We start from the raw sequence: 226,133 nt of genomic DNA on the forward strand, positions 1-226,133 counted from the left end.
TGCTCTCCTGCCATTTTCCACATGGCGGAGCAGGGAATGGGGCTTTGTGCAGTTAGGCCCCATACCCCATGTCAAAAATGGCTCCTCAGCCTCTTACCCCACCCCCTGCTCCTCCTCTGAGACTCCCAAATCCAGTATCTGAACTCTGGGGAATAAAAAAAAAAAAAAAAGATGGAGTGTATCTAAATGTACTTGTTTAGAAAAACACACATAGATCACACCAGCGTAAAGAAGTGCAGTCTAGGGTTGAGTGGATATTCATTTCGTCCCATTTGGCGCTGATGCACACACACACACACACACACACACACGGCACGGGATCCTTGCAAACAATTGCATGCTCACCTTGCAAAGAGCGAACTTGAAACAAACTTGTCCTGACTAACACACTCCAACATGTGCACCCGGGCAGATAATTACCCCAACAGCTTCTGGAGACCAGAATGCTCATGTGGGCCCCGTAACTGCTTTAGACAAGGGCCACGGCGCACCAAGGACATTCCTCCTTTGTCAGTCTCCATGTATTTGTTTTACTGGACTCAATGAACTTGATCTGTGGATTAACAGTTTTATTATGTGTTTTTAGGGAACTTAACTGATAAGTACAGAAACCTAAAAAAAAAAGTTTTTTTTCGTTTTTTTTTGTGTGTACAACATAATTCCACCATTTGCTGAAGATATATCATAGCATAATAACTCTATAGGCCACATGTGTCAATGTATTATGTAATGTCAAAGAATTTTCCTTGAAAAGAACACTTTAATAAACTAAATGTTTCCCACTGTTACTTCTTGCCACGGTTTCAGCAACTCATCCATTCTGAGGATGGTGTTGAGCCATTTTTGTTCTTTTAGCTTGCTATAATTCTGGGGCTACGAAATCCTCACAAAATGACTGCGTGTGCTGTGAGTCAATACCAAAACGATACAGTGGCTGAACACCAATCTAAAGACTGGCTGTTCAGTCACCAACCCTTTCATATGTCAAAGTGTTATTTGAAAAGACACTGAGCCCCATATTGTCCCAGAACCACTCATTGGTGTGAGATCACAGAGAAAACAGCAATGGGTACAATACAGAATGTAGTGTGCAAGAGACAATAAGAAGAGCTATACGGGTATTTGTGTGGATGCTTGAATGGGAAATATTTTAAAGGGTTTTTATGAGGTTAAAACATGCAAACATCCATGTAGGCCATTTAGCATTTAGCTTTTGGAAAAATGTATTATAAAAACTTGGATATTTCCCACAAGCACACCCACACACACATGCCCTGCTCTGATCAATTTGACAAGTGTGTCATGCTGGCTGTATCTGAGAACTCTGCAGTCTTGAGATTTTAAAGCCCTTGAAAACAAGCAAAACAAACTCTCTCAAAGTCTTAAGAAGGGGTCTAATCACCCCTCATCACAATTAAGCATGGTGGACAGCAGCTCCAAACATTGGGGTGACATCCCAAAAGTGTGTGAATGGATTCTACATCCCCCAACCACAATCGCGAGCACCCTTAAATCACCAGCACACAGACCTACATTCACAGGCCGGGCTACAACACTGCAACCCAGACGGTTTCGTTTGCACTTTATCAGACCATACAAAACAGCAACGCCTCATTGAGCCACAATTTGCTGCTAGTTTCCTACAAGGAGCAAAACAAAGAACGGGGCGGCCTGGTCTTCCTTTTTGTGCCAAAGCAGCGGACCAGACAGAGAGCGCACACACACACACACACACACACACACAAGGAAGTCCTCATGCACACTCAAACACATAGCAAGAGTAGGGGACGTACAAACAGATAAAAATGTGTGAACGGCAGAGCAACACACTCAAAGACACGTCTGTCACATCTTTCAAAGAACAACATGAGTAAGATGTACAGCCACTTCAAGACATAATAAAAAAAAGAGACATTGCACACCTGCAAAATACACTTGTTACAAGGGAATGTATGTGTAGAAAGTAGAAAATAATGTTTATAGACTAAATGAAAATACTCCAACTTTGATTTCTTAGCAGTGAGCAGCCACGATAGGGAACAATGGCTTGTCCTCACAATAGGGTCACGTAAAAAGAAAAAAAAAAAAAAAAAGCACTTGAGGGGGTAAAAAAAATGCTTCTGCTGGGGCATTTCTCCTCTTCTCTCCTTCTGCTTAACCCCGTGCCTCTCTGTCTCTCTCACTCTTCCTCTCCAGTTTTACTATCACGATAATTCCCGAGTGAGTATGGGAGTGTGTTTTGTGTGCGTGAGCCAGTTGAGGCCAAAGTCCTGTTTGTGCATTTGTGTAGTCATGCGAAAGCGCGTGTGAATGAGTGGGTTGCTCATGGATGAGTGCTGCAGCGGTGAGTGTGCTGAGGGAGACAGAAGTCTGCAAAGCGAGAGGGGCTTACTTCGAGTCGGGCTATCAAGCAGACAAAAAGCCACAATTAGGAAGTCTGGCTGTTGTTGCCCCAGCACACACAACGCAGACAAATAAAACGAAAGCCTGCAAACTCCTGCAATTACCTCTGGAATGATAGTAATGCAAATGACAAAATAATATGTGACGATTAAAGGCGCCACAAATATATATATATGTATAAAAGATTAAATACACAAAGGCAAAATAGCTGCTGCACAATACATACACATGGCCAGACTCATTAGCATATAAACTGAGATGAAAACGTGTTCTCAAGTTCAATACTCCTCAAAGAATTCCTTATCAAACTACAGTGATGTGCATCCTATCACCCCCCCATTCACCACCACCACCCCCAACCCGTTCACCACCACCCCCCCTTCCCTTCAGCCTCCTCCAATATACTGCAATTTGAAACAGAGAAGAACAGCCCCTCTGGCAGAGTACATCACGTTGCCATGACAACCTGGAGAGGTACAACTCCTGACAAGAAGGTGCAGATGATGTGCCGATTGTGCCCAGTGAGTGAGAGCTTCCATCGCTTGAGGTGGTCCCTCTGTTCTCCATCTTACCCCACTTTAACTGTGCCATGCCGCCTTCTCGCTGGCAGCTGTTGTTCTTGGTGCCGGATGAGCGTGTGTTGTTTAGTCTCTGTGTGTGTGTGTGTGTGTGTGTGTGTGCGCGGTGATGAACAAAGTACGAGAGTTTTTGGGGTCTGTGGGACAAGATGCCGGTCAAGCCCGCCACTTCTCCTCCGTCCTGCCCGTGCAGTGAAAAGGGTCAGAGATGAGCACTAATTGGAAGTGGCGCGGTGATCTGATGACACTGCAGGGATACTTTGGTTTGTCACAACGTGTAAAGGCCCTTGCATTTCAAGGGTGGCTGCACTCAAGTAGGAGTTAATCAACGCTCAGCTTAACGAAGACCTTGCAGGACAGGGCACTGTTGCTGATTTTGGGGTAACTGAGGATAAAATCAATGAGACGGGATACATTTACCTCCACTCCTGACTTTGAAGCAATTTCAACACAGGAAATACATCACACAAGAACTACAGATATATGCTGTCAAGACTGTCATCCAGAGCAGTTAGAGCGGTAGATGAGAGTAGTATTTTGGTGTCTTACCTCAGCCATAAGATGATAGCAGGCACAATCCCTTTCAGCAGACAGTCATAACAGAAAGCCTGTAAAAGTGAAGATAGAGCTGCATAAGCACAGAGCATTAAACATGGTCAGAAACTGGAATTTCTATATGTAATGGATTTCACAGTATCTTCACTCCCTACAGCTTATTGTGCTATTTCCCTCGTGTTTCCTTAAAAACATGAAGACATTTAGAATCCATTAGAATATTGAAGAGAAGAAATACTGTATGTTTATGTACCTGACATGTCATAACTTTCTTAGGTAACAAGTATCAGTTATATTACTCTTCTCATGTTTAAACCCATTCTCCTCTCACTGTTTTAGACTTACTTTCTTTTACCCACATGCACATTATCAGACTCCCACTCCAGTGCCATGCAGTTACTTTTAAAGTTGTGACTAAAAGAACTACATTGGGGCCAATATATCAAAAACACCCATGCAGACTTGAAGTCTTAACTGTTTGTTGGGCATAGCCATGTAGGCTTTCTCAATGGAATTGATCATTGTGATCAATTGTTTTTTACTGACAATATTATTTCTCTCAGATCGTCTTTACATCAAAACAGCTGAAAGGAGTTTTTCCTACTGAAATATATCACTTTCAATTTCATTTCAAGGATCACATGATTACTTTCAGGAAAGTCAGCTCATGCATGCAGTATCCCATCACCACCTGTACCTTTTGAATCCTTTCCCAGTTGTCTCTTGCAATACCCGTCACACATCAAGAACAGTGATGCATTTTGGGATACACTGAGAGCACTTCATATGGTATAAGAATTTCCATATTTGGACAACATGGCAAATTGGAAACCACACTATGTAGCATTCTATATAGTGAGTATAGTGGGGTGATTTTAGACACAGCCCATGCTTTAAACATCACACCTCAATGTGTGCAGCAGCTAGAAAACTGTACCTTAATATTTACTTCAACTCAAAAATGTAGCTTCTCCTGTAATTTTAGATATGTGTATGCATGGTTTTGTGTGTCTATATTCTTCACATTCCAGTTTATTTGAAAATGCAAAGAAAGGAAAGCCACACATCCAAACATTTTTCATGGGATATTCCTATATCAAATGAAGTTAAAGCATACTCCATAAGAAAGGAGTCAAGTTCTTATGAATGCATTTTATGATCATGTCGTCTGGAGAAAACAGAGAGAGCAGAGCTGGGCTCAGAGAGACAAGGGCCGCCACAGTAAGGTTAAGGGCTCAGGTATGCTTTCTCATCTTTCATAATGTGAAATAATGTGCAGAATATTGCATAATATTAAAAAGAAAAAAAGATCCCCATGTCTGGGATACAAGGCACACTGAGGTGGAAGGATTAGAGTCGGGGATAAGAACCTGAGACTTCAAATGGCAATGCACTTGTACAGCAAACAATGATAAACTTGATGGCAGAGGCCCCAGCTTCCAAACACACACTCTGACCAACCAGTATCTGTTTATTGCCCTCCCTCCCTCTGACCCAACAGTTAAATGACATTTCTGCCACTGATTGCTTGTCCTCTCCAAGACGACCTTGTGTTTCTCTAAGTGAAATTAAGATCTTTAGATGGCAATTTACCTTGCAAACACACCATGCAGATCGTGTTTGCTGTGACGGGGGTCTGCGGGGTCTGCGGGGTCTGCGGGGACTGTGGTTGGTTGAAGGGCCAAGGAGGGAAGAGTGTGTCTCTTCTGCCACTACACATACATAAACATACACACCACTAAACCCTACACCCACTGACTTTTGTCACCCACACACATCCCCACGCCTCCAACCCCTGGAGAGTGCGTCCACCTACTGACCTCCTCCAACAGGGGGGTCAAAGGGAATTTAACACGAGTGTCCCACATTCCTTCAAGGTGATAATTGCCGTTGCTGCTGGCAGGGGGCCATCAGATGCAGGGTAAACAAGCAAGTGACTCTACGTGCCCCTCTTTCCCACCCAGCTAAACAGTGTGCTTAACTGTGACCCGTGTAAATGATGCCATCAAGCCCGTCCTGACAGCACGTCACCCGTCACATGTTTGGTGTCTGTGCACCCAGGTGCGTCAGTTAACGTTAACTAAACCGTCAGCAAGACAGGCCACTTCACACGTCCTGGCAGCTGCAAGCCTGAAACTGCAAGAGTTTAGCTGTATAAATTGACTATAAAACGAGAGCTCAGCTACACAGAGGAAGCACTGAGAGCAAAAGTTAAGTGACAACAAATGTGGAGGCTACAGCTTAATCACACCTCTCCATCTCCTCCTCAGCTCAGCAGATCTCGGAGAAGGAAACAGCCTGAATGGAGTTGCAGAAAAAGGAAAAGTTCAATTTGAGTCCAACTTTTGTCTGAAGATGTTTCCCTCGATTGTGCTCTGCTGCATGGACCCCCCCCCCCCCCCCCCCCCCCCCCTCTCACTATCATTACACTGTTCAAATACAGATAAAAAAAAAAAAGAAAAGAAGAAGACGGCTCTCTGAAAATGTTGCGGCTTAATTTGAATAACAAAAATCTCACTGCTGGGGTCCAAAGATATCAAAGCGCACCTGAAAGGCTGGTGGCATATGTTTGTATTACTTTCAACAAAATTCATAAAAGACCAAACCAACAATTAGCTCCTAACGAATATTCAAATATTGTTTTTGTAGCCCTATTTCCTCTTTACTTGTTAGAGAGGTGTTATAATGCCTTTTCAAGGACTTTATCAACGAAACAAAAGGAAAAGCATTCTTTAAAATAATAATCCAGGGAAGCGAGTCTTCCTTTATGAAAAATATAAATATATATCTATGGTCATTGTCATCTTGTAAAAAGTGTGTTTTTGTCCGTGTGAAATCTCTTGGACACGGGAAAAATAGGGATAAAAATGAGGAAATTGGCTCAAATGGGAAACATAATTCTGCTACAAAACATTCTGCTGTTGGTGGATGAGGTACGCCAGGAAAATAATGTAGTGGGAGAATTTATTGTTATCCTGTCAGTAGCAGAAAATGGAGATGCTTGGAGGGAGCCTCCAAAGAAAAGCGATGCCAGATTTCATCCTTGCTGTTTGTTTGCAGCCCTGATAGACACGAAAAGGAGAATGTGTGATTTATAATCGAAGATTTAAAATCAAATAATTTCCCAAACTATTCTGTTCTTTGTTATATTGCATAAAGTAATATACAAATAACAATATACACACACAGGTTTTTTTTTACAGGGATAATCTTTGATTTAGAATAAATATAATGGTTTTCATTCTTATGACAACCATTTTTCATAAGAATGATTGTTGTTGAATGTTTATGAGTTGAACTGCAGGGTTGGCTTTTGTCTTTCACTTAAGTCCAAAATGTGGTTCGGTAAAAACAGGCCCTGTTTTTTGCCCACATGTGGTCCCTTTAGCGGCACGCTAAGGCTTTTGGAAGTTATAAAAGCCAAAAGGGTGATTAAAAAACAGAAATAACGGCCTCACAAAACTAGGAATGTCTTTAACTGCTACAGCAACTCCAGAATTGTTCAGAATCAGACTCCCATTAATATGAGCAATTATTCCACTTCCTCTTGAACTGGCCACATTATAGAGGGTTCAACGTCATTTTCAAAGGAACTGGCCCAGGGAAACATGAGAAGCATGGGCAGGATGTGCTGTAGGTTTATGATTCATGTCTGAGGACGACCCGGGAGGATTTTGTTTGGACCATATCTAGAGCTATGCTGACCTACACTACCACTTTTGCATTGTTGGAGTTTAGTGGATCCCTCCAAATCCGGATTAGAAAAGCCAAATATACAAACACCTTCACCTCCCCTCTATTTCTCACATACACTAAGAGGAAGGAATAGGTTGAAAGAGTAACCGTTGGCTGCTGTCTGCTTGCTAAGCCTGCCCAAACCCCAAACCCCATCACTTTCCCCATTACTAGAGCTTCATGGCTTTTTAGAGCTCTGTGCTTTATCTGGGATTTCACATTTCCCAGGCAGCCACTTGACATGGGCTCACCCGGCTGCCAGCAATCAAGTAGCAGAGGGCAGCGGTGGCAGAGGCCAGCTGAGACTTCAGGCAGCACCTTGATTTGAGAATTGCACATCACAGCCACGGGCGCACTAAGCTGAAGTAATTACAGGCCACACATCTCATCGTGCTTCCACCTCTACAACCCCACATCTTACACTGACCTGGCATAATAGGTAAGGGGAAAGGGTGCATACAGTGGGATAAAGATATGGAGAGGTGTATTCTGAAGATATGGATCTCTCACACATATACAAAGGCATTCAGTGCATGGCAGAACAGAAGAAAGGAGTGATAACAAGGACTTTGTCGCATATGAAACATCCTATAATGTTTTAATTTATGTCTGTGAGCTTTGTTTGTGTGGGTGCCTGCACCTACAGTGCATGCATTGTATGTGTGTGTGCCTAATTGAGAGGTAAGCACAAAAAAGTTGCCTTTAAAGTTACCAATAAATATCCTGCCAGTAATGTTAAACACCTGCCCGTAAAGCTCAGAGGAATGCTAAATGAAACCAAGTTGCAGAGCCTGTCTCCTGTCTGGGGTCTAAAGTCAAGACAGCAGGATTTGTAATGGCTGTAACCAGGATTATGGAGTTCAAGCAGAACAGCCAGGAAGCGAGGAAGAAAAAAAACAAAAACTTGACGTGGTCAGCACCACTGCTTTTCCTCCCTCTAACGGCCGGCACAATGAGTTGTGTGTCTTTATAGCAGAGATACATTTCAGATTATTCGTAGACTTCGCTGCACAGCCGCCTCTTGGCATCAAAAACATGTCAAAACACATCATGGCAGGATTTTTTTATCACTGCCTTCAGAGCTGAATGATCAAAGCTCCTCCAGGAGTGTTGTATAATACCAGTGGACACATGGGTGTTTAACCAAAAAGTGTTCCCAATTTCTTTGTGCATGCGTGAGCCAGATAAACTAGGACAGATGATTACTGGGACTCAGAACATGCCGCTGTGGTCTCCCCACCATTGTCTCACACACCAGTAACCACCTCATACACACATGCTGCCTGTACGCGGAAGAAAATGTGTGTGTGAACGCAATTACTAATCTAAACGTTGAGGCAGGATGACAATCTGTATCCTGGCTGTGTTTTGGAGTCTCCAGAGGTGAAAGACTGATCTGACCCTACAACCCCAGAGATGCTGTCATTTGGCCTCTGCTCTGGTTTCAACCCCCTAAACTGCTGACGCCTTCCTCATGCTGCACCTGTCGAGTGCCAAAAGACCCCCTACCGAGAACCTTTCACCAGTGAGAATATATGGCCCTTCTCCTGGGTCCAGTCTGGCTAATTACCACTGGCCTCAAACTGTCCCCCAAATGCCACACCGGGACAGGGCGTTTAGCTGCCACCCCGAGGCCTGACTCCAGCAGTTGTTTCTCCTTCTGGTGCCTTTCCGTGCCTGAACAAGGGCCAGAATAGGCTGACCGTGCACAAGCATTTACCTCCAGAGTCACAGGCCGGCCCATTCAGCCCAGAGATTAAGCACTGCTGTCTACACGCAGCATGAAAAATGAAGCTATCACTCCCGACAGGCAGGCAGCAGCCGCATGAGTTATATACACCAGTAATCCCACGGGCGGCTGTGCCCGCGTGCCAGATGTATACAGCAGTACTGTACAGCTCATGCATTATTTCGCAATGCAAAAGAGTTACTTACAGTCAGTTAAAGATTTTTTAGAGGGTCTTAAGTACAATATATTCATCTTTTTAAAAGTGACGTAAAAAGCAGAGTGGGCCAAGTAGCAGGAAGTGGAATGTGGCACTTTGTATCTAGATATGCAATACATGCAAAGAGGGATATTTGTTCAGTCAGACATCAATATACTTGAAAGATTTTGCTCATGCTTCACTTCAATTTATGCATTGAAGATGTTTCATATTTGAAAAATGTAATAAGTGAACAATATCTAAATGTGTACCATTTAGCTGGCACTACAGTCTATATTCTATATTCATTTCACATTAACATTTTGATGTGTATATTTTTGAATCAGTGTGTCATAATAAATAATTGTTACCTGTATAAACTATGATCTCTGCGTCTGATGTCAGGCTTGAGGGACAACAGATGGTGCATGCAGGCTGTTCATCATCTACGAAAGTCCATCTGTCTGTCTGACATCAAGCTGCTTTTATTAGACGAGACATCTAATCACAATTATTTTGAGGATTCTAAAATGAATTTACTTTAAGAGATGGATGTTTTATTTTGTGCTAGAGCATTATCAATGAAACCATTTGTTGTGCAGCTTGATAAGACTATTCAGTGAGTATATGTGTATCTAAATGTGTAGAGATAGTTCCACGTGGATTTACAGTAGCTACTGTGTAAAAAGTCTTAGGCGCCCCCAGGCTGGTTTTCTGTGTCTTTATGAAGGTACAAATTAAAAATACAATGACCTAACTGAGAACCAAGCACAGATTTGGCTCGTTTTAAGGAAGCTGTCCCGTACACGTGTTTTAATTATATTAATGATGATCCCCTAAAGCGGCTGGAAGTTAAATATGAATGCATTTGTGACTTTTGCATAGTTCCTCGTGTGCTGTTTTTCATTAGCATATTTTTCAATATTTTTTCCTCATTTCAAAGACTTTTGTAGTAAGCACGGATTTCTCCTCCTCAGTTGTGGGGACATTACAGTCCGTGACACTGCATCTAAACAGCGTGGGCTGTACCTGACTCGAGGGTGGATAATAAAGCCTGAATTATGGTTCTGCGTTAAAACGACGCAGACCCTACGCCGTAGGTTCTGCGTTGGTTTAACGCGGGAACCATAAATCAGCCTTTACACACACACACACACCACGTGACTGCAGTGCTCTCTGTCTGGATCGCAGCAGGATCTGTCACAGCCTCCCTGCTGAGAATAACACACACGCACTGGACGGATAAAAATAGATGCATTCATATGTTAAGGAGCCGCTCAACATACACATCCAACTTGTTAAACTTCGCGTAAAGCGCGTTCATGTCTTTACTTTTATTGTTTATTTTACCTCTTTTTTGTCACCGACACATATTATCCCACCTCACTGTAGTCTTGACACCGCTACAGAACTGACTCTTGTCCCCTCCTGCACCTGCTGTCTGCTCTATCGCGCCACACACACCTCATATGACGTCTCTTTTTTGGAGCAGCATCGACTCAATTCTTCATTTGCACATAATAACAAGTCAGTCCTGTCGCCTGTGCTGCTGCTGCGTCACCGGCTCAGACTGGGGGGCAAACTGTGGCACCACATCTGAACTTGCAGGAATGAAAGTGACGGCATTATTAAAAGCACCCAGTCAGCAGGCGACTCACTCAGCCACGCGTGCCATGCGTGCGTGCGTCTGTCCGTCTCCCTGCATCCATGACAGAGCATCACTATAGCGCAGCCGGTTGCAGATGGCATCGTCCCTGTCTGACAGTCACCGGTCCCGGACATCCCGGACGGCTCGTCCTGCGACATATTTTTAGTTTGGACCCGTTGATGTCACTTCCTGCCGGCCGGGGTAAGCCGGTGCCAGTAAGCCCGGGGATGCGCAGGGGTGTTCGGAGAGAGCAGAGAGCAGAGAGGAGAGCGAGGCTGCTCCAGCCAAGTTCAGGAGGTCAGGCGGGAGCCAAGGGTCCTTGCGCGCGGCAAGAGGCTGGTTACTCTTTAAAAACGACGGATTTCCTCCCATCTGGATCATCCCGACAGTGTTTCTATACTTTTATATAACTAGGCACATGCACAGCCTCCTACACCCACCCCCCCATCGGGATGCGCCGGGACGGTTCATTTCCTGGTGTGCTGTACGCATTTACGGCCGCGATTATGCAATGAATGAATTGTGCAAATACAAGCATAAACTACTGATGTTGTGGCAAAGCACATTTGGGACTGATGTCGTTTCTTACCTGAATGAATTGTACAAATACAAGCATAAACTACTGATGTTGTGGCAAAGCACATTTGGGACTGATGCCGTTTCTTACCTGTTGAGGCCAAATTAAAACGAGTGGAGCTAGAATCAGCTTCAATCGCTCTTATTTCGTTAAAAATAATACTATTTCTTATTATTATAACTACATTCTGGCCTATTTGGCCTCTTTTCCTCACGCTGTTTAATCTTTGAAGCCAGGCATCGCTTTGAGAAGTCTTTATGTCCTCTGACACCCATTCAAGATTAGGAGTCGAAATGAGGACACATATTTTATTGAGTGCCAGGAGCAGAATGATTAGTCAATGTGGTGGGCACAGTGAGGTGAAATGTGAGATGAGTGACAGAAGCTGGTCTGAGAAAGAGCCCTGCCAAGAGCATTATCTTCTTCCCTCACCCAGGTCTCTCCTCTGTACCTTTGAACCCAGGCCCAGCAGCCCATCTCTGATCTACAGAGGGTCTGCCATTACCCCCACCCACTCGTACAGGCCTCGGCGATAGATGAGCATCAGCATGCCAATACTTCGCCATAGTTCAAATTTGCTTCCCAGGATTGAGAATTTAAGAGGATGTGTGAAGTTCAGAACAACAGTGTGGTGCCTGATGCCTGCAAGCATCCCCCAGCCTCTTGCCGAGAGCCTGACAATCCAAACATTAATATTCCGGACCAGAAACTGTGTCAACAATACAACCCCTTCCTCCATGTCCTCTCTGACTGACAGGAGCGCAGAGGACTCCGAAATCTGCAGCCTTTGGGTGTAAACTTTCAAAGATTATTCACACATTGAATATTCTGGGTGGAGGGATAGCCAATTTGTGCCACCTCTGATCACTACAGATGAGTATTTGCATTTAGCTAAGCATGAACGCAAACTCTCAATATGAATACAAAAGTGTTAAACCTTAATTGCGTGCTTAAAAGTTAACCTATAGTAAAATGTTGTGGCTACTTCAGCCGTACAATAAAATCCTTAGAATCCTTTTTATAGAAGGGCAGGCATACATTCAATACTAACAAACACTTAAAATGTAATCATTTTTCATTACTATTTCAAACTTCTGCAAAAGATATACATAAATAAATGTATCACAAACAGGAATAATGGAGATGTGTTTGTCTTTGCTATCTGGATTTGTTATATTTATGTGTCACGGTGATTCAAAGAAACAGGATTATGTACAGTGCATGAATGTGAGTAAGGCAGGCATATATCCAGGATATGTAGGGTTGTGGGAGCACACAGAGCCTGTACACAGCACCCATGTGTGTCATGTAGTATTTTTTGATAGGTTGGTGTTTCTCATGTGGCTTTATTGACTGTGTACTATTGGCTGGATTATTTAGGGGGACTGTGACAGGCAGGAGGAGAGGCAGGGAAGCAGGCAGTGCAGCCTAGTGGCAGAACAGGGGGTGTATAGTGCAGAGGAGTGTGCACTGTGACTCACAGCACAGACATCCTGCAAATACACATTTTCTGTCTTGGTCATATACACACACAGGATGTGCACGTACAGTTTAGCCCACATGCCCTTGCTAATACACTGTATGGTAATTTATCTCCTTGAAACACATGCTCTTAACCTCTAACCCATTATTTGATCTAATGTTGTAATACCTAATATAGTATTCCAGTTAAAAAAAAAAACATAATTCCCATCAACCCACCCACATACATGACTTAACATCACCCCTACGTGTGTGTGTGCGAGTGTGTGTGTGTGTGTGGGTATGGGGCACCCCTGAAACACCACAAAATCCAGATGCACTCTTGAATCAAATGGCGCTGTGGAAATTTCAAAATCAGGAGCTTTGTGACAACCCAATCAACTGCCTGCATCTTACTCGGGCCGTGTTAGAAGATGATCAGCCTAGGCTCACAACTTACCCTCAAAACCTGCAAGGACATTACAGATTACCCCCCACAATCCAGATGTGATGTAGCAGCGATTGAGGGGGCAGAAGGAGGAGCTTTGCAAAGGGCAGGGCTTTGCAGGGCTGGGTGGGGGCTGTTAGATTACCAATTTTGGGAGAAAGAGGACTAGAGCATAGATGAGGTTTAGCAGGGGCCTAGTAGCCACAGCCCATTTTGCTTTGAAGGGGATTAATATTGAATTAAGGCACTCCCACCCCCTACTAAAACGATATTCATGCATGCTAATGCATCCATTATTTATAGTGTGTGTGGAGGCTGGCTAGTGGTGGCCACATGTAAGTGGGAGGGTTACAAGAATGAAATGAAGAGGTGGGGTACCCCATCCCACCCCACCCCTCCCCACCTTGCACATGAAGCTTTGGGGCTCTGGAAGCAACATCCGCCTATTGTGGCTGGGCCGGAGCTGACTGGGGATAGCAATGGGTGTATATATGGAAAAGTAGGGGGAAGTGGGGAAGCCAGACTGGCAGCTAGTACACTGGGAGAGGGTGCCAAGTGTTGTGGGGGGATGGGGTGGATTAAACAAATAAATACATGATAAGAATAATCATGCCAGGGAGGAGGGTGCAATGGAGACAAAGAGGCTAAGAGGGACAAGGCGGGGGTGTTAGTTAAGTCAGACAGGATTTACTGTCTGGACTGACTCTTGATCAAAAATCCACATGGAAGAAAACTTTGTTGGATGTTCTTTTGATTCGACTGATGCGCTCATGGCTTGTGCTTTTACCACAAAGCAAACCGACGGTTTTTCCCTACGAAACAAACTTAATTCATCAGACTTTTCTTGAAATGTCGATGCCACATCCAGCAGATAATATTAGTTAGGTTACTGGTTGATGATTCAATAAAGCCTTGAAAAAGTTGTTGCAATCAAAGCAGAAGATGAAAGAGAGTAGAAAATGTGAAATAGAGGAAAAGTGTGAAGGTGAGATGGAGTGGCGCTTCTTTAATGTGCGCAGCATGCCAGATATGTGATGATGCAGAGCAGACAGGAGCAGGGCAAGTAGAGTGATAAGATAAAGCAAAAAGCATGAGCCAGATGAGCTTTCTACCCCACTGATCCCCATATTAGCATAGATACTGAGTCATAAGCATTGCAGGGTGTTGTGGAGGTGACACAAGGACCATCACACCCCAGCTCATCTCCATAGATATCACCGGGGCCATGTAGGTAGATTATACATCAGGCTTATCTAAACTACGTCTGTAGTGCATGACATTCTGCCAACAAGCTGCCACCCTTAACTTCTGTAATCCTTGTAAGTGATTAATCTTAATACCGTTTCACTCGTCCCCCAAAATGAAGAAATGAAGCAGTGCTTAAAATTGTTTCTGTCAGAGTGATCCACAGTTTTGCACGATGGTTGCTTCTGCAGGGTGCGTGACTTAAATAACTCTGGAGTTCTAAATGCAAAAGATCACAGTTCCTTTCCTTGCTTTTTAGAATGATGCTCTGTTGCCTATGGTGATATCTAGGGTAAGGGGATATTAGTCTGGCTGTGTAGGTGGGATTTCCCTTCCTTTTTAAAATATCGCCTGGTATTATAATAATGGTATGCGAGTGCCACAAATCCCAATCCCCTATTTTATCTATAAATGGATTAAATAATGTTGCAGGAACTGTTCTGAAACAATGCAGCTAAAAGCCAGACGCCCATTAAGGGCCTACATGCAACATGTTTCTCGACAAGTAGCACCAGAGGCAAGACCTCCCAGAAGGGACAATCTGCATTGTGCAAACATTGCAACCTTTGTTCCTCCAACAAACACAAGGTGAGGCGCTAATACCAAAACCTCAACCACACACAGGAAAATCTATAAACATTGGAATGATGTCAAAACAACAGTGTGAGGTTTGACAGCTTTAATTTTCCACTGCTCAAAGTAAAAATGGCTCCTGCAACATTTCCTTCACCCCTGGGGATTTTTATGACAAATACAACAGCAGCTTAATTATACATGCGGCCACCACCATAAAAGCAAAACTATTAACTAGCATCTTGTTAACACGGAGGACCTGCCTTGAAAGTGCAAGAGTCGCATTTTACTTTTTTATTTTTTTTCTCTCAGTGCCTGTCTGTCGCGCAAGATTGGCACGATTAACTAAAATATGAAAACTCATGCACATACGGTTACTTTTATAGCCTATTCTTCATATGTAACCGTAAAACATCTGCACACACACACACACACACACACACACACACACACACACACACACACACACACACACACACACACACACACACACACACACACACACACACACACACACACACACACACACACACACACACACACACACACACACACACACACACACACACACAAGTAAAAGACACTTTTTCTTACTGCTACTTCATCATATTTAGGAATGGATGCACAATGGAAACATGCTCCTGATGTCTCTGATCCAGTTCAGTGTGTCCAGAAAGAATGCTTTGGAGTTTCCAAATAAGAGTGAACTTCCAACCTTTTACTAAAAGGCTTTGGTTAAATTTCAAAGGCTTCCTGTTTTCTCTTTACTGGCCAAACACACCCCAGCTGTACACAAAGTGACCACTCTCATTGAGACCCTATGGAGGCAGAAGGAGATCAGACACCCCTCGACGTAACCAAACATCTCTGTTTGAACAGAGGGGATGCTATTGATGTTATTGCTTTGCTTAAACAGGTCAGCCTTCGCTCATGGCGCGTGCAATATTACACAATTCATAATCTAATGCCTGTATGCCTCCACAAGGAGAATTCAGTGTCACTGTGATGAAATAGATCAGCCATGTGGATATGCTATGCTCTGTCTATTGATATAGCTTTTACTTGAGCTGCCCATATGGACTTCATAGAAGTTGTCAATCTTGTGAGTGATAGAACTCCAAAAAACACACCTAAACAGGCAGCCCCATCCAGCAGACTTCACTCCAGGATCCATGGCCCTATGTTAAGCAAATGGGCAGAGAAATGGTGACCCACTGAATCCATCATTTCTCATTATATCAATTGTCTTAAAGCCTGCCTTATGTCCCCAAACTGCCTTTAAAGACATGTTTAAGGGACAGGATCCCTCAACCCTTGAATGAGCTAACTCAATTATCATAGCAACTGACAATACCCCTTAACATGTCAATGGTACTTGCCTCGCATGCATAATTTTGCTGTTATTGTGATGGCCTCTGTGCTTCTCACTTACAAAAAACCTAAACCACAGGCACGGGGCCTATTGTCATGGGCGCATCCATCTGGATCAAGGCCATTAGAGGATATTTGCACTTCCTCTGAGAGTCCTGGCTCTTTTTGACATGTAACAGAAGGAGCAGGCATCACCCACCAGTGCAGGGCCAATTGAGGTGTAGATTGACCGGAGGGACAGTGAAGGAGGGCAGCCAGCAAGGCAGAACTCCTGTCAAAGCCAGTGATGGACACCCATGTAGCAGCTGCTAGTTGGCCTGCGGTTCCTGAGGTCTTATGGCAATTGATGGGACATGAAGAGGCAGGCGCCCGGGTTTCATTCCTTTGTCCCTGGGGATGTTGGAGGGTGTATCAGAATGTCAGAGGCTCTTGACTACAGCACACTTCTGGTGTCAACAGCCAGTGGTATAACAACCCATCATCTGTCCTGACATATATCATTGGGAAAAAAGCTTTTCCGCTACCAATTCCGCTTCTGTATACTGGGTCTTTCAGGTGGAAGAAATGCTGAACTCTCTTTTTTTAAGCTCAGTACATGAAAAAAAATAGACAGAAGAAGTGGAAACATGCTGATGATGCTCATAGATTGATGTAATTTTGCCAACACTAAAGCATCTTGAACAGTGAGGGAATGCCACATGCATGTGTGTGTGCAGTGTGCATGTTACTGTGTGTATGTGCCTCTCACAGGCGCAGAGACAAGAGATATATCAAAAAGAACCAATTCAGCTCCAACATACAAACACTTTCGCTGTCAATCCACGTCTTTCCACGTGTAACTTATACGCCTGTCGCTGCATACATAGCCGTTCTCAGCTGTGTTGGAATGCTGACAGCACAGAGATATGAATCTTGATTTGATTAGGAGTCAAAGTTGGGGTCCAAGCGCTGGAGCCAGCATCGGTTCAGGCGGGTGGGCAAGGCAACTACTGCAAAAGAGGTGAGGTGTAGAGGAAGGGGGCAAAGTGCAATGGTAAGGGGTAGGGTGGGGGTTACCTGTGGTCCTGTCTCCAACTGGGAGTAATTTGGAACAGACTGCTCCCAATGTGTTCATTAGGTTATGATTGGGCTGAACGCAGGTGGGGAGGGCCTGCCTGGCCTGACGCTGAATAGTCCTGATTGTGCCCGGCATAAAACGCCATCTGTTTCGATGAGGCAATGAAGGCAAGAGAGTGGAGCAGGAGGAAGGTGGAGGGAGCTACCGAAAAGTGAAAAGTCATACTTTATGACATCCGGACATTTTTGTATTTTAACGAGGCCTCATAAGTAGGATTAAATAAATAACAACAATATTGTCTTAAAATTACAAGTGAAATTAAGAACATTGTCATTGTGTTGGTGCAAAATGAATACACGCATAACCAAAGTTTACGCAAAAATGCATTTGCATAGTGTTAGGCGAGCTAAAACAGCATTGCTTTCCAGATCAAGTGGTCGACTTCGCTCTGCTTGTGACTTGTAACCGTAAGCAGATGACCGAAGACACAAGGGGATTGGAGATGGGGCATCAGAGTTCATTTACGGGCCGCTTCAAAGCCAGGATGTTTTTGGTTAATCCTGTGCTCATACTAGCAGACACACAAATGTTAATCTAGGTGTTTACACGCACACTTACGTGGTCTACTCCGTTGTAGACACAACGCTGACTAAAATTCGCATTCAGAGGTCTCTCGCGGGTAAAAGCGCGGAAGACAAAAAAAACCCCGTCTTTTATCCCAGTCAACCAATTTTTCAGTTTTTTATCTTCTTCACCCACTGCAAGGTCCTGGGAAGAAAAAGAAGGGAGTGGAAGAGAAGAAGGCCACTGTTTGCTGCTCGACTTTTGAAGCGTCTTTATCGGGCTTGGCAGCGTGGTCTTGCGTGTCCAAGCCTCGTCGTGCTTTTCATCCTTTGTGTTGTCCAAGGTGTGTCCAATGCACTGGGGCTTTGTGTGCGAGGGAGACGACACATCACATTCTGTCTTCTGTCCCAAGCTGGGGGATGGGGGAGATTGAAGGTTGTGTGTGTGTGTGTGTGTGTGTGTGTGTGTGTGTGTGTGTGTGTGTGTGTGTGTGTGTGTGTGTGTGTGTGTGTGTGTGTGTGTGTGTGTGTGTGTGTGTGTGGGTGGGAGGGGGCACAAAAAGCAAACTTATAGAAGGCCGCGGCTCATCAAAGCCACGATGCACAAAGGCCTATAAAGCGTTACTTCATGCAGAGTTGTGCCAGATGTAATTGTGGGGTTCTTGGAGATAGAGAATCACATGAAAATCTTTAGCCCCTCCCCTGGAAGGGCTGTGGCTAATAATAAATAATAAGCTGCAAATGCAGCTTGATGTGAGTGGAAAGGTTAGCTTCGGCTTCATGTACAAAAAAAGTAATTAACCAAGTTATCTTAAAGGTTTTGACCAACTTTCTACCTTCGAAAGAGTAATGTTACTTGTTACTTGGTAGTTGGAGGAGGACTCGCTGTCCGTATTATGCATCAGAAAGGGAGGAAACTGCACTGACTGACAAGAAAATATCCTCCCATCTTTCCCTCTGCCATCAGCTTCGTGGTATAGGCTCTTTCAAGTCTGTATTACTCCTTTCAACAGGACAATTACGCTGATTTATTCTTAATAAGCCCAGAGGTTGGCAATGCGTGCATGAGGCATGGCAGGCATAGGCAGACTGTAGTTTTCCGAATCAGCCTGACTAGTGTTCATCTGTTTCCTGTGGCCTCCTGCTGAGATGGGAAGGGTGTCGAGTGTGCATTGTTAAATATGGTTCTGGGCACGAATGATGCCACTGTCAGGCACATTTGCACGGGCTGCTCCCCGTTTGCGTGTGTAAATGTGTGCAGGTGCATATGTGCATGCGTGTTGTTGACAGTGAACGGTGATGGGCATAGAGGAAAGGGGTGGTGCAATCACTTTAAGCCTGTCAATGGGACTCCCACAGGAGGGACACGCCCCGGTGTTTGTCAAGACAGGCGACGGAGGGAAGGGCAGCAGCAGATTTGTCTTTGCATCTTAAAGGTTCTGCAGACACCTCTGTAGCCAGAGAACAGTAACTTCTTGTTATCTTTTCATATTTCGGGACCAAAGGCCTCCTGCTAAGAATGTGAAAAAATATGGTCTCTGTATCCACAAGGTCAAGGCTTAGATGTCTTGCACAAAAGATTATAAATGTAACGGAGAAAATTAAACTGTGTAGTTCTTCATCAAGGTGACATATGTGGGGACAATAACAGCATGTGAATGAGTATTGGGCCAAACTTTCCTTGCGAAAAGGTTATATGCAGAGACCCTTGTGTTTTCACGTCCTCACCAGTGTGGATCTGATCGTAAGTTATTTTATATCTTTAGCAAAGGACAAAGACCCGCTCTGTTTCTTTTCTAGCAGAATTTCAACAGCTTCACAAGGCGGAGGGAAATTTTGAACATGATTAGCGTGGAATTGAAGGATCTTGTGTAGATCCTATATACATTAAACAGTGCGTCGCAGAGCTCGGTCCCCAAACACTGCATACAGTACCTCTTTGCATAGCAATAAGCCCTGATTTGAATGAAATAGGACAATTCACAAAAGTTGGTCTCTGAGAATTACTTTTTTTATGTAGTTGTGTAGGCCAGCTTATAAAATAAAATGAATATTTAACCATCAAAAAAGAAAACTACTGCTGAAAAAACAAATGTGCTTGAATTGAGAAGGTCACTCATGTGGCAGTAAGTGTTAAATGAAAATATTAAAATGTTCACAAATAATGGCAATTCACCACCACAACATGTGTCTTAGTGAAACTTTTGGGTTCACTTGAGGACTTCCTGTAACTTTCCACATATAAGCACCATTCTAGGGTCATGGAACAAAGCGCAAGGGTCAGAAAGCAGGTGTCAGGGATCATAACATCCCATGGGTGCCTTGAGTCTCATCCCCAAAACTCTAACATTTTTCAAAGCCCTCCTGCAGCCAAGGTCCTCATCAGCACGTGCCCCCAATGGCCTCATACACACATGCACTAACCCACACTCCTCTCTGGTGGGTGAAGGAAGAACCTGCATGCACCACTTGGAGCCCCCACTATGTGCTAAACAGGCTTGGTGTGTCCAAAACCAGCCGTGGACCCAGTGGGAGGGGGCAGTAATGATGCTATACGGACACAAACATGTACAGAGGGCAGATTTCATCCTCCAGTTCATGAAATATTTTCACTTCACTCTTTCTTGATTGTACACAGAGGATTTCACCACATAAAGGATCATTATTTATAGTCTACAAGGCTGTTTCTTTTTTTTTTTAATCAAATTTCTAACATATCTTTATTAAAAGAGTTTTTCGAAGAGTTAAGATTAAATATTTCAGTTTGATTGAGGGTAGAGGAATATCTTCCTTTCAGCTTCAATATTTTTTCAATAAAAGAGAGATTAATACTCCTTGTGCTAATCGTACGTGAATTCGATATGTAAAAATGTCCATCGGGCCTTGAAAAAGTTGTGTGGTCAAAACCACTGATGCAGCAAATCTAAACCACCATCTCCTTGTCTGTTCAATCAGCCATCAATAAAAACTATCCTCTTCCCTACTGCTGACAATCACACCACAGGCCAGGCCCTGCACCTAACATAGAGGTGCCACAGCAGCCGAATGTTACAACCAAGCGGTTGAGAAACATTTTCAAGGATCTCTCTGCAGATTATCCTTTATCTGAGATGAGGCTCTGGAGGAAAAAAAAAAGAAAAAAAAATGTGTGTAGTTCACTCAAACTAGCTAAACGGGTGAGAATTAAGATGTTGCAGCGTGGGATGAGGCAGTTATGCATACATAACATGTTGAGGCTGGGACCCCCTACTGAGGAGAGGCACGACAAAGCCTCTCTAACAGCAATACCTCTGGGACAGCTAATGATTAATTAGCTTGTGTCATTAAGTGAGGCAAATGTCAGCCGAGCTTCTTGGGGAAGCTGTCACACCATGTGTAGGCTACTCATAAGTTTCCCCCTCAGGTGTCAGTGGAGGGGAGGTGAGTGGAGAAGCGCGGTTATTAGTCGAATCCTGACACCTAGTGGTCAATTTGAAAACTGCACAACTGTCAACCAAAAGTAGGAACAGAAACATTCATCCAGAAACATATAAACCCCCCACCCAAAAAAATAAAAATACATGTATATTATTTTAAAAATAATGATTTAAAAAAATGCACATCTATATGTTGGATCTCGTGTTGATGACAATGGACCGACAACAAAGAAGTAATCCAGATTTGGGATTACCCTCTGATCCCTGATCACTAAATTAGCCAAGTTGGCCTTTGACCTTTTAATGTCACTCAACTCATTAAATGTGGCATTGACGTCAAATAGATAGAACTCTTACTTTTCACACGCACACGTTCGGAAGCAGAAAAGTGCTGAAACATGGGCGTGCTTAAAAAGCCAAAACATTCACACACGAAAATGAGCACATCTTGCCTGTTTCATTATAGTTTGTGCAATAGATGAATCAATAGAAAAGTGAATAAACTCATTCAAACTAAAAAGTAGATAACTTAAATGATCTTACCAGATAGCTGAGGTGCAACCAAGGTTTGAGGACTTTCCTGTACAGTTTTGAACTAATCCAGACAGTGAGACTTCCAAAATAGTAGTGAGTCCCTCAAGTTGCTTCCTTTATTTAAGCTTTTCTCTCTTTCCCTCCATCAGCTACCATTTTATTTTCATTACACACATGCTCATATTTAATTTCTCCTTCCCTCTGTTCCCCTGTATCAGATAGTCTGAGTCTTGTGGAAGTCAGCACTGAATCAGACCAAGATGAAGTGAGAAGGCCCCTCTCCTCACCAGACAGTGGCACAGCGTGCAAAGGCTTAACACACCCACAAACCTACACACGTGCACACCTCATGTCTGTGTTCACGTTATTCACATTATTCACGTCTGCAAATGCATATGCGCGCACACGCACGCACACACACACAAGCATAATCACCCTCACCCCTGCATAGACATACGCATACAAAAGCACACCTGTCAGGGCCTTTCCACTGTGTGAGCAAAAGCAAAGAAGTCTGGCCCTCCCCCTGTTTCTCTCTATGTGGTATCCCATGTCTGTTATATTAAAGCAAATCCATTCAGTTCCCACTTTCTCATCTGAAATAATGGCATGAGTAATTTTCACATTTAGGCAAGCAAGGACACATGCAGACTTTCTCTCGCTGCTTAATGAATGGAATCAGGGCTGGGCCCCTGTGGCTGTGGTCTAATCTGCCTTTGAAGATTTCTGCAATTTACAGAGCAAAAGAAAAAATATATATATATATTTATTTATAAACCAACATTTCTTACACATTTTTTTCCTTCATAGAATATACCAGTGAATACAACATTTGCTTATATCTGTCACTGCATTTGCTATACGGTAAAGTGGATTATTGTTTTGTTACTGACCACAGCTCAAAGGTGCTGGGGCCTCGTCAGGAGCCTCCTGATTGTGCCAGTCAACTAGTGTGTGACATCCGTTTGAAGGGGGAATCTTTCAAATAGAGCGATTGAATTCAAGCTCACTTTGGTCCGGAGTGCTCTCGCATTGCCACTTTGCACCATAACATGTCTTGTCCTAAAATAATTAGATTGAGGCTTTGGATGGTTGGAGTGGCCGGATCCTCAGTAGTCAAAAGAAGGAATGGACTAGTGCTGAATGGAAGCTTCAAGTCTTAAAAAACACTTTATTTCTTTACACTTGAGGTTTGTTGTCTTTTGTGACTATTACCCTCATTCAGCAATTGCTTTCATGCAGCTGTGCCCCTCTTATAAAGTCTTTGTGCCCGCTCCATGAATACAGGGAATGTGTCCGTGGCAGGTAGCCCTTATAGCAAGTTAATCTCCTGAAAGAGCTTCATAGAAGTACTTTTAAATTCTCCCCAAACCACAGAAGGTGCATCATCAATTGAGCACTTTTCCCCTTTGTAGGACGGATGAGTGTGGTGCATGGCCGGTGACAATGGCTGCCAAATGTGGCAAAGTAATCACCTTCTGGGGAAAACACTGGTAATTACTTCTAAACTGTTTGGGCTTGGGAGACAACTGCTATTGTGCAATAACATGGAAGGCTCCCCTTTTGGGAGCAGTGCTGTGATGGTTTTTTCTCAATCTGTTTGTCATCTGTTTCTTGACAGAGAGTTTTCTTTCCGTATGTGCCCGTTACAGTCGGGCTTTTCTCATCCATTTGTTTCAGTAAGAGGGTGTCCCCCCCGGAGTGAGAATATGTCGACTTCCTGCCATGACCAGGGCCACATCTACGCGAACTTCACCTTGCATTTCACATGACAACAAATCTCTGCAGCTGAAATGACTAAAACAATCTCGATGGATGTTTTGCAGTTCAATACAATTTTAAGACACATATTATTTGATGTGATGATGTTAAGTGTTTGCTGCCATGATTTTCTTGTGACTGGAGTTTAAGCATTAATCTTATTATTATTAAAAGTAGTTTTATTTCCAATCATTTCATCATATTCACATTTTTATCTATATGGGAGTGACAGGCGGAGACTCTCAATCAATACATGCAATAACAATACATATAAACTTGCAAAGGAAAGTACTTTTCTTTTCACTGTTGATAAAGAACCAACCCAGCTCCACCTACACTCACTCTTAACCTCAGATCATCTTGTGAGCACTACATCTTTTCATGTGGAGTCTGTCTGAGAATGTGTGGAGAGCTTTTCATGTCATAAGAAAAAATAACATAAATCAAACCACGTTCCCAGATATAATGAGGTTATTTTCTTACTCTTTTTAATCTACAACATTAAAGTAAAGGGAAACATGATTTAGAAAAGTAATTGGCAGATATATATTGTTCTACATACAGCTCTCCTGTTTACAGAGGTGGAATACAACTATTTATTCAAGTGCTTTGTGGTATTGTTAGATATTTCAGGTAATTACACGTTACCTTTCTGAGACATTGAGTTAGTATAAACAATTGTTTTGCAAACAAATGAAGCCTAATTTAAATAAAAAGTTTTATATATATAAATTAAACTATGAAATGGTGTATTCAAAAAGGAAAAATGGACACAGCCAGGGGGAAAAGAATCTGTGTGAGATGTGAGGATCTTGTCTGCAGCCTGCTGGGTTAAAATACAAGAACCTGAGAGTGAACTGTGTCCTCGCCTGCAACAGAAAGCCTAGCGTAACCAGTCACCGAATCCTCTCTAATATATGTGCAGGTGTGGCTGTGTGAAATATGTCACCACATCTCGGTATTAAACGAGAATACGATGATGTGCAAATCGTTTATACAAAAACACTAAATGAGCTCAAGCTCAAAGACAGTGGCTTTAACATGTTCTCGCTTCGGATGCTTGCATATGATTTGCATTTGCAGATGGAGCATCTGCGCTCAATGACGATGGTTTACAGAAGTTCTCCGAAGCCCCTACAGTGATTTGTACTGCATAATAGTATTGGTTTTTAATGTAGAGTGAAACTGCTCTTTCTAATTTTGTATCAAGAAATGTTTGTTGACCTACATGCATGCACAGTTGCTCATACTGTGCTTTACCCTTCCCCCACTTTGTTTCTGGGAGACTTGTCCTGTTGCCAGTTGATGTAATCTAATTAGCTGTGAGTCATTCCATCAGGTGTTTTCTCTCTCTCTTTCTCTTTCTCTCTCTCTCTCTCTCTCTCTTCGTATTACACAACTTTTACAGTCTGTAGCTGTCTCTAAGCATATTTCTTCATTATGCTTAAAATAAAAATCAAATGAGTTGCTTATCTCTGGATTTTGTTCTCATTTATATCTGACATCCCCTCTTTCCAAACAGGGCACCTAGATGTCATCTTTAAAACGCTTAGGTCAGAAATCATGCTTCGTTCCCGGCCTTGTTCAACCTGAATAGTTCAAATACTCACCTAATTCCTATGGTTTGATCTACGGTGACAACTGGACAAGTCTCCAATCCATCAAACAACTGAGCAGAAGAGAAAAAAGGAAGAATAGATTAAAAAAAAAGTCAAATACTTGGATTCTTTCAATTATTTTGAACGGAGAGTACAGAACTGTAGCAGGCTGTGTACTTCAGACGATATGTCAACTTAGCTGTGTATGTATTAAAAAGATAAAATAAGTTTAGTACTAGGAGGAAGTGTCTGGGGTGAGGGAAGTCTGGGCATCCCTGCTGAGGCTGCTGCCCCCGCGACCCGGTAACGGATAAAGCGGGAGAAGATGAATGAATGAATGAATTAATGAATTAATGAAGTTTAGTACTATGCAACAAAATTATCTGGGAAAAAATGTTTCACACGTTACATTTCTATGCTGGCAGTACCCTATACCAGACGAAAACGGTACATAACCTCCTAAACTGAAAACCATTTCTTTTTTATTTTAAAACTACTACTAAAACTACTACTACTACTTTACAGCTAGATTTTACACCATCTCAACTGTGTATATGTGTAGGGTGGGATGGATTTTTCTTTGGGGGGGGGGGGGGGGGGGGGGGCAGTCAGGTGAGTTTGTATAAAAGCTTTACATTTATGTATGATATGGGGTGTAGACTTCTGATTGGCAGCTTAGCCGATGGCTAGCCATTATCATTTCTCCACCAGTCATTGTCATTCTTTGAGCCGTAGCAAAGCAAACAGCAGTTTGTATTAACTTAGTGACGGCTAAATGAAGCAGTCACTTCATGCAACCGTCTGCCTGCAGCTCTGCAGCTCTGCAGCTCTGCAGCTCTGCAGCTCTGCAGCTCCTCCAGCGTGGATTGGCTGAAGGCACTGGTACCAAAGGCTAACTTTGATTGACGTAAGATGGGCATGTTCCTTTTGGCATTTACAATATGGAAAAAGGAACTACAAAACCACTCTTCAGGAAAGCTCTGAGGGACATCATGGTTAGTCTGTTCAGCATTTTTACAGCAGGAGCAAAGGACAACTTTTGTTCAGTTACTGTAGACGTGCAATTTTATAATGGGATGAGATATTCTAACATGGCTCAAGTACTTTAAATAAATACTTGAATCCTGGGTCCTTGATAACTGTATCAGGCTGTATTTTTGATTAAATATATCCTATTTGCCGACTCCCCCAGCTATGACTTTGGTTCTGTTTGCTCTTACACCCGGAGGCTAGATAAAAGCGGCAGGAATTAGTTTTTTCTCCCTATTGTCATCTGAAATGTGCTGGCACGTTAGATGTATTTCCACTCACATAATGTACAGCTGTCTTACAAAACTAATGCAAAATTCTCATTTTCCATTGTTTTCATTGATTCGTCATCTGAATTTCAAACCATCATGATTCATAACACCTTCTGTATGTCAGCTTGTTCTGTAGAAAATGTTAATCTAACAGTCAGTCACTAAACAAAGCCAAAATTATTTGCAAATGATAGTTTTTTTCTTGTTCCCAAGCTTATTTTCATTGGCAGAACCTATGATGAAATATTTAATACACATATTTTGTTAAAAGACCTGCTATTAAAGCTGTGTCAAAACATGTGCATTGCATTTTCATCCCCTCTGCTCCTCGATGTTTTCCTGTTGGATGTTGCTAAGTTGCTACTTAAGTCAAAACTTTCTAGTGAACACATGATGTCTCACATTAATATTGTTCAATAAAGACAAGAAGAAAATGTATATGCCATCGCTCTGTGCATCAAATAGTTTTGCAGGTGTTTCTGCCCCCTACTGGACAAGAATCAAATTGCACATTTTAGGGAATTTGTTAACGTCAAGAGAAATTCTCATCACTCATTTGAAATAAAGGGGAAAAGGCCTTTACAAGATGTAACTTTTTTTCATGTTAGAAAAAAGTGAAAGTAAAAAAAAGTCACCTGTATTTCTTTTCAATCAAACCAATAAAAATGATGTTAGAGACTGTTATAATATTGTTTGCAAATGTGTAATTCCTAGAAATGTACATTTTTGCCATGCAATAATCTAAACTGCAGTACCAGCTGGTGAATTTTTGTACAACTTTGGAAGCTCATAGATGCCAGTGAAGGAGAGAGAAGCTGAATGACAGATCCGGGGGCAGAGGCATCAGGACATGAGGCTACTGTGAGCATTCATACAGCATGTCTAATAATCCCACGAGACATTAGGCCTCTGGCTCTCCCTTTCAACCACAAGCCATTGAACATATGAACAGGGGGATAAAAAATCTCCCCACCCCTTTGTGGTCACCAGCATTTCATTTTCAATCTAAATCTAAAAAACAGGGTGTTCGAGAGTCACATCAAAGGGGTTGTTTTTTTTTATAGCTGGAATGAAGCAAAGACTTGAAATAAAACGGCTAATTACAAATGTTGATTAGTAGCCCATGTAAGCCACGGACTAATTGGATTGCACAATGCAGAACTGCTTTTGTTTTCTCTGCATCTTAATGAAGTTGCCTTCTTCCTTCACAAAGACGGACAATAATGAAGCAATTTTTGTGTTTACAGCGATGAAAAATGGTAACTTATGTACACTAAAGAACAGCCCTTAACATAATGTTTTTATGTTTTTGTTTTCATTTACAAGTAGGCTTTCCAAATGATCGTGACCAGCAAATGTGAAATAGTGTTAAATATATTAGAGCAATCAGAAATTGTCAAACTTGTTTTTCATTTCTAAATGATACTGGTGGTTTAAGAAATACAACGATGTGCTCCAGGAAAAGAAAAGATAATGTAGTCCACACCCTCTCCACGTATGCTTTGGAAACCAGGTCAACCTGGTCAACCAGCTTGGATGTAGAGAATGTAGACATGGTTCTAAGCCGGAGGTCAAACTACTTCTTCAAAGTGGAGTGAAGAAGCAACGTGTACTTTCAGGACTCAAACATGACACAGTTTTAAGGTTCTTTCTCTGTAAACTTCAAAACATCCATCCATCCTTCTTTCAGAGCCGATCCCAGCTTTCACTATAGCACATAATGTAAGCCTATAACACAACAATGTTTAAGAATAAATAATATGCACGCCTTTCAAAACATGCTTGATCTGTTTGGGGTCATTTTTCAGATTAATTTGAATTGGTTATCCTTCTGAACTTCTTGATTTATTTCAATACACATTCAAATTGTCCAGCATTTGACAAAACATGTAATGTACCTTTATATTTAGGTCCACTTATATATTGTACTTTCTTGGTTATATGACTAGTCACGTTTGGTGAAGTTTTTGTTTGACGTCTTCTAATATATTTTTACCAATCAGTGGGAATAATTTTAGTCAGTGTTTGATGTGTCAAATCAATCTAGTTTGTGATGCTTTTTCTTCTCTCTAAAGAGAGGTCCTTAGAATAGGCTGATTTTTTCTTCTTTTCTTATTAGTCCTAATTATTTTTCTGTCCAAACAGGGATCCTATTATCTAATCAAACACCAGTCTGCTTGAATGACTTGTTGCCATGGCGATCTGCTTTGACAGTGGTCCTAAAAACGAATAGCTATAGATTTTTTTTTATTTTGTAAGCAAATAATACCCACACTATGAACTGTTGCTTATTAATGTGTTTCATTATAATAGGCTAATTTAATAAAAATCTAAATGATGTCTCACCTGCCAACACTGATTACCCTTTATTATAGGCTACTGTAAGATAGTGAAATTTGACATATTTCCACAATGCCAAAAAAGAAAAAAGAAATACAAATAAGCCATGTAGGATGGTGAAACAGACTTGCATATTTCATAACAACAGCGGGGAACGGGTGGGAGGGGGGTCGGTAAAGGCTGATTTATGGTTCCGCGTTACACCAACGCAGACCTACGCCGTAGGGTACGCGTCGCCGCGCAACTTACGGCGTAGGCTACGGCGCAGTCTCTGCGTCGATTTAACGCAGAACCATAATTCAGGCTTAAGGAGCTCCATCGGCGGGGGGGAAATGTATGCGTGCAGGTGTCCTTGTTTTTTTCTGACACCTCGGAGACAGGACCCGACCGTAAGTAGCCTAAGACTGCTGAGGAGGAATCAAAGCTGATCAAATAATAAATATGTGATCCGCCCTGACACCCACACGGAGCGGCGACGGTGAGATGCGCTCGCCGGGATGAGAGACCCCCGCTGGGCGCAGACACGCAGCTGAGCCGCTGCTGATGCTGATGCTGCTGCTGCTGCTGCTGCTGGGGATGATGCTCACATGGATGCGGCTTCATCCACATGATCGCATCACGGACCATCTGAAGGTTTTATGAATCTACATCTACAACCGATTAATAATCCGCGATATTTGTCAGCGTGCGGTCGCCCGGTGTCGACGTCTGAACGGTGGCATCTGCCGTCGGCAGATTGGGTTTTTTTTTTTTTTTTTTATTGTGCAGATGTGGTCTGCAAGCAGAGGGGCCTGCTCGCTGAGGTGAAGCCTTCGGGGGATTTAATCACTGATCACGATGAGCAGAAAATCAGTGTTGGATGTCTTCGGTTACTCCTGGATGAGACTAATAATGGAGACTTTTTGCACTGTAGATGAACAATGTGAGATCCCTGCTGGTAATCACAGCTGAGATTCACTGAATAAGGACAACTGCAGCTTGTGGGTTTTTTTTCACACCCTAAGAGGGAAAAAAATGAGCAGGTTTTCACTCTCAGTCGAAATGGGACTCACCTGACTTTGTATCAACACGCACGTTGGATGCCAAATGTACAATGTCAACTTCTCAGGCACCCAGTATGGGCATAAATTTCAGTGATGTTCCCCAGGAGCTTCGTTTTAGTGGCTCCCACCAGCAATCGGTCTGGTCGTCCACGACGAACAGCGTGATGAAGATGGTGCTGATATTGCTGATTATGTGCTTATCCTTGTTTGGGAATGTGGTCGTATTGCTGGTGTTCCAAAGGAAGCCGCAGCTCCTCCACGTCGCCAACCGCTTCGTCCTCAACCTCCTCTTGGCAGACCTCCTCCAGACCATATTAGTCATGCCTTTTGCCATTGCAGCCACTGTTCCAGGTGTGTGGCCTCTGGATGCTAGATTGTGTCAGGCTCTGGTGGTGCTTATGCACCTTTTCGCCTTTGCTGGGGTCAACACCATCATCGTCGTCTCTGTGGATCGCTATCTGGCCATCATCCACCCTCTATCTTACCCGACCCGCATGACCCCTCACTTGGGCACAAATTTGATTGCTTGCACCTGGGTACTGAGTTTCCTGCAGAGCACTCCTCCGTTATATGGCTGGGGGGCCATTGACTTTGACCACCATCACAAGGTCTGCACGGTTGTATGGTCCTCTAGTCTGTCTTACTCTGCCATGGTGTCTACCTTTTCCTTCTGGCTGCCCATGCTCATCATGTTTGGATGTTACTGGATGGTGTTCAGAGCAGCCCGGAGGCAGAACGCACTTGTGCACCCCATACAGACGCAGTCCTACTCCCAGCCCTGTCAACAGGAATTCCAGGGGCCTGGGAGCCCTCAAAGGCAGGCCCACCCCGAGCAGGCCAGTTCCCCTGCCAGGCGATACCCAGTTCGGGTTAGGCACAGACGGTTCCACTACCACTGCAAGGCTGCTCGTGTGGTTTTTGTTATCATGGCTTCATATATCCTCAGCATGGGTCCTTACAGCATTCTGAATACTATATCTATGAACAACAGAGCAGCGGTTCCCCCCTGGTTATCCTCCCTTGCCCTCGTGCTCTTCTTTTTACAGTGCTGCCTGCATCCATACATTTACGGCTACATGCATCGTAGCGTGAGGAAAGAGTTCCTGGCTCTGCTCTGCGGGCTGCTTTGCAAACAGGGCCGTCCCAACCAGAGCTCCGCCATGGAGAGCTGCTTCCCTACGACGGAGGGCCGTTCCGGCGCTCACCCTCACCTGCCCAGTCTGGCGGCCCGAGTTTTTCCTCTGCAGACTTGGGAAGAATGTACAACATCTTCCTCTCCCACCTTTGACAGGAAGTCAAGGGAGAGCCGCAAAGAGACCACGTCTACCAGCATCAGCTCTGAGAGGGAGCTCCCCGTCCACAGCAAACAAAGCACATGAGCAGTCACTGGATGGAAAACATATGTTGTTACTTGAAAAGTCTGCCATGCCGTACGTTCACGCTCATGGATCTTCTTGGCAGCAGGATTTTTACTCCCAGAGCTCCTGAAAGGAGGAGTTGTGGGACCATTTTATAGTTAATATAATGATCTCTTACTGTTTTGGCTTAAACTTGGTTATATGTTTAGGTGTCTTTGGAAAAAAAAAAGTATTTAATAGGACTGGCTGCAGAAGAAAAAAACAATGTTTTTAATATGTTAATGCAGTTTTAATAGTTACCTCATGGCCTACCTGTACCCATGTGTGAAGCTGTCATTATGTTCCGTCTGTATTTGAAATGTATGCAATATTATAATTGCTACTTTTATTGAAAATACCTGTAAGTAATACATTTAAACCTTATAGTGCAAAGAAAATAATTTCTATCGTCTTCAGGCCGCTCTCAAAATTGTACTTACAGCCCATAGCTGGTGTAATACTGATTGTGTATTAATCTGCTTCATCTGTACAACTAGACTTTTCGTGTATGTTCTGATTGAGCGTGCATGGGAAGTGCAGGGTGTAATGTACTCTGGTGCAAGCAACCTGCATTTGCAAGTTATGAACTCAGGGTGTTGGGGAAAACAAAAAGTCGTGGCCTATCTCTGCTTTTAAATTTGTGTTGAGTCTATGAATACATGAGTAACTCTTCATAGACTTAAAGCGCCTTTTAAATGAGAATAAAACTAGTTCATTGTGCCTTTCAGTTGCAGAACACTGAGGTGTTAAAAGGATTTCATCGAAATGATGGAATAGATACACATTCAGTACATATTTGACTTGGTCCTTTTTTCCAACTGAAGTTTAACTGTGTAAAATGTTCCTCCTATTTCAATTTGTCATATTTGGACATAAATGTTCTGCTTTTGTAACATCAGCCTCCTTTTGAGAATGCTGAGCATTTTCATTGAAAGACCACAGCACACAGAGATAAAGAATAAAACCCTGTGTACAAGTTATTAAATGTAGGCTGCATGCCAGAAGCTTACGTAACAGACTTCTTACATTCCACCGAATATACTGTATGTAAATTTGTTATTTTTAAATAGAAATAAGAAAACAAATCATGCTGAAAGCTGCTGTTAGATGTATAGATGGAAGGATTATATACGTATTGATCTTGTGGTAAATCATCTCAAAAGAAGTAATTTAGTGTGTTGGCTTAGAAGCACTATTTTAAAATAATTTTCATTTTTGTCAAGTTTTTTTACACAGTACGGGAGTGAGAGAGAGACTGAGCCTGGATGTTGAGTGTATTCTTTTTTCTTTGCATATACTTTTCTGGGAGACAATATACAACTTAACAGACCTGTGTTGGAGATGAACTGCAGTTTATTGAACGGGTCACTTGAAAAGTCCAAACTACAGTGTTCTAGATGACAATCAAACTCACAAATAAGTTTATCAAACTCACTAAAGAACTGTGTATTTGAGGAAATGAGAACAGAAATGCTCGTCTTTCAAAATGACATATTTTTGTGATTTTGTGCTTTTTGTATCATTTTCGGTTTAAATATTTAAGCACTGTTGTTGAATAAAAGTAAATTATATGTAATATGCGTCAATCAGTTTATGCATTGTCAACTAAAAATTATTTTTAGTATGTTGTATTATCAAGTTCTTTCATCAGGTAGCCGCTTTAGACAGGAGTGTGACAGCCTGACATTTATCAGACGGAGTAAATTAGATGAGACCAAAGAAAATGTACATAAGAGAAATAAAGCATGAGTTGGATTTGTTGATTTCTCACTTCAAAGCGGAAATAAACGGTTAGTATGTGGCTTAACTGTTTCCATTAAGTCAATCCAAAATGATAATTTCAGGAAGTCACGTGGAGTTCTATTACACCTCATTTTTCTGCATCACAAACGTTAGAGCTCTTAGGAAATAAAGCATCACCATTCTCCAAACAGCCTCTCACCCAAGTATGCTCCACTTGATTTATGTTTTGGCCAAAAAATGTAATACTACGAGCTGAGCCTTGAATGTGGAAATATGGTTGTATGTCCAGAGACAAGCTGTAAAGAACATTGTCAATCGTGTATAACATTCACTGTAGCACTTCAACAATAACATGGCTTTTGCTTTGGATTAATTACATTTATTTGTAAAATTATCATTGTTATACGATGAACTCACACTGCTGGAAGTGGAGAGAAGCAGTGCTTAATGACAATTAACAGTTCAACCAAACACCTTTTTTTTTTTTTTAAAGATCTGAGAGAATGAATCTCGGTGTTGCATGTGTGTTTAATCAGTAAACTAATGGAATGCATTATAGTTAACAAGGTGGGAATATTTTCTGAGGCCAAACAACATTTATGTCATTGAAAGATCATTCTCTAACATGTTGTCATTGCAGCAGCTCTTATTATTATACAGATGCACTTCTTGGCCTGTTGTCGTTGTATTATACGCTTATTTAACTTAAAAGAAAATTGACATTTTTCATCGCAACATCATTGTTTTATATGTTTCAGCTACAATACAGGCTGTTATTTAGAGAATAATAGCCCAATGTTTACCTTAAAAAAAAAACAAAAAAAGGCAAAAGAAAAAAACTCCAAAAAGAAAGATCCCAAATGGTGACAATCTTTACGTAGCACTCTCTCTCCCTCTCTATACAATATATGTACACTTCTTTTTAAATCATTACAGAACAGATAATCAAAAAAATAAAGAACATTTAGCCATGGCAGAATAGAAAAGCAAAAATACTGAATATTTTACTTTTCTTAGAAAATTAACGTTAAAATATTTCAGCAAACAAACTGCCCACAGTGACGACTTTCATCATTGGCACCACCCACACCCATTTTTAAAGGTGCCCTTCAAAATATTACCAGTCAACAGTGAACACAAACTGATATATATTAGAGAAAAAAAAAAAGAAAAGAAAGAAAACAACAACCGAAGTTTAAAGCACAAAAGAGGACGGGCTCTGCTCTGCGGGATCTTTTCTTTCCTAAGTGATGGTTCAGTTCAGGTCAGTCCAGACCACTTCATTACAAGGCCAGCACCAGGAAGCCCGGCACTGTCATAGCAACAAGTTAGTTCTTCCTCTAGTCCTCTAGTCCACTTTGACCACACTGTAGATCTTATTTACAAACCAGAAGCAAGCGAAGAAGCCAATTGTACCTGAAAACAGAAGACAGGATAAATAAAGTCACATTAGGAATATTATAGCAAAAACTACAACAACTTCTAAGGAGCAAAGCCTTACAAAATTGCATTTATTGACTATATAACAGTTACAATAGAAGGAAAATAAACTGGCTGCACAACTACAATGTACAGTTGGCTAGTCTCACTGCAAAATAAAACTAGAAGATTAAAACACTGAACAAAAATATTCTTATGTATTTATTTCCAGATTTTCAGTTTCCGAGACTGCAAAGAAATATCAGCACAAGCACTTTGCTTGGGTTTTGCCATTTTGATTTGTCAAACTCCAGGATCGGTTGATCTGCGTATCAAAGTCCCATCTGACTGCTCAATGCAGGCCACGAAGTCTAAACCCAGATTAAGCAATGATCAAAGTTGGGATGAGGTGACAAATTCAGACAACAAAATAAAAGTGATAAAAAGGGAAATGAGGGGGGATTAGGATTATACAGATCAAAACTAGAAGCAAGGAGGGAAACATAATCTTTTCCTTGAACCCCTGGATTACTTTGCTGTGATAATCAGTTGACATCTCATCCCCTTGCTACTTATAGCTCAGTCTTGAGATAAGTGTTAAACAGTATGGATATGACAAGCACTGCGACAGGCTAACATTTATCTGGCCTAACGACACTGTAACTCCAGCAGGAATGTCATCTTCTGACATCAAGGTGAGCCAATATCCCTGTGTAACATATTAGCCCATTATTTAGTACTTATGATATTGTCTTCCTGCACCCAGACTCTCGCTTGAAAACAACAACTCAACAGCGACATAGGGATCTGTTAACATAAAAATGCTCCTTTTATCTCGCCTTTGTGAGAGTTTGCAGTACACCGATTTACAGATGCTTGACAAAAGAGATGCATTTTGAATGCAAACAGATAAAACTGTAATTCCTACGTGTATTTAGACTCATCAAACATGTCAAAGAAAAACATGAGTTGGTTCTACCTTTTGATCAACAGAACAATCAAACGTGGAATTCCCTCGCCTAAAACCTGGCTGACTTGTCAAACAGAAAACCACAGGTAGTACAACTGATCTAAAAGGTCTGCTTTACTGGACTTGACAATGCGAGAAACTGTAGTATAATTTCATTACAACTTGTGATAGACTAAAGAATTACAGTTCCGATGGTAGCTTTGCAGATTAACACTCTTCAATTTCACTAGAGACATCTGTACTGCCAGCAGGGAAATATAAAAAGGCCAAGACTCCGCTCTCACTCAACAAGTAAATGTTGCACAATAGTTTGAACAACTTCCTTGTCTTTCTAGTCTGAGAACAGGATCCTACATTCTCCAACAGTTGAGCTGATGTAAGTGAATGTTTGACTGAGTCTAAACAAACAAACTGCACATCCGTTTCAACCACTGGTCATAAAATGACAGTAGAGCCATTCTTTTAACAAAGTGAATGAAATATTGAGAGCTTTTATTTGAGAAAACTGAAACTCAAGGCAAACAATAACAGCTTGGTACTTTTTTAAACCAAAATAACTTATTTATTATAATTAAAAGCCTCACCTGTGAAGAGGAAGAAGATGAGTACCATGATCATTGTGTACCCAAAGTACAGAATAGTACTGGCCGCTCCAATTATTTGCAGCTTTGAGAAGAAGTAGTGCACAGCATAGATGAATAGATAGACAGCTGTGAAGCCGCTAGTCAGGAAGGAACGCCACCACCAGTGGTAATCCTTGAAACAGGGCAGAAACAGGACACGTTAGGTTCGAGCAATAACAATACAAGTTTGATGGGACCACATTCTGGGCTAAACGTTCTGGTACCTCAGCACACAGGTGGAAGTAGCACAGCAGAATTGTGGCCTCTGAGCAGGTGATAAGCAGAATGATGAAAACCAGGAACAGGAAGCCAAACATGTAATACATTTGATGAGACCTAAAACACAAATATTCTGTATGAATGCACAGTAGTAAACGAGTGGTAAAAGGTTTAGAGCTCAGGTTATCTAAACAAGATTTACCAAACAATCAAGACAGCATTTTTTTCTACTTACCAAATGCTGTTGAGAATAAAGAAAAGCTGGATGAAGATGCACCCAAAGGGCAAGATTCCTCCCATTACAATACCAGGGATCGGTTTTGTGAAGAAGGACTGCTCAGGAATTTGACGTGGAATTTGGTTTGTTCTCACTGGTTGCTCGATGGCCTGCACAGGCGCAGGAACATTAAACGGTTAGAAACTAACATAGGTACACAACATGTGTCTTTAACTGAGCATTTTAAAGCGTATTTAATATTAAAATGATAACTCATAACTCACAGGCTTCTTGAATCCAAAGTAGGCCCCAACGAAGGTGAGGGGCACAGAGATCCCGAACCACAGAGCCAAAATGGCCACCAGAGTGCCGAAGGGGATGGCTGCGGAGGAACCCTCCACCCACAGGATCAAATTCATGAGGAAGAAGTCTGCAAATACAATTCTAGGGAACAAAGATGGACAAAAAACAATCACACAGATATGGAGGTGTGTCGGATAACACAAACATGCAAGGCCACGTCCAACACTCGAGGCCACGAATGAAGTACAAATACGAGATAAATGAGAAAATCCGGATGAACATACCCTGGGCACAAAAGTGCAGTCAGCAAGACGTTCGTCTTCCACTTTTCACCTCCGAAAGCTAATGACAGATAGAAACGGGAAGATCAACACAGGAACCATGGCCAGGCCTGCAAGTCTACATGCTGACATGGTTGCGATTTGAAATAAAGTGGACTTACTTTTGTAAAGCCGTGCAGACACGTAGCCGGCAGGCGTGCCGAGCAGGACCCAGAGCACCACGGCACACGTCATGAGAGCCCCTCTGTTGGCCGGAGACAGGAAACCCAGACAGGCCAGAACTACAGTGGATAAACAGCCATCAGTTCACCCATTCAGGCCATTTAGTGACAGTATATTATTGTACACCAATACAATTACAACTTTTAATACTGCTGTTGTCCAATAACTTAAGACCAAACTCAATTTGGCCAAACAGTGTCTTCTAAATACACCTTATAGTGATCATATAGCCAGTCTTATCATTAATGCATCAAAAAACTACTAAAAGAAATTTTGAAAATATATATTTTGAGGATTAAAAGACAAACTGAAGTTTTAACTACACTATCTTTAAGTTGCACTGGTTGTCTAGTACTTTTTTCAGCTTAATAAGTAAAAAAATGCTTTTCATAAACTCCAATTGAGAAAAGTGTAGATTTAATTTTTGACATATCTTGGATAATTTAATGTGCTTCTTTTCTTCTTACATGTTAGAATGACAGTAAAAACAGGCTATTCTACTCAAATCTGGATGTGCCAGTTCTGGATAAACAACAAAAGTCTTGACATCAGACACAAATTACACAATCATTTTTGTTATCCCTATTGTCTCCTCTTTCCAACAGGGCATACATTCCTTCGTAAGTCATATTGCAGCACTAAAGACCAGAGACTGGAAAGCTTTCAGGGTTTGTTTGATAAGTTATCTTATACAAGGCTAAAAAGGAAATCAAGATGATGTGCTGTCACTTTAAATAGGAAGCCCTTTCCAAAGAAATTAAAGCAGGACCAAATAATCCTCCAGAGCCTTACTGCTTGTGTACTTACATAATACTAAAAACACCCATTAGTCCATAAGAATATAGGTAAAGTCCCCTATGGTGTCAGCATAATGTGAAATAGTCCTTACAGAGTGTAATGAACGTCATGATAAAGATCTGTGTGCCTTGTCCAAGGAACACAGAGAGCAGCATCCCTTTCCTTGGGGGACGGAAAACATCCCCATGCACCTGCTTCCATCCTGACTCTTCCTGTGCATCCTCCTGGGGAAGGAGAGAGACACAGAAGTTAAGGGAGTACTTAACTGTTTTAAGTTCAGGATTTAACTGTTTTTTTTAAAAGATAAGAGGTAAAGGTTTGCCAGCCACCAATTTGTTAATGCAACTTTACAACCTGACTGCTACAAGCAAAATCAGGTGAAGATGCTTTAAAAAACACACACAATGTTAAAATTTGGTGTGGAAACTGTTCAGTTCTTAAGAATAAACCCTTTTAAAAGGTACGTTGTAATTTCCAAATGTTTTAACTCCTTGTAAAAGAAAAACAAAACAGTTATATACATGTTTATCCACACCACATTTTATACTTCGAATCATATGTGCCTGGTTTTCACAAACATAGACATCCCAGCACCTGATTTAATTGCCACAGAAAGTTTTTTTTCCCAAAAAGGCTTCCACAAAGCTTACATATGGTAGGGAAGATTTTTCCGTGGGCAGTGGAATCTTTATCAAGTCATTCTGTGAAATGTAACAAAACATTTATGATTGTGGATAACATGGACCCATTGTGATGTGTGATACTTCCCCCAACAGAGTTAAAGCATTAGCCACATGACTGATTAAGACCAACAGATGGAGTTACCACTAGGGAAAGACATCCATCTCCAATATGCATCACTCTGATCACTTAAATGTTAGCTTAAATGTGTTTAACACTAAATCCCAAAAGACAAAGTGGTTCATGTGTTGGATAACTAATAAGCTGCTGACTTGGAAATATGAGAGTTTCTTCAAAAAGCAACTAATTTGAATTTGTCTTTTGCACAATGCAAATATGGTCCACTGCTTGTCACCTATACAAGGGGAGTCAACATGTTAAAAGTTTAATCTGGTTGTTTTTCATCCAATATCTATACCTCATAAATGATAGCTGTTCTTATACACATCTGATTCAGAGTTCAACAATGCTTTTACCTGGTCCACTTGGTTGTATCTGGCTATGTCTTTGTGCAGGGTCCTCAGCATGATCATGGCAACCATTCCAGACAAGAACAGCACGATAACTAAGGAGTTCATGATGCTATAAAACAAATCAGACATTATCTACCTATAACAGGAACTGAAAACTGGAGATTTTCAGAGGGACAATTTCTCAGGAAAAAGTTATAACTTTTTTCAGACCTGAACCACTGGATGTTGGTGTGAGGCATTGAGACCAGGATGTAGTCCCACCTAGAGGCCCACTTGATGGAATTATTTTCCTATATGAAAAATGCATAGGTCACATAATTAACTATAAAAATGCCAGTGCATATAGATACATATAACTGTAACATATAAATAGTCAAACAGTTTGCCTACCTCAAAACTGACAGAGTAGGTGTAAACTACAGACACATCACTGTCAAACTCTCCTGGAACTTCCATTGGGGTAGTTCCCTCACAATTTACCGTTTTCTCATCGGCATGTTTGATGCTGTTGTGGGGGTGGGAAAAAAAATTACCTCCATCACATCCAATTGTAATTGAACCATATATTCATTTGTGATGGCCAGATGTCCTTCAGTTGGAACATGATGAGGTTTGCCCCCCCCCCCCCCCCCCCCGTCCATTTACTACCACCAAACATTTACCTCTTTGGTTCAAGGGTGGCAGCAACCAGGCGAGCTCCTCTCCAGTCCTCTGATGCTCCACTGTGGTAAGTGATCTTGATGTCCACGTGGTTGAAAACGTAAAATGTGTTCTTCTTATTGAACTCGGACTGAAAAAAATGGAGATAAACAGTGAATGTAACTTGCCACTTGACGTTCATGAAACATATTTCACTTTTCTATTCTGTGTCCAAACGTCTGAGGCCATTAGATTGCACTACATTGATGACTTTGCTTCAGTTCGCCTGAATTTTGAATCTGGACTCTGTTGCAATAAACTGCATTAACTGAATAACAATGACCTGGAATTTAATTGCACTAAATTGGATCATACTTAATTGGACTTTATTGAACCTGACAGAGAGCGACAGACTCAGGTCGATAATGCAGATGTAACCATCTTTATTTTTCAGTATAGAGACTAATAATTGACTACTAAACCATTTCCCTTTTGAACAGGAGGGAGGTAGAAAAAAAATGGTCACAAGTCATGAATCCTCTTACTTCATCTACTACTGGGATATGATATTTTGCATTGACTTCTGGTTACAAATAAACACTGCTTACCAGACATGTTCTAGGGATGAACAAAGGCACTAATTATATGCCAAGACTAAATACTAATTAAATATTATATGACTTGTCCCTAACATTACATTAAAAACACCCAATGTCATTGTACCTGAAATCTCTTTTCCAGGAAAACTAAAATTAAATTGCCTTATTTATTATCCACCAATGAATAATTTTCCCCTAGAGGGACACAACAAATGTCACTATGAAAACCAGTCAACCAGGAAGCTAAATTCAAGCCAGAAACCACAACTCACATTAATAACACAGGCATCTTTAGCTCTGCCATCTGACGTAACAAGGCAGCCAATGGGGAAACCGGGGTTGCAGTACTTCTGACCATCTTCAACATCATAGCACCATGTCACTGGCATGTTGTCAATGATCCTGAAAAGGCAACAGGTTAGTCTCAATAAATCTTGTGAAAGATTAAAACAGCCCCTCATCTTTGTCTGTTAATTTTGAAATATTTTCTTTTCTTTCATGCATCTTTTAAACAAGCAGTTCAGCCTACAGACTCTTTATGTAGAAACAATAACATGGCTCTTAAACTCACCAGTGATGCTGATAGTTCAGCTGCATTCCCATCTTGAGAAAATCCAGTTTAGCAGTATCGTCTTTGTTGCCTTTCTTGTAGGACTTTGTGCAAACTGCCTTGCATTTAACATCTTGTTTAAAGTTGAACTGTTAAAAGTGTATGTAGTTAGAATGTGTAAAATAATGACGCAAAACAATCCGACTTGATTTGGTACATGAAATTTCAAACACAGACACTCACCTTGTATGGGGAAGACTCTATTCGCTCACCAAACAATACCTGTCCAAGGTTCTCAGAAGGCCTTATTTCCTTGGCATCCTTGCAAAAGTCAAACCTTTAACAAATTTTAAGATTGTCATGCATAATCAGAAAAGTGGTGAGGCAGCAAGAGAAATCAGTCAAAATGTAATTAAATGGGAGAGGTTGACTGGAACTTACACGTCATATTCATAAGGCAAAACTGACTCCACTGAGTCCAAGCGATTGACGAACAGCTGAATTGCTGTCTGCAAAGGAAACACAATTTACAAAAAGCTATTTAAAAAGCAAAGGATCCAGCTGGAGTCAACTAAAATTCTGTTTATGACTACTATATAGTTGATAAAACATCATGCATATCAAAATAATACCTATGAACAATTAAAGATCTTAAATTATGAATTAAACATCATAAATAATCAAACAGAGTTGAGAGAAATAGTTCAAGTTACTTGATCCTTCATTCAAACTTTCCTTTTCTGCAGCAACATAGGTACAATCAATGGACGTTACCATCAACCTTTGTCAGTAACTCTGATTAATATACTCGCATACTCAAGCCAACCACAGTATACATATATACATATAATCCTCACCAATGACAACAATAGCAATAAGAAATACGAGCAGTTTGTGATGCATGTGGATAGAAATGTGACTAGCCTGTTTCCAGGTAATAGTCGGGGCCCACAGGGCGACTGGACGCTAACAATATACCAAAACGGAATGAAATAAATAGGCCAGATCCTATTTCAGCCGAAAAAACACGCCATGGCTGACAATCACAGTGCCACCTATGAAATAAGCATACCTGGCAATCTTCGCCACCACTGTTTTCCTCGCAAAAGCTCACTGGGGCCAAACCCGGAAGGTAAAACGCCGAGCACGAACAGAAATACGCGACCAGCAAATACAGCAGCCCCAAACCACAGGGTATCCGTCTCTTCATCTTAACACGGTTCCTCAACAACTCCACGCACTCTTATATAGATATGTTTTTAAAAAGCGTATTCCCTTGTGTAGGCAGGGCTATTGTACACTGATAAGTCAGTTAACAGCTAAATGTTTCTACTCGGGCTGCAGCAATGGAGCTTGACGAGCATCGGTGACGTCCACTCTGTCACACCGCGGCGGAAGTCATGAGAACTCTGCCGGAAGTCAGGTAGTGCCTTTCAAAACAATTGTGGGCAATAAATATTCTCTTGCGCATGCAGGATTTGTGAGTTTTTAGCTACTGTAAATGCGCGCATGCTATCATAGGTGTGATTGTATGCATATCGTTCATACTATAGGTGGATTATGAATTTAAATGATTTGTTACATTCTACCTAAACTGTCCACCATTGTCGTTCACTATTTTATTTTGACAGGAGACAAATTGAGACTCAGTTTTCGACAGCGTGGACCTGAAACGTTGCTTCCCAGCTTCTCCTGTCACCAGTCTGGTTTATTCACGTGGACGATGGTCTTACCTGAAATTAATTCGGAGGAAATACGTTTGGTGATAATATATATATTTAAAAAAAAAAAAAAAAAAAAGATGGAAAACGGGAGGACTAAAGTGATACAAGCGTGTCGGTAGTGTAAAGTCAAAGAACATCAATTAAGTTTTGAGATCCTGTTTATAATGGATGACTACACCTTAAGACCGGAACGGGCACACATTTCCTCATACCAATTGACCGTAGTAGGACAAAGTGCAGAACCTCTCCTTTCATGTCCCAAAATCTGTTCACGTTTGTAATGTCATATTTTCATCTGTTTTTATAACACATGAAAATAGAGTTGAATAGAAAAGACTAGTCCTTCATTAATCCCACCGTGAGGAAACGTACTGTACTTGTTACATCAGCAAAGTAACATTATACACACATTTTTATTTTTTATGTATAAAAATATATAAAAAATATAAACAAGTATATACCAATAAAATGGGAGATAAAAATAGAGGTAAAAAACCCAGGGCATTTTAATTTCTCAGAAATATGTATGGGAAAATATTCTTTATACAAGATTATATATCAATAGACAGATCTAGACTTGTTGTCTATAGAAGTTTAAATAGATATTGCACAGAACGGACAGATAATTGGATGGAGATATGGGGAAATGACATCCAATGAACAGTATTGCACAAGCTCTATTGCAGTGAGGACAGTATACGGCTCACATGCAGCCACCTGAAAGGCACATGAGATTTATTTCACATGATTATTGAATAGTCTGATGCCAGAGGGGATGAAAGACCTCCGGAAGTTCTCAGTCTTACACTGTGGGTGGCGCAGCCTGCTTCTAAAAGAGCTGCTTAAAGCTCACACAGTGCCCTGGAGGGGGTGAGAGATGTTTTCCATGATGGATTTCAGTTTAGCAAACGTCCTTCTCTCACCCACCTCCTCAGTGAGGTCCAGAGACTGGTCCAGGACAGAGATGGCTCCCATAACCAGCTTGTTGAGTCTCCTTCTGTCCCGTTGTGTTTCCAAATCCCCAGCAGACAACAGCATACAACACTGCTGATGCCACTACGGTTTCATGAAAGGTTTTTAACAGTGTCCTGCATACTCCACAGAAGAGGCCTCTAAACTGTTCAAATAATACTCTGACGGTACTACTTATCAAACTACTTCATTGTCAGAAAGTGTGAGCACCTGTATGTAAGCAAAAGGCTTTGGTACTTTGCTGATATGGAGAATTCAGGTGTGTGTTAATACAATGCCAAAGAGGAAATACATCCGCAATAATCATAGCAGAGCAACTTTTGCTTGCTATCTTTCTGTGAAGGGTTATGAGGTTATTTCCAATCAATGTCATTATTCTATAATGAGAAATATTAAAGAAGTAATCAAGAATAATGAAATAATCAAGAGAGTTGTGCCTTCCCAGGAGTGGTTGTCCTGAGGGGTTTAGCCTAAGGAGACTGTGAAGGCTTGGGAAAATGGTAAACATGCTAAGACTAAAACTAATTTTTAGTCCTCAATTTGGATCATTAGTTCATGACAGTATAATTAGGAAGAAAGAAAATGCATCTTCTAGTTAAAAAGTACAGGGCAACATGGGTCATAAGATAAGAGATAATAAAACATTTTATTTCCCCACAATAAGGCAATTCACATTGTTCCTACACCTATGTATGAAAAATTGTATGAAAAATTGTGATAGAAAACAAAAATCTTGTAAAAATAAAATAGAAACAAAAAAAAAACAGTGGATCATGCTCTCAAACAGTGGCATTGCTACCAGGACTCCTTGAGTTGACCACAAATTCCTCTACCTAAGATGACGTTGCTTCTAATAAGGTGCATTATGGGGTTCAATGTCTTGCCCAAGACCACTTTGACAAGTTGACTGCATGACCAGTCAAACATGGTGATAGGAGCATCCTCTTGCAGGGATGTGTTTCAGTGGATGCAATAGACCAATGTAGAAAAATTAAAACTCAAAGTTAAAAAGTAAAAAAAAAAAGTAGTTCAAAGGTGTCTGATGCTCGCTACTGACTGCTGACATTGCATAACATTGACTGTATATCAGAAGAGTATTATGATATTTATATGAATTTTATACAGTATTTTTAGCATAGCAGACTAAAGCAAAACAGTACAAAAGTATTTTGACACCATAACATGAGCAACAATGTTTACCTACAGAACACATTATAGATCAACATGTTAAATCAACGAGCACTAAACAATACCACAAGCAATAATTGCACAGCTCTGCTGTCATGGTAATGCACTAGTGAATGATGACGTATAATATGCCTAATAGATAATAATAGAAGAACTGAAGAACAGAGGAACTGTGGGGGGTTTGTCAGTGTACAATAACTGTGCAATAACCAGGACAGTGCAATAACTTGTTAAGACACAAGAAATTTGTTGTGGTGATTGGTGCAATACAAAGAGCAAATTTATAATGAAAAGAGAAAATGTACAACAGGGGTCACCAATCCTGGTCCTCGAGGGCCAGTGTCCTGCATGTTACATGTTTCGCTGCTTCATTGCACCGTGATAAAAGTGACTGTGTCGTTAAGAGAATTGTGCAGACCTCAATGACAAGCTGATGACGATGATTAATTAGAATCAGGTGTGTTAAAGCAGAAAAAACTCTAAAACATGCAGGACACCGGCCCTCGAGGACCAGGATTGGTGACCCCTGATGTACAACATGAGGTTTTAAAGTGCCGGATATGAGTCTGTGCAAAGTTGACCTAGGATGTGCGTTAATGTAACGCATAAGGTCATGTATGTATACACACACACACACACACATATATATATATTACATATAAGGCCTTTGAGTGGCCCATTTTTTAAATAAAGATACATTTGGCCATTTTCCAAACATTTGGAATGTAGTGTGCACATACATGTATGTGAAAACTTCAAACAAAGGTATTTTAGTGTTTTTAATGTGTGTATGAATGAATGTGTGAATGCAGGGTTAGGGCAACAACCTTAAAAAAGTCTTTTGGGGCGACCGTAATATTCTCAAAATTAATAATTTCCTTAACAAAATTTATATTTTAATAAGTATCAGTAATTAAATTAACTGTTCAAGAAAGATACTCATGTGTCCTTTCATTTTTTGAAAACCATTTTTAAATACATTTTATCTATAATGGCAGTGTCACCCTGATAAAGCCATTACATATAATTTTTTTACTCTAAAATTCATAAAACTGATTTAAAATGTGTACAAGTAGTATCCACTTATGCATGCTATACCAATGATTTATATTTGAACCAAAACTGATAGACATTAAATTTGGAATTTGGTACAGAATGGCCATTTGTCGGTTACCCCACATGACAGGTGGTCGCCCCAAATGATGAGAAACAGCAGACAGTTAAGAGTTGAGACAAATTCAAAGAAATGTTATTAAAGAATCAGCATAACTATGTAATTTGACACAAACATCATAACATTAACATTTTCCATACTATTTCATTAAACACTTGAACATAACATCAGCATTTTCCTTACTACCGGTATTTCATTTGACACAAATATCATAACATCAGCATTTTGCTTTTTCATTTCATTAAACACTTCAACATCAGCATTTTCCATACTATTTCATTAAACACTTCAACATAACAAATTGCATTTTCTTTACTATTTTATTTAACACTTGAACATAACATTAGCATTTTCCAAACTCTAGGCACATTGTAGGCTTAATCTGGAGGCATTTCTTTAACCCCAGAAATTTCTGAATGTTACCCAGTCTTGGCAGATCAACTTTGAGAAGCGTGAGGTAGCTCGCGTAGGCTCTGAAATGACACTGTGAACATCTTTCCTAAGGTAGAAAGTAACGTCCGGAGTTTTTGGCCACAAGAACAAGTTCTTGTCATCAGACTGTTGCATACAGCTGATCTGCAGTTCCTCATCCACAACTTTCAGGACCTGGCCTACATATGGCAGCTCATCGTAGGTAACTATCACAAATCTTCCACATAGATCTCGGACACTTTCTTGTTGGCGAGGTGGCTCAGGTGGAGAGCTTGCAGGGTTCTCAGTTAGAACATCTTCTTGTTCCCCAGGTGGCTCAGGTTTCTCAGCTTGGCGTACAGTGGCTGTCGGGTCTACAGTTATTGGTTCGTACCAAGGGCATGGAGGAGTGTTTTCTAAGGATGGTGGTGTCATTTTCAGAATCAGCTGTTCAATTTTTTTCCTCTCCCTGTAACCTTTTGATGAAGCCTTCCACGAGTCTTTCTGCTTCTTCCTCTTTATCTTTGATAGTTCATCGGACTTAATGGATTTAATGTTTCCCTTTTGCTTTCTTCTCTGGTAGCTGAAACAATAATGTATACAGTGTCACTAATTCAGGTAGCCTAAATAACTAAAGTGATATGACATTGTATATACTGCAAGTTACCTGTATATTTTTACCTTTCTTTTTTCCTGGCAAGATACTCAGCTCTTGCTACAGGATCTGCATTGATTCGCTGCCTGTAGCGAGCAGACTTTTGTTTACTGGTTTGACGAGCCATCTAGAAAAAAAAGTTATATAGTTAGACATACATAGAGCTAGAAAATGAACTGAAAAATAGAATGAATGCATGATGCTTTCAAGTTTAATCAAATATAACAGGCTAACAGTTAGCTATATAATCTAAGCTAGCTACTTCTCACTACATATCACTAACAAATTTACCTTCAAAATATAGATATGCGAATAAAACTCATTATTTACAGTTTTAGGGTGGTTGCCCCACATTATATCAAAATGTGACGTATACACTGCAGCAGTTAGAAAGAGGATTTAATTGTAAAGATGAGAGAAACTACTGACCTGCAAGTACACCTCACGGTGTGGATGGCGGATGATGCAACATCCGCTTTGAGATGATTGTCAAAATAAAAGTCCCTCAATTGTATTTTTTTCATGGTCGCCCCATTTGATATTTCAGCATATTCGGACAAGATTAGTTTGTGTATTGAAATGTGTGTACAAAAATGTTTCATAACTTTGTCAATATATCTAAAACAAGTTTGAAATTATGCCAAATAGGGCAAGGATTATATTTAAATTGTTTTAATGTGATTTAAAACCAGTTGTCCAAACAGGCTGGACGGTCGCTTCACATGATGTTTTCACACTTCAGATGGCAGAAAATGACCAATAACCAACATGTTTGAATAAAATAAGAGGGGGCACATGTAGAATGAAGGTATTAACATACATGTTATATTTTTTATTCATTTTTATGTTTATTATTAGGTAAAAAGTTCCATTGGACAGAAAAAGTAAGTGTCACGTCTTTGACCCATGTATGTATGTATATGTATGTATGTATGTATGTATGTATGTATGTATGTATGTATGTATGTATGTATGTATGTATGTATGTATGTATGTATGTATGTATGTATGTATGTATGTATGTATGTATGTATGTATGTATGTATGTATGTATGTATGTATGTATGTATCTATCTATCTATCTATCTATCTATCTATCTATCTATCTATCTATCTATCTATCTATCTATCTATCTATCTATCTATCTATCTATCTATCTATCTATCTATCTATCTATCTATCTATCTATCTATCTATCTATCTATCTATCTATCTATCTATCTATCTATCTATCTATCTATCTATCTATCTATCTATCTATCTATCTATCTATCTAGATTCAGATTCAGAAAACTTTATTCATCCCCGAGGGGCAATTGCAGGACAACTGAGCAGCAAGACGTTGAAAATATCAAATAGAACAAGAAATAAAATGGAATAAAATGAACAGGACATGTCTCCTTATGTACAAAAAATATATAAATATACGAATGTCAACAGAGTGACTGTAGTGGTATAAGTAAAAATATAAAGTATAAAGTGAAGGTCTATCTATCTATCTATCTATCTATCTATCTATCTATCTATCTATCTATCTATCTATCTATCTATCTATCTATCTATCTATCTATCTATCTATCTATCTATCTATCTATCTATCTATCTATCTATCTATCTATCTATCTATCTATCTATCTATCTATCTATCTATCTATCTATCTATCTATCTATCTATCTATCTATTCTGCTTCTTTTGAGTATATGTATATATATTACTAACACACTTCCCCTATTTAAATAAAAGTAAAAAAATGTGAACACTTTTGGCGGTTACTGTTGTCAGACTGATGGAGAGTGAATAGGTGCTGATAAAAACTGATAAACAACGCATACTTTATCCAGCAGGGGGCAGCACTTCACGTCTCTGCAGTAACTTGCAGATTTCCGCCAACGGAGAAGAAGAAACTCCCACAAAGAAGAAGAAGAGGCGGAGCCGTTAACCACTTGGCGCAGCGGCGGTCCGTTAGCAGCCCGGGGCCAGCTCCAGCTTATTTCACCTGTTTTTACAGCAGTGTGTCTGCGTTTGTAAAGTAACGCGGTTTTAACAGCAGCCCAGCATTTTATTACCAAACATTTGCTAGGTATTTCTCCAAATTCAACGGCGCGTTTATCGCCATTTTGAGCGTTCAAAAGCTCCAGACTTCGCAAGCTTTAAGGTAAAACAGTACAGAAATGACCAATCATCGTAGAAAAGGCGGATAAATCCTCCAAATGTAAGTCACCAGTAGGCTCGTGTTGTGTGCAGGAGCGTGTTGCAGCATGGCGGAGGCAGACCGACCGGGGAAGCTGTTCATCGGCGGGCTGAACACCGACACCACGGAGAAGGCCCTGGAGCAGTACTTCAGCAAGTACGGCCGGATCGTGGAAGGTGAGGGGAGCACACGAGTGTTAGTGTTAGTTTGCATCGAATACGGAGTATGTGGACAGTCTCGGTAATTTAATGGCATGTTTTTAAACTGGCGCCTCTAACGCGAGGCTAATGGACTCCATCTTTGCTATGGTTAAAGGCACCACATGTCTCTCCAAACTCCGCAGACACTTCAGGGAGTACGTTTAAGATGTGGTGTTCTGTTGGGATATTGTTTTTTTTTCATAATATTTTATTGATTTTCAGTAATAACATAAAAGGTATAAATCAAAAACAGAATACAATACAAAAAAAAGGGAAAAAGAAAAGGGCAATCGACACATCTATAGATACAACACAGCACACACCAAGCACATCAGAAGGTAAACTGCAAGAGTACAGCTGGGGGTCTAACATCCAAAGAATCGCTTCCTTTATAAATCAAGGCAAGATAGATCCCTGGGCAAATGGTCTATGAGAGGCCACCAAATTTTCATGAAGTTATCGTCTCTATTTTTTAATTTGGCACTGAGTCTTTCCATCGGAAGAACTCTGTAGATTTCTCTATACCTTTGGGTTACTGATGGAGGTTTCTCATGAATTCAATTGAACAAAATGCATTTTCTAGCTACGCAGAGAAGCTTACTAAGTAGCTTGGCTCTACCAGGATCCAATACAGCAAATTTTGATGGCAGCCCTAATAGAAACTGTCCAGGATCTTTACAGATAGTAGACTTCATAATTGAACTCAATTCTTTAGCCACATAGGACCAAAATCTAGCAATCTTGAGACATTCCCAGAAACAGTGTATGTAGGTACCAATCTCCTTTTTGCATTTAATGCATAATGGGGACCTGCTGGGATCAAATTTGTTTAAGATTTCAGGAGTTCTATGTTGCCTATGAAGAATCCTATACTGCATTTCTTTGGGGATATTGTTTTTAAATGATTGTTAAAATGTAGTGTAATACATTTTGATTGTAGTAGGCAAGGCAAGTTTATTTATATCGCACAATTCAACACAAGGTAATTCAAAGTGCTTTACATTAAAAGCGGCAAGACACGATTAAACAGTAAATAACAAATGCAATGAAATTAAATTATGAGAAAAGAAGGTAAAACAATAAAAAGCACAAGTTGCTGAAAACTAAAGCCGAGGACACACCAACCCGACGTCGCCCGCTGTCGGCCGACTGCTGTGTCGGCTCGCATCGGGCTGGGTCGGGCTCAAAAAGAAGCACTAGACACACCGCAAAGATAACACCCAACGGCCAACTAGCACGTACGTTCTGCGCATGCGTGAGAGGTAATTCCCCTCCATACCAGCAGGCAGCGGTAGTCTGTATTCACTCAAAAACAAGGGAAAACCGGAAGCTGTTTGTTTGCTTTTGTCACTTCCGTTTCTCTTCTCGTGCACTGATTCGCTACCTGAACAGCCAATCACAGAGTGAGCTGTTTGACCGACGGCCGACGCCGATTAGACATGTTGAATCGGCTGAAAAGCTGCCGACGGGCGGCCGACCTGTGGCGACGGGCGGGACACACCGGGGAAACTAGGCCGACAGACGCGATCCGACGCTCATGGACGGCCCGATGGCCGACAGTCAGCTTGGTGTGTCAGGGCCTTAAGGGCAGTAGAGTACCGCAGGTACACATCTCATTTGCTGTTTTCAAAAAGTATTTAATTTAGGGGTACGCTTGAATACCAAATAAATGAAATAAAATTATAGGAAAATAGGTAAAATAATAAAAAGCACAAGTTGTTAAAAAGTAAGGGCAGTAGAATACAGCAGGTAAGTATAGGGCTTGGTCACCAAGGTGCATTCTGGGACGGGGCGGACGTGTTGGCAGCCTCGTGAGTGTAAACAAACAGCAGTGTAGTAGCACCATGTGGAGCAGACCTCAGGTCTACAGAAAGTTTGTTCCACCGGTGAGGAGCAGAATAACTGAACGCTGCCTCACCTTGCTTGGTTCGGTTTTTTGGGACACACAACAAACAAACCAGATCCAGACAAACCTCAGGGGTCTGGGAGCTTCATAAGGAACCAACAGATCCAGCATGTATTTTGGTCCAAGACCATTCAGTGCTTTGTAGACCAGCAGTAAGATTTTAAACACTGGAAGCCAGTGTAATGATTTCATGACCGGTGTAATGTGGTCCAGTTTCCTTGTGTTTGTAAGGACTCTGGCGTAGCCTTTCTAATGAAAAAAAAAAAAAAAAAAAAAAAAAAAAAAAACAAGCATACCAATCCTTCATATCTGATTGTATTACATTTTTTTTCCCTGTTAGGAATCCTGTTTTGTTTTTCCCTTGAACTTTTAAAAACTGTTTACTTTATCAGAAAGTTTAATTGTTTAAAAAGGGGGAAAAAAGCCTTTCACCTGGACAGGAAAACTGCTAAAACCGGAACCAAAAACAGCCACAATTAATAGGGAAAAGGAAATATTTTGCAAAAAAATATATTTTATTTATAGAGCACTCTTCATTCAAGAAATCTGAGTGCTTACAAGATTAAAACAAGTACAGGTAAAAATAATAAAATAAAACAATAAAATCAGACTGAGAAGCGGCGAACAAACACGCCAACGTCATTGCACCGTGATAAAAGTGACTGTGTCGTTAAGAGAATTGTGCAGACCTCAATGACAAGCTGATGACGATGATTAATTAGAATCAGGTGTGTTAAAGCAGAGAAAACTCTAAAACATGCAGGACACCGGCCCTCGAGGACCAGGATTGGTGACCCCTGATGTACAACATGAGGTTTTAAAGTGCAAATTTGACCTAGGATGTGCGTTAATGTAACGCATAAGGTCATGTATGTATACACACACACATATATATATATATATATATATATATATATATATATATATATATATATATATATATATATATATAATATAAGGCCTTTGAGTGGCCCATTTTTAAAATAAAGATACATTTGGCCATTTTCCAAACATTTGGAATGTAGTGTGCACATACATGTATGTGAAAACTTCAAACAAAGGTATTTTAGTGTTTTTAATGTGTGTATGAATGAATGTGTGAATGCAGGGTTAGGGCAACAACCTTAAAGTATTTTGGGGCGACCGTAATTTATCTCAAAATTAATAATTTCCTTAACAAAATTTATATTTTAATAAGTATCAGTAATTAAATTAACTGTTCAAGAAAGATACTCATGTGTCATTTCATTTTTTGAAAACCATTTTTAAATACATTTTATCTATAATGGCAGTGTCACCATGATAAAGCCATTGCATATAATTTTTTTACTCTAAAATTCATAAAACTGATTTAAAATGTGTACAAGTAGTATCCACTTATGCATGCTATACCAATGATTTATATTTGAACCAAAACTGATAGACATTAAATTTTGAATTTGGTACAGAATGGCCATTTGTCGGTTACCCCACATGACAGGTGGTCGCCCCAAATGATGAGAAACAGCAGACAGTTAAGAGTTGAGACAAATTTAAAGAAATGTTATTAAGGAATCAGCATAACTATGTAATTTGACACATATGAGAAGCGGCGAACAAACACGCCAACGTCCTCTCCTTTCTAAAATAAGTAGATGCAAAAAGAAACATTTTTTTCTCCTTTTTTTTTTTTTAACAAAATAAATTTAACTGGTTATAATCTGTTTTTTGCCTGCCATCTGTGTTTTAGTACTCTTGATGAAAGACCGTGAAACAAACAAATCAAGAGGCTTTGCTTTTGTTACCTTCGAGAACCCTGCTGATGCCAAGGATGCAGCACGCGAGATGAATGGAAAGGTAATAGTTCTTCTCATTTAAAACATTTTTGCGTAAAATTGTGTTTAAAACATTTTTTTTTTAATTGTGTCTGTTTTGTCAGTCTCTTGATGGCAAACCCATCAAAGTAGAGCAAGCTACAAAGCCTCAGTTTGAGAGCGCTGGCAGGCGCGGACCTCCACCCATGCACCGCAGTCGGGGTCCACCCAGAGGTCCCCGTGGTTCCAGAGGAGGTATTAGTGGTATGAGGGGTCCCCCGTCCAGGGGTGAGCTACTCAAAGTGGCAACTTTTACTCTAATAGGTTTCATTTCATGTTGTGTGCTAACATTTTAATCTCTTCTGCATCAAGACTACTATGAGGATTCAGGAAGTGGAGATTCCTTCTTCAAAGGAATGTCATCCAGAGGTCCCCCGTCAATGAAACGAGGCCCCCCAGTTCATAATGGAGGCCCCCCACCCAAGAGATCTGCCCCATCTGGTCCTATGGGCAGGCGTAAGTGTCTATTCCCTTAAATGTCGCGTGTCCTTTTTAAAATGGTGCCATAACTACTACTTTCCTGCACCAAATTCTGAGTAGAATAGATGCATTACTTTAGTGTTCAAGGCTATACAATGTGACATATTGCACAGGGTATAAGAAAATTGTTTTATGCTACAGGTGATATTCAAAACATATACTCTTCACTGCAAATATTTGGGGTATTTTTAGTATATAGCATACAGTGATGTATTATACTATGGTTTCTAAATTGGCTGCACAGACAAACGCACATACACTCAAGTCTTGGTAATTTTCCTCCAGTTTTTTTTTGTTTTCCTCTCCTACCTTTTATGTAACACGACTTTTGACCTCTGACACCTGGGCTTCAAGCTCAAAATTTCTCATGCAGCTATTGTGCAAGCCTCGTGTTCAAACAAGTGCTGAGACTAGCTGCTATTTATTTACTAAATTGTCATTATACCTTCCAGCTCCTATGTCGAGGGACAGAGATCCCTATGGTCCTCCACCTCGCAGAGACTCCATGATGTCCAGGAGGGATGATTATCCATCACCAAGAGATGACCATTACAACCCTAAAGACAGGTAGGAAATTTCACAATTGATTACGTGTCATAATTTAAAACTACCTGAGTAAATGAAGAGTCATTAGATATGCTTGTAGATGGACCAAAAATGTTTAAATACTTTGTGACAGTTTTGGAAATATGATTGGCTAAATAAACGTTATAATGGGCATTATGAAATTACCGTATTTTCACGACCATACGGCGCACCGTACGAAAAGGCGCAGTCTCAGTTAAGTGTGCCATTACTGCATTTAACACACGCATACGGCGCACCGTACGAAAAGGTGCAGTCTACACACACATGTTGCACCGCCTTACAACAACACACACACACACACACACACACAAGTATACAAGTGTGTGTATTAAAAAATGGAGCGGGAGCAAAACTGAGTTTGATTGTGCTTTATTTAAGTCTTTATTACAAAGTACTAACATTTTTTTTAAACCACCAATGAATAATAAAATAATAAAACGAGCACATTACCGGTAATCGTCATTAATCAAACCCATCGAAGTCCTCATACTTCGTTTCTGAATTAAACAGCTGCGCTAAATCAAATATGCCGGTTCCACTTTCTTCGCTGTCAGTCACTTTCGCTGCCGTGCGGCCCCTCGGAAATGATGCCGGCTTTTGCAAAAGCTCAAACAGTGCCAGCAGACACGTTAGCCCACGCATCAACAATCCATCCGCAAACTGTGGCGTAACTTGCCTGGCGCTGCCTTCCACTCTTTGTGAAACTGTGGTCTCCATCGGTCATCCATCGCTCCCACGGCGCTCGCAGCCTTACTTTGAACGGCCGGTTCACATCGATGTCCAGCGGTTGGAGTTCCTTTGTCAGACCTCCCAGAATAACAGCAAGCGCAGCGTTCATTTGTTTCACTTCTTTTTTCACATCGGCTGTGAGATGGGCACGCATAGTCACAGATCAACAGCGATGGTGATGCGTGGAAGAAACCACCTGGTCGCCTTACATAGACCTGTCTCAGCCACTCTTTCATCATCTCTTCATCCATCCAGCCCTTTTCATTTGCCTTAATGACTCCTGCTGGAAACGTCTCTTTAGGCAAAGTCTTTCTCATGTTGGTCTCAACTACGTTCGCAATCACGCCGCACTGCGCTATAGGCCACGCCGCACATTTTGAAAAAAATATAAGACCTTTATATGCGCCTTATGGTCGTGAAAATACAGTATGTCATGGCTTCATACACTGTTAAATCAGCCAATTTCCCAAATAAATGAAATGTAGCAATTTTCCAAAAGATAAAACCATTTATGGCATCAGCATAACAGGAACAGCTCTACAATTTATCATCTTGTTTTTCCAGCTACTCCAGTCGCGATTATAACTCCAGAGACTCCAGGGACTATGGACCGCCACGAGACTACTCTTACAGAGAATATTCAAATTCCAATTCCCGAGATGACTATGGTTCAATGTCCAGAGGATACAGGTACAGTGTGGGCTGGTATGGAACGCTAAAGACCTGGATTGAATTTTACCTGGTCCGGATTACAATTGTCCTTTTTATTTTGTAGTGATCGTGATGGCTATGGAGGCGGTCGGGAACCAAGAGGCTACATGGACCGTCCAAGTGGCGGCTCATACCGAGATTCGTATGATGGTTACGGTAAGATATGGCTCCATGTGCAGATTGGCAAAATTATCACTGTTGGACAACAAAGAGTTAGTCAAATGACAAACCAAATCACAGCATTGGCTACCACCACATCCAGTAACCAGAAACTGGGTTTTCGCCTCCTCAAAGGAAACATTTCTCTCCCTGGCTGTCACTTAAATTAGTACATTTTCTTCATTTAAACATTTGTAACTATTGGCCTGTCAACTGAAACAGATTTGAATCCAAAAGCTCAGTCCACATGTTGCAGCTCCTATTAATGCTGCAGTCATCAAGAAAATGTTTGGCAACATCATACAGAAATGACAGTCAGTATTCAATGTGCCACACAAACCTTGCAACCATAAGGAATGCCCAAAATCCTTGGAAATATCTCTTGTTCAGTAGCAAAGCACTCCCTCAAGGAGTAACCTTCACAAACCATCAAGACAAGTCTGAAAACTTCATCTTTTCCTACACTTGGAACTCTAAAAGGAAAAAAAGGCTACTCAAATGAATGGCATGCAGAAATGGGTAACACCGCCTACTTAGTCCCTGTGCTTGGATATATTACTGCACATATCAACTAAAATATCCATGTTGAATTTAAGTCTCGGAAATTTGATGAGCAATTTATACATGCCATCCAATAAATTTGTAATACTATTGGCAAAAAGTGAGCACCAGATGTGCATTAAAATGTATAAATTGAACGTTGCCAATTACCTGACCCATTGACCCTGCAGGTAACTCACGCAGCGCCCCACCTTCACGGGGCCCCCCACCACCCTATGGTGGAAGCAGTGGAAGCAGTCGTTATGATGACTATGGCAGCAGCTCCCGGGATGGCTATGGCAGTCGTGACAGTTACCCCAGCAGTCGAAGTGACCCGTATCCACCCAGCCGTGGCGAGCGAATGGGCAGGCAGGAAAGGGGCCCTGCTCCCCCTGCCGAGAGAGGCTACCCTCCTCGTGACCCGTATGGCAGCTCAAGCCGTGGAGGTCCACGCGGTGGCCGTGGCGGTGCTCGACCTGATAGGGGAATGGCTCGCAGCAGATATTGAACTGGACTTGGAAATCACAAGAAAGGCAAACAATAGTGTCGGTGCACACTTGACATGTTTTGGAAGAACTTTTGAAGAGAGGACAAACTAGCCATGTTTAACCGTATGATAGGAAGCTTAGTCTGACTTGTATCCTGACTTTCCCAGGTTTTTTTTTTTGTGTATTTTTTTTCTTTTTTTTATAAAGTAATCCTTTGCTTATGTCACAGCATAGCTACCAAGTGTTAGATTTTGTACGTTCAGTGATGTTGGATTCTGCAATGCCCTATAAGTATGGCTTTCCTACTCTTAATAAAAGCTTTTAGTTGTACCTTCACATCTGCTCATGGATTTTTCAACACAAGAGCAATGACTAGGATGACTGTTAAGTGACACCACAATCTTCTCTATAAAGTGAATGGGTGAGTCTGTTCGTGCTATATTCTGGAGTGACGTGAGTTCATACTTAAACATCTCCAACTGGACACTACTGTCTGCAAGGTTAGGAAAATGTCACTGTCAAAATGTTCTAATATATGCTGTGGAAATGGATCCATCGCCCTAGAGCCTTTTGATGGCATGCAACGACAAAACCAAAGGCAACAACCAAAAGCAACTCAACTGATAGTCAACAGCTGGTAAGCAAAGCAAACCTTTCTCTCATCTGTAAATGAGTTTCTCACTGTCCTGTATTGCAATCTCAATTTTTAAAAGATGACATTTGAGAAAACTTTTGCCTCTTGGGACAAACCAAAAAGGAAGTTGACTGAAATAAACCCTTTCCAATGTAGACATTTTTCAGCAGTTAAAATTGTAAGTGTGACAAAAACTCAAGAAGTGTCTTCCCTTTTCGAACTTTTTTTACCCCCACCAGCCAATTTTCCATTTGAGCCCTCAAAGCCATCATTTCTGCCTACATCTCCTCAACCTCAAAAAAGATTGGCAGCAGTGCAGTTTTAGATCATAATTAATGATGGCAAGTTGTTTTTTTTTCTTGTCTGAAAGCCCTGTATAAGTTTAAAAAAAAAAAAAAAACAACAACCCTTTGCTCAGAATCAAAACCCTTTCTACGAGCATGCCAATTCAAATACTGGACACCACCTGGAGAAACGCCATCAACCTGACAACCGAACTGGAAACGATCACTGAAGGGAACCTGTAGTTGGATTTAAGGAGGACTCCATTTTCATGTTTTATTCATACATAATCAAGAACAGTTCATTGTGTTAATACTGTGGTCTCATTACAGGATGAATCTCACTTCATGGAAACTTCCTTTGCAGTGCATCTGAGTTAAGTTGTTGGGCCAATTCCAGCGCAGTGAGCCATTGCGCCAGTGTACTAGTGTAAGTATGTCTAGCAAATTCATTGTAATCACTTAATTCAACCGTGTGGCCTGGGGCTGACGACTGATTAGACTGGGATGATTTTGATCTTATTTCCTCTTAGTATTGGCCAATGTTGGATACTGATATCATGTGACAGTGGTTTCTTTTTTTTTGTTATTGATACTGAATAGAAGTAGAGAAGAAAAAAGAATGCAATTTGTGCATCTGATTTTTGTCCCTTTTTTTTTTTGTCTTTAATTATATAATTCGTATGGTTCACAACAATTTGCAGAGGCACCATTTATTTTTAAGCTTTAATTTATTTCTTACATTGACTCGGGCCCTTGTAGAAGTTTCAAAATCCATCCCTTTAAAGTCTGTTTAGTCTCACCTGAAAACATTAAACACATTTGTTTTTGACTGCACTTGTCAAATGTAACATGTGAAATGTTGTAAACCTGACATTTTAGTGTGTTGAATTATACTTATAAAATCAACTTTTTTCCCTTGTCTTTCAGGAGCTGGCAGAACCGACTGAAGGTGCTGGCCGAGTTATTTCAAGAGCGACTTGTTGGAAGTGGGACGATCGGCTAAAGATTTGCTCAAAATCAGTTGCTGGTGTTGTCAATAAAGACTATTAAAAGAACAGTGTTTCCTTGTTTTTTTTTTTTGTTTTTGTGCTGTAATGTGCCATTTTAACACTTTAAATGCACAGATGTATTTTTGTGGTCACTATTTTATAGGGTTTTTTTTTTTTGTCTTGGAGCTTTTCAGTGTTTACTCTTATCAATACGATTGGTGTTTAATAACCATTTAGTTCAGTATAAAAGCATTGACTTATTTGCAAGATAACCAGACATGCCTATAAGTCTGAATAACTATAAAGTATAGCGATGAACGTGAGGATATTAAAGCTTTTATGATCCTTGCCCTGGTGCAGCATGTGCTGCTGGGACAGAACAGCCCTGAGGATGGCTGAGGTACGTATTTGCCAGTAGGGGTATTAAGGCTGATTTATGGTTCCGCGTTACACCAACGCAGAGCTTACGGCGTAGGGCACGCGGCGACGCGCAACCCTACCGCGTAGTCTCTGCGTCGATTTCAGGCTGTAGTCAGGTCTGCGTGTAGCAACAAGATCGTCCCCCCCCACCGCGCTTTTTTTTTTTTTTTTGTTAAACTTCCAGCAGAAGTGCGGATGTGAGTTGCACATTGATACGGAACAGGCCGCCAGTTTCCTTTTCAGCAATGTGGGTATAGGGAATAATCTTCAAGTGGAGCTATGAATCCGGAGGAGCAGACGGTGACATGGTTGATTTCTCTGGGAGTGCTCAGCTCGCCTAAGAAGAACATCTCGGACCCGGAGGACTTTCTGAAAACATCACTGAAGGATGGGGTCGTCCTCTGCAAGCTCACGGAGCGGCTCATACCTGGCTTTACTCCAAAGGTGATCTATTGATTTAAGTCAACAAGATTACGAATGATCGACGGCTCTTGATACAAAAAGAAGGGAGTGGTTTGATGAAAGTGATACGGACGGAAACTTTTCCTTGCAGCCGGCCTTGCATTCAGCACACCAACTTAAGTTTTATTTATTCCTTAATGTTTTCGCATGTATGCAATATTTCATCGAATATTGCTAAAAAAAAAAAAATGCAAACGCAAATTCGGCAAAGCGGTTTCCTGTGAAGCGAAAAAATATGTTCCGCATTCTTGATAGTAGCGGATCAGTGTAGGAAAGGCCATCAAAGCGGCGCGGCTTTGCAGCCGAGTGTGTGTGAAACGGTGGGGTTTTATTAGCTCCAGAGCCTTTACACTTTTTAATAACGGTAAACGTATAACTTGTGTTAAATGTCGAGATGCCGAAGTTGATAACAGTTGCAAATGCACAGGTCGTCACTTCCTCTTGAACCGCTGCTCTTCCCGGCGCGACCTGTCTGCCTAAGCTGCGTTCCATTTACCTCGGAACTCGGAACTGGGAATGACGTTACAGCGGAGTTATCAGCGTTCCAGTTACAAAGTCGGAAAACAAGTTTGTAGTTCGCATGTACCACATGAAAAATGTAAATTACACTATAGCAGCATATATATGCTGAAACAATACTTGTATACGACTGATTTAGTGTGACCAAAACTAGAATGAAGTGCTACGATTTTTTACAGAGCTCTCTTCTACTGTTTACAACACGGGCAGCCATCTTGGAATGTGAACTCGGGGGTGGTGAAGACTCTCCCACTTTCCCAGTGGGAAATCCCACTTCGAGGGGGGTTCCAGTTGAAAAATCCAACTGGGAACTGGGAAATCCCCACTTCCGAGGACAAATGGAACGCGGCATAAGTACCGACGGCGTCAGTACACAGAAACAGAACCGGAAGTCATCGTTTCCTTCCCATTTGTGTTAGTTATAAATTAATTTCAAATCGTTTGTTTTCAAACCACATTTTTTTATATAGAAGAACAATTTGATATTTGGATAGCCCGCTTTTTTAACGTTACCTCATTTTTATTAATAGGATACACCGACTTTAATTTTGAAAGAGTGCTCAGAAAGCGGATGTTTTGCTTGAATATGGCGTCTTTGCGTCTCCTGCGGCTCCGTGCTGTTCATGTGCATGAAGGAGACGCAGCGAGAATCCAGTCATGTTAGAAACTGTGGGTTACTGCTGCCACAATTTGACTTTGTAAACTTTAAAGTATGACTGGGAGGAGGGCAGCGTCGGCCCGGAGTGGTTAATGAGTGTGTTCCACATGTCCGTCGGGCACATCAAGCCGAGATATGTGTTTATTATATATTTATTCCGTGTGTACAGTACTGCCAGGATCCGCGGACTGAAGCCGACTGCATTTCAAACATCAAGGAGTTTTTAAAAGGATGCTCGTCCTTAAAAGTGGAGGTAAGATCCCCTTTCATGTCAGTCTGGTTTTATGTGTATTTTTATGTTTCCTCCCTGTGGGCCATGTGGAGTGGGCCCACATAAACAGGCACGCTGTCACTCATGTCCACACACCAGTCCGTGAGGAAGGACACCCTGATCACTTCATTCTGTTTTATCATTGCAGTGTTTCCAAATTTACTTCTTTGTGGTCTCTTTCTCCTTTATGCCCAAATCACACAGCTAGTTGGGTCAATGTATCCTTCCTTTAGGGCCACAGCTTATAAATCCTCCTCCTCCTCCTGTATTGTTGAAAAAGATGCCCTGACAGTGGAAAGAGACAAATCATTTGCAGATGTTGGGAGTTTACTCTTGTCTTTGTACCAGCCAGTTGGAGACATTAATGTCCCTCCCAGCGTTATAAATAATCTGCTTTGGTTTTTGTGAAGCGCATCACTCGGTTTTCTTTAAACAGCTAATTGAGTCAGCAAGCCTGGCTGACTTTAGTGGTTTAGTAGTCCAGCCCAGCTGGCATGTTATGACTGGGAGCTCCTCTATGCTTTCATCCACCATCTCTGCTTTAGCCCATAATTAGACCGTTTGCAGTCAGCCACTAGGTCACTCACAGAAGTTTTCAAAAGAATCACGGACAAATGTATCAGCCAGGGGATGTCTGTGGTCCTTTGACAAACTCTGCCCTTCCTTTAGTGATTTGTAGGGTCACAGGTTGCTCTTTTTTTTTAGTTTTGCTTTAACAAATAAAGCATCTTTTTCCTGTAACTACAGAAAGAAAGCAGTCATAATGCTTTCACTTCTGCTCTGAGATGAAGAAAGAGGAAGCCCTAATTACTCTACAGACTCTAATTTTGAGTTTTTCTTTGTTTTTTGTTTTTGCTATATTATCGCATTAGATGGCAAATTCTTACTTTTCGTAGTTCTGCAGACCTCCTTTTCATAACATTGAGTCATCAAACAACTAAGCGCCCTCCAGGTAAGACCTCAGGGTCAACACCTCAGTCACAACTGAGTTTTCTTTTAGTTTTTTTTTCTTCTTCCTTTTTGAAACTCATTAGACATTTTCCCATAAACTCTTTTGCAATCTCAGTTGATCTCAAAAGCCATCTAGACCCCAAGACTGGTAACACATGTGGGGATGCCACAGTCACGTACAACTCTGCACACAACTCATGACACAGGTTACACTGCTCAAACTCTATATTTAAGATGTTTTATTTAAAATGTGAAACATTATCCTAAGGAGGTAAGACGATAGCTGTCTGAGACGACACAAGCAGTGTGAGTGTGCATGCATCTGTGTCCACATGCAAGTGGGCAGTTCATCGCAGATGAGGGTGGTTCTGTTTTTATTACAAACAACTGAGTCTGGAAATATGGGTCACGCTGAACATGTCTGTTTTTGTTTCAGTCTCATAACAGCCATGTTAAAAAAACCTAGATATTTCATTATGTGTGGGTGTTGTTTTTTTGCTTTGTTTTATTTTTCATTGTGTTTCCAGAGTGTGTGTCTTGGTGTCTGTGTGAGCTCCAGGAGCCCTACACTTCAGATCTATTTAACTTGATGAAAGATCAAATTGTGTCTCATTCCTCCTCTGCTTCCAGCTTGCATGAACAGGTGGTTTTGGGAGTTTTGGTCTGACTTCACCCTCTCTTCCTTTCCATTCAGGGGTTTGAGCCAGAGTGGTTATACAGTGGAGAGAATTTTTCCAAGGTCCTGACTACTTTACTGGCAGTCAACTTCGCCACACAAGGTAAAGAGTTTCGCTGTTTCTCTGTGTCCTACCTTAGGGACTGCTTGATAATATTTTATCTGGTTTGAGTGACATACGTCTGCATGACTACTTCACTTTAGGACTTATGTTTAAAATGAAATATGGTGCTTAATGTCTGAATGTTAGGGTAAGCATAGAATGCAGCTTGAGGTCAAATACCTTGATCGTGTGTCACAATGAAGTCTTAATCAGATCTAACTGTTTTTGCTGTCCGTGGCACTCTTCAGATTTGTGATTGGGTGTGTAACAGATGGGCAGCCAGCCTGGTCGTGTGTGTTTGTGTCATGCTGTGTGCCATATTGACTCATGTCATTTGCACCCCTTGGTATCACGCACCCTGAATAATATGTCATATTGTAAAATATTTTCTCTAGTCTGCACATTTAGATCAAGCCCCCAGTGGATTAATATTGCACCTGGATATGTGCATATTGTTTCTATAGTTATGTACAACCTTGTCTCAAATGCATTTTTTTTTTCAATAAAAGCAGTAAATAAAATAATTCTCTGTGCAGCATCTCTGCAGCAATTTGGGACCAATTGTGTTACACGGGAATGCTTGTTTGTGGGTAGGGAGATGGTGGTCTTCATCAAGTGTCCAGTTTACAGCTGCCAAAAAAAACCAGAAGCCATGAACCCCCTTGTGCAGGGTCTCTTTAAACTATTCTTCCACCTTCTGAGTTTTTGAAATAGACTCCTAATATTAGTGGTCAACAAGAGCATGCTTTACTGAATGTGAATATAAAAGTGGATCCTTTTAGTTCTACGGTGGAGATTTGGGGCAGCAATTGTAGAGAGATTGAGGCAAAATATTAAAAATAAGGGATCAAGTATCCAAAATAAATTATAAAGTAACAATCAAATATGTATCAAAAGAGAATGAGTAAGAACCAATATGACATTTTAAGGGTTTGATAAGTGTAAGCCAGATAATAAGAAAAAACATCAGTGTCAATAATTAATGGACTAGGTATTAAGTATTGGGTAAAAAGTATGGCTGGATATAAGCCATAGTTAAAACATGGAAAATAAAAGACCATTATTAGGATATATTTTTTTTAGTTGTTGACAGTGTACACATTGATATTGCTTTGATAACTGTTCAGTAAACTGTGCAGTAGACTAGTCAGGAAACTTAAGTCACATTAGTGTGCACACGCTGAAGACTTGAAGTACTATTAACATTTTTATAAACTTTTTTTCATACAGGGTATTTCACATTGAAGATGTTGCACATTATGCACTATACAATATGTTGTATGTTTCAGTATGTGATTGTTACACATCAGATATTTGTATAAGGAAGTTCAGACCAGTGTGTGGTTGTGTGATCAGTTGGGAGCGTGCACAACTAAAAAGTCTGAATACAGCAGTGGCGTTGTTCCCTCAGGTGCTGCAGGTAAATGACCCCGTGGATGCGGCATACTATTACGACTGTAGCTAATGACATATCAACGAATATTGATGAGTGTTTATTTTAATCTGCTCAAATGGCAAGTTTGAAAATGCCAGAACAAGGTAGACACTGACCGTCCCAGTTTGGCTCAGTCGGATTAGATTTTAAATAAAAAACAAAACAAAAAAAAAAATTCCAATTGCTGATTTTTTTTTTTTTCCCCACATTTAGATATTTTATTTGCTTTTACGGCAAAGCAATAAAAATACTAACACCCCCTTCCCATTTGCACTGAAATATTAGATTTGACTTATTACTTAACTGTCAAGATTGTTTCAGCACTACTGTTACTGCACTTCCTCTTTGCAAAAACGTTACCCCTGGAATAACCATCTTCCTCCTTAATGTGTTGAATTCTTTCAAATGAACAGATTCATGCCACAATGTGAAACATGGAGCACAATCTTCTGTCATCTCTGGTTGCTTATTCATACTCAAAGCTTTTTTTATAGGCTAGCAGCTGCTCCTCCCCGTGTTTGTGGGATAACTTAATTTCAAAGTAGATAAGTCACAAGTTAGATGCTGTAATATAACACAGGAGGCTTATTCATGATCCTCTTCCTAGTCTGAAGTACTCCATTTGTGGTTATGTTCAGCGTTTATGTTTGTTTAGGTGAAATGCTTTGAATAATGTGTATAAAAATAAAAGCAGTAGCTACAGGACCTTGCAGAGAGAAGGGTTTATTGTATGTTGGGAACTATGAGCCCTACCTGTCACTGCATTTAGTGTCTTGTCTGTGATATCCCTAAAGCCTCAGTGTGAATCACCCTGACCTAATTTTATTTTTTTGTATGTATGGAAAACAGCAGGGAATCTTCTTCTTTTTTTTCATTTGGTGGGTTCCAGATGATGATGTCAGTAAAAGAGGATCACACAGAGTGTTCCCCTTAGCCTGCCCATAAGTAAAAGTGATTTTAAGTTTCATAACCTTTCAGATGAACTCTTGGTTTAAAAAAAAAACGACTGTGCTTTGAACAAGAATTAGAAAGCATCCACTTGTCATGTGATAGGGCGTCATCTACGAAGGCGTCGGCTTGTTAGCATGTTAGAGGTTTGCAGTGCAGCCATGTGTCACTTTTCAAGGGAATAGCGGCGGCATAATGGATACCTCTGTCAGTGTGCTTCCAGAGCTGCGCTTAATCTGCGAGACAGCTGGCAGCTACTGTTGCATGAATCACAGTATTCTGCTGCGCTGGCTGAGTGATGGCATTGTGGAGGGATAGAGTGTCAGCAACATAAATTTAATTTTCAGGGTGTTCCCTGAACTAAGACTTGTACAAAATGCAGAGTTGTAGAAGTGATATTCGATACCAAATCAGAAGAAGTTGGGATGTAACATTAAAAAGTGTAAAACTTTTTAATTTACTCAACCAACTTTCTAATGTTGCCATTTTTTCCTCAACATTTAAGAGGTTTTGTGTCATCCTTTGTCATAATCCCTCTAAAACACAACTTAAGGTGCCTAACACTGCAGGTTAACATTGTTGTTGCAGTTTTTTGTAAAGCCCTGCCTCTACCCGTATCCTCCTGCCTCATCCATGTGTTTTTAAATATGTGCACAATGTAGTCCTTGTTGATGTCCCTGGAAACGACGTCATCTTTTAGGCAGCATGTTGCTTTAAAATCTGAGCATCAATCCTGCTGTCGTAGCAGTGATGATTATCCACGGATACAACCCATTACGTCACAGGCCCTGGCTTTTGAACTTGTTGACAACTGTCTATGTGGTCATTTTCTTCACTTTGGTCTAGATCAGACAACGTCCATATCTGCCAACAGGTTGTAAAATAATGGTTCGCCTGACCAAAATACACAAATCCACAGCATGATGGTCTCTCCTAAATAACTCCGGGTTCACCAATGCTGATGCTACCCCTGGACTAGGTTAAAAATTCAATTCAGAAATACTTAAATAATTCCCAAAGGGAAATTATTTTTGCAGTTGTCATGATTCTTCAAAAATTAATTGTAGAGGTTTATAGCTGTGGGTAGGAAGGATCACCTGTAGCGGTCTGTGTTGCAGTGGATCGGAAGAAGTTTTTGACTAAAGACACTCTGTTGCTGAGTCACTGATGCTCAGGGTTGTCCATGATCTTTATCAGTTTATGAAGTATCCTCCTTTGCACAATCAGCTCCAGAGGCTCCAGCACAGTTCACAGAACAGAGCCAGCCTTCTTTAGCAGTTTTCTTCAGTTTCTTTAGGTCACTGGTCCTGATGCTGCTCCCCCAACAGATGAGTGCAGATGTGATTTGTGCTCTTCATGACAGACTCATACAACATCTTGTTGCAAATACTGAAGACCCTAAGCCCCTAAGTTTTTATACTCCTCCACCACCTCCATTTCTTCTCCCACGATGGAAAAACTATCTGACTTAATCTTGGCTCTCCTAAAACACACAACCAATCAGTCTCTGAAACCTTGTAGAGGCATCCACTTGTGTTTTCTGGAGTTTCTTTCATAGTAATGTAGGCTGTGTTAAATGAACTGGAGAAATGGAGAAACACTTTTTTTGTTTTTTTGTTACTGAAAAAAGGCACAATCCTCTTTCAAATAACTGGAAGCTTCTCGCGACTCAGGCTGAAGTCGGACATGTGCTATAGAATCCTACATCACTGGTCCGAATAAGCTCTCAGGACTCTGGGGCAGGAGAGAAGGGTGCTGAGCTTGTTCCTGAAAAATAGCATGCTAGTATGGTGTTGCAAAGTAATCCCTACCCCCTGAGGGTGTACTGTATCAGCTATTGATGAATGATGTGTTGTTGTGCTTTTTTCTTCCTATTCTTCTTCCTTTTTTGATGCAGGGACCAGAGATTTAGCTTCAGCTTTACAGTTTCAGGCACTGAAATTCCCCCTGAATTCTTGGATTGTTTTGATATTATGAAAATCCCTTCCAGTCTTTCTTTTGGGAGCATGTCAGTGATTCTTCTCATGCTGGAGATTCTCAGCCCATCTTTGGTCATCGAAAGTCAGTTTTGCAGAAAGCTTTTGTAACAAATCAAGATTGCAATTAACATAATCTTAACTACATTTTAATTATAACTATTCTTCCACACTGCTTTCCTTAATCCCCATCTTAACTTTGCTGATATGTGTTGTGGGCTGGATGGATATATATATCAACAAATGGAATGAGGTTGACAAATTATGAAAGATATTGGGGGGTATAATGTGTGCAAAAAAGTGAAAGATAAAGTGAAGAGTTGCTGCTTTTCTTTCTTTAGTTTTTGTCCATAGTGCATATTTTCTCAGATTTTTAGGGAGGTATGCAGGCAGTGCCTTGCCTGGAGGCTGTAAAAAAGCCATTTCCTTGCTGTTTTTGTTTTTTATAGAACAGTGTGTCTGGTTTGCTCTAATCAAATTATTCTATGAGGAGTAATAATCTCGCATCCTGTGTGTGTGGTCTCCGTCCTGAGGCTGAGCAGAGCATCGAGCACCTTTCACATGAATTATCATCAAGTTGTCAGTTCTGAAAGTGTGCGCACCCAAATGAACTGTGATTAGTCAAGTCAAGCGTGTGCTTTTTCAAGGTAATGCTGTGTGGTATCAGCGAATACATTCAAACATGTATTTAACGTGAATATAAGACTCCGTGTTTCCTTTTGTGTGTCCACAGATACTGCTGCTGAGAGATGTTCTCAGACTGGCTCGTCCTCTCCTAGTCAGACCTCCTCGTCACACTCGCTTTTATCGGCCAAATCCAAAGGCTCTCTGCGCCGGCAGTCCAAATCAGTGGTGCGACATCCCTTTTAATCCATATTTTCTCTTTCACATGCTTAAAAATGATGATATCCCACAATGGGAAATTCAAACACAGAATATATTTGAAAAATATATTTGAATAGTTCTTTAGGCCAGATGACTCAACTACACATTGCAGTTCCTCAACCTTATTATTTTCTTCACTGCAGTCACGCATTCGCCAAACATACAAGGATATCTTAGGATATCTGCCTTTATACATATATATTGTAGATAAAAGAGAAAATATTTGTTGTTTTTTTACACTAAATACCAAGAATTAGCCCTCTGTTCCAGGAATGGTGTGTTGTCACCAAAGGACCACTAAACATGTGATATCACATGCAAGTCAAGCAAATGTCTAACAATGTTAACCGTGCAAGTGCCGGTAACATGGGACAGACTGTGGTTAGCAGAGCTCTGCAGAAGACAGTACATTTATTAATGTCCAGAACTGATGCACGCTTCATGGTATCTTGGTGTGAAACACATTGAGGTATTATTTTGACAGAACTCAAAATATAAGGGCACATAAACGTTTTAATTTCCAAGAGAGAGCGGAAACATTGCTTTTGAAATATTTGTGACATCGTAATAACATTGACTAATGTCATAATACCAGTAAATTGATCAGGCTCTGACCATCATAGAAGACAAACAAACATTAAAACGTTTACATTTCTGCCTCTGACCGGCACTGGTGTCCTCTCTCACAGGAAATGTCGGAGAACGGTGGGGGCGGGCTGCTCATGGTAAAGGCCCGCTTCAACTTCAAGCAGAACAATGAGGACGAGCTGTCGTTCAACAAAGGCGACCTGATCCATGTGACGCGGCAGGAGGAAGGTGGATGGTGGGAGGGCTCGCTCAACAGCAAGACGGGCTGGTTTCCCAGTAACTACGTCCGTGAGATCAAACCCTGTGGTGAGTGGACGTCAGTGCTTTCTGGGTATTATGGGTTGTGACACTAAAAAGGTTATAAGATACAATAATTATTATTTTACCATGGGCTCATTATATTTAATCATTATACAATGCTGTTTATTGGCACTGATATGTTTATATTATTCTCTTTTATTTTATTTTCGTAACTTGAAGGTACACAACTTTCCTTGTAAGGAGTCTTTTTCTTGTGGCTCTAAAGGCCTTTTATTTTGAAAGTGGCTAGACAGGAAACGTGAGTAGAGAGATGGGGGGAAAACATGCAGTAAAGCGCTACAAGCCGGGATTGGAACCTGCGCCGCCTGCAAAGGGCGATAGCCTGTGTATATGGTGCGCCCGCCCGCCCAACCAGCGCAGCTGTCCCGGCCTAGAGAGAGAGAGTCTTATTGATTGTTACCATGTGTTATCTTTGTTATGGGCACCAATCCTTGTTCCTTTGCTGCTCTTCAGAAAAGCCGGTGTCTCCTAAAGGGACTCAGCTGACCAAGAACTACTACAGTGTGGTGAGTCAACGTTGCACACATCAAACACAAATGCATGCACATTTGTTTTGCATTATGATTGATGCAAAATTCCATGAATACTTTATACTTTAAATGTTCATTGGAGTTAGCCAGAATGTAGAATTTCTTTCTACTTAAAAACCCTGCATATATTCCATCCATCCATCCATCCATCCATCCATCCATCCATCCATCCATCCATCCATCCATGCATTTATTCTTGCAGCACAACTTATCTGCTTCTTTATGATACTGTATTACCACTCCCTTTCTTTTTTCACCCTGAAAGAAAACTTAAATGTTTGGAAGTACCGCGAACCATTGTGTACTATTTGTGAAGACAAAGATCAACCAGGGTTTACTGAATAAAAGGAATTGTTCTGGTGTCTGACCACGTTAAACTATTCTGCGTATTTTCTGGGTTTTACAGGTGGTGCAGGATATCTTGGAACATGAGCGGGAGTTTGTCAAGGAATTACAGACCGTCTTGAGTTGTTACCTACGACCCCTGCAAGCCAGTGACAAGTACGAGCAACAGAACACATCTCACAAAGCTGTGGAGTAGTTGGAGTAGTTTTTATTTCACTATTACAGACATGCGTCACGGGAACTAACCTTTTCATGCATCAGACGTTTGACGTAGCTGTAACTGTTTAACTCTAATATGAGCAATGATGGCCGTCGTTTCTGCTCGTATGTGTACGTTCAGGCTGACCAGTGCGGACAGCGCCACCCTGTGTGGAAACCTGGAGGAGATCCTAACCTTCCAGCAGGGGCTGTGTGTGGCTCTGGAGGACTGTACTAAGTAAGTCACTGGGACGCTGGCTTCCAGAGAGAATCTCTTCTATCACGCACCGTTGGGTAAACTGACCATCACTGAACACTGGGCCAATGAGAAGAAGGGAAATGCATGGATACACCTTAAAAGCTATGGTTTAAATCTAAAATGTTTACCCTTTTTATTTTTAAGATATCTGAAATCACAACAGGTCTTCAGGGGGGGAATAATTCAATTTATCATCCCTATAAGCCTCTCTCTCTTTCTTGATATTGTGCTTCTTTAACAACCTTTTTTCTTTTCTCCCTCATATCTTCTTTCACGTTGGCTCTATTTTCTCTGGCTTTGCAGGGTTCCAGAGGGGCAGCAGCGAGTATCTGGCTGCTATTTAAACCATATGGGTCAGATCAAGAATCTGTATCTAAGTTACTGCTCCAGCCACCCCTCAGCTGTCTGCATCCTCACAGACCACAGGTGAGCCTGCACACAACACCACACGTGCACCGTACGGTCACGGATGTCCCTGAGGTCCTGGTGTTAAACTGGATGTAATGATGTGGATCTGTAGTGCAGACTTTGAGTCACGTGACAACAGTTTGTTATAAAAAATTTAAAATCATCATTGTTTCTGAGGATTGAGGGTTTTTCTGTCTGAACCTTGAGTCTTTTATTTTTCTGAGTGGATTTGCTGATGTTTTTGGAGTCATTGTCCTGTTTATTGACTGGACTTTTATATCTCTTGACACATGGGCTCACATTCGCCTCTAGAATATTCTGATATCCGGAGTAGTTCATGATCTGTTAAGTGGGCTTCAGTAATTAAATCTTTGTTTTTCTGTAGGTCGCTTTGCACATAAATCACCTGCTTATTGAAAACCTGCTCTGGAATCACAAACGCTGCGTAAAACGGTGTTTAAGAGCATGTGTATCCTTATGAATGCCGATTGATTGCAGGCTGGGAGCGTTTTGGGTTTTTATTTCTAATTTATCCTATGTTTAAATCGTATGTTATAAAGATATCTGTATATCAGGAAAATAATAGTTATTATTCATCAATGTTGTAAACTCTGGGAAGTCTGTGAGTACTTGTACTTGAGCCTGGGTATGAGGTGTTTCTGATAAAATGGTGTTTTTTCTTTTTTTACCATTAAGGCCAAACTGCTCAAAACAACTTTGGTCTTATCCGTTCACATTTTTTTTATTTATATATGTTTTGGGGGGGAGTTTTGTGAACTTCTGTCATGAATGCATGTCAGTTTCAGACATAAGAAGCTTTCAGTAATGGTAAAGGTGTGGGTGCAAACTTTTGAAACGTGACTGAAGCATCTTTAGGAACACCACTGGGGCTAATTCAGATGCCGTGTCGAGGTAGTTATCCCTGAACACAATGCAGGCTCCAGACATGGAAGCACACGCTGATTCAGAGCGGCGACTCCCCATAACAGAGCAGCACTTTCACCAAAGTAAATATGGGAGAAATAAAACGAAAAACAAAAAGCAAACGCACACCTTTTGTCAACTGTACGGCTGCTGTCTCTCTAAATGTGAAGTTTGACAATGTTCCTTTGTGCCTAATGATAAAAGGAATGCAAAATGTATTCATCTTGCTCATGTATTAATCATGAAATAATAGGATTAATTTCTTTATTCATCATATTCCTTTTCAAAGGGTAGACAATCTAATTTTTTTTTCCTAATAAGCCAACTTTAAAAAAAAAATGAGTGTGTTATTATCAAAGCTGAATTCAGGTAATTACCTTCTGAAACATTAGGATACGATATTCAAGCAGGCCTTACGTGTTGATTCACCTATGCATGTCAAGACGAGCTTTGTAATAATTGACGCCTGCAGCGTAATTGAGCTTATTTCACAATAGGCTTAAATACCTTACTGAACACGTCACTGACGCATTGTTTCCTCTACCTTTCTGTTCCCAGTCATTGCCTTTTGATGGTCATGTTAATCATCAAGATCCTCACCTCTGTACAGGGAAAATAATAAACCTAATAATCATAATAATAGGGATGATAATAGATTGGATTAGTACGGTGCTTTTAAGGTGCCAGACTGGGCCGACAGTCCGGCGTAAACCTCTGGAAGCAGAAGTGATGCCTCACCAGATGTGTGTTTTACACACATTTCAGATCGTGTCTAATTATTCTGCCAAATACGCAGTGTCCTCTTTTCTATCTTAGCCTACAGGAGGATGTTTATTCTGGCAAACTGAGTTTGAATTTATTAGGTGAATGCAAAGAAAGTAAAATTACAGACAGATAAAACATGTGAAAGTGGAGAAGTTGTGTGTTATCTTTTCATTTCTCATCCTCCTGCTGTTACGAAACGCCGTGTTGGTTCAGTGCAGCAGCATCTCGTCATTTTCAATGTGACTGAAAAAGGAATTAATAATTCTAACGAGACCTATTCATATGAATATGTAATTTACCACAGCTGCAGTGCTACAGAAGTTTGAAATTTGATCTTGAAAGTGCTTGAAAAATGCTTGAATCTGACCAAGGATAAAAGTGCACAAACCCAAATTATCTGACCCCCCCCCCCCCCTTTTTTTTTTTTTTTTAATAAATATCAACTTTTTAATAAATCTGTGTTGTGTAGCAAAAATTAATATGGGCTGTTGATCTTGGATAAGTGCGTATTTACTCCTGCCAGACTGGCTGTCATTTAGCTTTGGTTCACAAGGTGTCAGACTTGCCATCTTTTACATACACACGCTGCTAAACCTACTGTAGTTGCAGCAGAGCTGAAATGCAGGGAAAAGTTTCCCCCACATTACTTCCTATTACACTGCTCCTATCTCACAAGGAATGCTATTAAAAGCTTCATAGTAATATTTTAGTAATAAAACATAGCTATGGGGTAGTTGAAATGGGACATTTTGACTAATGTTGAGGTGTCAAATCCTACGTTGTGCACATGCACACTGTTCACACAAGTTAAATTACACACAGGAAACTGACTGTTGACAGGATATATAGTTGTGGTTTTTCTGACAGGCAAACGGGTCGCTTTTTTCGGAGTAATCTCATTTGCATTTCAGTTGCAGTAGCCTTTTATGTCATATTCTCATTTGTACTCTTTTCTCCCTGTTTCGGTGTCTGCAGGCTATTGTATAAATGAAGCTTTGGATCATAGAAACTCACTGATGTTGCATAGATGCCACAAATTGCACAAATCAACTGATGACCTAAACTGAACATGTTGTTAAGCTGTTACTGACAGCTGCCTGTGGTATTTTCTCACATCCACTATGGGTGACATTTACAGTGAGGGCTTGTGTTATAGCAGTGAAAAAGCGAACGAAGATGGAGTGTGGGGAGTGAAGGGTGGGTCGGAAATGGTTCTCAGTGGCCCAGTTTCTAAGGAGACATTTTTCCTTGATGTAGGATTTCAGCTTCTCGACTGTTCAGGCCGCCCCTTGTTGTTTTTTTTTTTTTTTTTATTATTCCATAATGTTTTTAGTTAGTGACGGGACTGGACTGCAGTGAGACAAGTTTAAGACAAGAGCCAGGTCATTGCAGAAAATTCAGTATGGGGTTTATTACCTTGCAGCAGTAAATACCGGTACCTGAAGTGCATGGATGGCAGTATATAGTGGTCCAGAACATTGATCAATCAAAACCTTTATTCAATTAGGAAAAGCACGCTGAGATTTGAAATCTCTTTTACAAGAACATCCAGGCTGAGAGGCAGCACCCTCAAATGTATAATCTGCAAAAAAATGCTTTTACAAGGACATAATATCAAGGACATCAAAATAGTAGACTAAAAATTGTATAATTAAAACAACGTAGCATTCATCAAACAAAGCATCTGCAAACTGATGAGTCCACAAGGCACCCAGAACCTCCTTATACATGTCTAGCAAAAGCAGTTCAGTCAACTTCAGGGTGTTTTGCAGGTTGGAGCTGCATATTTAATAGCCTTTTCCCCCAGTTCGGTCTGCACATTAGGCACAGTTGGTCTGTATGATCCCTACAGACGTTTGTCTGGAGATAAAAAGAGCAGGCCAAGAATAGATTTAGAAATAAAAACATGCCAATGTTTCAGTCTGTGTGCTGGCAGTGAACACCTTCCAACTTGAATATAAAACACAGGGATGAAAATGAGGATTGAGCTTTGGATACTGTTTATCACAGAGTACTGGGATGATACATGCATATAAATCACATTGCTGTAGTCCAGCACAGATGTGGAGGTGGACTTATAAACAGAGTCTTGGATGGAAAAACCCATATCAATCTACCTCGAGGTAATATCTAAACAACAGTAAACTATATTTATTGGGACTTTCCTCAGATTTAACAGTTTTTAAGGGGGACTGTCTGATGTAGATGTTCACAACGATTGATAAATTAAGATCCATTTCTTACCGTTATTGTTCCGATAGATTCCCACATCATTTAGTCAGTCGAACCTTGTTGCTCATCCCAGATGAATATTATCATTAAATAGCAGCACTTCCTTTTGCATATAACGTGCACGCTTGTGTATTTCACAGTGAGGAACTGGACAAGTTCATGGAGAGCCAGGGAGCAAGCCCTCCAGGAATCCTGACCCTCACCACCAGCCTCAGTAAGCCCTTCATGAGGCTCGACAAATACCCGACCCTGCTGCAGGAGCTGGAGAGACATGTGGAGGTACAGGAGAATTGAAACAAAAATCAAACGTACTCTTATGGGCATCTCGCTGCACTGACTGGTTAGAGTCTGTCTGGCTGAACTGGATTTGCTTTTGCACACAATTTTTCTTTTCTGTACTGGATTTTACACAAGTTTATGTATCCTGATAAATCATGTTTAAGTAGAGCCCCTATTATTTCCTTGACATTCTTATATTGTTTTTAATCAGAGTCGGGAAAAATGATTAGAATAAGACATGGGGGGCTTGATAGTTTTATAAAATTATGATTTGCTGCTTTATAACTAAGGTTTCTTTACAACGCAGGAAGCTCATCCAGACTATACTGACATCATAAAGGTTACGGCAGCATTCAAGAGCTTAGTGGTAAGTGTTTACAGGTAATGGTACCTTGTTGTTTTACTGTTTACTGTTTTCTCAATACGGATCAGGTGGAAACTTCTTAATGGGGATGCTCAATGAGAAGATTACTCCTACTTCTGTCTTTTTTTTTTCAACTATTTAGAACATTTCTGAGTATTTTTTCTTTTTAACAATGTATCTAGTCTAGAAAAAAAAATGTAAATGAGTGTCTTTTTGTTTCCTGAATGTTGGGTGAGTGTGTTGTTCCTTGTGTAGGTGTAAACTGAAGTGAAATGAGCTACCGCATATTACCTGAGTGAATATAACTCTGAGCCACCATTTCCTTGGTGTCGTGAATTCTTTGTAAGAAGTGTTAAAGTGACTCATCCAGCAGGGTTTCGTAGGAAGAGGGGAGAAAAAAATAACCATACAGTACAGCCTAGTGTCATTTGCAAGTTTAATTGTTCAGTGTTGTGTTTTTTTTTTTTTTTTTAAATGTGTGGTCGGGTGGGCAGAGGCTGAACAAGGCTCTGCAGTTCTCCATCCACAGAGCCCAATTTTTGAGTAACATGTTGCAGAACATCATAGATGTTGCATTGTCATTTGTTCCTGTTTGGGAAGGGAGAGCCCCTGTGCAGCACCTGGCACCTCGTGGTGCAGGTTAGCTGATACGCCTCTCACAAAGAAACTTGTATGTACGTGTGCGTGCATGTGTGTGTGTGTGTGTGTGTGTGTGTGTGTGTGTGTGTGTGTGTGTGTGTGTGTGTGTGTGTGTGTGTGTGTGTGTGTGTGTGTGTGTGTGTGTGTGTGTGTGTGTGTGTGTGTGTGTGTGTGTGTGTGTGTGTGTGTGTGTGTGTGTGTGTGTGTGTGTGTGTGTGTGTGTGTGTACAGGACTGTCTCAGAAAATTTGAATATTGTGACTTTCTGTAATGCAATTATAAAAACAAAAATGTCATACATTCATTACAAATCAACTGAAATATTGCAAGCCTTTTATTATTTCAATATTGCTGATCATGGCTTACAGCTTAAGAAAACTCAAATATCCTATCTCAAAAAATTCGAATATTCTGGGAATCTTAAAGTATTAAAATAATAAAAGGCTTGCGATATTTCAGTTGATTTGTAATGAATCCAGAATGTATGACATTATTGTTTTTTTAATTGCATTACAGAAAATAAAGAACTTTATCACAATATTCAAATTTTCTGGGACAGTCAGTCATGACTCATGTATGTATGTACCGGTATGTATAATTTTATTTATGTTTAGCTGAAACCATTAAGATGAGCTATACTTGTGTTTTTTTTTTACGTGTCATTGTTTAATTCCACTCAGTGATGCATGGATTTTTGTGTAGGCACAGTGCCAGGACCTGCGGAAGCGCAAAAATCTGGAGCTGCAGATCTTGTCGGAGCCCGTGCGGGGCTGGGAGGGAGACAGCATGAAGAGCCTGGGTCATGTGGCCTACATGTCCCAGGTCCACATGAGAAATGGATGCAGCGAGGTGAGAGAGGAGCCGGGTCCAAGATGACCACAACAAACATAAGTTGACAGGTGTTGGCTTTCAGTGATAACGCTCTGTCAACTAGGATGAATGGGTATTATAGGGGGGAAATGGTTTTTCCCCCCTACAATCCCCCGATTATCAGATATGGGATAATATTATTTATTTTTCCATTTATACAATTCTTTGGATTACTTTCACTGCAAAATTGTTCAAGATGTTCACGTTACATTTCATGTTCCTCCCTGTCTCTGCTCAGCTCGACCAGTTTACCATGTGTTCAAGAGCTGTGCTGTCTACAGTTGATCTTCCATTGTAGGCCTTGTAATCCCCCCCACTAGTATCAGAACAGAAACCTAAGTAGGCCATATGCAGTCTATAAAGGCATATGGCTTGTGTGGTTTCTGTGTAGGGGTCGACTTTGAAGACATTGCTGGAAGAAAACCCAAGATTTGCTATCTTTGGCCAACCACTTTCCAACCACATTATCTTGTTTATTTTGCAACTCATCAGCTCACCCCATTTCCAAACCTACCGAGTAAATACTTGAATTTGTCTAACTGAGGCCTTAGCCCAGTTTAAAATATATCACGGTTTTGCATCAGCGGCTGCAACTAAAGTAGCACACATGGTTTTCTGAGAAGCAACACATTTGAACCAGTTCGTTTGCAGCCTCCTGATCTCTGTTTAAGACCTTGCTCTAACCCCTGTGTGTGCATTGAAAGAAAGTGTTTGTCTTATGCATCTCCCTTCCAGGACAAAGAGGAGCGATATCTGATGCTTTTCCCTAACGTGTTAGTTATGCTCTCTGCCAGTCCCCGGATGAGTGGGTTTATCTATCAGGTGAGATGTAGCATACTTTACATACACTTCCTCCTGCCACTAATGTTTTTGAAATTAGAAAATGATTTGTGATAATGGGGTGGGGGGTGGTTATGGTTTTGCATGAACTTCTCTTGAAACTCTTCCTCTGAAATCTAAAGCCTCATTTAAGCAAAGTACTTAATTACTTTAACGTCTTCCCCAAACATAGCATCTTTCAATTCAAAATGAGTTTGAATTAAATTTGGTAATTTATTTATTTGTGTGAAATTTTCTTTTGGAAGATTTATAAGAGTGCCGCAGACATTTGGCTTGTTTGAGTGTTTTAGGAGGTTTCTTTCTTTTTTATTGTTTTATTTTTTTTTTACAGTATAAGACTGAGCTGACTGAAGGCTTGAATAATAAAGGATCCATTAAACAATCTTGAGTGTTATTTTAAAACAGAATGTAAAATGTGTGAACTTTAAGGGCTAGTTCACTGAAAATGTTTGATTTTTGGTTGAAAGAAAATGTTTGTTTTCCATTTATCTTTTTTTTTTATTTGTCTATACTCATATCATAAGTAACTTCACTTACCTAAATGTCTTTTCAGTCAATTCCTATGTAATTATACCCATCAAAGATCCGTTGTGTCCAAGTTTATCATCCCAGAAGCATCTACCTTTCTCTGGTTTTAATTATCAAAGAAACATTGCTTCACATTTTAGTTTATCCAGAACGCCTTTTCTCATTTCTGGCCCTTTTTTTTCTCCCATCCAGGGAAAACTGTCCCTGACGGGTACCACGGTAACGAGACACTTGGAAGATACAGACACCGTTTATGCGTTTGACATCACAGGTTTGTATCCGACCGCCGGACAAGTTGGCAGTTAAATAAACCGAGTGGATATTGTGCGAATATAAATCTGATGTTGAGATTTATAAAAGATTTAAAATAATGTTTTATTAGTTTTTTTGTTTTTTTTTAATGGCAAGACATCTCAGATTCAATAAGTAATCAGAATAAGGTGTATTAGCAGCTCGTACCTGATAAATGTGGTTAAACAGCAAGTAAAATCATATGGAGTTGACAGACATTTTCTGGTCTGCAAATGACACCAACATTTCCTAAACTGCCTGACCGGGTTGAGTTTTTTAGGTTGTGGTGGCTGTTATCAATTGGTTGGATCAGCCGTACTGTATGTGTCAGTATATGTCGCTTTCACTTTAGTTGCATCCACTTTCACTGTTCCATAAGCCCTTGCTGTGTTTTGTCTGCGTTTTCTACGCTACAGGCAGCATGATCGATCGTATCGCAGTCTTCTGCAGTAGCGCCCAGGAGCTGCAGGAGTGGCTGGAGAACTTGCAGCCTTTTACCAAAGGAGGAAGCCCTGCAGGCACCATTTCAAAGGTTAGGACGCCCACTCGCACAACACAAACAAATACATGTTCAGCATAAAGTCAAAACAATACCAAAAGTGAACCTTGCACTACGTTGAAGTGTGAAAGCACAAATTCTCACCCCATATGACAAAGACTAGAGTCATCTTTCCAAGTCCCAAAGATTCTCATGCGCTTGTTTTGGTGGCGTCAATCTAGAGTGTAGACGGCAAGTCACTGAGCCTGGTTGGTACCCCGACACACCTCTCCCACCTGGGCAGTCTCAGCGCGACCAGTGGCAGACCGCTGGAACCGCCAAAGATCAGCAAGCCCTGGTCTCTCAGCTGCCTGCGTCCTGCTCCGCCTCTCAAACCCTCCGCCGCTCTTGGCTACAAAGAGGTAGGAAGCCGTAGAGCTGCACAAAGCAAACCCACATTGATATCCCATAATCAGTCATGAACTGCAGTGGTAGTCAAAAAAGGGCGAGAAGTCCCCCTCCTATACATGCCTACCTATGTCTCTTTACTGACTCAGATGTATGTCCTAGATCATGTTCACTCAGATTTCCCATAAATACACACACAAAAAAACACACACACTTGGACCTGCGAAACACAAAATTGATGGATCTCTGCTGTGTGCCTTTTAAAAATTAGCATATGAACTGAAACTGTTGACTCTTGACTTGAAGGGCATCTGGTGTCTCAAATGCTTGAAAAATATACTTTTGCATGTTAAGGAGCCATGTTGAGCATAAGAAAACCTGGCCTTGCTGATAACAAAACAATGTACGAGCCAACTAAAAGGCGTTTTAGATATAGAGCGAGTAGAACAGTGTTGATTGTGATGCAGGTCCGCCTCAGCTCTTCCCAGTAATCGCTGCATGGGCACCGTGTAATGGGTGTTTTTCTCACAAAGTGTGTGTGTGTGCTTGTGGTTGTGAGCCTTTTGTGTCTGAGATGATGCTCTGTCTGTGGTCCATGTGGGCAGCACAAGATTTTATCAGTCAGCTATTTTAAAACTTTCAGTTTTCACTCATTATGAGCATCTGCAGAGATAAAGAATGGAGTTTGTGCGTGTTGCTTTGAAGACGCTGTATTTGAAAACAGCACTATGCTGTATTGTTTTTCATTGTTGAAGGAAGCAGCAACTCTGAAGATAATCCGTAGAGATGACATTCAGTTCTCTGGAAATTGTTTTTGTTTCTTTAAAAACAACAGCAATGACAGTCAAATAATGTGGAAACAATTAAAGTAATTTTTTGAAAAGTATATTGGGGAATCTTAGTCTCACAGTCTAAGATTTCTTTTCTGTGCTAAGTCCTTTGAAATGACTTTGGTTGTGAATTGGCTCCATACATATCAAAGTGAATTGAATTGCAAAAGGATTGTATGTAGAGTATCTGATGTTAAAATGAATCTTTATTTGTGTTTCTTTTTTTCCTTAACATTTGCTCTTTTTAGATTCAGTTTATTATTCCACATGCAGGTTAACACACACAGTCAACTATGCAATGAAATGTTATGGACAAGATGAAGCGGTTAACTCACCATTCACAACAACAGCTGAAAACAAGCTAAAAATCCCAAAAGAAAATATAAAAATATTGGAAAAATATACCCTTCTAGGGTCCAGAGCTGAAAATAGTTTTTGTTTAGTTTGATACCAGCAGTGCATTTTAGAATTGTTGCACATATAAAAAAATAAAATAACGGCAGTTGGGATTTTACAACTATATTTTTTGCCAGATCAGCAACATTTTTGAATATGAAAAGATAATCCCAGCAAGGGTTTTAGAGTCTTTAGAGTAGAAATAAAGGGGCAGTGGGAACAGTTCATCATTCTGGAAAGGACTTAGTTTTTCAATGAGAAATGACAAATGATTGGTGGATTTTATTCACTAGGTCCAGTACAGACCAAAAGTTTGGACAGACCTTCTCATTCAAACAAATGGGGAAGTATGTCCAAACTTTTGGTCTGTACTGTACATATTAAAGACTTTTGAGCATACAGAGAGGACGTGGACGGAGAGCAGCATCGGTATCGGCTGGCCAGTTTGCAGCTGCAATCATTCTTCAAGCAAGAAAGAGAAAAAAGGTTTCACAGACAGAACAGCAGCAGCAGGTTTAAAAGTTCTTGCAAAACAGGATGATGCAACCTTGTGGTAAACATGCCCCTGCTTCACAATATTGAAATTGTGTCGCTGCTTTAAATTTCACAATGTTCTTCTTTTTTTTTTCCTCCTTCTTCTTTTCTGTTTCATGAAATAAAATTAAATATATGGTTAAATTGACATGGATCGATCATTACATTGTTTCCATACATTCATACATACATACATGTTCCACTGCTTTTGGAAACGATGTATAAAATGCTGCCCCTGTGTTACACAGATGAGTAGGGGGGGTTGTTGAAATGTTCACCAGTAACTCAATCACACGCTTCTCTCATTGTAATTTTTCATACACGTTTTCCCCTTTTTCTCTTTTTCCATTCTGCCTCCTTTAGAGGATGTCTTATATCATGAAGGTAAGGTTAGATCTAACTCCGTTTCTGTCTGTGTGCGTGTGGGTAGCGACGTGGGCCGGGGAGGTGGGATGGGGTTGCCTGTGTGTGTGTTCTGCTGACATGTCATTGCTCTGTTTGCCTCATTTCTCTCTCACTGTCATCTTGTTGGTTTCCTGTTTTCTGTGGCCCTGCGATTCTGCTTTTTCTTCGCCTCATTCCCTGTAGTTGTCAGTCACCGCGTTTGGTATCGGTTATCTTTTTGCCATCCCATTGTGATTCAACGATGGTAGGAAAATCTGCAAGAGAAACTATTTTTACGGTTTGTCCCTCGTCAGTGGACACATGGCACATCTGAATAATCGGCACGCTGCATGTGCACATATCGTAGAATGAAATATCTTTCATGTTCTTGGAAAACCCAGTGGAAACCATGATCGTTGTAGAACGTAAACATCATAGTGATCCCTGCCATTCAAAGGATGACTTTATATCTTATTTTCTACATGATTTGGAAAATTCCCCTTTTTGTCTGTAGGTTGTCTTGGCATTTGGTAAACGTGTTAGTCAAAACAACTTTTAGGGTGGTTGGATGTAAATACTAGAGGCGCACTATTTGCGGTTTTCTTGGCCGATTCCACTTTCAGATATTTTTTTTTTTTTGCTAAAGTTCTCATCTTTTCTTCCTGGAGGCTTTAATTCGCAGCATAAAATGACACAACGGTTAAGAATATGAGGCCGTTCCTGTCCGCTCCGCTTTAGTCTGAGACTCTGGACACCGGGCATGTTCAACAAGGCTCTTGTCAGTCATGGATAAAGTTTGTGGTCCCAAATGTTTGAGGTGTTGCCCCGTTTGTACCTAACACGTTGCCTTCATTTGGGCACTCCTGTATTCACAGCGGAAAACCTCATCAACGACATGTTTCCTGGTAACCACATCATCGTGATGCATTTACTGACCAGAAGGAAAAAAAAAACAAGCCAGTTTTTTTAAATAAATCTTTCAAAGGAACATTCAAGAGGTAAAACAACTCTAGGTATGCGGCGAGATGGTAAGGAGGGTAAACTTTTGTCAGAAACCAAAGAGCGATTTTGGAAAAGAACAGAATATACTTTTGCAGCAAAATTATTTTTATTTGTCAGAACTTCAGTCAATCAACCTGTGTCAAAATAAATTGCTATTTTAAGCCTTTGACAAGACTCATAAATGTCCCTCCACTTATGTGGTGGCGTGATAGGCCCCCTGGTCATTTCACATCATACACACCATCAGTTAAGTGGAATTACATGTTTCTGGTCTTGTTACAGGCTTAAAATAGCAATATATTTTGACGTAGCTACGTTACCACGTTTGTAAACATTAACAGGTATTCACTTCTCAGTCAAAACTCCTCTGATTCATGTTTATTCCGCAACAGAAGATTTCACTCCTCACCGTCTAAAAATAGACCCAGGGTTGTTCTAACTCTGGAATGTTCCTTTACTTATGAGGTTTTTCTGCTTCTTCTACATCTTTATCAAAAGATAAATGTGCAAGCCGCTCCCAAAGAGCATCAAGCAGGTGTGATGGGAGTTTACCAGTCTCGGCTACAGAGTTGCCCCATGGAACTAAATAGCTTTTGGTAAATCACCCTCTTTTGATTCTCCTTGCAATGAGTCCTCGGTACACTGATCCAGCAAGGGAGAGGATACTCTTGATGTGCTTTCCGGAGCCTCTTCAAAGGTTGTAAATGATAGTATACAGTCATATAGTTCCACCTGAGGTTTCTTGTAGAGGCTTTTCTTTCTGTTTCCAATTACTTTATGGGTTTGCCTCTTGGTTCCAGCAAAACGACTTTGTGCAAGGTGCGCTATGGGAACAGGATCTCTCATCAGTCAGTGACTAATCCTTTTTTTCTCTCAAACTTCAGCTTTAATGCTGTCAGCAGAGGAAACCCTCTGATTCATAGACCCACACCTTTTTGATGTAAAACTAAATTGAATTGATCTTGAATTTCTGTCCCAAAGCTTTGTAAACACTGTACTCCCCATGTAAAGCTTTGATATGTAACACGGTTTTTCTCTGCCTTGACTGTACTCAGTGGAAATCACATTGAGCAAATGTGATTTATTTTTTTCTACTCTACCCCGTTTTTTAAAATCCTGTTAGGCTATAATTTGACTCGGGGAGATGACCCAGCCAGTTTATTAGTCACCAAATGGTGCTTCCTGCCTTGTGTGTTAATTGCTCCTTTTCGTTTATTGATGTTTGTACATTCGTGATGCGCATCTCCGCAAGCTTGCCTTCTGTTTGGATTGAGGCCTCGGCTTTCAGGTGTGTTCAGCAGCGAAAGCTTGCATTTACAGAAATGTCCTGAGTCACTGTTGTACTCTTCCAGGACTCCAGTAAGAGCCCACGGCCCATGAAGAAATTCCTGCCTGGCAACAAGAAGAAGGAGCGCAAGCCCTCTGATGACGAGGTTCAGATAAGGAGAAGTAGGACTTTCACCTTATTTTTTAGAACATATTGTTAAGGTAATATGATTTTGCAAAATAAACATTTTAGTTCTTGGTATGGCTTTAATTCTACATTTATTTAAGATTCAGAATCACAAAACAAGCATTTTATTTATTTAATTAATTAATTTATTTTTTGCACAGTGATAATACAATAATTGTTTTATCATATAAAGACAAATAATTTGTGCAGGAGAGGAAAAGAAGCCCCGAGGGCTTATAATAAATCCTCCCCTAATGTTGCCTTCAAGCCAGGGAGTGCCTATGCCCCTCTAAAGGTACAAAATCACCAAAAACAAATCAGTCAATAGCAAAAGAATAGAAAGGAAAAAAGAAAAGGTAAAATAAACAAAGAAAAATACAATAAGTACACAAACAAAAATATCCATGAAATGGCAATTTCATTTCCGTAAGAATAGCCTGTTAATTTTGTCTAGATAAAAGATACCCCACCAAGCTGGTCCTAAACATTTTTAAGGATGACGCTAATTTAAGAGATCTATCTAAACAGTTCCAGAGTTGAGGGCCATGGAATTTGATAAAGGATTGGTGACTGCAGGTACGACAAAGAGGTAAATGAAAGTTCTTCCCTCCTCTAACTGAATGAGAATGAATATCTGATGATAACAGAAAAAATTATGAAAAGTGCCTGGAATGTCTTGTTTGCAATAAATGAACTTAAACATAAACAGGCATGTTTGAAACTTGTTAATAGAAAAAATTGATAATAATTTAAATTTGCTAAATAAGGGTGCAGAAGGTGCTTGATGAGAAGAATATGAGATCATTCTCAAGAATCTTTTCTGAATTGAAAATAATTGGTTAAGGTACGAAGAATAAGAAGCGCCCCAAACAATGTTGCAATATGTCAAGTATGGATAAATTAGACTATAATATAATATCATGAGACATAACTGATTAACAAAGAAAGAAACTCTTCTAATAATACCATAGGATTTCATAATTTTTTTGCATACATACTCAATATGTTTAAGCATGAATGCGGGATGACTGACTTGGGTCATTTAGGCGAAAGGGAATTTCAGGAACGTGAAATTATGTGATTAGCTTGATCAAGATGTGGAGCCTTTGCATCGCATTCTTGACCATGATAATCTTCGTGGGCTTCAGGGGGGCGGTACTCCCCCGGCCCGGGGCCCAATGGGGCCCCTGAAGCGGCAGGCCCCGCCCGCGAGATTGTTTTTTTTTTTTTTTTTTTTTTTTTTTTTTTTTGCACCACTTGGTTCATATTAGGTATAAAGCATTGTATAATATGTTTTGCTGAGATTTTCACACTCGGTTAACATTAAAACAAAAATTGCAAGTGAATCTCCAAATGTATTTTGGGTAAAATCGTTCTTGATCAACAGCCGTCTATCAACGTCATCATCGATCACTTGTCAACAGAGCACAGTAATCCTACGGCCTTAACATGAGAGGGAGTTATAAACACAAAAGTGGAGCGATAAAACGTAAACAAAAAGGGAACAAGAAAAAGCCAAATTGCCCAAGCTAGATGCATATTTTGTTGGCCCTAATCCTCCTCCTGTGGGAGATGAACCTGATGTTGGCAGCGATTCATCCCCGGGGATGAATGACGAGAGGCTCCAGGCTGCAAAGGGCCCGGTCATACGCCCGGCCCCCCAGCCCGGCTCTGATATGTTCCGCTACTGATCACAACACAAATAAACTGATACCAGTGACCAGAAAATGATGTTCCTGTGCACCACGAACTCGGAACTCAGATGTTGATCTTTGGTTTTGACAGGCATGGCCGCTCTGGAGGAGGATGCTCAGATTCTTCGGGTGATTGAGGCGTATTGCACAGGAGCCAGCCTGCACCAGACAACCACCGGTGTGTGCATGTGTATGACGCAGGCACAGATTGTGTAAATATTCAGTTTGAAAGCATACCTAAAGCATTCCCATTAATTTGTGTGTGCAGCGGTGCGGAAAGAGTGTGTCCCTCAGGTGCTTCTGCCGGAGGAAGAGAAGATCATTGTAGAGGAGATGAAGAGCAACGGGCAGACGGTTATCGAAGAAAAGTAAGGATGTTATTACTTTGAAAAATAGGCTTTTATTTACTAGTTGCATTAAACACATGCTGTATTGTTTTTAGTAGATTGTATTTTTTCTTTCTTTCTTTAATTAGACTCACAAATGTGATATTGATCCTGTATGGTCTGCTGAGACATATAATTGCACTCATATACAAATGTATTTAAAGCAGAACATGGCTATACTTGCCTTCAAAAGGAATCAGTAGACCTCATCGTTACACAAGCTATGTGATTGTGAGAGTTTGTTTTTATGTGGTTTCTATATCCTGTAACTTGATGCTTGTGTACATCTAACTTGCAGGAGCCTGGTTGATGCTGTTTATGCTTTAAAGGACGAAGTTCATGAATTGAAAAAGGTAATTGATTGCTCAATAGTGATTTGAAGAAGTCATCAGGGGGCTAAACAACTTTAGGTGTGTTATTTCCCATTTTTGGAGTGTTTCAAATGTCATGTGCAGGTTTGTTGTTGGTTTGTTTTTTTGTCCTTTCTTTTTCCCCCCTCCGACGTCAGCGTCGGGGAGAGTTTTGGCTCTGGCATTAATCCATTTGGAACTCTTGAGTGCCAACCACAAAATATTGAGGATTACTGATGTGGATTTTGTGTGACAAAACCTGTTTAGTTATTGGTCTTTTTTTGTCATAAAAAACTTAAAATAATCTGTTCACGGTGATGTTTTCCAAATAAGAACATGTAATTGTCGTTTATAAAGTCAGATGTAATAGACTGCATAGATTTGAAAAAAAAAAAAAAAAAAAGTAGCTGCCATGACATCAGCCTCTGGTTTGTGGAGAAACTTTGAGATCTGCATTTAGCCATCACCACCTTGGTGGTTTTGGAGTCAGAAGTAACCATGATGGGACAAGATGGCACTAATTTGATGTCTCACCCCTGCACTGGCCCAGCGAGCCGTGTTTTTGACTCTCAGTACTGTACGTTTACACCATAGTCTGTTTTAGAAGAACTGGAGAAACTGGCATCACTCAGGAGTTTATTTTTAAAGTCTATTTTTCCTTGTTCTGCACACTGCCAATTTGTAAATGGAAAACATTTCAACCCAGAGCAACTCAGGATGGTCTCTTAGTACAGTTACCAGCACAGGAAAACCTGAATGACTATGCACTGTTTGGTCTTCATCCACAGCTCAGAGGTCAATACGGGATTAAGCGCTAAGGAGCAAAAGTTAAGACAGCTGGTCATTGGCTATGCCGCCAACCAATCAAATGTCCATGTCCCTAATGACATATGTCACAAATGTGTCCCTTTTTCCTGATATGGTACAGAAAAAATACCCCCCTCTACAGTTATCATGGACATGAAACCCAGCCATGGAAACTGAACCAGGATCAGTGGAGGGTTATGGAAGATTGACTTGCTATTGAAACCAGCCCCTAGTGGTCAGTGAATGAACTGCTGGCTTCCTCACTTTTGCATTGGCTTCAACCTGGAAGTGGGACTGTAGCCGCTTGCTTTAAAGGATTTGCAGGTTTATCAAACCAAAAAGAGTTATGGCTCAATGACACCATTTAATTAGATTTTTTTTCTCTTGTCTTAGTATACATGCACATGAGGGGAAGAGACTTATCAACCAAAGTGTTTCCACTCTGCCACAGTAGGTGGCGATGGTGCCCACTTTCACCTTGTTGGCACTGGTTTTTCCAGTTGACCTGTTATGTCATGCACCCAAACCACAGATACATGTTAAGTTTAGCTGGTGGCAGCAAATTGGAGCAAGGTTATATGAGACAGACTGACATCACAGTACACTTTGTACATTGTTAGTGTTTTTTTTCCTGTATCTGGAGGTCTTCTTCCAGTTCTTCCCATTGAAAACCGGGACAGTAACCATGGAGCATGCACGGAGCGTGTAGGCCAGCTTGACTTTAAACTACATTAACTTGTTGTGTTAGTGCAAATTATAGAAGTTTGGTTTTGATTGCCTTTGGTTCGACTAAGATGCTTACATAGATTTTAAAAATGTGATTTCCCTCAGATTAATGCAAAAACTGTGTTTACTTTTTCTCCCTTTCATGAGAAAGGGCACTAAATGACTCACTCAAATTATTTACTTTTTCTTTTAGAGTCGATTTTTTTGAGTGAATTATGGTCTTTTTTCTTTAAACAAGACAACACTTTAATTAGATATTTGCTTCACAGTGGCTGTGTCCCTGTATTTCTGCACATTTGGAAAGATACATCCCAGATTCATGCTGGCTGTCCTGTTAACTGAGATGCTCTCTCCTTTTCTCTGGTCATAACAATTTCAAATAATTAACGGTTGGATAATTATTATATATTATATATAAGAATCTGTTGACTAACTTACCTGAACATACACAGTGAGAAAGAATCAGATTTTTAGTTAATCTAATGCAACAAAACTGTCTAGAAAATGTTCTACTGGCTGACAACATTTACTTGCTTTGGTCAAATACTTCAAAGGCCCTATCTGTTACAGTCAGGTGGTCCCTCAACAATACTGTTATTGCTCAAATGTTTTGCAGGAGAATAAGTGGATGAAGCAGTTTCTGGAAGAGGAGCAAAAGTCTCGGAAAGAGCTGGAGAGACTAGTCCGTAAACTGTCCAAGCAGAAGAATGACTGTGCTTGGGAGGACAGCAGCCACTGAACAGATCCACTCAGTCACCCTCATCCTTTTGTGGCGCTGCTTGTGAGCAGTGGTGCACGTTGGCCCTACTGTGCATTTGTTTATCTACGTTGCGTCTTCACATTTCACCTTCACATCGCAGAGACAGACTCCCTCTCTGTCGATGACATTTGGAGCTTCTGCAAGTCCCGGAGCTCGATTGAAAAATGATCCGTTTTCCTGTTCCAGCCGAAGCTACCTGAGACTACAACCACGCTTCCTCCTTATGCAAGCTCAGCTAAACCTAGATGTTTCAAACATACTTGCCCCATGGCATGAGGCACTGTGAACTCTACCCATCAAATGGAACCATTTTGGACAAGTCAAGCTCACCATGGTTATAATTTTGCTTCAGTTTGAAAATGACTGAAAAAGGAGTGCGAAGCCATTGAATCTAACAGACTTTCTTATGCATGCACCTCATTTCAAAGAGGACTGATTAACTTTTTTCAAATCACAACTTTGCTATTGTCATATTTTGAATTGTTATAGGGATCCCATGCAAGGAAAGTGGACCTATTGCGCTTTCTTGAATATGCAGGATTTTTCCATTTCTTTTTCCCACCATTATTATGTATCCACATCACATGTGTCCAGGCGGTTATTGACATTCAAGCAATCAGACAGATGAGCTCATCAGCAAACCGCATGAATGTATAATGTTTCTACAGTACGAGTTCTGCATCAGAAATGTAATCAATATATTCAGATATACTGTAGACTCCAAAGTCATCAGGGATGCATAATAGAATAGGAAAAACTAAAATCTATAATTATTTGAGTATTCTTGTAATAATAAATGGTACAAAGAGTATGGTTAATCTTCTTCCTTAAATATAATCAAGAATCCTTTTAACATGTTGAATATACAGTATAGTATTGCTTTATTCTGGATTTTTTTTTTCTTTTTTTTTTTTTTTAAAGCAACCTATATTTATTTTTTAACCCAAGCTTTTAAGTGCGTCAGCCTCAGCTTTGACACCTTTTAGATTTACCTGGCATTTCATTTTTCAAACAAAAGTGTCTGTGTGTATATGTATATACACACAGACATACATAGATATGTGTGTGTTATATATATATATATATATATATATATATATATATATATATATATATATATACACACGGTATATAAATATGTACTTACACATATATACACACACGTCCCTGTTTTGGTGGGAAATGTATTAAAAATGTGTTGATGTGGACATAGCCATAGATTTTTTATTTTTTTTTTCCAATCACAAAAGAGGAAAAATAACTTAAGTAATGAATCTGCCTTGAGAAGTCAGAGGTTTCATGTTGAGTGATCGTCGGTAACAGACACTGACTAAGGAAATAAGCAAAGAGAGATTTCCTACGCTCGTGTTGAATAGTGTTCAATTGTTTAAGTGCCTCCCGAAGAAGTCAATAAACTGAAAAACGGGACATATGCATAAGTTGGATGCAAAGTTTCAACAATAATTTGTTGTAATAATTTAGTTTTAAATGACGAAAGTGAAATGGGTATATAAATAATTATTTATATATTTCAAGTCTAGTGACAAATAGGGCTTCGCATGTTATTTAAGATGTTGCTTCTTTCCGAGGACCCACAGTGGTACATTTCCTCCTGAGGTTAAATGAGTTCACTGTCGACACTGTTATCTGGTCTTGCTGCGCTGCACGGTAGCCGTGAATGTCATTGAAATGCAATAAGTGACTGCTCTACTGGCTGACCTCTGGGGAAGCTCAAGTAGTAGTTGGTCTGATTTGAAGAACTTGCAATAACAATGAATTAATTAACCCAATTTTCTATTTTTTTTTTCTTTTTTGACCAAAAAGAGCCAGATGTCCAGCCACAGCAGTCCCTGCATTCATTTGCCTTTTATTCAGTCACAACTGTTATTGTTCCAAAAAAAAAAAAAAAAAAGGCTGACCAAGTCATTTTTTTTTTTTTTTTAACTCATACATTTCCCTAAATGTAATAATGGTCCCTGTGTTTGCATGTCGCGCTCTTTTTGCGTGCACCTCAGTGCAGGAATTTCCGAGTCCTGCATGGGGTACAGAGCACCGCTGGTTCAGCTGCAGAAGTGTCACATTCATGGTGAAAGGTGCATCTGCAAGGTTAATGCTTGCTTTGGTGCTCATCTTCAACTGTTCGTCCTCTCTGATCGCCCAGTCAGCACGCAGACTCTCCTCAGCATCACCGCTCCTTCACACAAAGTTGGAATCTCATCACACATTAGCACAGAGTTGAATATTATGGCTGTTTTTCTGTAAAATCTGTTTTCGTCAAGCATCTTACACTGTAATTTGAAAGACCCAAAAGCTTCACTAAGCACTTACTGATTTAAAAAAAAAAAAGGTAAACTTCATGTGAAATTATATCCCCATACCACTGTGTGTTGTTGTTTTTGAAAGATCATTCTATGCAATTGTTGCTGTTGTTGCAAGTATTGTTATGTTTTTTTTGTTTCTTTTTGTTTTTCAAGATACCCTGTACTTGGTATGATCATTCTTTTATTAAAAGTTTAATATAATAAGATGATTTCGGTTATGACCCGAGTTTCAATCAGGTGAGATGGAAAAAGGAATGTTCCCTCATTCATGCTGGAAATCCACATGTTCAGGCTTTTCCGCGCTGTATTCGAAGTACGCGGTGCGGGACTTTGTAGGTTGTTCAGGTTTGCTGCCAAGAAACCATTTAAAGGGTGGAAGGAATGACTAGAATAGATAACATCCTGTAAGCGTGCACTGCCTCTGCATCTACACAGATTCACACTTTCCATGCTGTTGTACCCCAGTATGAGTGTCAGAGGTGCAAACGTACACTTCACTCTCTTCGCTCTGCTTTTTTTTCCCCTTTTTTTTCTCTTTATGGTTTGGGAGGAGAAAGTCTACCATTACTCATAAAGTACAGTATTTAAACCATAAGTTAGGAGCAAAGACTTGTCAGGAACAGGAAAGCAAAAAACAGGGTGTTGCACAAGCATTTAGCAGGATTTGGATTTTAAGTAAATCGACATAAATCCAGAACACTTTGCATTTAACACTAAACAGTAATATTGGTTTTGAAAATTTTTTGGCCAAGTTTTAAATGGCACATGAAAGCTGTGTCCAAGATGCCATCAATCACAATGGATGTTCTTCAAGATGATAACAAGTATCAGTTCAACCTGCTTCACCGCTGACAGATTAACAGTCATTTTCACAAGTTGCATATCCAGATGACTCATCCGCCTGTGGTTAAATGGAAACTGAAAATCAAAGGTGGAAGAATCAAAAGTAGCCCTTCTCAAGTGGTAAACTGTACATTTTGAGTGGGTCCCCATTTGTCTGGCTTTGTGAAATGTGTGCTGAATACAAAGCAGGTTTGCACTTCGCAGTAGATGATAAAAGTTAGATTTTCTGAACAAACGTTTGGGGGGGACGGGACATTTGGGAAAAATTAAGATTTAAAATGTAAGACATTAAGGTTTCTCTAGCTGATTTTGTTGTGATACTAATGAGACTTTTGGATTTTCATCTTAATCACAAAGAAAGTGCTTTTTTTCAACCCTCATTTCATTAACACCAATCCAAGTGTTCTTTCAAAATTAAATGATCCTTGCTGGTTGAGTGTATTCATAAATGCTGCAGTGTTATAATCCAACACCAACACTAAAAACCATCAGTCAGGTGGTGTTTGAGTCCCAGTGTTGTAGTTTGTGTCTACGTACTCTACGTAACCTTTGGAACCGGGCAGATGCAAGACAATAAAGGGGAGAATATGGCATTTTTGATTAAATATATATATATATATATCTTAAAAGTCAGTAATACAATCCACTTCACATTAATAAATATCAAACATTCAAAAAAAAATCTATGATTTAATAAATTATAGTTTTAGTTGGTTTGTGTCTCTCAAATCCACAGAAAAGACTTTTGTGTTCTCTGTAGATATAAATCCAGGTCCATTCACTTCAGTAGTTTCCTGTCCTCCGCTTAGGTCCATGCACGTGCTCACGCAGGAGTCCTACAGTTTATACATCCCAAAGGTTGTTGCACCTTCGGCGTAGTCTATAAGCGAGAGGTCTTGCACGTAGACGCTGAGCTGGTTTCCTGCCTCCAGCATGATCACCTCCCCCCGTGTGGCCGTGCACATGTGAGGGTTGGACTCAGAGCTGAAGCTGCTGAGGCTGCAGTAGGCCTTCATCACAACCTTCTCCCTGGCGCTCTCGCTCTTCCTCAGCTGGACCCAGCTGACTAGTGGGACCTTGGCGTCGCCTTTGGAGAAGGTCACGCTGGAGTAGACATAGTAGCTGCCCGGCTCCAGGATGGTCACCCAGCTGTTGTGGAAAGTGTTGATGTTCGTAAAAACCGAGTGGCTCCTGTTCCACTCTAGATTGCCCGCTGGAAGGACAGAAGAAAAGGTCTAAGCAAACATTTCTGAAGAGTATACTTCATTTTTGAAAATTTAATTTTTCTTAATTTCTTAGATTTTCTTTTTACGTTTTCTGCTTGTAGCGTTCTTAGCTATCATGTGAGCCAAGGGTCTGTCGGATGTTTCCTGTTCTGGCATTTGGGGACGACCAGCTGGAAGAGAGAACATAAATCATTGACATGAATGAAATGATGACTTTTTCCTCCTGTTTTACTCAATGTATGAATCAAATAAGGGAAATAAACGAACCTATTCTGGCAGCAGTGGCACCGCTTCTCTAGAACGATGAATGATGAAAAGAAAGTAGAACATCAAAAATACAGTATATAAAATATACATTTACACAAAATGATTTACATATGGACATAATTTATCATATGCACATCAGTCACAATAATGCTAATCTGGAAGAATAGACTGAGACTGATATTAAAAGTATTTTTTGCTTAAGAGCATTTCTTTGCTTTTATCAATAAGTGTACTTTAAAGTGCAAAACATCAAAAGAGGAAGTAGACTGATATCTAATATATTAATTCATATGTGATTCACAATATCTTATATTTATAGAGTAAAAATAAAATGATCTAATAATGAAAACATAGCCCACTATAATTTTTCTTCAGTATATTTTTTATGCCTAATTTCAAGTGCAATATTATTTTTTTTTTAAATTATAATTTATTTTAAGCATTAACTTTAAACCGCAAGTTCAAAAATCACTCTATGTGCATTTGAATTACTTACAGGAAAAGCCGGTTTTTCGTTGTAGTAATACAAAAAGATGAATCCTCCAACAGAAAGCAGAAAGTGCAGCATCACCGCACCCAGCAAGAAGCGAATGAGGGGCTTGCTGTGGCCCCGCGATGGAAGTGTGGCCGGGATGAGGATCGGCTGGGACCTGCCGGCGCGCGGAGGCACCGGTGGCGGGGCCATGCTCGTCTGGTACGTGTTGATCATGGTGCAGAGGAGTAGTGAAAGCTAGAAGAGCCTGATGCTCATCACTTCCCATGAGCTTGTGAGCAAGTGCTCTCTCAAGCAACTGAGTTTATCTCCTCCTTACTTCCTGGAAGCTCTGAGCACTATATGATCTGTGACCTTTGGTGACTGCACTTCCTTGCCAGCAGGTAGGTGTTGCAAAGTGTGATATAGTGTGTGACTTTCTGCTAGTTACTAAAACCAACACCCCACATGTTGTTTATAGAATGCTATGACATGAAACCTGATGGTTATATTTATAGAAGGAAACAGAGCGTACCAATAATGCAATATTTTGAGGGCTCATTGCTTTTTTTTATGTCCAGCTTTGATGCTGTCATCATTTCTACATGAACTCAACCTGTGCATATGAAACCTAGTAAATTCATGAGTCCAATAGTTCAGTAAACGCAAAAGAAAAGGTGACCGACCAAAGAACCATCGCTGAGCAGTGAAATAATGGCCTAACAACTGAACATGAAGACAAGAGGATATCGTGATCAAATTCCAGGTAGGTCTCTTGAAGGTTTGCAGAATTCAGTGGATTTCAGTTGAAAGGGGTAAAGTCCATGATCCTTCGATGAGTCTATCCATCTTTGATTGTTGCCACAGAAGTTTTGAAATGAGCTGTTTGTGCTAGTAGATTGGTCTGCATTTGTTTTTATAAACCCACAGGCTGTAGTGAAACATTTTTCATGTGGCATTGCTGCACTGCTTACATGAGAGAGTTTTGTGGGCTCCAGTTGCTGCGGCGATGGCCCGAGGTCCGCTCTCCCCTAGCTTGTTCCTAGTTCTCCTTAAATCAACAATTATCTTCTTTGCCTCACTCTGATATAAGATATAAGAAACTGTTCTCCCAGCATACCATAAAGCGGTCCGCCAGTTTTCTGTGCTCAGACTCCTGCCGCTAACGCAACATAACTGCACAGTCATCTGAGTATGTACGGAGTGAAGAGAAGCGGTGAGATTATGGTCTGCTGTGGCACTCTTGTGCTGCTGGCCATCTGCTCTGCTCTGTCAATTAGTCCATTTTCCAGGTAATTGTTGAAGCTTCAACCTGTGTCTTAGAGTATTTTACATATCAACTGATTCAATTGTATTAAACACATTGGAGAAATCAAAGGAGATGATCCTTTCAATACTTTTTCAGCCCAGAAAGTAGGTGTACGGTGGCATCCTCAGCTCCAAACCCATGATGATAAGAAACTGTTGGTGGTCCTTACCTAAGATGACAAATAACAGTCTCCCCAAGATATTAATGACGTGTGGTGATAAGGAATGCGCTCGATAGTTGCTAAGGGCAGACTGATGAGATTTCTTTGATACTTCAACAATGTACGATGCCTTTCACAGCACTGGAACCTAAAGTTCAAGTGGTTCCTGCCGCCTTCTTCTACATAACATAGCAGACAATTTGATCAAAAGCAAAGGGGAAAACATGCAAACTCCACACACAAACTCTGCCAGATTCAAAACCAAAACTTTCTTGCTGTGCTGAGGCAGCAGTGCTAACCGCGATGCCACCGTATCCTGCTGCACCACCACTTCTTGTTTAGCCTCCCCAGCTAGCTCTTCACCCAGTGGGGTTTCAGGTCTTTCTGATGTGTGAGGAGATGACGAGGGGGCTGTATTAAGATCCAAGATTGAGGTGCAAGAGGGGACTGTAGTGGAGGGAAATGGAAGCTGTGGGTCTCCAATGAAGTCCGACAGTTTTTATGTATGAAAACGAATGTATGTGAATATTTACGTCTACAGACACATACCCGTTTAGATAACAATTGTTGATCATGGTGATTTGAAGTGTTTTTATTGTCTTTTATGGCTTTTATCTTGTAAATTACTTTATGTTGCATAAGTACTATGAAAAGTGCTGAAAGAATATTGCACACCCAAGTCCCATCTTTCATGCAGACATCTTTTACAGCAGCTTCCTCTAGTGGTTGAAAATATTCTTAAGTGTGGATACACGGTATCATCATTGCACATCTATAAATCCTGAGAAAACTAAACCTCAATAACACATCATCTGTTCATATTCTGCTTTTCCATCTTAACTCAGCAGCCAACAGTCAATGTTTTACAAGAGGCATGTCACGTTGATGTCATTCCTGAACCATTATCTCTTGAGTGGTTATTTCTGTTCTCCTTCAACTACGTTACACTGCTTTAATAATAATACCTTTATTTATAGAGCACTTTTCCAAAACAAGTCACAAAGTGCTTTACATGCAATTAAAAACAGGAAACAAACAATTGGTAGAATATTAAGACACAATTGAGAGATAAAAACAGACAAATAACACAATCAGTTAAACGCAAGTCTAAAATAGTGAGTTTTTAAAAGTGACTTAAAAGAAGACAGTGTGTTAGCTACCCTGATCTCCTCCGGCAGGTCATTCCATAAGCGAGGGGCTAAAACAGAAAAGGCCCGGTCACCCTTGGTCTTTAAGTTGGACCAAGGAATGGCCAGGAATGACCCACCAGAGGATCTCAGGGTGCGTTAATAGTACTTTATTCTCTGGAACTCGTAACTGATGAAGGAAATTGGGATGGCTTTCAGTTCTGGGCAAATCATGATGGAACTCGTTTTGCTTTTAAAAAAAATAATTTTAATGCATCTGGATGAACATGTTCAACGATACATGAGGAGTGCATTAAATACATTCGTGTTTTAAATGATTCATTCCAAACATTTGTTTGTATGTGTATGCAGCCTTGTTTGAAACTAAATGTTTCGGCAAAGCTTTTAAGACATTTTTCAGTCCACTCCTGCAACAGCTCCCACTTTTGGATGTAATAATAATGCAGGAGTAAATTCAAGTGTTCACAGACTTTCAAGCTTTGGTAGCAACAGAAGGATGATGAGCTTGGACGCAGAGGTGGAAGGTATTTACATTCAAGCTTTAAACAGTAGACAGAAATATTCTTCTCTGAAAGCAAGGGCAGGGGTTTGAGTGGATAAAAAGCAAATAATTCTCATTCAGCTGCACTTTGTGCAAACCAGAAAGAAAAACAAAGTTTGAACTTTCTCAGGAATTTGGAAGAAAAGCCTGAAGTTTTCATGGAGTGTAGTGAACAAACAGAACGTGTCGGTCATTGTGAAGGCTGCAGGTGGCGGGGCTTCTGCTGCTGCTGAGGACTTGAGGTTTAGAAGAGTTGAGCGAGGTCCGTCTCCGAACGTGGACTGTATCTGACAGCGGGGTTCTTGGAGTCGGGTGTTCCTCAGATGGAACAAAGTGGGGATCCCTGCTGCACTTCACAAAAGCCACAAAGCATCTGTAAAACTGAACAGGCACAACACAAAGAATAGTCAGTGCCGGTGAGACGGTATGCAAGGATTGTCCTCTGTGGATGACCGCTGTCAGAACTCTGCCCTCAGCTCTCACCTGGTTGTTGAAGAACACGTAGATAACCGGGTTGACAACGGTGCTGAACTTGGCCAGAATGGAAGGCACCACGCTACCCATGGGACTGACCAGTCCAGATGGGCCGAAGGTGGCCATCAGCGCCACGATGCCATAAGGCATCCAGCACAGCATGTAGCAGGACACCATGAACAACACCATGACCAGGATGCGCTGCTCTCTGCGCTGAGCTGCCAGCAGATTGACCTTACCCACCTGGAGACATGAAAGAGGAGACAGGTAGCAGGTAGAGACTCTCTGAAGATGGAGAAAAGGATTTTTCCCAGTTTTCTGTTAATTACTTATTACTACTTAGGCTAATACTAATTATTTGACGTATTAGAAGTTGGAAGAGTGCAGAAAACACACATTAGGAAGAATTTTCTTTTTCACATTTTATTCTAGATGTTGTATCATAACTCTTTGACGTATATATTTTTTCTCCTTTAGGCTCATGCAACATTTCTAATAATGTAATGTGCTGCAGATCTGAAATATAAAAATTAAGGTATGTTGAGACAACATATGAAATATCTTTGATTCTGACCATCTGCGATTAAATTAAAGTAAAAATAAATGTAATAAATATGGATTTCTTTATTTTTTTCTATTTTTCCATATTGTCTCCTTCTTTTCCTGTTTTGGGATTGTGTTAGTATATAGCTGCTAAGACGTACTGTATGTTACCTGCATTAACTAAAATTTTCTGTATACTGTAAAATGTAACTTTTTTAATGTTTAATGTTAATAAAATAAACTAATCTGAACTTGCCATCCATCAAAAGAATAATCAATAGGCTGATAAGACTGATAGAGCATCCCTTTAATTAAAAGAAATAAACAAAAATGTATTGGCCATTGGAAAACCAAAGGTGATGTCATGTGAATGACACGTTGTGTTGTGACTTGTTTTAATCTTGTAATTCTCAGAAAGACTAAGAATTGGCAACATTAAAATAACCACAAATAAATTGCTGATAAAATATTTTAAAGATTAAAGTAAAATCAGTATGGCTATACTACATGCTCTACTCTGGTTCATTTGGCTTCTCCTGATGGGATTTGCCAAAGTTAGCTGTGACATATAACAAAGGAACTGATGCATCCCTTCTGGTCTGTGGTGACAGTCTCCTTCTCCGTATTGATTGTTGTGGTCTCCTGTGTTGTAATTACCCACTGTGATGCTCATCATCAGGCTTCATAAATAAATGAGCATCTCTGCCATATGATTGAAGCCTTTCACAGGAGACCCACTGCCCTTTCTGTTATATTACTTCACACCTTTGACACACTCGAGTTCATCTCTCCTTGGGGGACTGTGTCATAACACATTGTGTCATAACACACTGCTCTCTCTTGATGATCCTCGCTCTTGTAAAATCTACTGGCGAGCAGCAGACATTTCTGAGTGACTGCACTTCAGCTCCAATAAGCTTCAAGCAATGAACAATCATCATCCCATCTTTCCTTTGCAGAGGGACATACTGGAGTCACTCTGACTACAGTTAGCAGTAATGAAAAACTTTACAAAAGGCTTTTCAGGCCAGGTGTTTTTGGTTACCTTGAAACTTATTGGTAGTATATTTCGACATTTGGATAATTCCTTTAAGTTTCTTAAGTCATTTAATGATATTCTGCACTGTATGAGAAATACGTGAATCCCCTCAAATCTTTATTTGGCAGACATTGTTTTTTATTTAACATTACAGAAATTGTCTTGTATTTGTTGACAAAGTAGAGATTATCTGAATAACATTCTCTTCTCAGTGACTAAGAATTTCATGGATGTTGCCAGATGTACCAGATACCATTCAAACTGCCTGTTGATATCTATGGAGGACCAAAATTGATTTACATTAATTGACATAATTAAAAATAAAAGCAGAAATATGTATATTTTGTTTTTCCTTTTCTTGAAGACATGTAAATATTTTGTTTTTCCTTTTCCCTGTACATGCATTCCTTGTTTTTACTTTCTGTGGTCTCCTCTTTTTACTTTACGCTATGCATCCGTCTCTGAGTTTTTAAATTTGTACCTGTTTTTAACTTGTTTTAATCTTGTAAGCACTCTGAGATTCTTTGAATGAAAAGTGCTCTATAAATAAAATCTATTATTATTATTATTATTATTATTATTATTATTATTATTATTTCTGCCTCATTATGCAAATGAGGAGGGCGGCCCTTCTTGGTCCAGCTCTTCTACTATTAGTCAATAACAGGAAGAAGCAGGATCCTTTCCATAGATATCATGTCATGCTGAGTGCCAGGCTGTGTTTAATTGTTTGTTTATTATGTTATTGTGTTAAACATTTTATTTGCATGCATGTTTTTGTTGCTTTGTTTAGTTATTGTTGTTTGAAACGTAACTGTTTCTGTGTTTTGAGTTTGGCATGCAATAAGCTTTTTTTTTGAGTTGATTAGACACAGCTGAACACTATCAAGGCAGGAACCGGATCCTGACTGACAGCTGCAGTGGCCAATGAACCACTGCAGGCGGCCCCCCCCAGACCAATGGTGGACCAGGGGAGGGTTCGCTTCCCCCTAGATATTTGAGACAAACATTCAAGCTGTGGGGATGGACTGAGAATGGACTGAGAATGGACTGAGGCCCACGGGGGCCTAGGTGGTTGGGGAGCCCCCGGCGGACTCGGACTGGGGATCCCTGTTGGCGTGGGCCGGACTGCCGATGCTTCCAGAGGGGGTGCTAGAGGACAGTGAGCCCGGAACGGAATGACTGTGACTGTTCATTTTTTAACCTTTTAAGGATTGGCCATTTTAAGAAACATTTCTCCCATTTTAAGTGACATTTTCCCCACCCTTGATTTTATAACAGTCTTTACGCAATAAATGTTTGTTGCTGCACCCCTGTTTTGTTTGTGGGTTACTAAGCGCTGCTCACCCTCGAAGAACGGAACTAAAGTATTTCCTTGGGGACTTTGGTTCTTGTAGTACCAAACCTTTAAGAACCACCCCTTTGACAATCACCTTTTAAAGTGATGTTTTAGGTTTTTTTTTTACCATTTTCTTTTACTTCCTTAACAGCCTTAGACTGCCTACATGGCAGCATTTGGATGTGTTTCTGGCCTTTAATGGGAAAATGAATATATGTTAGCAACTTAAATTAAATGAACACAAAGACATTGGCCCAACTCTTTTTGATTTGTGACTTTAAATTAATGAATCACAATGAGAAAAATATGGTTGTTATTGCATTATCATTGTATCATCTTTTCCACTCAAATATACAAAATTGGAGAATAAAATGAAATCATGATGAAACCAGCATGATTAAGCTGTAATTGTTCCCAGCCTACAGTGAGTCATGAAGGATATAAAATTGTACTGCAGCGAAAAAAAACACTGTACTTTATACACCAAACTTTTTTTTTTTTTTTTTTTTTTTTGTGCATGTACCATATTCATGTACTGACAGCACTGTAATGTTCAACTATTTAACTATTTATTACTATTTATCATGTTTTACAGCAGATACAACATAGCACTACAGCACTTTAGTTCACAAACCATCCATTCCCCCTGCACAGGTTTTATCGTCATTTTTATGCATATGCCATGTTATGTGTGTTATATTGTTGACTTTTTGTGATTATTAATGTTGTTATTATGACTTTCGCTGATTACATCTGGCAGGGGACTACCGATGTAAATCAGCCTATGGCTGCAATCTGGGTGCATCTACATTTTATTTTATTTTATTAAAAGAAAATGTTGCCTGATGTACACTGTCCCTATCAAAATAAATAAATTGAAATTGAAATTGAAACTTTGCCATGTTAAAACCGTACAAATGTGTTTAATTTTTCTAATGTGCCATAAAAGTGTTGTTAATTCAAGAATTCTATGTGACGGTAAATCTTGTATGTGAGTGTTAGAAGAGGCAGCTTTTTGATAGCAAGGTGAATGCAGCCGTCTGTCTCTTCTGGAGAGGGGGGAAGTCTAAGCCTGACGTACATGGATCCTGTTGACGTGGGTATCATCGCTCCTTTATGTTACTGCTGAGGCACCAGCGGGGGTTTCACCAGCGGGGGGTTCACCAGAACTCGTTGGTTCTAAGAAAAGCCCACATTAAGACTCTTGTGTGTTGCAGAGCTGAGTCTTGATTCGCCAATATAGTAAATAAAGTCCACAAAATCCCTTCTTCTGCTCTGAGTCCTTTGGGTTCACCTAGTTTAAAAAAGATGCTTATGTAACAGCTGGTATCCAATGGCAACCAATTGCTTCCAAGATCTATAAATACCTTGTTAGGTGATTGAGTCATGGGAGAAGTGGAAGCAAAGACTGTGGAGAAACAACTGGAAGCTCTTAATTACCAATTATATGTATGACTGGCAGGTTTATATAAGCTCCACAGTGACGAGCATGAGTCATTCAACGGAGCACAGCCACACTCCCTTGAAAACACTGCTCCCTTTCCCTCTCAGCAAATTGATTCTCAGATTGTAAACACAGGCCGCTGCCTTCAGGGATGTTAGTGCTTGATGAGCCTTGAGATCACCTTCAAAACACAGGGACAATGGACACAAGGACAATGGCAAGAAACAATGAGCAACTCACTGATGACTAAGAAAGGGGAAGATGGATTTCAATAAACCCAACTCTGTAAAGAAGCTCTGTGACCTTCAGAGTGGAAATGGTTTGAAACAGTATGCAAAACATGCAAACTGGAACACAATGAGCACAAGTACTGTCACTTTGATTCTAAGCTGCAGTCTGTTTTCCGAGGGCTTACTTGTATTATTATCTAGCGGTGTTCCTCTTCTCTTATACATGAATGAGGCATAATTACATATTTATGGAGAGGAATAACTATTGGGTATTATTCTGTCAAATGTTAGAGTCAAAAACACAAAGAAGACTGGCTTGCAAAAGTTTAAGCACCCCAAGGCACAGATAAACCAGCATTTTATATGCGGGACCCATAAGGGTTAAACAGCTTCAAATACAGTTTGGGTCCCATGTGGGCTTGTCCGCAGTTTCCATGGTGACCCTGCCCGTATTCACCCACATGAGTAATCTTAAATATATTTTCCGGACTGCCTTTTGTTTTTACTGCCATTGCCAGAAAAGATCAAGTGATGTGAATTTCAAAAGCTTTAATTAAAACTAAATGTTAATGATACTTTCAAGCCTGCTGATAGTTCCTGCTGGGCTCCTATAAGCTTAGTTTAATAGATGTCCACAAGATCTAAAAAAGAAAGCTATAAAAAAATTGGGAAACCTTTTCAGGTAGCCTTTTCTCTATCTGGAACTTGAATCAAGCGATATCAATCAACATTAACAGCTAAGGTTAGAAGACTACACTTTTTTTTTTGTGTCCTTTTTTTAAACAGACACACCAAAGTCCTGTTTTATACCGAAACACATTGAAGATGATATCGGGGACTCTGTAGGGTCAGGGAACATTACAATCTGGTTTTACGTCATTTTGATTTTCTTTGTTCCTTCTCATCTTGTCCTCTCTGTTTAATTTGCTAATTCTTTTTGGCGGACAAGAAATGTTTAATTACCTGACATGTTTCGGCAATTCCTTTCGCCTTCATGTCCGACAAAACGAATTAGCAAATTAAATTGTAAATCCATGGACAAAATGAACTTTATTAAATCATTGTCCTCTCTGTTTTTCCCAGATCCATCTACTCATCTGTGTCCCTCCTTCCATGTTGCTCAACTCATTTTCCTGCATCCGCATCCCTCTACAGCTCTATTATCCCTGACAGCATTTAAGCTCTTGCTCTTTTGGTGCTCTTCTTCCAGGTTATTGCTCCTCATCTTGCAGCTTTAACTCTGTTTGTTTCACTGCCTTTGTGGTTTTTCCCAGTGTCTGTCTCTGAGAACCGGTGGATTTATTCTTGATTATATCTGTGCTGAACCTCGACCTTGTTGACCGTCTCTGAATCTGCTATGGATATATTTTCACCCTACTTTGACTTATTGAAAAAGTTGTGCCGAGGTTCTTGTTTTTATTGCTCCGGTGGACAAACTTGTCTTTATAATACATTCTGTATTGATTTTGTAACTTTGCTGTGACTACTTTTGTACCTTTTTCCTTCAGTTAATGTCTACAGTGTTGCTACTGTTCTGCTCTGCTGCCACGGCTGTGCAAATGAAGACCCACCAGAAAACAATTTCCAAATGAACCACAAGAAAGATTTCAAATTAGCATCCAGTAGAGCCTAATGCAGTTTGGAAACAAGTTTCAAAGATTGATAAAGTTCAAATGAACCACAGAATTACAACCCTTTTGGGGGAAGAGCTGGTTAAAATGATCTGCAAAAAGTGTTACTATTTCTGTGATACTTGATAAAAGAGAGGATGCTAGAGAATAACAGCGGCCTATAGCATTTCTCTGAGGCATTCTTAATCTTCAAAATTGAAACAAAAGTTTCATAAGATATTCAATTTTGTTATAGATATATTAACCGAGAGGTTCAAAATGATGTATGCCAATGTATCTTGTTAGTTAGTTGTTGGGAAAATTAAACTCACCCCCCTGATGGCAACCAGGATCCGTCCATAACAGTAGACCATGAGTAGAAGGGGCAAGAGCAGACAGAAGATGAAGAGACACAACACATATGAGACACTGATGGGAGAGCGGAGATGCCACTGGACGGAGCAACTGGTACCGGGGCCCTCCAGCCCATAACTGCTCCAACCCAGGAAGGGTGGCAACGTCCAGAAGAGCGAGTAGAGCCAGGAACCGCCGACGCACAGCCAGGCCTTCCTGAAGTCCGAGATGTCGACCTGGGAGTGATGCAGCACGGTGACGTAGCGCTCATAGGAAAGAACAGACAGCGACACCAGGGAGACGATCCCTGATGGAGAAACAGAGGAGAAAATGAAAGAGTGTAATCAGACACCACGTCTGCTTTAATCCTTGTGAGGATGCTTCCCATTTTACTATGAAGTGACTCCGGTCACATAAACTGCTGATCATTTTGATTAAATTAAGTACAGAATAGTAGAGAAAATACCTGTAGCCTTCATATAAGTATTAAGGTAATTTGTATAAAATTAATTTATTGGAAAAAATGCATTACATTGTCAAAGCAATTCTTTTTTTTTGTTATACAATGGGCATCAGAAAAGCAGCGGTACAATGGGCATCAAAAAAAATAAAACGTGAAGAAAAAACAGCATCAAAAAATAAATTGAACATAAAAAGATACCCCCTTTGAAAAAAAATAAAATAATGCGTTGGCACGCATTAATAAATCCTGGCCACGAGATAATCAATGCGTTGCCACGAGATAATTAATGCGTGGCCACGAGATATTAACTCGTGGCCACGAGTTATTAATGCGTGGCCATGATTATTTTATTTTTTTCAAATGTCACCTGAGGGGCTCCGTACCCCCTTGAGCCTAAATAGGAATATTGGAATAATAGTATAGACTATGGATCAATAGATAAAAAGACACATTATGGTGTTAAAAAAAGCAACAAAATCCTATTCAAAAGAACAGTAAAGAATTATGACATTAAAAATTGAACAAGGTGTAGGAATATTTAAAACAGGATGTATAAAAGGAGTGGTAGTGCGATTTTTGTGGAAGAAGTTAAAAGAAAACAGTCTTCAGTTCAGTTTGGGAAAGAAATTACTGGAGAAAATCAAAATTGTGAAGGAGGTTGCAGCATAATGGTTAAAATACTGTAGTGTTACCAAAAGCATTTAACAGAATTGTTTTCATCTCACAAAAGGCTTTTCTTAGTTTACTGCCAGGATGATAGAAGTGGGATTATTTAAACACGCAACTCTTTTTTCTCATCAATTCAAACATTGTTTTAAACAGACAGAAGACTTTTTTAAATATGATTTCCTCTCGGATTTCATTCTACAGCCTCTTGTTGAATGATCATTTAAATTATCACTCATTTATTCTGCATGTATTATTCTGTGTGTAAAGTCATTACAGCCTAATGGATACTGAGGGTGAGTGCAGATGTGTCCTGTACATTAATGACTTTTCCTCCAGTGTGTGTTAAACTATAATTTGTCAAAATAGAGAATAGATGTTATAAAAAGCTAACACACTGTGAACAAGCTTTAATACTGTAGTTTTGCTTCACATTAATATACTTGTTGAGAGCAAGAAGGTGTTAGTCTTTACTCCAAGTTGTGAAAGTCCACATCCACAGGGCTTTCCAATTAGTGCTTTCACACATTTCCTTTAATGTCATCTGCCTGCCAGCAGAGATAGTGCATGTTATGAATTAAGTGTGGCACGTCAATAGGATGGTGAGGTTACACAAGATTTTCTTTTGTACAACTGACAGCAAACACATTTTCAAGGAATCTCTAAACTTAGTATAGCGGAACTGTGATTAAAGCTTTTACTACCCTCCAAAGACCTTCTGCCTTTGTCTGTGTGTGTGTGTGCGTGCGTGCGTGCGTGCGTGTGTGCGTGCGTGCGTGCGTGCGTGTGTTGTGGTGTATCTAGGGCTGTTTTTTAGCTGGAAAAAGAAACAAAGAAGAGGAAGCCAGAGCACCAGACCTTAACTAAATACATGTAGTGACATACTCTAAGACCCTCACCTTGTCACAAGATGAGCAATGAGCAATATGAGTCACTGCCATTGAGTTTCTATGGCACATCACGCTGGCTAATGCAAAAGTTTAGATCCCACTGGTCAAATTGAATATTTCATATCGGATTTTAAATGAAAAGGTTACTGAAGGCTCTGGAGCCAACACACATTAGAATGTTAAGTGGGATATGTGCTGTGAAGGATGGCACTTTACACTGCAGATCTCAAAGATGATAAATTATAGCTATATAGTTTTTAGGTTCTTTCTGTTTTCTATTCAAGAGCACCATCTCGCTCTTCCAGGCGGATCACAGGTGACACACGTTTAGTCACACGGTATGTTAATTAAGCTACAAACTTTTAGTTAGGCTCAAGGCAGGCCACTTTAAGGAGGACTCACTCTGCTCATTGCATCAAAAATTCCCAGACATATCCTTTTTTCTATCCATGCCATGTTTGCAACTCACATGGCTGCCCCATGATGCAAAACCTGAATCTCCATTCACAGGTCTTCTGTTCAATAAACACCTGTGCTTTTATATGAAAAATATACCAATGTTATTTATAATATACATTTATAATACTGTATATGAAATATCTTACCGTTTCATCAGGATAAAAATTATAAGCAAAAATGACATTTTGTAAAAAACAGTTTTTTGCTAGATTACACTATTATGCTGATGTTCAATCCACCTTCTATCACATCTATCACTACTTTTTAAGGAGATTGTGCTGGTTTCACATTATAGATACATTAGGATTTGGATTGAGGATGCTCTCATTTTTCTGTTGCATGTTGAACAATTGCCTGAAAAACTTAAATTGAAATTGAGCCTTTTATTCAAGTGTTGTCTTCCTTTTGAAGCCAAAAAGAGACTTGTCTCTGTTACTTACGTGTCTGTATTGGAATATGGTAATGTTAAGTGCATTACATATGCATGCATCCTCACAATGTCTGCACTCACTGCATACAGTCTACCATGAAAGCTTTGAGGTTCATCTCTAAACTCAGACCTGTTACTCATCACTGTACTTTGTACGGTCAGGTTGGAGAGTCTGCTTTGTCCTCGCGTAGACTTACACACTGGTATGTACTTATTTACAAAGCTATTCTGGGTATTCTTTCAACTACATGTAGACTTAAGCTAGGAAAAGGTGCTGGAAGTTATGGTCCCAGTGCTTATTTGTTTTAGCTGTACCCAAAGTCTGAACTGAGACGGGGAAAAGAAATTCAGGTGTGCTTCTCCCTAAACTTGGAATCAGCTCTATAATTCACTTGAACCTGAAGGAACTGGTCTCATTACATGATTTTAAACATGATTTAAATATTCTATATGCAACCGCATCTGGCAGTCGATGTTATGACTGATCACCGTCAGTCATGAATGACCTTTGAAACCTTTAATGGTCTAAAATAAATGGCAATTTTAGAACTTTAAATAGGCCATCTTGGACATTGTTGTTGTTTCTGGGGTGCTTATGTACATATTTTATATCTATATTAGTGTTCTTAAATGTGTTTGTAACTCTTGTGTTCTTAACCGCTGCCAATTTTGGCCAGGACAGTCTTGGAGAGGAGATTTCAAATCTCAAGAATTTCTTTCAGTAAAGGTTAATAAATAATAAACATTTTTGGGTTTGGACTAAAATGACAGTGGCGTGTAGGGGTTGTTTTACATACATTTGATTCTGACGTTAGTGATAAGGTCACACCTAAGGTTTGCTTGTAGTTGCCCTACCATTTAGATCCTGTTTTGTGCATCACCACTACTCAGTGGAAGGTTGCCCCCACGTTTCCTGTGTCAGTCAAGCCTTCTTGCAGTTGCTTAAAGACATTTGCTTTGCTTTTTCTTTGTTATACCTGAATATTTTTCTACTCTTCAGGTTATCCACTATCAGTCATATTTCCCTTTAATAACATTAACTGCGACTTTGGACAATAGAAATTAAAAGCATGTGGATGTATGAGCACCAGAGCCTCAATTTCTAGATCCTAAGACACTTGCTTTGAAGAGAACCTACTTTTTGAGTATTTGAAAAGTCATATAATCGTAGGTGGAGCTGTCATAGACAGTTTCAGAGAGCAATTCTTGACTTGCCTTAGATATTCTTTTGTCTCCTTTAAAACTTAAGAACAATGAATGAAATTCTGAGCTAATAATGAAGGTTTTGCAGATAGAAGGTGATTCACATTTTAATTTCCTCCTAATTTTCCAGCTTACCATTTACAGTTGGAAAATGACAAAGATTTTATGATTTTGTCCTTTTAATACAATACAATGAATTTGAAATAATACAATTTAAATAAGAGTTAACGTATAGACCTTCAGCTTTCATTTGAAACATTTCACAAAAATACGGCATTTGCCATCACAGCTATTCTAATAAGGTACTTCCATTTCTAAAACATTTGGACATTTGACTGAGGCGAAATTAAATGTCCAGGTCGGGTCCACATTCCCTCATTACTACAAGATAAATGAAGTGGACAAAAGCTCTGGAGCTAATGTCAGATACTGAGATGGCATGTGGCAGCTGACTGACTGGAGCTATGGACGTGAAGACCTAGGAGTTTGCTACATGGAAAAAAACGAAAATAAAATCAAAAAGACGCCTTCACAAATATATATAGTGAGGGTTTAAAAGAAGGTGAAAACCTGATCACATTCAAGAACATCAGCCAGATAAAACTTTGCTAGAAAACATCTAGAAAAACCTCTCATGTTCTGGATTAAGATTCTTCGATGAAACCAAGTTAAACCCACATCAGAATGATGGGAAGAGAAACATATGGGAGAGGGAAGACACGGCTCATGAGCTATACTGTATCATATAAACACAGAAGCTGTGTTATGGAATGGACACAAGGTTGTTGATAGATACGGCTCACTGGTGTTTAATGGTGAGATTGCTTCCAGAATTAACAAGATGAATTCTGATGTGTGGCTGTACTCTCTGCTCACATTCAGCCTGGAAGTCTGCACTTCTGCAGATGCCCAATGACCGTAAACATACTGTGAATGAAACTAAAGACTTTTTAAAGGTTAAGAAATTGTAGCTTCTGTAATTGCCAAATCAGTCATCTGTTCTTAACTCAGCATGGTATATTTTTCAGTTACTGAAGACCAAACTGAAGACTGAAAAGCCAACAAACAAGCAGCGAGGCTGCTAAAGAGGCTGTTAAAAGTGTCTCCACACAGTTGACTCAGGCTTTGATGATGTCCATGGGCTCCACACTTCCGGCTGTCACTGACAGCAGAGGTTCTTCTTTAATAACTATCTTTACAGTATTGACAATTGTCATTTTGCCCAAATTTTTGGGTCCCAGAACATTGAGGTGCTTTGCCTGAAATGATTTTAACTCCTAAATATTAAATACCATATTTTTGTGAAAACTCTTAAATTGAAGCTGAAGGTTTACACTTAATCACATCTTTAATCTATTATTTCAAATCTTCTGTGTTGGTGTGTAAAAGCATCATCATCATCATCATCATCATCATCATCATCATCCTCATCATCATCATCATCATCATCATCATCTTTAAAAAAAAAAAAAAAATCATCATCATCATCATCATCATCATCATCATCATCATAATGATAAGAAAACTTCTGGACATTACTGTAAAAGAGTACATTAACTCAAAACTGAATGAGAGTATTGAGTTAACAGGATATATCCATGTGAATACTGTCTCACATTATTTCAGTGGGAAAGTGTGGGATACACGAAGAAAAGTAACACATATGTGAAAATATCAATTTTTGTTGGGGAGAAAGAAATATTAAGTATTTTTATTTTATTTATTTATTTTTTAATTTGATTTATTTATTTTGTTTTTCTGGTGTACATTGTGTATCTCCCAATTAAGTGAGTGTGATATTGTATATTGATGATTTTATGTTTTCTGGTGTCACAAAAATAAAACTCATTCATTCATTCATTCATTCATTCATTCATTCATTCATTCATTCATTCATTCATTCATTCATTCATTCATTCATTCAGTGAAATGTTAGAAATGCCCCCCAGTGCAGGGAAAGTGCAATTCATTTACTCATTTGGTTGTTTTTTAAGATAAATACTAGTGTCTCAAAAAAAGTGCAATGTATTGATGCATGTATCTTTTATCCGGATAAGGTGGACATTATTCAAGATGCGATTGGACTTTATGAACTTCTTGTGCTGCAAATGAAACAGAAAGTAACCAAAAGTTGCAGAAAAACTCACCGAACAGGGAGTTGGCAAAGCCGTACCACTTGCAGCCGTGCTCCCCGATGAGCCAGCGACCGTGCAGACTCGCCGCGAAGCTGAACGGCGTCCCGAACACGCACACGAGGATGTCGCTCAGGCTGATGTTCAACAGGATGAGGTTGATGGGCGTCCACAGGGAGCGGAACTTGACGAAGACGAGCAGCGTGAGAAAGTTGCTGAGGATCCCCGCCACTAGGATGAAGCCCAGGCAGACCGCCACGGCCGTGTGGCCGGTCCTGCTCAGCCCGTCGGGGCTGTGGGGGCCGGCGGAGCCCCGCAGGGCGGCGGCGGAGCCGGGGCTGGGGCCGGAGAGGGAACTGGAGAGGGAACCGGAGAGGGAACTGTCCACAGTGCTGGAATTATTGCAGCCGCGTAAGTAGACCACCATAGCAGTGGGGGGAGAAAAAAAAACTAAAGAAAAAGGAAATAAAATAGAGCTGAAGAGGAGCTGAAGACACAAAGTCTTGTACAAGCCCGCGATATAACTCAGTTATTGGAGTGTGAAGAGAATTGAGTGTGCCCAGTGCACTTCTTTATACCTGCACCCCTGTAATGCAACCCCCCACCCCCTCACTCTTCCACACACAAACACTTCCTTACTCGTAGTACACCTGTTACACTGGAAAAAATATATCTAAGCGCATGTAAATATAACATATTTAAATCTGTGATATTAACAATTAAAAATGAAGTTTGTTGCTTTACATGAATACATCTAGTTTTGAACGTAATCTGCATTTGTTCAAAAAACAAGACATTGTGCATTTTCTACTTAACAAGCAGTGTTTATGTAATCCCAGGCAATCTTTTCATTTACACACAAACAACAAGCAATGATCTTGTTGTATTTACTTTTCCTTTAACAATTTTAATCTATTGGGCAGATTGACCAATGTTTGGATGAAACATGATTTATTTGTTTAAGTAGAACACCACGGTAAAAAATATCTTGCTGGATCTGCTTTAAAAAAATGAAGGCAACTTTTTCGCATGAGATTTTTTTGTAGATACAGAAAGACTATTCTTTGTATAAACTACTTAATTTTTAGTATGTACAAAATTCATTTGCAAGTAAAGTCAACTTAATTTTTGCAAGTTAATTTTGATACATAAAGTAAACTTAACACAATTAAGTTGACTGTACTTGCAAAATGTATTATTTACATACAAAAAATTAAGTAGTTTATACAAAGACTAGTATTTATTGATCTACATAATAATCTCATGCAAAATGTTGACTTATTTATTTTAAGTAGATCAAGCACAATATTTGTATCATTGTCCTTTTGATTACAGTCCCCTACATTAAAGTAGTTGCCACCCAATTTGAAGTTCTTTTCCAACAGCTAAAAAATGAATTTCAAGAAACTTTGCAAAACTTTTGAATTTTTATTTTATTTCATTTGTTACATCCTATTACATCCGGCTTTCGAATTTTCTCATTTGAAGGTGGCATTTGGGGGGCATTACTCCTGCCCGACCCATCTCCAGGAATACGTTTTTTTGGATTTTTAGCTAAGATGTGTTTTCTATTCATATGTGCATTCCATGCTAGACGGCTCCTTATTACCTCCCTATTTGTCTGCCTATGTTCAAAGGCAGACAAAAGACTTTCACCTCTAAGGAACTTACAATACGTGTAAGTCTTTTGTATGTTCTTCTCTCCACACAATAATACAATCTTTTTTTACAATATATTTTAAGGCAGTTCAGTTTTTCATCCTATTCAGATGAGTTTAAGTAGCTCGTGGACTTTGTGCCATACCCCCCTTTGACAACAGGGAGGGTTCTGTGAGCCTTTATGTGGTATCTAGAACCAGCAGGAAGCAACCATGTATATCCAATGCTCATTCTGCTTCCTCTGCAGGCAGCATCACTGGGTTGTTAAAAACTCAGCTAACAGTACTCCACTCAAACTGTAACCCACTGTATTCTTTGCCCTCTCTCCTAAATATGGGTCTTAGATCAGCCAGAATGTTAATAAATGAATGATTGTTGTTTCCAGTCAGTTTGTGTCTATTTTTATGTTTGTCTAGCAGAGAAATGCACAATGTTTGTTTCTCCTACACACCACATGCCAATCTTCTGTCTATTGTAGAAGGAAATAACAAACTCCATAGATATTGGTACTTCTTTTGCATTTAAAGAGCTAAGGATTTTATTCAAAAGCCTCATTATTTTGTTTTAATTTGTTGTGTCAGTGAAAAAAATGGTTAGTTTAACTCTTTTGTAGTTTCTACAAAACACTTTACAATGAACTGGAAGGCAGTGTGGGATTCAGTACTCAAGGACAATTTGAGAAGTGGCGGGCAGGGCTGTGAATCAGACCAGGGATTCATTCTTCAACTGGATGATGACTTTCTTCACCCACTGATCCAGCCGCCCCATGGATACTTAAAATGTTGCCTCAATCCTCCACACAATGATTCCATGAAGATGCAAAATCCCCTCCCCAATGTATGCTTTCTAAACACATTATAGGGGTTATGCAATCTGAAGACTGTTATTTCTGTGTCTTTGCAGTCCACAGTTAGTAACAAGTCTTTAATGTCTTATGGATTGTTTATGCAGATGTGGAGAATAAATGATGGTGCTGAATAAATGACAATTAAAAAAGGGAGGCTGGCCTCAGTTTTCCAGTCAGTACTGGCTGGAGTGGGTAGATGCTAGTTAGCTTTAGTATGATAAGGAGATGACAACACAGTTTCAGCAGGTGGAGACTTCACCTGCTTGCTAAGCATGGCAGCAGGCTTTGCTGAGTCGATAATGTGCCATAAGAAGTTACAAAGATTGTAATACAGCTAGTCCAGGCAGTCTTTATGTCTCCAACTTGTGGTTAAAACCCAGCAGTATTTTTTTCTTCCATTGTTTCTTTAGCCTACTTGCCACATGGCTGCTCTATCTAAAAGCTGGCCCGATTACTGGAACATCTCTCAATTTCCTTAAGACAGACTTCTTTCTCTGCATGGAGTTTAAGTCGGCCTTGTACCCTTATTGCAACTTTTCAACATTTTCAAACACTCTCATTTTTATAGCACTCATTTCTCCCTGATTAGGTCTTTTTTTAACAACCATCCAAGGTGTAGAAAAGTGTAAAAGCCAGAGAACCAAATACTACACATTTCCACCACACAGCATAGCAGGGCAGAATAAAGGTGCTACAGAAGGGGATCAAATTAGCTCAGTGAATGGGGAGTTATAATCTATTCCATAATATGGCATCACAGAACAATTTCCCGGCAAATCTCAAGCATCTAGACATATCGATTATTTTAAATGTATTATTACATTATTACATGTTATTACATATTTCATGATTTTGTCAGTGCTGATTGGCATTGGTATACTTGTGCTCTTTTGTTGTTGTGACATCTGTTCTGTGGCAAGCTTTATCTCCTGTTTGATTTTGAAAGCCCATTGTAATTGTCTAAACTTGTAGTGTGAGTCTCCCTTTATCCAGTTTTTGTCAGCTTCTGTTGTCTTGTTTGTCTTGCTTCTTTTGTGGTTTTCTTAGTTACTTCTAGATCAGATTTTTCTTTTTTGGTAATCTCTGGGTTTTACAGTGCCTTTCTTTTTAGTTCTCTTCAGTTCTGACAATGGTAAAATGAGAATTACTTTGCTTAATGTAAACACATTTAATAAATATAGTTCTCAAAACATTTTTTTCTTCCTCTTGCTCTTTTTTTGAGTAAGTGTGAATAATATAAATTTTGGTGTTAAAAAGTAGCCTCTCAAACATTGCTCATGTAACTGACTCACCCTGTGGGCAAGAAACCAAGGATACGTACATTTTGAAGCGGGAGAACAAGCACTTTTACTGAAACCAACAAAAAAGCTATTGGATTTGTTTCTCTTAACATATTCCCACTGTTGAAAAAAAATGCTTAATTATTCAGATATATTTTACATTTCCATATAATATTGAATTGTTCATGCAACTCCCAAAAAGAGACAAATAGATCAAAATAGAGGATGATTTTGGTACTTCTCACTTTATCAAACCAGTTCTGGCGTTTACTGTCTAACGACCAAGTTTGTTGGGTAAGACTTTTAAAAAAATGCAAGTAATTGTCATCCTAGCAGCAATTTGTAAGACAAACTCCAAAGCAATTCTATTCTTTAGCTCCTTTTGAGCTACCTTTATCTATTCAGAAGAGTAGACATGAAGGTTGTTTCTTGCTCAGGCTTGTCAATGGAAAGAAAAATGAAGCAACATCATTCTGAATAATGCAATTGTTCAGACCAATTGGCAGTTTACCAATCTTTATTGCCAGATGTTAAATTAGAGAAGCCATTAAACTTCAGAGAGAGCCAAGGCCAACACAACAAACAGAACCCCCTTTAATAAAGATAAAAATATATATAATATAAATCAAAGTCCCAATGACCTACACACAAAAGAAAACAAAAGAAAATGTTTAGATCTACAAACTAAACTCCCTTTACCCATACACAGGGGACAGCAATATAAATGGCAGCTCTCCTCTACAAGTCAATCTCGCAAATGTTAACTAAAAAATGACATGTAAGTTTACCAAAGATTTGCAAAAAAAACCAAAGCTACTCCCAACACTGAAAGCCACTGCAACCACGTAGCAAGGATGGAAAAGTATAGAACCTAAAGAGCAGCAAAACCCATGTCAATATCTCAACACATTTCTATGGGGAATGAATGAAAGGGCAAATCTGCAGAAGGATATTGGCTGATACTGGAGGGCACGATAAAGAACAGAGGGTTAGACTAATAATTAACTCTGGAAATTGAATATTTCAGCTAAATATCAATGAAATACATGCAAAGATTGCCATTGTACAGCTGCTGAGTCAGTGTCGCTGAATTGTTTAATCAAACATTCTATCAGAAAATGACAGCATGCATGATCAGGCATGATGGAATTCAGTGGGAAGTGGAGGATTTTTAATTACACATGTTAATTATAATGTTTAAATGGCAACAGCATATTAAATACCATCTGTAAGTTTCCAGTAATACGAAATGACAAATTATCATATGAATAGCAACGTCACTGAAACTGAGTCAGTTGGTATTATCACACACAGGGTGCCTTTTGTTTCACGCTCACTTTACATTAGCAGCTTGCTGAGTAACAAAAGCATTCAAAGGTTTTAGTTTATTCCTTTCCCCAACCTTGATTCTTTTCTTTTATCAAGTTATTGCACAATAACATTCAATTACATTTAACTGGTCCATCAGAAACAGTCAAAAATGAAAAAGAATACAGCAGTCTATCTGAATAATTAAAGAGCTAATGTTTTACAAAAATCAAAAAGAAAACCAATAAACATCATTAGACTATCTTTGTTTAATGTTGTGTTTGTCCAAACCAAGTGCAGGCTACAGGAAAAATTCACTTAAAAGCATATGTTTTCAGTACACTTTGAGCTAAATGCTGGCATTAGCATATTGACATTTTCCAAGGGACAATGTTGAGTTGGAAATATTTTAGTATTTCATGTAGAATCTTATTTTTCCAGAAAGTATCTGCAGCTTGTATGTAAAGGAATGTCATTGGTTTTGTATACGTAACACTGTTGATTGCGTACATATGATTCTATAATCCCCTCTGTTTTATTGAGCTGAAATTAGCCTAAATCAAACTTTATCAATCCCAGATGAAATTGAATTGCTGGGGTAGTTTAAAAAAAGATGGATATTAAGAAAAAGTCAAACTTAAACAACAAAAGATGTAAAAAGTAGTCATTGTTGAGAGCCATATTGTAAGTTTATTACTGTGGACATGAATAGTTCCCCCCTGGAGCTTGGACATGCACATAGTTGGATGTGGTGCCCATGTTGGTGGATACAGAAGTGTATTGTAAACAACAAGTTCAGAGAAGAGATGTCATTAAAAGGAGATAATTAAATACTGAAAAGAAACTTGACAAATAACAAATTAGTTTACTGTACTGTACTCATTGGGGGAGTGTAGGAGACCACTTGGCCATGTTGGCATCCATCTTGATCATAATAGGGATGACAGTCTGGTTTTGACCTTCTGAGAGATTCACTTGAAAGTTGTTGGCTTAAAAAAGCCCTTTATGTTAGAAAGTGCAAAACTTGGGTGTCAAATCTGAAACACAAATCCCTTGTTCCTTTCGTATTGCGATAACTGTTATAATATATGAATCTATTGCTTTCTAGTACCTAGGACAGTTACAGTAAAGAAAAACAACACAGATTTCCTCAGTCACTAAGATTGTTTTTGTATCTTGGCTCCTGTGCAGTTTTGGTTTCTGTACTGTCTGAAACCATGGAAACCACATCAAAAGCAGTAGCTGTGTTCCGGCAACTGAAATAATTTAGGCTTTATCATTTTATTAGCTTTTTTTCATTTTCAAGTCTTGACGGTCTCCCCTTGGCTCTGCTTGAATAAACACAAGTGTAGGATTTTTTGGTCTCATTATATTAATCTCCCTGGAGAGTTTTGACTTAATTTCCACACCATTGATGTGGAGTACTCATCAGGGACACAGCTTGTTTTGGGTATCAGTGACATGGACAGGAAGTCTGTCACAAATGTGACATAAACACTTTGGCAAATGACTGAGAGGGACAGTTGAGGGAAAATATACACTAAACCTTAATGAGATCTTACAAGACAGGTTTGGGTGCAGGTAACTGTCAAAGCTGGTTAAAATGAATCAATGACAGGGTCTGGAAATAAGATATATGCAAATGAGATGCTCTTCCCCTCTTCAGAACTTCAGTGGCACAATGACACCCAATGAACAGGCTGAATCCTATTCTAAAACACAAGGTCACCCTTTTCAATGGATTATTTGAAAGTGGCATCAATGTGGACGGACAGAAAAACATAATTGAGTTAGGCCAACAAAAACTTGTGAACCATGTCTCAAATTGCATTACTGACCTGCGCCTAGAAGAGGTTAAAGACATAACAGGCTATTTTAAGTGGACAAATTGTGAAACAAACAAAAATTGTTCTCAAAAACTTTGTCAAGAGACTTTTGTAACTTTGTTTGGGGCCGAGTCAGACACTGTCATTCAGTGGCCCATTCAGATTGGCAAGGTACTGTGACATCACAAACCCAAATATAAAGAATAACACTTTCCCATCTTCATCTCCATACAATTTTGCACTTTGCTAGCTCTTACGTTGGTAATAGAAAGCTTTAAAACCTTAAGTAAGGCACACCCTGCAGATGAGTTGGGTGGGGCTAAGATGATAACTCCACCCCCTTAAACCAGTTGAATTAAACAGAACTGCAAAGATGTGGTTGAAAAAGTTGCTGTTAGTCTTTATCAATGGTATTTTGACCAAACCTTGTTACAGAGATTTGGTGCTTAAAAAAAAATAAACAAATGGTAAATACAGGATTAAGTTCCCGTTACAGTAACTATTAAGATAATAATAATGACAATGGCTGCATTATTGGCGGCCTGCACAGGTAGTGTCTATTTTAAATTCAGACATTTTTCCATTTCATTGTGCAGATTCTCAGAAAACAGACTCTCGAATGGCTCCTTATCCACCAAAACCCATAACTTGTGGTCCATGAGCCTCCGGGAATGGTGCCTATGGGGCCCATTTTCCAACCCGCCCATGGGTAATAAACCACCAGATGGAAAGAAGCTAATATTAACACAGCACTGTCATTAATCCACCCCTCAGCATGAGGAGACACCTATCCCTCCATCTGTGACAATGAATGGTGTGCTGGCAGTGAGACATGCATAATGTCTTCTCTGCTAATAAGAAGAAAAAAACCCCAGCAGACTCACTGACTCACTGACTTTTCTGTGTTACATATGAATGATAATGTATCCATGCATTGTCAGCAGAGAGTCTGAGAAAGAGGTCCAGAGTCATTGTTAAAAATCCCTCCATTCATTATCTAAACCTACTTATTCCTATTTAGGGTCACAGGGATCTGCTGGAGCTTATCATATTATTAAAAATGGGCCAATGAAATAAAAAGTTTCAGCAAATGCTAACACCGTCTCCAACATGGTTCATTTAAATTTCTCTTTGCAAGTTGAAGAACTTACAGGAGTCAAGGCATAACAGTATATCGGCTGTCCCCCTCTTTGATTGAGACTACAGACTATGGACCTTTTTGCCTTTGTCTGTCATGGAACAAAAGCACAGATGTAATGAATGACATAAATGATGGCTTAGTTCCTTTCAGTGCCTTAAATTTGTTTTGGTTTGAGAACTTTGGTCAACAAGTGTCTCTTTCAAACAAAAAAAGCACAAAAGCAAGACTTCCTTTAGATTAGAATACTGCCATTCCTTATATACCAGTGGATTTCCTGCTATTGCATGCCAAACAGGCTTCTGTGGAAAAAAGATCTAATGGACGGATGGCCGGTCCCCCCTCCAAAATGAATTGTAATCAGTTTAGAGAAGAATCCGTGACATCTCCCGTCAAAAGACAGATTTTTGCATATTTTGCTTACATAATTATTAACCCCTGTGATTATAATTTTTTTTAGTTAAACACTTTTCCCAATTTTAAATTTGTAATAATTTCATTGGTATATGTAAAGGTTTCATCTGATTTAATCATGTATGATTTTCACACAGACAGTTCATTTCACCTCTGTTGCACCATTATTCTGCCTCGCTGCATTGGGAAAGGCACATGGGGTCGAACGGTGTAACAGCCTATTTCACGGCTGTACTGCCTTGTGAGGTAGTAATTGGTAATTAGTAATAATACCATTATTGGGGTGAAATTAGTATTGTGTAAATTGTCACTGCGGAAAGCTGTAACAGGGATGCGATGATCCCCGATGACGGCATCGGGGACTGTGAGACACGGCCTGGCCAGCTGTGAAAATAAATAAATGAATTAATAAATATATGCAAAAAAGCACAGGGATTTTAACCAGGAGACTGGGCTGGACAGGGCATATTTTGCCCTTTGTTACTCAACTTTGGCTACTAGCTCAGCAAAACCTACATGGCAGCAGCTGAAGCCATGCAACCTGCAGAGCCAGAACAGCTGTGTGTCCCACGGGAGCACCCAGGTTGAAAGTATCATTCACCACTATTTTCAACCTCTCCCTGTCACAGGCCTCCATCCCAGCCTGCGTAAAGTCTGCTACCATCATCCCCATCCAGAAAAAACACCCACAACCACTGTCAATGACTACCACCCCATTGCACTAACACCAAGTGCCTGGAGCAGCTAGTTCTCAAGCACATCCGAGCCTGCCTCCCCCCCTCCTTTGATCCCCATCAGTTTGCCTACAGGGCAAACAGATCAACAGAGGAAGCCATAGCCATCACTCTTCATACTGCGCTGAGCCACCTGGAACACCGAGAGAGCTACGTCAGGATGCTCTTCATTGACTTCAGCTCAGCCTTTAACGCCATCATCCCCGACACCCTGATCAACAAACTTTCTGACCTCAGACTCCTCCCTCCTACCTGTAACTGGATTAAGGACTTCCTCACAAACCTCTCCTCCCCCCAGGGGTGTGTGCTGAGCCCTCTCCTCTACAACCTCTACACCTACGACTGCAGACCGGCCCGCAGCAGCAACGCCATCATAAACTTTGCTGACGACACAACAGAGATGAAGTCCTGCAGCTGTCTACGTGGTGTGCAGCTTAAAACCTGGACCTGAACACCACAAAGACCAAGGAGAAAATCCTCGACATCAGGAAACGCAAGGCAGACCCGTCTCCTCTCTACATCAATGGAGTCTCGGTAGAGAGAGCCCACACGTTCACCTATCTGGGTACCAGCATCTCGACAGACCTGTCCTGGTCCGCAAACACTGAGGCTGTCGCAAAGAAGGCTTAACAGCGTCTGCACTTCCTGAGAGAGCTCAGGAAGAACAACATCAGCCAGAAGCTGCTGACAACCTTCTACCGATCCTCTATTGAGAGCATCCTGACCTCCAGAGAGTGGTCAACACGACACAGAGGATTGTGCCCTGAATACTGAATATTAGTCTCAAATAGCTTTAATTTGTTTGCTCACTCGAATCACATTTCAGTAGATCTCTGTTAACTTGTACAATTCAAAGAGAGAGAGAGAGAGTGGAGCTCTATTTGTTTTAGATTGCAGATGATATGGTTAAATGTATGCCGAGAATGTTAATAAATGCTTATAAGATAAATACAAGCAGGATTTGTATACAAAAGTTACCTTAAAGCAGCACAATGTAACTTTTCCACCTTAATATAATATTTCCAGAGTCATTGTTATGGTACATCAACTTACAACAGCTTTAATGACACCTCCGTCATGGTCTGAGGGGTCTGTATCGCCTTCACTGGCACTATGTAACTTCGAGGTGGATGGTAGGAACCCTGCCACACTACTGGTAAAGCACTACCGCTTTTGTCCAAAGGACAATCTCAACAAAACTTGAAAGTTACATTGTGCTGCTTTAAATGTCATTTATCATACATCTAAAAGTTCTGTTTAGAATATAACTTTTCATTTCTTTGACACTATGAATTTTAGTTGTTGCATTTACGGTATGTATTTGTTCATAAGATCACACATTTAATATTTAATTAATTTATTTACCATTAAACACATTTGGATACAAATAACTAATGTGCCAGATAATACCTATGCTATACATTTTTTTCCACAATCAATACATACAGATTTACACATTTGAGCTACTTCAGATAAAGAATGTGAGTATTAGCAACTGAATATCCTTCATTTCTCAAAACTAACAGCTACTTGATCTTAAAGGTATTGTAACTTGGCAGTTTTTAACCATTCACAGTTAATCATACAAGGTAATCCTTCCAAATGCAATATGGTACATGATAATTCACTGAAGAGTATTTTTTTTTAAATGCAGTTAAGTATTTGCCATATTTGAACTAACAGAGCCCACACCACACAGACTACTTACAATCACCTTCACATATCATTTCTGGACTATGAAAGAAAGCTGAGCCCATTCAATACCCACACAGGCACAGGAAGAGCATTTAAACACCCAGTGAAAGCATGTTTGAACCCAGAACCTTCTGCTTCAGCATGCTTACCTTTACATAAAAAATAACAACATTAGCTACATCATGGGCGTTGTTTTTTCAAACGTGCCATGGGGAGGCAGTATTGGTCACATTACATGAGTTGCTGTCTGCAGTTTATCACATCACAAACACTTTAGAGGCATTTTACATTGTAGTTGTATAAATGCTTAAGCTTTTCTTTCCCCCTTTCCCCTATGTATGTATTTACTAACGTATACTCTTGCCATAAAATAGCTCCTTTTTTTCTGCAAATTGAGTAAATGATTGCCATCCCTCCCATTGTGTGAAGTGAACACATAACGAGTCCTCACAGAGACTAAGGTGAATTTTGGAAATTATCGTACCCTTCACTCTAAATGGCGTGCGGACAGATGCACTTCTTTGAAGTTCACCGGAGGAATGACGGAGTTGAAGAACTGGCTTTTCAACAAGTGTCTCTTTCAAAGTTGTTTCAGTTGTCAGTGCATGCTGACTAATGAATGCCATTTTTACTAGGAAGTGAAAGCACAAGGCCGAAAATGGAAACACTTTTCTCTGAGGCCTGGTTGATGAGAAAAAACTCTGAAAAGATCATACAAAAAGTTGAGTAAATGAAGAGTCTTTCGTGTAAGCTGTCTTGGCCATTTTCTCTTCAGTACCAATACAAGTCCTTCTTGTCCACATGCCGCCCTGATAAAGAAGAAACAAACAAGAAGGTCTGTCAAACAACTCTTATTTCTTGATACAACCAGTTTGAATTAAATTAATTAATATGCATTCAATTTCTACACAGTACTATTTCCCATGGCAAGATGGAACAATATAAACAACCGAAGAGTTTACGCAGAAACCAATCAGGAAGTAACTAATGATATAAATAGTTATGAAAGTATAACTCGAATGCTAGATTTGTGAGGGAGTTCTTGTTTGTTCATGTTTCTAGATCTGACGCCAGTGGCGTCTATTCAGTCGAAGCTAAGGTATGGCAAGGTTACGAGTCACAGAACTTAACTAGAGTATCAATCAACACGTCCAGCAAATACTCATCACAGAAGTTTATGTAGCTGATCTGTGTGGTCAAGAAAATTGGAACTTTTTCAAATGCAGTCTCGCTCACTGCAAAAACTCAAAATCTTACCAGGAATATTTGTCTTATTTCTAGTTAAAATGTCTAATTTTTAGTCAAAAAATCTCATTACACTTAAAACAAGAGTCATTACCAGAAAAATAACTTGTTATTTGACCATTTTCACCTGTTTCAAGTACATTTTCACTTGAAATAAGTAGAAAAATCTGCCAGTGGGACAAGATTTATCTTCTCATTACAAGCAAAACAATCTTGTTCCATTGGCAGATTTTTCTACTTATTTTAAGTGAAAATCTACTTGAAACAGGTGAAAATGGTTGTTTTTGAGTCTTGTCTTAAATGTAATGAGATTTAAAAAAAAAATTAGACTAAAAATGAGACATTTTAACTAGAAATAAGACAAATATTCTTGTTAAGATTTTGAGTTTTTGCAGTGTAAAATAACTAGTGAAATCGATCATGTTGTTCTTATTTGCATTTGTAGTTATTCCATAAATGTATTTAAAAAAACAAACATTTACATTTAACCCTTGAAGCAAAGGTGTGGCGGCTGCCATACCTTGCCATACCCCTGTCTGAGGAGCAGTTACTATGTAGATGTGGTAAAGAGACTGCATTGCAGGCGTAATCTTACCAGGATCAAAGTTTAAAGAAGGATCCACAGACTCTCTGAACGCCGGCTGAAGCGTCCATCGGGAATGCGTGTCAGGCTTGGAGCTGGAGGCCATGCTGGGTCCCATCTCAACGCGGTCGCTGTGCAGCAGGTTGAGTAGGGAAGTGGCATATTGCTGCCCAGTGAGACTCAGCCCCTCTGAGGACAAGGAACACATGATGCTGGACAGCCCTGGAGCCTCTCCTGCTCTGGCACCGAGCGGTGGCCAGGAGCTGTTGTCGGCGGAGGTGAGGGTCAGCATACGTCCTGATGCAGAGGTTACCTGGGACTGGGGGTAAGAAACTGCTGCCCCACCCTGAGAGGTGTTTGTGTCATCTGCAGAGGATGAAGAAAGGAATCATTCGGGGGGCATAAATTGGACAGATTGTCAGTGGATTGCTGTTGATTTGACTTCCTTACCCTTTTTATTAGTTTTATACATTTTCTTCGTCTTTACAGATGGTTCTTTAGATTTGCAGGCTTTGCTAAGAGCACGGGTGAAGTGAGCATCCACCATGCTGTTAATGTCCCCCTGAAAATAAGTCAGAATGACACTGCGAGAATGCCCCTCCACCTTTACAGCTATTGGGGTGTCTGTTCTTTCCTCCATTGGTCAGCTGGGACTGAAAACAAAGGCAATGCAAAATCATCAGAAAATACCTACCACCAGCATGTTCCTTATTCAATTAATCATGCATTTCCAAGGCAGAGTTCCTGCACTGGGCCTGGCACATCACCTCTAATTGGAAATTTAGCAGCCTTGGGTTAGAGTGTTCAGTTTAACATTTCCATAACTTTCTGTGTAATTAGTCTAGAAAAAGTGGTGAAAATAAAAAGAAAAACATGTGAAAATGAAACTAACTAAATGACTTAAGATAACCCATTCAAATCCAAGTCATTGTAAACTTGAAGTAACTTTGAAGTAAACCATTTCTCTTACCTGGCCTGATGGTTGACCAAGGGTGACCAATAAGTGCCACCTTGCATTGACCAGCTGATCAAAGAAAAAAAGAAGAGCGTCAGCCAAAATTGGACGGAGAAAAATCCCTCGGCTTCTGCCTAAGCACTGGATTCATCCATTAGATTTGACGAAGCAACATGAAGCGTTTATGCTTACTTCGTCTCTTCTAGTAAGAAAACATTTCGCACACGGAGCCCTCAAGCTGTGTTAGACTGGGAAGGGTGACAGTTATGAAGAGAATGCCATCCAGCCAGTTCCTGCACAACCTGCGTGACGACTCATCAAAACATTCCTCATTTTGACTTTAAAACATTATGGATGGTTAAACAACTGCTTAGAGCTGAATGGGATATCTGCAGAATGAATATAATGTTCACTTTTTAGAAATGTAAAAGCCCAATTTCAAAAGAAAAAAAGGGATGTAAAAGTCTAAAGTGTAGTTAAAAAATAATACAACACAAAACAACAAAACAAAAAAACACTCTCAGTTCGGCTCAGTTTGTTTCAATTGACATATACCCTGGTATTTTACATTATGTTTTTGCTTTCATGTTAAAAACTACACTGTAAAAACTAGTAGATCAAATGTAGTGTCTTTTTATAGTCTTTTGCTAAACTTTGTTTTGTTTTTATTTATTTCTAAGATATAAAAGCTTTATGGTGTAGTTTTACCCTCAGAAATTAAAAAAAATAGGATATTGAAGGTAAATGAAACTGACAGTGAAGTTTAATATAAACACAAACAACAATTGATGATAAGATTTATTTGCTCTAATATCGTATACATTGCATAGTTTGGATAAAATAGTGTTTCAGTTTAGGTTACTGTCACAAAAAAATCATCCTGTTGCCCAAAAAAAACAATAAAAAAAAGAAAGACAATGTTCAGACATGCAGGTTGACCCTTTCATTTTGAAATTAAATTTCAATGAATTAAGGAGAACTTGATAGAATGTCTTCATAGGAAACATCTTGATTGGACCACACATTTCCTCTGGGATCTGAAACGGTCAACCCTTCTCGTGTTTTACAGACACAAGCGTGAAAGCAGTGGTGTAAACATTGAAAGTGAACAGAAGATTTTAGGCTTTTTCACTTTAAACATGGATCGACTGTAAGTTGAGTGTTTAAGTCTCATGGCTGGTGACAGTGTAAAGTGCAAGTGTGCCATGAATCCTTCAATATTGGTCAATTGGGCTCATTCAGAGGTCCACTACTGCCCTCTGTTGGGCCGGTTGGGATGCTGTTTGGAATGAGGAGTCAGTGACTTGAGAGAGGAGCTGTTGGTGGAGGCAACAGAATCAGAGTAATCAAGCTCGCTCCTTTTACAGCGGGTAGTGACCGTCGTGGACTGGCTCCAGGCTGGAGACGGGGGCGAGAAAGTCAACAATTATGCCTCATCCACACTGAATATACACAAACGGGTATTTTATTTTGTCTTGAAAATTACCTGAGCTTTCCCTGAGTCTGAAGCGTCCACAGCACGACGACATTCTCCACTGATTTCTAACATTTTCCTTCATCACACAGTGGAACAAAAACACGAAGAAGCCTGTAACAGTAATGAAAATACAGTTCCTGGTCAGTAAGTAATAAAGGGGTTTTGAATTGTTTTCGCTTAGTACTTGATTACATTTTTATCTATCTATCTATCTCTCAAAACACAATAGTGACATGTTTCAAAATCCTAGATGAAAATGTGTAAATCCTTTCCTGTGAACTACAGTTCACATTTACCTTGTAAAGTATTGCAAATAGTAAACAGGTACATTATGACCAGTCTGCCAGGTCCGAATGAGAAGAAGCCCATTGACCAGGTCAGGCCTAACAGGACAGTGAGACTGAGAGCTGCTCTCAACTCCCGGAGAGTGCTGCTGCGCTTTGTCGACTTCTTGTTGGTGCTAGTTTTCTTGATCTGGATCAGAACCACGACAAACATCGACGCGTTGAACACCAGGACCAGAAGAATAAATCCCACCACCGTCACGTAGAAGGAAATGTCGTTCTGCAGCCAGCAGCTGTTGGCGTAGACAAAGATACAGATGACTTATGCTTGCATTTCCTATAAAAGGCATTCATTTCATGTGTTCATCCAAGCCACTAAAAACATACAAACAAAATCAGTTTGTAAATGATTATGTGTTATAACCTGAAATGCCCACAGTATTTTTTCTCAGCAACTTTTCATGCTTTCCCCACATCCCCACAAACTGAGCACCACGGTGCAGCATTTCATCTGCAGCCGAGCGCTGAAGTACCTACAAGTGTTCGGTAGACTGAAGCGACACTGTTGCTTTCTCAGTCGGAGAGCTGCCGTAAGCATCTTTATCTATGGCCAGCACCAGGCTCACTATCACCAAGGGAATACCTGCGAGAGCAAAAAACACTCAAATATATGCTGATCTTCCATCATAGTGAAGAACAGATTTAACTCAGCAACTATTTCTCCTGTGACAAAAATTATAGAACAAACAAAACAAATGGTCTGTTTTTTTCATTTATTTGCTGTCTTGTCATTTTTTTGTAATTCCCACACATGCAGTTTAAGTACTCGTAAACGAAGGCTTTATAAAGATTTACTTGAATGTTAAATAGATTCATATTTGCCACTATTTCCAGAATACTTATGAAGTCCCCATGAATTTTAAAATTGCAAAGCTGTCCTACTTTATTGATGTAGCCAGAAGTTATGACCCATATATAATATACTTAGCTTTGATTTCTGAACTTTACCAAGTACATCTCCAAAAATAGGGGTAAAAATATGATGATTCTTACATTCAAGGTCAAAATGAGCGAAAAATACTACATGAATATATATAAAACTCAACCCCAGCCTGTCAAACCTGGACCAGACAAAATCCATTCTGAAATGGAATGAAATGAAATCCATTCTGTACTAATGAATACCTGAAGTTTTATCTTACCCCATCCTACTGCACATAATTTGAGCATGTACATAGGTACATAGGTGTTGAACACCTTGACCACCATGAAGTACAACTGCACAGCCTCTAGGCCCATCCAGGTGAAGGAGGCTAGCAGGAAATAGTGGAGGGCTACAGCAGTGGCGATGCACAACCCGTAGTTGGAGAAGGACGAGAGCCAAGAGTCAAGAAGGAAGAGCAGGCTCAACCCCAGCAGGGCGGCTGACAGGTTGATGAGTATTTTAGCTGAATTGTCCCGACGCAGCTTCCTGCAACAGAGAGTACAAGAGAGGCACATTTATAGTCTCCACAATGACAAAGAGTTATTTTTTTCAGTGAAATGCAAACTACGGTATACAAAATTACTAGTACACAATTGCTTTATTGATAAAGCTTTTGACTCCACGAAATGTTAAGAGTTCAACTTTTAATAGAAAAGAACTCCTGGAGCTCAAGTTTATGTGGTTGTGCTGCTATTTCAAAGATCAGGAATGAATTGGTCACCATTGAAGCTTTTTTAATTCAGGAAATATACACATAATGACGCGTTACGTTCATTACAGGTATTGAATATATAAATAAATAAATAAAATAAACACCATAAAATAATATTGAATATATTTGTGTAAGACAAGATGCATCTAAAATCTCCAGTCTCCAACTTCTGTCTGCAGTTTCTGTATCGCTGCAGTAAGAAAGTTATAAATATAACTAAATAGACACAGTAAATTGACCCATAATAAATGACTTACCCAAAAACAAGGTAAGTGACTAGTGTGAAACCTAGAAAAAGGGATGATATACCACAACCAACATATGACAGGATTGTTAGAGCGTGACCGTGAGCTTCAGGGATGGGGGCTCTGGACACATCCTGAAAGACATTAAGACCAGACATAATATTAAATTAATGCTTTTTCTTTTTTTTTTGACTAACGCGCCTCAATCTGAGGATCTTTCCACAGTCAGCAACTATCCAGATTGCACATAACATTTTGCTCACGGGAGTGTGATTCCAGGTTCAGACTGTTTGGGGTATCAGACAGTGACTCACCAGCAGGACAGCAAAATGTGTGAGATGATCACAGAGACAGATGGTCTGATGGGAAGAGATGCTCCTGGTCTCGCAGCCGCTGCCGTTCCAACCACCCAGCCCGCCTGAGACACAAACAAACAAAAACACATGCAAGATATTTTTTATCAACAGACACTCCTGCATTTACCAACATTTGTGCATCTCAGAGGATAATAATTAAGGATCAACTCACCGTTCCTCTTGAAATCCCAAAACATACATTGCACCTTGTCTTCTGGCTATAAATATATAAAAATAATTGGTGTTGGTGCAAAGCCACATAGAAAAGCTTTGGTAAAGCAAACGAAATGAAAGCGTTTACTTCTCACCTGTTTTGGATTATGATGGTTGAGGGTCACCACCACCGGATCCCCCAGGTTCATGACAACACTGTTGTTGATGCTGGCTGATATCACATAAGAGTTCAATGACCAGCTGCTATGTGTTGCATTGGCTATACCGGGGTCCTGTTTAGAAACAAAACAATAAAAACAATATTTATTAAAGTTAACAGTACTTTAACTTAACGGAAAAAGAAAAAAAGAAGGGACATGAAGTAGAAGGAGGTTCCAGTTATTTTGTTTTCCATGCACAGCTGATATACTGTACGTGCTAATAAAAATATACATGCAGACTTTAGAGTAGCATTTACTTACTTACTTACTTACATTTTATTTTAGAGGGACCATGTGCAATTAAAAACATAAATGTAAACATTTGATGCATTGCACCAGAGTTAGCCTTAGGCTAATATGCATCTGCAGCCCCTTGGTACAAATAAATACAGTACAGATAAAAACATCAAACATTATTCAAGGACATATAACATATGCTGTAGCAATAAATCACACATGAAGTGCCCCTCACACACACACACACACACACACACACACACACACACACACACACACACACACACACACACACACACACACACTTAAAGTACAGTGAGCACAGCGTGCTCAGGGTTGTGGTGCTCAACATATATACAGGATATATGACATTGCTTATCAAAACTAAGTTGCTCATACAATTATCTTCCTGTTTTTTTTCTCCTTTTTCCAACAAAAATATTCAGTACTTCATGATTCTGTCATTTCTGCCACAGTGATAAGTCCATGTTTATCTCAGCACAGCTGCAAAAAAAAAAAATATCTTGCAAACACATTTTGGCTTATGTATTTTGTGCTTACTTGTGTTTTGTGTGTGTGTGTGTGTGTGTGTGTGTGTGTGTGTGTGTGTGTGTGTGTGTGTGTGTGTGTGTGTGTGTGTGTGTGTGTGTGTGTGTGTGTGTGTGTTTCCTGGAGCGCACCAGTATCTCCTTAATCTTAATGTTGAATCTTCCACAGGGCATTCAAGATGCAGTATTGATGCCAGACACAAGTCCTGTCCAGAGGTTTTATTGAATCCAGGTAAAATCTTAGCCATTGTGTTGAAATAAAGCTGTTTTTGATGTTTAAAGTTGAACGCTGTAATAGGCAGTTGCTGAGCTCCGTAGTTTTTGATTTACATGCGCTCATATTCATCAGAGTGAAGTAAATTATGTCTCCCGGGGGCCCCAGCTCATAAAAAAGCCAAACATGTCCTGTTTGTTAAACTTGTAAAAAACTGTGTTCAAAAGATGTTGCCCAGCAACCCCAGGAAATCACTTAACCTGTCAAAAGGTTGGCAGGCATATTATTCATTTTCATACTATTTTTAAATGTCTCCTATTAGATTTTTATCATCCCCCAAATGTATAAACCATCTAAACCATTCTTCATCACTACCATTATGGAGGCTAATGAGCAAATTCCCCCATACGATATCGCTGCACACACGCTTAAGAAGGCCTACAGACATAACATTTGAAAAAAAAACCAGATGAGTAAAAAATAAGAACAGTGTGAATAGCATATGACATCAATTAAGGAAATGAAAAGAATAGTTTAAAGAAAGTACCTGAAAAAGATCCTGCGTTGCGTAAAAGTGAAACTGAACTCTGTTCCTCACTCCCGTGGGAAAGAAGGTGTTGAGTTCTGAAGGCAGAGAGATGGTTGCATCTGTCTGGGGGAGTGGGCCGCTCTCAAAACTCTGGTTGACATGAACCTGAAAGACAAAAGGCAACAGTTTATTCTACTAAAGCATCCTTTAAAACAGCTTCAGATGAGTTTTTCTCTGTCTGCCTATCTGTTAATGTAGTTCGTAAACGCTAATGTGGCATGACAGCTTGAGGCTATGATGTGTGCTTATTCACACTTTTTCCTAAAATGTTTGTGTTTCCTGGTTGTTAGAGGACCTAAATCCAATAATAATTACCTCTTAAGTGGTCACTAGGGCTTTTTTTTCCTTTCTTGAGGTCAGATCTCATCGTTGCAATTCATATAATTATGCCCTACTGTAACTTAACTCCACTGCTCTTATATCGCTGTCATAACATCTCACCTCAGGATTCATTTCAGATGACATGGATACACCAAACGTGAGACCATCGTACTCATCTCGGTCCACATTGACCATGGAAAGAGCCAGTGCCGGAGCTGTTATACTGGTCAATTCACCTTGAAACTCCATGCTGTTTCCCAATTTTTCAGTCAAATCAAGGACGCTTTTGCAATGGATGGAAAAAGAGGTAGATTAAAAGTTATGAGGGGAAAATAAAGCCTGAGACACTACAAAACAAAAGTGAGACACCACATCTTATTCTCACGTGTTGGACACTGGTGTGACATCAGTTTCAGAAAGCAGGATATCAGCAACAATGCTGACGATGTCCGCCCCACTAGCAGAATCAATGATGCTTATGTCGACCACTTCCCAGAGCTTCTCCACCACTGACACCAGCTGAGACGAGGAGAGCTGGGAACCGTTACCAAGCTGAACATTTACAATATCCTGAATGATGCCCACAACTTCAGCCCCATTGTCTAGAATTAGAAAAGTGCAATTAATTAATGACTAGCGTGTTGCAAAGATTTAAAACAATGGACGTTAACTGGACAGTGTCCCTTACCTGGTGTGACAGTAATATTGCCAATGTCTGATATGGTTACTAGGACTTCACAGTTTGTCATGTCAGGATTAGCCCAGCTGGCCCTGTCAGTTTCGATGTTTAACTTGCTGAAAAGAGAAGACGACAAATGGGACCAGAAAACCTAACAAACCACATACAGTAGCATCTCGTTCTTCATCCTCAGCGTGTGATTACGGCCACATGAAATAATAATAATGCCGATGATTGCATTCATGAACATCAATAACGTGTTCAAACAAGAGACCATTAAACCTATTACGCTGTTATCAAGTTAAATATTAGTCTTAGTTGTAGCCCTTTATTGCAGTAATAATGCACAAATAGGAAATTGATCCCTCCCCTTGAAGCTGCAGAATGTTAGGATCCAGCAATGTCAGATGTGCACATAGTTTATGCATGATGTTCTTAGTTTGAAACAGATTGTTCCAACAAAAAGATAAAGAGCTGTACGAGATTAAAGAGAAACATGCAAAGAATTCACTTTTTCTTTTTCCTTTCATTTTTTTGCTCTTGATAAGGTAAAGCTTAGAGGTAACTTATGAAAATTCCTCTCTGAATCGCCACCTTAACATGGTGGATTGGTTTGACTGAGTGAAAGATCCTGGCAGCTGTGTTGTCGGGGGGAACTGCTTTTTTTAGGGTCTCCCAAAGCAAACCAGTGATTCAAACAGACACATATAAGGATGAAGAGTCATAGCAGTGTGGATTACTAGGGTCCCACCCTGGAGCCAGACCTGGGACTGGGGCTAGTTTAGCTGTGCCTGGAGCCAAGGCCTTCACCCATAGGTCACGGTGAGACTTAGCCCATACACATGATGTGGATCCACCTTCCTGTGGGCTTTCCACCTGTAATGGGTGCCATATTAGTCTGCTAAGTGCAATGGACAACAGCCGAAGGCAGGGGCCTCACTGGTCCAATCCTTAGTCACAGAAACTGGCTCTTGAGACATGGAATGAAATAGCAGGACAGATGGGGTGAGAGGCTCCACCATTATGGTTGACTAGAATCGCTGCTCCCACACATCAAGTGGAACCCGTTGAGGTGGTTTGTGCAGCTGGGCAGGATGCCTCCTGGACGCATCCTGGAAGATGTGTCATCTAGGGATGGGCGGTATGGACTAAAAAATGTATCACGATAATTTCTGGCATTTATCCCGATGACGATAATGACGACGATAAAAAAAAATACCAATTCAACTCCACCTTTGTAACTATAAATCTATCTCGCTCTCAGATCCGCCATGTTTGTTACACAAAAACGTAATCAACGGGAATTTATCCTTTTTCTTTCTTTCTTTCTTTCTTTCTTTCTTTCTTTCTTTCTTTCTTTCTTTCTTTCTTTCTTTCTTTCTTTCTTTCTTTCTTTCTTTCTTTCTTTCTAATTTCTTTCTTTCTTTCTGGCTCATTTCTTTCTTTCTTTCTGGCTCATTTCTTTCTTTCTTTCTGGCTCATTTCTTTCTTTCTTTCTGGCTCATTTCTTTCTTTCTTTCTGGCTCATTTCTTTCTTTCTTTTTGGCTCATTTCTTTCTTTCTTTTTGGCTCATTTCCTTCCTTCCTTCCTTCCTTCCTTCCTTCCTTCCTTCCTTCCTTCCTTCCTTCCTTCCTTCCTTCCTTCCTTCCTTCCTTCCTTCCTTCCTTCCTTCCTTCCTTCCTTCCTTCCTTCCTTCCTTCCTTCCTTCCTTCCTTCCTTCCTTCCTTCCTTCCTTCCTTCCTTCCTTCCTTCCGCGTCGATTTAACCCAGAACCATAAATCAGCTTTACACAAAAACGTCATCAACAGGAATTTATCGTTTTTACCGCGAGATGAGAAATTCTTATCGTGGGGAATTTTTTGGACGGTTTATCGTGAACGGTAAAATATCGCCCATTCCTAGTGTCATCCAGGTGGAAGGCCTGGTACAGATCCAGGACAGCCTGGAAATCCTTCGGCTGCTTGGGAAGGCCTCAGTATTCCCCACAGAAGAGTTAGAGGAGGGAGGTCTGGGTTTCTTTGCTTAGCCTCCTGCCTTCATGACCCGAACTCAGAAAAGAGGAAGTTAACGGAGGGACGGATGAATGGGCTCCATTTTTGTACGGCATAAGTTACGACAATAAATCAGTGTAATGAGTCATTTTTGGCAAAGGTTTGATTAATGTCTTAAAGGTCTCAATAAAATCTGTCAATAAAAGGTTTTATTACCAGATTTCAAGACTATGAAACATGTTTGCTTATTGTTGCTTGCCAAACACTAAACCTGCTGCATATAAAAGAGCTCATGTCTCACCATTGTCTGTATGCTCGCTCTGATCTTGGCTTTTCACATCCCATCTCTTCGATAAACAGTGGAAATGTTTCTGGCCATATGTAAGACCCATAGCTGGTTGACGTGAGTTCTTCTAAGCAGTTTCCTGGTACTAAACAAAAACAAATATAAATATATGCTGTATGCTGCCAATTAATGATACAAAGGTTTTAATTTTGTTTTGAGATACAGCTTACCTATCTGCTCAGTAGCTACCATCTTAGTTTGAATTGTAATGGAGCCATTTTCATACTTTGATGCCAATGCTGCATCGATGAGAGATTTGATTTCTGTCACATTGTTCTGCTTGGATGTTTGTACGTGGAAATTGCAAATATATCTGTCAATAAGATACATTGGACACAAAACAAACTGAGTTGCACGATAATAGAGAACATCAGGAGATGTCTGCATAATGTATCTTATAGTCACCTACTGTTTCTGCTGGCTGTGGACAATCTATTAAAACAAAAAGCAACATGAAATCTTATGCGTAACTGCAGTGAATACATCATCTGTTGCAGTGATTTTAGATTTTCTTTTCTATATTTAAACCATATTTACACAAAACTGTTAGATCAACTGATTTCTGCTTATTTATGTGATCATCTTGCTACCAGAATGAGTCATATACTCACCATCAGGTCCTCTATGTACTGCTTCATGTTCCTGTCATAGTTAATCAAGATGGGGATATTGTATAACAAATATTTACAAGGCATTAATTATGAAGCACAAAATCAATTCAAGGGCACCCACCTGTTGACTTGCTCTTTTATGATGAGATTCAGCACAGACATGACACCATTGCTCTCAAGCTGTTGTTTCACCTGTTTTCCAGAAAATAAATAAACGTGTATATTGTACAGGAGTCTTTCCAGTACGGCTGTGTGTGTTTCTTACCCATCTCTTTATGACCTCCTCTGGTTTCGTAGGGTTTCCAATCATGCTCAATGTCACATTAACTCGAAAGAATACATCAGGCCCAACTGGATCATGAGAAACGATAGAAATTACACAGTATTTTAAGTCGTTGGAGAAAAAAAGAACAAGAAAAAAAATGTACAAACATTTCACTGGGATTTTCTGCTCAGTTTTTCTATATTTACAACTTTAGTTATTGAGGACTGGCACACAATAGAATATTGACAACTTGAGATGAGGTGAAGGTGGTAGATGCATGCAATTGAGAAAAATAAAAACGTTTCCTGTGTCAAACATTACCACCCCTTTGTTAGGGACCGGAAGTGGAAAGAGAAAAAGGCTAACACTAATTAGACAAAATGCAACAAAGACTACATTTGAGGTTGAATGTTTCAAATGTTCAGAAGGGAATGATGTTGTCCTCATAAAGCCACACTGTCATCTGAGCTCTTTGACAAGCTTTGACAATAATTAGTAAATCACCACACATGCACACTTTACTCAAATTATTCTAAATAGAAATGTCAAACAGACATTTTCCTGGTTGATTTAGGTTCTTTTGAGTGCAGCTGATTCCAACATGTCGTCCTTCCTGCAGTTGTTGTGGCTTCTTTTTGTTTTTCAGGCAAAGACCTTTTGTTGTATTGTGTGAAGCACTGTTACCAGCTTCTCTGTTCATGTCTGTACTTGTGATCATGGTTTGGGTTTATAGGGTTTATTGTTTTTGTGGTGCTTTACTGTAAAAATAATTTCCTGTTGTGGGGAAACAACATCAGCGCAGAACATGAAAGGAAACAAGAATAACGAGCAGATGATTACAGGGTGCTTCTTCATGAACTGACCAAAAGAGGTTAGAGGTGTAGTTAGAGCAGTGCTGGTAGATGACAGCGGTTCTGGCAGGACAGGGAATGCCACTGAAAGAAATTAAAAAAATATATATATTTCAGGAAAAAAGAGGCATGATGCACAGTCTCAGAAATCTTAATTTTCTTAAAATGAACAGTAAAAGTTAATTTATTGGCTATCTTTGGAGATGTATAAACTTTCCAGATGGAGATATCTTTTGTTCTCTTACAGCTTTAACTAGCAAATCTATGCAGGATCCTTTTCAACCAGCCACAGAGCAATTATGGCAAAATGGTGCAAAAATGAATCATATTTATGGTCATTTTAGCTCAAATCTACTAAAAGTCTGCTTCGTGCCATACACATACAAGGCATGAACAAACATTGTTAAAACTATTTTTACTCACATTCTCTTAAAAAGTCAAAACGTCTGCTACATCTCCAAGTAAAACTGTTTAATGTATCCTCCACAGTGAACACTCACCCGCAGGAAACACAGTGAGGCTGTTAAGGTCAACCGTCAAGGTGAGGGAGTTGTAGGAAAAGGTCGAATTCAGTAGTGCAGTAACGTTGTCTTGGACCACTTTTACGTTAGCAGCAGGATCCACGCTCACGTCGACCTCACAGCTGAAACTGGAGGAAAACAATGTCAACATGTGCTAGCTGTGTAGATATGAGCTTGTTTGGATTAAAATGCTCTTTCCTAGAAGGCTTCATATGTATTGAAATTAACGATTGATCCTGTTAGTGAATCATTGTAGGATTTTAGCTCATCTTACCATTTACCACAGATGGAGTTTGATAATTCTTCCATTGCCTGAAAACAGAGAGATTTTACACCTTTTCATGAGAGTGCTCACTCACAGCTAATTTAACTTGTACAGTATAACTTCCAATCACTTTCCATAAGAGGTTAGTTCCAGTGTACAAAGTGGTTAACCCTGGAAATTAACATTAATCAGCCTCTTGTTTTGACTTTAATCAGCTCATTCATAAAGAGCCGCCTACCTGGGGCTGTTTCACGTGCGGACCAGCAGATGTGTTAACCATGTGGCAGGTTTGGCTGTAAGGAAACATAAAGTGCACCTTACTGGATTATAGATTTTTATGTATTACAGTCTTTAATAGCTACAGTACAGTGTATAAATTTAAACTTTACTCTAATTTTTACTCTAATTTGAATGACAGTAGATTAACTAACCAAAGTACAGATACAATAATCTATAAATAAACCAAAGATAATCCCATGTTTCCAATTTTCCTATCGTAAAAGACATACATTTTCTTTTATGACCAGCTACAATTAATGTTTATCTGAGACAAACTCTTACTTTGGGAGTGAGACAAAAATATCCAGGATAGAAATGCTTCCAGGCAACATGCTTTCCAGCTAAAAAGAATGACAAAAGCATTGAGTTACTTGGAAAGGTAAGTAAGATAAGATAAGATAAGATAAGATAAGATAATCCTTTAATAGTCCCACAGAGGGGAAATTTGCAGTTTACAGCAGCAAAGGGGATAGTGCAAAAAAAAGAGGCATCAATAGAAATAGTAATAACAAGTAACAAATAACAAGTGTGACTTGTTTTAACCAGGTCGGTCCTTACCCAGTTTCTTGTGATTTCCTCTGGCGACACTAAGCAGTTTCCAGGGTTTAGGGATTCAGCTACGAATACTGAAGTCTTGATTTTGTAACGAGACCACTCTAAAAAGTAAGCATCAGAATAAATAAGGACTGCAAAAAGGTTTTAAAAGATCCTGTTAGACCTATCACTGAATTTTAAAGATGTTTGCTTTTACTTTTTATCCTTGCTCTCAGTCCACTCTCACCCGTAACAGTTTAGGGTGGTGCATGCAAAGGTGAGGAAACCCTCAGAGGAGTTGAGTTCCTCAAAACTTAACTCAAACTGGATATCTGTGTGACGTATTTACCGCAGTGCAAGCTGTCGTCGGGCGTAAGAGGGCAGTCGTGTTTCCACTGCCGCAGATCCCAGCTCAGCACGTCCCCATCCGCACAGCCCAGCCGCCTCACCTCCATGGGACTCCATTCTTTCCCCCACATCCTGAATAGACCAATCTCCCCTTGCAGGTTGTTCCCATATTCTGGCCAGACATTCCCATCAGCTCCAACATAATGAGACTGGCCCAGAGTGAGAGTACCATTATGGGCCAGTTGCTGGGGTAATCCAGGATCCACGTTTACATCGAGTTTAATCTTTTCATTTATGTAGAATCTAAGACGCCGAGCTTTACTGGACCAGGTGAGACAGATGGAGTGCCATTCATTCAGTTTCAGTACCTTAGGCAATTGCCAAAACTGTCCAAACAGCCAGACAGTCAACCTTTCAGATGTGGCAGCAAGTCCTAACTCTATGTGGTTTTTTCCTGGAGCCTTGTAGACAAAACCCGTCCATTGTGCTAATGAACTGCCCCGTAAAAGCACGCACACACTCAGCTCATTTAGGGCCGGCACCACGACCTCTGGATGAAGCTGCCACATACACGGAGGGTCATTAAACTGCACCTTCTCGCCCCACAGACTGGTACTGGCAGAGGTACCTGAAATGGATATGCCGAAAAAACAAATATGAGCTACTGAAGTTCAGGTTTAAAATCATTTACGCAATTTTGTGATGATAAACTAAAGAACTGCTGGATTGTCAACGTTTTCTATATTTACAAGCTATATTTAGAATCTTTGGACATTATCAGATGTCTTAAAATTGATTGAATCTAACCTGAATTCAGAGGAAACACTGATACCAGTGTGCAGAAACAGAAGGTCAGAAGATACAGACTTCTGGTGGAAATCATGATATCAGATAAAAAGGACAGAATTTTCTGTGCCAGTCAAATTGTCATCTGCTGGAAGAGAACAGTGACACTTTATTTATTTTCATTCACCTCGAAAAAAGATAACATATCAAACAGTATATAACAAATATAACAGTGTGACCAAATCAAGTACAAACCTCAGCTTCACCATGGTAATGTCTTTAAAAATGTCAGATCTGAAGTTGAGTCCGTGTTTTGTCCGAAAATAAGCAATCAGTATCACTTCATGAGAACCTCTCCGAACTGAAAGACTGCTTCCAAGCGTCACTTTATTACGCTATGATAAGACTTCCACACCCTCTTTCTTTGGTTTCTGGAGTTACTAATTAATCACTGGCAGTAAACACAACCGACCGACCCAATCGGATAAAACCCAAGACTTTACGAAGCACATTAAGACATTTCAGAGTTTGCGCTCCTGGTTTTGTTTTAGTTTTGTGAATAAATATCCAAACAAGATCAAAAATTAAAGAACATTTGGAAAAACTCTGGTTTACATACAATCTTTATGTGTCTGAGGGTACTAGTAACATTTGTCTCAATGTAATAAGCTTATACACTCTTCCTTTTTAAAGTGGTTGGGTTGAATTGTTGTACACACAGAAACAATCAGTTTTTAATTTAATTTAATTCTCAAGTGATCCGTGTGTGTGTCGTGTGTGATATAACTACGAGGTATAAAGACCTGACAAGTTTATACTATAGCCTGGCAAAGGTAAACAGCGGTTGTACTGTATGTTGACCTTTATATGCCCATAATAGTCTGCTAGGGTTGTAAACGGTTTGAAGCAAGAGTGTGTTTGTATTTGTTCGTGTTTTGGTTCTACACTCCCACCAAGAGCTCAAAGGACATATTGCAATTGCTGGGATCACTAATCAGTTATTGAACTTTGTTAATATTTCACTCCAGTGCAATGAACTCCATATCACAGATGTTATACCTGCCAGCAAACAAACTCACACAAAGTCTCTTTGCAGTACGCAGCTGTTAACAAGGACCCCATTCATCCGTGTTAATATCCTTCCCTTCTCATCTCAGTTGTCAGGGCTAAAAAAAAAAAAAAAGAAGTGGGTTCCCCAGGGAACATGAGAAGACAAGGTGTGACGTGAGCCACACAGGTGAGGCAGGTTTATCATTGGTGGCTGGCTGGTAGATGGGCTGGGAACCCCTCCTACGTCACAGGTGACGTGGATTGGGGGGGGATTCCTAAAGATCTCCCTCTTTCTCAGCTCTCCCTACCTCTGCTAAGTTGGGGGAAACACCATTACAGCATGTAGAAGGTCCATAACAGATCCATTGCAGATCTTCCAAATTACAATGATCTTTTGTAACTTGTTAGTTTTGGAAACTTTTTTTTAAATTCTGCACTTTTTCTTCGGCAAGGACTGCACTTATAGACCACTGAAGAGGACCTTTCTGCATATTTTGCCAATGGAAACTCTTTGTCCTGCTCTGATAATGGTAATTCTGACATTTTATTGATGAAAATACATTTGTATTGTCTGTGTTTTACTAAATCTACTGATTTGTTCACAGCAAACAATAACACTTTGGTATCCTTTTGACAAGTTGTTGAAACAAACCAGGTTCTAATGAGGGCCAAATTTAAGATTGGTATGTCAAGAGCATCAGAAAAGTGTAATTAAAGATTTTTTCTTTCTCTATAGATCCGTCATCTGTAAAAAAAAAAAAAAAAAATGCCAATAAGCCATGAGTTGTTCTTTTTTCCTCAATTTCATACTGCCTTTTTTTTAATCCAAAGGGGGATATAATATTATCATACTGTAGTCCTTCATTGTTTTTATAATATTTATTTATTATACTTCTATTTTGAATCCACCCAGCTGAGACTTTTAAGACCTTCGATATAATTCTGAATCAACAACATTTTAATATAGGACGCAGTGTCAATTTATACTATAAAAACAAAAACACTCACTAATTTTGTTTTTACTTAGCTGCAGGACTTTGAATTTCTTTGAAAAGATTTCTTAAAACGATCTTGTTACAACAGTCTGTTAAGAAAATACATGTCTCATAAAGCAAACCCAAAAAAGCATTTTTCTGATTCCAAACTCAGCACATTTTGTATGTATTTATATTTTTTACTCATTGGTCTGGAAAAATACAATTTTATTTACTGCATACAAATCACTGTAAATAAAATGAATTAAAATAAAATACACATTCTGCCTGCAAAACCTTTAACATAGTAAGGTCATCTTATGGGATATTTGGCAAATCTGGGAACTAAATCGTTACCAAGAAATCTCTTCACCAATGTGTTTCTAAAGGTGTCTAATAACATGTCCTAAAAAGTTGAAATTCAACTCCTGGGGGAAACTTTGTAAAAAACTGCACAAAGTTGGGGTACCAATAACCAATTTTCGAAAATTTGAAAATGCTTAATTTGGCCTTAAATAACTTGCAATGGATCAAACTAGGGGTTTTTCAATATTCTGAGTTCATTGCAAGTATTTATTTTTCACTACAACCATTCCTTAGTGGAAAAACGGCCACGCCCACTTTCCCAGGTCATCGTTCATCCCGGCAATGCCCCCCACTCACAAATAGCATATGTAAAAAAAGAAAAAAAGATAATAGTTTATTCTTTATTGTTTGACATGATGAATAGGCCAAGACAGTGTTTAGTGATGGTTGCTGTAGTTGTTTTGAGTTAACATTAGGACCAAACATGCTGGAGCCATTTGCATCCCTTTTCTTTATTGATCATGGATGGACATAATATACTGCTTTTACCTGGATGCTGGAGATCTTTGCAGCTGCAGGCCATCATCAGTATGCCAAAGGTGCACAGCTGTACTGTCAACTGATGAAGGAACTGGAAACTTTGCCTGGTTACAAAGAGACCATTGAACGTTTCACTGCCCATGGGAACCATGTTGTCCGGTATTCCAGCCACGATTGGTCTGGCACCTGGTGTGACATCTGCATTGAGCAGACCCTAAAGGTATACACGAATCCGGCGACCGGTTTGTGTGCGCCGCCATCTTGCGGCGGCGCCATTGCTGCGGTGGCAGGTGTCAATCTGCCACCGCAGCGCTGTTATTGTAACCTGGCGCTACAGCATCATTATAGCTGGATTGATGATGTTAGACAGTGGCCTTCCATAAATAATGAAGGTATCTTAAATTAATGCTGATGTTAATGTATAAATAATGATTTGTTTGAGCGATAAGCAGGAAAGAATAGAGGAATAGGGAGATAAGGGAGTGTATGATTAAACACTGTAATATAGCTCTCTCCACCTCCTCTCCTTACGAGGCACGTCTGCACAATTAAATATTACCTGTTTATGTTTTGTTTAATTTTAGGTATCCAAGAATATTTTATTGATCGCCTGGCGTCCGATGACGAAAAAAAACGCAATTACAGGTCTCTAATTGAAGGGCAGAACTATCTCAGCTCCGGATGATACATAATACATACATACATAACCCCAATCTGCAGATAAAACTAGTTTGTTGAGGAAAAAATATTAACTCTATTTGTAGCTGCAGAAGAAAAAAATAATCTCACGAGGAAAAGAAAAATATTGCTCACGCCTCTTCAGCATAAAAAAAAAGAAAAGAGAAGTAAGAGTAATAAAAAAGATGTACTGTATGTTGTACTATTATACTAATTTATTGAAACACATGGCGAGTCAAACATTTACCAAAGCAGCTGCCAACACTAAACAAGGTAGTAAGACGGGTTGTGCAGAACTGCGGCAGTAAATCCTCATCGGAGCTCCATTCTTTAGTAGTGATTTCATGAACCCAAACCGTTAATAATCATTATTTTCTCCATATACCGCTCCCTGGCTTCCTTTTTTAAGGTATCAAGGTAAATTCCAGTTCCTTTCCAGCAGTTTAACATCTTTTTTTGCGTTCCGTCTGTTCACTTGGTGAAACAGAAAAGTAGTTTTTAAAGTCCATCCCTTCTTCATTCACTATCAAAACAAATGCACGTGACGGGACAGGAGTGTTCCGATGATACAAATACATTAAGAGAGCCTGGCAGGGAGCGGAGTAATAGATCCATACGTATATATGTCTATGGGCTGGAGCGGAGGAGCGGAGCCGCCACCGCAGTAATGGCGGCCCGCTCGACTTCCGGGTTTCGCCGGATTCGTCTATAGTCTGTGATGTTGGAGAGCTAGCAAGATTTGAAAGTGGCACCTCCTCTAAGCCCCGCCCCCTCCTCCCCCTCCCGTCAGCGCTCCGTCCAAAGCCCCGCCCCCACAAACTTTGGGGAACGCACATTTGCAGGAGTCGAGTTTTCCAGGACATTTTGGACAGCACATTTTCAACAAAACTACCCCATGTCTCATTCACCTGTAAGCAAGGCCGGTTTTAGGGGGGGGGGGCAGGGGTGGGCTGTGTCAACCCAAACGTGCATCCTGCCCACCCAATCAAAGTTATGGGGATCCTTTATTTTTTTTATAATTTATTTTTTTTATAAATATAAAAAAATATCACAATGAACAATGAACGCATACCGCAAAAGTTGTGTCTCGGCGGAGGGACCCAACGTCCCAGCAAAATTAGCACAACAGAGAAGTTCAGAACAGCAGACAGAGCACACACTGAAAGCTGATTCATGGTTCCGCGTTACACCAACGCAGAATGGTGCGCGTCGCCGCGTACCCTACGGCATAGGCTACGCCGTACCCTAAGGCGTAGCCGTGGCTCCAGAGCCTGTACAGCACCGCAGCGCACCGCCACCCGCACCGGCGCTCTCCGCCCTCACCGGGATGGAGACGCCTCCATCCCGGGGACACTCTGAGCCGAGGACGACACGAGGGAAGTGGACACGGGGACTGGAAGCAGAGTGCGCGCATGGGACAGAGGGGGGCGTGGACGGGACTTAAAGAGCATATTGCAGGTTGGAGACCCCTGTGAATCAATGTGTAGGAAAATAATGTAGGAACTGAATTTTCATTGAAATACGCATAAACAGTGACCTCCAGAGTTGTTTTTGTGAGAGTATTTTACTTCCGCATCTGAAAAAGCTGAACCGGAAGTGACGTAGCACCAGGGAGTGCAGTGAATTTCAACAATAGGAAAAATAATGGATCTTAATGTTAGTTGTGACACTGAAGAGGTTGTGAATGTGTATTCACACCAATATGACGGGCCATATTTTTTAAAAATCTTCACTTTGCCAAGAGTTTTTTTAAACATTAGTTTATTTGCGTTTTCATGTGGATGACAGGTCCAAACGTAGGAAAATATCTTGGGTTTAACAGATACCCGGCTACGTGTGTACGGGGTCTGCACAGTCAAATGGGGCAGAGCTGTGGAGACGTCTCCCTGCTGCTGCGTCATTTGACGCAGTGTTCGAAAAAAAAAAGCGTTTGTAGGAGCTTTGCTAAAATCAGCCACTTTTTCCTCTGAATACGTGCCCTTATGTCTTGTAAAACATATTAAATCCTACATTAACTTCTCGCATAGTCATTTTCACATAAGGTCAGGTATCATTTTTGAAAAAACCTTAACCTGCAATATGCTCTTTAAAATGAAGGCATCTAATTGGTTCTTTCCCCCATGCCAAACCTCTGGTCCTCTGACCAATCCGTGCCATTCGGACCGCAAAAAACAGATTGGTCAGAGTTTTTACAGGATTAAAGCTGTCAGAGAGGTCGGATTTTTTTCTTTCCTTTTTCTGAACACATTATTCACTGCCCTCCAATGGTTTGAGGAGAACAACCCATTTGACCACGGACGCGACAAAGAGATGCTTGTATCTTTCTCTACAGGATTCACAAGCACAGCAGATGACCCAGTCAATGCTGAGAGAGCAGCTGAAGTAGGGAGAGAGATGCAGAAGAAGCTGGATGGACAGTCAGCGACATCAACAATGGAGGTGAAGTCAAAGGTGCAAGCCCTCTCTTCTCTGAGAAAGATCCCTAAGATCAACGAAAAGAAGATAAACCTTGACTCACTGAAGTTGTTTAACCGACTAATCATTTTTGCCCAACGGGATATGATGGTTGAGACAAGCTTGAAGTATGAGCTGACTCCTGTCCCATTGTCCCTTTTCAGCAACAGAGATCATAAAATGAACAAGGCAAACAAAGCAGGCTTTTCCAAGTCTAGCCTGAAGGAGTTGACTGATCCACTTGACCTCACTAAACAACCCTGCTCCACTTTGGTGGTTGATGGCGGGTGGCTTCTTTACATGGTGAAGTGGGAACAAGGTCAGACTTGGCAGGAGATTGCCAACAGTTACCTAAGCTACCTGCAGCATATTGGCCATAACTGTCAAAAGATTATTGTGGTCTTTGATGGCTATAACAGATCGCCAAAAGATCATGACCACATCCGACGTACCAAGAAAACATGCTGTGATCTCCAGATTCGACTGGATCTGATAGACTGGACACCAAGAGCAAAGTTCTTGGACAACAGCCATAATAAGAGTGAGCTCATTCACCTCCTCTCTTCAACATTCCGGGAGCTTAGCATTACCGTTGTGCAGAGTGACAATGATGCTGACACTTTAATTGTGAGAGAGGCATTGGCTACTGCTACAGATGGCTCGATTGAGGTCAGTAACATTTGTGTGTACATGCAAAGTATATTACTTTCATTAGCTATGACTATGAGTTATGCAGCGTCCGCAGTTATGCGGTCGATGTACCGGACCTTCGTGGTGAAGAAGGAGCTGAGTCGAAAGGCGAAGCTCTCGATTTACCGGTCAATCTACGCACCTACCCTCACCTATGGTCATGAACTTTGGGTAGTGACCGAAAGGACGAGATTGCGGATACAAGCGGCCGAGATGAGTTTCCTCCGCAGGGTGGCTGGACGCTCCCTTAGAGATGAGTTTCCTCCGCAGGGTGCCTGGACGCTCCCTTAGAGATGAGTTTCCTCCACAGGGTGGCTGGACGCTCCCTTAGAGATGAGTTTCGTCCCTTAGAGAGGAGTTTCCTCCCTTAGAGATGAGTTTCCTTCCTTAGAGATGAGTTTCCTCCCTTAGAGATGAGTTTCCTCCCTTAGAGAGGAGTTTCCTCCCTTATAGATGAGTTTCCTCCCTTAGAGATTAGTTTCCTCCCTTAGAGATGAGTTTCCTCCCTTAGAGAGGAGTTTCCTCCCTTAGAGATGAGTTTCCTCCCTTAGAGATGAGTTTCCTCCCTTAGAGATGAGTTTCCTCCGCAGGGTGGCTGGACGCTCCCTAAGAGATGAGTTTCCTCCGCAGGGTGGCTGGACGCTCCCTTAGAGATAGGGTGAGGAGTTCGGTCACCCGGGAGGAGCTCGGAGTCGAGCCGCTGCTCCTTCACCTTGAGAGGAGTCAGCTGAGGTGGCTTGGGCATCTGTACCGGATCCTCCTGGATCCTCCCTAGGGAGGTGTTCCAGGCATGTCCCTCCTCCCTAGGGAGATGTTCCAGGCATGTCCCTCCTCCCTAGGGAGGTGTTCCAGGCATGTCCCTCCTCCCTAGGGAGGTGTTCCAGGCATGTCCCTCCTCCCTAGGGAGGTGTTCCAGGCATGTCCCTCCGGGAGGAGACCCCGGGGAAGACCCAGGACACGCTGGAGAGACTATGTCTCTCGGCTGGCCTGGGAACGTCTCGGACTCCCCCCGGAAGAGGTGGAGGAAGAGCTGGAGGAAGAGCTGGAGGAAGAGCTGGAGGAAGAGCCGGAGGAAGAGCTGGAGGAAGAGCTGGAGGAAGAGCTGGAGGAAGAGCTGGAGGAAGGAAGAGCCGGAGGAAGAGCTGGAGGAAGAGATGGAGGAAGAGATGGAGGAAGAGCCGGAGGAAGAGCTGGAGGAAGAGCTGGAGGAAGAGATGGAGGAAGTGATGGAGGAAGTGTCTGGGGTGAAGGAAGTCTGGGCATCTCTGTTGAGACTGCTGCCCCCGCGACCTGGGAACGGATAAGCAGCGAACGATGGATGGATAGCTATGACTACTTTAAAAGTGATGGCATTGATGAGGAATACTCAGACATTGACTCATAAAGCATTCCACAAGGGGGATCACTGTTTGCTCTGACTAATGTGAAACGAATCGTAATAAATGAAATCTTATGTAAATGCATAAGTGGCAGTTTTTCCACTAAGGAATGGTTGTAGTGAAAAACAAATGCTATAAATGAACTCAGAATCATAAAAAAACCCTAGTTTGACCCCTCACAAGTTAATTAAGGCCAAATTAAGCATTTTCGATTTTTCAAAAATCGGTTATTGGTACCCGGACTTTGTGCAGTTTTTTATGAGGTTTCCCCCAGGAGTTGAATTTCAACTTTTTAGGACATGTTATTAGACACCTTTAGAAACACATTGGTGAAGAGATTTCTTGGTAACGATTTAGTTCCCAGATTTTCAGTCGCTTCCCTTACTAACAGTATGTTTGAGAGGGCTCTGAACTCTTCTTTTGGGTGTTTCCTCAGGTTTGCTGTGTGTTGGTGCAGTCTGAGCGCAGCTGTGATCAGACACAGTTCTTGCACCCTAATGGTTCTTGTGTTACGTGCCCTGTGTGTAAGCCGGGAGAACAGTTGTCAGAGGTAGCATGCCTCCTTTTGACAAATTTCTCCATTTTACATATCCCATCCTTCCTGGTTATGATGTTTTTTTAGTCTGTATTGTCCATCATTTTCAGGATTGTGGCTTTGGAGATGGTGGGGAAGGAGTGTGTATTCTGTGTGAGGACGGGACATTCAGCTCAGATGAAGGTGTGGCTCCTTGCAGAAGATGCAACCAGTGCAGTCGGCTGAACCGTCAACTAGAGGCTGCGTGCTCACCCACCAGTGACACCGTCTGTGGGGATTGTCTCCGAGGGTGAGTTACATTGACAAAATCAGACACCAGTACCATTCATTTCTGTTTCCAATATTTCTGCCCGTGGCTGTGTGTGCAGGTACTATGAAGTGAGGAGCATGATTGGGGAAGCAGAGCTACTTTGTGTACCTTGTCATAGCCATGACAGAGTCCATGAAGAGTGTTTGCTCCTCACTGCAGAAGACCCAACAACACGTATGATTCAGAATTAAACTTCAGATTGCATAGCAATGCAGCGATAATCAGCTTGTGTAAACACTTTTATTAACTGGTGATTTTCCAGAATCGTTGTCAAGTTCTAACTGTTTTTGTCTGACAGAGGATGCCGTCACGTTCCCTGAAGAGAAGGGTGTGTAACTGAGAACATACTTTCTTTTTTTTAATTTTACTTGACTGACTTTCTATTTTTAGGAGTACAAGAAGAGACATTTTCAGTGGCCATGGTTTCTGCTGCCTTAGCATCCTTGATAGTCCTCATTACTCTGCTGGTTTGGGTTTTCCATCTGAATGCTGAAATGTAGTAAGTTGCATCATGTGTAATATTTCTACTACTTCCACCCTCTTTTGATTATTTAACTAAACTGCGGTTACAACAATTCTTTGCCATCTTCAGAGCAGTCTCCGGAACACTGTCCCTCGCCTGATGGACATTTGTCTGCATCAAACCTTCAGTACAAACCTCTGTCCAGACAGACTAGGATAACAGCAACACAACCAATCATCCTGTCAGAGACTGTGTCAGCTGAAGATTCAGAAAGGTATATTCTGCAACGATTACCTCATTGCTCATCCATAAAATGACCCGCAAAATTATGCTCTTCATTGATCTGGATCAATCCCCATATGATCATTTCTACTGTTTACAACCTCCCTGCCCAGAGGCCTAAACTCAGTGAGCCATGAAAGTGAGCTGCATCCCACTTCTATTGTGATTAATGTCTCCACCAACATCAAGCCCTGCAGTTGGAGGAAAGACATAACACTGGAGCAACAACAAAGCTTCACAACAGAGGAGGTACTTGACTTTCATGGGTCATTTTAGGGTTGTGTAATAACCAATTCACCGTTTAACCACAGAGGATGATTTATTTTTAATGTATCATACATTTAGATTGGCCATCAATTCAGATTTACACTTGGAAGTTATTTCATAAAGTAATTTACTAAAGAGCACACTTGATGTTTTTATGGTTGATCATTACTGATAGACCAGTTGAAGAACTGGGTTGGACTTTCTGGAACAGCACTTGCCTGGCTTTGCTCCTATCTCAAAGGCAGGGACTATTTTGTGTCTTTAAGTGACTACAAATCAGAGCTAACAAAAATAACGTGGAGTTTCTCAAGATTCAATTCTGGGGCTTCTGTTGTTCAACACTTATATGCTCCCAGTGGCTCAAGTCATGCAAAAGACAAAGCAAAATGTGTAACTTTAACTATGCAGATGACCTACAAATCTATATAACCATCTCTCCAGGAGACTATAATCCAGTTAAAACTTTTATTAAGTGCACTGCTCAAATTAAAGAGTGATGTGCCAGAATTTTCTTCAGTTAACGGAAGACAAAACAGAAATAATAGTGTTTGGAGCCAAGGAAGAAAGAAAGTCAACACTCAGCTTCAAGCAGTAAATAGCCAAGTCAGAAATCTGGGAGTGGTTCTGGACTCAGACATGAATTTTAACAGCCACATTAAGACAGTTGTGAAGTCAGCCTATTGTCATCTAAAGAACATCTATCCATTTTCTATATTTATTATCCTTTTGCAGGGTCATGGGGGTCTGCTGGAGCCTATCCCAGCTCATTACAGGCGAGAGGCAGAGGTTCACCCAGGAAAGGTCACCAGACTATTGCAGGGCCACATACAGACAGCCTAAAGAACATAATGAGAATTAAAGGGAAAAAAACTGGTCCACGCTTTCATCTTCAGTAGACTGGACTACAGTAACGCTGTTCTCACGGGTCTCCCTAAAAACTCCATCAAACAGCTGCAGTTAGAACGCTGCTGCCTGAGTCCTCACTAAGACCAGAAGAGTGGACCATATAAGTCCAGTTCTTAGATCTTTACACTGGCTTCCTGTATGTCACGGAATAGGTTTTAAAAACCCGCTGTTGGTTTATAAATCTCTGAATGGTCTAGGGCCAAAACACATCTCTGATCACCTGGTCCATTAGAAACCAACCAGAGCCCTAAGGTCATCAAGTGTAGTAGTAACTGTAGTAGTAATAGTATTTAGTATTTAGTATTAGTTGATTGGATTCTGAAATGCAGATTGACAGAATTTATTTATTTTAGATGGAGCGAAAACTGCAGACAATATGGGAGATTGCTGAAGGTACCCCCTGCATGCTTTCCCCAACTATAACACTTTTTTTTTTAAAGTTGTTCATCATTTCATCCATATGAAGTATATTCATTTTTCAATCCAGGAAGCACTCTCAGCCTACCTTTCATGAGCATTTTCTTCTTTTCTTTGTACCTATTCTGAACCATCCAGGTCAGAGTATTGAGATGCTTGACTATGACTCCGTCCAGGACTTGTCCCTGCTGCTCAACTCTGCTGAGAATAACTACATTTAAAGGAGACTTGCGCTTTCATTAGGTGTGCCCCCTCAGGTCACTCCTCACCTCCAAGGCTTCCAGGACCTCTTCCAGTATCTGCGCACCTCCACGTATACACAGCTGCCCCAGCTGGCCCAGGCTGCTGCCCTCTTGCCTCATTTTGAAGTTGTTTCAAGGATACACAGGGCGGTAGTGAACACGAGACCACTCAGACCCTAGAAAAACTATTCCCATGGCTTGGACTTGTTATAGGATTTTTTTCTGCTTTACGTTGCATACTTAAATCCTTATAGATCACCCCATATTTGTTTTGATGGAACAAAAAAAACTTTGAGTGAAACATTTTTTATCTTTATGAGTTCAAATCATGAAAATTCAGAATTCAAAATCAGAGTTCTGTCTTTTCCAGCACTTTTCTGACAACTTTTCTGTCATATATGTTTAACAGCTTTTATGTCAATAAACTAACAATTTATCATATTTTTCATAATCAATGATAATTTATAATAACAGTAAATCATGTACAGTAGTAGCATGGTGGTAAAGGTTATTGATCTATTTGTGGTTTCATCATTACATAATACAACATCCTGGTTATTGCAACTGAAGCCTGTTTGCAATATTATTTCCTGTTTACGATGTAAAACAGATGAGCAGCCCTCTGGGAAGAGCATGTGAGAAATATCAGGACAGAGGAGGCAGTGTTCATGGTAAGAGAAAGACCCTTGAGTTCAGACAGAATTTCATTATTCTCTATTTGGAAGATGTTTGCCAACTGAAGAGCTCTTGGTCTGCAGATTCTTTAGCACATTAAATCTGGTAAGGCTTCAAATTATGCCATAATTACTTTTTACATTAATCTCAAAGGCAATTTTTGAATGAAAACGTTCTGCTGTAAATCATTTGTGAATTTCATAACCCAGTTTTTTTTTTTCAAAAAATAAATACAATGATAGCAGGATATTGTTTTGTCATTAAAGTATTGTAGCTGTTTTACTTTGCTTGTAAACTACTTTTTACTCGTCCGTGCAACCATCATCCCGTATGGCGATGCTGGTTGCAAGTTTACTTTTATGTGTGTGCAACAACCACTCTAAACACTAGTAGGTGCTCTTGGCTGTCAGGCTCCCTCGTGTCTGCCCCTTTTCACTTTGATCGTCTGTTGAAATGATATGTCAATACTCATTGACAGACGGTGCAAGCTCATGACCACAGCAAACGAAAAGGCAGATGAGGCATGTGAATATATATAGTTGATTTAAACTTTTAATATATCCGTCTGTATGTACAGTCTTACTGCTAGTCTACAAAGCACTGAATGGTCTTGGACCAAAATAGATGCTTGAACTGTTAGTTCCCTATGAAGCTCCCAGACCCCTGAGGTTCATCTGGATCTGGTTTGTTGTGGTTCCAGAACCAGAACCAAGCAAGGAGAGGCAGCGTTCAGTTATTCTGCTCCTCACCGGTGGAACAAACTTCCTCTGTCTAGACCAGTGTTCCCCAACCCTGGTCCTCGAGCCCCCCAGTCCTACATGTTTTAGAATTTTGTTTCCCTGGTTCAGCACACCGTGATACTAGTACCTGTGTCATCAACAGAGTTGTGCAGACCTTGGTGACAAGCTAATGAGGACCATCAATTACAATCAAGTGTGTTGGTGCAGGGAAGCATCTAAAACATGCGGGACAGGGGGGGCTCGAGGACCAGGGTTGGGAAACACTGTTCTAGACCTGAGGTCTGCTCAAACTGTCAGCTCCTTTAAATCAGGGCTAAAAACATTACTGTTTACTGAAGGGTACTCTTAAATTAAATATTTACCTGCTGTACTCTACCGCCCTTACTTTTTTCAACTTGTGCTTTTTATTATTTTACCTCTTTTCTTTTATGTGTGTGCAACAACCACTCTAAACACTGGGCAGCATGGTGGCTTGGTGGCTAGTACTGTTGCCTCACAGCGAGAAGGTTCTCGGTTCAACTCCCTGGCCCGGCGGGGGTCTCTCTGTGTGGAGTTTGCATGTTCTCCCCGTGCTTGCGTGGGTTCCCTCCAGATTCTTCCTCCCACAGTCCAAAAACATGCGTAGTAGGCTAATTGATTAATCTAAATTGCACGTAGGTGTGAGTGTCTGGTTGTAATTATGCTATATATTAATACTGGTGTAGTGGGTTACATAATTCACTTAGGAACCCTCTGCGGGTTAATGTGGTTCCGCCCGGATAGGGCGGAGTGACGGACGTTACGCTTCCGGTTCAGTGTTGTTGTGGTTTGAATGGCTGATGATAGGCCCAATCCCAATCTCCACCCTCGCAGACTCGTAGACTTACGTGCGCGCTCCCGCACCTTGCGTAAGGGCTTAGGGCTGTCCCATTCCTCAAGTGGTCAAGTGCGCGAGGGCTCCCGGCAGCCATTTTGAGCCCTTACTGCCCCCTTCCCGCAAGTCAGCATCCCAGCACACTCTGGGAAAGGGAATTACCCACAGTTCATTGCGTTGTGACATGAAAGGAGGTTACCAGGGAGAATGTAAACAAAACAGGGGGCGGAGGAAAAGGAACCATGTGCGACTGCGAGAAGAAAGTTCACCTGTAAATATAAATACATAGCCCACTGGTGATTTAAATTCAGAAACTGTTGTCCCGTGATGATTTTTCAACGGCCCTATTATTTCCTTTACAAACAAGGAGCGACCAACAAACATATTATTTAACTATTGTTCTTTGGTTTAAATATATATATACACACATAACCGAAGATATGCGTTTTCGACCACATTCATAAGCATTCCAAACCTGTAGATCATCTGGTCTTCCGGCCTCCGGGCCGCCTCTGCGGCGCAGCTTTCCCGGGAGCGGCGTCTCCTTCTCGGGTAACAAGCTCGAGTCTCCCCGTGTCCCGGCACGGAGCTGCCGCGTTAATCGATGTCGCGTCGCCGCGTACCCTATGCCGTAGGCTCTGCGTCGGTGTAACGCAGTAAACGGCTGTCCAGAGCAGAGACCATTTATTTAATAAATAGCTTGGAGGACAGATGGTGGATCATCCGTAGTTCTGGGTCGCACGTTAGACGTCAGACTCAGAGCAGATTTGTTGTTATTTTTGGAGCATAATATGACGTTCGAAAACGCAAAACTGCTCTCTGTCTCTGTCTACACGCATCTACATAAACAGAGTTTTCAAAAATCTTCACTTTGCCCGGAGTTTTTTTAAACATTCGTTTATTTGCGTTTTCATGTGGATGACAGGTCCAAACGTAGGGAAAATATCTTCGGTTAAGCAGATACCCGGCTACGTGTGTACGGGGTCTGCACAGTCAGATGGGGCAGCTGTGGAGACGTCTCCCTGGTGCTGCGTCATATGACGCGGTGTTCGAAAAAAAAAGCATTTGTAGGAGCTTGGCTAAAATCAGCCACTTTTTCCTCTGAATACGTGCCCTTATGTTTTGTAAAACATATTAAATCCTACATTAACTTCTCACATAGTCATTTTCACATAAGGTCAGGTATAATTTTTGAAAAAATTCTAACCTGCAATATGCTCTTTAAGTGATAATTGATCTTTTCCATAGGTAAAGTTGTAGACATTTCCTTAATCCAGTTATCTAATTTTGGTTTACTGGTACTCTTCCATGAGAGGGGGTCGAGCTAAATTTTAGAAAATATAAAGTACGAACAACAATGAAAAACATATCGATCTGTGGAGTGACTCTGTGGAACAGTTTGGACCAGGAAATGAAACAAAGTACTAACATAAATCTGTTTAAAAAGAGATACAAAAAAATTATTTATAAACAGGTATATGGAGGAAAGGGGTTAAAAAGGAGTGTGAGAAACAAATAAAATAGGGAAAAAGGTATATTATACTTGCTTAAGATATGTTTAGATATTTCTGTGGATATTTATGTAGTATATATTATATGTTGAGAGGGATAGTTATAATTATGTAATATATGTTATATATTTATTAGGTATGTAGGATATATATATTTATAGGGATATTTATGTAGTTTATATAGGGTATATTTATATAGATTTATATAATATTTGTATTTTCTCTATATTGATATAAAATATATATAAAATGGACTGTTACCTCACAGCAAGAAGGTCCCCGGTTCGACTCCCAGGCCCGGCAGGGGCCTTTCTGTGTGGAGTTTGCATGTTCTCCCCGTGCTTGCGTGGGTTTTCTCCGGGTACTCCGGCTTCCTCCCACAGTCCAAAAACATGCATGCTAGGTTAATTGGTGATTCTAAATTGCCCATAGGTGTGAGTGTGAGTGTGTCTGGTTGTTTGTCTGTATCTATGTGGCCCTGCGATGGACTGGTGACCTGTCCAGGGTGAACTCCTGCCTCTCACCTGAAAATAGCTGGGATAGGCTCCAGCAGACCCCCGTGACCCTGCAAAGGATAAAGCGGGTATAGATAATGGATGGATGGATGATATAAAATTATGTAATATTTATATTTTCTATATACTTATATGGATAATTATGTGGTAATAGGCATGTTTACGTAGTATTTATATAGACTATATTTAATATGGATATTGTGTAGATATAATAATAACAATAATGTAAATTCATAGAGTTATAAAGGGGTAGGAACTAGGAAAAATTGTATACTTCTTCTTACCCCTTTTTTCGAACTTATGTGAATATAAAGATGTTACTGTTTATTTTTAGGGCCCGAGCACTTACAGTGCGAAGGCCCTATTGTATCTGTAGGAGTTCTCGTTCTCGTTGTTTTTATTTTTCCGACGAAATGAGGGCCTTTTTGCCCTCCTAAACGTGCCCCAAAAGTCACCAAATTTTGCATGCAAGCCAGGCCTGGTGAAAAATTTGATATTTCATGGTTTGCATTAATTGGCGTGGCCTAATGGCTCAACAGCGCCCCCTAGAAAACTTTGTGCCTCAAGCCCCACAATACGGTTTGACGTACATGCACGAAAATCAGTACACACCTGTAGAATGTCGCAACTTAAAGAAAAGTCTCTTGGCGCCATGGCCGAAACCGAACAGGAAGTCAGCCATTTTGAATTAATCGTGTAATTTTGGCGCAATTTATGCCAATAAACGTGCACCCAGGTGTGTTATACATCAAAATGTGCGTCTCGATCCTGCGGCGATAGGCATTACTTTTCTTAGTCAAAAGCGTTACCGTGGCGACGATAGACGCCAAAAAGCGCGCCCGCCCCTTCATCTGATTGGTTCATATTAGTTCCTACTTTCTGCCATAACTTTTGAATGGTTTGACATAAAGGACCAATCCCAATGTTCACCCTACTCACTACCACTAGCCCTCACCCACTACCACTTCACCCTCAAAATGAAGCCACAAGGGGTAGGGCTTTGTAATCTTCCTTAGGGATTGGGACACCACTTGCTACGTCACTGCGTGGTTTACGTTCGGGTATGTAAGCGGTCCTTGGCATTTCACGGATTTTTGTCAGGTTGAAAACGTTGCAGCTTCACATTAAGCCTGAATTATGGTGCTGCGTTAAAGGTATTGTGACATCATTTTTAACATGCTTTTAACACTATTAAAAGTCTTGGCCAACATCCCTCAAATGTGTCTAAAAGAGTGTAACAAGAAAAACTTCACTCTAGTACTCCATTCCTGGCTTTTATTACAGTGTTTTTTTGCCCCTTGAAAAACGCTTCCTTTTGCCCCTTTCCTGTCAATCATTGCTCCGCTCCTCCTCCAAACCTCCTCCTCCTCCAGCCATACGCTCACAGCGGCGTCAGAGAGTTAAGCCGGGAGCGACAGGCGAAGCATGCACGGAAAAGCAGCAGGGCGAACCAGGGCAAACAATCATAAAAATAAAGGCATGCAAGCAGCAGTGTCTCCTTATCTTAAGTCCAGTCAGTGGCCGCGGGTCTTTTTAGCAGTTGTCCTCCGGTGATTAGAACAAAAGAGGCTCTAAACAGCTCCGTGTTAAGCCTGATTTATGGTTCTGCGTTAAATCGACGCAGAGCCTACGCCGTAGGGTTCAGCGTACCGAGCGCGTCGCCGTGTAACCCTACGCCGTAGGCTCTGTGTCGGTGTAACGCGGAACCATAAATCAGCCTTTATGGTGCACTGGAGAGGAGAGGAGGCAGGGAGCTGGGTGGAGGGGGCGGTGATTTAGCGGGTCTATACGTAACGATCCGTCACCAAACCAGATGAGCCGTTTTTGCATAGTTATGCGGAAAATCCCAGAAAGCACACAATACACTGAATGTTAAAAGTTCGTTTTTTGGGTGTAATTGATGTCAAGACACCCAACAAAACACAAAAAATCAAGAAAAATTTGTTTTTCATGTCACAATACCTTTAAATCGATGCAGAGCCTACATACAGTAGGGTACGCGGCGGCGCGCACCCTATGCCGCGTGTCACCGCGTACCCTACGCCGTCGGCTCTGTGTTGGTGTAACGCGGAACCATAAATCAGCCTTTATTCTGGCATGATCTGAAAAAACTTTGCAACAACGAGCAAGCGAGTGATTATGTACATTCACTGAGTGAATATTATGAAAGTAAAATATATATTTCTCGCTAGAAATGTAATCAAAATGCATTTTTATGCAGAAACTAACTCAAAATATTGATTTTATTCACTAAAAAATGAGAGATGTCCGCCATGTTTTTTTGTTTGATTCAGTATGCAAACGATGACGTAAAGCATTCTGGGAAATTTTCTCTGGCCCTCCGTCGGCGAGTCAGCGTCTGAAATCCCTCGCTCTGAAGGGCTAGATTCATACCCCCTACCCCTCGTTATGCCCACTACCCCTACATGCAAAGAGGAATTGGGACACCACTACCCTCACGGGAACGCACAAAATTTAGGGGTAGGGCTAAAAAGTAGGGCGAGGGACTGGCCCAAAGACTCGTGGGTGGTGTCATCGGACTCGGTTTTGAGTCCTTGAACATAATTGGCGCAAATTAGCCCCGCCCTTTCTTCTGATTGGTCAATATTTAATAGTCCCTATTTTCTGCCATAACTTTTGAATGGTTTGACATAGAGAGTCGTGGGTGGTGGCATCTGACTCGGTTTTGAGTACTTGACTTTTATTGGTGAAAATTGCATGCGCGAGGGCCCGTTCATCGCTGCTTGAAGCTTTAATTTTTACTATTTTTTTGTATACATGTATGAAATAAAAATGCATTCATTCATTCATTCATTCATTCATTCATTCATTCATTCATTCATTCATTCATTCATTCAGAGTGTTATGACTCTTTTTGCAAGCAGTGAACACAAATCCAGGGCAGTGATTATTTTTCTAGACATATCATAAAAGCAATTTCAATATTTTCGTCTTCCGCATTTTCCGTGGGAGTGAGACGTCTCCAGCCCTATCTGTGGCGTGCGCGTCCCCGCGGCGCTGCCGGCTGAATGCGCGCGGCCGTGGTAGAAAAAAACCCTCAGAGAAGGAAAACTTCATAGAAATGGCGGAGGGTGCAACAACGCTCAAAGGCTTGCGAGCCCAGATAGGTAAGATAAATCCTACCAAGTGGGTCTCTTTCCGAGCCACCAGTGTGTTCAGTCAGTCGTGAGTTCGTGGTGTTTGCAGCTCCCGCCGCCGCCAGCCGGGTGATTTGAACGCGGCGAGCTAATAACGCTAGCTCATCTGCTGATAATAACGGACGCCGACAAATATGTATAGAATGCATCAATAGTTAAACCTTCGAGCGAGTTTGCCAAAACCAGATAGTAGTTATATTCATAATCCCCCCACAAAAAACCGCCAATAACCGGCAGTAACTACCACATCCACTGGTTGATGTTGACGTTGGCGAAAGTTTCAGGCTTATGTTGGTCGCTCTAAGCTGGTTGACATGTCACGGTTTCAGTCCTTATCTGCCGCCCAGGACACCTTGCTCAACGTTTGCTTGGATTTGCCTCATCTAAACACGGAGTTTAACAAAGTACCGTCGTGTTTTGTTGCTTTGCAATTGACAATAATTGTTAAAATGTCCTCACTGAGCTAGCTAAGCGCTGTAACCGGCGGATCTCGCAGTTTGCATGACATCGCTCTTCATCCGTGGATTCGTGTCAAAAGTGAGAGCCAGTTGTGTCATAAAGAAGGGGTTTTTAAATGCTTTTTACGGCATATTTTGCATTAAAAGTGGAGAGCGATATGCGTTGCTGCGTGTAAGTGTGTGGACTTATGGCGTGTTTTCTCCAGTCACAGATCAGCCGGCTCAAGGCTGATTTATGGTTCCGCGTTACACCAATGGCGGGGACGTGTACCCTACGGCGTACCCTACGGCGTAGGATTTGCGTCGATTTAACGCGGAACCATAATTCAGGCTTCAGGCAGCTTCCTGCTTCAGTTCAAACACCTCTCGTCTTGGACGCAATGATCTCCCCCCTCCTGTATTAATGTATTATCAGTATGGTTGTGTGTTGACATATGGCATAGCCCCCTCCACTCTTTTTATGGGTGGGTAGCTGCAACAATGACTGACCTGAATTTCAGATAAAGCTGGAGTGTCAGTCGCCTCACATGCAGAGATTTTACAACAGCCTCTTTTTCTACATCTAGATGCCTGTAATCCTATGTAAAAAACTGTTTTGTTAAGCAAAAGGCACACTTGCTTGTATGGATACAGGACTATGTAGGCCAGCTGAAGCAACCGATAATCTATCAGTGCTTTTCATCCATGCCTCAACTGGCCCCATCCGGCCATGGATGCTTACTGTCTGCATCTGTGGGTATGAATGCTTAGATTGTTATGGCTGGAGCAGCAGTTGGGCTCTTTTTTTTTTTTTTTTCGTCTTCTTCTTTTTCTTTTTCTAAAGTATTTTAAAGTAAGAGGGAGTTTTCTGCATACTCAGTTTGGGTGTAGGTATGTTTTACTCCTGGCAACAACTGGACCATATTTAGTACTGATCTTCCTGTTTCCCTTAACCTTTCCAGTCAGTATTTTCAATCAGGAATTTACATCCACCCATTTTTGTGGTTTAATGAAAATATTCACCAAGTTTAGAGTTATGTGTTGGAATTTTGGCTTTTGTTCGGAATTAAATGATGTTCTGAACGAAAGTTTGTTCAACTTTCAGGCAGAGTATAGGACTGACAGTAATAAAATAATGTTAGGAATCTAGCTCATGTGCATGGTCATGTCCACAAGAATGTGAGGAAGGAGAAAATCTACCCTGCTATTTTGAAGGGAGATCACACTCGTGCATGTCAAACTGCAAGGTTATTCAGCTCCCGGCTCAGCAAATTCGTCTGTAGAATTAAAAGCATGAGAAATATGGTTGGTTGAATTTAACCCAGGTACAACATTAACATCAATCTCATTTTGTAGTTTCTTCATCTGGCCACTCACGTTTTCTCTCCTACTAAATGTTCTATTTCTATTTTGAGTTAACTTTGTAAATTAATTCACAGCATACCTCTGTGTACTCCTCTACACACATTCCCACCAGAGATTTGAATGGCAAAATAGGTTAATTTGCATATACCATAGCTGGACTACTGGAACATCATCATTAGAATAGGTTTGTTCATCAGACATTAATTGTACATGTTTGCTTATTAAAACATTTCACTGCTGTCAGCTCTAAGTAGATATAAATGAATGAACCAACACTGCATACTCAAACACGTGTTTAGTCAGTGTACAATTACTAGTTAATCTATTGTCCCTTTTCTTTTGGATTGTGTGAGGATGCTTAGGTTCTTGGAGAGAACTCTCATATGATAAGGATGGGAGGACATGCAAACTCCACACAGAAAGGCCTCAATTGAAATTTGAACCAGTGTTGTTATGAAGAAGTGAACCACAATGCTGCTGTGCTGCCTGATTTAAAAATATATTTTTATATATTTGGATTTATATAGCTATTTTTATTCTTATTTTTATTCTTTTACTTTATCTGACACCTGTATTTGAATAGTTTCTCATGCTAACTTTGCTTTGAACGATACATTCTTATTAAGAACGACAACCATATTCATTTTAAATGTATCTTTGATCCATGATGACAGTGCAAATTTCATTGAATAGCTTTTGAGTTGTATAGAGCAGCAAAAATCACATGTGCCATTGAGGCGTGTCATGGATAAAGCAGGAACAGGATGTTTTTGTTTTTTTTTTTTATAATGTAAAGTCACATCTTACAATGGTCAATTCTGCAGTTGGTTTGTGCATGACACGGCAAGGCAGACTGTTTTTTTTTGGTTTGCCACATTTTAATTGAATAAAATGAACGACTTTATTGATATGACAAGAAACTTAAAATTTGAGGAAATTAAAGATCATTGCTGGAGAAAGTCATCCAGGGACAGTGGTTGTCTGTGGAAATGGCTGTCATGAGCCTGAAGATGGCACAGATGGAAAAAGTAGTCACTCTGCCTTATCTTATTGTTTTAAGAGCAATGTGCAGGAAAACCCAGAATCCTATCCTGAAACAGGATGACTATCATTAGTGATTAGGAAAGTGGGATAAATGTATGTTACATCTTTGTTTTTGAGTATATATAATATTTGTATTAAGTGTCTTTTATTGAAATAATTGTGCTTGAATGTTGGAGCCTTCCTTACATTGGCCGGGTTTCCCAGATCCAACCTCTCTTAAGGATTTAAGAAGGTTCCAAAGAAGGTTTGAACTAAGAGACAACCCTAAGATACGGGTGTTTCCCAGATGACTTCTTAACACCGTCCTTTAGTTTCGCTCTTTCAGAAGCTCTTTGGAGCAGCTGTCCGGTTCTGAAACCAAATCAATCAATGCCAGGCAAATCGATCACCGATCACTATCAGCGCATTTTCACAGCAGCACTGCTCCTTAACGCACTAATTCCCTGCTGCCTGTGCGTTATAATTAAAAATTAAGATGATAAATATAATTCAATGACCCTTTTTCATCCAAACGGTGCGTTACTCCGTTATTTCTGGCTACAGTGAGGCTTTTTTTCCCCACACGCAGAAACCGGGAGGAAACGGGGTGGGCGTGTGTTTGCGTTCAAAAACATGAGCCAAGAGAAGGCGAGTTTCGCAAATCGCAACGTGGAATTACAGCAATCCCTGGTTTTTCGCAGGGGTTATGTTCCAAAAAGAACCTGTGATAAGTGAAATTCTTTTTACAATTATAGAGGGCTTCTAATTGCGGAGATCATCCCCGCCACGCACGTATTCCACTGCTCTTCTGCTGCTGCATCCCGACTCTGCAGCGTCTTTTTATCCTAAAGCCTGCGGTGCAAGTGGGTCTTTTCAAGAGAAGAAAATAGTTATGGGTCGTTGTCTTCGCTCTTTTTTCTTCTGGGCAAAAAGATTCTTTAATATAAACCGACACCATTGATTATATTTGAGACTGTAATGAACGATTCATCAAAGGCCGTTCTTCAGCTGCTGCTTCCCTGTCATCACATAGGTGCGCTTGGGCAGGAGGATCGGTGTGACGGCTGCCTGACAGCCCGGTCCGACAGCACATCCAGGGGACTGAAGTGCTGACGCACAAATGCGTTCATAAAAACAGTTCTGCTTCGCGCACGGTGACGCGGTTGATTTGCAGAGAGAATATGCTGTATAGCAGCCAAATTATCAAATAAATGATATTCATGATGATCGTTTTATTTGTGCGTAATGCTTAAAGTATATACAGGAACACACTTGTTATTCCTTATTTTTCTCTTTTTTCCCCCTTTGCTGTCACCAATAAATGCTAAACAATATAAATCTAAAGTATAAAATAGATAAAAATTTGTGCGGGGTGCATTGTTTTAATATCTCATTGCTTGGTGTGATATTGATTTGCCTGACGCGGCTGGATCTGTGAGTCTTTGTTCACTAAGATGGTTGTAAAGACTGGGTCAGCAGCATCTTTCATTTCCTTCTTAATGAAAGAGATACTTAAGCTAAGAGCAACTCTGGGAAACGCGATTTTCTTTCACAGGCTCCTTAAGAAGGTTTGAAAGAAGTCTTTCGCTGTTAAGAACTACTTAACTGATCTGGGAAACCCGGCCATTGTCTTTCTCATGGGGTAACATGATTCAGGTAGATTTTTAGAATCTCCCTTCCACTGTGGCATGTGGGTAGAAAAGCCAACCTAGTTTTGCACCTTTTGGATCCAGTCAGTTTTGATGAAGCAGTGCCTAAAAACAAAATTGGCTACAGTCTGTATCGTGGTATGAAATGATGAAGCTATGACATTTGTATTTTTTTTTTAAGTTATCCTGTTGCATAAAGGAATGCTGAAAATATTCAAGTTAGGACTGGAATGATGGTTAGAATAGGTCATAATTTAATAAAATATCAAATCTTTTAAATTACCTTATCCATAAGAGAATTTCCACTATTTTTAGAAAACTGGGATGCATTGTCATTATCTCCCTAGTTCTGCAAATAGCCAAGGCTTACCTTTGCATAGATACGCTTTGATAATCCCATAGAAGATTTAGTGTGTTAAGAGTGTACATGTTTGCGAGCATGCTTAAGACGTGGTGTAATCTGACCTGAGATCTTCAGGGTGAGTACTATGAATGGTTCATTGACAACAAATTCATTTGGAGTATTACCAATTAGCATTTCTATCTATCCAACAATTGCAATTTTTGCTATTTCTTTTCAAAGGTTTTCTCTCTAAAAAAAAACATCTTAAAAATTATTTGTTTGAATTTTACTGTTAACCGTGTAATCAGAATTGACTGCTTACAGTAGGGCTCTTACTTTGTCTCAGGGAATCTACTAAATAAAATCCAACTGGATGATATCAGGAAATCATGCATTATCTGATATCACAGTTGAAACAAGTTGAACAATATTTTAGAGTGTGGGTGCATGGCACTTATAAAATAATAGACTACCATCTATTGCAATACATTTCTGTTTTTACCATGCTGATATTTTGTGTTTTGATATTGCAATGACAATACATTTTTGATATATTGTGCAGCCTTAAGCCACACAAATATATATATTAGGTATATCCCCTTTAAGGACCAAATGGCACACAATTAACCCTTTTTCTATGTAATATAGATTTCAAAATGTAGCACATTATTGTACTTTTCCCCAACATGTTTTAGCTTAAAGAAAGCACAACATAAAACAAATGCAGCATGTTAGAAAAAAACAGCATGTCATATATTTTTGACTTTTTTCAATATAAAAATGCACAATAGGATGCATGTATTTCACTCGGTGCACTGAGTGATTTCACATTAAAGCTTCCTTTATACTTCTAATTTACAACTGTGCACATAACCTAAGCCTATATATGTTGCAGTTGGGGTTGGATATTGATGGATTATTTAAATGTATGTATTGTGCACATAGCAATGTGCGTAAAAGCTCAATCACATTTTTTTGTCAGGAAGTTGTTTCTGTTTCTATGTCTTTATGTTCAATTTAATTTTATGGTAAATATGTGCTGAAAAAGATCAACACATATTTAAAATTTAAAAAAGATGGGCTCTACTCACTCTTATAAACTTTTACATTGAAGACATACTTGCAAGCTAGCAGGTGGGTGTCTGTGTCAGTGTGCCTATAATGTTTTTACCAAATTGGATTACTCAGTACCCGATCAGCTGGTTACTAGTCAATTCAAAACCTGTCTGCTTCTGGTTCAACTTTTTTTTGTCAACAGTTATTTTAATGACTAGTTGGATAAAAGTTTAAGCATTTTTCACACTATGCCAAATTACAATTAATTCGTTTCCTCCTATTTAGCAGTGCACACACTTCGTGTGCAACCAGCTACATGGATTTTAGGTGCAGGGGCACAATAAAGAGCGCAGCTGGAAGAGGGTCCAGGGAAGGAATAAATGACTGACTCACAAATCTAAGGCTATCTTTTTCTTTCCAATGTTGTACATAATAAAAGTTGTTGAAATATGTCTGTTGGAGTTGTAGTAGTTCATTCAGCCTGGTATGACTGGTCTGTTTCCTGTTTGGGCTGCAAAGCTTGGCAGCTAGGTCATTATTGCCCCCCTTGGTGGTCTTTACCCCTGGGGTAATAACCCAGCAGTTGGGGTCTGATATGCATTCTATTGATTTGTAATTTAAGTCCACTTAGAGTTTTTCAATTGTTTTTTTGGACTTTCTGCATCTACCCAAGGCGGCCGGATTAGCCTAAAATCGTATCACAATACATATACAATTGTCTAGGCCAGAAGTTTGATAAATAATCCCTCTAAATCTGAATCAGAGTTGTTGCCCAACACCCCCTTCTCAGGATATCTACCGTGCTCGGATAACATTGATCAGTTTGAGACATAAACAGCAGTCAGATTATTTGCCAGTGGTTTTGTCCCTCTGTTGTCTTAAATATTTAGCTGAGTTTGTTGATGGAGCAGGACCCATGTATGCTAATGTGTGTAAATCTCCATAGTGATGAGTGTGAGCTCCTCTCATTGGCTTTACTCATTTCTATGAGCACACCTGGCCCTCTTGAATTCTGTGGGGAAAACGGTGTCTCTTCTCCCATCTTATTAAAGCTTTTTGAAAAACACATGTATGTCTATGATAATAGAAGGATGCGCACATTTTCCTCTAAGATTAGTGTCTGATCTAGTCTTAATGTTAATTAATTTCCTTCCCACTGCAACTGTAGGACCCAGGCGCTTAGGAAAAAAATGATAACATCAGTGTTTGAAACAAAAATGTTGTTTCAAACACAAGCATGCTGATGATGGTATGCATAAATAACCTGTATTGTTCAAGTGAACAACTGCTGTCCACTCCCTCCCTTCCTTTAAGCTTTTACTTCCTTCTAAAAGACAGTTTGCTATCACAACTTAGCTTGAAATTTAAAATGTTAAATATGGATCTAATTTTTGAGTCCACATCTTCCTTGATCCAGTCCAAAGTGCGATTGAGAACCACTTCATCCATCCCGAGCTCCTGAGTGCATCACTTAGCAACGGTTACCCTGCTGCACTGCTGAGTGTCTCTGTCGAGCGTATCTGTTTTTCCAGTCTTTTCCCAAGAGTAAAGCAGAATGCACTGTCCGAAGGCTAACAGCAGTTTCACTAGTGCTTCAAAATCAATATAACAGTCGACTTGTGTTAATAAAAGAAAAATGTAAAATGGTGTTTAGTGCATGGCTTTTTATTCAATGTATTATCTGCAGTATTTTCAAATATATAATAACTTGATTTTTATGGTTAAGAATAGGTAATTGAATATTCCATCATTTGTCTGTATTTAGGAAGAATTAGTTACTTTTGTGTATCAATGAAATGACCTACTACTGCCCTCAAAATATGTAATTGCGTATCAGATAATAGCCTGCTCACCATCACCCACACAGGAAGGGAGTCTGATGTCAGAAGTAACCCGTGTACTTCCATAGTGAATCAAATGCAGCATTTGACCCCTTTTTTAATAAGCTTCTTTGTTTGGAGAGTGTTGCTGATGTATTTTATTTTATGGTCTAATACAGCTTTAGGAAAAGGCCAGCTTATCTTAACTTGACCAAGACATGTGCAGAACCTTTGGCATGGTACCATTTATCAGAGCATGAAAGGCATTAAAGCCTAAAGAGGAAATGGCACATGTTTGACTTAAATTATACGTTTGTCTTCCTGTGGACATTTTTTTTTCTCTTTCAAAAACATTGAAGGCAACAGGCAGCTAAAATGATTATTTACTGGAGCAGCTGTCCCCAAAAGCTTGGATCAAGATAACAGGACCCCCTTTTCTTATGTTCTTATAGACATTTCATTTTCCATGCAGAAGAAATCCTCAGTCCCTTCTGGATAGAAGGTACATGTCTTCAATAACAAAAGAAAGGAGACACAATTGCCTTGATTCAAGCCTTTCAAAGTTTCCATGACTTGGATGAGTCTATAGCAGTGTGTATTTGCTGCTATTGAACCCAGGACATTTCTCTGTGGCATAGTAGTTTTGCTAGATTCCCACTCTGACTATTGAGGTTACATGGTGAAGTTCTGTAAAATTCAAAGCCATATAAGATTCAATTTTCTTCATGGTTACCCTGAGAAATTCCTTGTTTTCTATATAGATATCTCTATAATGACAACATAGCGTCTGTAGCACTTTTTAAAAGATAATTTGTTGCCAATTGTGATAATACAATTGTGTTTTAAATGGCTTGACATGTTTATATTGCAAGCATGAAACTGGGTTTCACGATCACAACAAAGCATCTAATACACCTTTTGTCCCCCATCTTTGGAACAGTTAAAGTTTCACCACAGAGCACCACACATGCATTGTTCTCATTGTTTTCTTTAACACCCCTAGAGGGTTTATAGGAAAAAGAGATATTGGAGTTCATTATATAGTGTGACCTGCTTTTCAGGGCGTTATTTATTTTTTAATAAAGTTATTGTTATAGGTTGTTTGAGTTATTGACAGCATGTACAACTCAATAATGTTTAGAAGGAAGTATTTGCTAATCAGGTGTGTGACGAAAGCTTACTACTCAGTTTAGCTGTGTCACTTCATGTACAAGAGATCCAATTCCCTCTTTGCCTTTCAGCAAGTAAGATGGTAGGGTTGATTTCCATACAGGCAGACGTTGGCATGCTACACTATACTCTGAGAAACCATTTTTGTGGCCTGTGGTGTGGACATCATGATTTGTTTATAACACAGTGAGTGAAGTGAGTTGCTTACTTGAGTAAAGAACATGAAGAAACTGTACCAATAGTTTCATATTTTACTTCTTTATAAAATGGATGTCTTTATCTAACCCGGGTGAGATATTATGTTTTACTTCTCATTTCTGCTTTATAAAAAAGTGCTGGTAATGTGATAACGTGTGTTGAGCGGTTTAAAAAAATGTTGGATTTGCACGGATGTTTTGGTCATACGGTACATAGTAATGAAGAAAATCATACATTCCTATACTTAAACTATTGTAACATCACTAGAGACCATTATATTTTTAATGCTTTTGACATAGATTAGCTATTAGTATAAAAAAACATTGGTGAGTATTAATATTCACTTTTATTGACTGATTGTGTGATTTGACAGTTACGTTATAATCCTAATGTTAACATATCCCGTTCCTTTAAAGTTCAGATCATATCCTGGATTGTTTTTTGGGATTTGCTAAACTTAAAAGAAAAAAGGAGACGCACATATTGTCAGGGATGATATTTGCTTAAATTTGATCTCTTTTTATTTTTGTTTTTTTTTTGTTTTATTTTTTCAAATTAAAACATTGATTCAGGAAGAAAATGGGAATTTCAAAAAAGTAAAATGAACAGAACAAAAAAGCAATTAACAGACATCATATCCTCTTCTTACTTCAGATGCACTTAGTGAAACTTCAGAATTCTCTTAAACTAAATCGGATACATTTTCTTTTAAAGAAAAAAACAAATCCATTCTTCAATAAATTAGGCCCCGTGCTTGTTCGAATGGCTTCCTTGGGCAATACCTACATATTGTGATAATTTTGACTGTGACACTTCAATATAGCATACATTATATATATATATATATATATATATATATATATATATATATATATATATATGATTTATCCTTCTAGGCCAATGATTAATGTCTACCACAGATAAAGCTCCTGCTTTATAACCTCCACTGTAGTCTGACATGTATCTTCCAGAAACCTAACCATACAGATGCAGACTATCTTTAGCTCCTTTTTACATTCGCGATTACCCTGCGTTTAACGTTGGATCTGGTGTGTCACCTGTCCTTTTTTACATTGACTGACCCGAGGTGGTGTACACTTAATTCCTGTCAGGACTTATGTAAACAGAACTAACGCGGGGTGGCGGGTCGTGGGAGGGATTTGTTTATTACATAACCTGAATAAAAACCACCAGGGGAGTTTATTATTTTTTTTTTCCTAAATAAAATAAGGAAACAGTTGATGTGAGTAACAGCAGCAGTAGCGCACACGTAGGGCCTATAATTGCAAGATGAGTAACTGGGGAGACAAGGTGATCCGCAAGCTCCTTAGTCTTGGAGCCGAGGACGCAATTACCCGGGATATGTCCGGAACCACAAAGGATAGTCCATTGTTTGAATGACTGACCACAAAAATGACAAACCAGGGCAAAAATACTCATCCCGATGTTCATCCATCCTCGTTTTGAAAATTATATCTGGTGTATTTCATCTTGCTGATGTAGTGACATCATTCTACACACCCACGTTATGTTACGTAGATAACGCCTTCCGACTCGCCTTCAGGCACGGTGTGGCAAATCAAACGCCTTGCGTTTATACTACCCAACGTGTGTTAAATACGTGTTTGTCATCCAGCGATAATAGCAGGATCTCATCCAAAAAGCAAGTGCTCAAATTCTCGTCACTTAAAAGATGGAAGAGGCTTTTCCGGGGCGGCAGTAGCTCAGGTGGTAGAGTGGGTCGTCCAATGATCCGAAGGTCGGCGGTTCGAATCCCGCTCCATCCCAGTTACTGTCGTAGTGTCCTTGGGCAAGACACCTTACCCAGCTTGTGAATGTGTTTGAATGTTGGTGGTGGTCGGAGGGGCCGTTTGGCGCGGAATGGCAGCCACGCTTCTGTCAGTCTGCCCCAGGGCAGCTTTGGCTACAAACGTAGCTTACCACCACCAGTGAGAATGTGTATGAATGAATAATGGTCTAAGTGTAGCACTTTGAGATTCATTGAATAGAAAGTGCGTTACAAGTTAAATGCATTATTATTATTGTTATTATTATTATTATTATTATTTCAAGTTCCTATCTTTCCACATGTTAACCACTACCGCTCACCATCTATCCACTCACAATCCACACGCCGCAGCAAACTTATATTGTAATACCGGTATATATATTTTTTTTATATAAATTGAAAAGGCTGTGGGGCAGTGGCACAAACTCTTACAGGAATCATGGTGTTCCCATTTCTTTAATTACATCAGTGAATATAACAGCTGAATAATAGTTTAAAAACGAGTCAACAACTGGATGTTCATAAGAATACGACTTGTTCCTCGTTAGGGGGGCACCCCTCTTCATATAATTGTAGAATGAACATTGCAATTCAGCACACCAAAACAATGGATACTGGGTGGCAGCATGAGCAAATTGTATCTCCACTGCTCTTAGGACTACATGGTCAGAACCATTCTTGTAACAAACATCATCTCCCAAGGGGACAAGGCTGTATGACACTGTGTCATCCAGGTTATGTTGTGTCAGACATTTCCTGATGTTTCAAACTTTGAGATGATTAGGCTGCTTTTTTACTTTGGCAGGCCTACATCTCAAAATTCAGAATCACCTGAAAAATTTATCAGAAATCAGGTTTTGTTTTTGCCTCCAGCTGTTGGAAGCAATTTCAGAGCTCTGCGTGCGGTCTTGCCACCGGCAAACGTGTTTTTAAGGAATAACAAACTGACTTTCCCACACTGTCACAGCCACCGGTTCAGCATCCTCAGTGAAACTAAATGTGTGCTCTGGGGTGTTGTATTCCAGTGAATGCTGATTGGATTTTCAGCCATGTATTACAAGGAAATTCTAGAGGGTCATAAAAAACTTTCTCAAAGGAGTCAAAAGCTGGATTTTGGCATGTATTGGCATTTTTTTTAGCCAGAATCAAAGGGGCTTTAATTCAGCAGTTTTTTTTTTAGTGGCAGCCACACAAAATCAAGCTAAGCTAAAGCTGTTTTCACGTGAACACCAAAGATTTTCTGGAGAATGTACAGGCAGTTTGGTCTTGGATGTTTATCGCAGTTACGCACATATGCTTCGCAGTAGATTTTCTTTTCTTTTTTTTCTTTTTTCCTATTAAGAATTTCTTTCTTTTTCATGTCAATTTACTTTCTAAGCACATACAGCTAAACTGACATAAATTATTTAATTAGACTCTGTATAGGACTTTTAATTTAACTGACTGTAGAGAAAAATGTTTTACAGTACGAAATTGTGAAAATTAGTAAATTATAAAGAGGAGCATTACAATCTCCTTTGATTTGTTACAGGTGGATCAATTAGGAACTACTCTCTTGCATCAATATATAGACGTAGAAACGTGTGTCCATGTTAAGCTGGGTCTTAAAAGCCTCTATAGTTGTTTTTTTATTTATATGCATGTTTTTTTTCTGTTCTATTGTACTTTCTACTAGTAACCATGTAATAGTAATTTTCTTGGGCTTTTGAATTACTCACACTCAAACACACTTTTCTAATGACTCAATGGATTCTACTACTACTACTACTACTATTGTCATTTAGCAGGCACTTTTATCCTAACTTGATTACCCCATTAGTGGTAGTGATGTAAAGTGCAGGGGAATTGTAGTGCCATAGGCTAAAAATTGGTAAATTGTGTGGCCCTTCTTCAAAACACAAGTGTTACATTTGGATGACTATGTTGTTTTGTGTGACTGGTTTTCATTATTATGGCAACAGTAGCATTTCCTATAGCAGCAACAGGGAGAAAGAGAGAGACAGAGTCAAAAGGACAAATTTGGAAGTGTCACTAAATACTGTGCATATCACAGGACTGGTGATCATTTTTCACTTTGTCAGCAGTTCAGTAATGCTGAATACACAGCAACAAAAGGCAAAGGCATGGATGACAGATAATAGCGTTTATAAAACTTAATCTTGTCCTCACCATTTCCTTCCTTTCGGATATTGTTTTCCTAACAATTTGTTTTGGTTGAAAAGATTTTATTGAACCTGAAATGGTTGGATTGAAAAAGTAATGCCTGTGTTACTTTGGCATTAAAGTAACAAAGTTTCAAGTAAAGCTATGCCTTTGACTTGAAATGTATCCACATTGTGTTGGTATTATAACCAAAAGGACTGTATGCACGCATTGCAGCAGGTATTTTGGATTATAATTGTCAAATTCTAAATTAATATTGCGTTTGGAATGTTTTTCATATAAGTTTTACAAAATGATCATCTAAAGATGACTTTAGATATCTGAATAAATAAAAATGAAGTGCAATTGTAATTTAAGGACTTTATGTATTCTAAAATAAACAATAAGCATATGAAGCATAATAATTTTAGTAGTCGTATAACGTAAAATAATACATAATTGTGTAGTACGAGTCATGTTTCCACTAGAGGGAGTTCCAGGTAAATTTTGCAGGGCCAGATCGTTGGCGTGCATCTCCTTTTCCATAAGGCTCTGCAAACGTGCCTTTCAGAAACATTTACGGGGTGAAAAACATCCCTGTGGTAGCAGAGGTACTCAGATTGGCCAACAGGAACCTCATGGCAGGGGGTCTTTGCTAATCGTGATTTCTAAACTACTTTCAGCAGTGTCACGTGAACATAAATCATGTGACCACCCCTAATTTGAACCATTTGGAGCAAAAACATTTTCCTGCGTGTACATTTGATGAAGATTACAGAAAAAACGTTAGATGGACTAGTGAGTCAGTTCAGGTCTTGTTGGCGTATTATGGAGATGTTGAGGCTGGCGGGGAACTTCTTGCAATCTCAATTGTTACCACCGCGGTGTATGTTTAAAAAAAAACAACCTACAATAAACAAACAAAAATGCAAGTACCATCCATCGTTTACATGTTTCTTTTTCTCTTTTTTCATTTAGTGTGTTCTTTTTCATCTCCTTGTATGCTGCTGGCTGTTTGCAAACAGCAAAAATGTGGATTACTGCCACCTTGTGGTCGGCTGTGTTATTTATCTATTTTTCTCAGTCAAAAGTTCTCGTGTGGCGCTAAAGTGTAATGGAGACATGGCGACTGAAGGGGTTGAGAAGACGGTCGTCCCTGTTAGAGGTTCTTGTCTGGCAGGTTTACCTTCAACTATTGCTAATAGCAATGTGCCTATTCTGTCTGGGGTTGATTGTGTTTAGCATGGTAATGAACCCAAAGCTTTTTGACTGTAAATGGCACTACATTTCCAGTGGTGTGCCTTTATGTCTTTCCATCAGGTCTTATCATATAGGATACTGCAGTTAAATAATGCTACTGATGTTGGCGGGGTGTTTTAAAGATGTTTCCGTCTTGTGCAGCTTGTATTGAATGCCACAGACTACTCCCACTTATTTAAGATGCTGATTAAATTAGTTGCGCTGCTACCTTGAATTCCCACTCATTGTAGACAAACTGTGTTGACATAACCAGTTAATTAATAAAACCTGTTTTCTGTAATATCCCCCAGTTTCAGGTTCATAAATAACCTTAACAATCCCAGGTCATGTTCACAGGGTATGTTGCTGCAACATTGTTGTCATTGTGATTTACATACAAAGTACTTTGTGGAACCAAAAAGGCAGGTACTTCTTATTTTACTTAGCCATGTACTTGATAAAACCTGCTTTCTGGAATACCCTAGGGTTTGATTAGAGTTACAATTTCCTACAGCAAGCCATCCCAGCAACCTATTCCTCCCTTCATGGTCAGCCCTCAGCCAAAACTCCTCAGCATAGTGTTGACGGTGAGGAGGGAAGTGGGGGTTGTCTTATAACTGAATAGCTTGATTATTATGTCGTTTCAAATCTGTCAGACCCGTCCAGAAGTAGCATTCCATGACTTGAATTAGTGTGACTGCAGTTCTCTCTGTGTAAACTGTGGGTGTCTGTGTGTTCTTGTACATGCAGCTGCAGCTGCACAGGCACAAGCTGAGGAACGGCGGAGCTTAGCAGGGAACAGTCCAGGACCTGCAACCAACACATCAGCTAAACCTCAAGGGTGTAAGCCAGGTAACTGACTCCACACTTTGAAATTGAAACAAACAAAGCTTTATCACTGCTTTGTCTTTTCTATAAAGTTAGCCGTTAGATGCAACACAATCCGCTTCTCTACAGTCCGTTCTGTAAGGCTTACTGCAGGTTAACCTTAATCATCAACAGTTGTCAAAGCTCATTAATGACAATTCCATGCACACATCTGTCCACCTGATACAAAGCCTTTGTAACAATGTGCTGTCCTGTAATCCAAACTTTAGTTCTCCACATTGTTGCATGTTTTACTTTTTAACCACATACACACATTTACCTATACAGTCATTGATGGTGCCACGCTTAGAGTAGACGACCGACTACGAGTGGCAAAAGAGAGGAGAGACGAAGCAGAGAAACAACAGGGTAAGAGGGCGATCTAATCTTTTGTATGAAAAAATGGTGGAAAAAAAACACATTAAAAGCAGATTTATCTACTTGTTCACATACAAATGATTGATTTTGAAATATAGTAATAAATCTTGATGTAAAATTATTAAATCTTTACTGGCTCTGGGTTCTTACAAGCTTTTACACTTTCCTTGGATATATATGAAATATTTAAAAATTAATAGACTCTTGAAAAATAATTCTGAGACAAATAAATAACGAATTGTGGTTAGGAACAGCCTGAAACCAAAACAGTGTTTTTTTGGTATTCCGACAACTCATAAAATCCGTATTTTACCAAACCAAAACAAAACAAGAGGCCGTTGTTTTTATTCATGCATTTTGTGCATATTTATTCCCTGCATGCACTTGCTGTCCATTCATTAATTTACTACATGTTTGGTCAGCCTTACGAGAGACTCAGATCATGGAGAGAGAGCGCAAGGCCAAGTTGCAAGTGGAGCGCCAGATGGAGGAACGTCAAAAAAAGGTTGAGGAACAACGAAAGAAGGAGGAGCAGAAACGATTGGCTGTGGAGGAGAAGAGGAAGCAGAAGCAGGAAAAGGAAAAGGTAGGTCATTATTGTCAATACTGCTGCTCAGATGTTTATGTTGTACTGTTTCCCTAATAATTGAATGTACGGTGGCTGGTGGCAGAGTTGTCCATAGTCTGGTGCAGTTATGACACTTGGAGGCACTGAGGAGTATCATACTTTTTTGGTATTGTTTTGTGGTAAATATTGTATTGTTTGAATGATTTTTGTTTTCTCTTTCTATGTTACAGGAGCATTATGAGGCAGTGATGAAGCGGACACTGGAGCGTAGTCAGCGAGTTGAGCAGAGACAAAAAAGATGGTCCTGGGGAGGACTGTCCCAAGACCAAGATGGTCGATCAGGTAAAAGTCTTTTACGCTCATTTTCAGAGTGATTATCGATTTGCCAAAGCACATTTAAGAGCAGTTTAAAAAGCAAACAAAGCAGTACTTGACAAGACAGGCCCTGCTTAACACACCTCCTACAGTGCCAACAAATCTATGTCAAAAAGAAGAAGAAAAAAAGGAACACAGCATCAGAAGTTTCAGCAACAAGCCAATCCACTCTCTCAATGATCCACTGCACCGCATTCACTCCTCACTGGCTATTGCCCACCCTTCTAACATGAAATCCTGGGAAAAACACTGTAAAGCTCCTTATACTGCTTCAAAGGAAGAAGTGAAGATGGTCAAGTTCTTCATGTTTTACCATAAATGGGATAAAGTCTAGTTAAATTGTCCAGTTCTCCATTAGAGGGAAGGCTCCTACCTGCTAACTGGTAAAACATGGATATAATCACGCTGTGCAGGAAAGAAATGGGTAGTTCATCTTTAGAAAATCTTTTTCCGTGCATTCAGCACAAAATCCAGCTTGCCCAGTGTATATTTTGGCCTTGATGCAGTCGGTGTCAAGCAAAGGCTCATGGCTTTTATATCAAGTTTCACCTCTCCTTCTTTGGAAGACGAATGTACCGCATCTTTTGTGTGGGCTTTTATTTTTGTTTTGTTTTTTGTAAGTCCTGACTAAGAGCTGTCTTTTCCCACAGGAGATTCTGATGCCAGTGTGACATCTCCAGTAACTATAGTTATCTCCTCTGCCTCTCCAGAAAAGCCACGAGGAAGTGGACAAGGTTTAGTTTTTTTGTTGTTTTTTTTCACAGGTGTAGCAAAACACAGCATGGACTGGCATGGGCACTTCGGTTAATTGTGTTACACACTACCCCTTTTTCACCATCACATCCCTTCCCATCACTCCCACCTGCTTTCTAACTAGCAGCTTTTCCCCAAGATTGTTTTTATGTGACATTTGTTCTGAAAGTGGTTTTGGTTTGGTTGTAACCAGCATGTGTACCTGTAGGTATTTCAGTCACATATGTTGAGTAGGGCTGGGCAAAAGAGTAGTATAAATCAATACGGCCTTAAAATCAATCCAGATTTTGTTTTGCTGCTCTTGATGTTTACTTGTGTTCAATACATTGATATTGATACTACAGTGCTTCTTTAAACCACCTTTGACCTCAACAAGTAAGCTCTCCTCAGCAAAAAAAAAATATAGGTTTCCTTCAGCATGTGCAGTCATACATGTTCAGGCACATTTCTAAGAATTCGCTGCAAATTCTTAGAAATCCACAAGTGTCAAAAAAATTGCACATGATAAAAGTCTTCCAATGATGGCAAAACAGTAGTCGTCATGGGAATGGACAGAGACGAGCTGGTACAGACAAAAGAAGCAGTGGTCATCACACGCACACTCTTAGGTAATTTATGACCGAAATATCAAATTACCTTAAGTACATGTTGGAAGTAAAATATAAGAGCAAGGGAGTTTAAGAAGAGACAATCTTGTTTAATTTCCTAACGATACTCTGTTTTTTCTCTTTTTTTCTTTTTTAGTCGATGTCACAGATGCAAATGTGATATTTGATCCTGTTACTGACTTTTGGTCATATTACTCAGCCCGATTGTTGTGCACTTACAGGTTACATGTGTGGCAGTGTGAAAGCCCACTGAAAGGACATTCAGCAAACTCTGCTGTTGTATTTGGCACGAACACTGTTGTGTTGTTGAAGCTTTCCTCTTTGAAGTTGTTAAATATGAGCATTTGTTGTTTGATGACCATAAACTATGGACTTTATTAAATTTCCATATCAGTAGAACACTAGATCAATGGTAATGGAAAATCAACATTTGGTTATTATAAATTAGGATTTTCCTAAATTATTTGATATAGACACAAATGGAGAACTGATAAATATTTTATTTTTATTTTTATTAACAAAGCTGTTCCACTTTGAATCTTTTGGAGATTAGAATCCACCAGAACCTTGAACTCCCTCGTTTGTACCTTAAATCCCTCCCCCACTGGCTAAACTTCCTGTTCAAACCCTGCTTCCCTTGTCTGTCTGTCCTCCCCCTCTTAGTTGAGAAGCTCTCTTCATCCACCACGAACCTGAAACAGCCACCCGAGGCTGGCATCAGCAAACGCTTATCCTCCTCTGTCACCCTCGTCAAAACACCTGACAAAAGTAAGTCTCTTCTCCTCCCTCCCACCCTCCTTCCTTAACTCTTTAAGTTGCTCTCCCTTTTTTCCCCTCCAACCCCCCCACATTCCAGTCATTAATCTTAACTCACTCATTCTATACCAGACAATCTGTTTATCAGCCTGTCTATGTACATAAACATTGTTCTGTGATTATTTACGTACTAGATTTTCCACGTGGATGAGCTGAAACAAAACTGTCGCCTCTGCCAGCTCTAAGCCTGGAGTGAATGCTGACCTTTGTCCTCTTTCATATCCAGAGTTGTATAGTGCATTGGGGGGTGTTGCAGTGACTTGCTTGAGAGATCCCACAGCTGTGCCGCTAAGTTCACTCAGTCACTTTTTGGTGCTGAATCAAATTTATGGGCGATAATCAGGGTCTCTAGCACCAAATTGTGATCTGTTCATTTGATGATCTTCCTGTATGAAGGTGTAGAAGCCTATCACTTAAGCATATTATCCACAAGGACTATTTTAAAATTGTCAAAACTAATCAACACAGCCAGGTGTATGAAATCAAGGGTGGCCAGCGCCATTTTCTTCTGTCACATGGCTAACTGACGGGTTTTAACTTCTCAGCTTCTTTCCATAATTACATAACCTTATTTGCATATAAGACCAAATTAGAGCTATGCAATTGTATCATTGGGTGTTTCATCATTGTCTCTCAGGTGTTAAGCCAAGGAGTTCATCTTGTAACCGGTTGTCAAGTAATGGCAATGCTGCTCAAGCCATTAATGAAGACGGCAAAAAGCGACAGGTGCAACAGACAGGTGGAACAGGTGCAGAAGATCCCCTCTCCTACCAGCATTTTGCTTTCATAGCAAAGATGGTGTACAGTACACCAAGTATCAGATCATTATGTCACTGCTTCAACAGTGTTACAGTTAGCCTGCTTGCATCTTATTTCTTATAACTTATAGCAGATATTAAGATCAGAACAAAACCTATTTAAAATCAGATGTAAAGGGATTAAGGTAGCTTGAGAGAGTTGAAAAGCTTGTCTTTGTATTTAGGCGTCATCTTTTAAACTGGGCATCAGCTGCTGTCAGCCCAAACCTGGTGACTCACATAAGGCAACTGAAGTGCACATGACTTGCAAACTTTCTTTCTTGGAGGGTTTTCCTTGTTGACTCCCTTCAGTGCCTGTTTAGCCTTAACTCCATTCTCGTGTTTGTAGGCCATTCTGTGAAGAAGAGAAGTTCGTCCCTCACACGAGTAAGTGTGGGTAGAGCACAGACCCCTGCCAAGCCTGATAAGGGGACAACGAATGATCAAGGTGGCCTGCATGTTCAGTCAGCATGCATTGCTCTTTTATTTATCCTCTCTGAATAATAAGCATGCAGCTTCAATGGCTTCCTTGTTCAAACCCCTGTGTATTTTATTTTTAAGTCTTTAACAATTTTTTTGCTGCTAAGAGCTTTTTTGGGAAGAATTACCATTTATCTGATCTCGCTGTCAATAAAGCTCAGGGGTTTTTCTATACGCGGGCTCATTTTGCTACATATGTCATTTTTGCTGAATTATTTTTCAGACAAATCCTTTTTTTTTTTTTTTTATAATGCTGTTTTTGTGCATCTTAATGGGACTGCTGCTCAGTCCATGAATCCTTTAACCTTCCTGCTGCCTTAACTGACCAGATCCTTCCCTGTGCCATGTTTCTCACTGATAACAGACATTTATTTGAATGTTGTTTTAAAAAACATCTTTTTCTCTCTAGCCCAACGGAGGGATGGCTTTGTTGTGTGGTCTGTCTGCACTAACATGGTTTATTGTTCTGTTGTCTCAAAGAGTTGATTGTTTTCTCACTTCAAGAAGATGGTCATGCTTCAGTGTGGTGTATGTCAGTGCCATCCCTCCACAGCAGCCAGAGAGCGCAGACTGCAACAAGTCATTTCAGCCTATTGCTCATTATGCACAAATGCTTTTGTTTGTCCTTCAGCCATATCAAATCCTTTGTGGCACTGACATTGTCAGAATGTTGCTGTTCTGTACATGTACTGTTTTGTGTTCTGTGTGGTTAACTTTGACGATGATATGACACAGCTCCCGTTAGATATATATCAATTAAACTCATTCCCTCTGCAATTAAAATGGTTCTTAAGCCTCAAATCTCCCACAAATAACATTTTTCATAACTACAGCTTTATTCCAGGTTAATACGTGAGGTTTTGACCAGTATGCAAAGCAACAAACAATGCCACTGTACTCAGAAGTGGCACTTAGCAGTTTACAAAGATCAAGTCTGTCAACAGCAGATGTCCTCTCAGTAAGAGGTTCAAAAGGAAGTGAGCATCTGTAGTCTATTTTTAAGGGCTAACCCTTAAAGATGTGTACACAAACTCTGCTCGTGGTTTTATTTCTCTTTTGTAACTCACATGGCAACAGCAACCTTAATGGGAAGTTCCACTTCTTCCATTCCATGTGCTCTGTTTCTGCTGTGAAATCAATGTCAGTCTACCACAGTGGTACCACAGTAGTTACTATGCTACAACTAACTTAACTTGATTATTTAAACCTGCCGCCACCTTTGACTTGAACAGATCAGGCATTTTACAGCAGAAACTTACTTAGTCACTCACCCAATCACTTAATTTTTGTTCTCCTTCATCTCTCATGCAAGAGTATTCCTCTCCGTTCTTTGAAGTTCATTAAATAAATCTTTTTTTTCCCATTAACATACCTTCCTCTGCCTCAAGGAACCATTGAATTTACCTTAGTGTCTGTGCTCACTTCTGTTTAAACCGATATTCATTTTCCAGGCCATCTATTTCAGTATTTTTCCATGGTTTCCTTTAAATGCTATCCTTGACTACACATGTTTCATTGAAAATCATTGCAACCCAAAGGGATAAAGATGGTTGATAAGGAAACCATGTAAGAGTACAGAGACACAACCTTTGGTTCTATATGTTGATCCTCTCCTGTTGAATCACATGGTGACTTTTCTTTTACCATTTCCTCCCCATTCTCATCCACTCCTCTTGGCCTTTTTGTTCTCCTCTGCTGTTTATCGGTGATTTTTCCGGCCGTGTAGCTCGCAGGCCACCGGCCAGCACTGCGGATGAAGGGTTCCTTAGTCGTCTTCTCACCCCTACCCAGGCGTCACTAGCTAGGAGCAAGAGCGCCGCCCTCCTGTCCGCTGAAGGAACAGATGCTCCAGGTAACCTCCACGTAGGAGATCCTGATGGAGAGGGAATATGGCTAGACACAGATCCTTTACCTGCCTATTAATCTGTTATTTTATTAACAGAAAATTAGCCCTGTGAGCCTTAGTATTACTTCTGTAAATGAGTTAATCCCGTTGCCACTCTGACCATCAGTCTAGTCCTCTACGATGATGGAGCTGCAGAAATCTATCTGAATCTCTCTTTTTAAAAGCCACGTGTGTAGCAATAAGCTGTATATGTTATATGTTCAAAGTGATTGCCTTGCGGTACATTACACTCATGTGAGAGTGTAGTTTGATAAATATTGACGTACAAATGGGTACAGCTTGCAAGCACTCTTAGATCTGACACAATTGGCTGTTTGTTGAGCAGAGCTGTGTGGCAGACGTGGCCACAAGTATTTCTCTGCATCAGAGCAGCCTCATGGTCCACACCAGGAGATTTACTCTAAGCTCCTTACCTATTGGTTCTTTCTATGCCAGAATGAATCTGTCGCACAGTTCCTACGTGTTCTGTTAGTGAGACTGGAGTGTTGGTGACTTTACAGCTGCTGGAAGTCGGACTAGGTAATTTTCATGCTGACATTATGTGGTCATATGTGCTCTAAAGCCTATGACCTATGTATTGTTTTTATGTCGTACTGGATTAATTTCATTAAGTACTTGTTTACTCTTTTTTTGTGTTCATAATCGTTTCATTACTGGATTCCATTCTGATTAATAGAATTAATTATTATATAAATACTATTTTTCTCTCCTGCATGTTTAACAGATGGAGAGAAACGTGTTGATTTACCTCAAAGCTTCTTTATATTAGTCATATTGGTTTTAGATTGTGGTGTTTATTGACTTGTCATTGCAAACCCATTAACAGCTATAGATCCTCTGCTAAGAATAGACCCGGTAGAAACATGACTCACCCACATTAGCAGTGGCAGCACATGACAAGGTACGCTTCATAGTCACCATTGGTGCTCAGTACACAGTAAGAATGAATTACAGAAGGCATTCATGGCCCTGAGGGAGTTCTCCAGGTCTCAGGATTATGACGACTAATCCCTCAATCTGACACAGCAAGCCTGTGGACAACACTGCTTCCTCTCTTGGCTAATTACAAGACGCACACTCCAGGACTTTACACCTGTACCCAGAACAAGTTTTAGAGCAGCACAGAATTAGTAAGATTCGCTGCTTCCACCTGCGTACTATAAACAGGTACAACAAGATGATATGAAGGTCTTGAAGCCCACGCGTTAGTCTTTTTTTTTTTTTTCTTCTTAGTGACAGAAAAAAAACAGGAAGTGGCATACTGTGTCTTTAGTGTACTAATACATCTACGTAATGTATATGTGTGTGTGTTTTGATGTCGGTGTTTGTTTTACTGTGTTGGTGGTAGCTTATATGTAGTCTGCACTGTGTTGTGGTGCTTGGTGTACAGATGTAAGTTGTGTTAAGCTTTGACAGGGCATTAAGAGTTTTTGTGAGATTACGCTCCGCTCATCACACCCCCAGTAATTTTCAACCTAGTTAAAGCTTCATAAATCAAGCTACTGCCTGCATAAAATGCTGTATCTAACAAATTGCTTTTTGTTTGCTTTTGTTCCCTTACAAAAACACTATCCTGAATTTCATTCAACCATCATCTCTCTCCCCCACCTCCTCTTCAACTCTCCCTTTGTCTTTCTATCAATTCTCTTCATTCTCTCTCCCTTCGCTCTGTGCCGCTTCGCTACCCAACATGGCGCTTGTCATTCCTCCCCTTGGTTGTGCTCCCCTGGTCCTGCGATGACTGTGTCCTTTACCAGAGTATCACCTGTGTCCTCGTTCAGCCTCTGCAAGTCCTTTGCACCCACCACGTGGACCTGTGCGCAGCCGCAGCATAGACAGGCAGAAGAGCGGCATGACCACGTCCGTGTCGGCCGACGGAGCCCTTGGCCCTTCTCTGGTGAGACGTCTTCTTGATGGCATTACCACTAATGCTTCCCATGAACAATTTGTTTTAATCAAACATTTGCTAAATTAATCCATGTTTAATTTTACGAATTTACATTATATAACATTACATACTACCGGTATTCATTGATGTGCCATGACGTATTTTTATTCATTTATAAAACTGTTACAGTAGTTGAATTTGCATTTATTGATAGAAGCAACCTAAATACAAGGTTTAGATGAGGATTCATTTAAACTGTATTCAAACTACAAAGTGAGTACTTTTAAGTTGGTATGTGTGACAAACACCTCAGTCAGAGGCAGCGTCACATTGGAAATGTTCAGATGTTGTCAAAAAGGCTTTTGAAAGAACTTTGGGGAAAAACACATACATTAGTTAATATGATGCAAGGTTATAATTGTAAAATACCGACCTCAACACCAAAATTACACGGTACTGAAAAATAAGTGTAGGGCACCCCAGACTCTGATTTATATGCGCATGTCAGACCACATTTGCCTCTCAAATCACCTCGGCAGGATGCTAAGCATAGGGAAATGTTGCTGCCGCTCATTTAACTTTGAGCTGCTCTGGTCACTTGTGTGTTTTAGCTTGTTCATACAATGACTGAGTTTTATCATGTTGCCCCTTGCAAGTCTATCTGCATATTATCACTTGGGGGTCTATGGTGCTTGGCTCTCTCTTTCTCTTAACGTGCCTGTCCTCATCCTCTTCTGTGGTTGTGAAAGATTTTATTGTTATAGCTTGAGACAAAGGGATCCTCAGTAGCCTGATTATGTATAGATCAGGCCATGCAAAGCAGACCTCACCCAGACCCTGAAGTCTAATGTCCAAGACCTTTGACTATTAGGTCAGATGGATATCGTGATGTAATGTTTAAAAGTCAAGTGTCTGTTCATTAGTCACGGTATAACGGCTCCCAGCTCTAAATATGACCTCTATGAAAAGACCAGTGTATGCATTTTGCTGCACGTTCGTTGTACTGTTACCTATGTTGCCTTTACATGATGTCCGCTCACGTTCATTTTCCCCCAGGGAGTAGTAAAATAATCCAAAATAATCAGCTTTTAGCAGAAAAAATAATTGCAACCTTCGTGATTTGATAACTGATTTCATTTCAAAATGTATTACTCTTTCAGCCCTATTTTTCTTGCCTGTTTTCTCACCTTCCCTTTCAGACAAAACTGAATTGCAAGTCATAGTTTGGTGTCACTCATCATGCATTACTCTTGGGTTGTTGTTTTTTTGGTTGATTAAACAATTGTATTTTGATTACCGTAAACAAAATACAATTATGTTATTATTTTGTGCTCATATGTAAGTGGGCAAGAATTTAGTTGGTCATTGTACCATTGGTTATCATCAGGTTACAAACAAATATTTTAGTAAGAGCAACTCCCTAATGCCCACTTGTTGGCAACAAGCTATAAGGCCAAGTCCATTTTAGAATATTTTATATAATAAATAAGTTAAGGATCTTGAGTTAAAATATTTGTTTACATAGGATATGAATACTTTTTTGCAATCATTGCTCTCCATCAGTCAGTTAAAGTATGTTTATACAAAATTCATGTTACATCTTACGTTAACATGAATATAATATTACTATTGGATGCCACGATAATAGTGTTCAGATGTCTGCATTATTGCCTGACTACTTTTTTCTCTTCATTCAAAGCTTACAAATCAAATTTTACCCAAAATATTATTGCAGTTGTGTCCAAGACCTAAATGGCTATTCATAAGAACAAAGTCTTCCATAAATACTGGTCAGCATTCAGTGGAAATGTCATTGGGTGTACAGTTCTTTATATTTGTTCCTGTCAGGGTTAGATGAGTGACCTTGCTGGTGATCTCTATCGTGTTTACGGTTCTAAAGATATCGCAGGGGCATTAAAAATTGATGAATTAGAACCTGAGCAGTGTATCATCCTTGCATTCTGATCTGAGGAACCAATCCGTACTGGGGGCCTAAGACTGAGGAGAAAAGAAGAAAGGGGCAAAAAAAAGAAATTCTTAACTTTTACTAGTCAGAAGTTGAATTCCTTAAAAAAAAAAAAACTAAATAAATAAATAAATGTAACACCTGACAAGTTTCTAACAACTCTTATCTTCAGTATTTCCATGAGCTCACTAGTACATGTAGTCTATTATATGAACACATTTTGGGAGTCTGGAATAGACCAACAGCCTAAAGTGAATAATTTTTAAGGTTATGTGAAATTAACCCTTTTTGATGTCAAGCCTAACTTAGCCTACTAGTGTTCTAACAATCCTCGTCAAAAGATTTGTCATAGTAATATTTCTCCACTTCTCTTTTTTTTTTTTACGTGCTTGGACCTACAGAAGGAGAGGCAGTTAACATCCCCTGTGGGAAAACGTCCTGCCTCCCCATCATCTTCTTCACTGGGACGCAACCGGTCTCCATCCCCAGCCCCCAATCCTGCTCCAAAGAGGACCCCGTCTCCAGTAGCAGCCAAGTGAGACTTCACACAGCTTCATTTTCTGAAAGGTTTTCCACTCATTCTGAGAAGCTGGTGCAACGTCTCATTTTCATTTGATTGTTTTTACAGGCAAAGTCCCAGAATGCGTCCACCCTCACCAGGTTCACTGAAACAGCGTCCCCCATCTCCTCAGACACCATCAGCTAAGCCCCCACCTATTCAGAAACCAGCTATAACTCCAACAGGGCCCCCAACCTTAAGAAAGAGGGACTCCAAGTCCAAGGATGTGTGTCCTGTTTCAGCTCCACAGTCCTCTGATGGCAGCAAGACCAAAGAGAAAGAAGGTGAGCCAGTCAACAGCGGTGAGAATACAACCACACGGAAAAATGCATTATGTATTGTAACTTTGCTCCCATTGTCAGCTGAGTGGCACCAATATTTGTCCATGCCGATTACCTGGAACTAGACACCCAGAATGTTTTCACTGGTGTGCCCTGACTCATTGTTAGTTTCAACAAGTAAAGTGACTAAGACGAGCTGAAACCATATACATACGTTTATACATTTATGTATCTACATTTTTATCCAAATAATAATAGAATAATACCTTAGTAAACACAAACCAATTGTTACAATTGCTGGATCCCAGTAGTTCTTATAAACCAAACTGTTGCAACTAGTTAACTTGATAAAGAGTCTTTTTTTTTTTTTATTTATTTATTTATTTTTTTTTCCTCCCCCCAAATTTTTCCTGTGTTGATCATGCCCTAATAAGCTTCAAGGTGTAGTAAATTGGTTTGAAGGTAATGGAGCAACATTTTCTTTGTTTTTATCCATCTTTTCAAACAGATAAATCACACATGTGAAAGGTGTGTGAGAGTGTGTGTCTATTGCACAGTGACGTGGCAGCAGCTTTGGCTGCTATAAATCTCAGTGGAGCAGGAGACTCATTAAGTCCCAGCTGGAGGCGCATCCTGTTATGGAGAAGTTGTTGTTTCTGCCACCTTCTGGACAAAATGATGTACTGAAGGATGAAATGGCACGCGATGGCGGCATTAAATGAGACACATTTCACCGTGCATTAACCCTTACAAGGTGCTAATGGTTGAGGGGCCCTAGGGGCCTTCGCTCCGGCTTATATAATTTTGACCCGAGCCTTAGCGCCTTGCAAGGGTTAAAAACATGAAAAAACGATTTTACTCTTCTGTAAATTTAGATAGACATGTTAATTTGAACTGATGCAAATATAAAACACCCTATTTGTGTTATTACAAAATCACTGAATGGTACAGTTTTTACTGTATGTCACATTACCCTTTTCTGTTTTCTGGGAGTAGCTAAGGATATTTCTTTCAGAGGGCACAGAGATAATCATGTGAAAGTTATCCAAGTTTTATGCGTGACTTTTTTTCTACTGGACTTTCTTTGTTTTCTTTCCCAGCCTCAGCAAGCCTCCTGCAACTATCAGTGTCTTTGTTTTCTCAGTCATCTTTTACCGTCGAGTAAAGGGTCAGATTCTGTGCCCTCAGGACATTATCGCCACATTAAGTAATGAATTAAAAATGCAAAGTTTATCTTCTGTGTTTTCCACCTATCAGACCCAAAGGCCACGACGGGCACTAACTCAGCTGCCGAGGCAGCTAAAATCCTGGCAGAGAACCGCAGACTGATGCGAGAGCAGAAGGAGCGAGAGGAGCAGTTAAGGATACAGAGGGAGGAAGAAGAGAGGTGAGATTATTGAAGTAGTTCTCCAGTCTCAATTTCTGCATATGTTCTGATGCACTAAATCTGACAACAGAAAATAATAGTTTTAGAAAGAAATATGATTGCTGTAACTTGATGTTTGACTTGATGTTTAATTTGTTTGTTCGATCTTGAGCTCATGAGTTCATAAAACGTTACCTGTATTTATTTATTTATCCTTAAATTGCTGTTAAATAGCAGCTTTTATTATTATTCTTATTATTTCAGGGTGAGAAAAGAAGAAGAGGCGCGTTTGGCGGAGGAAGCGCGACTAAAACGACTGGAAGAAGAGAAAAAGCTTGCAGAGGAGAGAAAAATCAAGGAGGAAGAAGACGCTATCCTAGCAGAGGAGGAGAGGAAGAAATTGGCAGAAGAAGAGGCACAAAAACAGATTGAACTCCAGAAAGAACGGGAGGAGGCTGAGGCCAGGGCTCTGGAAGAGGCAGAGAGAGTTCGTCAGGAGAGAGACCGCATTATGCAACAGAACCAGCAAGAACGTATGGAGAGAAAAAAGGTATAATGGATGAATAAATTCTTTGTAAACAATTACAGTATTTTTATTAGTGTAATAACAGAAACTGATGTGAATTGTAATGCTGTGTCATTCTCTTTTTTTTTTAACAACATTGTCAAGTTCAATTAGCTTTTTTTTCTTCTTCAAGGCTCTTGACCATTTCTGTGATATTATTTTGTCTTTTTTAAATCTCATTGAATTATTTTTTTTTCATCTTTTGCCTGTTTCAGAGAATTGAAGAAATAATGAAGAGGACCAGGAAAGGGGACCAAAATGAGTTAAAGGTGAGCACACATTCAGTCAGTCCATCCAGACATTTCTGGAGAACGTTCTCTCAACTGATTGTGTCTTGACTATAGAGAGATGACGATGATGACGAGGATGATGATGATGGTAAATCTCTACTGGAGAATGGAGATGATGAAGATGACCAGATGAACTATGAAACCAAAAGTAAGTGTTCTCCGCTTCCACTCTGGTACCAGATTCAATTTCAAGACCAAGGAGTTCTCCTACAACTACTGTCATTTAGCACAGTGGTTCTCAAATGGGGGTACGCGTACCCCAGGGGGTACGTGAGATTTTAAAATATACATATATTTAAAAAGTAGCATCCATGCAAAAATCCTTTAAAAATAAATATTTCATAAATAATTGAGGAAAACATAAGTCTAAATTCATAAAATGAATTTTATCTTCAGGAGTAGGCTATTCAACTTATTATCTTAAAACCCCAGAGTATCCCCCACACCAGGATGGTTCCACCTAACCTGTCAATCACCTGGCTTCACCTGTCAATCACTTGGACCAACGATGGAGTCGTGGTTGAAGCATAGCAGCAATATTTTTATGTTTAATAAATCAGTTACTGATGGCACAGTGCTCTGTTTTAGGTCTTTTTTTTTTTTACAACCAAAAGTGCTTTGCGCTGGTTAGGGGGTACTTGGCTGAAAACATATTTCACAGGGGGTACATCACTGAAAAAAGGTTGAGGACCACTGATTTAGCAGACGCTTTTATTCAAAGCGACTGAGAGAACAACACACACAAGAAATCACATAGGAGGGTCCAACATGGATTAGTTTTTTCAACCCAACACAACAGTCCCTTTATTCAGCAAAACTAGGTCTTAAATTCACCATCATAATATCATCTTGGCATAAGCGCCTGCAGCTTTCTCAGTGCTGATCCCATTCAGAGACCTGGGAAAATCTTCTCATTCTGATGAACAGGGAAGTGAATTAAATGCTCCTTTAAAGAGCTGAGTCTTTAGCTTGCTCTTAAAAGTAGGTACAGACCCTGCAGGTCGGACAGAGTTTAGAAGGACATTCCACCATCGGGGAACAATGGAGGAGAAGAGTCTAGCTACTGATTTCACGCCACGTTGTGGTGGAAGCTCCAAGCGTCTTTCACTGGCTGAGCGGAGCTGTGGAGAGGGAGTGTAGTGAAGGTAGGCAGGAGCCGTTTGGGTAATTGTTTGGTAGCCAGAAGCAGAGCTTTGAACTTGATGCTGCAACTGGAAGCCAGTGCAGAGAGATTAGCAGCGGAGTGAGAAACTCTCTTGGGTTGGTTGAAGACCAGACGTGCTGCTGCATTCTGGATCATCTGCAGAGGTTTAACTTAGCATTCAGGGAGGCTGACCAACAAGGAATTAAAGTAGTCAAGGCATGACATGACCAGAGCCTGAACCAAGAGCTGTGTCATATGTTCTGTCAGGTAGGGTCTGATTTTCCTGATGTTGTAAAGAGCAAATCAGTAAGACTGGGAAATCAAGATTCCTAGCAGAAAACGTGGGCATAAGTGTGGTGGAATCCAACTGCACGCTTATCTGAGGAGGTAAAGAATTACTGGCTGTACAGACAACAAGCTGGCGATCCTTGATCCATGCAGAGATATCAGAAAGACAGGCTGATATTTGCATTGAGACGGCCGTGTCGTCAGGTGGGGAGGAAAAGAAAAGCTGGGTGTCATCAGCATAGCAGTGGTAGGAGTTTTGTGTCTCTGTGTGTGTGAGTTTGGAGTGAGGATGCGTCTGGCCACCTTTTTTGGAACAATTTATGTACTGCCTTGTCAAGTCACTACCTTGATTCAAGTAAGCAAATAAGAAATGACACTTTTCCACTAGTACCTGCTCGGCTCTACTCATCTCAGCTCGGCTTGACTCAACTTGGCCTGGTTTCTTTTCCATAACAATTCAGCACCTGGAGCAGAAGTAGGAGGGTTGAACCTCGGCAGAGTAGCTACAAAAGAAGTATCTACTCGGCACGTTAGACCCCTAGTGGAAAAGCGCCAAACCGAGTGGAGGCGAGTCGAGCCGGGCTGAGTAGGTACTAGTGGAAAAGTGCCAAGAGTCTCCTGTGGGAGAAGTACTGCAGTAACTAGTGTGTTTCAGCTGGTAACAAGTTATTTGATCTAAACTGGTACAGTGAAGATCTTCTCAGTCTTTAACCAAGGATTTCAGAAGATATAGCCTGTGACTGTGGAAAATGCATTATTCTGAAATGATCAGTTGTCATCAAGCAAACCCAACAACTGATGATATTCCTGAAACTACTAACATTTAGTTAAAGCTTTCTTAAAACTTGGAAGGTGGTGATGAATTATTGTCTTCCTGGAAGAAATGTAGTTGGGGGAAGAAAAAAAAACCAACAAAAAACAAACTTGAGTGCTCAAGCTCTCTTCAATGTTTGCTGAAATCAGATTTTTAAATAAAATACAGTTCTGTACACTTCAACCACATTTCCAAATCTGAATAGGTAGAAAACCCAGGCCACTGGGACCCAATAGCTGTGTAGCTATAAGCTTAAAGTTGCATGGGAGTATTAAGAATACAAAAGTTTATCGTCCTGTGCAGATTTACTAACAAAACATTAGAGTGGACTTTTTTTATTTCTTCATTTTAACCATTCTAGTGTATAAAATGAAATATATGTCTTGTTTGTGCAAATGTGTGTAATCTCCATGACCTGGGACTTATCCAGATATCTATTATTGCCATTGTCCAAAACAGGTGACACTGAGGATTTTGACAAAGATGATCTTTCTCCTGGGGAGTCCGAGAGCCCGGAAGGACTTCTCAGCACCATTAATGGAAAATCAGAGACGGAGAACAAGGAGAATAACAATGGCACAAGCACAGATGACACTCAGGCCGTAAGGTAGGTGGATGATGAAACCTCACACTGGAAAACGAGTGCATTCCTGCTATTATTCAACACTGTATAGTTCTCTCTATCAAGCTGCACTACACATCTGTCTTTCACTCCACTTTCACAACGATCTCCATGGTTCTGCAACTTGATGGAATGTGTTCTTCATTAACATGTGTCTACATATAACAGCCCAATGCTGAGACTTGTGTCAGAACTATGTGAAAAGAAATAAGTCGTGGACAATTTTTTTTGTGTTCCTTTGTTGTGAAGTGAAATTATGTTTAAATAATGGAGTTTGTCTGATTCAGCCCCATTGCACCTGTGCTTCTATGAATATATATGAAATATATTGATGCCTCGTTTTTGTGAAGAAATCTGTATTTGTCAGAATTCTCCTGGCTCAGGATTGCGTTCAATCAATCAATCAATCAATCAATCAGTATTTGACCTTTTATGCTGTGTGTGTATAGATAGATAGATAGATAGATAGATAGATAGATAGATAGATAGATAGATAGATAGATAGATAGATAGATAGATATGTAGCTCCGCCCACTCCCCGCTCACACAGAGCAGAGCTCTGCTCGCCATGAGCACCAGCGGGACAGTTGAGGAAAAAAAGTTCGAAGAAGCACCGGCTTCATTCAAATCTTCGGTGTGGCATCATTCCGGTTTCGCTGTTGATTACAACGACGATGTAGTGAAAATAGTTAGAGCTTTTACCGTCTGTAATCATTGCTTGAGACCGGACAGTGGAAGATCAGAGTCTCAGCCTGGTGAGGGAAACGTTACACTGACCGGGCGGAGACGGCTCTGATCGGGCCGGTTTTTTCCAGGAAGGAAATAAACAGCTTTACAGTCATAAACAAAGGCAGACTCCAACTCTAACGTCTCAGGAAAACTCCCCCAACAACTAAATTAGAACACCTGAAGGGTTCAGCCCCCCTCCCTCCACCACCACCACCGACTCCTTCATGACATGACGTGCATTCCGGTGACCGGCAGAGAGATGAGAGAATTCAGGCTGATCTCCCCAACTTTGTAACTCTCCCATATACATGTACATTTCTGTCTATACTTTTTACCTATCCTAAGTTCCTAAGTCACTTTTGTACAGACTCACCCGGCACTTTAAAACCGCATTTTGTACATTTCCGGTCTACATTCTATTTTACTGTTTATACTTTTTATTGTTTATACATTTAATTTTATTTTATCTCTTATATATTTGTTTTTATATTTGTATTGTGTTGCACCAATCCCCAAAACAAATTCCTCGTGTGAAAACTATCAGGGTCGCTAGAATATTTTGTAATAATTATAATAATTTACAATATTTTCGCGGAGGGAAACCGTCCTCCGCTTCCCGTCGGACGGTTCACGCCCCCACGTCGTCCATATATTTCTGATAATGTACCTCGTCGGGCATTATCCCATACGTATTTAGTAGTGTATACTTAAGTTACTGTACTGAGTTGTCAAGATTATTAGGCTGTTGACTATGAAGAATTACAGTAATTTACATTTTGAAAAGTGACAGGCGAAATAAACAGATAATTTTGGAAAAAAAGCTCTCTTCATGCACATAAAGGCTGATTTATGGTTCCGCGTTACACCAACGCAGAGCCTATGGCGTAGGGTATGCGGCGACGCACACCCCTATGCCATAGGCTCTGCGTCGATTTAACGCAGAACCATAATTCAGGTTTAACTCGAACCGAAACCGTGGCCCAAAAACCGAAACCGAACCGTGGGCTACCTGAACCGTTGCACTCCTAATATCAACATAATCCGATACCTACCATAAATGAGCTCTAAATGTCCTCTCCTCCTCTCCAGTCCTGTCCCTAGGGGCTGCCTTGTTGAGGGTTCTGAATTCCTGAATGAGGAGGACTCTTCCAAAGTGGGGCTGGTCTCCAGTCTGAATGGGAAGTCCAACCAGTGGAGCTTCGAGGAGCTCATCGACGTCAACGTTCACTCCAAGACTCGCCCTCTCATTGAGACAGAGGACTGTAACCAGGTCTTGATCAACTGTGAAGTGAGCTCAGCTGAGCCCACGGCCAGCGGGGACAAGGGAACCCCAATCGGCACGCTGCAATCTTCTAATCAACCCATTGAAGCCATGTCTGGTGATGCTAACACAAACCTCTTCATATGCTGACCTTGTAAACCTTGAAGATAATGTCTAACCATCCTCTCCTGTCTCTGCAGAGATGTGACCATGCAGTCGATGTTGAGAGGTCTCTTAAAGTTGCACTCCTAAAGTTCCTGTACAGCGGAGCTCCTGAAAAGAATCTATCAGTTCCTTACAGCTTTATCTTCTTTCTACTGTCTTTGTGTTGGAGCAGCACAGGGTGAAATGGAAAGACCACCTCAAGCATTACATTTCCCCATATACAATTAGGAAACAAATATATTACATTTATATATGAATAAATATAATTCTTCAGGGAAGTGAGGTGTATTCCTCTTGGTCACAGGTGTCTTTCCTCTTCCTCTTGTGTTAAGTTCTCCTGTTTCTTCAATGTGTCGTCCAAATTATTATTGTCTTTTTTTTCCCTTTTTTTTTTTTTTTTAAACAATTTTGTTTTTGTCATGGTGGTGCATTGCTGTAATTTATTAATTTTTGCTTCTTTGTTATTGTAATTATTGTTACTATGTCTAGTCTATTTTTCCTCTTATTCTCTGGCTTGTACGGGAGGATTCCAGGACACGTGCATCAGGCCGTGTGGGTTATATTGTCAACTACTGGAAGAAATATTCCATTCAGTTTTGTCTATGTTTGGGTGGAAATTAACTCTCACTTTTTGATGTAGTTCATCTAAAATTTACTTGACCAGCTGCATTTTGCAGCATCCAATGATGTGGCCTTATCCTCAACACACCCTGAGTTCTGATTTTCAAGTGCAAATATACAAATTGCTTACGCTAAAGGTCATACAGTCACGGTTTAGTAATCTCCAGTCATGAACTTACAGTTTTGAGTGGATTCCGTTGTTATGTAGTTTTATTTGAGCGGTTTTAGTCTGTTATTTCACCAGTTCCATGTGTCCTGCACTCTGTGGTGTGTTTTCTTCTGTGGCCACCAGAGGGCGCCATCAGCACAACGGTGACGTTTCAATTCATAACAAAACTTTAGTAGAGTTTCAGCAGTGTGTTAGTATGGGGCTCATGGTCAAGATATATATTTTTTGTTTTATATGTATATAGAATTCATGTTTACTAACATAATTTACAAGACATTCTGGGTTGGATCTGGTTTTAGTCGTACATGTCTTCATCACATCTGTAGCACCAAACTGTTTGACTAACCATAACTGTAGCCCGCTCATTTACACACAGGTGAAGCAGGTTTTATTCATAGCCGAGCTGTTTACTTTTGCTGAAACTAGAAAAAAAGGTTTTCACAGAGCTGGTTGAGGTTTGCTTTTGTTCTGGTTTGATTTTTTTGTTACTGATTCCACTTCACGTGCACTAACCCTCGTTTGTACATTAGCTGCTACATCAGACAAAACACATTTCAGCTATTTTTATAATATATGAATTGGCTCTTTTGTTTATATAAGGAACTACATGTCTACATATATTTAAGTGGTATTCTGTTTTGTATATAATCAGTATTAGGCGAATAAAGCCATGTTTCGGATGGAGTGGCTCAGGTTCTGGATAGTTCTAGTCTCTGTGTGGGTGAATATTAGGCATCAGGTTGATTTGGGCCCTGTGACAGCTTGGTCAGGTTTGGCTCTTGACCAGCATATAAATAAAGCCCTTTATCCAAAGCGATAGGTGAGATGGGGCGCTGTGAGACATTTATAAAAATATGGTGCATGTATGCTTGTTTACCAAGCTTTCATCACCTTCTCCACTAACTAGATTAGAGTTGACATTTGCACATGAAGATGAGCCAGTTTGGTCTGTGCGACATGTTCGATCCTTGATTGGAGTCGTGGTTGTGCTACGAGGCTTTTAATGTCATTGAAGTAGATGAGGGTGTTGGGATCGATGGCTGTGTTTTGTTAGGCTTATCAGCTCAGGTTTCAACCGTCTACTGTAGTACAAGGACACATCCACCAAACAAAAGATGACGTCAGATTTGATTTCCCCAAAGTTTTAATTTTCCATGAACTGTATTGAATTGTTTGAAATTCCTTTTGCTTGAACGGCCCGAGCATGAGATTTTGGCCTTTGCCTCGCTCTCTGCTGGCTGACTAAATTCTCTTTGTACATAATGACTCTGGGCCTTTATTGTCTTAGCTTTGATTAATGAGCTCAAAGAATGTAAAGGACTTCGTAAACCGTCCTGCATTATTTATAACATTTCTCAGAGCTGCTTGCTTTCAGCATTCATATCTTATTATTATTATTATTAATGGAAACAGGGACTGCACTGTCCTAGATGACTTGTTACTGAAGAGGAGCTTTACTATAGATAACGCGAAGACCAACGAGCAGAGCCGTGTGATGTTTCTATAGAAGAAAAATATAAATATATATAATCTGTCCATTTGCTCTGACTTGTTTTCATCCCAACATTCATTCAGTCATACCTTTAAACTTGCATATACTGAAACTGCTACCCCTGCTACACACAAATCTTTTCTTCTAAGGCTCACGAGGAGGACATGTTGGTTGGATTTGTAGTTGCTGCTTGAATAGATTTTGTGCTCATTCCAGATCCTGCTGCATCTTTGGCAGCTTGAGAACAGAGCCGGCAGCTCCTGGTCCTCAATGTTGTCCATAATAACAACAACAATAATAATAATAGGATAGAACTGTGCCTTAGATTGAGATTCAGTACCTTTATTCCACCAGTCATCTGAGAAAGTGTGTCCTTACCTCAGCCTCGACAATCAGTTCACCCAACCAGGGCAACTCTGTGAATTTGAATATTTCTTGGAAATATCTGGTAATAATCCCATTTTCACAACTACAATTTGTATTGTAAATATTTCTAAAGAGATCTTGAGTTGATACAAAACTGTTAAAACAATAAAGTATTGAAAAAAAACCTTTTGTCATATTTGTAGTTTGTTGCGATATTGGAATACCAAAGTATCTTTTTATTTTTGTTCAACTTGATCAGGTTTTAAACACATGAACAGTTTATTTTCTCAGCATTGGCCTCAAAGACTCACAAGTGTAATTTAAATTCACTCTAAACATTGTTGAAACTCATAATCCATTGAAACATTCAGATATGTAGATTATTAATCAAAGCTGGTATGTATGGGCAGCAGCAGGCGCAGCAGGCATGGAAAAGCAACAACCCTCAAAGATTTCAGAAAGGCACTAGATATTTATCTTACTAGTTAAAGTTAGACTATAATGGTGCATGTCACAATCAAACAAGAGTCTCCGCTGCCATGTAATCTGCAACACTGTCGATAAATGAAAGCTATAGTGCATTACTGGTTAAGTAACCTCAGTCCCGTCAATCTAGCGATGAGAAGGTTCACCAAAACTGGCCGACTGGGATACTAATTCAGACGTTTCCCACGTGTGCAGTTTACAGCTTCTTGGCACAATCGGGGCAGTAAATGTGATCTCCGTTGATGACAAAGCGCTTGTTAGCCAGCGACAGGGAGCACTTCTTGCAGTTGAAGCAGTACTCATGCCAGGAATATCCCTCATAGTTCACCACGTTGGTGCCATGGCCGAATCCTGCACACACACACACACACACACACACAAACACAGAGGATCTATGAGTTCACATTTTTATGGTTATTATTTACATTGTAAATGTGATTCTTTCCATATCAGCCATTATAACCCGCAGCAAAAGCAAACGTTTGTTCAGTGACCTGAAAACAGGACTGACGTTTTGCATCTGCAGCACGAAGTCCAGCAAAACTCTCCCGTAGAAAAAACAGACCATCTGGTTTTCAGTGATTCACAATAAAGACTCAAAAGTCTCATCTGACAATAAAGACCCTTTTGTTAGGACTTAATGGGGATATATTTAAAATGAAGGTATTTATTCTTTTGTGGACGTTGCAGTGATCGACTCCACTGCACCACCACACTTAGTGGTTCGTAAAGTGGCTAAAACTACACCATCTTCTGTATTCACAGTAATTTGCTATCAATTCTTGTGGGGAAAAAAGAACAAAACTTAAATTTGTTGATCAGTTCACATTCCTACATGTGAAGCTGACCTCAGACCTACAGGAAACTTAAGGTTGTTGATTAGAAATAATTATTATACGGAAGAGTATTAGGGCCAGGCAGGAGAAAAATAAAAATATTTTAGAGGAGGAAGATTTTTTTTTCATTATGCATTTCGAGAAAAAAGTCGAAATGTTGAGAAAAAAGTCAAAATTTTGTGAATAAAGTTGAAATGTTGAGAAAAAAGTCGAAATGTTGAGAAAAAAGTCAAAATGTCGAGAATAATGATGAAATACAATTTCAAGAATAAAGTCGAAATTTCGTGAAAAAAGGTGAAATTTCGACTTTATTCACGAAATTTTGACTTTTTTTTTTAATCTCGACATTTCAACTTTTTTCTCGACATTTCAACTTTTTTCTTAATTTCTTATCTTTCGTTTTTTGTTCTCTAGAGAGAGGTGATCAACATTTTGTCTAATTTCATCTTCCCTCCTCTCTACATCCAACCTTATGCCAGTGTACACTTTTTAATTTGAGTCAAATAAGAGCAGCCGTTGGTGCTGGACTGACCCGTGATGGGGTTCTTGCAGCCGTGGCACTTCTTGGCCACATCGGTCTTGTAGCAGTCCACGCAGTAAACGTCGTTCTCGTGGGAGGTGAAGCGAGTCCCTCCCAGAGGCTTTTTGCAGGTTTTGCAGGCAAAACACTCGGAGTGCCAGGGCTGGTCCTGGTAGCTGATCCCTCCGGAGGTGATGGCCTTCACAAAGAGACACACGTGGATTATGATGTCAAAAGCAACAGGTGCTGGGACATATCATCCTGGAGGAATGAATATGGGGGGGTACAATGAGGATTTGTACCTGCTTGCAGTGGAAACATTTCTTTGCAAACTTCTTATCATGGCAGGGGGCACAGAAGATCTCCTCCCCCTTGGCCAGAAAACTCTGAGTACGTATTGGCTGCTTGCACTCGGCGCAAGTGAAGCATTCCTCATGCCAGATCTTGTTCTTGTACTCCACGTTCTGGTTCCCTAAAGCAAAAAATAAGTAAATAAAAAGGACAGGCACCGATTTCAGATAAAATAATTATATCTGAATCATATGACATTCATTTAAAATGGTTCCACATGTCATTGCAGTGGTGTGTACTACTGTCCTTGTATACAGCCCAAGACTCATAACTGAGGCAGGTAAGTTTCCACACGTGTGTAGCATCAAACCCACCAGGCATCACCACCTTGTAGCATCCCTGGCACCGGTTCCCATCCTCCCGGGAGCCACACTTGCCGCACATTATCTTGCCATCGTCCCGAGCGCTGAAAGGCTCACCGGCCAGCGACTTGTAGCACTTGACGCAGCGGAAGCATTCCTCATGCCAGTGACGGTTCTTGTGGTGGAGTTCCTGTGCAGAAGAACAGGACAACAGGTACGTGGAGGAGTTCTCAGCATGTCTGGATGCAAGGCAAGTTTAACTGTATAGCACAATTCAACACAAGGTCATTCAAAGTGCTTTACATCAACATTAAAAGCAGATTAAACAGTAAATAACAAATAAAATGATAAGAAAAGAGGTTAAATAATAAAAAGCACAAGTTGTTAAAATGTAAGGGCAGTAAAATACAGCAGTTAAGTATTTAATTTAGGAGTACGCTTGAGTAAACAGTAATGTTTTTCGGCCTGATTTAAAGGATCTACAGTTGGAGCAGACCTCAGGTCTACAGGAAGTTTGTTCCACCGGTGAGGAGCAGAATAACTGAACGCTGCCTCACCTTGCTTGGTTCTGGTTCTTGGGAACCACAACAAACTAGGGCTGGGGATTGATTCAAATGTCATTCCGTTTTTATTTGTTCCATTTTCGGTCTATTTTGGTTTTTAATTTTTGAGCATTTGGTTTTTAGCATTTTTTGCAAATGTAACCCCAAGACAGTATATAAAGTAATGAAATAGACAATTTATGCAATTATACTTTAATGTTTTCATACCTTTAAACATATTTAAAGGCAAAAACATGGCACCAGTTATTCTCGTGTCCAACAAAACATTCCTTTTCTGGGGATAAACAAAAAAATAACCAAAAGTTGTAATGTAATGATGAAAAAAAAAATACATAAATAAATAAAATAAAAAAAAAATCGATCTTTAGACATATGAATCGATTTTTAGGAATTAATATGAGAATCGATTTAGAATTGGGAAATCGATTTTTTTCAACACAGGCCCACAACAAACCAGATCCAGATGAAGCTCAGGGGTCTGGGAGCTTCATAGGAACTAACAGATCAACCATGTATTATGGTCCAAGACCATTCAGTGCTTTGTAGACCAGCAGTAAGATTTTAAACTCTATCCTTTGACTCACTGGAAGCCAGTGTAGTGATTTCATGACCGGTGTAATGTGGTCCAGTTTCCTGGTGTTTGTAAAGACGGAGGGCCACAGAGTCCTGTGGAAGGAAAGCTGATGTTCCTCTCACCTTGGCGTCTGCACCGATGGGGCGCTTGCACTCTGCACAGGTGTTGGCGCAGAGTTTATCAAAGCACTTGGTGCAGACGAGCTTCTCATCCTTCTTCACGTACTTCTTGCCCTGCAGGTTGTCACGGCAGTAGTAGCAGTCGCTGCGATCAGTCATGGTGGAGGTGAGGTAACTCCTGGGGCCTGTGAAAGCACAAAACAGCAAGATCAGTGGCTGTTGAGAAGCTTCTTAATGTCACGCCACCTTAAAAACGCCACATGGGGACAGTGTTGCTTTTTTTTTTTTTTTTTAACTCAGTCACTCATGCTGGTAAAAGAGATTGAGTCACATTCAGCATAAACCACTTTAAATGGTTAAAGCTTTTATGAAAAACAAAATAAATAAATGATAAATAAGATAAAATCAGAAGTTGAACACACGCAGCCATGAATCCCACAGAAATGATAACTTGAGTCACGGCGCAGAGAAGACAAAGAGTGTATTATCTGACTGCTATATTTTAGATACACTCAGAAATCACTGAGTCTGTAATGGAAAACATGTGTTTTTTCCACATTCTCCCATTAAGACAGGATGAGATGTGACTCTTCCAGCAGAATACCAAACTGATGAGGGAAGTGTGAGTGAGGGGAAACAGCAGCGTGGTTGTCTGTCCTGAAGGCCCTTTATCAAAGCTCTCCCTGGAAAGCTTCGTCATATCTTTGCCTCATTCTCATTGCGTCCAGCATCCCGGCTCTCTCCTCTGGGGCGTTTCAGATCAGCTATTTTAGTAGCGGTTATTGTAAACAACTCTGCTCCATTAAAGCGTTGATGGTGGCAGCCGAGTAGTGCATGAACTTTAGTAAGATTTATCTACCGTGCTGCTTGATATCATTTAATCCCATCGAGAGCAACAGGAGCAAAGGAGGAAACAATGGCAGGAATGGCATTTTGTCCCTGTAACCATAGGAACAAGACAAATATTTATGAAAAGGCAGCGTAGCTATTTAAGTGGGATGGGGTAAACAAGCCTGTGAACAAGATGAGCCTCCCGGAGCGTGGTATGTGGCCCTGTGTGTGGATGGAGAGATGGAGCAAGGTTTGGAGCAGGAGAGCAATGTGCAGCTGTGCTTAGGGATAAAGTTTGGGCTGACACACCCCGTGCCACCCAGGGGACAGAACCCACCCCCGTCCAACACGGTCAACCTTTTCACATCACACATACACAACTCCACACCAGCTCAGAGGTCTCTTTTTAGGCCTGGACTCTATTTAAAGAACGCAGACCCTCCACAGGGGACAAATGCAGACGGATGCAGCGATGACGGTGATGTCGGCTGGGACTTTGCAGCCATTGTGGCTCCAGCTGACACGGGGCCAGCACTTTAATCTGTGCTGCAAACAGTGGAGCAGCTGCCCCTCCTGCCAAACAGCCGTGTGTGTTTGTAACGCACTGACCCTCACCTTGGGATGGAGGGAGGGAGGGATGGAGGGATGGAGGGAGGGGGGACCTCTGGGGTCTCTTTGGTAAAGAGTCCTCTGCAGCAGGAAAGGTCACAGTCCGACCGTTTTGAGAGGTGAGTCAGAGGATGACTATCAAAAGGATCAAAAGCAGCTCGATCCGGACCGAACATCCTCTCCACAGACACGTCACTGACATGTCCTCTGTCGCCCCGGATAACAACGCTCACAAAAGACAGCCTCCATAGGAGGATAATAGCTTCATATTTCTGGATATGCTGAGAAAAAGAGAGCATTTTCCAAAGCTGCATTTAAAGCCTGGAACAGACTGATCCTGTACTTTTTGGTTCCTACTGGGGGATTACAAGAGAAAGATCTCCAGCTCTTAACGCAGTTTTATTATGTTCAATAATGACATAAGTATAGTCAATTTTACCTCGATTTTGACCCACCGCACTGATTCTAAAACCGTCTTACATTAACGTTAAGCCTTACAGGACTGCCTCAGAAAATTAGAATATTGTGATAAAGTCCTTTATCTCCTGTAATGCAAAAATGTCATACATTCTGGATTCATTACAAATCAACTGAAATATTGCAAGCCTTTTATTATTTTAATATTGCTGATCATGGCTTACAGTTTAAGAAAACTCAAATATCCTATCTCAAAAAAATTGAATATTCTGGGAATCTTAATCTTAAACTGTAAACCATAATCAGCAATATTAAAATAATAAGAGGCTTGCAATATTTCAGTTGATTTGTAATGAATCCAGAATGTATGACATTTTTGTTTTTTTAATTGCATTACAGAAAATAAAGATCTTTATCACAATATTCTAGTTTTCTGAGACAGTCCTGTATATGCCACATATACCGGTACTATAAAAAAAACTATTTATAAAACATTAAATGATTTGTTAATAAATTGTGTAACAAGTATTGACTAGAATTTCAATGTAAGACTATTTTATTCAGAATTTTTAAAGAATCAGTTAAAATCACCTTTAGGTTCTGACTTCATCCATCAGTTTTTTTTTTTTTTTCGGTACAAATCTGGATCAGAGTTTTAGGATCAAACAGTATTATAAAACAAAGTTCAGGGTGAAATCAGTAAAAAAAAAAAAAAAAAAAAGCTCTACCATACAGCAGAAGAACCTGGATGTTATAAGTGTTCATCCTGCATCTGTTATCAATGATTTAGCAAAGGAGGATGTAACGCTTCCACGAAGGTTTAACAGACCCGTGCAGATGGGATAAAGGTTTTTCAAAGATAAACTGAATGATTAAAGCTTCCTTCAGTGATGGGGAAACATCCCCAAATGCTCAGGCTCAAGTGTTTATCATCCTGTCTGAACACAGTCGCAACGATTAAAAGCAGGCCAAAACCAGTCTATGACGGTTTTACATTCCGCCTCTTATTGCAAAGAGTTGTTTATTGAAAAGCTCAGCATGCTACGAGAAGACTCGCTTTGAATATTACCTGAGTTTTTGTAGAAAGTCATATTTGGTTCCAGGAAGGAAGAGAGGAGAGACGAGAAGAGAAGGTCAGATTGGAGGTTGTAACATCCACAGAGGTCTGGAACCCACAGCGTGTGAGCATCCTGCAGTTTGGGGGGCCTGTATATAAACCCGTCAGTGACCCGCGCACACCCCTGACCCCCCATCACAGCCCAACCTTCACCTCACCTGTCCTTTTTAGGACATGCATTAGAGAACAGGGGATGGAGGGAGCGTGTGGTGCAGGGAAAAGAGATGAGGGGATGCAAACTGGATTCCTCTGCTGTTACATCAGATGTTAAAAATGGAGAAAACACACAACAACAAAGTCTGTAGGATTTTTCCATTGAGGATAGTGGATACTCCCGCTGTCCCAGCGTGAAATGTTTAGTTAGACTGTGAGGGATGTACAGATGGTGGATCACCTGGAAGCTCTGAGGAGAGTTCTGCTGCAAGACTGCATGTGTCATTACAGACATTAGATAAGAACGATGGGATAATCTGGAGCTCTGGATCCAACAATCAACCTCCAACTGTCTGCTAACATGCCGTTGTCATGTCTTCTTGTTCATTTCCACTTCAGGAGAGAATAAATCCTTCAGAAACACAGCAAACACCCAAATGATTCCTGACAGGAACCTGCTTTCATCCTCATAGCCCCTTTTGATATTTAAACGCTCCACTGTGTCAGCCAACTGGGTTTTAAAGTAAAATTAAACAAACAAACTGCATGCTGCAGCCTGGTTTACTGTTACAGCCGTTTAGAGTCAATCAAAACTGTCAAGTTAACTGCCATACACAATAAAGACTGGCCTAACTCATCCTGCAGAGATGCAACAAGTTTAGTATTATTCAAAGAGATTATTATTTCATCTATCCACTCTCTACACTTTCTGGTGTATTTTATTTCAGGGTTGTGGCCAGCAGGATCCTGCTCCAGCTGACTGTACTTCACTCTGATTTCCTCAGTTACTGCGGTTAACTTATTTTCTGGCGCAGATTTTTTTCTTCTTTAAACATCCATTTAAAGGAAAAAGGGAATTCCCAATACTGCTTTCAGCATTGCACTCATCTAGTGAAAAAACAAACAGAACCGAAAAAAAACGTACTAACAGAGAAATTTTGTACTCCGCCTTAAACTTAAAAAAAAAAAAAATATATATATATATATACAGACACACACTAATTGACTCTAGTAACTCTTAGAAGCATTCATGATGACATTTAGAGATGCATATGTGGCTTTTTCCATTATGTGTTTGCCCGTGTGGTTGGGTCTGCTTTGCTTTTTAAAAAGGCAGCTGGTAGTAATAAAAGATATGAATTGGTCCATTACCGTACACAACGCTAGATTTGTCCCTATTTATATTCTATCACCCAATTACTCCAAGCCCACAGCGAGTAATTAATGTGCAGGGAGGCGCCACAAATCCCAGGCAACAGAAACCTCCCCAGCAGATGAGCTGCTGTGTTGCATCAGGAAATCTCTCAATCTTCCTCTTTCTATCAACACATATGGATTGTTCTCTCTTTTTTCCGACACATTTCCACCTTTGAGCAGGTACCACTGTCGCTCTTCTGGTCCTAACTGTCTACTCTGAGGCCGCTGAGCTGATGCACAGTAATGCTGGGACGTAGTCCCCTCCTCTCCACCTGCCATCCCCAAAGCCCTGTGTTTTTAGAAGCATAAATAACTCCTAATCAGCTCTCAAATTGACCCACGCTATAAATAGGAATTCCAAACACAAGAATCACAGTTAAAAATAAGCGGCTGGTGAAGTGATGGATTTGTCTTTGAAGCTGCGGTTGTTGCTGATGGGAACAAACACACAAAGCATGTGTATGAGATGCAAGTCATGATTTTCTTCTCAGGATCAAGCTTTGCCTTCTGGCCACGAGCCGTTCATTTCTCACGAGCAGGAGACAGGAGCAGGAGATATCTTGCCTGAACTTCCTGAAGAAATGAGATCAAATCACTCAGCTTGAGTGGAATCAACAGCCAGTCTCATTGTGCTGTTGCCGGTGGCAACAAAACCCTCGTCTGTGTGTCGGCAAGCTCGTTCCTCAGCATAACCTTTCGCCCTGGACTTCATGTGTCTCAGTCACCTTCCAAATGTGGTTAGTGGGCAGACGGACCGAGGGGGGACGGTGACTCACCGTGTCCGGCCACACACTGAAACGCGCCACGCATTTCTTTACACATAAAACCCTGACATGAGGTCAGGATCTGGCTGCAGGACCCAGACGTGCTGAGGTCCAGCATGTTTGGACAAAAGGCCACGAGGGGAGCTATCTAAACAAAGAAGTACTCCTAAGCAAAGGGCTTGGACACACACACACACACACACACACACACACACACACACACACACACACACACACACACACACACACACACACACACACACACACACACACACACACACACACACACACACACACACTGAGGCCCTCGGTGTAGGTCCATGTGCACTCCAGCTCCCACTGGACTCGTATGACTCAGGTTTCTAGACTCTGAGGGCACACACTCAACTTGATTAAGGAGAAGAAATCAAACTTCTGTCACACAAAAGTGTTTTTCAGCAGTTTGTGATGAAATATAACTAAAAAGCTAAAAGAGGCTGCAAATATGGATCACAAGTTGGTCTTGCTTGAGTTCTTCACATAGACGCTGACTGAAATCTACTTGACTTTTAGGTGTGGCTAACTGTTTATCTTAACTGTGAGAGTGTGTGAGTGTCTGTGAGACTAAAACTATATGTTACCCACACAATCTCCCCACTTCTTAAAACCTAACGTGCATCAAATGTTACTGTTTTAACCATTATTATAATATACCCCTGTGAATTCCAAAATACACCCATTACTTCCCATAATAATCCCATTATTAACCTATTAATTCCCCTTTCCTGGACTTTGAACAAGGCCATTCTACATAGCACATTAACAACATTGTTAATATTTTATTGAACTAAAAAGATCAGATTATTTCAGTCATTTTCTACCACCATATGATCATAATGGGTTCTTTGGTATTTATAAGTATAAATCTTTTATTCTCATCGCGTATCTTCTTCACTTTCTCTCTTGTGTTTCTCTTCTATATTTCACAATGTAATTATGTAGAGTTCAGATGAGGTTTTTCCTCTGCTGGAAGGAGGCAGCAGTACATCCTCTGAGCTGCCGGTCAGGTTGCTCAGCCCACACTGACAAACAAGCGGCATTGCCTATTTAGGAGTTCAACGCTGCTCTTTTCATTTCCTCAACTCAACCGTCGGCACTGAACCACACCCTCCCTCTCCTTCTTTCTTTCTGCTCCATTTGCAATAAAAAAAGAAGTGATGAGACTGTCTTCTCAAGAGAAACATGTCTCAGCCTGAATAAACTAGAAGCACTGACGCCCCCTGGGTGGCTCGCCGGGGCCGATGTCTGGCTGATGGTGCATGGACCTCAGAGGAACTGGTAAACTGAAGACACTTTCACCATGAAACATAGGGAAAACGAAAACCATGCATTTGAATTTGTGTGGATGCTGCATTAACATTGAAAGGTTAAGACTTACACATAAGATGATCCACATATATCGTCTTAAAAGTGGTTAATACTGTTAACTTCTGCAAAATCCCCTTGAGAAAGCGTGGCTGTTCAAGTTAAAAGTGGGTTAATGCATTACCCAGGGAATGACTAAGAATTCATGGGTCTTCAAGGGTGGTGAAGTCATACTGGAGCCACAAAGAAGTGCAGTGTGCCGGAAAAAGAACCGTAATCTCCAGGTCTTGTTGATGACATCATGGATTTAGTTTAGCAACAAGCCAAGCGAGAAGGCAGGAGATGCATGTTTTAACAGCTTTGCACTACACATGGTACCTTTTGTTGTTTGCTGTTCATCATGCAGACAAAAACATATGTCCAGGACATTAATATTAATGTTCATTTTATAAGATATATTGATAGAAAATCTGATGCAATCGGCAACAATCGGGTTCTCATGAAATGATCTAACTTGCCTAAATAGCGAATGGTCACTCAAAGAGTCACTTATATATGAAGCAACTGAGAAACAGATCGGGGAACTTAATAATCTGTAATATGGACAAAAAATAATAATTATGTAAAGATTCAATATCATTTGAAATTTAGAACGAAGGATTAAAAATCAGTGAGACAAATGTTGCTGACTTCTTTCCTCATGAGTAGATTAACCTTGAAGAAGCTAGAAAACAGCACATTTGGAGCAAATACTCTATTACTGATTATTTAAACATTATTATAGTTGAATAAATTATATGTAACAGTAAATAGATAGTAGTGAGTTGTTCTTCACTTTTTGTATCCCATCAAGTAAAGTTCAGCGACTTACTGAGAAATTCACAAGCACTCAATTTATACTTATGTCTTATCCTTTTATCATTATGTTGTGCTTAATAAGTGATTAGAACCCGTTTCATTCGTTCATCAGTTCATATCTGACTTTATTAGCTTGCCATCAATTAATTGTTACCTACTTTATTTGATACAAAACTGGATGATTAGACTATCTTAAGCATGAATTTGAATTATCAAATACTTTGTTTATTCCCTTTAGGGATCATTCTTTTTGCTATGTATCTCATCGTCAGTGCTAACCCCACCCCCAAAAATACAGGAGTTTCACAATAAAATGATCCCTAAAAGGATGACACTCACTGAGGCAATTTTGAATTGTTTCAAGAGAGAAAGAAGGATCATGCAGGTTTAATATATATATTTTTTTCCTGTTAAAGGGACTGGCTTTTGTGCCAAAGCGCATCACACTGAAAAAAATAAATCTAAGCGCAGGTAAATATAACATATTTAAATCTGTAATATTAACAATTAAAAATGAAGTTTGTTGCTTTACATGAATACATGTAGTTTTGAACTTAATCTGCATCTGTTCAAAAAACAAGACATTGTGCATTTTTTCCTTAACAAGCAGTATTTATGTAATCCCAGGCAATCTTTTCATTTACACACAAACAACAAGCAATGATCTTGTTGTATTTACTTTTTCTTTAACAATTTTAATCTATTGGGCAGATTGACCAACGTTTAGATGAAACATGCTTTAAGTAGAACACCACAGTAAAAAATATCTTGCTTGATCTACTTTAAAAGATTAAGGTAAACTTTTTCGCATTAGATTTTTATGTAGATCAAGAAAGACTAGTCTTTGTATAAACTACTTAATTTTTAGTATGTACAAAATTCATTTGCAAGTAAAGTCAACTTAATTTTGGCAAGTAAAGTGAATTTAACACAATTAAGTTGACTGCACTTGCAAAATATATTATTTACATACAAAAAATTAAGTACCGGTAGTTTATACAAGGACTAGTTTTTCTTGATCTACATAATAATATCATGCAAAAAGTAAATTTTTTTTTAAGTAGATCAAGCACAATATTTGTATCAGTGCACCTGTTGCGTGACTTCTAGGAAGTTTTCTTCTGTAAGAAAACGTCTGGAGTTACTTAAGTGTTCTTGCACAAAATAGAGCATCATCTCTGTGATAAATTGCCCTTCCTTCTTCATTCTCGCTCCCTGTTAGATAAATATCATCTGAGCTGTACCTCCATAATCCGGATTAAACTCTGCCAGACTCACCTCTGCACAGTGAACAGATGAGCGTCTTCAGGCACGAGCTGCAGTGAGAGGTTAACCCGGGGAGAGGCAATGCTGCTTTAAAGACAGAGGGAGCAGAAAAAAAACTAAAACACACACACACACACACAGAGGACGGGCAAAACCTCCGGGAGCTCTCATAAACAATGACCTCAGCCAGGAATTTACAAGCTCTCTCAGTGACTTCCCATTGGTCCTGCGCTGGAGACAAACGGAAACTTCAACACGGTAATCACGTTTAACCGATTAAAAGTTTGTTGCTCTGCAGGAATAGAAGATCCAAGTTTCATTCCTGCTGTTTATAACAGATGAAACTAGTTGTGACACACTTGTGTCCCCTCTGTGATGTTCTAACCTCACTCTTCTTCTCCTTCTTTGGTCATGAAAAGATGAATTATACCAAGATGTGTCATTCCTAACCCAAAGTAAATACACTCGTCATCTAAACGTAGCCCTCATTTTTTTATCATGACAATTACAAGTGTGAGACTTAATACTCATAACGTCCTGTTGCACTACATAGATGCCTATCTTGTTACATCAGCTGTGCTTTTAAGATTTAACAGATAACAACCTCATTCTCAGAGCTGCAGATATTAAAGTTGTCTCACTATCATGAGGAAATGATGACTTTAAGGTCCAGGAGGTTAAGTGTGCTGCGTTAAAGGCTGTCAGGGTCACAGGAACGTGATGTAAAGGAAAAGTAAGGCTTCATTCGTGCACGTGTATGTTCTTAATCATGTAACTTACAAACATATCTGCTCAGTGAAAAGTTGTTCATTGCAAACTCCTCAGATTATTGTAAACATAGATACTTTGTTTGGTACATTTAACAAACGCAATCATAACTGTTGTGACATGAAATGAGTCTCCATGAGGGTGACTGTGCGGCGTCTGCAGGAGGTTTATCAACTTCATGAGGCCTCATTAGACTAAACAGGCAAAAAGTATTGGACAAACTGTTTATACTGGCTATATCACCTATGCAAATTCACTTGGAGGCAAAGTCACAGAGGAAAGTCAGGTTTAACTTGTATTTAGTTAAAATGAGGAGCTGAACTCAAACTGTGCTTAAGTGGCCTTCAAAAAAATAAAAAAGGAAGAAAAAAAAAGCAGTATTTCCTCTCTGGAGTGTAACCTCATGGTGCAGGCATTCTTCAGCAGGCTGGAGGGAATGTGTCCATATTAGGAACACGTTACCTGATATCTGACACAAAACACACATGGGAGAATTGAACACAGTCGGTCTCAGATACGTCCAGATTTCACAGCCCACTCCCTTCACCACTTGAAAATAGCATATTTCTGCTTTGATGACGGAGACATCACATCATTTGATGACCAGATGTGCATCCTGAATACGGTGCATGTGATTCTATTTCAGGTTCGTTCACTAAATACATCAGACGGCAGAATCAGGAAACTTCTTGCGTCGGCTTCTTTAATCTATCGGAGACTTACCTGCACAGATGCAGAGGTTCGCAGATCCAGAGGTTTTTTTAAATACGCACAAATCTGCAAAACTGACTGTTTACTATGCCACCATAACAATAAAAGCACAATAAAACTTTGTCTCAATGTACCACATATTATCTAGAAGCTGCAAACAGCCTTCTGGAAAAATATAATTATTAATTCTTACAGTAAAGGAAAAAAAAAGAAACAAAAAGAGGACAGAGACCATGTTTTTTCATGTCTTGTTTACCTGTTTTATTGTAAACTGAACTCTGGGAACATCATTGCTTCTTATCCTATTAAATCTACTCCTCAACAGGGTCGGACCACCCCAGTCTGAAAGTGACTTTATTCCTTTTTTAAGATGTTTTGAAGTTTCACAGCCCTCACACTTGGGCACCTGCTACACTTGCAACATTAGAGATGTTTTATATCGACCCTTTGCATTGTGATGCAAAGAAAATCCTCTCTCAGGCTTTTGTAGCACAAATAAAATCACCTTTGGTGGTAGTATTTGCCTCTTCTTGTGTGTTGTGGATGGGATGCTCAACAGATGCTTTCTAACACGACCCAGACATCCAATAAAAGTACAACAAAAAACAACAGACTAAATGAGTAGGTCATTACAGCGAGGGCTTTAATCAAAAGCACAAGCTTCTGTTTATTGACTGTTGCACGCACATGAACAGGTGAGAGTATATCTACATAGATGTAAACAGTCAGTACCTGCAACAAATAAAAGAGAGGACACTGTCTCTCTTTCTCAGACACACACATAAGTATACACACCCATTTACCCTTGCAGGCATTAAAACGCACACACATTCGCACACAGAGATTTGGGAGTATAAAGATAGAGTGGAGTGTGTGAAAACACAGAGTACAGCAGGCCTCTTTGGTCAGCTACTTCAAAGTTTCCAAAGGTTATTACAAGTCACCGTTCAAGAGCAGAGAAACACTAAACAAACCAGCAGAGCAGTTGGTAAAACATCAAGACTCATATTACCTTTTGCAGAATCCACATAGTTTCATGTGTCAAACACTTCTGCTTGGATATATTTTACTCTTTTTTTTTTTTCCCCCTCCACAAAGAGTCCGCCATCAGCAGACGATGACTCATGCTCTGTAGATGCCATGGCAACAGCATTCAAACAGCAACTTGTTACAAACGTACATAATACAAAGTACCTGATAAGATGGAAACAATGTAAGAAAGGATTAACGACATCTCCACTGCCACCTCGATGCAAAACACCACCTTCTAGTTAGACTTACAATTCATTGACTTCTCATGAATTGGTTACATTTCCCCACATAACCTTCCAAAACGTCAAGTAAATAATATAAAAGTAGCTGTTAGATAAAACAAACATGATCTTAAAACAACAAAATTTCAACAAAATAGTATCGTTCCATGAGTGCAAATTGTTCAGCTTTTTTTTTTAAACTTCATTCTTTCCTTTCTTATAAAATATTCAAAACAAAAAATTAAAAAAATAATAGTTGAAATCATAAATCATTGATAATGTGGTGCCAAAAGCAATGACAGTTTAAGAAAAAAAAAGAAGTAAAATTAGAATTTCCTGCACAGCAGAAGATAAGTGTTGAGGGGAAAGAAGGATATCTGCACGCCTGCTCTTCCTTCCAGCTCTGCATCATCCGACACACTAACACACACTCGCACAGGCACAACCGTCCTCCCGTGTCCTTCCCTCTCTCTTCCCGTCTGCTCTGTCACTCTTTTTCTTTTCTTTTTTGGACTCCATTATTCTGCTATCGCATCTATCGTGCATGTCCTCACTTTTTCTTCTTTGGCTCAACAAAGAGGCCAAAACACAAACCCGTTGCGTTCAGCCAAGTCGCTAAATGTTTCCTGGCCCCTGTCCAAATCACAGTGTTGCCACGGAGACATCCTATCAACGCTTCCTGTTAAACCCACATCGACAGCTGCTGAACTCCGTAGCCAGAGTTCGAAAACCCTCCTATTTTTCTAGTACATGCACTAAAATAGTCTATATGTAACCATGAGTAATCTTTTAAACAGCATATATCTTTTTTTTTCCTTTTTAAAGTCCTGCTTAAATCATTGAACCCTGTTGTGTACGACACAGAAAAATCCAGCATTTAAACGACCACCGCAGTTCTGTTCTGGCTGCTCTGATGATGAGTATCAGTTTAAATACCTGCTCATCTCAGGGATGGACTCATTTGGGCCATTTTTATGCAGATTTCTTTTTAAGACTCGTGTGAGACCCAAAGCTGCAACAGTAGGTGGTTTACTTGTCTAATCAATTTAAAAAAATTACAAATGTTTGATTTAAAATAACTAAACAAAAACAGACAGATCACTAGTGTTGCACATTGTTCTTCTGTCCAGACTGTAAAATTATAATGTTTCAGTTTTTTAACTGTTTACTCTGGTTAATAAATAATGAAAATAATAACTACTTAAAGCCTTTTCTGCCACCAGGACAATCATCTCTCTTACTTGCCAAGAAAAAATCCCTCATTTAAAAGTGTACTTACGAATAATAATATAATAACTTACTCGAGTGTCAAATTCAGGTCTCTATATTCATTTTATGAGAAAATATGATTCAACAACTGTGATAGAAAATGTGTCACCAAAGCTCGATGGGTATGAAAAATGCGATTCGGTTTAAAGCATTCAAGCTCTGTTGCAAAAACCATACAAAACACGTTAAGGTCATGTGCATTCAGTTTTCATGAAATGTCAAAATGCAGGAGAGAAATGGCACGAAACTTTGTCACTTTAGCTCTTTTAGATCTTGTGTTTGCAGCGGCAGCCCTTTCCTTCTGCCCCGAGTGGCATCAGCGTCTAAAATAAGGTGTAAACTCTCTCTATGTCACAGTCTGAGGTCACTGAGAGATCCACAGCCTTCACTGCCAGGTCCCACTGCATCAGTGGCATCACATCGTCACACATGATTAACACGCAAACAGCACAAACACCTGCTGGGTATTTTGCTACCTTCTAAACAGAGGTGTTTTGTTTTAGGTTTTCTATTTTATTCTTTTTTTTTTTTTTTTTTAACAAAAGGACAATTGATGAAAAGTGCTTCCCAGAGCTGATCCAGTAATTGGCTTGCCGTGCTTAAAACTACAATTCCCAGGCACTTGATTGTAACCAAATGTACAGTAAAGTCGTCCACTGGGTCAGCTTGCCTCTGATGCACAGAGAAAAGGCAGCAACATTCAAAGTCAGACCCAAAACAAACAAAAGAAAGAAAGAAAAAAGCCATAAATCTCAAATACAACAAAAAGAAAACAAGCATCATCAGCATGCATAACAAATTTATAGTACTCTTGAGATATACTGTACATTGACTATTTAGCTAGTGGTTCGCACTTGCATTTACACACCAACACATGCTGCTAGACCTCTGTGCAATGCTACAGTAAAGAGACCGACGGAAAGCTGAGCCAAACTATGTCAAACTGTCAACTAAGTACCAAAAATACCCCCTGCAAATAAATGCAGTCGTAATATATGAATGCCAGAGAAATGGGGAAATGAGACGAGAGACAATGAGGTAGACAATGATTTACCTAAAGAAGTGAGAAATCAAACTAGAGGGGAAAAAAGGAGCAATGAGGCGAAGTGCAAAAAACAAAAAAATGGCGGAGTGAAAGGAGGAGAGTCAGGTACTGCTCTTTTGCTCATTGGCTCGGGTCGGTTCGAGTGGGACGGATGTCTGGGCCCCCGAACTGAAGCACTGTCCTCACATCCGCAAGTGGTTGTGGGGGTCTGTGAAGGGCGGCTCCGAGTCGTCCATGGGCAGCACCAGGCGCGTGCCCCTCATCACCAGCTCGTGATCTCCATACGCCAACTCTCTGTCCAAGTCGTCACAGGTGGCGGCGTTGGCGAAGCCTCGGCCGCTGCTGGTGTGGGCCCCGGTGGCGTCTGTACTGACCGTGATGTCGCCGTAGGTCAGGTTGATATCGCTGTCGGTCAGGATGAGGTCGGAGTCGTCGTCCTTCAGCTGGCATTCGTTCTGAGGGGAAGAGGAAGCATTTTTACACTCATGGTTGTCGTTTCCACCGATAAAACGTCATCTCAAGTTCAAACCAGGGACATCTGTGCTTTGTGAATCATCAGAACAATATTTTTTTTCCGTGCGTGAATGGATAAAACTCAAAAATAGCTCTTGTACACAAGGCATCTGACCTCATAGGCTTGAGGGCTGGTGAGGAGGCGAGCGAGGGGGCCGCAGCAGGCTGGCAGCGTGGCGGTGAGAGGGGGGCCGCTGTGAGTCAGGATGGGCTTCATGTAACTGGAGGAAGACTCCGTCAAGGATATACCGCATATAAAACAGTGCTGACAGTGTGTTAATAGAAACAGCAAACAGAAGGACATCGATACATTATAAAATCAAGTGAGCCGGTCCGTTCGGCTCTTCCATTTAGGGGGCGCTACGCTGGATCATCGAGCTCTGCACATTAACTGAGCTTGTTTTACGTTGGATGGTCTTCTCATGAGGATGCTGGCCTCGATATTAGGGCAGTGTAGGTTTTCAGTGTTCCCAAGGGCACCTCGGCCTATGATGAGGCTGTGGACTGATCCAGGGAGCCTCTGCTGGGAGGACAGCCGACTCCTGATGCTTATTGAAGCCAGCAGAAAACAACATCTGCCCTCTCATCCTTCAAAGGGGCTCCCTCTGCTGCCTGATAACAGGAACTTAAGTCGTCACCACTGGACCCAAGCCTTCCAATCCACAAGTGGTGTGGCCATGCAGAAAATAAAACCTACATATGAAACTTAAAAATCACAATTATTTGTCTGTGAAGGATACTTGTGGTCGAAGTTGTACCAGATTCTGAAAAGCCAGGCACTTTCCTGCTTCGTGCTTCTTCTCTCTGATCCGTCAGTGATGCTCATCTGAACCAGGGCAGATAAGGTTATCAATTTATTTGCTTTGTTTTTTTTTTAAATACAACAAAGTCCAAAGTGCAGTAAGACATCCGGTATCTCCAAAAGCCATACTTACAGAGTTATCTTGATCAGAGTCAACTCCCACTCTGTCGAAGGGGGGAAAAAGAAATGCATTCAAATCAGCTGCTGTTTTACACATTTTACATGTTCCTCAGCAGCAAGGTATCAGCATAAGGTGCATTTAAAACATCTCAAGTACAGAGCAACAAAGATCAGAGGGGTGTGCTCAAATACTCCTTTTAAGCTCAACACATTAAAGTCCCAGGTCCAAAAAAGTTGGGATGCTGTGTAAAATGTAACTAAAAACTCAAGTCATGTTTCCAATTAACCTAATCAGTTCTCAAATACTCCTCCAGTTTTGATTTGTGCCGGGAACTTTCCCAGCCTTTTGTTGTCGCTGTTCCAACTTTTTTTTTTAGATGTGTTGCTGCCATCAAATTCAAAATGAGCTGATATTTTCCATTAAATGGTAAACTGTCTCAGTTTCAACATCTAATACAATGTTCAGTTTATGTTGCAGTGATGCTGCAGTGTTATTTTGTCTGACTAAACCATTTCCAGTCCAAATGTGCCCAGGTTTGATTCATTCAGACAATGGATGTTGTTACGCTCCTCTATAATTAAAAAAAATTAATCAAAGTCAGATTTGCTACCGGTTCCTGCATTTTAAGAAAACTGCAGTGTGAAAACTTGTTAAAAGCAAAAAGGAAGAGAAAAATGATCTCTACCCATAGAGGAAGTAAATGCTCCCTCTACTCATTTTATCATATTGAATATCTTGTTTTAGGTTTCTAAACTTCCTTTTCAATTACACAGAAGAGAAAATGATTTTAAAAAAACCAAAACAAATACATTGTTTTGCTGAGTGAGTGTTTCAAATATGGGTTTCTTGTGCAGAAAAAGCCCAGCAAAGTTCAAATGCTCAGACGATCTTCATTTCTGGTTATATTTAGTGCAGCATGCAATTCAGAACTCGAGAGGGCAAAGGTGCTGAGGCATTTCTGTGTAGGAGTGCAGCTTGGTCTCGCAGAAAGTTTTTTCTCCTTTCGTTTCTACGACAACAAGCTTGCTCTGGCCCAATTTCTGATTACAACCGGCACTGAGTGCCTGCTCCTAGCGTCATCCGCCAACACAGACGTGCTCCTGTTTAGACAGGCACTTAAACAAAAAACACTAAAACAAACAAACAAAAAAAACATGTTAAAAGGTCACTGAAGAAAATATTTATCATCATCATCATCATCATCATCGTCATCATCATCATCATCACAAGGGACGATGTTAGATACTGTAGATGACAATATGCTACCGGAGGCAACGCTGTATATAGTGAAGATTTGTCCTTTTGTTGATTGTCGTCACATCAAAAGATCTTTAGGGCTCTAAGGTCAACTTTTGTGTTCATTTTTACTTTTAAAAACAAAAGAAGAAAACTCAAGATTGGGCCAAAAGAATGAAATCACAACATTTTTTACATAATTACTTTCTTCTTTCCATTTTGATCCAAGCTTTAAAACTACTATAATTAAATGACATGCTTATTTAATCTGTTTTGGAATTACCCTGCCAGGAGAGGATGTTTCTAACAAAAGCAGATGCATCTGACGGGGGGAAGGACTGCGTACCGTATGTGCTGGCAGGACAGCATCTGTGTGGTACCACCACCACAAATCCACACAGTGAAGAAGACCACGAGAAGAGTGGTGGAAAACATCATCTGACGGGCGTATGTGGCCGTGTCTCTGATGGACAAGGCAAAGGTCATGGCGCCTCGTAGGCCTACAAAGCAGAGTGCAGAAAACGTTCAGAACAAAAAGGAACACAACTGTCGTAGCCAGACAAATCATCCCTCTTAACAAGCCTGTGTTTGTTTTTTTTTTAAATGCACTCACTCTGGGCAGTTTAAATAAAAATGCTGAAAATATTTCAGGACATTGGTGGCAAACACACTCCCATAATATACAGTGCCTGACAGAAATGCTTGTCTGTGCACCACTGACCTGCAAACATCATCATGTGCTGGAAGTTGGATCTGATCTTGTTGCGCCGTCCCAGATTTAGAAGGAATGAGAGAGGGTAAATGTTAGCAGCTCTTCCCACAAACACCGCCAGCTGTGTGGGAATGAGGTCAAGGAGAACAGCAAAGCAACAAGCAAGACCAGTGAAACATCCTCACACTTCAGCAAGCTCACTTACTGCCCCACTAAATCCACCAACATCTACAGCACTCTTTTTATTTGGCATTAATTGCAAATTAGCAGCACAACTTCCTGTCTGCGTCTGACCGGGCTGAGGCTCAACAGCGTTTGAAAAAGATACGAAAGCTCCAACGATGAACATTGGATTGAAGACGTGGTTCTGGAAGGTGAACAGGGTCAGACCCATGTAGGAGAAAATGAAGTTCTCCGCCAGGAAGTTCAACAGTTCAAACAACTACAAGAAAAAAGAAAAGACAAGTTTGAAAGCTTTAGACGGCTGCGACCTCACTGGACATACAGGACAAGAACAATCAAATTGATGTTTTCAAAACCATTTGGATTCTGTTTTCTTTTTTAATGCTAATGCGCTTTTCATTCAGACTGGTCTTTTTTCCAGCCTGTACTTAGACATCTCCCTTTTTTCTTAGGTTATGTTTATTCTGCCTGACGCAAAAGACCTTTTTTTTCTGGGTTGTGCAGACTCAGAAATCCAAACATCTCTCCACTTCCTTCAGATCAGAACTGTTTCACTGCAGTGTGTGTCCTTGATCGGACATGCACCCCCACACGTGGCAACGCGGCACGACTATGAATGGACCTATCAGAATGCATGTGGCTTTTTGCCCCGTATGCACCGAGCGTCGTTAGTAGTGACCTGCATCGGTAATGCGGTAAAAAAAACAACCTCCCCCCCTCATGGATAGTGTTCCTCTGGAGCTAAATGTCACCAAAAACATAGCTGTGATCGCGTCCATCCTGAGATATTTGTATTCTGCCTAAATCAAATCTCTCTATGGTTTCATACACATGACATTTTCTATTGTTGACACACGGCGAAGGGAACCAGAAACAGGGCGTGCTGTTTCAGGTGACTGTCATGTTCATATTAAAGACTCATGCACGACATTTGTAGTTAAGAATATGAACCATCACATCAGTGTGGCTGGTAGTGTGAACGTAGCCATAGTTACATGCTGAGAGTTTGTCTGGTTACTAGTACAGGCAAGAAGCCTTTTACGCCCACATTCAGAAAAGACCCTTGACAATATTCAAATCTTGCTGTGAGGTCAAGGTGCTAACCAGCATGCTGTCTTCTAGTACTTCCAGTTTTAAAGAAATGTGTTCTTTTCCCAACTCAACATTTAAAAAAAGAAAAAGAATGCAAGGGATGTGCTTGGTGGTCTGACCTGCTTAGTCCTGTCCTGTGACTCCGGAGACAGGTTGTTGAAGGTGTAGTGAGCCTGAGTGATTCCACAGAAGAGCACCGACACCACACCTGCAACACACCGGGAAAACACAAGGGATCAATAAACACCGATTATTAGCAACATCACAATTCAGAGACAGTATTAGCAATGAAGTTATGTTTTTCTGATCATCACAGAAACTGCTTTTGTCTTTTTAGGGACTTTCTAGCTGTGTCTGTTCCTTAAATAGCATTACCTGCTAACTGCCTCAGATCTGTGACTGTGCAAAGGTGTGTTACCTGTGAAGCCACAAGCTTCAGCCAGCAGAAACGTGCTCCAGGACATGAGGAAGAAGAGGGCGGTCTCCAACAGCTGGAAATCCCTCAGCTTGGTGAACTTGGTCACGTGACGACAGCAGTCAAGGAATCAAACATTCAGCCTCCAAAGATCGTATCATCTGCTTCTGAGGTACTGACTGACAGATTATATGTTTTTGTATGTTGTTTTACAAAGATCATTTTATCACTTGATTTATTGAAATACACTTTAGATAAACTCTGCACCGTGGTTGTATAAATAAACCCATTCATCAAACTAACACTGGAATATTACCTACTGAATGATTTAACATTGAGCAGTTGCTATGATGAAGCACATTTATCTTATTAGGTCCATTTATACCCTTTTGGATAATAAAACAACGAAAGGATATGAGAGCGGTGACGAGTCCGGTGGCCACTCCCAGAGCGAAGGAGCCGCTGAAAACTCCAAGGAACATCCCAAGCGACTTGAGCATCGCCGTGCCCTCAAAGGTGTGGCTGTTGTCTCCTTGTGGCTGGTACGCCACGATGGACCTGAAACACGCAACACTCATTTATTGGCAACTATATGTGCACAGTCCAATAGAATGTTTCCTTTATATTTAACATGACTAACATTTACCCTCTTGCTAAAGAAAAGGGCCTTGCAGCAATACAAACTGCTGACATGACAAACATAGGCACAGTAATGAAAAAGTCAGAGTTTAAACGGCAAGAGAGCCAGGCTTTAATGGGATGGTTAAGTATTTATACTTGAGGGCAAGTGATTTCATCATTCATAAGTCAATTTGCAGGGTTGCAAGAAGTGCAAACGTACTGAAATCCTGGTACTGCAAATGCCACTCAAATTTTCCTGAACTCAGCAGGGGGGGTAGACGAGGCAGGAAATACTGGTAACAAAAAACTAAAATCCTTGCTTAGTGGCCAAGTGATTTATTGTTGTTGTTGTTACCATCACTCACAGGAACGCTAACAACAATGCTCCTTTAAGTGTCACCAACAACTTTTATGTTCTCCGGCTTTATGTACGTCATATTCACGAGAACGAACACTGAGACGGGAATTCGAAGCAACAAAGCTTAAGATTGGTTTGGCTGCAAAAAGAAAAAGAACAGAGAAAAAGAAAAAAAATAACAAAAAAACACCAGAAAGTTGCAGTCGTGTCAGCTGATGTGAGAAGTGCCGCTGGCGCCGGCATTTCAGAGAGCAGCAGTCTGCTTTTTTGCATCATGTATGAACTTTTTCTCCCATGAAAACTGCCTTTTAAGAGGCTCTGCAGGGGTGATGCTCAAAGCGGAGACTTTCTGGACTGAAACAGGCACTATTTTGGCTGTAACCAACTTAGTAAAGTTATCATGAACCAACCAAATGATCGGTTGCTTCATGCTCTGAATCTCTACATGTCAACGTTTCTTCGGATTGATGAGTAAGGGTGGAGAAAACCTCCTTCATCATAGAATGAGTTATATGAGTTTATGTTCGAATGAGTGGATGAGATTCGTATTATGAAGTGTGTAACCTGTTCGACCTGGAAAAGATTAAAAAGGGCTTTAAAAGTCTGAACCATAAACATTTAATTCTTAAAAAGAAAAAAAGGACATTTGAAAAGAAAAGCAGAAAGCTTGTCTGCACCAGAGTGTGTAAATATAATTTCAAGGTCGCAGACAGAGAAAGCTATTCCCATCCCAGATAAAAGGCGATATGGAGCTTGTTTATCCCTGAGATTTAAATGTTTTCAGTGTGCAAAAAGAAGTAGAATAATAATAATAATAATAATAATAATAATAATACATCAAAAAAACCATTGACGTGTCACTCAAATCATCAACTCTGCGTTACCTAGTAGGCACGTATCAATACTGATCTATCTCATACTCAAATAGTTTTGTTGGTGAGCATAAACGCTAGTCTGGCAAAATAAGTTTATTTAAAAAGTCACAGTAAGGAAGATAATCAACAACTACCAATGAAAATATGACTGATGTCATTTTGTAATATAATATGATAAAAAGAGAAAAATATATATTTCAAAACAGCAGATTCTGGTGTATGTGACCCAAGTGTGGCTTAAATGACACTTATTAATCCTCTGCAATCACACAAACCCTGGTCGGACAAATCACAAGGCTTTTAGTTTTCTTTAAGCTTTCCTGACATTGTGCCTTCTTCTCGGCACCCGCAGTATCTTCAAAGAAAATAAAAAACATGTAGAAACTGTTTTCTTAGCCGATTCACATCATCAAAAACAGTTTTATTCAAATAAGAATAAAATTAATTTAGAATGGATGCAACATTTTGCATCCCTGGTTGAATAGGCCAGAGTTTTTAACAACAGAGCAGCCTGTGATTTGTCATGTTTGTCCCAAACCACCACAAAGTCACACAAGTCCATGCTCTACTTGAAGCACCCGTTCACCGCCATGGTCAAAGTCGCTCTGCAGGGCGCGACCCCTCCTCTCCCTTTAGGATTTATAATTCTGTGGAAATGACCACAATCCCAAGTGGACAAGCAGGAAAACTGAGCGTCAGCTGAAAGACCACCTCAAACTTTAAGTTATTCTTGTGAAAGTCGCACTTGGTCAGTAAACGATTAAAGGTTAGTCAAAATATGGATGGCACACATGTTTAACTCCCATAACTTTACAACTTTGTGCAGACCGCCAGCAACATAAAGTAGATGCAAGTTGACGTATTGAGGACAGATGACTTACGAAGACAGAACCAAAGCCACGGCGTCGTTGAGCACGCTCTCTCCAAACAGTAAGGCATACAGATCCACGTCGACCTGCAGCTCATTGAAGATGGCCAGGACTGTCACTGGAAATGAGAGGAAACACTCAGGTTCAATGATATTCCTCCAAAATGGGGGAAGAAAAAACCCCACACAAACCAAACAAAGAGATGCGTTACAATTTTATACATTACACTAATGCTATAGATTGCATGTTAATGTTAAGTAAAAGAGCAATATTTGGCCATTAAGAGAAGATTTCAGACATTTAGTGAGTAAATATGCACTTTCTAAGTGTAAAATCACAGAACTTTATTTTTTGTTAAAAGGGTTTAGAGCACATATACTTAATTATTTTGACACTTTCAAGGAGAAAATTCTGTCTGTAAAATTGTCACACAAACTCCAAATAGATAATTTTTACACAGCTATAACAATAAAGCAAAGAAAAAATATTCTTTGTTAATGATAACTCATTTCACTTGTACTCCCTCTGTAGTTGAATCACTGGGACTTACTGCCATAATATTATATTGTATTTTCCTGACAGCAGTAAATCGTTCACATAAAATGTTTATGTCTCCAGGAGGGCTGTAACCTCAATACATGGGCCGCTTGCTTTAACCACTGTGCCACCCAGCGGCGCCAAAACAGGATACATTTCTACTGAAATCCCTGACCTGTCAATGGTCCACCAGTAATTAAATTCATTGTGCACTGGTGGAGCAGTCTGGAGCCCAAATGGCTGAAAGACTCATAAAAACCAGCATAGACAGGAGCTGATCTGCTGCATCAGGCAACTGGACAACAGATATTCAACAACCTGTACGCCCATGAAGCTGATCAGATCTGAAATGAGTGGGTAAAATGATAATTTTGATACAAGTAGGATGGTGTGCATCTAGGATTTTTTCATGCATTCGTTTGTAGATCATAGAATAAGTACCTGTGATCATTTGATCCCTTTCACTTTCTCTGCATTTACTTCTCCTTCTTAGTTCCCACTTTGTATTGTGTGTAGTGCACAATCACACCACAGCAACACTTCATGTACCGCTTTCCTCTTCAGACAACAGGTGGGGGCACTTTTCAAGTCCAGGGAAACATTGTTTGCGTGTGTGATCTGTTACCTCGAATGTTTCTAACAAGTTCTGAACCATTCAAGAGATGAATCATCTCTAATTATTAAACACCAATAGTGCGGTGAGAATAAGCAAACAAACCTGGGTCGGTGGCGGAGACAATGGCTCCGAAGAACAAACAATCAGTGAAGAAGAAGTCTTCATGTAGCTGTCCCACGTGCTTCATCAGCGTCACACAGCCATACATCAGCAGGCTGTTGGAGGATCAGGGTGTTTCTTTTTAGGTCAAACACAAACCACGCTTTAAAAGTGTTACAAACTGCAAATGCAGCAAATGACATACAGAAGTCTCTTAGTTGTGTGTTTTGTTGGTGAATAAATGTTCTTACCCGATAACAAAGCAGGAAACAACTGTCCCCATAAAGGCATAAGCCAAGATGGAGCCCATGTTACGGAAGAAATGCCTCTGAAAGACAAATAAAGTCACCAGATGAACAATCATCGACATAACAATTAGCAGAGGTTTAACAACAACAAAAAAAAAAAATCTGATTTGGAAAAAAAAAAGACGTAAAAAAATAAATAACTTGGGTTTTTGCTATTATTCAACGGGAGAGAGCCTGAATTAATACTGTACCCGTTTCAAGCTGTAGCCAGCATGAAAGATGATGGGCGGCAGCAGGATATTGAAGAACACTTCAGGGTCAAAGGTAACCTGTGCCAAAAACAAACAGAAACATCAAGGTATTTGGGAATGAGGCAGCAAAGACGGAGTTCTTTTCATGTTTCAGTGCGGTTGCACTTTCGGAAAGGTTAGACTAATTGTTTAATCAATGATGACACATCTGGGACATCCTGACGTAGCTTCCGAGACCATCAACAAAAAAGGTGCTACAGGAGTAAACCACAAGATGGAAAAACGGGGACGGTTTCTTAACGTAGACAAATTTATCACTAAAGTCTAACAATAGTTTAACGTGGATTTAGAAGTACTGCCACACTAAACTCTGTTTGTGGTTTCAAGTTGTATTTGACTTATTTCACATTTGGTCACAGAGGAACGGTGCTCAACATGTTTGTGTATTTCTGCGGTTGTGGCAGGAATTCCCTCAAAAATACAACGTACAGTATAACAGATTCTTTACAACGTCATTAAGAAAGTAGTTTTAATTGATATTCAAAGCAGCAATGTGAAACTAAAGTGAACTTCACAATTCTGTTACCAACTAACTTCTCGTAATGAGAAATGTGAGTCAGCGACGGAGAGGCCCGTACCTTGCGCAGCATCTCGTTATCCTGCACGTTGTTCACCTCCTTGGCACTGATCTCCCCTTTCAGCGTGTACTCGTAGTATTTGCCGCTGATATTGAACAGTAGAGTGGGGGGGCTGGAGTTGACAAAACAACTCATTCCAACGTTGCTGACGTCCCGAGGAACATGAATGCCGTACCGCAAGATCACACCAACAATTAAGCCTGTGAACAGAGGTAAAAGACAAAGAGTGACTGACTCATTCAACAGGTTTACTGCTGAAACACAGACGCTATAAATCTAAGTTGAGGATAGAAAAGCACAGCTTTTTGGATTCAATGCATTTTTTTTTCCTGCTCCTGGACCGTCTTAAATGTTCTGATTGTAAGCCGTCTACAACAATATTGGACACATTACAGAAGCAACATATGGAAAACAAAGTACACCTTTATTGCTTCCTTGGGATTTAGGAGGGCAAGCCGCAGGTAGGCACTACTAATCAAATACACTTGATTAACTGATCATCAGCAATAATGGACAGATCTATAAAAGCATACGTTTAGCCAGCTCGTTGGTCTGGAACATTGTGTCCCAACACAATGCCTTGGAGGAAAAACATCAGCAACGATCTTGGAGAAGCAACCGCTGCTGTCCATCAATTGGAGTTAAACGTGCATTTCCATGCAACATGGAGTACATCATCCTACAGTTTTAAACAATTACACACAAGCAGAAAACAGTCAAGAGTGTGGTCAAGCCTTCTAGGAGTAAGCGTGGCAGCGAGCTCAACCGAGCATGCAATTTTCAAAAACAAATAAGAAAATAAGAAAGTGGCAGCAAGTTCAACCGAGCATGCAATTTTCAAAAACAAATAAGAAAATAAAAAATGTAAAAAAAATCTAGAGCTACAGTACATCATCTATCAAATTTAAGTTTGTGACGGCACTATAAAAAAATAAGTAACTGCTGGTTTAAAAAGGGATACCAGAAGCTTGAAGAGCATTTTACCATGGCTTAGTTTTGGAAGACTGTGTTTGAACAAACCAACTGACTTCAGGAAAAAATGTCTTTGGACAAAAGATACAAAGGTGGAAATATGTGGCTTTATCCAAGTTGTTAGTTTTACAGTCTGTTCAAATACAGTCTTCCAAAACCAAACAGATCATATCAGTACAAACACATCAATCCAGTGTTAAGCATGATGGTGGATGAGTAATAATGGTTTGGGTTTGTTTTCCCACCACACTGAGTCAACCAGGAAAACCTCTGTGTACCAGACTATTCTGCAGTGAGATGTGAGGCCATGTGTTCGACAACCAAGCTAGACTGAAATAAGTTCATGCACATCAGAAAAATCCACAACCAAGTGGCTGAAAAAGAAAAGAATCAAAGTGCTGCAATGACCCAGTCAAGACCCAGACTTGTGCCGACCTTTTTGACAAGCGGATGGGTTTAATTTTCCATCTTTTCCCCCCAGTTTTAGATCAGGGGTGCTGGAGCTGGGGAACATCTAAAACATACCAGAAATGAGAGGCGATGATCACAGTTGAGGAGAGTGTTATTCACCATTTAGACAAAAAAAAGGACATAAGTGGTTTAAAAAAGAAGTGAAAGAAATGGGAAAACCCAAACTGTTGAGGTGGCTTTGGAAATCACCGATTCACCACCAATATATACCTTCCACTGTCCTTCACAGGTGGTTTCACACCTTTAATTCATACATTGATCCATGTGACCAAAACATCCCATTTGCTGGCAGGGTAAACAACATACAATGGAAAAAAAGGACCCACAAAAGGACTCATAAAAGGGTCCTTTTTTAGGTCAGTCATTTACATGTGACTTGAATGACACACAAGAATGACTTCTCCAGCATGAGATTGCAAAACTCTGAAATTCCCAGCTATCATTTAGATCTGAAAACGCCTCACAGATGAGAGGACGGATGTCTTCAGGAACCAAGACATGAAGTCCAGTTGATTTCTAAACAAGCTTGTTTGGATGATGAGTTCAAGTCAGTTCAGTTTAAATCAACTTTATTGATACGATGCCAAATCACGACAAATGATATCTCAAGAACACAATCCATGTAATTTCACATGAATTCAATTATTCAAAGGCCGATTTAAAAATAACTGCCTTACTAAGGAAATCAACAAATCATACAAAGGTTTTTTCTTTGATACAACTCCCCATCCTGAGCAAGCACAAGGTGACTGTGGAAATAATCAATCCACCTTTAACAAAACAAAACCTTTGGCGGAAGCAGAGTTAGTGGACTAAACAATTTCTTTGTTAACTTTCACACGTGCTAATCATGAGACTTCTTGGCTAATATAGTTGTAAAGCGTATCAATGTTTATCTAATCTGTAACTCATTATAATGACTGACTAACAACATTACAGCAATCCTCATTTTTCTTAATAGGTGCATAAAATTCACTGACTCCTTATGACTGAATGCTGAAATATTTTATTTGCAATAAACACCATAAAAAAGCCCACAAATTAAACAAAAATGTATGAATAATTCATGTATTCTTTAAGCTTTAATATAAAACACTACATTGAGTGTGTGTTCCGAAAGGGGTCATTTGATGTCTCGGTGAAAGGGAGAAAAAGTAAAGCTTGCAATGTAAAACCAGATCAACCATGTCCAATTTCAATCACATTCTCTTTTATTATCCCTTTAGGTGGAGCACAAAAAAAGTGAAATATTGTACTGTACTGTGTGCTACAGCTGTCCTCTTCTGGGGCCAAAATAAGGCGCTTATATATATTCTTAAGTGCTTTAACTGCAAATGTATCGGTCTAATGTGCTATCTGAAATAGATAGAAAAATGGAGATGGACCCCGTATCCCTGGTATTGGGCTTCCCAAGACAACACTTAACATCAAAACATAATCGGAGGCTGTATTGCATTCTTACTTATGCAGTGAGGAAAAATATTTTATTGCAGGGGATCAATGAAAAATTACCAACTGTTAAAGGCTGGCAAAGAGTGGTGTTTGATCTAGTGCCATTAGAGTATCTTACATGTATATTACATTCAACAGACCAATTCTATAAAGTTTGGGAACCTTACTTGAAGTAGAGCCTGATGTCTCTAATATCATGTTGCAGGGATTTTCTTGACTGGTCATAACGTACATTTTTACTGTAACCCAGGGTATTATTTATATGGATCTGAGCTGGTGTTTTTTTTTTCTGTTGGGTTTTTTTTGCCTGTTTTGCTTGTTATTTCTGTGGATCATATTATGTATCCATTCTTTTCTTAAAAAAAAAAAAGAGTGCTTTAAAGTTTAACATCCGCTTGAAATCTGCCTAGTACCACCTAAAAAACATAGCTAGAGTTAAGGGGATTCTGTCTAAACAAGACATGGAAAAACCTATTCATGCATTCATTTTCAGTAGGTTGGATTATTGCAATAGCATCTTTACAGGCCTTAATAAGAAATCTATCAGGCAGCTGCAGCTGATCCAGAACGCTGCCGCCAGAGTCCTTACAAACACCAGGAAACTGGACCACATTACACCGGTCATGAAATCACTACACTGGCTTCCAGTGAGTCAAAGGATAGAGTTTAAAATCTTACTGCTGGTCTACAAAGACCTGAATGGTCTTGGACCAAAATACATGCTGGATCTGTTAGTTCCTATGAAGCTCCCAGACCCCTGAGGTTCATCTGGATCTGGTTTGTTGTGGTTCCAGAACCAGAACCAAGCAAGGTGAGGCAGTTCAGTTATTCTGCTCCTCACCGGTGGAACAAACTTCCTGTAGACCTGAGGTCTGCTCCAACTGTCAACTCCTTTAAATCAGGCCTAAAAACATTACTGTTTACTGAAGTTACTCTTAAATTAAATACTTACCTGCTGTACTCTACTGCCCTTAGTTTTTAACAACTTGTGCTTTTTATTATTTTACCTCTTTTCTTATCATTTTATTTCATTTATTTGTTATTTAAGCGTACTCTTAAATTAGCAACTTGTGCTTTTTATTATTTTACCTTCTTCTCTCATAATTTTATTTCATTTTATTTGTTATTTACTGTTTAATTGTGTCTTGCCGCTTTTAATGTCGATGTAAAGCACTTTGAATTACCTTGTATTGAATTGTGCTATATAAATAAACTTGCCTTGAACTGCTCACTGTCTGAATGTTTATTTTTAACGAGTTAATGAGTCGTTATGATGGTTATAAACATGAAGACTAGTGGTTGACATGAGGTCATTCATTTCAAATCTAATCATCAGACAAGGAGACTAAAGACTGATTTATGGTTCCGCGTTACACCAACGCAGAGCCTGCGCCGTAGGGTACGCGGTGACGCATCCCCATACGCCGTAGGCTACGCCGTACACTACGGCGTTGGCTCTGCGTCAATTTAACACAGAACCAAAAATCAGCCTTAATGGCTGTGATGACGTCTCGCAGTCACGCTGCTGCATCTCACCGTAAATCATCGCCAGCCCGGTTTCGTGCAGGAATCTGAAGCGCCGATGTTTGAACAGCCAGATGGTTAGGATGGTGAGGGTGAGGAGCATGATGAAGATCAGCAGGTCTGCGCTGTCCTGCCGGTGGCTCTCCTCAGCCTGCTTCTCTGTATTCGTGTTCTCCATGGCACTGTCGTCCTGCAGAGGAGATGCTGCTCGGCACACACTGATGAACACACACAGGCTCACCAGCAGCACCAGCCACAGCGGCTTGGCGGCCCTCCAGGCCCCCTGGACACTCACTCTTAACACCATGCTGCCTCTTTCATGAGCAAAGTCAACAATGTGACGAAGGATAAAAAGACAAATACTGAGCAAATGTGGGTTTTTTTCTACGGACTGAGGGGAGTTGACATCAGAAAGACGACAGCAACAGACCAAACCGACTCTGGCCCGGAAGTGAAAAGTATCTTTCCCGAATGTGTATAGCTGTTTCACATTAAAAGCACGGTGTCAGAGGGGTTCATATTAAAATTACATCTGATTGACATATCTTAGTCCCAAATATTGTATACCAATTACAACCGCTATATATTAAATCTAAAAATATTTAAACTTCTTTAATCGATTTGGGGTTTTTTGTCAATTATATGCAACCGCAGTCTTTTATTTTGAACTTCCTGATGTTCGTTATTTTAAACAAGAAGTGAAAGTAGCAGTTCTTAAAACATAATAATATATTAACTATTTTGGCACACAAGATTGTTTATC

The 226,133-nt window shown here is 40.2% G+C and overlaps 13 protein-coding genes across 35 annotated transcripts; 5 read left to right on the top strand and 8 right to left on the bottom strand.

Moving 5' to 3' along the window:
• Positions 1–29,790: 29,790 nt before the first annotated feature.
• gpr101 (G protein-coupled receptor 101) lies at positions 29,791–32,276 on the top strand. The gene has a single exon (XM_061726345.1). It carries the CDS (start codon positions 30,183–30,185, stop codon positions 31,509–31,511), a length of 1,329 nt encoding a protein of 442 aa, XP_061582329.1. The 5' UTR covers positions 29,791–30,182; the 3' UTR covers positions 31,512–32,276.
• Positions 32,277–32,864: 588 nt separating this feature from the next.
• tm9sf5 (transmembrane 9 superfamily protein member 5) lies at positions 32,865–42,651 on the bottom strand. Of its 2 annotated transcripts, XM_061725605.1 has the most exons (18): positions 42,339–42,651; positions 41,708–41,775; positions 41,510–41,603; positions 41,288–41,415; positions 40,989–41,118; positions 40,141–40,268; positions 39,869–39,983; positions 39,689–39,768; positions 39,482–39,587; positions 38,975–39,025; positions 38,416–38,548; positions 37,466–37,585; positions 37,308–37,365; positions 37,005–37,164; positions 36,739–36,890; positions 36,509–36,620; positions 36,246–36,417; positions 32,865–34,688 (listed from the first exon to the last, which is right to left on the bottom strand). In XM_061725605.1, the coding sequence occupies exons 1-18, from the start codon at positions 42,474–42,476 to the stop codon at positions 34,621–34,623; spliced, it is 2,013 nt and encodes a 670-aa protein (XP_061581589.1). In that variant the 5' UTR covers positions 42,477–42,651; the 3' UTR covers positions 32,865–34,620. The 2 variants fall into 2 exon arrangements, with proteins under 2 accessions (XP_061581589.1, XP_061581590.1); XM_061725606.1 differs by lacking the exon at positions 38,975–39,025.
• A 3,146-nt stretch (positions 42,652–45,797) lies between these two features.
• Positions 45,798–47,855, bottom strand: LOC133447623 (uncharacterized). Its single transcript, XM_061726346.1, has 3 exons — positions 47,820–47,855; positions 47,417–47,517; positions 45,798–47,318 (listed from the first exon to the last, which is right to left on the bottom strand). Exons 2-3 carry the CDS (start codon positions 47,515–47,517, stop codon positions 46,721–46,723), a joined length of 699 nt encoding a protein of 232 aa, XP_061582330.1. The 5' UTR covers positions 47,820–47,855; the 3' UTR covers positions 45,798–46,720.
• A 1,456-nt stretch (positions 47,856–49,311) lies between these two features.
• On the top strand, positions 49,312–59,210 carry rbmx (RNA binding motif protein X-linked). 3 transcript variants are annotated; one of them, XR_009782894.1, is made up of 10 exons: positions 49,312–49,547; positions 49,637–49,759; positions 53,419–53,525; positions 53,608–53,770; positions 53,855–53,998; positions 54,475–54,589; positions 55,904–56,029; positions 56,115–56,206; positions 58,486–58,582; positions 59,083–59,210. XR_009782894.1 is itself a non-coding variant. In XM_061725607.1 (9 exons), the coding sequence occupies exons 2-9, from the start codon at positions 49,651–49,653 to the stop codon at positions 57,255–57,257; spliced, it is 1,173 nt and encodes a 390-aa protein (XP_061581591.1). In that variant the 5' UTR covers positions 49,312–49,547; positions 49,637–49,650; the 3' UTR covers positions 57,258–57,573. The 3 variants fall into 3 exon arrangements, 2 of the variants coding, with proteins under 2 accessions (XP_061581591.1, XP_061581592.1); XM_061725607.1 differs by lacking the exons at positions 58,486–58,582; positions 59,083–59,210 and adding an exon at positions 56,941–57,573; XM_061725608.1 differs by lacking the exons at positions 58,486–58,582; positions 59,083–59,210 and adding an exon at positions 56,941–57,573 and having other exon boundaries at positions 53,608–53,737.
• Positions 59,211–59,689: 479 nt separating this feature from the next.
• Positions 59,690–90,922, top strand: arhgef6 (Rac/Cdc42 guanine nucleotide exchange factor (GEF) 6). 3 transcript variants are annotated; one of them, XM_061725610.1, is made up of 22 exons: positions 59,690–60,008; positions 61,373–61,456; positions 63,120–63,204; positions 68,297–68,415; positions 69,138–69,342; positions 69,811–69,863; positions 70,294–70,388; positions 70,573–70,668; positions 70,993–71,115; positions 75,159–75,297; positions 75,605–75,664; positions 77,002–77,148; positions 77,905–77,991; positions 78,730–78,808; positions 79,245–79,360; positions 79,549–79,728; positions 81,838–81,858; positions 84,213–84,309; positions 86,099–86,185; positions 86,276–86,375; positions 86,692–86,746; positions 88,893–90,922. In XM_061725610.1, exons 1-22 carry the CDS (start codon positions 59,844–59,846, stop codon positions 89,013–89,015), a joined length of 2,316 nt encoding a protein of 771 aa, XP_061581594.1. In that variant the 5' UTR covers positions 59,690–59,843; the 3' UTR covers positions 89,016–90,922. The 3 variants fall into 3 exon arrangements, with proteins under 3 accessions (XP_061581594.1, XP_061581595.1, XP_061581596.1); XM_061725611.1 differs by lacking the exon at positions 81,838–81,858; XM_061725612.1 differs by lacking the exons at positions 79,549–79,728; positions 81,838–81,858.
• A 1,704-nt stretch (positions 90,923–92,626) lies between these two features.
• cd40lg (CD40 ligand) lies at positions 92,627–94,456 on the bottom strand. Its single transcript, XM_061726347.1, has 4 exons — positions 94,190–94,456; positions 93,694–93,721; positions 93,513–93,596; positions 92,627–93,413 (listed from the first exon to the last, which is right to left on the bottom strand). The coding sequence occupies exons 1-4, from the start codon at positions 94,400–94,402 to the stop codon at positions 93,037–93,039; spliced, it is 702 nt and encodes a 233-aa protein (XP_061582331.1). The 5' UTR covers positions 94,403–94,456; the 3' UTR covers positions 92,627–93,036.
• Positions 94,457–97,479: 3,023 nt separating this feature from the next.
• On the bottom strand, positions 97,480–111,026 carry tmtops3a (teleost multiple tissue opsin 3a). Its single transcript, XM_061725614.1, has 4 exons — positions 110,615–111,026; positions 104,335–104,663; positions 97,807–98,040; positions 97,480–97,704 (listed from the first exon to the last, which is right to left on the bottom strand). The coding sequence occupies exons 1-4, from the start codon at positions 111,024–111,026 to the stop codon at positions 97,480–97,482; spliced, it is 1,200 nt and encodes a 399-aa protein (XP_061581598.1).
• Positions 111,027–121,148: 10,122 nt separating this feature from the next.
• On the bottom strand, positions 121,149–124,897 carry vgll1 (vestigial like family member 1). Its single transcript, XM_061725617.1, has 4 exons — positions 124,299–124,897; positions 123,779–123,981; positions 123,341–123,694; positions 121,149–122,309 (listed from the first exon to the last, which is right to left on the bottom strand). The coding sequence occupies exons 2-4, from the start codon at positions 123,966–123,968 to the stop codon at positions 122,272–122,274; spliced, it is 582 nt and encodes a 193-aa protein (XP_061581601.1). The 5' UTR covers positions 123,969–123,981; positions 124,299–124,897; the 3' UTR covers positions 121,149–122,271.
• A 171-nt stretch (positions 124,898–125,068) lies between these two features.
• On the bottom strand, positions 125,069–138,459 carry adgrg4a (adhesion G protein-coupled receptor G4a). 2 transcript variants are annotated; one of them, XM_061725616.1, is made up of 28 exons: positions 138,358–138,459; positions 138,124–138,250; positions 137,318–137,944; positions 136,993–137,090; positions 136,717–136,775; positions 136,394–136,448; positions 136,165–136,202; positions 135,870–136,018; positions 135,382–135,453; positions 134,519–134,604; positions 134,375–134,445; positions 134,254–134,284; positions 134,052–134,074; positions 133,813–133,955; positions 133,598–133,727; positions 131,314–131,420; positions 131,011–131,227; positions 130,746–130,908; positions 130,263–130,409; positions 128,651–128,788; positions 128,515–128,560; positions 128,301–128,404; positions 127,999–128,120; positions 127,247–127,515; positions 126,582–126,687; positions 126,057–126,337; positions 125,770–125,871; positions 125,069–125,681 (listed from the first exon to the last, which is right to left on the bottom strand). In XM_061725616.1, the coding sequence occupies exons 2-28, from the start codon at positions 138,197–138,199 to the stop codon at positions 125,533–125,535; spliced, it is 3,609 nt and encodes a 1,202-aa protein (XP_061581600.1). In that variant the 5' UTR covers positions 138,200–138,250; positions 138,358–138,459; the 3' UTR covers positions 125,069–125,532. The 2 variants fall into 2 exon arrangements, with proteins under 2 accessions (XP_061581600.1, XP_061581599.1); XM_061725615.1 differs by having other exon boundaries at positions 138,124–138,247; positions 138,358–138,454.
• A 1,047-nt stretch (positions 138,460–139,506) lies between these two features.
• LOC133447380 (tumor necrosis factor receptor superfamily member EDAR-like) lies at positions 139,507–149,877 on the top strand. Its single transcript, XM_061726053.1, is given in 9 exon segments — positions 139,507–139,682; positions 146,610–146,723; positions 146,819–146,997; positions 147,077–147,192; positions 147,317–147,346; positions 147,611–147,755; positions 147,877–148,012; positions 149,290–149,329; positions 149,492–149,877. Coding segments are annotated over 9 exon segments (1,074 nt in total). The 5' UTR covers positions 139,507–139,652; the 3' UTR covers positions 149,776–149,877.
• A 7,008-nt stretch (positions 149,878–156,885) lies between these two features.
• map7d3 (MAP7 domain containing 3) lies at positions 156,886–193,596 on the top strand. Of its 16 annotated transcripts, XM_061725618.1 has the most exons (20): positions 156,886–157,017; positions 172,029–172,130; positions 172,434–172,514; positions 172,946–173,109; positions 173,322–173,433; positions 174,117–174,200; positions 175,491–175,595; positions 176,281–176,391; positions 176,790–176,888; positions 178,647–178,772; positions 180,608–180,723; positions 183,082–183,215; positions 183,309–183,523; positions 184,778–184,907; positions 185,151–185,436; positions 185,667–185,720; positions 185,796–185,889; positions 188,447–188,594; positions 190,428–190,717; positions 190,800–193,596. In XM_061725618.1, exons 1-20 carry the CDS (start codon positions 156,972–156,974, stop codon positions 190,805–190,807), a joined length of 2,505 nt encoding a protein of 834 aa, XP_061581602.1. In that variant the 5' UTR covers positions 156,886–156,971; the 3' UTR covers positions 190,808–193,596. The 16 variants fall into 16 exon arrangements, with proteins under 16 accessions (XP_061581602.1, XP_061581607.1, XP_061581608.1 ...); XM_061725623.1 differs by lacking the exon at positions 178,647–178,772 and having other exon boundaries at positions 180,584–180,723; XM_061725624.1 differs by lacking the exon at positions 178,647–178,772.
• A 71-nt stretch (positions 193,597–193,667) lies between these two features.
• Positions 193,668–205,866, bottom strand: fhl1a (four and a half LIM domains 1a). 2 transcript variants are annotated; one of them, XM_061725637.1, is made up of 6 exons: positions 205,732–205,866; positions 197,167–197,348; positions 195,920–196,097; positions 195,557–195,726; positions 195,267–195,453; positions 193,668–194,249 (listed from the first exon to the last, which is right to left on the bottom strand). In XM_061725637.1, exons 2-6 carry the CDS (start codon positions 197,320–197,322, stop codon positions 194,095–194,097), a joined length of 846 nt encoding a protein of 281 aa, XP_061581621.1. In that variant the 5' UTR covers positions 197,323–197,348; positions 205,732–205,866; the 3' UTR covers positions 193,668–194,094. The 2 variants fall into 2 exon arrangements, with proteins under 2 accessions (XP_061581621.1, XP_061581619.1); XM_061725635.1 differs by lacking the exon at positions 205,732–205,866 and adding an exon at positions 200,090–200,204.
• A 1,954-nt stretch (positions 205,867–207,820) lies between these two features.
• slc9a6a (solute carrier family 9 member A6a) lies at positions 207,821–225,803 on the bottom strand. The gene is made up of 16 exons (XM_061725638.1): positions 225,383–225,803; positions 220,952–221,151; positions 220,314–220,391; positions 220,066–220,142; positions 219,818–219,930; positions 218,575–218,680; positions 216,256–216,397; positions 215,843–215,948; positions 215,544–215,632; positions 214,478–214,591; positions 214,159–214,270; positions 213,784–213,937; positions 212,214–212,244; positions 212,019–212,104; positions 211,394–211,499; positions 207,821–211,220 (listed from the first exon to the last, which is right to left on the bottom strand). The coding sequence occupies exons 1-16, from the start codon at positions 225,675–225,677 to the stop codon at positions 210,948–210,950; spliced, it is 2,082 nt and encodes a 693-aa protein (XP_061581622.1). The 5' UTR covers positions 225,678–225,803; the 3' UTR covers positions 207,821–210,947.
• Between the last annotated feature and the right edge of the window lie 330 nt (positions 225,804–226,133).

This window comes from Cololabis saira, chromosome 7 (assembly GCF_033807715.1).
Source record: "Cololabis saira isolate AMF1-May2022 chromosome 7, fColSai1.1, whole genome shotgun sequence".
NCBI lineage: Eukaryota > Metazoa > Chordata > Actinopteri > Beloniformes > Belonidae > Cololabis > Cololabis saira.

Bases quoted from the DNA above. Each gene is read 5' to 3' on its own strand.
- gpr101 (XM_061726345.1), top strand. From the start codon at position 30,183: ATGTCAACTTCTCAGGCACCCAGTATGGGCATAAATTTCAGTGATGTT.
- tm9sf5 (XM_061725605.1), bottom strand. From the start codon at position 42,476: ATGAAGAGACGGATACCCTGTGGTTTGGGGCTGCTGTATTTGCTGGTC. The intron at 41,604-41,707 runs GTAAGTTCCAGT...AATTTGTTAAAG, and splicing joins TTGCCTTATGAATATGACGT to GTTTGACTTTTGCAAGGATG. The intron at 39,026-39,481 runs GTAAAAGCATTG...TACATTTCACAG, and splicing joins GATACAACCAAGTGGACCAG to AATGACTTGATAAAGATTCC.
- LOC133447623 (XM_061726346.1), bottom strand. From the start codon at position 47,517: ATGGCTCGTCAAACCAGTAAACAAAAGTCTGCTCGCTACAGGCAGCGA. The intron at 47,319-47,416 runs GTAAAAATATAC...TTATTGTTTCAG, and splicing joins CTTGCCAGGAAAAAAGAAAG to CTACCAGAGAAGAAAGCAAA.
- rbmx (XM_061725607.1), top strand. From the start codon at position 49,651: ATGGCGGAGGCAGACCGACCGGGGAAGCTGTTCATCGGCGGGCTGAAC. The intron at 53,999-54,474 runs GTAAGTGTCTAT...TATACCTTCCAG, and splicing joins ATCTGGTCCTATGGGCAGGC to CTCCTATGTCGAGGGACAGA. The intron at 56,207-56,940 runs GTAAGATATGGC...TTGACCCTGCAG, and splicing joins AGATTCGTATGATGGTTACG to GTAACTCACGCAGCGCCCCA.
- arhgef6 (XM_061725610.1), top strand. From the start codon at position 59,844: ATGAATCCGGAGGAGCAGACGGTGACATGGTTGATTTCTCTGGGAGTG. The intron at 70,389-70,572 runs GTACGAGCAACA...GTGTACGTTCAG, and splicing joins CCCCTGCAAGCCAGTGACAA to GCTGACCAGTGCGGACAGCG. The intron at 77,992-78,729 runs GTGAGATGTAGC...TCTCCCATCCAG, and splicing joins TGAGTGGGTTTATCTATCAG to GGAAAACTGTCCCTGACGGG.
- cd40lg (XM_061726347.1), bottom strand. From the start codon at position 94,402: ATGATCAACACGTACCAGACGAGCATGGCCCCGCCACCGGTGCCTCCG. The intron at 93,722-94,189 runs GTAAGTAATTCA...TCATCGTTCTAG, and splicing joins ACGAAAAACCGGCTTTTCCT to AGAAGCGGTGCCACTGCTGC. The intron at 93,597-93,693 runs GTTCGTTTATTT...TCTCTCTTCCAG, and splicing joins TGCCACTGCTGCCAGAATAG to CTGGTCGTCCCCAAATGCCA.
- tmtops3a (XM_061725614.1), bottom strand. From the start codon at position 111,026: ATGGTGGTCTACTTACGCGGCTGCAATAATTCCAGCACTGTGGACAGT. The intron at 104,664-110,614 runs GTGAGTTTTTCT...TTTCTCCATCAG, and splicing joins CTTTGCCAACTCCCTGTTCG to GGATCGTCTCCCTGGTGTCG. The intron at 98,041-104,334 runs GTGAGTTTAATT...TCATGTCTCCAG, and splicing joins TCCTGGTTGCCATCAGGGGG to GTGGGTAAGGTCAATCTGCT.
- vgll1 (XM_061725617.1), bottom strand. From the start codon at position 123,968: ATGGAGGAAAGAACAGACACCCCAATAGCTGTAAAGGTGGAGGGGCAT. The intron at 123,695-123,778 runs GTAAGGAAGTCA...CATCCTCTGCAG, and splicing joins GTATAAAACTAATAAAAAGG to ATGACACAAACACCTCTCAG. The intron at 122,310-123,340 runs GTAAGATTACGC...CTTCTTTATCAG, and splicing joins TTCTTTAAACTTTGATCCTG to GGCGGCATGTGGACAAGAAG.
- adgrg4a (XM_061725616.1), bottom strand. From the start codon at position 138,199: ATGATTTCCACCAGAAGTCTGTATCTTCTGACCTTCTGTTTCTGCACA. The intron at 137,091-137,317 runs GTAAATACGTCA...CTTACTTTTTAG, and splicing joins CGACGACAGCTTGCACTGCG to AGTGGTCTCGTTACAAAATC. The intron at 135,454-135,869 runs GTGAGTGTTCAC...AATTTCTTTCAG, and splicing joins CCTCACTGTGTTTCCTGCGG to TGGCATTCCCTGTCCTGCCA.
- map7d3 (XM_061725618.1), top strand. From the start codon at position 156,972: ATGGCGGAGGGTGCAACAACGCTCAAAGGCTTGCGAGCCCAGATAG. The intron at 183,216-183,308 runs GTGAGACTTCAC...TTGTTTTTACAG, and splicing joins CCGTCTCCAGTAGCAGCCAA to GCAAAGTCCCAGAATGCGTC. The intron at 184,908-185,150 runs GTGAGATTATTG...TTATTATTTCAG, and splicing joins CAGAGGGAGGAAGAAGAGAG to GGTGAGAAAAGAAGAAGAGG.
- fhl1a (XM_061725635.1), bottom strand. From the start codon at position 200,111: ATGACTTTCTACAAAAACTCAG. The intron at 197,349-200,089 runs GTAATATTCAAA...GTGCTTTCACAG, and splicing joins GACTTTCTACAAAAACTCAG to GCCCCAGGAGTTACCTCACC. The intron at 195,727-195,919 runs GTGGGTTTGATG...TTTTTGCTTTAG, and splicing joins CTACAAGGTGGTGATGCCTG to GGAACCAGAACGTGGAGTAC.
- slc9a6a (XM_061725638.1), bottom strand. From the start codon at position 225,677: ATGGTGTTAAGAGTGAGTGTCCAGGGGGCCTGGAGGGCCGCCAAGCCG. The intron at 221,152-225,382 runs GTGAGATGCAGC...CTCTGTTCACAG, and splicing joins CGGGCTGGCGATGATTTACG to GCTTAATTGTTGGTGTGATC. The intron at 213,938-214,158 runs GTCAGTGGTGCA...TCTGCTTTGTAG, and splicing joins GCACATGATGATGTTTGCAG to GCCTACGAGGCGCCATGACC.